This window comes from Rousettus aegyptiacus, unplaced genomic scaffold, assembly GCF_014176215.1.
Source record: "Rousettus aegyptiacus isolate mRouAeg1 unplaced genomic scaffold, mRouAeg1.p scaffold_m13_p_5, whole genome shotgun sequence".
Lineage (NCBI taxonomy): Eukaryota > Metazoa > Chordata > Mammalia > Chiroptera > Pteropodidae > Rousettus > Rousettus aegyptiacus.
This window is the reverse complement of record NW_023416308.1, coordinates 2089054-2368734: the sequence shown is the minus strand read 5'-3', so window position 1 is coordinate 2368734 and position 279681 is coordinate 2089054. Positions and strand designations below refer to the sequence as shown.

Below are 279681 nucleotides of genomic sequence, written 5' to 3'. Positions count from 1 at the left end.
TCGTGCCACCGAGGACTACTGGAGCGGCCTCGCGTCGCGGCCGCCGGCTTCCCACCGAGCGGGCCATCCGGGGCGGAAGCCGCGATGTCTTTCACACGCTGGGCGCGCTCATTTCCCTGGCATCGCGTGGGACTCACAGATGAGCCCTGCTCAGTGTGGGGAGGGGACGGCACGGGGACCGAAACGCCCGGCGGCGGGCATCGCCGGCCGGCTACCCCAGCCAGATACTCTGTTTTCTCAGGAGAAGCCAGCAACCTCGCATTTCCCTTGGAGACTGTGATTTTCCTGGTGGCAGCCAGCTCAGGTGCTTTCTGAACACATGGAAACCGACCCAAATGTGCCGTGTCCCCGGCCGGTCATCTTGCCCCTGGGTCGCAGCCTCCAAGTGCAGGCGGGAGCGTGTGTGAGCGAAAGTCCAAAACACAGTCCGCAGCTCCCCTGAGCCGTGTGCGCTGGACTCCTCCACCGTGCATCCGCTCAGGGCCTTGTGATGTTAAGATTGCGTCGTGGTCACTTGTCCCCGGACAGGCGGCCTGGTGGTGACTTACTTCGTGATGGGCTTTTGAGGCCTTCAGCAGAGGCCTAGATTTAAGCCTCTGGCTCCTCCCTGCAGCGTTTAGGGAAAGTTTTTGGTGCCTGACTCCGTAGTTGGTGAGGACCAAGGCGATTAAACAAAAGGCTGGGACGCCAGGTGGGGGCCTTGTGTCACGTGAGGTGTCTTTCCCCTGGGGGCTCCCTCCCCGGTGACGCCCTGGCCAGCGCTGACCTCTGTCTTGGCTGAGAACGTGGCCCGCTGCTAATGACGGTCACTTTCCCATACTTTACGTCCCTGTCTCGATGTCTTAACTTATCGTGTACGATCGCGTAGCCTCTCACGCATCACACTCCTGCTCAATGACCGGGCGCAATGATGGCCGACACCTTCCGGCACCTTCTCTCTGCCAGACGCGGTCCTTGCTGCTTCGCATGTGTTGCCTCACTCAGTTCTCACAGTGACCCTGTGCTGAGTACCATTGTCTTCCTTCCATGGAGGAAGTGCCTGGGGCCCAGAGACGGTCCACGACTTGTGCGAGATCACCTGTTTGGAGGGGCGGGTGTGAGCGCGGGCATTCCGCGCCGAGCCTGGCCCCACCGTCCTCGGCACAGCCCGCGAAGGGCTCGCGGTTCCCCCACCTCGCAGACCGGCATGCCGAGGCTCAGGGAGGTGAAGCACTCGCCGAAGGTCATGGCTCAGTGAGCGGCAGAGCTGAGATGTTGACGCAGGCCCCCCAGCCTGGCCCTGGAGCACAGGGTGACTCTGCTTGGCTGTGGGAAGGCCTTCCCCAGGGGTCAGTCCACAACACACGAGGGCTGCTGGATCCCAGAGGGGCAGGGTAGCCTGCCCGAGCCCCCTGAGCATGGCTCCTAGAGTCGGGGCTGGCCCCAGCTTTCCAGATGCACTGGCCCTGCTGGGTTTTCCCGTGTGCCTGCTTGACCTGACCTGGTCTGTGGCCCCTGGGCTGAGCAGATGGGGCGGAACTGGGCAGAGTTCTCTCGTGGGGCTGGGAGGAAGTGCAGCCAACTTCACTACGAGCCCGAGTCTCTGTCTTTCTCGAGCTTGGAACCCCTAGGACCCTGCGCCTCCATCTCAGCTGCGTGACCTCTGAGCCAGGTGTCCCCACCTCTCCATCCGTGTGGCAGACTTGCTCACCCCAGCTCTCTGCCCGGGCTCTTGGCTTCCTCCCAGGGTCCAGTCCCTGCCCTCGCTGCCAGGGCCAGCCCGCCCCTGCTGCCCCGGCTGTCAGAGGTCACTCTTCTCCTTGGCTCCTGAGTCCAGCATTACTGGAGGCCACTGAGGGGTGACGGTGGCAAAGGGCAGAGACCGTTGTGTCCCTTCCTCTGTGTACCCGCCCCCCAACCCCCCACGGTGGGGAAAGTGCAGAGGCCTAAACCTGCATGAAGTTGGCTGATGCTGGTGAGGGAATCCAGCTGAGTCCTTGTATTGTGCTTTTTTTTTTTTTTTTTTTTATTCCTGACACCTGGTGGTCATCGTCCCACTGTCACCAAGTGCCCGGAGCACCAGCACATGAGTGTGTGTCCTACTGGAACATGTCGACATCAAAAAGGCCCGAAAGGGGTTCCTCCGGCGTGAAGGGCACGCTTCTGTTTGTGACGAGGAAAGGGAGGGGTGGCTTTACTCGTGCACAAAACCTCTGCCTGGCCCCCTCCGGGCAAGAAGAGGTGGACGGCTGTGGCGCGAGAGGGAGGGGCACTTTTTTTGGTTTTTGTTTTTTGTCATATAACCTTTTCTCCTTTTCTAATTTTGAATCCCGTGGATGTATTGCTTCCTGAAAGGTCAAAACGAACACATAGTCCCCCAAACCTCCCCCGCACGTCGCACTGGCACGAGAAGTCGTCGGTACGCGTCCCGTTCGGAACGTCTGGGTTTTCGAGCCTCGTGACCGTAGCTCCCTGAGAGCGTGGGGCTGGGCGACAGGAGAGTCCTGGTGCAGCTCCGATCGTGTCTCAGGCCCCCGCCTGAGCGTTTCACACACGTGCTCGTGGGAACCCTCGCGGTGGCCCCGTGAAGGAGGGGTGCTCGTCGCCACCTCCATTTTACAGAAGGGGGAACATTATTTGATCTAGAGAACGCTTTGTGGAATCAGCACGCCCCTCACCTCACAGAACCTATTTTTTTTTTGGCGGGGGGGGGAGGCGGTGAGCATGCTCAGGATCTCTCAGTGACTTTCCGGTACGGAACACCGTATGCGTAACCGCGGCGGGCGGTTTTATGCATGCAGAGGTAACTTGCCTGGGGTCGCACGGCTAATAAACGGCCACGCCAGGGTTTGGACCCTGCGGCTCCAGAGTCCTTGTTCCTAGACATGCTGGTTCAGGTACGAAACCACTGCCCCATCACTTGGTTCCTTTTAGGACTGGTGGTGGTGGGTTCGCGTCGGGAACGGTCAAGACACCCCTCCACCCCCGAGGCCGTTCCTCATCAGATGCCTTCGCACCATGCAACCCGGCGTTGCCTAGGCCGTCCATCTACGTGTCCCGCAGCCGGGACTCTGCTCCGATTTAGCTGAGCTATGTGCCATTTTATTTCATTTTCAGAAAATTACAATGACTTGTATCAGTGGTCAGTTGAGTCATATTCGGACTTCTGGGCAGAGTTCTGGAAATTCAGCGGGATTGTCTACTCACGCATGTATGATGAGGTAAGTAGAGAGTTTGCTTACCGACTATCTCTTCATGGTTATATTCTAAGATGAAGGATTAATTTTTGGGACTTCAAACCATATCTTCTTTGAAAACCTCACATCGGTGGGGAAAGTCATTTCTCTAGAGATTTGGCGGGAAGTTGTACTGGGGTCACAGACCCCACGAAGCCTGTGCCACCTCTGGGCCTGTGGATGCGTGTGGACTCAGGCCCTGTCCTGAGACCCTGACGACCCTAAGTGGTAGGCCATCGTTTATTTTCATTTTATCAAAAAGTTTTAAAATTGTGGAAAAGTACACATAACATAAAATTTACCATCTTGACCGCTTTAAAGTGTATATAGTTCAGTGATTTTTTTACATTCAGGTTGTTTTTTAAACTCTCAGTAGTTTCATTAGTTTTTTTAACCTGGATTTTAGAGATCTTTGTCCTTACACTATAAATCAATAACTAATCTGGGGAACATCTTGTTATTTAAAGTATAACCACCATGTTTTTGGTTTGGTTATGGGGTGAACCATTCGGGAAGGTTCACCTGCAGGAACTTGGAGAAGATCAAGTTTCTGGCCCTGGAGAAAGGAGGCCGGGGCCAGACTTCCGGAAGTCGTGTTGTGGGCAGGTGGGCCATGGGGTCCGACCTCCTGGTTTTCATGAGTCTGGTCTGACATTGGGACATTGGGCAGGTGCCACATCTGTCTCGTTTACTTTCTGTCTTCAGCATCTCTCACAACTGAGGTGCTTAAAAAATATGTGTTCACAAAGTAAATTAGGGGGGATGCTGTTTTCCCTTGGCATTAATTTTTTTTAGCTTTTTTTGAGGAATAATTGATAAATAGAATTATGTATGCATTTCAGGTGTACAACGTTGATGATTTGATCTAGATAACGCTTTGTGGAATCAGCACGTCCCTCACCTCACAGAACCTATTTTTTTTGGGGGGGGGCGGTGAGCATGCTCAGGATCTCTCAGTGACTTTCTGGTACGGAACACCGTATGCATAACCGCGGAGGGTGGTTTTATGTTTCCAGTTTCGGGCCTTCGGGCCAGTTCCATGTCCAGTCCACACAACGCGACTACGACGCCTCGGGCCTCCTGGGGGGTCAGAGCCCCGGGGGTTCATTCGCGGTGTGGATCTCGCCTTGCTTTGCTGTCGTTCTCTGCAGGTTGTGGACACGTCGAAAGGCGTCGCGGACATCCCCGAGTGGTTCAGGGGCAGCCGGCTGAACTACGCGGAGAACCTGCTGCGGCACGGGGACAGCGGCCGGACGGCCCTCTACGCCGCACGTGAGTGCCGGGCGCCGGGCGCGCGCGCTCGCTCACCCGTTTCGGAGAGGCCTCGGCGCGTGGGCGCACCGCAGCGTGTGGCTTTCGAGCGGTGTCTCTGCGCCTGTCTTCTTTAAAGAAACTACGATCGGAAACATAACGTTAAGTTTGCCGTCTTCACCGCGTTTAAGTGTGCGGTTCAGGCGCGTTAGGTGTGTTCGCGTTGCTGGGGGACAGACCCGCAGACTTTCCCATCTGGTGATGCTGAAGCTCTGTGCCCGCTCAGCACGCGATCCCGCCGCCTCCGCCAGCCCTTGGCAACCGCCTTGCTCCTCTCCGTTTCTGCGATTTTGACTCCTTTCAATCCTTCCTGTGAGCAGAGTCGTAATGGTATTTGTCCTTCTGTGACTGGGCTGTTTCCCTCAGCATGAAGTCCTCAAGGTTCATCCATGTGTCAGAGTTTCCTTCTTTTTCAAGGCTGCATAATATTCCTTTATATGTCTATACTGCATTTTCTTGATCCATCCAGGTGTTGATACACCTGGGTTACTTCCGCCTCCTGGCTATTGAGAGCAATGCCGATGTGAACATGGGTGTGTAGAGGTCTCTCTGAGGTCCTCCTTCGAATTCTTCTGGATGTACACAGAGGTGAGGGTGCTGATAGGTATGTGTACGTTGCAATCGCTGTATATGTTGCATACACACGTGAACACACATCTTACAGCTGTCCTTGGCACAGAGGAAATATGCAGTTCTCAAGTGAGGTTTTCATCAGAAATCCCTGTGCAGCTTGTAAAGACATGGCCACCCCATTTCCACTGTGACTTACAGAGCAAGTTCTGGGGGTGGGACCCAGGCTTGCATTTGCTTTTAACGCCCACAGTTGCTTCCGATGCATGTTCCTGGTTAAGGACTGCAGAATCCTGTCTGTATGTAATGTGATGGCTGTTCAGTGTTACTTAGCTCCCTTCCTTGGTTCTTAGCTCTGATGTGGTTGAGGCTGAGTGGAGAAGTCACCTTGGAATGTTGTATCTGTCCCACATCTCTCTCTTACTCTTTAAGGAGCCATTTGCTTATCCATCCATCCATCCATCACCTGCCCACCCACCCACAAACTCATGCATCCATCCATCCATCCACCCATCTATCCATCCATCCACCCATCCATCCACCCACCCACCTGTCCAAACTACCCATCCATCCATTCATTTGTCCATCCTTTCTTCTGTCAATCTCTGTCCATCCATCTGTCCATCCATCCTTCCACCTACCCATCCGTCCACCCACCCACCCCCTTGTTTCTCAGCTTTGTATCAAGCGCCTCCTCTGGGCAAGATGCTGGGAAGACAGCATTGAACAGGGCAGGTGAGGTCCCTGCTCTCATGGGGCTGGCGTTCTACCGGGGAAACAGTAAACATGAAACCATGTGCAGTGAACGCCCAGCGGGCGCGGAGCACGCGGAAGGATAAACACAGTGCTGTCCGGGAGAGAGATGGCGGTGGGGAGCAGAGCTCTTTCTGGCAGGGCCGCCGGGGCTGCCCGCGTGGAGACAGTGAGACCTGAGCAGGACTTGGATAACGCGAGGGGGTCACGCAGAGGTGGGGGGAACATTCCAGGCACAGGGAGCAGTGAGAGGGGAGGCCCGGGCCCGGGAAAGCCCCGAGGGGTGGGGAGCAGCGCGAGAGGCGCTGTGGCCCCGGTGACAGGATGTGTGTCAGCAAGGGCGGCGGGGTGCCTCGAGGGCCTCGGCCAGGAGTTTGGGGCCGCGCGAGGGCTGTGGGCAAGGGAGCTGTGGTCTGACGGTGACCCTGGCTGCCGGGGGAGGATGGGCAGAGGTCACACTCTGCGCGAGGAGAAAGTCTAACTTAGAAGCTTGCCGGGCGCTATCTCTGGGTCCCCACGGTGGCTCCTCTGACCTGGGGCAGGGAGGGCTCTTTTGTAAAATTGTGGGGACAGTGTATGAGACTTGCAGGAAGCGCCTGGTGGGCTCAGTGTCTAGAAGGACCCATGAGGCTTTTTCTTGGGCTATAGGTCACATGACAAAATGCACCCCTCCAGAGCGTGTGGTCCGGCGGGGTGCGGCGTATTTAAGAGGCCGGCCGTGTCTGTTTCTCACTTCTCCGCCACGGCCTCTTTCCTCCCCTCCCCGCCGCCTCCTCCTTTTTAAATATCCGAACCCCTTCCTTTAACGAGCTCCCCCCTCCTCATGTTTGCATGGGACTAAGTGCCCTCGAGCCAGGGATCAAATTCAGTTTGCCAATGGCTGTCTTTCTCCAGCAGGGCCCTGAATGGGCCGATTATTGAGATTATTGACTCGGGGACTTGAAGACCGTGTTTCCTCGTCTGCATCTTTTTGCGACTTGCCCCGACTGTCCTAGCCGCGTGCGGGTGCTCACGCACCTCCGCTCAGCGCAGCTCACCCCTCCCGCGTGCGGCTCCCGCGAGGCCAGTGCCCGCGGGAGGGCAGGTGCGTGTGCTCTGTCTGTCACGTTCCCGCCCCAGCGTGCGGAGCCGACGCAGCGAGCCGGAGCCCGTCAGTGCCCGTGACATTGGACAGCTGCCTGCTCAGCACTTCTTGTCTTTGAACAGTGGATTTCAGGTGACTGAGTATTTTTGTAGGATAGAAAATTAACTGGTGTGGGACGCTGGGCGAGGTAATTACCCAGTGAGGGGAGAAGAGAATGGGCAGGGATGCATGCCTTTAAGCAGGTAGGAAAAGCCACATTTATAACAAAAAAGAGAAGAGAAACTTCACATTGCAGAATCGAAAAGCAGTGAGCCAACGGGAATTTGCATCAAAGATAATGGGCAAAAGATTGACGTGTTTCCTGTAGAAAGTACATTTAAATAGTTTTCCTACGCCTTTGCAACATTGAAGCTTCACCATCTTCATTTTCTGCCATGTAACAAACTACTCCCAAACATGGCCTGAAACAGTAAGCGCTCAAGGTCTCACAGTCTCTGGGGGTTGCGCAGTCGGCAGTGGCTTAGCGCGTGGAGCTGCAGCGAGGGCGTTGGCGGGGGCTGCGGTCAGCCGAAGGCTGGACTGGGGTCAGTACACGCGCATCCAGGATGGCACGTTCCTGTGGCCGTGTGAGGCCTCGGTTCCTCGCCGCACGGCCGTCTCCACGAGCTGCTTGAGTGTCCTCGCGACATGGCAGCTGGTTCCGGAGTGGCACGTGGAAGCTGCGGCGCCTTTTACAGCCAAGGCCCAGAAGTCACCGTCATTTACGTGATGTCCTGAGGGCTATCCGGGTCGGGCCCCTTCCATGTCAGGGGGACCACGAGAGCGTGAACACCAGAGGCAGGGATCGTGGGGGGCTACCACGCCATTCTTACCAACCTGGGAGGCGACAAGCCATGCCTCGCTGTTTTAATGGACATTTCTTCGATAGCGAGTGAGGCCGATTGATGATTCTATTTTCTTACTCATATACATTGTTCGCAATGTCAGAGTTTTCTACAATAAGCTCACATTTCCTTTACAAATCCCCCCCCCAAAAAAAACGGAACAAACAATCAAACAAACCAAAGTTAGAATAGTACTCAGCAATCAAAAGGAATGAATTGTTGACGCGTGCAACGACTCGGATGAATCATAAGGGCATTGCATTGAGTGGAAAAAAGCCATTCTGCAAGGCCGTCTACTGTGATTGCATTCACAGAACATTCTCGACGTGGGATTTTAGAGACGGAGAATAGGTTAGTGGTGCCAGGGTCAGGGTTGATGGTGATGGCGGTGGTGGCGGGGTGACCATAAAAGGGTGGCAGTAGATGGATCTTTGTGGTGATGGGTATGTTTTGGGTCTTGGTTGTGGTGGTGTTCTAGGAAACACTATCCCAGGACAAAGAACACATTGTACCAATGTCAGTTTCCTGGCTTTGATGTCCTACTAGAGTTATGTAAGATGTAACCGGCCTGGGGAAAACTCGGTAAAGGGTAGCTCTGCTCCCTTTGCAACTTTCTGGGAATCTGTCATCATTTCAAAATGAAAAGTTCAAAAAGAAACAAAAACAAACAGATTAAAAAAAAAAACCATGACCAAAATCAAAGGATTCTTCACTTAAGCACTCCCAATAATAACAAATCTGTTTAATGACAAATTCTGTGAGTGTGTTTCTTTGGCTAATTTTCACACCGCCCTTCTTTTCTATAAAGTCGAGCCGACCCGCATCTTTGCTCGCATCCCCCGCGTTTCTGTGACCTCTCCCCGGGGCGCGGACTCCCAGCCTGCGCTTAAACAGGTGTGCGTCTTCACGCGTGCCCGGGACTCAGACCCTTCCCTTTGGCAATGGTCTTCACGTGATCTGCCCTTTTGTTCTCCTTCCAGGAGAAGGCAAAGAGGAAATTGCGAAGGTGACTTTCAAGGAGCTGCGACAACGAGTGGCTTTGTTTGCAGCAGCAATGAGGAAAATGGGCGTGAGGAAAGCAGACCGGGTCGTCGGTGAGTGTTTTTGGCGCTTGCTGCGGTCCCGGGGGAGAGGAGAATGGCTTGGAAGGTTGGCGCAGCTTTTGAGGCGTGTCGCAAAACATGTAACCTTAGGACTTCGACTGCACATGCGCGGCAAAAAATAAACAAGGAAGGAAGGTCACCGAAAGTGCGGCCCTGACGGCCTCGGCGTGGCCTGTTTAGCAGCTGCTGAGGGCCCTGGGCTCCCTGGAGCTACGACACCTGTCATAGGCGAAGGTTTGGGTGTGGAGGTTTGGACCTCGAGTTTCTTCATCTCTAAGCGGGGCAGCAGAGAGGCAGAACTGGCTGGCTGTTGAGCGTCTTTTCCGGGCAGAGAGGTTACGCGTACCTTCTTGGCCCCGGCCCGCTGTCACCAGAGTGAGGCCAGTGGCGATGACGAGGACGCCACCCGGTGTCGGTTTCCGGTCCGAGTCGGACTGAGGCTCTGAGCGCGCTTTGCTGTGCTGTCGAGTTTGGAGTGAACCAGGTGTGTTCGTTCCCAGGATCGGACACAGGTTTCGCTCTTAAACCAAAGAGAAGGGCTTTTCTGTCCTCTGGCGACACGACGGCACTCGCGACCCTGGCCCCACGGTGGTGCCCATCCCCCGCCCGAGACCTCGCCGCCCCCGCGGCCCTCGGGGTGGCGAGGCGGGCCTGGGGCCGGGTGCGCGGCCCCGCGCGGGCCTTCCCGCTCACCTCCCCTGCGTCCTCCACACGCCCCGTGGCCCGTCCACGTGAGAACGTCCACACCTGGAGAGAATTTTTACGGAAACTTATTTGAGCCAAAGAGAGGATCCACCTGGAAGCAGGCTCGCAACAGACTGAGAGGAATGCTTCAGAGAATAACAGTGTGCTGTTTCTTCCACGCGTCTGAGACTAAGGAGGGGACGTTACGAAACGTGCTTGGGGGTGGGAGCGAGCAAGGCGCGGCGGGGGCACGGGGCGGGCAAGGCCGTGTGCGCCCTCGCGCGCTTTATTAGAAGGACGGGTCTCGAAAGAGGGGCTTGTGCTAGAAAGGAGGTTCCGAAAAGAAGCATTTCCAAGGTGTGTTCACCTGGACGCACAGAAACAGCGGCCAGGGCTGGCCTGAGGCAAAGATGAGCCTTTACAGCCCGAGGGATAGATCTAGGGTGGGACCACCTGCCGTGACCGGCCAGTGAGGAATTTACGATGGGGTCGCCTGTGAGGTGACTTGCCTCCGAACCTTTTGTTTTGTTCACAGCCCTCCCTGTCCTACCCCTTTCATCCTGAGTGGCCCTAAAACAGGTCCCCGAGTGTCAGGGGTGTGCGGTGAGTACTGGGTGACTGGGTTAGCGAGGGGTCTTTAGGAGGTAGCCTTGCACTGGTGTTGGGGAGGGGACGGGAGAGCAGTCCCGGCTGCAGAGAGAAACAGCCTGTGCAAAGGCCCGGAGGCTGGTGAGCAGTGCGGAACGCAGGGGCGGGTGTCCCGAAAGGTCCCCGTCTCAGCCAGTGTCCCCGAGCTCACCCTCCCTTTGCTCCCTCAGGCGTCCTGGTAAGTCACGACATCCTACCAAGGGCAGCTCGGATGTTTTCCTAATCATTATCTTTTCCCTTTGGAGAAGTTTAAAGACCTGTGCGTGCACCTGTTCTCTGTCCCAGGGAACCTGGGCTGGTTTGGGTATGGGAGCCGGTAAAGATGCGCCGGCTCACTCCCGTGCTGCCCAGGGGCCAGGCCGCCCTCCTCCTGGCCCCCTTGGTGACGGGCCGGGGCCGCAGCAGCCAGCGTGGCAGCAGGCGAAGTGCCTGGGCAGGGCTTTGGCCTTGGGACCTCGGTGTTTGGCGTGGGCGCGCCTCTCCCAGAGGAGTTCAGAGTGTGTCTGCCAAGAGGGCAGGGAGCCGAGTGGCCTTGTCATCTATAAACCAGGCACGGGGGCTGGTCCCTGGGCTTGGGGACACTGCTCACTGTGTGTTAGCTGACTAGAAAGGAATCGGTGCCAAGGGACACACCAAGCCGCCTGCATATGTGCGGGTCGCCCTGGTTCATTGAGGTCTCAGCTCACACATTTCCGCCCCAGAGGCCAACCCGGGCAGAATCTCGTGGAAAAACCCATCGCCGCTCTCCCCTTGCACCCTGCCTTATTTTTCTTAATTTTCCTGTCGCACACCTGAATTCACAAGATTCTGTGTGTGTGGGTCTGTCTGTCCTTCAGCACCAGAGGACAGGGACCTTGTCTTCCGCTCACTGCCTTCCGGTGTCTCGGCCTGGCGCGCAGTAGGTGGACAGTGAACGTTTATTTGACAGATGAACGGGAGCTTTGCCGGTGACCAGACAGGTTTGCGGTTGGAACCCCAGTCTCTTGGGTTCCTCTTGGTCCAGTTTAAACTGTTCCCTTGTCAGGCCTGGAAAAGGAATTTAAAGTTTCTTCTCCCATTTTTTTCTTCCCTCCGATTTTCGTTTTTATAAATCCCCCTTTGCAGCCTGCATTTCCGAGAGATGGGGAGACAGAGAGCCAGGTGTGCTGGGGAGGGCGGCCGGGCCCCTTCTTGGCTGTGCTGTCTCTCAGGGGCACCTGGCTTCGGCGCCCTGGACTTCCCCGAATCAGGCTGGCAGCTGGTGACCTGTCCTTCTGGGTGTCTCCCCTCGGACAGTGATTTGCCTGACGACAGTCAGCAGGGCTGGGGGCGCTTCCTGGGAGAGAGCATGGGTAGCGATCCCGGGCGGGAGCTGGCGGAGCGGAGCTCGGGGGCCTCAGAGACGGCGCTGTTCCTGGCTCGGCCTCTCCTGTCTGTGACGTGGTCACATCCTGGCCGTTGGTCAGTCTCCACCAAGTCGGCCCTGCCCCCGGGCAATGCCACCATCCAGAAGCTTTGGTTTATACTCAGCTCCGCAGCAAACATCGGGCTCCCCCTGTGCCGGGGGCAGTGCGGAGCCCTGGGGGCCATGACCTCTGCCCCTTGTGGTACCGTGGCCGGGCAGGGAAGATGAAGTGAACCCCCAGAGTGGAAGCATCAACTGCGGTGGTCAGTGGGAGGAGGGACAAGGGGGTGCCCAGGGGCTCCTGGGTGCTGAGGCCTGCTGGGCGTGGTCACGGCTGCTGGGCGTGGTCACGGCTGCTGGGGAGCCCTGCTCGGGGGAGGCGCGATTGCCCTGGGCCCCGCTGCTCCCTGGTGCTGGTCACAGATCTTCCCCCTGGAACGTTTAGGGTGATCTGCTTAAGTGATCGTAGCCTCTCTGGCCATAGCCTAGCCTCCGACTAGACTAGATGGAGGGCCTGACCCCTTCCTCTGTCTCGTATGGGAGTCTGTGTGTCTCTGACTGTCCTGCTCACATTCCCCATTCCCCTTTCCTTCCTCTCTATCCATCCATCCACCCACTCACCCACCCACCCATCCATCCACCTACCCCCCCACCCCACCCACCCATCCATCCATCCATCCATCCATCTGTCCGTCCATCCATCCACCTACCCCCCCACCCCACCCACCCACCCATCCATCCATCCACCCACCTACCCCCTCACCCCACCTACCTCACCCATCCATCCATCCATCCATCCATCTGTCCGTCCATCCATCCACCCCAGCCCACCCACCTGTCTGTCCATTGTCCGTCTGTCTGTCCATCCATCCATCCATCCTTCCATTTATTTATCTAACCCTACCCACCCATTTATCCATCCATCTGTCCATCAATCCATCTGTCCCTCCATCCGTCCAACTCTCCATCCTTCAGTCTGTCTACTCGTCCATCTGTCCATCCAACCATCCATCCATCAATCCACGCCCCTGCCGGCCGCCAGTCCAGCCTCTGAGGGCCTTGATGCGTGGGGCGCAGTAAAGAGCCGGACGGACGAAGCCCCTGCGCTCGCCTGAGAACCAGGTGTTCCTTAGCCAGTGATGATCACTGTGCACTGGGGATTGTTTTGGGAAGGAAGAAATTGTTTGGTGAGGGAGAAATGCGGGCGCTTTGTGGGTGACTGCCGGGGAGACTTGGGCTCAGGGGAAGGCTTCTCTGAGAAAGTTTTGTTTGGGTTCCGAGCTGAATGAAGGGTGAGCGTGCCCTGAGTAGGGAAGCCTGGTGTGCGTGGAAGAGTGTCGGGCAGGGCCGGCAGCTCGTGCGAAGGCCCTGAGGCAGGAGGAACTTGGACCAGCTACAGAGGTGAAAGAGGGCCGCCGTGGCCCAGCCTGCGAGGGAGGCGCAGCGGAGCAGCGGAGGGAGCAGGGCCGCGCGGGGCCGCGGGGGTCCCCGAGTGCAGCACAGAGAATGCGCCCGAGGCGGCAACAGCAGGACGTGGTGGGGGGGGTCACCTGAAGAGGGACATCGAGGCGGCGGGGGGGGGGGCGGGGCTGGCAGGGCTCCTTGGCGTTCAGAGCCAGCCCCCTCCCCACGGCTGCCTGCTCCCGGGGTGCCCGCGTCCAGTGCACCCCGAACCCACCGCTTCCTGTCTGTGTCCCCTCTGCAGGTTACTTACCCAACAGTGTGCATGCCGTGGAGGCCATGCTGGCGGCCGCGAGCATTGGTGCCATCTGGAGCTCCATGTCCCCGGACTTCGGGGTGAACGTGAGTCCGGGTCCCCACCAGAGGGGGTGCTTCTGGGCCCCGTGAGCTTCCTGGGCGTGTGGCCCCGCAGGGGGACCTTCTGCGTGGTTTCCGCAGGGAAGCGCCGTGCCCACCTGAGGCCCTGGGTAGGGCGTGTGGGGCGGGGTTCCCAGTGGACCTCTGTGGCCAGCAAGGCTGGAAGGAAGTGACGTCACGATGGCCTCCTGCCTCTCTGGCCAGGGACATGAGAATAACTGGTGGAAGGAGCCAGAAGGACTGTACTTTGCCGTTAAACCTAAACACGCGATTCTGCCCTCCGTTCTCGGGCCCCTGCTGCCCCGCGGTGTGTGTGCCGCATTGGCGTGTGCCACTGGCCACAGCCCTGAGGCGAAGCTCTAGCTGGAGCTGACCGGTCACCTCCCCTGTGACCTCGTGACCACGTGGGGTCTTCTGAACGTTTGTCCTGTGTGGCCTCCCCGTTTGCTCACGGAGGTTCCCGCGTCCATCGCTCCGTGTCTGATCTTGGACCTGGGGTCTGGGCTTCACGCTTCTCGTGGGGGGGCGAGGGCCTCGTCATCTCCACGAGTCGGAGGGGACCAAGGAACCGGGCGGGTTTGCCTAGCTGCCCGGTCTGAGCCAGGCGGGGGCGGGAAGTGTGTGCTGACCCCACCACGGCTGCCCAGCGCTGCGACCCTCTGTGGGGCGAACAGGCAGCCGAGTGGGACGGAGCCCGGCTGACCCCCGGCCGCCAAGCGGCACCGACCAGTGCCCAGCGCAGGGGCCACGCCAGGAGCAGAGGCGGCCTGGTGCCAGGAAGTGCAGCCAGGGGCGCGGGGGCCCTCCAGGCCCTCCAACAGGGGTCTGTCCTCGTGGCCCCTGGCCGTCCCCCGTGCCCAAGGCCCCTGGTGGCCGGGGCGGGGACCAGCAGGGTGAGGACAGAGCCCTGCCGAGTTTAGGGAGGGGGACGCCCCAGAGACCACCACTTGGTGGCTGATGGCTGGACTGTGCTCCTGCCTCTTGGAACTTTCCAGGGCCTCTCCTCGACGGCCTCCGCCCAGGACAAGGTCAGCTGGGACTGACCTGAGACCAGAAGTCCATGCGTGCCTTCTCCCGTTTCCGGGCCCTCTCTGTGGCCGTGTGCGCTGCTCGGGGCCAGAGGTGGCCTTGTGGGAGGGTCCAGCAAGCGGGGACGGGGATCCCGCAGTGGGTCGTGAGCACGTCGCGGGAGGCGGAGGGCAGGGCCCCCGGGTTGAGGAGGCAGGGTGGCGTGCAGGCAGGTCCCGCCTGGGTTTGAGTCCCTCTGCCACTTCCCGGCCCCGTGTCCTGAGTACGAACGTGGGGAGCTCGTGGGGACCGCAGAGGCGAGGCTCGTGCAGGGCTGGGGACGGCGCCGACCTACCCTGGCGCAGTGCCGTTAGCTCTCAGCGAGCTGGGACGTGAGTGTTCTCAGAGTTGGATTGGAGCTTTAACTTTTTGTAAGCTGGGCGTGAGGACGTGGGAGAGCTGTGTGTGGCACGGGGCGTGAGCGTGGCCTTGGGGGGGCCCCACCCGAAAGCTGGTCGCGGAGCAGGGCCAGCGCCTCCGCGTGGGCCTGGGGCCCGCGAGCGCCCAGCGCCTGGCGGGTCCCGCGGCTGTGCCTGGCAACCTCTCAGCCCTTCCGGCTGCTCCCACCTGGCTTTCGGCTCCCTGGGCGAGCCTCCCCGGCCCGGGGAGCTCTGGTCGTGGGGCTCGCTCACATGGACGCCAGCACCTGTGTGCCGCGAAGGCCCCCGGGACCAGTGGATGAGCCTGGAGCCTCACGGGTCAGCCGTCGAATTCTCTGCCCGTGGTTTACCCGCTGGGCAGCGCTCGTGGCGGCCGCGATGAGGCGGGGCCTGAATGCGGGGGACGCTGTGGGCTCGGACAGTTCTCTTCAGTGGTTCGCAAATCTCCACTTAAAACAAAGAGTCTCCTTTTCTTAATTTCGGACGTCACCGTTTTGCACGTCGGGCGGCCTGCCTCTTTAGGACAGAGCCCTTCGCTGAGACCTGCGATGAAGCACCGATGTCTTTGCTGCTCCGAATCGCGTTTCCTGTTTCAGATCACCGAGCGCCCCTGTCGCAAAGGGGGAAATTGCCTCCCGCCCGCAAATCCCGGTTTTGAGGACTTGGCTTCTTTCCCGCGGGGCGTGTTGCTGGCCGCGGGCGGGCGTCCTGGTGCCGTGACACACACGTGTGGATCGTTCCTGGGCACTTCACGAATACAGGGGAGGGGTCTCCGTGCGGGCGGTTCGCCCGTCCGCAGGTGTCGTGGTGACCTTCCCTGCCCTCGCCCAGCTGGCTGGTGCCGAAGGGCCGCCTCGGTTGCCATGCACGTCTGCGGGGGCCGCCACGGGGAGCGGGGGCCGCCACGGGGAGCGGGGGCCGCCACGGGGAGCGGGGGCGCCTCTCTTCCCTGGACGGTGCTGCGGACGCACTCCCCTCCCCCCATCGCCGCATCTGCGCCGCTCCCGCCACTCTGCTCGCCGGCGCCCCCTGCGGCTCCCCCGTGTTCCCACCCCCGCGCGGCCTCCGCGTGGCCTGGGCGTGGCCACCCAGCGCTCCGGGCGGACGGGGCGTCACCAGGTGGGCGGAGGGCTTTGCTTTGCTCGTTGGGTCTCCAGCCCTCCGGCCTCGCCGGGACCTCCAGGCGTCAGGCTTTCGGCCTTTTGCTTTTCTCTTCGCTTTGCTGTCCCCCTTCGAGTTGGTGGCTTTCTCCAATGCTGGGGGGGGCCCAGCCTCTGATGGCCACACATCCGAGCCGGGCCCACAGCCCGTAGCCCTCCCTCGCCCTCCCAAGTGTCTTCAGATCGCTGCGTGTGTGTAAACAGGATCGCTCTAGGGGGCTGTCCACGTGATCCAGCCCCGGCTGCTTGGTGGGTTGCTAGGCACCGCATTCAGGTCAGATGCGTGATCACAGGTGTGTCCGTGGCTCCGCAGCAGGAAGGCAGTTCTCGACTGAGCGGCTCCGCCCTGGACTGGGCCTAGCTTCAGGTCCAGCCGGTTTCAGGCGCCCACAGGTCGCAACCTGCGCTCGGCCAGCCAGGGCCACTTCCTGCGCCTCACGGAACTCCGAGTCTTCCCAGGTGCCACTGCCCAGGCCTCTGATTCTTTTTGCTGTCACTGTGACCAAGGGTCACCGCTGGGACATCCGAGTCCCAGGTCACTGGCAGACTGGGTTCCCTCCCCCCCGAGTTTGCTGCCACCTTGCGAACAGGACAGCCGGCTGGGAGGGGGCACGACGGATTTCGCGGGGACGTCTCTGCCGTCTGTCGGGGCCCCTGGCCTGGCCGTGGGTGCCCTGCGTGCTTGACCTCAGGGTTTCGCGCAGGCTGTCCCCTCCCCTGGGCCAGCCGCACCTGCCCTGGGCTCTGCCCGGGGCGCCCCCTCTGCTTTGCCGGCGTCCCCTGCCCACCTGGCCGCGGAGCCTGCTCCTCTCGCCACCCGCAGGGGGCGCTGCTCGCCAGGAGCTGACCGGGTTCCGGGTTCTTCCTCCTGACTGGGTGGGCCCCGTCCGGGCCCATGGCCCCCGCCGGCCGTTCTGCCTCGCCTGGTGCCTCTGTTAGGAGCGGACTTTTGACCACGTTTTCTGCCATGGTTCTGTCTCTTCGAGTATTCTACCACTTCTTGAGTCCATTTTGATAATTCATATTTTCTAGATAATTCATATTATCTACCCCATCTGGATTTTGAAATTTATTAATGGCATTAAACGTAACAGTTTCTCAGTCATTAATCTTTATATTTCTGTAGTAAAATGTGACTTCTGATTTTGTGCGTTTGTACGCCTCAGTTTATCTGTAATATGGGTCTAATGATGGCATCGCACTCTGTTATCAAATCCTAGGCTGTCATATTTACCTACGTCACAGGTTGCTGTGAACACTGAGTAAATATTAATAAAAGATACATAATTATAATTAAGTACTATGTAAGCATTAGCCAGAAGTATTACCTTTTTTTCTTGACCAGATTTGTCAAGAGGTTTATTTTATTGGTCTTTTCGGAAAAAAAGAGATTTCGCATTTATTGATGGACGCCATCATAATTTTTTCCTTATGGCTTTAATTCCTTCTCCCTGTTCTTTTCCTCAGTCGTGAGTGTATTTCACTGAAAATAACCAGAAACGGACAGCAATAACGCTATCCTTGCTCTCCTGTCGTTTTCTGGTAGCTCGCGCGCTCCTGGGGGCAGGGAGCCTGCCCGTGTGCTTCCCTGGCACAGGAGATGGAACAGACAAGCTCTTCTCCGGTCCTGATGATTGGGCGGCGTTGAAAGTAGACTCTCAGTCCTCGAACCCTGAGCCCGGAGAATCTCAAATTTTATCGTGCGTCGGGGTCTCCGGGGCTTGTGGAAGCACAGGTTTCCTGGCTCCCCCAGAGTTCTCCATTCAGGGGGTCTGGGCCCCAGGTGACGCTGTCACCTGCTGGGACCCCTCCGAGGGGCCCTGATGGCCTCGTTGTCCTAGACACGTGCACTGCCCTCTCCTCTGATGCCTGGCCCGCCGCAGAGCAGTCGGTTACCCTGATGAGCTCAATCCACAGTCCCGCCGCAGGAGGCCGTACTGCGCAGCTGTGTGTGCCGGGCAGACCCCGCCCGACTACGGGCTCCGCAGAGGTGCTGGCCTCACTTTCTTTGCCCTGGGGTCACCCAGGCTTTGATCTGGAACCACTCACCCTGAACTGCTGGGCAGGGGACAGGAGAGCCATCTGGGCGATGTCGTCCGCGCCGCCGTGTCCTGGAGGGACAGACTCCGCCGTCGTCTGAGCTTTGGGGCGGCTGGGAGGGAAGGCAAGGAAGGCCCGTCCGAGACGCTCTAACCCGTCACCCGTGTGGCGACCCTCAGGGTGTGTCGGGTGTGTCGTGAGGCTACGCCTGTCCGTTCACGTCAGTTGGAGAAACAATTTCAATACCTGCTTGGGAGGGACACCTGCCTTCGGGGAAAGAGGTGTGCTCGGCGGGGTCCGTGGGCGGTGAGCCCGCTTTTTAAAACGGGGCTCGTTTCCTATACACACATTCGTGGGTCATGCATTTGATTGGCAGAAAGTACAATTTGGAGAATTCAGGTTCCTTTCTGATCGAAGGCTGGAAGAGAAGTAAAACATGGAACCGCTTTGCAGAGCTGTAGCCGCCTGTTTGGAAGGCGGGTCCTCACTCCACGTGCCGGGGAGCTGCGTTGCGAGGCTCGAGGCTCCATCCGTACAAGCGGGGGTCCCCTGGGCAGTGCGAGTGCCCGCGGCCTTCCGGTCCGGCGACGTCGGAGTCCGGCAGCCCTCCGGCGTTTCGTTACTCGCGCGCGCCGTGTTGCACCTGGCCGTCTTCACCGGCTGCTGGATGACGGGGCGCAGGCGCGGGGCCGGCGCGCCCACAGCGCCGCGTTTTCTTTCCTGTGAAGAGCAGCAGTGTCGCTGGCTGCTGAAGGCGTTCGCCTCTGGGACGAGCAGCGACGATTCCTCCCTTCCTCTCCTCAGGGAGTTCTGGACCGGTTCTCCCAGATCCAGCCGAAGCTCATCTTCTCTGTGGAGGCCGTTGTGTACAATGGCAAGGAGCATGGCCACCTGGACAAGCTGCAGCAGGTCGTGGAAGGTGCGCGGCCCTCCCGTCGGGGCCGGTGCGGCGGGGCGCGGGGACAGAGAGGAGAGCCCGGCCCTCCCCGGGAGTCACGGAGGCCTCTCGAAGCGGCACACTGCAAAAATAACCGTGCAGTGCCGTCTCTAGGCTGCGTTACACTTTGTGAAAACAAATATGGGCAACTCAGTATCTCGTGTCCTGTGACTGTTTCCCTTTCTCCATCAGGACTGTCAGACTTGAAGAAAGTGGTCGTGATCCCCTACATCACCTCTAGAGACAAGATAGACATTTCGAAGATCCCGAACGCGTAAGTCGGCCAGGTGCCCGCCGCTGGTCCCGCGTGGCGCCCGCTCCGCGCCCGGCCGGCCGTGGATTCTGTGGCTCCTCTGGCTCCTGCGATGCCACGTGTGCGTTGAAATCGCTGCTTTGTAGATGGGCACTGAGGCCCCAGGGTGACTCCCCCAAGGCCACATAGAGAATTAGTGGCAGGGCAGAGGGGCTCCCGGGCTGCCCTCTCTCCCTGTCTGGCCAGGCCCGGACCAGCCACAGCAGTTCTAAGTGGCAACCAAGGTGTGAGTGCACGTGTGCCCTTGCGTATGAGCACTTGTGCACACACGTCCACATAATAGGTGTGTACCTAGGTGCGGTGCCTACACACGTGCACATGCGCGCACATACATGCACGCACGCACGCATGTACACACATGCACACATGTGTCTCCTGTCTAGAACCTGTTCTTGTCCCCATCGCTAATGGTGCCTTCCTTTGCCGTTCTGACCTTCGTAAGCTGATACACCACCTGCCTTGGGTACCAAATAGGATTGTGTCCATCTTATGGTTTGCTCAAAGTTGAATTCGTCCCTGAATTCTTGGAGTTATACTGCTTTCCTTTTTCTGAAGGCAGTTTTGGGAGAGAGTTTTAAGGTCAGGCGTGTTTACCTTTGCAGGTAAACCTTTCCCTTCAGCCTCCTGCCTGGGCCACGGCAGGGGCCTCGTGAGTGGCCCCGTGAGGCCACATGGGAAGTGTCTGCACAGGCACAGAAGTCCTGTGCCCGCCGTGGGAGGCTCTCCTACCCAGGCTGTCTGCTGGCCGAGTGGTCTTGTGCAGGGCGCCCTGGGGCCACTGGGAGGACCCAGCCTCTGTGCTGTCCTTAAGCGCCTGCGGTCAAGTGGGAGGGAGGGGACTCTTGCAGGGAGAGTGAGCCATGGCACTGGGCCCAGGGGACACAGCTGTGCTCACGGGAGCTGAGAGGTGGGCGACGTTGCTTATCTTTGGGGTCTGGGAAGGTGGCACCTGAGGTGACCTTGAAAGAGCAGAATTTGTAGAGAGCCGTGCGAGCCGGGGTTCCAGAGGCGGGAGGTGGCTGTGAGCAAAGCGGCTGTTGCTCGAGGGCTGGGGTCACGGGCCAGATCGTGGCGTTGCAGGTGGTTCAGCTCTCCGTGCCTTGGTTTCCCTGTCTGCAAAATGGGGATGAAGTCCCTCCCTCGCAGGCTGGCTGTGGGGAGCTAGTACGTGGAGGCTGGGCGGAGAGTGTTAGCCCTTGGTGACACTGTCACGAGCAGCAGACAGCTGTGAGCGGGAGTGGGCTCTGAGCCCTGGCGTGTGGGCGTCAGGATGTGCAGGTCCTCACCGGCAGGCCCAGGGCCCTGAACTTGGCCCCGGGGCTGTGGGAGCTCTGCCAGCCTCAGTCAATTACAGCCAGTCGACGGAGGCTGCGTTTCCCTTCACGAAGCCGAGAACAGCTCCCTGCTTTTATGGCCGGCACCAGCCACACCGAGGCCAGAGGGAAAAGCAGGGGGGCCCGAGGCCCCGGCGGCTGGCTGCGGCTCCTCTCAGTGTGCCCGTCAGTGGCTGATACAGACTGCGAGCATCCAGGAGAAGCACGGTGGCCCCTGCATTTAGCTTCATACGGTGCGAACGAGACCCCCTCGCTGCTCACCATGGCTGGGGGGGGGGGAACTCCCCGCCCGGGACTGAAAGCAAAGCTGTGCCTCTGGGCACGTTCCGATTGGCTTGGGCACTGCGTGAGAACGGGCTCCGCGGAGCGGGCGGGCGGTCCCAAAGCGAGCGTGTGCCTGGTGCCCTGCCGCAGGAGGCCTTGCTCACTGCTCAGAGACGGAGACGGGTTATGTTGATGCCCTTTTTAAAGCGCCGCGCCTCCCCCGGACGCCCCTGTCTCCAGGGGCCTTCATCTCAGTTTCGGAGTAATTATTCTTTGCAGATTACTGGGGGCGGAGTTTAACTGATTTCACCCCCTTCCCTGAAAGAGAGAAAGTTCCATTTGTCCAAATGGCCGTTCCCGCCCCCTTTTAATCCTACGGAGGAGCCAGGCCAGTGTTTCGGGATCCATCTTTCTGCTGACCTCAAAGTAGGGGACCCGCCTCTCCCAGGACAGCTGTGCGGCTTCCGCTGCCCACGTCCTGCTCAGAAAACAAGGCCCCTGCGCATGGCCCCCATGCTCCTGGCCACAGGCGCCGTGCCCAGGCCGGCCTCGGGGACAACGCGGGGCAGTCGGCGGCTGGGCTTCATTTCCCTTGCTCCCGGACACACGTTCGTGTCTGGCTGTACGCCTCCTCAGGGCGGGTGACACTGATGTTTGCTCGGCAGCTTTTCTGTCATAGAAAACGTTTTCGGATCTCAGCCCACTCCCCCTTCTTGCTGAGCTCGTCACACACGGGAAAAGCTCTCGAATCTCCCATCTGCTTCGTCCCCTCTCCCGGCGGGGGGAGCGTCCCGATTCAGGCCGCCCTGACCCGGGCCTCCCTTTGGGCGACAGAGACCAGGGCCTGCCAGGAGCCGGTTCGCAGCGGACGGGAGGAGCGCGTGGGCGCCGGTCACCAGCAGCGCCCCCAGACCCCCTGGGCGGCGCTCCCTCACCACCGGCAACGGCAGCGGGACTTGGAGCACCTTCGGGCGCCCAGCGGCCGGCCCCGGCCCGGCCCACGGAGCTCGCGCAGCAGCGTGGCCTTTGCGCCCGTTGACGCGGTTCCCCCCGACTTGCCGTGAATTTGGGCGTCGGCTTCTCCGCTGTCCCGTGGGAGGGCTCTGCTCCGGGCTCGTGTCCCCCGCAGCCCGGGGCTGTCGTCCCGGCGGGCTCGCGGACCCGGCCAGCGTCCGGGGCGTTCACGGTTGGCCCCCCCGCGTGTCCCCACAGTGTGTTTCTGGACGACTTCCTCGCGACTGGCAGAGGGGACCCAGCGCCCCAGCTGGAGTTCGAGCAGCTGCCGTTCAGCCACCCCCTCTTCATCATGTACTCCTCGGGCACGACCGGGGCGCCCAAGTGCATGGTGCACTCTGCCGGGGTAGGTCTGTGTCCCCGGGCGCCCGCCCGCCCGTGTGGCGCGCTCTGGGTCCTCACGCTGCACCCTCGCGGCTCACGCGGGCGGCCGGGGCGCGCGCACGTGTAGGGTGGGGGGGGGGGTCGCTGTCCCTGGTGCTGCCGCGGAGCCGTCTCCTGAGCCGGGAGGGTGCCGCTCACAACCTGGCGCTGCTGCTTCCGCTGCATGGGCCCCCCCCCCCACCCAGCCTCCCCGCTGCGCCTGCAGTCGGCCTGGCATGTGGGGAGGAGAAAACGCAGGATCTTGCTCAGACCTGGTCGCAGCTGCCTTCTCCCCTCGCTCAGGAGAGGAGACCCACCCAAGTGGAGAAGCCTCCTGCTCTCAAACGGCTCCGCAGATGTTGCTTGATCAGATGGTGGCGTTTGAAAAATGAAACACAGAGCTCCTTTTACTCTAGCTCGTTGAGCTTAGCAGGGTCCTCTGTTCCGGAAGCCCTGGGAACCCCTTCCGTAGAAGGGGCGGGACCACCCCCACCTGCATCGCGGAGAGCCTCGCGTGGCCGTCGCGGGCAACCCCGTTGCAGTGGGTGGGGGGAATGTGCCGTCGTTGCCCGGACCGGGACCCACCAGGGGCCCAAGCGCAGGTCATGAGATGAGACTGCCAGACACACCAGAGCTCGTGCACAGCAGCCGCTTCCCGGGGACCCCAGGTGGCACTGGGGACCTCCAGGGCCAAAAGGCTTTGTTTCCGGGAGCAGCACTGGCCAAACTGCCGTGCCGTCCCCTGGGTCGTGTGCAGGGCGTGGGACGTCCGTGGCCGGTTGATGGAGTCCCGTTTTCCCAGGAGCCCTGTCTGCCTGTGGGCCAGCCGTGGAGATGCTCGACTTCAGAAAACCCAGAGACGAGGAGGGGCTTAGGAGAAACCAAAACGTCCAACCGTATTTTGATCTTTAGTGCTTTATGCGTAGTGAATGTCACTTTTTTTTAGGAGAGTAACATAAAAACATATCACATACAACGTGGTTTGCTCCTAAAAATTATCATGCTTGGTATATTTAAAGTAGGGAAAAACGAGGAAAACTTAGGTTTATCCCGTCTTCACGGGCTCACACCTCCAGGAAGGTGACTCGGCGTCTGGCCTGTTTTAAAGACTCATCCGTCTCCTTAGGAAACTTGAAAGCAGCAAGGTGAGAGGTCCTAGCGATGGAGTGGCTGGCAGGGCCCCCAGGTCTGGGGGCGCGGGTGGTTCCTGGTTCGCTGGCTCCTTTTCCAAGACCTTTAAGGGTCTCTGAAGGCAGCTTCTCTCTTCTTACAAGTCAGGTGGCTCCTCCTGCTCACGACCCATTACCTCCCCCTCAGAGTCAGCCGTGCTGCTTAGAAACAGGCCGTCGCCTCGCTGGTGTGCACTGCGGCTCGCGCAGAGAGGCCCCGGGGAGGGAAGCGAAGCCCGGCCTGCTCGTGCCCCCGAGGGGGCGGGAGTAACAAACACGCAGGGGTGTGGGGTGTGGGCCCCACAGGCGAAGGGCGGGTCCCAGTTAAATGCTACCAGCAAGGGAGGTTTTAAGGGAGCGGGGAAACGGGAGGGGACGTCCTGGGAGCCCCTGTGGCCCAGCGGCCTCGCTCCCTGCGGCGCGTTCACGGTGTGACCCGTTAGCGTCTCCGGAAGCCTTCTTGGCCCCCAGCGAGGGCCCACCCCTCCGAGCGACACTGTCCCTTGGGGAGTTTTCCACAGACCAGGCCTGCGGGGCGGCGGGGGTGGGAGGCACAGCGATCCCACCCTACTCTCTGGGGGAACCCACCAGGCGGCCCGGCTCCGAGGGGCTGCAGGCGGCCCCGGGGCCTCGGCGGAGGGGCTCGGCCCTCCCCGCGGTCTGCCACCTTCCGCGGGGGCGGGGGCGCGTGTGGCCGGCCCGCCCGTCACGCGGGGGCCGCTGGGGACAGTGCTCAGCCTCCGCTGGTGGGGCGAGCCGTGCGGCTTCGGGCGGCCCGCCTCCCCCCGCCGCTCCTCCCCACTTCCGGGCACGGCGAGGGGCGCGAAGGCCGCGGTTCCTGCGCTGGCCCCGGGCGTCCCCGCCACGCCGGGGCGCCGCGGCCGTCAGCGGGCGCTGCCGTCTGCCGACCAGGCTGAAGGGCGGGGTCCGGCCCCTCTCGGGGGGCTCGGAAGACTGTCCCCAGTCTGGCCAGGATCAGGTGTGAGAGCCGGCGTACGGCCGGGGAAAACCGAGGCCGCTGGCTCTGCTGCCGGAGTGCGCCCGGCGACGGGGAGCTCCTGCCCCCGCCGTCCGCGCAGCCGTTAGGGGCCAGCGGGGTCTGGGCAGCTGTGGGCAGCGCGTGGGAGCTCCGCGCCCTGACAAAGGTGCGTTCCGTGGCACGGGCGACGCGTCCCCGTAACAGGCCAGCGTGACTCGGTCCGTGCTGGCGCGCGAGGGGCGAACCGGAAATAAACCCCGGAGGCGGCGCCCCGGCTGCCTCGGGGGTCCGGGTGCAGCCCGAGGGGGGCTGCTCGTGCATGTGCTTCAGAGTGGGAGGCCACGTGGATGTGCTGCGCCTCGAACGTTAAAGTGAAAACAGCAGGCCGTGCGCGGGAGGGGGGTCCCGCGGGACGCTGGCGCGAGCCGAAAGCGGGCTCTCGTGCGCCCGCTCGGCCGCGGTGTCCCCGCGCTCCGGCCCGAGGCCTGCAGGGCTGCACACGCGGCAGCGGCTCTGAGTGCGGGGGACGGTCTCGTCCTGCCGCTGCTCTGGCCTCCCCGCCGCACGGGGCTGAGGCTCCCAGTGGCTGTTCCGGAGGTGACCGACGGTGCGGGGCCCCAGCCTGCCCTCACTGTTCATTCTCACTGGCCGCTCGATGACCTCCACGCCCCGCTGCTGGTGCCCTGGCGCCCGCCTGCACCCCGCAGGCCGGCGAGCGCCTGTTGGAGGTCCCACGCGTCCTCGGCGACGCTCGGGTCCGGCGGCAGGTGCCCGGGGGCAGGTGCTGCGGAGTTCCGCGTGTGGGGGCGGGGCGCACGCGGAGCCTCCTCTGGAGACGGGCACAGGGTCCGCCCTGCCCCCCGGGCGGCGGACGCGCAGCCTGCTGACGCCCGCCTCCCCCTCCCAGGGAACGCTCATCCAGCACCTGAAGGAGTTCAGCCTCCACGGCGACATGACCAGCAGCGATGTCATCCTGTATTACACCACGGTGCGTGTCCCCGCCGCGTCGCTCCTTCCGGGGCCGGGCCGTCCTTCGGCCGCTCCCCGGCACGCTGGCCCTCCCCGGTCCCCGCGGCCCTGCCGGCCCCCCCAGGCCTGCCGCCCGCTGGCCTCTCTGCGCTGCCTCCTCTCTCCCTGCTTCGGCCCCTCCTCTCGGAGCGCTGAGTGCCTGGGGAATTCCAGAGAAACCGAGCACGCTGACCACCTGTTGAATCCCTTCGGCCTCTAGAGGTGCAGGATGAGAGTCCCGTGGCTGAAACCTGCCGCCGACCACGGGACAGGAATTTACTGAAGTGGTCATGAGGATTGTCACTTCTTAGTTGTGTGCGATGGAAAGTGACTCGTTCGAGTGGAAAGGAAGTCATCCGAAGGCAGTGGGTGGCTCAGGGGGGCAAAGATGTCCATGTCCTCAGCTCCAGAACCAACGAACGAGTGACCTTACAGGACAAAGAGGACTTTGCAGATGTGATTAAGTTAAGGATCTTGAGCTGGGGAGGTGGTCCTGGACTATCCGGGTGGCCCAGGGTGATCACAAGGGTCCTTACAAGAGAGGGGACGGGAGAGTTGGAGTCCGAGAAACAGACGTGGTCACAGAAGCAGTGGTCGCAGTGCTGGGGGTCCCGAGGCCAGGAGTGTCGCCTCTGGAAGCTGGAAAAGGCAAGCAAGAGCCTCCCCATGAGGCTCCGGAGAGAACCCAGCCCTGCTGACACCCTGATTTTGTACTTCCAGCCTCCAGAACTCTCAGACGACAAGTTTGTGTTGTTTCAGGCCACCGAGGTTTCAGCACCAGTAGGAAGTGCGTACAGGTGGCTTTTCCAGTTGCCGTGACAGCTGGGGATCCGGGTGCGGCGACCAGGGGGGGCCTGAGGGGGGCTGTGCTCCCGCGGTCCTTGTCCTGGGAGCACGGAAGTGTGGCCCCCGCTGCCACGCCGCCTCGCCGTGCCCTGCCCGATGCCGCCCCATGAAGGCTGCTGTTCCCTGCCCTGCGTCCTTGCCCGTGCGGCCCCTGGCTGAGCCCGGGCCACCTGCCCCTGCCGCCGGAGCAGCTGGCCCCGTGCCCGCCTGGCCTCAGTGCTCCTCGCCGAGGCGTTTGCGGCACAGCCCTCAAAGGCCGCAGCATCCCCCTGACGATGGTGGCCACAGAAACGCGGACAGGACACAGCGGAAACCACGTCCTCCGTGCCCGGCGTCCTTGGCACTGTGTGGGGGACACAGGGTGGGCGGAGTCCGGCCCCCGGTGCTCTTCCGCCCCTCAGGGTGGGGCGCGCAGGCCGGAGCTCGGCGCAGGGGGTGGAGAGCTCCCTGTCCTCGTGGGATGCTGACGAGGAAAGCTCAGGACCGCTAAAGGGAGCCGCGTTTAGCCCAAAGGGGGAATGTGCAGCATCGGGCCTTTCCGAGACCGCAAGAACCACGAAGTTCTGGGGTGACCGAGCTCTGTTTCCTGGGTGATGACTTTGTGCTGAGTTTTTAAGGAAATAGCGCCGGAGGTGCACCCTAACCTGTCACGTTAATGCCCCTGGGGACAGACCCGGGCCCCAGGCAGACACAGGACGGGGAGCCTGGATCGCTCTCGATGTGTGACCAGGGGCAGGTGGCCTCACTTCTCTGTGTGCGCACCTGGGGCTTGGGGCAAGTGACCTAGGCTCGTTTCACCTGTAGGATGTAGCCAAGGCCCCTGCTCACACCCTCCCCACACATGGGACAGTGGCAGATGCAGAAACCTGGGGCGTCTGCCTTTTCTGGAAGCCTCTGTGTGGACGTGTTGGACAGCCAGCGGTTTCTGGGGAGGAAGCCGGCGCTGACAGGAGCCTCCGGGGCGGTCGCTGTGGGGCACCGCCTGGCCGAGCCAGCTCGGGGAGCGGCCAGTCCTTGCCAGCTTTGGGCCGTCTCGGGCGGTGTTCTAGGCACGTGACAGGCTGAGTGACGGGGAGAGGGAGCTGGCCCGCGCTTGCCTGACTCTGTGCCCCTTGTCTGTTCCAGGTCGGCTGGATGATGTGGAACTGGGTGGTGTCCACTCTGGCCATTGGCGCGGCCGTGGTCCTGTACGACGGCTCCCCGCTGAAGCCCACGCCGACCGTGCTGTGGGACCTGGTCGACAGGCTCGGGTGGGTACCAGCACTGGCACGTCTCGCCCGCCTGTCTGCTGAGCCCAGTGGTAAGGGGCAGAGCCCTGCCTGTCACCAGCTGCCCCGCGGTGCTGGCCAGCTGTCCCCTAGAACAGGAGTCCCCGACCGCCAGGCCGTGGACCAGGATAGGTGCGTGGCCTGTTAGGAACCGGGCCGCCCAGCAGGAGGCGAGCAGCGGGCGAGCGAGCAAAGCTCCATCTGCATCTGCGGCCGCTCCTCAGCCCCACCTCAGATCACCAGGCACGAGAGTCTCACAGGAGCACCAGGCCCGGGTGCCGCAAAGGTTGGGGACCGCTGCCCTAGAGTACCCTCGAACCCCGCAAGTGCGACCCAGGGCTACGAAAGGCGGCCCTGCCTCTCCGTGGCCCTCTGAATGGCTCTGTCCTCGGTCGGGTGGCAGGCAGGAGCGCCAAGGAGCCAAGGCAGGCGCCAGGCACGAGTGGGTGTCGGGGCTGCTCCCGGTGCCTGAGAATTATGAAAATGGGAAGGCGGAAGTGCCCCCCCCGGCCCCTCCTCGGAGCCCGTCGGAAGCCAGCAGCCGGCGCCGTCCTCGCCAGAGGGTCGGCCGTGACTGGTGGGCGCGCTATCGGCGCGTGGCTCTCGGTCACCGCTGACTAAAGGTCGCGTTGCAGGTCCTGTCGCGAGCGCCCGCCAGCCCCCGGCCCGGAGGTCAGCGGCACTCCGAGCCCACCGCGTTGCTTTGAGTTTGAGTGCGCGCTCCGTGGGCAGCTGCTAATGCTTTGAAAGTCCTCGGCCATTAATATTGTACATGTGTCTTTGCCTGGCCTGGGAAATATTTAAATCCTGACATTTGGCTCGCAACGTCAGTCAGGAAGGCTCTTTGCTAATGAGACTGTTTCCAGCGAGAGGTTAATCAGGTCCCGGGGGACTCGGATGGCACTGAGACCTCCCTCCGTGACACCTGCAGGCTGGCGCCCGGCGGGCCCTTCTGGGGAGCGTGCGTTTGTGCTGCGGGAAGGGCGGGGGGACAGCTCGCACCCACACACTGGGCTTTGGTGCTGGTGAAGGGCCCTGGGAAACGCGGCTTCATGTGTGCACGCGCGTGCGTGCATGCAAGTGTGTGTGGATATGCATGCACACGGGTGTGCAAGAGAGCATGTGCGGCCAGGGCAGTTTTGTGGTTAGGGTCAGGGTTGGAGCTGCGGGGTGTCTCGTCCAGGTTTTGCTGGTCACCTGATTGCTGGTCACCTGAGCCACCTGGTGCCACCTGTCCCGGGTGGGCACACGGTAGCAGGACAGTCCCTGGTGACGGGTGAGCAAGCTCATCCCTCGAGGAGCGCCAGGCTCACGCCTGCACCCGCACGTCGTTGGGTGTCTGCTCTGCGCCACGCGGCGACTTGGGGGAGCAGGTCGCTGTCCTCATGGGCTGGCACTCGGATGGGGGGGCAGAAGGGAAGGAAATGCCACTGTAGACCTGGCTCAGGGAGGCCCCTTGGAGGGGACGGCCCCGGGGCAGGCCTGAGCGTCAGGGACTGGGGGTGCGTGCTCCAGGCGGAGGGGTGCGGGGCCACAGCCGGAGGAAGACCAGGTAGCTCTGTGGGGCAGAGGAGGGAGCCCCTGTGGCCCGCTGTGAAGAGCCATGTGGGTGGGGGCGGGGGCGGGCCGGACCCCACAGGGCCCCCGGGGCCGTGCCGGCAGGGCGGCTTTCGTCCTGCGGGGCACAGGACACCATCAGCACGTTGGGGTCCAGGGAGCGACGGGGCCTGGCTCACAGGTTTGAGAGCTCAGTCTCCCTCCTGTGTGGAGAATGGGGCGCAGAAGGCCATCGGGGGGCAGGGCGGGGAGGCACGAGTCCCATTGCTTTTCGAGCTGAGGAGCCGCCTCGTTCTTTGTGGGGTGATTCCTAGTGATAGTCACTAAAAATGCGTGGGGCCGAGCGCCCACGCGAGCGCGCCCGCCCGTGGAGAACGCGCTGTTTCCACACCGCCCTGCGCAAGCCGGCGGGCGGGCGGGGGGGGGGGGCACCGCGCCAGGTCTGCCCAGGAGCGAGGAGCAGGCCTGTGGCCCGGGCCCGGGGGCTCCGCCCAGTCCAGACACGCGCCCCTGACGGGAACACTCCCAAGAGCCGCCGAGAGCTATCAGTGTCGGGGGGCGTGGGGGGCAAGAGAATGAGATACGGGTGTTGTCCGGGTGTGGCCGGTGAGCGGAGATCCCCGTTCTGGTGCCCGAGGACAGTCACTGCTGTCCAGGGCTGGTGCTGGGGTCCCTGGTCGCCTGTGAAAATGGGGACATCCCCGAGGGGCGACACTGGCGTCCTTGGAGGCGATCTCGCGTTAGTTCGCCAGACTGAGTTTGTGAAGTGAACGTGGGGGACAGTGCGAGGAGCGCGTCTGTTTCCTGCTCCCCACAACCCTCCCCGACCCAAAACAGCCGTCCCTGGGGCCCAGGGGCCCCGGAGGTGCCCGAGGTCTTAGTGGTGGGTTTATTGGGGGTCCTGGCGGAGAGAGGGAGAGAACACGAGGTGCAGAAGACAGCAGCTTTGGGGGGTCCCCCGGCTGTCGATTTGGCCTCTCCTGGCCCAGCCAGCCCTGAGTCACCCAGGATTCTGTGCTTCGTTGCCTCTTGGCGTCAGACCGCGTCACCTGTAACCGTGGTGAGGAGATAAGGTTGTACGGCCCAGAGGGGCGAGGAGGGCCTGGTGTTACGGCCTGCTTTGAGCAGAAAGCATTCTCTCGCTCGGAAGACGAGCTGACAGGGCCACCTCCCTGAACAGCCGAGGAGGGACGTAGAGTATTAAACCACACGCAGCCCTCGAACACACAGCGGGTCACACCCAACGCGACGTGTCGGGTTTTGAGGGTGAACGCGGGGGATGAAGGACTGTAGACTCCGAACCTCAAAAAGAAAGGAGCTGCGACTTTCTAAGTTTCACAGAAACGTGAGCCTGTTTGAGGCGCGGGCAGCGGCCGAGGACGCGACGTGCAGCCCCGGCTCGCCCCAAGACCCTGGCCCCCCACTTCTGTGACATTGGCGTGTGAGGGCCCCGCCCTCCGAGGCGCCCCTCGGGACCCCAGAAGAAAACGGTGTGCAGCCGGGGAGACGGCGGGTCCGTGCGGGGGAGCTGGGGCGAGGGCCTGTCACCGCCGTGTCCCAAGTCGGCGCAGGTGTTGGGGCCTGCTTCCCCAGAGCAGGAAGTGTCATCTCGGCCCCCCACAATGACGTGTCTCGGAGCGGGCACACAGGCCACTCGTTCCAGACAGACCCTCGACGCGCTTCCGGTGTTTTCTCTCCCTCCTGCACCCTCAGCGTCACCATCCTGGGGACAAGCGCCAAATGGCTGTCGGAGCTCGAGAAGAAAAACCTGAAGCCAGGTGAGGGAGCCGCGCGGTGGCCGGCGGCCGGCGCGCCCGCAGCCTCCTGCCCGCCGGCCTGGCTTGCGCCTTAACCTGCGGCCCCGCTTGTCCCCAGCGGAAACGCACGACCTCCGGTCCCTGCACACGATCCTGTCCACCAGCTCTCCGCTGCAGGCCCAGAGCTACGAGTATGTGTACAGCTGCATCAAGCGCGATGTCCTCCTGGGCTCCATCTCAGGTGCGGCCCCCGAGTGCTGTCGCCGGGCTGGCCCCGGGAGCCCGCTCACCCTCTGACCCGGCAGCGCCCGTGGGGCGGGCCCGGTGGGGCAAAGCGGCCGCTCGCCGTGGGCCCGAGCGGGCCCCGAGAGGTCATCTCTCCCGTGTCCGCTTCAGCGGGAGATTCGGCCAGGAGGAAGTCACCCAGCACGGGGGGCGGCTCCTAACACACCTCCCCCACTGCTCCCCGGATAGGAGGCCCCTGTTGGGGGGGGGGGGTGCTCCCCCGGGTCTACCTTCTGTGCTGCTCACTGCTGGGAAGCACAGCGACGGGTCCCAGTCCTCTGAGATGTGCATCTCCCCGGCCTTTGTCACAGGCGGCACCGACATCATCTCCTGCTTCATGGGCCAGAACCCCACGCTCCCCGTGTACAAGGGCGAGATCCAGGCCCGGAACCTGGGCATGGCCGTGGAGGTGTGGAATGAGCAAGGTACAGCGTCGCTGGCCGCTGCCACTCCTGGCCCTCGGCGTGGGAGCGCGTGGGCCTGGGCGTTTGCTGGGCGTCGGCTCTCTGGGGTCACTCTGTCTGAGCGGGGAGCAGACTGCTGTCCCTCGAGCCAGCTTTGATAGCGCCCAAGCTCCCCGTCCCCAGCCCCCCTCAGCCTGCCCGCCCGAGGTGTGGGAGTTTGGAGAGCTGGGTGCTCAGGGAAGGCAGGTGGTTGGTCGTCACCCCAGCTTTTGGGCCTCAGGGCTGCCGCTGAGGCGGCCTCACCGCCTGGCCAGCCCGACGCCCTGACCTTGACCATGGACGCGTTGGGGGCTGGCTTCTCTGCTGGTCTCAGGACAGACTTTTGCTCTGTAGCCTGCAGAGGCTATCGGCTGTCAATCAGCAGAGCCCGCCTCCCGCCGCCAGCAGGGCCGGGCGTCCGGCGCGTGGCCGTGCAGGTTCGTGGACTCACGCCGTTCGCCTGTGGCTGCTGCTGTTTCACCCTGACAGGGCGAGTGGGGGCGGCGCCAACCCCTGTTTGCGCGAGGCAGAGAGAGAGAGAGACACGAGGGCAGCGGGGGCCACACCAAGGTGGGCGCTGGGAGCCTCAGGGCGCAGGAAGTGTCTCCGCCCTCCGGGTCGCGGGAGGTGCTGCCCCAGGCCTTGCCGAACACTAGTCCTCGTTTCGTGAGAGGGCTCCTGCCCTCGCTGCCCCGGGGGGCTGGCTCCGTGCCTCCGGCCTGCTCCGTCCGTCCTGGCCGGGCCCCTGCCGCGTCCTGGGGCCGGGCCACCAGGGAGGCGCCGCCGCGACCCCGCTGCCCCACGCGCGCGAGGTCGTCGGTCCGCCTTCTCTGTCGAGGATGCTGAGGGACGCGGGGCCAGCCGAGGGGAAAGAAATCTGAACACGTGGGCGCGTCCGCACCTACGCAGCGACGACGGTTTCTCTGGTGGCTCACGTCCTCCACGCTCGGCCCGCGGAGGGTGCGGGATTACCGGGCCCCAGAGCCCCGCCACTCCCGGGCCGAGTCAGTGGAAGGGCCGCTCCGCGCCGGCCTCTGCGGCCTGTGAGCGCCGGGGCTAGAGACCGACTCAGGACAGGTGTCTCGGGAACCGCAGTGGCGGAGGCGCCGGCGCGCGGCGCTCTGGGAATTCCGCGGCTGGAAGAAGCCCGCGCGCGTGCGCACAAGGCGGCGGCACGCGCGGGGCACCCCCCCCTCCCCCCCCCCCCCCCCCCCCCCCCCGCTCATCGCAGCGGGGCGCCTAACGGAGAGCGAAGCCAGGAGCAGCGGGACTTCGGGAGGGACGAGCGGCTGCGAGGCCCAGGGAAGACGGGCGGGCTGGCCTGCGTGCTGGGCCGCGGGGCCGGGGCGTGGGCTCAGGCAGGTCTTTAATTCCTCCCAAACCAGGAGTGGCCGTCTGGGGGGAGAGCGGCGAGCTGGTGTGCACCAAGCCCTTCCCCAGCCAGCCCACGCACTTCTGGAACGACGAGACCGGCACCAAGTACCGGAAGTCGTACTTCTGCAAGTTCCCAGGTGGGCGGAGGTGCCGGGGCGGAGCCTCGCAGGCCTGATTCCGGACGCCCCCTCCCCGCCCCCAGTCCCACGACCCCTCCCGCCCCCACGCCCCCCGCCCCACGCCCCCCCACGCTCCATGCCCCCTCCCCGCCTCGTCCCCGCCCCCTCCCGCCGCCAAGCCCGCCGCCTGAAGCCGCTCGCAGCCCCTTCCGCTGGTGGGGTGATAATGAACTTTGGGTCAGTGTCTGCCACCTTCCCCTCGAAAGCCGGCACGGGAAACCGTGATCTGGGTTCCGTTTAACTTGCACCGCCCTCCGGGCCAGAGCCCCCTTGGTCCCGCGGGAGCCAGCAGAGCGGCCTTCTGCCCGCAGGAGGCCGTGGGGCCCGCTGGCTTGTGTCTGCCCGGCAGAGAGAAGTGGCGCCTGCGAGAGGTGTCAGCCTGGGGCTTTGCCGTCTGTGTCGCACGCGGTCACCGGGTCCCCTCGGGGGTGGCGGCACAGCGGGCCCTGCTGCCCTCAAGCCACTGACGCCTCCCGCATCGGCGCCGACCCCCGCAGTGCAAGCGCCTTTAATTTAAGGCTCCAGGCCCCGCCCCCTCTCACCCTGCTTCCTGAGTAGCCCCGAGGTATTGGCGCGGAAGACCCTGGAATTTAGCGAGCCATCGCTCCACGGTGGTTTATGCTGAGTGCTCGCTCTCCGCAGTGTCTGGCGAGGTCGTTTGCGCCTGCGCAAAGCACACGCGGGGAACCCGGGACCGGCGGCGACCGCCGTGGTGGGCCTTGCCCCGGATCCCCTACCCCGGGCCTTGCATTTCCCGTGGGAAAGCCATCGTGTCCAGTGTGGCGCCCCCGTAAGGGAGCTGCAGGAGCGCCTCCCCCAGATGTGGCTCGGCCCCCTCTGGATACCTGATGCCTTTGAGCCCCGCCCCGGAGCCTGCCAGGGCATAGCTGTCCAGGCAGAGAAGGGCGGGACGGAGACGGGACAGAGAGAGGAACGTCCCTCGGATGACCCCGGGAGAGGGCAGGGGCCCCTGTCTTAGGAGAGGCCGAAAGGATTCAAGTCTCAGCCTGAGGGCCTGTCTCTTCACCTGCAATGCTGTTCTTTGAAACCATCACCTTTTGTTACGTATACAGGGGTTCGTGTGATAAATTCTGTCGGGGTTAATGTCAGAATAAGTCTTCGCTTTTGAGGTGCTGATGTTCCTTGTTGGAGGAAACAAATACTTTGTGACCCGTTGTATTTCCGTTTTTGCCTTGGCTGCCAGGAAACTCGGAGTTGAAATCACTGCTTTGTTAAAGCGTGCCACTTACCCCCAGTACAGGGTTTCTTATTCTCTTTAAATCATCCCATTACGTAGTTGGTTTTCTAGGTCATTTTCGTAAACACTTTCTGGGAGTAGGCGGGAGGTACGAGCAGATGTGGCGAGGGAGAAGCAGATGAGGTCATGGGACCGGAAGCTCTTGGTCGTGGACGAGGCGAACGCAGGCTGCACAGGCGGTGACTTCCGGGCGGCATGCTCGCGATGACCCCCGCCCTGTGGCCCCGTTCGGGCGGCCGATCCAGCCGCCCGTGCAGCAGGAGGAGGCCGCGGCGGCTCCAGCGTGCCTGGTGGTTCCCGCGTGAGGCGCAACTTCTCTCTACCATTGGGTGAGGGGCGGAGGATGCGTCCGAAGCTGGGGTTTGATCCCCTGGGGGTGCCCGCTGTGCCCCCAGACGTGAGCCTCCCTCTGAACATGGCCGGCCCCGGACCCAGCGGCGCTGCGGCCGCGCGGGGCGGGCTCAGGGGGCTTCGTGTCAGCGTTGGCTCTGATTCGTCCCTCTTCCCCCGCGCTCCGCGTGCCCGGGTTTACCTGCTCGTCCGCTCTCTGTGCACCCGGCTGGGGCCTGGCTTACAGCCTGCACCGGGACCGTTGGTGGCCACCAACCCGGTCATGCTGCTGCTGTTCATTCTGCCCCAGGAGCCGCCCCAGCCCCTCCCCCGGCATCCCTGTCTCCCCGAGGCGTGGTGTGCCCTTCCCCACCCTCCCCCAGAGCTCCCCCCGCCTTCCCTCTGTGCACCCCGCGCCTGGGGCTGGCCTCACCCTCCGTGAAGCCCTGGAGGCCTGCTGGTATCTGTGGGAGCGGAGTGGCGTTTCTCAGATGCCGGCGTGTGTCGGAGCTGGGTGCACACCAGCCCCCACTAGACGGGGTCCTCTGGAGGCAGGGACTGTCCAGGTTGCTTCTGTTCCCAGTGCGCGGGCCCCCACCCCGTGCCACACCTGTTTCTGGCCTTGGCTGTGTCTGCCGATGAGAGTCAGATTGCCGAATGCGCGAGTGCCCCATGGCTGTCAGGCCTGCCTCGGGGGGCCGCGGCTCCTCGGGGAGACTGAGCATCTCTGCCCCCTGCAGGTGTCTGGGCACATGGCGACTACTGCAGGATCAACCCCAAGACCGGGGGCATCGTCATGCTGGGCCGCAGGTGAGGGCATGCGGTCGCCGCTCTTCCCGGAGCCCGGAGGCGTCGGGGAGGGGAGGGGTGCCTCCTGTGACCCGAGCCCCCGCTTTGGGCCCCCCTGTGTCCCTCCTGGGCCAGTTTCCTGAGGGCCCGGTCCACCTCCCGTGCCCTGCGGTGGTGGCTCAGGAGGCATTGGGCGGGAGGCAGCTGGCAAAGGCGCGCCAGTGACCGTTCAGAGTGGCAGCAGCCCTGGGACAGGGGTGTGTGGGTCTTGGGTCCTGGGAGGGAGGGACCCACGTACAGGTAGGAGGGGCGGTAAGGTGACAGGTGTTTCCTCATGCGGGGGACCCCCCTGAGTCTAGCTCTCACCGTGCAGATAGAGGGGGTTGTCGGGTGGGATCGGGGGTGGGGGCTGGGAGCCTTCGGTGACAGCCTAGCGTCGCCGTGGGGGAGGGGGCGGCGGCCACCCCGGGGCCCCTGCGAAGCGCCTCGCTCAGGAGCCCGTCTCTCCCCCCAGTGATGGCACGCTCAACCCCAACGGCGTGCGCTTCGGCAGCTCGGAGATCTACCACATCGGTGCGTGTCCCCGAGCCACGTGCTCTGTCCGGGAGGGCCGAGGGGCGGGGCCTGCCTGCCGCGGAGCTCACCTGTCCGCGGAGCTCACCTGTCCGCGGAGCTCACCTGTCCGCGGAGCTCACCAGTGAAAGAATGATGCCAGGACACCCTTTCCAGCACGCCCACTGTCCACGTCGCTTGCAGCTCGCAAACCCTCAGAGGGGAACTCGTGGTGCCGCGTGGCTCGTCCCCGTCCCTGTCCTCATTCACCCTCGCGTTGAGCTCCTTCGGGTCTGACCCTCGTGTCTGCTTTTGGTGGGCGAGGGCTCAGCAGCCCAGGGCGTTGCGTGGTTGCTCGTGGTCACAGGAACATGCGAGACGCCGAGTAAAGGCCGTGCGGGCCCGTGGGCCTTCATGACGCCAGCCCGGGCCACGCAGTCGGCCTCGGTCTCGCCGGGGTTGGTCGTGTAGGGGGCGGGCAAGTCCCAGCCCATCTGACTCCAGCCTTCGTCCCTCCCACCGTGAGTTCCCACTACGGGGCTCACTTCATTTTTATTTTTAAATAACAATTTGTAAAATAAGTTAGGGCCGCACAGCCTGCTTCCCAAGTCAGCCCTTCTAGCTCATGGTGAAGCTCCTACGTCCCCGCGGGGGGTGGTCTCCTGCCTGTGTCCCCCTCCCAAGGGCTCTTCCCGGGAGGGCTGGGAGCAGAGACTGGCCACCCCTGCGAAGCCCGGGTGGCCTGGCCTTCCCGTCCGTCCTGCGGGTGGGGCTGGCCGAGGCCGGACAGCGCGAGCGGGACCCTCCCCTGTCTCTGCAGTGGAAGCCTTTGAGGAGGTGACGGACAGCCTCTGCATCTCCCAGTACAGCAAGGACGGGGAAGAGAGGGTGGTCCTCTTCCTGAAGATGGCTTCCGGGCACTCCTTCCAGCCAGGCCTGGTGAGGCGCGTGCAAGACGCCATCCGCGCCGGCCTGTCCGCCCGGCACGTGCCCAGCCTCGTCCTGGAGACCAAGGGCATCCCGGTATGGCCGCCCGCCGGCTCTGTCTCCTGCCGCCTGGAAGCGGCAACCAGAGCACCGTCGCCGCCCGCGAGCCCACGCGTGCGGGGCCTCTCCCCCAGCAGCTTGCTCGGGCTTTATATAGAGTGTGTCCTCGTTGCCTAGCAACGCCGTCCCTTTTTTTATTTCCTACCATCTTTTTTTTTAACCCTTCCTCGATCGCATGATACAGCAAAATCCTGCCGAACGGGGGTCAGAGGGGAGGCAGGCCCAGCTCTGTGCGTCTGCCCGGCCGTCTCCTCGGGTGGTTTTGTGGGCTCCCAAAATGATCGGCGAGAAAATGAATGCCGACTTCTTAAAGAGCCGCTGGGTGCCGTCGCGCCCGCCTTTCCGTTCGGAGGAAGTCCTGCCTGCGGTGGGAGGGGTTGGGTCTGTTCAGAGGCGTGCCCCACTTTGCGCACTTCCTTTGGGCTCTGCGTGGGGGAGGAGGATCCCTCCCCCACCACCTCCGATCTCAGCTTTAACTCAGGCCGCTCACAAAACCAGCACCGTCTGCCGAGCCTGAGAGCGCTAGCGGCCCCGCGAGCACAGTCTCAGCGACGAGGGCAGGCGGGGCACCCCCAGTGGGCCTGCTGTGTGCAGGCACTCACGGGGCCCTGCCCCCCATGCCAGCACCGTCCCTGTGGGTTCGTTTACAGGGAACCTGTGTCCTTTGCCGCCAGAATAGTTGTTCCCAAAGTGTATCTGTTCACGAGAACAGTGCTCAGGATTTGTCGAGTACGTTCCGACCGACCCCCGCGGCTGACCTAATGGAGCCCTCAGGAGTGTTCGCCCTGTGTGTCGCAGAGCTGGGGAGGGTGTGGCCCCGCCATGGGGGCCTGGGCTCGGTCACAGCCAAGGAGCATGGGCTCGGGGCATTTGAGGCAGCACCAGCCCGGCGGGGCCCCGGGCAGCCACAGCTGTCCTGGGCCAGCACATCCTTGTCCTGGGCCACCATTCGGACGCCTCGCCCGTCCTGATCCCGGGTCTGGGGGCGCCCGCCTCGCCCCAGCGCTTCCCACTGGAGGGGACAGTCGCGGCTTCCCCGTAAAACCCGCCGCGTCTGGTCGGCTGGTGGACGCTTCAGGTTGCCAGCTCCCGGGAGCCGTGCTCAGAGCTTCCGTGTGAGGCTCAGACGCACAGAAGGCACGTGAGATGCTGGCGGGTCACGGAACGGGGCGCGATCACACCGCGGGGACAGGCGGCCCCTCGAAAGCCAGTGCCACCTCCTTAATTAGTTCACACGTCTTCTGAGTCTTTCAAATGAATGAATTTTAATTACACTGCAGGTTAAAAAAAAAAGAAAGGGAGCGCCAGGGAGCGGAGGGATCGGGGCGCCGGCAGCTTTATGAACGGGCCGCGTCGTTCCAGAAGCTCCTGCGCCCCTACACGTGCCGGCGTCGCCGCCAAAAGCCCACTGGGTTCGCAGGTGACGCGCACGCGCTCCGCGAAGGAGTCGTGTGACCCGCGCCGCCCAGGCCGCCGGTTCTGAGAAGGGTTTCTGCAGAGGCGCCTGGACGGGCCACGCCCCTGCGGCCACGCGGCGGCACCGTGGGCTCCTGCAGCGACAGTCACAGCCAGTCTTTAGAACGTCATAAAGTATGAGTGTAAATACTAAACTAAAACGTAGTCGTGAGGCGCTCCTGGGAGCCGTGTTCATGCGCCTAAGCCTGCGGCCTTGGGGGAAGGTGCTGTCACCCCCGTTTTGCGTTCGAGGAGGCAGCCTGGCCCGCAGGTGCCCGGGCGGGGGGCAGAGGCGCGGTGGCCGCTCAGCTCACTTGGCGGGTCCCCCCCGTGCCCCCTGTGCCCCCCGTGCCCCCCGCCGCGTGCCCTGCGCTCTGCCCTCGGGCGGGGCCGGGCTCCCCGGTTGTGACGCGCTGGGCCCCGGGGCCCAGGCTTAACCGTGGCTGTCGTGTTTTGTCCCCCCTCCCCCGGCAGTACACCCTCAACGGCAAGAAGGTGGAAGTGGCCGTGAAGCGCGTCATCGCTGGGGAGCCCGCCGAGAACTACGCAGCCCTCTCGAACCCCGAGACCCTGGACTGGTACCGGCACGTCCCCGAGCTGCAGGGCTTCTGAGCGGCCGCGTGCAGCCGCCCGCCCCACGCGTCAGCGCCGCGACGTCCACGTGTTTGCACACCCGCAGCTCCCTGCCGGCGTGCCCCGGGGTCCGTGGCTTGGGGGTCAGTCGTCTGTCTCGTCTGCTGGGGGGAGCCTGAGCCCACCACACACAGCGACAGGATCCTGGCCCGGCGGCCGACCGGGTGTTCGGGGCGTGTGTGGTGGTCTCCGTGCGCTGGCGTGACCGTCACGGCCAACGCCTGGTCACACGTGCGGCACTGGCTGGCGTCGGTGACCTCACAGCCCCGAGGAGCCGGCCGGCCCCCAGCCTCCCCCCTCCACTCCGTTAGGGTGCAGATCGGTTCTCTTTCCTCTGGTCTCCAGCTCTGGCTGTCCCTCAGGCCACACCCACTGCCACCAGGCGCCCCGCTGTGACTTCGCGCCCGGCCTCTTCGGGTCAGGACCGGTGGCCGACCGCCGTGGGCCGTCTGCCGGGGGAGCCCTGCAGCCCCTGGCGGAGCCACGTGTCGCCACGTCGAAGGCGCTGCCCAGCGGAGGGATGGTCCCTCTGGCGAACGAGCGGGCTCCGTGCTTTAACGGGCCCTCTTTGCTTTGCGGACTTAAACATCTTCAACGCGCATCGTCTGCGTGTGTGGGTGTTCGAAGGACGGGGCGTCCAGCTTGTGGGTGGCTCCCAGGCGGCGGGGCCTCGGGGGCAGCTGCCTGGCGTCCGGGGACATGGCCCGCTGCGGTCCTCCGCCCGAGGGCCCCTCACATCAGGACGGCGTCCCCAGCGTCTGTCCATCACGTCGCGGGTTTGATGGGTGGTTTGGACGTTCTCTGCAGTTCGGCATGTTAACAAATTCCTGTCATCCTAACGGGTCGCTTTTGCAGTTTTCAAAAGTGAGCACAATGAAATCCTTTCCGGAATCCTTTTTTTCTGGAATATGAAAACCTCGGGGTAAAGCGCCATGGAGACTTCAGTGCAATAAACGTGCGTGTGCATGTGTGTGCGTGTGCATGTGTGCGCGTGCACACACCGTACACAGGCTGCGGCTCTCGTGTCTTCTCCGAGGGAGGTGACGGCTCCGCGGGCGGGGAGGTGGGAAGCTGGCTGTGGTGACCGGGGCCAAACGGTCAGGGTATTTGCTGGGCCCCTGGTGACCAAACGGCCCCACAGTGCTGCTCAGCAGGAAGCCGCGCCCCAGAGGGGGTGGCTGTCCTCACCCCGGCGCTCTCGTGGCTCAGGGCCGGCTTCCGGATAAGCGGCTCTGATCTCGTCATTCCAGTCCCTTGGATCCTGTCTGGCTGCAGGTCACAGCGTCCAGGCTCAGCCCAGCAGGGCTTGTTTCTCTCGTGTCCTGGGAAGTCGGAGGCGGCCCAGTCTCCCGGGGCCGGTGTTGTGACCGCACGAGGTAGCAGTGCCCGGCTTTTCCTGTCGTCCGTGCTCTGCGGTCCTCGGCGTGTGGCTGCCCCGCCCCCGTCTCCCCCTGTGTTCCCAGCGGGAAGGAGGAGACGTGACAGGCGGGCTGGGTGGGAGGCGAGAAGCCCGCCCCCTCCGTCCGTCCCTCGGCGGCAGAGCAATGGCCTTCCTGGAGCCCCCGCCCAGCGCCCATCTGTTACGCGTCCATGGCCAGGAGCCGGCCACCCCTGGCTGCAAGGGAGTCGGGGATCTGAGGCATTTTAAACAGGACCTGTTCCTTTTTCTGTATTAGGCTCCTGCTGTTGCTATAGCAAAGTTCACGAACGCAGTGCCCTAAAACAGCACGAAGCTTTAAGGTTCCGGAGGTCAGAATCGGCGTTGGCGGGGCTCCTGCCTTCCGGGGCCCCCGGGCAGAGTCCGTTGCTCGCCTTTGTTTGCCAGGCTCTCCGGGCCGCTCGCACCCTGGCCGGGGGCTCCGGCCTCCATCCCGCGGTGTCCGACACCACCGCCCCCTCCCCGCCACGCGTAAGGACCCCGCGATGGCACCGACCCCGCTCACATGATTCGGGATCATCTGCAGACCAGCGAGTCTGATTCCATCCGTGGCCTTAGGTCCGCCTGGCCGTGCAACCGAACGTTTCCGCGGGTTCCGGGGGTTGGGGTGTGGGCATCTTTGGGGGCCAGAGTGGCTGCGGGGAAGATGTGAGCCCCGGGCTGGAAGGGCTGAGCGTTCGGGACCCCTGGCTGTTGTCCGCCCCCCGGGCCGGGCTCATGCTTCCCCTGTGACCGCCCCTGCCAGGGCTTGGGCCAGGCCTGGGGCCGCACGGGCGCCCAGAGGCCCACTTCCTGCTGGCTGTGCCCGGGGAGCTGTTCGGGCCTGATTGCTGTGCCCTTCAGTTCCGACAAGCTGCCCCAGGCTGGCTAAGCCCACTCATCCTTACTAATAAGCCACGCTGGACGGCTTCATCGACGCGAGGCAGATGGCGGGGAACGGCAGGGACTCGGGCGCCCGCGGCGGTGGCTCCCCACGACGCGCCCGGGCCGCGGCGTCACTCAGCGCAGCGGCCACGGGCCGCACCACGCCCGTGCCCTGCCTTCTGGTTCCCTGCCGCCCGCGGCCCCCGGCAGCCTCGGGTGGCCCGGGCTCGCTCCTGCTGTGCCCCGCGGCCTGCAGGGCCCCGAGCAGCCCTTCCTCCCCTGGCCTGGGTTCCCACGCCCAGGAACCTTCTAGAGGCTGGAGCCCTCCTTCCCACTCACACCGTGCCCACCCCGCCCCCTTGCCTGTGCAGACCCTGCTAAGGGACCCTGGGGCTCCATGCCGGGTGAGTCCATCCTGGTCCCCACTCGCCTCGGATCCACCCTCTCTCACTGGAGGCATGCCCGCCGGTCCCCCTCCCCGCATTCTGTGCCCTCGGGGACCCAGCTTCGCTCGCTCACTTGGATCCCGGGTCCCCAGCCGAGGGACTGAACCCACCATGCGTTGGGGAAGGCGTCTCCCTGAACTTCGGACCTCCGGTCACTGAGGATGTAGGGGACAAGGGAGACCCTTCGATGGGGTCTTCAGGCACCAGGGCGAGGAGGGTCTCGTGGGGAACAAAAGTCCCTCTCAGGGCCCAGCCACACCCCCTGACTCGACCTCAGCCTGCAGAAGGAAGGGGCGCATTGGTTCGTGGGGGTAAGTTGCAGTAATTTGGGTACAGGCCAAGCTGCTGTGATGAGCACCCCCGAATCTGGCTCGGTTGAGAACGAGCTCTTCTATAACTGCCCCAGGGCGGATGGGGGGGCTTTGCTTTGCAAGGCCGCCCAAGGACCCAGGTCTCTCTCATCTGGTTGCCGTGCGGTGCCCGGGGCCGTCCTGTCCACGTGGCCGAAGCCAGCACCATGAGCGCACATCTCAGCCCCTTGGGAAAGGGGCCCGGAAGGAAGTGGCCTCGTCCGTCCTGCTCAGGTCCCATCGGCCACAGCCTCGTCCATGACAGCGCTCAGTGCAAGCGAGGCTGCCGGGCGGTATGCCCTTCGGCCGAGTCCCAGCTGGCGGGTGCCGCTCACCTGCAGCCGGGGTTCGGCCTGGGCCAGGGTGCGTGCGTGCGCGTCTCTGCGTCTTGGAGGCAAACTAAGATTTTTGAGACCAGCTACCTCAGCCTGGAGCAGCATCCATTTGGGAGACAACTTCCTGTGTCCACAGCAGGTGGCTTTTCCTGGTTTTTATGTCCAGGCTTCTCTGAGCTTGCCAGTATCACCGTTACTTCTGACCTAAATGGCATGAGTGGGAAGGGGGGGGTCCCTCCCAGGAGAATAGGGGTGCCGATGGTAGAGGAGCAGCGAGGATAGGATGGCTTCCTGACGGCCCCCAGCCCCCCACTCGGCACAGGTACGGGAGGGCTATGGAAATGGCAGAATGTCGGCCGTTGCTGGATTCGAAGCCGAGGGCCCTGCCTTGACCTTACGCCCCTGGCAATGACGCCCCAAAAGAAGATGACAGGGCTCGACTCTGTAAGAGAAGCCCGTGTCAGGAGGGACAGAGGACTAAAGACTCGCCCGGGCCTTGCCTGGCAGACAGAGTCCCCACGAGGAATTCGGAAGGAGCGAAGTCATTTCTGGTTCTGACTCTTCACGTGCAGCGGGCGCACGCGAGACCGACATGCGCGGGCGGGAACGCGAGGAGCGGGTTTCGAGGGCCAGGCAGGTTCCGAGCCGGGCGGGCACCTTTCGCGGGTGAACGACTCCTCCCGGCGCAAGTCCGCCTTGCGAAGCTCCAGTCGTCGTTGCGTGGGCCTCTCCTGAGCGCGGCGGCCGAGCGCCGGGAGATGCCGCTCCCTCTGCAGCAAGCCCGGGCTGGCTGGACCCTCACGGCCGCCCCGCCAGGAAGACGCCCCGCGATCCTCGTTTTCACGCAGCGGACGCCGAGGCAGGGAGGTCGACGTGCCCGAGGTCGCACAGCTGGCAGCAGGCGACGGAACTATCGGGGTTCGCGCCCAGGCAGCCTGGCCGCAGCACCCTGAGCCGTGCGCTGGGCCCCTTCCCAGCAGATTTCTGGGGAGAGCAGGGATGGTGCCCTCTGGGGCCCGGGTAGCGGTCCCCATCCAGGAAGGCAGGCCAGAGCAGGGGTCCCCAGCCTGCAGACAAGCCGTGCTTGGGGGCCGCTGGTGGGTACCGGAAACTGAGCTTTCGTGGTGGGGGGAGCATCTGGGCGCCCCTCCCCCACGCAGGCCGGGCCGGAAGGAGCTCACGAGCACCACGCCGCGTCCAGCCGACTGTGGTCCCTGAAGTTTTGGTGACAACTGCCCAAACCAGGCACCAGGCGCTGCAGGCGACGAGCTTGTTTTCCATCAGCCTGGGCTGTCCTGGTGGCCGAGGGCCATGGCACCCACTGCGAGGCCTGTCGGGCCACCTTTCTGTAACGAGGGGGCTTCCCACCCCGGCTTCGGGGCCTGGAGCCACTCGCCCGGGGCTCGGGCTGGCTGGTGCTGACAGCTAACGTTGCCGTGGCTCTCACGACAAACCGGGCGCTGAGGCAGGTATCACCATTTTTCCCTTTTTGCACCTGGGGAGTCAGGCACTGAGTGTAAGAACTTGTCCAAGGTCACACAGGGCTGGGTGCCTGCCGAGGCAGGCTGGCTCCGCCCGCCGGCCTTAACCTTCTTCCTGAGCCTTTTGGGGAGAGCTCCCGAAGGAAAGGAGAGAACTCTCCCTTCGCTAAACCTCGTTTCGTGGTCCTTCTTTCAGGGTAATTCTTGAATATCTACATTGATTTAAAAAAAAAAAAAAAGTTCATACCCCAGTGAAAAAGATCAATTACCGGGCACGGTTTCCAAGCGACTCCGATGCTGTCGCCAACCCTTTTGCGTGCTTCAGCCGCTAATTAGATTTGGAGGAGAATCAATTCATGTGTCATGAAAATTCGAAAGACGACATTCCACGGGTGGAATGTCCCATTGTTCCTGCTTGATTGAAATTGTGGGTTTCAAGCGGGATGCTATTTACGCCCTTAAGACAATAGCGCTTTCAAAGGGACTGTGATTCTCAGGGCTTCGCCTGTGATTTCTAGGGAAGCAGGGATCTTCCTGTTTTTCAGAATGAGCGTGTGTGTGTGTGTGTGTGTGTGCGCGCACGCGTGCGCGCGGTTTTTGGCTTTCCTTCTTTTCTTTCTGTTTTGAAACGGCCTGACTTGGCAGCGGGCCCTCCCCGCCACGGGAATGTCAAGTCCCTGACAAAGCAGGTGTCGTGAAATTGCTCTCGCGTCCAGACCGGGCACGGGCGTGTCGCGGACGGCTGTGATGCCGAGTGACGATTCCATCAGGCTCGGGCTCTTGCATGGCCGACCTTGCAAATTGAATCCGGGGAGGTCGGCCCTCCTGCTACATTTCATGTCCGCGGCTCGGGGAGGGGCCCGGGCAGGGGGGTGTGGGCCGCGATTCCCAGGCCCAGTGCGGGGACGGCGGGCGGCCTCTCCGACTTGTCCCGTCCGCGCTCCCCCTTCCATCCTGGACACCCCCCCCCTCGGCAACCCAAACGGAAGGCCGCAGCCTGCCGTGGCGCTGTTAACTGCTCTGCCAAGGTGACGGTGTCATTTTCAATATTCCGTCTTCAGAGCTGAGGTTTATTTTTAGGTCGGGCGTCAGCCAGCCTTCCCAGAGGGAGAGTGACAGGGAGTTTGGGGCACGGCTCTCGACCCTGGCGGCCGCGGAGCTTCTCCATACCACCCGGGCCCACGGGCCCGCCCTCGGAGGCGCGGGAAATGGGCTATGTCTTGATCAACGCCGTGGCCCCTTGAACTTATGCGCGTGTGTGACAAATGGAGCTTCGGCGAGGACGTGGAGAAACGACAGCCTCCGCACGTCCCTGGTGAGGACGTGAGACGCTGCGGGGTCTGTGTGGCGGTGTTTCAAAAGCTGAAACAGTTACCGTGTGATGCACCACCCCGCTCCGAGGCGATGCAGCCACCCCGCTCCGAGGTGCACACCCAAAAGAAGTGAGAGCGAGAACACAGACAGGTGTCCGCACACCCGTGTTCGCAGCGGCGTGATTCACGGCCAGACAACAGGCGGAGGCAGCCCAAGTGTCCATCGACAGGGCGAGGGTCAACAAAGCGTGGTCGGTCCACACAGTGGAATATTATTCAGCCATGAAAAGGGATAAGGGTCCGACACACACCACCACGTGGACGCACGCCGGAGACGTCACGCTCGGTGAAGAAGCCGGGCACGGGAGGACACGCCGTACCATTCCCCCCGCACGCGGCACCTGGAGGGGCAGAGCGCGGAACCGGGGCCGTGCAGGGGCTGGGGGAGGGGACGCGGGGGTCGTCATTTAACGGGGACACTTTCTGCTTGGGAAGATGAAAACGTTCTGGGCGTGGGCGGCGGCGACGGCCCCCAAACTGCGCTCTCGAAAAGGGTTGAAGCGCAGGAAGGGGAGTTCAGGGGCGGAAGACTGTCAGGCGGAGAGCTCAAGTTTGTCAAATCAAGGGATCGTTTTTCTTCTTTCACTGTGTTTTCTCGACCCTTCCCTTTACCGGAAGCTGGGGTCTCCTGTGTGCATGACGGCAGGGGAGAGAGAGAGAGAGAGAGGGAGGGAGGGAGGGAGGGAGGGAGGGAGGGACGTGGGGGCGGATTATTTCACAGCTTTTACTTTTTAAGAGTCTGAAACAAAAAGGACACGCAGCACGAAGAACGAACGGGAACCATGAAGCGCAGGGCTTCCCCGCTCCCCACCACCCCCCCCCCCCCCCCCCGTGGGCAAGGAGAACCCCTGGGCTGGAGGAGAGGCCGTGACAGAGAAGACACTGGCGGGGACGGGTGGGGGTCCCGGCCCCCCTGGGCCGAGCCTCCAGCAGCGCAGTCTGCAATTTCCCGTTGGAGCTCAGCGCGGAGGCCCACGGTTCCCCAGGCGAGGCGTGGGGAGGCGGCAGCTCGGAGAGCCGGGAGAGCTTCGGCGGCGCACAGCGGAGCACCCCGGCGGCAGGGGCCCGATGGGTGCAGGCGCGTAGCGGGCCCCACGTCAGTGGGGACGGCATCGGGCCCCGGGCAGCCCCTCTGCAAGTTTCCTGGCCGCCTCCTCGTGGTCCTAACGTGGCGGCTCGGGCTTCGGCCCCGCGTCCTCACGGACCTGTGCCAGTGGCGGGATGTGGGTTGTGGGGCGGCCAGCGCAGTGAGAACTCTCTTCATGGTCCACCAGCTCATTCAAATGAGCCTGTCAGCTCTAGGGGGCCGGCGGTGGGAAGGGGGACGCAGCCATTCATTTTGAACCCGAGAAACCATTCACAGCTTTCTCTGACTTCTGGATCTGCCTCGCCTCACTTGAGTAGTTTCTTAAAAGCATCTGAAATATTTTCCATATCAAGTGTTTCAAGGACCTAATTATGAGCTTCATTATAATTGTTCATTAGTTATATTTTGTTCAATTACTTTAACAAGTTGCCAAATGGAACACAAAGCCAGCAATTAGCATTATGTAATTGTAATGAGACACTCAAATTGGGTTACAGAGCATCTTCTTGGCTTGCATATTTTTCCCTCATAGGAAGACAGACTCAAGTGGTGGCCGGCCCTCTGTCCCGTGGCTGGCTCTACCTGAGCTGGAGGGGACGGGGGGCAGCCTCTTCTTTTGCACGAAGGTCACGTTCAGTGAAATGGAAACAATTAAGGACGGTGTTAAGAACGTTTTGGATGATAGTGATTATATGTAACGGTCATGACGTGGCAGCCACTGCTCCAGACGCATTTTCATGCAATTACTCACTTAGTCTTCCTGTCTGGTCCCTGAGGCGAGGACTGTCCTTTCCCCCATTTCACAGACGAAGAAATCCAAGCGCGAGATCTGGGCGACCTTCCCAAGGTCATGTAGCCAGGAAGCGCATGAACTGAGCTCAAACCCAGGCGGGCTGGCCCCAGGGGCCATACTCTTAACCAGTACTTTCTATCGATTATTGAGTCTCAGAAAAAAAAAAATGTGCATTTTGAAAGATGCTATTACCCACTTTATCTGAGGGCAGACCGTTCGCGGGAGACAAAATGATATTGCATTTTGGCCACTTAATCGTTACTATCGGAATTTACTTTAGAGGTAGGAATAAGAAGGCAACTTTCTAAAATCTGTTGTAGAACTAGATCGTGACACTCTCACGGGGCTGTCCTCGACCCAGGCGCAGTGGCAGAGGGGACAGACAGGTGGACCCGACACGCCACGGCCCCCTGCTCAGACAGTCTGATCTGTGACGTTTCGACAGGATCCCATCACCTAAAATGCTCGCGCGTCGAACTCGAGAACACTGGCTTGATTAAACGTGAGATATCTTGGAGCGCGAGTGACAGACAACTCACACGTCTGGTTAAGGGACTGGAAAACCTCCGCCGACTGGGGCATCACTGGGGGGTCCGGGAATGGCCCTCGAGCATGGCCAGACCCAGGACCTCAGATAAGGTCCTCGGCGCCCCTTCCTACGGTCCCCGGAGGAAAACCCGGGTCCTCCGCGTAGCAGAGAAGGGGACCCGCACCTGCTGCGGAGGCAGAGGGCACGGCCCGGCCAGCTTGTCACGTCACCTCTTCTGGGACTCATCTCTGCAGTGGGCGTACGGCAGGCGGGTCCTACCGTCTGCTCTTTCTCCCTCTGGGCCTGCCCCTCCCTGCGTTACTCTGTCTCTCTCTCTCTCTCTCTCTCTCTCTCTGTCTCTCGCTCCGTCTGTCTGTCCCTCTCCACCGATCTGCGCTCATGCCTGTCCTGACGGCATCTGCCTGGGCTCTGTGCCGTCAGCAGGGGCCTCTTCCAGATGGCGGGATGGATTTGAGTTGACAGCTCGGGGCGCACCAGACACAGAGCTAATTTCTAATAATGATTATGAAAGGTGTTAGACACCTCGTCTGCATTGGATCCAGATTCCCGGTCAGAACCACGCTCTCCACTGCGGTCCTGGCCACGGCCACCGTGTGGTGGCCGTGGCCGGGGCGCGTCTGCCGCCTCAGCCCCCTCCTGGTACCCGTCCAGAGTTTGGAAAGCCGACGTCACCCGAGTCCCGATTCAAAGTGCGACTGGCCGAACCCTGTCGCACACGCAGGCCCTCCTCGGAAGGGAGGTACAGGGACTCCGGAGCCAGAGCGGGTGGGTTCGAATCCGGGCTCCGCCACTGCCGCGCGCGACCCGGGAAACACATGTGCCTCGGGTGGCGCCCCTGCACCTGTTCCCGGAGTGTCGTGTGTGAACACGCCCAAGAAGGGGCTGAGCGGGGCGCCACCCCTCAGCCGTTGCTCTTAGTCCTTTAAGACGGTCAGTGGGCAGGGATGCGGGAGGCTGAGTGCGTGAGGTTCCGGCGAAGCCGCAGGTGCTGTTTCTCACGAAGGCGCAGGAAGGGCGGGTCACACGGCAGGTGTGCGCCGTGGTAAGCCCCTCCCCTCCTCCCACCCCTCAGATGGACCCTCCTTCGAGCCCTCCTGAAACCTCGCTTGGTCTGGGGACACACCTGCCTGTCCCCCAGGATTGGTCCCGACACACGGACTCGGGGTGCCTTGAAGAGGCGCGCGCCGTCCAGGGTACCGCAGTCTGCACCGCCCCCCCTCCCCCCCAACCCCCCCGCCCCCGCCCCCGCCACCCTGCGCCTGTCCTGGTCCCGCGTGCATCCCGCTCAGCTTGGGGCCCGCGGACTCCCGAGTTTGTGATCTCAGAACCAAAAGGACGAAGCGTCACGGCTTCCGTACCTGCTTTTGTGGGGGTCCCATCCTGCCCCGACACGTCACGTGCGGGTCTGTCAGTCATCCGCTAGGTGCGGCGTGGGGGCGGGGGCGGGAAGCGCGTGCGTAACGCGGTCCAGCGGCGGGGCGCAGCGGCCCCTCCCGGGGGGTAGACGCGGGGCGCAGACGCGGGGCGCACAGCCGGCCTCGTGGGACCTGCTTTCTCCGCCACCCTCGCTCGGGCTACTGGCTTCTCGCCTCCGCCCCACTCGGCGCCTTCGATTTTTTCCTCTCTTTGCAGCCGATCCCCTGGGCACGAGCCCATCACCGCGCTTTCTTGGTCGCGAAATGAGCACCCGAGCTGGCTTCCCATCGATTTCACTCCCGGGGACACCGGGGCAATTTGTCTCTGCCAAAGGCCCTTGCGGACCGGGGCGCGCGGGCCCCGCTGCGCTTCCTGGCTGACGAGCTCGCGCCGTGAGCGTCGTCACCGGCCTGCGCTGAAATCGGGGACCCCCCGCCCCAGGAACGGAAGTGGGACAGAGCTGAGGGTGTGCGGGGCGCGTCACAACCCCTCACGTCCACCGCGTCAGTCCTGGCGTCGTCCCTCATTAAATGTGGGTCACGCGGAGCCCCAGCTCCAGTCACCCCGCCCCGCAGAGCCGGCTCCGGTTACACAAGCCCACGCGGTACGTTCCGCATCTCTGAGTTTGGGCCTCGAATCGGGGACCTCCGCCCGGGCCGGGGTTGTGTCCCGCCGGCCTTGGTCTGGCACCTTCTCGGGCTCCTAAGGTTTCTGCCAAGAACGTTGGCAACATCTTGCAACTCTTTCGGCGCGTCAGTATCTCATCCTGAGCCATAGCGCGTGCCGGACGGCGGCCCATCCCGTGATTCTGCGAGTGGGTCTGAGTGCCAGCAGGGCGCGTGGCAGGTGCAGTCTCCTTGCCAGGCGCGTGGCAGGCGAGTTTGCCACGCGGTGAGTTTTCAGCGGCAGGACGGCTCGGGTCCTTAGGGGAGAGGCCAGTTCCTTCGGGCAGGGAGATTCCGAGTGTCGTGGGAACGGGAGGTCCTCAGGTCCATCTGAGTCTCTCCAGATGACCCTGTTCCCGGTCGCGACGTCCCATTCGCTGTCCCGTCTGCCACACGGGAAACGTGGCGAAGCTGTGCATCGAACCGTTGCTGTAATTCTACAATTCGCACAATTAAATTGTTTTGGATCTTCAGCAGCATTAGCCCTGTGGCTACAGTAAGTAAAGACTTTGCTTTAAGGCCATCACATCGGGGAACGGAGAATTCGAACGGGAATGTTCAACACGAAGAATGATTAACTCGTAAGCAAACGTGGTTAACTGATCACAGGGGGAAAAGAGGCCTCCGAGGGCCTGGCAGCAGCTGAGGGGGGAGAGGACAATGGGGGGACAGCCGGCCTTGGAAGAGCTCCCGCCTCGTCCCCTAGGCCGAGGTTCAGACACCTCGGAAGGAGGCTCAAGAAAGTCCGGTCGGCTGGAGCGCAGAACCCGTCAGGAGGAGGCGAGGCCGCAGCTGGTCTTCGTAGGCCACCTGCCACCACCGGAGGGTGGGGGCGGCTGTGGCTGCTCTCAGAACGGCCACTGGCTGCGGAAGCTCAGCACGTCACCGTCCCTTTCTGAGCCTCAGCTTTTTCATCTGACGAATGGGGACACTAAAGCCTGCTCATCCAGACTCTCAGCGGTGCGGTGAAGGTGGTAAGGGACCTCGATATGAAATTGCTTTGACAAACGACAAAACTTTGTTCGCTTATATGGAGCCGTAGAGCTGGCCCGCTGGGAAGAAGTGACTGTTGTTCACAGGTACAGGAAACCTCACCGTCGTGGCTTCGTCAGGATTTGCTCCTCTCACGTATCAAGATTTCGAGAGGTGACGATTCTTCGGGTGATGATCGGGCTGCTCAGTGATGGAAGGGCCGGACGGCTCTGATTCTCCGGGCCTTCTCCTCCCGGTCACAGTACAGCTGCGGGAGCTCCAGCCATCACAGCTACATTCATAGCAGGAAGGAGGGCCTGGTCAGGCACCCCTGTTTCTTATTCCTGGCAGACAGAGACTGTCCCGGACTATCTCCAGGCCTCTTCCGTCTCATCTCACTGGACAGGGAGGCAGCCTCAGAGAGCAGAGACGGGTGCTGGACGAGAGGGCGCGGGGTCGGGAAGGGCCGGCCGGATCTAAACGGAGGCTCCGAGTTCCACCCCCGTGGGTGCCGCTCCTGCCATTGGCGCCTTTCATGGGGCCGCGCCACACTGAATAGCTCACATTTCACTTTGGAGGTGGAATTATATTAAAAATCAGATGCTTGTCATTATGCAAATGACTGTCTCGTTATAGCTTAGGGTTTTCATTTTTCTATGAATTATTCCTTTTTCACTGTTTTTTTTTTTCTCCCCCCAACTTGGAAGACGTAAAAACAACCACTGACTGATCAGAGGAATTTTCCAATCAGTCGGCGAGCGGGTATTTTATTGCGTGTCTTCCAGGTGCGGGGGGCCCTGGGGAGAGCAGGCCTCTCTGCTCTCCTCAGCGTCCGCCCGCGCGGAGGACATAAGCAACGAGGAAATTAATAAATCGGGTAACGTATGAGAACGACGCATGCTGTGAAGAGAATTAAACACGCCGGGGGCGCGCAGGAGGGCTTCTTTGGAAAAGGTCTCCGAAGACGTGCCGATTCGGGAGAGGCTGGGGAGATGGGAAGCGTCCAGCCGTGTGACGGTCTGGGGGAAGGGTGCTCCCGGCAGGGGGAGCAGAACGTGCAAAGGCCCTGAGGTGGGAGCGCGCTTGGGGCGTCGGAGGAAGAGAAGGAAGGCCGGGCGGCTTCCGCCCGCGGAGCGGGGAAGGGGGGAGCAGGGGGCGAGGCTGCAGACGGGCGGGCCGCGTCGCGCAGGGGTGCGGAGAGCCGACTTGGCTATTCTGCCTGTCGGGAGCTGGTTTGCCCACGTGGACCTCACTGGCTGGAGGAAATGGGGGCCTCTGAGACCCAGCCCGGGGTCCCCGGCTTTCAAGGATCAGCATCGCCTCCACCTGACAGGGCCTCATTTGCCCCCTGACCACTGTCTAGCTCTCTGATTTGAATATCGACCCCATCGGCACAGGAACTGTCTCTGTCTTGCCCATGGCCGCGTCTCCAGCACCTAATAGGGACTGGCGCGTAGTAGGTGCCCCGAAATATTTAACGAATGTGTTGTCGTTTTCTGTAGCTGCATAATAAGTCACCCCAAACGGAGCCGCTTTAAACAGTGGCTGCTCACTAGCTCGCAGCTCTGTAGGCGAGGGGCCCCCGGCTTGCGCCCCGCAGGCTGACGTCAACGCCTCAGCGGGCCGTGTTCTCAGCCGGGGCGTGGGCTTCTCCTCCAAGCCGTGCGTCCCCGTAGATGGCCCGGGCTGCTCCGAGCTCCTACAGACCACCCACATCCCTCTCAGGTGGGGCCCTCCCGTGTCAACCCTAGCCTTGCGGAGTCTCGCTAGCTTCAAATTTTTGACTTTGGGAAGACCTTGTCCCTTTTAAGAGGCCACCTAAATAATCGCTCCGTCTTAAAGTCATCTGTGCCGTGCCACATAACCTCATCGCAGGAGTGGACTCCATCCGGCCTCGGTCCTAGGGCCGCACAGGGCATCTTAGGCCACCTGAGAACCCCTGCCAAGGCATGCACGAGGGAATCAGCCCTCACCCGCCCCCCTCCTCCCCGCCTGTCAGAAGCCGTCCCTGCCCCTGCCGGCCCAGCCAAGTCTGCTCGTGGGCAGCTGCAGGCTTTGTTTTCTGGTTGCTGGGAGCTAGCTACTTCTGGCCGTGGAGCCTGCAAAGTCCCCAACTGGTGCTATGAGTCCCCGTCGGTGCCTTTTTAGCGGCGGCACACTCCAGCCTCAGGGCCTTTGCACTTCCTGCCCCCGCTGCCCGGAAGGCTCCGCCCCCCGCCCCGCGCTGGTGCCTTTCATTCCCTCACGTGCCGAGAATTTGCTCAAACGTCAGGTGTTCCGGTGAAGCCTTTCCTTACTCCCTTCCCTTCGATGCTAAAAATACTTTCTTTTTTAACTTGTTTTGCTTCTCTTCGCATTGATTTTCGTCGGACCTACTACACATTCCGCCCATTTATTTGGTTTACAGTCTTCCCGCCGCACCGGAATGCCAGCTTCGCGTGAGCAGGAAACTCGGCCTGACTCTTTGTCCGGTCCCCAGCACCTGTGATGGTGTCTGGAGCACAGCGAGGGCTCGAGAAATACCTGTCCAAAGAAGGAAGGGAGGAACTTCAAGGAGGGCAGTTTTCACTTTGCTTCTCTCTCTCTCTCTCTCTCTCTCTCTCGCTCTCGCTCTCTCTCTGCTGCCTCCCCCTCTTTCTCTCTCCGCCCCCCCAACCCCATTTTGGGAAAACCCGACAGGCAGAAGCCTGCCTTCCTCAGGCAGCTTCCTCATATAACTGAGCTCTTCACGCTGCAAGCTGTCGGCGCTGCGAGGCGCGGCCCCGCTGAGCGCTCACAGCCTCTCCTCTCCGCGGCAGACACAGAGCCCTGGAGGGACAGGGCTCCGGGCACAGGCCACGGTGGCCCTGGGGGCTGATGGGGCGCCGGTGGGTGGCAGCGGCCAGGCAGCCCTGACCTCGGCGTCAGCCCACGGCCAGCGTCATGCTCCGAGCAGGCACGTGTGGGGGTAGGAGGCGAGATCTGGTCTGTAACTCAGAGCCAGGAGGAGCTGCGTGTCCTCGAATGCCCCCAAGTCCCCAGCGTCTCATGGGGATTCATGAAGGCGTCTCCAACTCAGACGCACTCGTGTCTCTGAAACCCGCAGAAGCCGTCTGCAAGAGGCGGCTCGCTGCCCTGTGCGCGGGCTCGGCGAGCTCCCGCTCCCTCCCCCGGGGACCCCAGGGCGAGGACGGGCGGGCGCCCGCTTCGTCCTCAAACCCCAAGGAGTCACGTGTGCCAAGGCTCCTTCCACAGCCAGTGCATTCGAGGTCTGCAAACTCACCCCGGTTTGTTTTCTTTATTCATTTTCACACTCACTCTCTGCTCTGTGCAATTAGCGAAAGATTGCCACTGCGGGTGGGTTCATTATGCACGATGAATTTGTGAATGTCAAGGAGATGGTCGCAGTGCAGGGTGGATGGTGGCGATTCCAGGGGGGCTTAACCCGCTGCGTTTGTTTAATGACCTCCGCGGCACCCCCTGCCCCCTGCCCCCTGCCCCTTGCCCCTGGCGGGACAGGTGCTGGCAGCTGCGCGGAGCTGGGCGCCTGCGCGTCTTTCCCGCGTGGATTGTCATGTCCAGAGCGCGGTTTTGAGCAGGTCCCAGCTTGCCCAGCACACCCGCCTCTGTGCGTGAGCTTCCGGCCGGCCCGCTAACCCGCTAACTCGTCCTGTTGGAGTTGGATGGGTTCGAGTTGGAGGGGAGTCCAGCTGTTCTAGGGGAGCTGACAGCTGTGGGACCACGCCCACCCGGGGCAGGGCGGAGCCGGACCCCCAGGGGTGCGGGCAGCCGGCTCTGCAACTTGACCTCATTGGGAAAGGCTTTCCGAAGGGGCCGAGGAAGAGCATGGGGGGCGGGGTGCTCAGAAAGGGCTCTGGGCACAGCTCGGTCTTGCTTCAAATTCCAGCTCTGCCATTTGAATGACTTGGAGCAAATTGATTAAACTCCGAGCCTCGGTTTCCTTATCTGTATAATGGGGGTAACCTCCAACCCCCCCCCCCGCAATTGCACCGGGAGGGTTAAATGGTTTGTCACATGGGAAGGTCTCCACACACAGAAAGACAAAGGTGACCCCGTTCGGGTGACCGGCGTTGAGGAGTGCCCTTGGCCAGCTGGTCGGCCGATGGCGGTTTCTCCTCAGGGCCTGGCCGTGCCGAAAACTCGCCAGCGACCCCGAGGCCTGCACTTTCCTCTGGGACTGCTGCCCGCGGTGTGATCGAGACCGCCCGCCCTCCTCAGAGGTACCCGCTGTGAGGAATCGGGGTAACCCAGCTCTAGGGCTCAAAATGCCAGACTCGCTCAGTGCAAACATGCTTAAGGAAACGCAGCCACCTTAAACATTTTTTCTTTTGCGTTCTTAAAGGCATAAACATCACCGTCGAGTCTGTCTGGTGCCTGCTGAAGGACACAGGGCGCGCGGGAAGGCAGCGGGGAGGCGGGATCCCCCAAATCGACAGAGCAGCTCCGCGTCCCCACTCTGCTGGGGGCCCAGCCCCCCGCCCCTCAGGCTGGGAGGTTTGGCAGGCCCATCCCCTCCTGGGTCCTGGCTCAGAGGTGAGGGCGGCCTGGCCAATGAGCGTATTCATCCCCTTGAGCTCAAAAATTGGTCCAGGGACCAGCATGTGACCTCACTGTGGCCAGCGATATTCCTTTCCTGCCATTCTGCTGTGGACATAGGCTCTGGAGGACACTGGGCTCCTGGAACCAGCCAAGCCTGAAGCCATGGACACTCGTATTACTTGAGTCCGTAAATCCCTTTTGACTTAGGTTTTTGTCATCATAAACTACAACACTGTTCGGAGCCCTTGGGTTCCGGACGGGAAGGACTCTCATGGCCACGTGTCGGCCAAATGTGATGATCTGACAAGCCGGTTGCTTCCGACTTGCTCCTGCGGGACAGGACCAGGCGCGGCCACATCCGGCCAGCACTGCTGTCGTCTCTCCGATTGGCACGCCCACAATCCCACCCCAGCCTGTCCTGCACCTCTGCGTAGCTCTGTAAACCCCGAGAAGCTCGTTAGCATGACTCCTAGCGCGGCCCGACATGCTCTTATCTTCCCACGGGAAGCTCTCCTAACCAAAGAGTAGGGAATAAATATAATTTGCAAGAGAAGTAAAAAATACTTAACAGTGTAACGCAGGCATACGTGGACAAGACAGAGAACCACGCAGAGGGGACAAGCCCACCCATTTTCCTGGCAATGACACGATCCTGTCCCTCCAGCCGGATCTCACCGAAGGCGGTGGATTAAGCCGTCATGATCCTAAGTGACATTAACACTACGACTAGTGAGAGTTTCACGGAATTTCAAAGTTTCATTGCGACCATCTATCTCCTCGATATTTACAAATCCGTCATGCATAATGAACTAACCCGAAGGGGAAATCTTTTATTAATTGCATAAACCGGAGAGCGTATATTAAAAATGAATAAATAAAACAAACAGGATTGCGTTTGCAGACCTCAAGCCCAGGTTTGAGCAAACGGGGACCACGAGGCACCCACAGGAGTCTAGATCGGTCTCGCAAGGCACTTCTCGTGAGACAGACGGGGCGGCCCGCGCTTTCGCCTGTCAATCCGTTTCTAGGAACTTACGCCGAGGAAGGAATCGTGCCCACGTGGAATGGTGCAGGAACATGGCTGTGGCTTTGTAACAGTGGAAAATGGTGAACGCCCTCAAACGTTTGGCAACGTGAAAACTGATTAAACGCATTATGGCATTTCCAACAGTGGGGTCGCTCACGTTATCATTGTCCTATAGAAAAACACTTACATCGCACAGAAAGGTGTTCATAATATATAATTAAGTGCACAGAGCAAATTAGAATAATATGTAGGATGTGAGGCCATTTTCAATAAATTATATATAGAATATGTATAGAGGAGAGACTGGAAAATGCACGAGAGTATTAGCAGTGGTTATCTCTGACGGGTAAGGGTAATGTTTTTCAATATTTGTACCTTCGAGTTTCTACCAGAAACACATAATTTGAAAAGTAATTTAACCCTCCCAAGGTCAGTATACAGGAAATACACTCTTCTGTATTTTTCCCCTACCACTTGACTTAAGTTATTTTGGCGAGCGGTAAATACGCATCGTAGTTCGTTTGGGCTTCTCCTCAATGAGGCTGCTCTGGATTGCAAGTAATAGATGTCTAGATGGCAGCACTTAAACAATCCGGTTTATCCTCTGAAAGAACGGGAAGTCTGGAGGCGGCACTTGTGGGTCTGACACCGTGGCTCAAGGATCTCGTCGGGAGCTCTCCCTCTGCTTTGCCGTCTGTAGTCGATGCTGGGCACTGTGGTGCCTCATGGTCAAAAGAGGCTGCCAGAGCCCTTCTGTCACACCTCTGCTCTACGAGATGCCAGGAAAGGGGGAGCATGGGAAAAAGGGCCCTTGGCATCGCTCGGCTGATCAAGGAGAGCAGTCTTCCCTTTACACCTCATTGGTCAGAACCGGGTCACATGCCTGTGATTGGCCGACATCTGTCAGGATTCACCCCCTACCCCCAGGGCTGGGAACATTGTCACCTGAACCGATTGAGGGCCTGGTGGGAAGGAAGATAAGGCTGCATAGAGCTTCTGGGGGGTCCTGGGTCGTGCCCGAGGCAATGGTGGGTGAAGGAGGAGGAGCCCTGGAGTCAGACGGCCTGGGGTCAAGTCTGATTCTGCTGCTTGCTGGCTAGCAGCACGACCTGGGAGGGTCACTTAACACTTGTGTCTGTTTCCTGCATCCTAAAACAAATGGGTGGTTGTGAGCAGTCAGTGAATTAAACCGTGCAAGCCCAAAAGGACCGAAAGCAGGTGTTTCGACAAAAACTCACACTTGTGTTTATAGCAGCACTGTTCGTAACAGCCGAAAGAGGGAACAAGCCAAGTCTCCAGTAGGAGGCGAATGGGCGAACCAACGCGCCCCATCCGCACAGCGGCCTGAGTCCACGAAGAAGAGCGAAGTACAGGTTCACATGACAACAAGGACGAACCTCGAAAACGCTAAATGCGAGGAGCCAGACACGGAAGACTGCGTAGTCCGTGACATGCCCAGAATAGGTAAATCCGTGGAGAAAGAAAGGAGGTCAGTGGTTGCCAGGGGCGGGGGTGGGGGATGGGCGGGGAGCAGCTGGGGACAGGGTTTCTGTTTGGGGTGAGGAAAATCTGGAGCCAGATAGTGGTGATGGCTGCCCAGTTTCGTGCCCGAACTAAATGCCACTGAGTCGTATACTTGAAAATGGTTAAAGCGGCAAATTTTATCACAATAAAAATTCGGGAAGGGCTTAGAGCAGAGCCCGTCTGGCCCGTGCTGCGTGCTGGTCTTTGTTCTGCTCCGGCAGGGTTTAAACGTGCCCCCAAATCCCACCCTCTGCCGTCCTCACCCCAGGCCGCTTTCCCACACCGCCCTCCACCCCCGGGGTATCCGACGGCTGCTGGGAGGCTATAGGGCCGCTGTCTGGGGCGCTTTCGGCTTACACACGCGGGGAAGCCATTCTCCGCGGGAGTCTTCCCACCTGGGGGGGACTCTCCCTGAAGGGGTCTCCAGCCCCTCCTGTTCTCAGTTTCCCCAGGGCTCAGCCCTTACTCTCTCTTCCAAGCCCGAGCTCCTCTCCTTCATTCAGCCACTCTTCATGGGACACGCCCCCGTGCCCAGCGCTGCCCTTCCGTCAACTCCCGCGAGCGAGACGTGCCGAGGCACCGCTGGAGACCGGCAGCGGTGAAGTTCACCTGCCTGCACACACGATGGCGAGCGGCGGCAGCAGCTCTGCTGAGCGGTTGAGGAGGGGACGGCGAGGCGGGGGGACAGGGGATGCCCGAGGCCTGGGGCTCACTTCTTTCTCCCTTCCGTCCGCCACCGGTCCAGGTGTCCAGGTGTGCCCCGAAATGGACCATTCTTGGTTTTCTAGGTACATGAGCTCCACTGCTGTCTCGAGGATCCCCACCCCCGCCCCCGCCCCCGCCGCCACTGTTCACGGGGCGGGGGGACCGCCATCCGAGCTGGTCTGTTCTGCTCCCTGGCGAGTAAGCCAGTGGCGGCTTCAGCTAAACAAGTCTATTTGCAGCGGAGAACAAAGTCGGTCTTTGCAAAGAACGTCTCGACTGGTGGGTCACGACGGGGGTCGCCGCCTGAGTGTCGAAACCATTGGGGGTGCAAGAGATAAAGCGGTCTTTTAAAGCCTCTGCGAGTTGGGGGAGGCGGGGAAATCTCTCTGCCTGGTCGCCCACTTGCGTCACCCCCCACCCCCATCCCCGCCCCTGCCCGGGCGGCGGTCTCCCTTCTGCGGCTCAGGCCGGGCTCGCAGTGCCAGCGACGGCCACGAGATGGCAGTGGCGCTCTACCTTGCAGCTCGGCGGGCGCGGGGCCGAGCGGCCGCAGAGGGTGCGGTGCGGTGCGGCGCGGCGGGCGGGCATCGCGGCCGTCGCGGCCGGGTGGGTGGGGTGTGGCCGCGCCTCGGCGAGGCCAGCGCTGAGCAGAGGGCCTCGGGCGGGGACGAGGCTGGCTCCTGGTTGAATCTGCCCCGCCACACTGACAGATCCTGGGGCACGACCGTTCCTGGCCTCAGTTTCCCCATCTGCACGCAGGGAGAGAGATTCTGGGTTTGCCGGGTGGGGAGATAGGGTGGGAGTGAGGAGACGGGTCTGCCCAGCCCCGGGGTCTCCTAGGTCGCTGCTGTCCTGAGCCGTATGACCAGGGAAGACGTCTTTCCCCGCTCAGAAGGACCCCAGAAATACCCCCATTAGTATAGACTCGGGGGCCTGGTTAATATGCAAAATATTCGTCCAGCCACAGGACAGGCTGACATGCTCACCTCTAGCCACACAGGAGTGCAGACAGCGTTCGGTGCTTGTCCGGACTCACACAGCAGGCCACGGACGAGCCACTCAGAGCCAGGGCCGTCTCCCTGGCCTCTGGTTCAGCCATCGCCAGCATCCTTGGTCCCGAGGGTGGGGAGCCTGTCTACCTCAGCCCCGCCACAGCGAGTTTTAGAAGGATAGGTGAACGGGGCCAGAGGGTTGGGGGTCTCTTAAGATGGCCTGGTCCTGGGAGGCCTCTCTGAGGGTTTGAGCTGAGATCTGAAGGGGGGGGGGTGTAGGAAGACCCCGGAAAGGTGTGCCAGGAAGAGGAAGCTTCCAGTGCAGAGGCACGGAAGTGGGGACATGAAGGCTGGCGTGGCTGCAGCGCCGGGAGCTGGGGGGTCGCGCAGGTGGGCAGGTGAGTGTGCCCACGCCCCAGCCCTGGGCCCACCCTGGGGAAGTGGGGTGCCTACGTGGCATGCGATGGGGTGGCCCCGAGTGGGCAGGAGGAAGGCAATCTGTCTGCCATCCCACCTGAGACTGTGTGACCCTTGGCTTGGGGACTCACTGGACTGGCTCACCCTTCCCCATGCACCCCTGCCAGAAAATGACTTCTCGTCTGTGGTCACAGACTCCCGGCCTCCCGGACCCGCTGCCTGGTCAGACACGTGGGGCACCTTGGCGTAAGCGGCCTCGGCCACTCCGGCTACCCAGGCCGCCCACTCCCCTGCCGCGGCCTCCCCCGGTGGTCGGCTGTGTGCGCGCTTCCTCCCTCTGCCACGGAGAAGTCCCGCGGGAGCACGCGCACCCACTCCGTTCAGCTTCTCTCTCACCCTCACCCCACCCGGGCCTGGCACACAGTAGGGGCTCATCTCCGCAAATATTCGTGAATGAGGGGGTGGGAAAGAAGAGGCGGCTGTGGTAGCCCCCGCAGATGGTCCCAGGAAAGGCCCGGCAGCGTCCGGGGGCTCATCCTCCCCGCTGGAAAGGTGGCCACAGAGAGGGAACAGAGGGCCCTTCCCAGGCCACGCCAGACCCAAGGACACCACCACCATCCAGACTGTTCTGTCGGCTCTTCCTGCACCCTAGACCTTGCCAGGGCGCCCAAAAGGGACTCGGCCCCAGCTGAGTTCCTTGAGGAGGAGCCTGTTAGCTGCGACAGGAAAGTCTCTTTGTGTTTCGCAATTAACCTGGGCTGCAGACTCTCCACCTGCCCCTAGCTCTTTCTTTCTTCTTTCATCTAAGAAGAGAGCGCCGCTTCTGCTAATGAGCTTGTCTGTACTAATGAGGCAGGTGCTCCCCCCCCACCATTCCCCTCACCAGCTGGGAGGGGCGGAGGACTGTTCTGATCTGAGCTCTGGGCCTGCAGAGGAAAACCAGATACATAATAATAATGGCCATAATGATGAGAATAATAATGTCGACCGCGGATCCCTCGAGACGAGCTCTCCCACTTCGTAGGTCAGGGGTTTTCCACGCGTGATCTGGGACACCAGTGGGTGCCCCGATGGCGCCCGCTTCTCGGATGGCTTGAGAGCTTGAATGACCCGTCCCCAGATTGCAGGACAAAAGAAAGAGTGGCAGAGCCAAGAGTCTGGGCCAAGACTCCAGATCGCAGAAGTCGTCCCCCGTCTGTGCCTCACTGACCGCTTCCCAAGAGTGTGACCCACTTTTTCATGGCGAACACAACCACTGGAGCCATTGGCTGTCATGATGGGGCCGGGCCAGGACCCCAGCCCAGCGTGCCCCCACGGCAGGCCCCCTGCTCTCCCAGCTGGGTGGGGCGACTTCCAAGGTATCTGAGGGCCGCGGGCGCGCCCCACGTGCACCCAGCACGAGCCATCCATTTTGCAGAGCCTGGGTCGCCTTGCCCTGGTTGGAGGTGGGCGGGTGGCGCGCCCAGGGAGATCCGGGACTTTTGATCCACCTCGGCTGAGACCCTGCCCTAGGCTGGGAGACTGACCGCCCAGGCCGCATCTCCGCCTCCGCCCCACCTGGCGCCGTCCCACCCGCTCAGGCCCGCGCCCCCTGCGCCCTGCGGCAAGTGGCGAGGCGCGTCCGGTCGCTCCAGCGCCAGTGCCCCCGGGCTCCCTGCTTCTCACCTGGGCAGCCATCTTCAGGACGCCGTGGGTCTGTGTTAGGGCCCCGGCCCGCGCCCGGCCCGCGCCCCCGCGGGAGCCGCCCCGTCCTAGTGCCGAGTGGAAACTCCTCAGGTACCCCGCCTCGGGGAGCCCAGCCCGGCCCCCCCTCCGTCAAGGCACCCCCAAATCCGTCTCCGGACCTCTTGTCTGCGCTCAGCCTCGCAGTCCCTGTCCCCCGCAGACACCTTCCCTCAAGACGTCGCGGCCCCATCCCCAGGCCCCTCCCCTGTCTGCTCAGCCCCCGACCTTGGGGGCGCCCAGCGCGACGCCCCGAGCGCGCCCGGGTCTATCTGCACTTTACCCTGCAGGTCGCCCCTCCGGCGGCCCCGGTCCCGCGCGCCCCCTCCCTGACCGCCCCGCGGTCTCCTCTGCGGCCAGGAGCCCCTCCCCGGGGACGCCGGGGAGTGGCACGTCCCGCTGCCCCGTCCCCGGCGGCGGCCCCGCCCCCGGGCTCCCCGCCCCTCGCTCCCCGCCCTCCCCTCCCCTCCCCCCGGCGCTCGCTCGCTCGCTCGCTCACTCTCTCGCTGGCTCGGGGGGCGGCCGGCAGCTGGCGCGGGCAGAGGCGGCGGCGGCGGCGGCTCGACCAGGATGGGACGGGCGCTGGGGCGCAGGAGCCGCGGCGGCGGCGGCGGCGGCGGCGGCAGCGGCGGCGGCCGCGCAACTCGGGCCAAGTGCGGGGCCGCCGGCGAGGGCGCGGGGCGCTGAGCTCGCGCCCCTCTCCCCTCCGCGCCCGGCCGAGCCCCAGAGAGCGCGCAGCGGCGCAGCCGAGAAGCGCCGCGCGCGCCGGCCGCCCGCGCCCGGGGAAGAGCGGCGCCCGCGGAGCGAGCCATGCCCGGCGCCCGGGCGTAGCCGCCGGGGCTGCTCCAGGGAGCCGCGGGCCGGGCCGGGCGCGCGACAGGAGCAGCCGCGCGCCGCGCCCACCGCGCGCCGAGCACCATGCCGCCCCCGGCCCGGGCGCCGCCGCTCGGGCTCCTGCTGGCGCTGACTGCGCTCCGGTGCCCAGGTAACGCGTCCCCGGGACCCCGTCTCCGACCGCTGCGCGCAAAGTTGGCTCCCGCACGCGGCGGCCACCTCCTGCTCAAGTCCCTGGCAGCTCGCCTCTCCCGCACTCAGACGGATCCGGGGAGACCCCGGGAGCTCAGGGGTCCCCAGCACGGACCCCTTCGCCCGGCGCGAGCCCGCGCGACTGCTCCCCCGGCTCCCCTGCGGATCCGTTCAGGGCGCGCGGGGGCAGCAGACCGGAGGCGCGGAGCCTCTCGGGGCGGGTGGGGGCGCGCCTCCAGGAATCGAGCCCCCTCTCCGCCCCGCCTTGGGGCGCCATCCCCCAGGCCCTGGCTCTCGCGCGGCTTTGCTGTGGCGGGGCGTCGGTGGGAACCCCCTCTCTCTCGGTTTCCCGATGCGCGCGGACGCGGGGCCGTGAGTTCCCAGGACACCTGCGGGGCCCCAGCCTTCAGGTCGTCTGTGTCGGCGCAGCCTGGCACGTCCCCAGCCCTTCCCCGCGGCCCGCGGCGCTCTCTTGCTTTTTCCACCCCCCCCCCCCGCACTTCCCCCCACCAGTGGCCTCCCTCCCGCGGGGGCGCTGCCCGCCGCTCGCCTCCCGGGAACCTGGCTGCCCCAGCTCGCTGACCCCAAGGCGGCCAGGCGGCCCTGGGCGCTCAGGGCCTCCTGAACGCGGTGGCGCCCAGAGCCCGGGTACCGGGGAGCCGGGCTTCTCGCTGGCCCCGGCGCAGCTGTCGCCAAAACGCAGCGAACGGTAAAGGGAAAATAGGAATTTTCCGTCCCCGGTGGAGTTTGGGAAGCTTCCTGCCGCCTCGGTGTGGCTGCGCGTTGGTTCTGGAGGGAGCTTATCCTAAAATGCCGATTCTTCCCCTCCCCCCACTCCAAGCGGAGGAGAAAATCCTGAGGGCCGGGATGAAGCGCCAGCAGTCCCCGGCGACTTCCTGTGCGTTTGGGGAGCTCGGTTCTCCAGACCTTTTCGAACGGAGACCTGTGATTTGGGAGCAGGGAGCTTGTGGCTCTAGAAATTCTCTTCTCATTTTCTTAACAAACAAACCGCGCAGACGCTCAGAATGCAGTAGAAAAACAGGACTTTAACTTTTCAGCTTTAGCTGTCTCGGAAGGTTGCCGTTAGTAGCAAACCCCGTATGCTAACTTCACGTGTGATGCATTTGCATGGAACAAGTAATTATTGTGTTCCTCCGAGATGACCTCGAGTGACCCACAATATTTAATAAGACCTTGGGCGGGGAGGAAGCCTGCGGGAGATACCCATCGGCGCTCGGCTTTGGCTCAGCCCCGGGGAAGAATGGTGTCCCGCTCGCTCTGTGGCTGATCTCCCAGCCGCTTGGCTAGCGAGCGGCCGTGATGGCCGTTTGGCTCTCAGCGTTTGGCTCTGGCGGCCGTGAGAGGGGCCAGCGCCGGGGTCCAGGCTGTCTCCTTTTCGCCACGGCCCTGGGACCTGTTCCCCCCAAAATGCACAGCCCCTCGGACTTGAAAACATCGCAGTTTTGTCTCTATTTTGTTTCTCCGTGGGGGTCGCGTTTGCCTGGATGTGCCCGGAAGCAGTGTTGGGTATGTATCTCTCAGAGAGGCTGCCAGCCTAATGCTTTGCAAGAGAACACGGCGAACCACCTCGCCGCCTCCCCCGGCAGTGGGAAGAGCGTGTGCCTGGCTCCGGGAGGCCGGGGTCCTGCGCGGGAAGGTGGAGCAACCCTGAAGCCCGCGGCCGCCCAGCCGCTGGCCGTGCCGCCTTGCTGGGCAGCTCGTGAGCGAGCCCTCATGTCATCGCCAGGCCCTTGGACGCACATGTCTGTCTTTCCCCAGTCTCCACTGGGGACATAGAGAGAGACAGTTTGATAACTCTATATTTAGCACCAGTTAGGAGAGCTGGGGGGAAAAAAAACAAGGCTGAAATTCCTGAAAGATACTTAGCTGCCTACCGTTGGTTGAAAGGTTCGTGGGAATTAACCGGGGCTTCCTGCAGAGCCGGCTGGATTTGGGGGCTCATTTCTGCCATGAGTGGCTGACCACGCTCGACCGAGTCTCTGGCAGGGGCGCTGCACGGGTTCGGAGGTGAGGAAGGACATGCACTCTGCCGCCCGGCACAGGGCCTGTCTGCGCGCACCCCCTCCCCGCTCCTGCGTGGGCAGCTGCCATGGTAAAGACTGTGGTGGGTGTACTTCTTCCAGCCTTGCAAGCGCTTAAACATATGGAACAGTACTCGGTAAGAGTCAGCACAAATCCCCCAGCTTAGCGACTAGGGGGCCCCATTATTCAAGCCACTTTTGTGCGTGCCACGGCTTTGCAAATGAGCGGTGCCGCTACAGTCCCCGCTGGGGAAAGTGGACGCGCCTTGTATCACTGACCCATTATGTTCGGGTCCTACAAAGTCGGGGTGGGCAGAAAGCCCCCGACAGAGGCGCCTTCTGAGTAGCAGAGCCTGCTAGTCGGGGGGCGGGGGGGGACTCAAGCAGAGAGGCTCTTAGCCCTGCCTGGCACCTTGGCATGGGGCATGGTTGTCTCTCATTGCAATAGTGATGGGGGGGGAGGGGCTGCCTGTGTGTGGCGTTGCCCTTCAGAGAGGGGGCACTGGGAGGCGGCGGGGGATGGGAGGCGGCGGGGATGGGAGGCGGCGGGGAACAGTATGCAAATGCCGCCGCCTCCCCGAGTGATTTAATGGCGTACGGTGGGAGTTCCCAGAGTAAATCATTTCATTTCCGCCCCGGATGCTGAGAACTTGGGGGGCGTGGGGCTTCTGCATGAGCTGCCGTGCTCGGAGCCAACAATTAGCATGGCGGTACCCTTGATCCAAGGGAGCCAAAGAAACCCCCTGCCCGTTGGCGTGAAGTCTGGGCGGGTGGTCTCGGGGCCGGCAGAGCCTTTTCAGGGACCTCGTTCCCGGATGAGTCGTGCCCCCCCCCCCAGTTGTGTGCGGCTGGGTAGCTCCTTTCTTCTCTGCTGGGGCCGGAGAAGTCCATCTCCCTTTGACGCTGTGGGATTCAGCGAATGCCTCGCCTCCCACCCCCGCGGGGAGGGGCGAGCATCGTCGTCGTACCACACGTAGCATCGGGGGCGACAGTGGCGCCGCCAGCTCCTCCCCAGCGCGAGTGAGCGAGCGAGTGGACTTCTGGAGCAGAGAGGGGTCTCGGAGCGTCTCCTCACCAGCCCACTTTGCAGGCGGGGCAAAGGAGACTCGGGCGTGGCGAGTGGCTGGCCCAGGGGCATGCGGTGTGTTGGCGTCAGATCGTGGCTCGTGGCTCACACACTGTCTCGCTCTTTAAAAAAAAAAACACTCGCCCAGGACGTTTACACCCTGCGCAGGGGAGGGAATCCCACTGTGTGCTGCTTTTGGGGACTGTGACTCCAGGGTCACGAACATGGCGGTGCTTTGTGTGGCCAAAATACCAGTCGTTGACCCAGAAAGGCAGCCAGCAGACTGTCACAGTGAGGATGAGGACGGGGTGGCAATGGAAGCAAGTCCGAAGCTGCCCCCCATCCCATGAGCAGGACGGACCCCTCGCCGCTCCGGCAGGCGGATGCTCCCGCTGATCACAGTTGACCGGTGAGGAGGTCAAGGCCCAGAGATGCTGAGTGACTCGCGTGAGGCCACACGGTGTCGGGATTCCGGCCCAGGCGCAATGGCGTGCACTTCTGGACAAGCTGGTGGCCATTCTGGTGGTGGTGGTGGAGGGGGCTGGTCATTGAGTCCCTTCAATGTGCCGGCCTTTGAGGGGCTTTTAGTTCCTTTCTGCTTATCTGTGCGAATGCGCGCTCTCTCTCTCTCTCTCTCTCTCTCTCTCTCTCTCTCTCTCTCTCTCTCTCTCTACTTCCCTCTCTGCAATTCTGCAATTAATACATCTATTAATATGAACTAAGGGTTAGAGCCATTGCAATGAACAGACTGGAGTTGACCCTGCGGGCAGCCAGGGACCTTCCAGTCCTGTGCTCTCGAGGGAGCAGACGGTTCCGTCAGAGGGTGAGAGTCAGGCAGACAGCCGTCCCCCTCCGCTGCTTTTGGTCTCTCGTCTGGCCCTCCCACTCCGGGGCACCTCAGACGCAGAGAGGACACCAGGACCGGCCCGGATGTGGGATCTAGAGCTGGGTGTGTGGTCTACACCCTGCGCATGCAGGTTTCACTCCCCTGGGTCCTCGGCAGCCCCAGCGGGGTGAGGACTTGTATCTGGCCCATTTTGCAGATGAGGAAACCGAGGCTCAGAGAGGTGCCGTGACTTGGGCAAGGTCACACGGCACGAAGGGACGGGGCACGGAGGGCACTCGCGGTGTGTCATCTCAGAGTCGGCGCTCCTGGCCGCGACCTTCTGCGTGTCCCTGAGCGCTGAGTTTCGTGGCTCGTTTATTGGATTTGAGACCAGTTTGGGCCCGGGAAATTCAGGGACATGTCTCGAGGTGGGAGCAGAGTCGGGTTGTTTTTGAGAAACGCGTTCTGGGGAATTCTGGGGCCTCTAGTGTCGGACCCCTTGGTCTGGAGCCCGGGGGGCATGGGCAGGGAAGGGCTTGGCATTTTGGGAAACGGAGCCGGTGAGGAAGGCCAAGGTGGGCCAGGCCTGGTCCCCGGACATCCGGAATGTTGCCAGCATTTAGACGGCGGGAGAGGTCAGTGTCGCGACCCGGGGGTCCGGCTCTGAAGAAGCCAGGAGCACTGGCCTGGCCCTTCTGTCTGTGAGACTTAGTCTGCCCACCTGTGAGCTGGGTCCTGTCTTCATCTCCTCGGGCTGCTGTCGCAGAACCCACAGACGGGGTGGCTGGCCGGCAACGGGCGTTTCTTTCTCAAAGTTCTAGAGACTAGAAGCCCAAGACCAAGGTGCCGGAATGTCACTTTCTGGCGAGAACCCAGGTCTCTCTGTGTCCTCGCACAGCGGGAGGGGCGGGAGCTCCCTGGGGTCCCTTTTATAGGGGCACTAATGTCATTCATGAGGGCTCCTCACTCACGGCCTCGTCGTCTCCCAAAGGTCCCGCCTCCTACCACCATCGACCTTGGGGGGCGGGTTTCAATGTGTGGATTTCGGGGATCACACACATTCAGCCTAGAGCAGGCCCCGCGCTCCCCGTTGCTGATCTCGTCGCAAGGTTGGGGAGCGCCCACGGTGTGAGGCGGGCTGTGGGGCGCGGCCCGTGGTCCCTTTGGGGGTGAGGGGGCAGAGGTGACGAGAGAAGGGCCGGTGGGCTTCTGGCTGTGGCAGCCGCAGCTGGGAAGGGTGGTGGACCCTCGGCCACCTGGGGTTTCGGTGGAGTCTTGGGCAGCCGCCCAGGGAGAGGTTAGGGACTCGGATGTGTCCTCGCATGGAGACACCAAGGCTCGGGGGAAAGCAGGGACCTGTCGAAGACAGCACAGGCCTGAGCGGCAGGGCGGGGTCGCCTCCCCCGAGCACCCGACTCTGGTCTCGCCTGCCCTAGGGGCTTCCTCGTGCTGGAGTTTTGCCTCCGCTTCCCCACACTCAGGCCGAGGCACTGCGACCTCGGGGGCTTGTGGCAGTGCGACGAGAAGCCAGGACGCACACCGGCAGGAAAGTCCGGGGAGACATGGATCCTCTTCGCGTCCAACGCAAGGCGCTGGGGCGGAGCGCGCCCGGGCGGTCCAGGAAGGCTTCTCGGAGGAGGTGGCAGCGGTCTCACTTGAGACCTAAATGGCCAGAAAGTGCGGACTCGGAGAAGGGCGTGCCAGGCGGGAGGCGTGCAGACCCCTGCGAGGTGCTTCGCACGGGGCCTGGCACACAGCACGCGCTCACGAGCCGCCGGCTGGGTCACGCACGCATGCACTCACGCACTCATTCAGCAGACATATTAGGCAGTGCCAAGCACCAGGGACACAGGGGGAACACACGAGACAGGCCCCCCAGGCTGAGGTCGGGTGAGACAATAAAACAATGGATAAACAAATGCGTCAGTGCCGGGCAGGCCGCGACAGGCCCACAGGGAGGGCGAAGCGGTCATTGTTCGGCGCTTTTATTCTCCGCCTGGGCGCGCGGTGTGTGTCTTCCCGCCCACTCAGCGCCGACGGACCCACCCCCGACGCCCCCTCTGCCAGCCCAGCGTAGGAGAGAGAGAAGCCGCGGTCCCTCGGACACGAATCGGGGCGTCACCTCTCACCCGCACCGCCGGGGGTCCGTGGCCGGGGGGCTCCAGACTCCCTTCCCTGACACCTGACTCCTTAACTGGTCGATACCCTTGCCTCGTGCTTTGGCCCCAAAATAGTTACATAAAAATCAATCGAGTCCAATTTGATTTGCTGTATTTTGTTACCGAGGGCGATGGAGTGGCTGGAATCGCCCCGTGCTCCTGCGCCGGGCCGTTTCACGGGTGTTAACCTAGATTAACCCGTCGGGGGACCTAACTCATCACAGCTGCGCTCCCGGCCCGGAGTCGGTGACTCAGTGGATAACGCCGCCTCTGAGATCTGCCTTGTGCCTCGAGTGCTCCCCACCGGGGCTTTTCATGCGTCGGAGCAAATGGACACGTAAAAACGCCGCTGCGGCTGCGGCCGGGGCTCCGGCAGCCTCCGCGGGCCTGAGGGCGCCCGGCCGGCGCAGCGGGGTCTCGGGGCGCCCGGCCTCCGAGGCTCCCTTTGTCTGCCCGGTCCGCTCCGCGCCGCGCGCTGCCGATGTATTTATATCTCTGCCTTGGTATTTTTCCCTTCTCTGTGGCTGTGCCATCTGCCGCCGCAGGCTGCTGGCTCTCCCGGGCGAGCCGAGGGGCCAGGGTAGCGGCGGCGGGGACGCCTGGGCTGGGGGCCGGGCCAAGGGGCCGTGGGACGCGAGGCCCCGGGCGGGAGGCCGGGTGGGAGGGACCCTGTGCTTCCCCCATCTGCTCCAAGCCACTGGAGTGGGAGGGGGTGGCGTGGTGTTGGATTGTAAATGTCGTTGTGCCAAAAAAGTTGCTTCCGGGGTGGCAGGGAATGGGGACATTTGGGGCCCGGTGGAGAGCCTCCGGCTGACCCTCGGGCCACGTCTGGCCTGCAGATGTCTCTTGTCAATTGCCGGCGTTTAAAAAGTGGGAGATGTCAGTAAACGGGCTTCTGGCTTCTCTCGAAAAACTGGGAGATCTGGGGGCACTGGTCTGGCCCTGTGACCGCTGTGAGACTCAGTTTCCCCATGTGCGAAACAGGCCCCGAACTCGCCCCCTGTGGATCTTCTTCCTTGAAACCTCCCCCCAGGCCGCCCCGCACCTTCACGCCCCCCTTGGTCACTCTGCCCTGTGTATCGTGTGCCCATTACGGCAGGCACTGTCCCTGGAGCTGGGGACACAGCAGGGCCACGGCGGACACAGGCCCCCGTCCTCGTGGGGTTGGCTGGCTTCGAGGCGGGGAGAGGCGGACCCCGAACAGCATGCGTAAGGGAGACGGTTCTCGAGCGGCAGGTGCTGCGGGGACCCGGGACGCAGGGGCAGCAGAGAGGGAGCACCTTGCCGTCAAGAAGCAAGGTCGCCAAGGTGACGTTTGAGCGAAGACCTCGGAGGGGAGGGTGTGAGCCAGGCGGCTCTCTTGGGGAAGTGCGTTCCAAGCAGAGGGAACGGCCAGCACAAAGGCCCCGAGGTGGGCCCGTGCTCGGCAGGTTCAAGGACAGAAAGGAGGCCAGTGAGGCCTGCGTCGAGTGAGTGAGGGGGGACCAGCAGGTGAGGTGGCAGGGATCGGAGCCGGTGGCTTCACTCATCGGAGACCTCAGAGGGGCTCCTGCCGGAGTCCAGGCACGTGATGACTGTGGAGGGGCTGAGAAGCGCTGACGTTCAGGGCGTAGTTCGAAAGGATTTGCCGATTAAATGTCTACCGAGTGCCAACTGTACGCCTGTCCCTGTACTTGGCGTGGGGACCAAATCACTACTTGTTAATGATGAAATCAGCCGACAGAACTTACATCTGTGACTTGGGCTTTGCCTTTTCTGTGATCTTCCCAACAGCCCTGGGGCGAAGCTTGAGGTGGCTGAGTCCGTCGCTGCACCCGTGAAATGGACGTAAGGACATGTCATTAACGAGAATACAATTAAGAGGATCCAATGAGACTAGAGACTGCGGCTCTTACACAGTGCCCAGCACACGCTCAGTGCTCACCAAGCGGTGGCCATTCCTCATCATGCCGCTAGGACAGTTGAGGGAACTGGGGCTCAGGTACGATATTTGCACCTGGAAACAGCAGGTAGAGGTTGGATCTGAACTGGGTTGCATTGTTCTTGCTGGAACCACGAATATTCAAAGAAAGAATTCTTTCTGTGTTCATGATGTCATTATTTTGGCACAGAGTATTGTTACTTTGCCAGTACAGGTGTTCTTGCTTTATTTAGTAGATGTGTAGGTAAAAAGTTATGTCAGTCAGATTCAATTTCCTTCATCTCCTTCCACGACATTTTAGAGATGTGTGGATTCCGTCTGATCTCGTGCTGGCCTGGGATCCTGACGCGGTGCTTATCATCTTCTGCGCCTCTTAAACCGGGTGTCACCAAACTGTGGCCCGTGGAGTAAATCTGGCCCTCTACTTGTTTGTGTAAATAAAGTTTTATTACAACACAGCTACATCTATTTGTTTACACATTGTTTATGGCTGCTTTCTCAAAACCATGGCAGAGTTGAGTAGATCTTCGGACCTCCAAAGCCTAAATAAATGACCTACTCTCTGGCCCTTTCAAAGACAAAATTTTCCATATATGGTCAAGCAGGGAATGCTCTGTAAACGTGTGTTTACAGTTGTGATCAAGAACAAGAACCCCTCTTAAATGTCAAAAAAATTATCCAGTTTGTCTGAATGAGAAGAACTGTGGTTTTGGTATCCCTCGCTTGAGAAAGAAAAACATATTGATCGAAAGTTGCCATCAATTCAGAAATGCTTTTGAACGAGTGGGTTTTGGTAATTACAGTAGCATTTATGTAACATTTTAAAAATAGTAGCGTGTGTATGCAAGATATTTTTTGCTCTGCAGGCAAAGCTCCATGATGGCTCACAGCTCAGAAGACCACTTGTAGGGATGCTGGTGGAGGAAACTGGTATTAAAGGAGCCACCGGTTCATTATTTTATACTCGGGATAGCTCTGATCCCTGGCTCTGTCTTAGGACTTTGTGTTTTTCCTTACTGGGTTGTTTTCAAGTTGAGCACAGCTCCCTCCTTTCGTGTGTGACGCCGAGGTCTGTGACGTCTTCACTGTTCAATCCTAAGATTTTGGGTGCGCTCGTGGAGATGAAATACCGCTTGCAAGGGCCTGTCGCTGTGGCGGTCTGGATTCTCGTAGTTGCAAGGGACAAAATCAGAAATTTAGTGTTCCTTGGAGCTGTGATGTTCTAAGAGGACACAGCTTCAGGCATAGCTGGCTCCAGGGGCTTACCCGTCTCCGAATGAGAGTTTCTGTTCTCTCGCTTTCTCTCTTGGTTCTCCTTCCCCCCGTGGTCACCCGAGTCTCAGATGGGCTCCCACCACCGGTGGCACAATTGGCCACAGTCAGCTTTAGACTTTCTTTGAATGTCCCTTTCCTAGTTGTTCCGGCAAGAATCCCGGGACTGACTTTTACGGGACTGGCTTGGGCACCTGCCGACCCCTCGCCCAGGGCCTGTGGCTGTGGGGATGGCATCCTGAACCCCCTCGGCCACACATAAGTCAGAGGCTTGTCTCCGGAGCTGGAATCGGAGACACGTTGCCAGCGAGAGAGGCAGGACCGGCTTCCCAAGGGAACATCCGCCGCTTCCTGGACCAAGAGAGCCCAGTGGGCGAGGCGGGGAGAGCCCGGGCTGGGGGGCCCTCGCGTGTGGGTCCCGCCGGCCCTTCGCGGGTGCTCTCCGGGCTGCAGCCGGAACTCCCGGGGCTGCCTTACTGTCCAGGGGTTTCGCCTATGTTTTGGTTGCTCTGGCTGAAAGTGTGGAGTATCTGGAACGTCCCTGAAAGAGAACTTAGTCTCCGACCCAGCGGACCCACTTCTGGGAAACCCACATTTTCAGCCAATAAAAGCACCGGTAGCTAAGGCTGCGTGTTCGAGATCATTTGTAGCGGCATCGTTCGAGGTGGTGAAAAGACAGACGGCCTGGCTGTCCCTCGGCAAAGTGGCCCTTGGCCGAGTGGCGCCATTTCTGTGGTGGGCAGGTGGGCAAATGCAGTCGTTTTAGGTTGCTGAAATCCAAGTTTTGTTTTTTCATTCATTTTTTTTTTTTAATGTGGAAGAAAGGGAAAATGGATATGGCTTGGGGGTAATTACTAGTCAGTCATGAATGCCTTAGCTGGGACAGCACAGCGTTTGAAGGGAAGGTGTGAACCTTTGGGGCCTCTTAGAATCACACTCGTCTTTGCGTGTGCGTGCGTGTGTGCGCACGTGTGCGCGCGTGCATGATTCCGTGCTGCCTCCTCAGGCAGAGGCCTGGGAAACAGAGTTTTTCTGTGTACCAGGAGGAAAACGAAAGCAGTTTTGTGAATGCATAACACTATTTCTGTCAGACCTAAAACGAGTTCAAAAAATATTACAGAGAAGCCTGAAGTCCCATCTGAACAATTTCATATTCTTCTGAAAGGTGATCGTCCGTATCGGTTTGCTCTGTATTTTTTCCCTGTGGGAAATGTGTGTGTATATATATATATGCACACACACATATATATACACATATATATATACATATGTGTATATATATACACATATATATATGTGTGTATATATATTACTCAGTTTTAAGTTCGTTTTTAACATATACACATCTTGTCTCTTCCCCAATATTCATGTCCACATAGAACTGTCCCGTTTTTTGAATTGCCGTACCGCATTTCATGGCGTGGAAATATCAGAGTGTATTCAGCGATGTCCTGCTGCCTCATGAGATGGGGATCCCTCAGACACGGAGAGAGGGTTCGGGAAGATGTGCAGCGGTCCACCCCACCCACCAGGAACACTGGGCAGAGACCAGCACCGAGCCCGGAGCTCTAGCCCCTTGAGGAAAGCCAGGGCGTGGTTGGTTGAGTGACCGCACAGGAAGGAACTGACAGCCGAGGAAGTGGAGCTAACGGGGAGGCGGCATGACGGGGGGCTCTCCTGAGAACCCAGGCCCCTTGCCGAGAGGGGCTGGTCCTCGGGGCTTCCCGGGGTCCGTTCCCCGGAGTCCCGGCTGTCGATGGTCTCCAGAGGACCTGGAAGGCCCACCGATCTCCTCCTGGCCTTCGTCCAGGTTCTGGGGGCCTCAGTCACAGAAAAGCGACACCCCCCAGTTCCCCGATCTGCGTCTCTGCAGCTCTCAGCATAAGCACATTTGCTTCTAATGGAAGAGGCTCTCTGGAAAGCACCATGAATTTATGATGAAATTTTTATTTCCTGAGGATGTATTTTTTAATCCCTCCGCCCACCACCACCCCCCCACGCCCGCCCCAGTTTAAGGGTTTTTCTCCTAAATTTATGGGCCGAGCTGTTCGGAGGGTCTGCGTATTTCAGGAGGAAAAGTGCTGGGGGGAGGAGGCGCCGGCCTTGCTGTTGGCGGCAGCTCCCCTCACACGCGCCCCAAAGTGGCCTCGTCTTCCTACTTGATCAATTTGCCTGTCATCTCAGATCATTTTACCAGGGCGACTGAACTCGGCTTCTCTCTCGCTGGAGCATAGAGGACGACACGAGGGAGGAAGGTGCCGGGATTTTCTCAGTCTTTCCCATCCTTTAAGGTTTCCTCGCGCCTTTTATTCCGTCTTTGTGAACTTTTAAGTAAGTGTTCTGAGCGAGGAACGAACTTCTGGAGCTCGCCCTGTCAGCGTTCGCGCCCTCCCCGCTTGATTACGTGCTTTTTGCTCCGCCTCCAGCTTCTTGCCCGTCGCTGTTTCAAGCGCATCGCGTCGTTGAAACTGAGGGCGTGAACGCAGGCGGCGGGCTGCGCGGGTTCGAACCCCAGCTCTGGCGCTCGCTAGCTCTTTGCCCTTGGGTGAGCTATGTCACCCCTCTAGCCATAGCATTCTTACCTGTGCGATGGGAGCTGTGTGAGACCTCAGCGCAGTGCTTGATTGAATTCACACGGGTCTTTAATAATACATGTTCGCGGTGCTTTAATACTCTTCTCCGTTCACCGAGTGTTTGAATACCTACTGTGTGCCCTAACGTTCATTTTTGTGGCTCTGCTCATCACATAACGTCACATCCAAATACTGTCACGTGAGCATGGTTGTCTTATATTTGCCTTCCTCTGATTTTTGTTTTATTCCTTTGGAGGGGGGGAGAACCCCCTCCCCAGCTTGCAGACCACGTGGTCTTTCTCCTCCTTCTCCGTGGGCGGGCTCGTGACTTGTGCCCGACCAATCAGAGCATCTCGTCTCCTGGGCCTCACGGATTGGATCAGGCTTGGGCACCTGTCGCAAGCTGGCCAGTGAGGGCTGGCCCTGAGCGGGGGACGAGGCCTGCCTGGCTAAGCCGCCCGATGTGAGCCCGGATTTATCGTTTTTTATTCCTGTGTAACAAGTTACCACGCACTCATGGCCTCGCACAGCGCACGTTTATCATCTCTCAGTTTCTGCGGGTCCGGGATCAGGCATGGGTTGGCTTTTGCTTCTGGATCTCTGGCAAGGCTGCGATCGAGCTGTCACCAGGCTGGGGTCTCACCTGAAAGCCTGGCTGGGGAAGGACCTGCGCCTGTGCTCACGTTTTTGCTGGCGGGTTTCAGTGCTTACGGGCTGTTCGCTGACCAAGGGCCTTTGTTCCTTGCCACGTGGTCCCCCCCATAGGGCAGGCTGCTTCATTAAGGCCACTAAGTGACAATCTATTGTGACATGATAACGGAAGCGACCTCCTTCTCACGCGGAGGTATTATATCAGTCCAAAGGGATTTACTCAAGGGGCTCAGACCGCACAAAGCTGCGAATGCCATCTGCTGGAGAACATCGGGGGCATCTGGGGAGCCATCCAGCACCCGGAACTTTGTGCGAATTAAGCAACATTGGGCCAAACGAAGCTAAGAGATGGACTAGGGGAGAGTTTCCTGGTGACATCGTCGGAGAACCCAAAAGTAACTGTTTCTGGTAGAAAATTTGATCTTGAACTTCTCCAGCACGGGACCCAACACACTTTATCTTATTTTATTTTTTTCCCTCAAGCTATTTTGAGTTGGGTTTCTGTCGCTTGCAACCAGAGTCTTGACGAAGTCCGTGAATGCTTCTCAGACTCCCTTGCCTGGCAGGGCCCGCTCCTCGGATAGCCTCTGGCATTCTTGGCTGAAATCTAGAAAATGCACACATGCCTTATCTCCCCCTGTAGACCAAGTTCACTGAGGGCAGAGTTGTGGGAATATTTTTTTTCTCTCCCCTTCCCTGCTTTACTTGCAGTGCCTAGAGTGCTGTCAGACTCGGTGGATGCCATCTGCCAGTAATTACTGGTATGAGAGGTTCCTCCTTGTCCCCCACCCTCACCCTGCCAATCAAAACTGTTTCAGAAATGATCTCAGTCTCCTGCACCTGGCGTGGGGCTGCAATGCTGAATGTCGGAAGACGAAAACATCGTTCATGCCGCCCCCTAGAGGCAGCGCAGGGCTGCACACGCAAATCCCAGGCAAAGTGTGAACGTCCCAGCTTTCCGCGGGGTCATCTTAACAGAAACGACAGGTCGCAAGCAGCAGAACTGATAAAAGGTAGCGCTTGGCTCATTCCCTTAACGTTTCAGATTTTAAACGATTATTTCTATGACAACCCTGTCGAAATACAAACATTTACTGATACCGACATACTTCTTTTTAGTGATAACGATTTTATAAGTTTTTTTAAGGCTTAGTAGACTTTTATTGCCTGGAACTTAGGATCGCTTGTTGGATACTCATATTAAAAAAATATATTTGTCTACGATTTCTCCACAGAGCTACCTAAAATGCTTTTCGTTCATAATGCATTCGGTCCATTGCAATGACCTGGCCTCGAAGTCCCTCAGGGTCCCTTGCACCGCATTATTTGGCCCGTAACCAGGGGAAGGGGAATCCAATGCTCCCTGTCCGTCACACGCATGTTGAAGGATTTGCAGACTTATTTTAAAGCCATCACAAGTGCTTTGGGGCAAGACTGGCCCAGGCAGGGGCCTCAGCAAGGGCTCATCAGTGCATCACCAAAAGGCCTCCGAGCATGACGAGATTGGGCAAGGAAGGGGTGATGGTGTGGGGGGCAAGGGGCTTCTGGGCTCCTGGATGCGTCGGGAAGGCTGTGAGTGGTAGGGTGGAGGGTGGGACTGCCCGGCCCCCGCGCTGGGAGGAGGGGTCCCTGTAGACCCGGGTCACCTGCCTCTGTTTCTTCGGCTTTGACAATGTCCCACTGCTCTTCCTCGGGGCCACACGACGGCCCCGGGCCCTTTTCCGGTGACACGTCTCGGGTCCCCACAGTTCTGACCTGACTGCTGGACAGCAGCGGGCTTGGTGTGGGGTCCTCCACCCCAGCCACCAGCCGTGGCTCGAAGGCCTCGCATCTTCTCCCGGCCGCCATTATTCACGTGCTCCTGCACCTCGCTCCTTTCCCAGGGGCTCCTCCAGAGCGCTGAGCATTCCAGGACGGTGGCTGCCGGCCATCTCCGTCAGCGTGAGAAATTGGAATTAGAATATTAATGTCACCTGGGGCTTGGGCACATTGTTTCTGTGCTGAGCACATCTTTAAAAGGGGGGGGGGGAATGTAACTGGCTGCTTGCTCCAGCCCCGAGGCTCCCCGCTCCCGGGGAGTGACTGGAGGGCCGAGACTCCAAACCTGCTTGTTTCTCCGCGTGGGGTTCTGGGAGCCCCTGACCTTTGCCACCTCCTCCTACAGTGGCTGTGAACCAGCATGTTGTGGCCACATACAGCCCAGGGGCAGAGCTGTTTGGCCAGCTTGGCGCTTTAATAATTTTTGAGCCAAATTTCAAGAGCTGGAAGATTTAGGATTGAAATCTGGATTTTGGGTCCTGTTCACAGAGCAGCGGCACCCACCCCAGAGGGGGTCTCTTGGCTGCGGTGAGTGGGGGCCGCCCCCCCCAGACACATCTCCCAATTCATTCAAAAGGTATTTAGTTGAGTACCTACTGTGTGCCAGGCACCCTTGAAGGTGCCGTGGGTGGAGGCCCAGCCGTCATGGGCTTACGGTCCATCCAGAAGGTGTCACTCATCCCGTTGCCTGCTCGACGTCTCCAGACCGGCGCCGTCCCACAGAAATGTCTACGATGACCGGAGCGTTCCCTGTCCGGTATGGTTGCCACTGGCCACGTGTCTCTGTTGAGCCCTTGAAATGTGGCCAGTGTGACTGAGGGACTGCACTGGTGATTCCGGCTCATTCTGATTCATAGATATGTAGATTTACATTTAAACGGCCGTACTTGGCTGTTGGCTAAACTGCTGGAGAGTGTGGCTCTGGACATTCGCGTTGGCATCTTCCGCTCCATCCAGTTCTTTCACTTAACAGTTGGGGAAACTGAGGCACGTGGGTCGCGCAGAGCCAGGTCTGGAACTCGGGTCTCCTTGGTGGCCCGCTGGGATGTCCAGTGCAAGCAGCGTCAGGCGGGGAGTCGGGTGAGATGATGTTCGATGTGGCCGGGGAGGCGGACGGGACTCGGGTGAGGCGGGGCCTTGCGGAACGAGAGGAGAGCGTGGATTAAGGAGGGCTCGCGGAAAGAATGCGACAAAACAAAAGGAGGAAAACGGTCGGGGTGGCGTTCGCGTACCAAGCAGCCATGTCGGCGGCGCGATTCAGCGGCGCCGAGCACGTCTCTCGTTCAAACGTCATCGCCCCCCGAGGAGGCCCGAGCCCATCATGCCGCCGCCCCCCGCCCCCCGCCCCTTCCCTCGCCTCGGCACCCACCGGCTTCACTTCTGTCGCTGTAGATTCGTCCGTTTGGGACATTTCGCATCAACGGAATCATATAGTGTGCGGCCTTTTGTGCCCGGCTTTCCTCACTCAGCGTCATGTCTGCGAGGCTCACCCGCGGGGTGGCGGGCGTCTGCGGGGTTCGCCCCTGGGATGGTGGGTGTCAGCGCTCCGTCCCTTCTCACGGCCGAGTCACAGCCGCTGCGTGCGGAAGGGATCCGCGTTTTGTCTCGGAGCCGTCGGAGCCGATGCAGGGCCTTGGGCAGCGAGCCGTGTCTTTCTGAGTGTGGCCAGAGGTCTCGCTTCTCTGGCCCAGCGGTCACCGGCGTTTCTTCTCCTGGTTCCACGAAGCTGGTCTTCAGCTTTGTGCCTGGGGTCCGGGGTGCAGGGCTGTCCCAGCTGCCACACCGGGTCCTTCTGTGCCCCTGCATGCCGTCACCTCGAGCACCCTCCTTGGACCCCGCTCTGGGTAAATTCGGGGTGTACCAGACGAATTCTGCTTGGAAAATCGACTTGATTTGGGAAGGGACAGTCCACTGAGGAGAAAGGTCTCCGCCCCAAGGGGCCCTCGCCTGGGAAGTGGGGCCAGTGGTTGGGGTTAAAGACAGGAAAGGGGAGCTGGGACCCCCCTCTGGTGCAGCCGGACGAGTGTGAGGGCAGCTCTGGAGGTGACCGCTGCGCCTGTGAGTGCGGCTGCTTGGCACCTGGCACAGGCCCCCGACCGACTGTCCCTGGGGAGTGGCCCAGTGGCCAGCTGGCCTCCTTTGTCCCCACCACCGAGAGCAGGTGCTGGCGAAGCCAGAGAGTGCCCTGGTCACTGGGACAGCCCTCTCTTGGGGGGAGAGAGCGGGCTCATTTCCGCCCCTCCCCCATTGCTGTGGGGCGCCGTGGGGACAAGGCGTTTGTTTGCTGGGTTCTCTCTGTTGCGGGGTCTGACCACAGGGCCAGGAGCAAGGACCACCCCTCTCCCCTTGGCGCCCCTCCCGGCTTGCTCGCTCCGGCCGCCCTGGCGCGGGCCACGGCTGGCAGCACGGGGACACTCGGTCCCTGTCTCCCAGCCCCCGCTGGTCGTTGGCCTGAGCGCCAGGCCCGGCTGGCCGAGCTCGGCCCGTGACGCAGACAGGCTTCTGCTCTGTGCGGCGGTCCCTCCTCCTCCCCTGAATTTTCCTTTTATCCAGTGGGATCCGAGTGCTACTGATTTTGTTTAAAAAATATAACACGGCAAGTTGTGCATATATACTCTCTCTTTGTAGAAAAAGAAAACGTTCCCCAATCCCGAGCTCCCTTCTCCTCCCCTGGCGGCCCATTAGAATCACGTATCAGGCAGACCCAGAATCGGAAACAGGTGTTCAAACGAACACTTGGAATTGCCTGAGTGGGTTTCCGGACTTTCTCCTCTGCATCTAATCTGTATCCACTCACTTGTTTGGCCATTCATTCATTCATTCATTCATTCAACAAACACCGATTTACCGCGTATTTACTCTGTGTCAGGCACTGGTCTAGACTCTGGGGATGTATGAATGAATGAACAAGGCAGATGGCGACCCCGGCTCTCTCGCGAGGTGGCGGTTCTGGTGGGCGCAGTGAGTGCTGTGGAGAGCGACAAAGCCGGGGTGGGGCTGGGAGCCCTGAGCCAGGTGTCACCTCTGTCCCTGGTCTGGCTGGCAGAGGCCCGGGAGCATGAAAGAGTGGATCCCGTGGCCGTCTGGGGTGGGGGTGCTCCAGGCTGCGGGAGCAGCAAGTGCAAAGGGCCTGAGGTGCCTGGTGAGTTCACGGAACGGCAAGGTGACCGGCGCGGCCAGAGGGTTCGTAGGACGGAGCAGAGCGGAGCAGACCGGCGGTGCGGGTGCATCACCAAGGGCCATGTTTTCGGCTTCGACCCCGAGTGGAATGGGGACCCACTGGAGAGCTTGAGCGGCAGAGTGACCTGGAGCATCCCCCATTGGAACAGCTTCAGTCCGCTGCGGTGTGGGAGACAGACCGATGGGTGGGGCGGGGCGGGGCGGAGGGGGAGCAGCGAGGGGGGCCGGTTGGTGAGGCTGGGTCCCGGCCTGAGTTCTTGGGAGAGCTGATTCGCAGCCGCTCTGCGGGGCAGTGTGAGGCTGCCCCAGGTCCAGGGGCGTGTTAGCATGGGCTGCCGAGTGTCAAGTGCAGAACTGCATTTGCGGCCTGGTGTTGAGACCTGAACTCCCTCCTGCCCCAGACATGGGCCTCCCGGCGGGCTCGCCACCGCACCGCCTTCCCCTCCCTGGCCAGTGCCCCCCTCTGCAGCTCTGCAGACGTCCCGGGGCCCAACGTCCCCGACGCCCCAGGAGTGAGGCCGCGCCCTGCAGATCGGCAGTCTCTTGCTTCTGAGCGCACTGGTCCAGTGCCCCAGAGGCTGAGTGTTGGTGGGAGAACTCCCTGAGGAACAGGATGTGAAACCCTGGATTCCAAAAAATAAATAGAAGAATGGAAGGAGGGCGGCACGCACACCCCGGCAGCCCCCGCCCCGCGGCTCGCCCTGCCTTCCGACCGCCCCTTCCGAGCGCTCAGCCCAGCCCCCTCTGTCACCAGATAGGACAAATGTCTTGTTCTCCTTACTTCCTGCTAGTGGGGAGCAGTGAGGCTCGCCCTTTGCTGTGTAGGGCCCCTCGCCCCCCCCATCTCTCCATCTCCTCTGGGAGTCTGAGTTCCGGCGAAGGGCATGCACCTTCGTGAACTGTGGCTGCCGCATTCGTTAACGGGCACTGGCGGCCTGCGAGGAAGATGCAGTCCACCCTGCAGGTCACTCGCTTGTTTCGACGGGAAGCAGAATTCGTGGATCCGATGGCCATTCTTCTCTCCCCGCCGTTCGGGTCACTTGGCTTTTACACACTGGTGCCCTGAGCCTTTGCGCGCGTGGACTGGGTACCTTTTCCGTTCTGTCTTTCATATATTTAGAATTCTGTTTCACACTTTTCTGTTTTATGCGTGAGCTAAAGTATAAATAAATGCAGGAAGAAAGGACCGTCCATGAGCGGGCTCTACGGTTTTTCCTAAAATTGAGGTGAAATTGACATATTGTAAAATTCACAGCTTTGCCACGTGCGGCTCGTTGGAGTTTAGCCCATTCACAATGTTGTGCGATTGCCACACCTGTCTGGTTTGAAAACAGGTTTCATCGTCTCAAACCGAAACCGCGTCCCCATGAGCAGTCACTCTCCGTCCCTCCACCAGCTCCGGGCAGCCACCTGTCTGCTTCCCGTCTGGGTGGATCTGCCTGTTGTGGACATATCACGTAAATGGGATCATACGACATACGGCCTTCCGCGTCTGGCTTCTTTGACTTGGAATAATGTTTTTGAGGTTCGTGCAGGTGGTGGAGTTTGTCGCGACTTCATTCCTTTGTCATGGTGAGCACTATTCCACCGTGTGGACGGACCATGGCTTACTTATTTATCCACCTGTCGATGGACGTTTGCGTTGTTCCCACCTTTTGGGCATGGCGGATAATGCTACTGTGAACATTCGTGTGCAAGTGTTTGTTTGAACACCTGTTTCCGATTCTCGGTCTATCTGGCTCCTTTAAAGCTCCATGTGTGGTTCTAATGGGCCACCAGCCTGAGAGCCGTCCTCGCCACCTGAGGTCGCTGCCCCGGAGGGTGGCTGAGAGCGAGCGAGTTCAGGGTGGCAGGAGCTGGGATTCTGCGCTGGCCGCAAAGCGGCTTCTCACTGGTCGCGCTGCGGCTTCTCTGGCCCAGGCGCGCCGTGTGAACAGCCGCTCTGTGCGACCTGTCTGCTTAGCGCTATTGCCGTCTGAAGGACTCTCTCGTGTCACCGACGTGGGTGGTTTGCTCGCGTGCGATGTGGATCCCTTCGCTCTGGGCCAGAAGGCGGTCTCCGTGAGAAGAGGCCAGACCCGCCAGACCCACCGTGTTTGGTTTGGCCCTGAGTTCTTAGCACCGGCAGGCGCCTCCCCCCAGCTCCCTTCTCCGCCCTCAGCCCCGAGGCCCTTCTTTGTGTCTGTGGAGGAAACAGGAGCCAGGGCTTCCTCCTGGTCTCCCAGCAGCCTCGGATTTCTCCATCACGGTGGCCTGATCCTGCTCTGCCTGTGGGGGCAAATCGATGTGGACAGGTACTCCAGAAGAGGTCAGTGATAACAGGCCTTTGATTAGTTCCTGGGGAAAGGTGTCAGCGGATCCTTTTCTGGGTCGGAATGGGGGTGCAGCCTGACGCTGAGCAGATGCCTGGACTGGGGGGGTCGGGAGAGTGGGGGTTCGGGTGGGCCCAGGCCGGGAGCTTTCGGAAGGCGTGACCAGCCTCCTCCATCATCCTCGCAGGCCACGCCGCCGCATGCCGCCGCCCAGGCTCCCGAGCCGCCAACCCGCGCAGCCACCGCCCCTACACCTTCTGGTCTGTGATTAAAACGCGACTTGCCTCGCTGATGGCCCCGAGCAGTGGAGTTCATCTGGAAGAGTTTTCCATCTGCATTGTGTAATTAGTCACATACGATGCTTGTATTAGCTCAATTAACAGTTATGGTGATTAATATGGTATCAGAGCAGAGCCATAAATCAACGGATTTGGGCAGAGCATCAGCTCCCACCGGCCCGGGGCACGTGACCTCCATGTAGCTCGGCTGGGTGCTGGGTGGTGCGTAGAGCCAGACCAGGGGTCGGGCACCCGGCGGGGTCACCTGGTGGCATCTCTGAACCTCAGCGCCGACCTGCGTGGGAACACAGGGGAGCACGGTGCATGCTTGTGGGCGCGTGCAAGGCTCCTTAAGGGTTCCCCCAAAACTGTCCGCGTTGGTCACATCCTGTCAGGGAAGAGGCTGGCCTGGGGACCCAGGGAGGCCACCCAATTCTCACCGGGCACTCACCGGGACCTTTTCAGTTGTATGCCACGTGCATTTATTATTTATTGAAATAATATAAGAATATTTCAAATGACGAATGAAGGAGGCAACCGCCCAGCCCACCTTCTCCCCAGAAGTGAGGAAAAGGGGCTGGCGTCGGCTGGTGCTTTGCACAAATTCTCTCATTTAGTCCTTGTGATTTTTTTTTTTTTTTTTCCCGGAGCGATTTTTTCTTTGCTGTGGAATTGTAACATTTTGTATCTGGCTTCTAAATTTTTAGCACAGAAATGAAATCTGAAAAATCTCAAACGCCCACGCGGTGGCATTCGAGGGTGGTGGAGAAGAAACCCTTTACTCCCATCCGCCCCTCGGGCTGAGCTGGGGAGGACCCCACAGGAAGCTTGGTGGGCACCCGCTCCGCCCCCCTCCCCCCCTCCACCCCCCCATGCTCCCTGTCCATTGAGACAGAACGCTGAGGTTGGGGAGGAAAGAAAGGAAGCATATAATTCTTATGGAAGCTTTTTTTAAAAAAATGAGAATATTCAGCAATTCTATACCTAGATTTATACTCCAAAGAGCTGAAAACAGAGACTCAGAAATAACCTGAATGTTCACGAATGTTCACAGCAGTGCTTGCTGTTCACAGGGGCTGGGGGCTCCTTTTGGGGTGACGAAAATGACTTGGAGCTAGACGGAGGTGGTGATTACACAGCACAGCACATGTACTAAATGCCTCTGAATTGTTCACTTCTGTTGCGAATTTCGTGTTATATGAATTTTTATCTCAATTAAAAAAAGATCAGAGCCACCGGTAGTGAGAGGTCCTGATCTAGATTATTTGTTCGTTGCTCAAGAGATCGATATCTGGAACGTCGGGATAAACCAGGCTTTAAAAATACGCAGCTCCAGTGCTGAGGCTCCCGGCGGCGTCGCGGGGACGCGGGGACGTGCGCGTCCACGTGGGGACAGATCCGCGTGACGCCGACGGCTCGTCGCGGTTTCTGCTCCCCGCACGCCTTAGCAGCTACTAGGACGTATGTTTTTATTTTCTCTACTTTTTCAGTAGGAAAAGTCGCAGAGTTTATGAATTGCTTTGGGGCGCGCCGAGCACTACATCTTGGTGGACGGAGGTGCGTTTCTTTCCGGGTTGGGACGGGGCCTCCTTCCTTCTCCAAACCACCTCTCGTCTGAACCGGGGCCGGGACCCACATCCGTGTGACCGCCAGGGGTGGCCCCGCCTCACTGCCTGGAGGTCTGTAAAGAAGTCTACGGGATTTTGGCTGCAAACCTTTACCGAGCCTATGAGATGACGCTATTTCGTGGAGGCTGAGCCACCGCTTAAACAAGCGGAGATTGAACTCCGGTGTATTCAGTATTGATTTGAGCTGGGCATCCTGCCAGTCCTGAGGAAGCCAAGATGGTGATGCAGGCCCTTCTCTCCGGGTGTCTCCGAGGGCTATGGGGTGGCGAAGCTGACCAGGCTCAAGTTTTCTGACCTTGGGGGAGCACCGCTGTGTTGCCGGCTCTGGCATTTCCCTGGCCAGGCAGGTGATAACAGGTCTCGGACGCTGCGGGTCTCCCTGACCATGCCCTTGTCCTCCCGTGTCTGTTTCTTAGATCAGAGGCGGAGCGAGCCTTTTAAGATATTCAATCAGTTTGTGTCCCTCCTCTGCTCCAAGCTCTTCCATGGCTCTCTGCTCACTCAGCGTGAAAATCCGAGGTCCTGAGCATGGCCTACTCATTCTCCATTCTCTTGCTTGTGCTTCGCCAGACACTGGTCTCCTTGCTGGCTCCGAAAGGCCAAGCACATACCTACCCCAAGGCCTTTGCACGTGCATCTGTCTGGAATGCTCTTTCCTGATGTGCGCAGGGCTCGCTTCCTCAGTTCAACGTGGTTCTAGTCATATGTCACCATTTCAGAGGGGCATTTTTTTGACCTTGGCACCCAATATTCTCTTCCTCTTTTATCCTGCTTTGTTTTTCCTCACAGCATTTACAACCACCTGACGCAGCATAGAGTCTTTGGTTCATCTGTGTTTTGAACTAGAACGTCAGCTTTATGAGAGCAGAGACCTCCTTTGTCTACTTTGTGGGTATAACCCCAGGACCTGGTCCAGTGCCTGGAACGTAGTAGGTACTCATTAAATGCCTGGAACGTAGTAGGTACTCATTAAATGCTAGTTGAATGACTGTTTAATCAGCACTTACTGTTCTTCTGCACTTGGCCGGTGAGGGTTCAGAGAGGATGAGACATGCTCCTTCTTTGGTGACAACCAGAAACGTCTCCGGACAGTGACAAATGTCCCGTGGGGGCCAAAACTGTCCCTATTTGAGAAGCACTGCTTAAGATAATGTTTACTCCCTTCCATCCCTTTATATCAATATCTTCGAAGGATCGGGCAGGAACGGTAGATTTGATAAATGACAATGAACTGTAAATTCAGTGCGGATCATAAAGTGAGACTGCAAGTTTTGCAAGAAATGCAGGATTTCAGGAAGTCAATGAAAGTGATGTTGGTGAATTGCCGGAACCATAGCAAAACCACTGACCAATGAGGATCCCCAGAGTTAAAACAGGAAATCGACCAAACTGCGAATTTAATGGGTGCTTCAAAATAGAATGATTTGAATATCAAAGGATTAAGAGGTGACCTTGGGGAAATCGATGATGCCCTGACTTATTCTCGCAGAAATGCACGTCTTTATGGTCACGTAACAGGAGTCGAACGAGGAGGGGAGGATGTTGGCGCACCCCACCCTTAACGGTGTTGTCCGGTGAGTTAGATGATCACCCTCAACATTTTGCTGACGTTTTAGTCCAAGGACAGGGTGATAGTTGCAGTTATGATTTATAGTTTTTAAAACAGAGGAAAGGGGTCTTATTTGCAAAATTTTAATTTCACTTTTCATGCTAAAGTCCTACTCACGTCTTTTGTTTTTTTCCCTTGGTGGTAAAATTCACATAACGGAAAATTCACCAGTTGAACCACGTTAGTGTGCAAGTGGCATTTAGTGTGCTTACAGTGCTGTGCGACCATCACCGCTATGTAGTTCCATTGAATTTTCATCACCTCAAAGTAAAATCACCCATTAATAGTTACTTCCAGCCCCTGGATGACGCAAAACTACTTCCTGTCTCTGTAGATTTGTCTATTCTGGACATTTCATACAGACAGGATCATCTTTTATTATTATTATTTGTGCCTACAGCACCTGGTCTTCCTAGGTGGTCTCCCATCCAAGTACTAACCAGGCCTGACCCTGGTTAGCTTCCAAGATCAGATATTGGGCTTGTTCAGGGTGGCTTGGCTGTAGACCATGGGCCATGGCTGCACTGGGGCACGAACCCATGACCTTCTGCGTGTGAAGCGGACACGCTCACCGCTACACTATGGAACCACGTCCTAGACAGGCTCATCTAATAGTGGCCTTTCAGGTCTGGCTTCTTTCGCTTAGCATAAAGTCTTTGAGTTTCTTTCGTATTGTAGCACATGTTGGTACTTCATCCCTTTCCATGGCTGAATAATATTCCCTTACATGGCTAGGCCACATTTTACTTGTCCTTGCATCTGAGGAAGGTACCGTTGTCTATTCCATTTTGCAGCTGAAACTGATGTACAGGAAAGGTCAGCAAATTGAGCGCATCGGTCAATGTGCTCCCTACCCGGCCAGGCGATCGGGAGGGTCCCATGAGACGCTGCATGGGTACAGTGGAACGAGGCTAGCCTTAGTTAGGTCTGCCCTTTGCTGAGTCTCTGTCGAATGGGAGTAAGATCTACCTATTAGGCTTTAGCGGACTGGTCATTCCTCCATGTATTCATTCAGCCAGCACTACGCATCAGTGGAGGGTGATGAATCATCCTGACAAGGGCCCTGTTCTCACGGAACCCATGGCCTCGATTTTCCCCAAGATCAGAGCGGTCAGCACAGGGCAGACTCCTTCCAGGCCAGTGCGGGTGGCATTGGAAGTACCATAGGGACTCATGGGGTGATTTCCTCTTGATCTTAGGGCTGCTCGTCTTGCAGGGTCATGCGGCTCAGAGACCAAGGCAGATGTTGCAGGTGTGGAGGATGCTCTCATCCCTGCCCTCACCCCCTGCCATTCCTGGGATGGTCCAGCGTCCCCCTGCTGACACCTGTGGGTTTCCTCTGGCTGTCACGGCTGCGGTGTTTGTGAGCAGGGCTGAACAAAAGTGCCAGGAATGAATGACTTCTAGGAGTCCTGCTCCTTGGGGTGGGATAACTCTGAGTTTTTCCTGCACTGTCTCCCAGGGCTGCCCGGCAGGACGGAGCCCAGGTGCCCACCGTACACTGCTGTATCAGTGTTCTGGCGTGATATCACACCTTAATCTGTCTCACGTCTCTGCTCCCCTCCCGATGTTACCTGGGTCACCTCCCGAATCAACCACCTGCACTCCGATTCTGGCCTCAGATGTGCTTCTAGGGTTCCCAGATCAAGACAGCAAGATCTGGAATCTGCCACCCCACCTGAAGCCGGTGTCCGAGGAAGCCCCTGTCCCCTGTCCTTGGTTTCTGAGCCTCGTGAAGTGGACCGTGAAGCTCCATGGAGGCCGGACTGGCCAGAACTCGCAGGGCCTCTCCTTCCCCAGCCTGCTGCCTTCATTAGCACCTGGGGGGCTCCCGGGGCCAGAACACGTGTGTGAGAACAACTGCAGATGGTGGGCGTGTGAGGAGGGATTTGTCTCCTGGATCTTGATTAATGGAGAGCTGTCGAGGTGGGCGCCTCTGGGGTGGGAAGGCAGCAGCAACCCTCTCGGCTGCTGGCCCTGAAAAGATCCGGGAGGGAAAGGGGAGCGGTTTGGGCCTCCCCCCATTTCTGGTCTGCTGTGTGCACAGGGATGGGCCAGAGCTCAGGGAGAAGGGAGCCCAGGTGCTTTTGCAACAGGGCGAGCGGTCGGGGCTGAACCTTTTCAAGCCTGGAAGGCTCACTTCTGTGGTCGGAAACCGGCGGTGGGCATGTGGTGCTCGGAGGGACGGAGAGAACCGTCTTCAGGGCCGGCTGTCCTGCTCGCCGGCCCCGCGGCCTCTCCCTTTTTGCTGGAATAACAGGTGTGCTGGAGATGGTGGGCCCAGCTCCAGAGGTGAATCCTGATTGGCCTCAGCCGGTCCGTCAATCAGCTTCCTCTTGGCCAGTGATTGGGTAAGATCCGGTCACGTGGCCAGAGCCCAGCCAATGAGCTGGAAGAGCAGGTGTGCCGGGGGCTTCTTTGAAAAACCTCCCTGAGGAGGGCAACCCGGAGAGAGTCCTTCGTCTGCCGCCCCTGCTTTCCTGCCCGGGACGCAGTCGCGTGAGGACTCGACGCCTGGCGGCGGCGAGGGGACAGCTTGCCAGCTCGCCGAGGAAGGCAGAGCAGAGCGCTGGAGCGACGCCCGGGCCCCCGGTGACGCCATCGAGCCTCGGAAGCCGTCCTGCCGCCGCCCACCTCTGGGTGTCTCGTTAAGTAGCGAACACACTTCCTTATGGCTTGAGCCGCTTTTAGTTGGGTTTTTCTGTCATTTCAGCCAAATGCTTCCTGATGGATAAGGTCACCACTTTGGAAAAGTCTTTCTGGGGAATTCTTTAATATTTTAACACTTGTTCCAGGACTTGCCTTTGAACTCTCTGCACTTCACTAAATTAGAATCGACTTACATTTTGCTCCTGTGACATGTGAGTGCACTGAATCCTGGCCAAAAAGGGTCCTTGGTGTGACTCGGTCATTCTGTATCAGTCAGGACTTTTGTGGTTGCCGTGGAGAGAAACCCAACTCAAAGGGGCAGGATAAGTAATGTCTGTCTGTCTGTCTGTCTAGCTAATCTTTCTATCTATTGAAAGCATTTGTTGGCTCTGCAGTGGCAAAATCAAGGCACAGGTTGTCTCCCGCGGCAGCTTCAGGTGTAGCTGCATCCAGGACCTCAGACGCTGTCAGGGGGAGCTTCCGCTCCGGCTCCTGGCTTTGCGTCCTCTGCCGGCTGTGTCCCTGGGCTGGTTTTCCTCCTGAGGTGTCAGAATAGCTGCGGATGCTCCCAGAGTCATAGGCTCCTGTCCGCCCAGTGGAAAGAGGACTGTTCCGGCTCAGCAGCTTCACCGTTTCCCCCAGAACCTCATCTACGGGGCCCGGCTGGAGACCATCCGGGCACCAATCACCCCGTGCAGGGGATAGAAAACGCCAGTTGGCCTGGGTAGCACGGCTCTCCCTGAACCAACCCCTCCACCCCTATCCAGGCTGGGAGTGGGGGAAGGGTAGCTCCCAAAGGAAAGCTGGGAAGATGAACAGAAGGAGGGCTGGAGCCTGAGCAGGCAAAAACAACAGCTGCCTCCTGCAGCCTGAGGTATTCTGCGGGGAGAGGAGACGCTGCTGACTTCCCGTAGTTTCTTTTTATAATCGTTGGTTGTAGAACCTTTTGTTAGAGAAAACAAGCTTACACGTGAGGCCATCACCTAAAGGAGAAGGAAGTGTTGGGAGGTAGGCTCCTGGAAACCTGTTAGAAATGCAGATTCTGGTCCTCCCGCCCCCCCCCCCCCCCAAGGCAGCCAGGAGCTCAGCGGGTGGGGCCCAGGAGTCTGTTCGGAGGAGCCCATCAGGTGAACCTGATTTGGCCGCGGTTTGGGTTCAGAATTGTTGGGATAGTGAACGGAAAGCTGGTGGTTTGTTTGTGGGTTCAGGGCCTGTCTACACTGCCGCTTTCCCTCTCTCCCCCCTTTGTGGGTGTGTTCGTTTCCTAGAGCTGCCACAATAAATGACTACAAACCCAGTGCTTTTAAAACGACGGTTCCTAAAGCCAGAAGTCTGACATCAAGGTGTCACTAGGGCCATACTTCCTCCGGAAGCTGTAGGGAAGGGTCCTTCCTGCCTCTCCCAGCTTCGGGGGGTGGCTGACAGTCTTTGGTCTTCCTTGGCTTATGGCTCCGTCACTCCGATCTCTGCCTGTGTTGTCACATGACCTACTCCTTGTGTGTGTCCCTGCATCTCTTCTTGCAAGGACAGCAGTCATTGGATTCAGGGCCCACCCTAATCCAGTATGACCTCAACTTAACTAGTTACATCTACAAGGAACCCATTTCCAAACAAGGCCACATTTTGAGATTCCAGGTGGACATGGATTTGGGGGGGGGACACCGTTCAAATTGCTGCTCTCAAACTCAGTGATTCCGGACATGTGGACTTAAGACTACATCACCTTAAGTCCGTGCAGGAAAACTTGAGCACGTTTTTTGCAATAAAAACCGTGTAGATAACCTTGCACATTTACATTGCCCTTGTCCCCGTGGTTTTGTGTTTTTTAGTGGAATGCTTTTATTCCTGCAGGAAATACTATGCAGGAACACCGGCCCTGGACCCTGACGCAGCTCCTCCACCTGCAGCCAGGTTGGACGCCCCGCCTACTTTTTGCCCAGACACATTTTTTAAATTCCAGGATTCCAGAGAACAGTTGAAAGCGATTGCTTATGTATTTTTTTTCTCAAAAAAAGTTAAAAGATAAAAGGCTTAGAACTCATGTACCAACCACCATTAATATTTTTTAAAAAGATACATGTACTTGGGAAAAATGCTTCAAATAGTACATAAAGTTACAAAATGTGTTACCAAAACTCAGGCTTTCGTACCACTTACCTATCATTCCTGAAGAATCTTAAATGCACATACCAGTCTGTGTGTGTGAGTGTTTATGTGAAGGAAGGCATAGTACACACACTTTTACACTTCGATTTAAAAAAAAATTAGTTTGTATTCTAGAGCTCTCCCCACAAATGCCTCTATAGATCTGCCCTATCCTTTGTAATAGCTACATAGTATTCCACTGTCTGTACGTATTTATTTAATAAATCTCCCAGTTGATGAGTATTTACATTGTTTCCAGTTTTGTTTTGTTTTTTCCCCCATTGTAAACAGTGCTGGTGGGAACATCTTTCCCTGTCTCATGCGGTATCGGTGTCCCTCAGCCCCTTTGCAGGCTTCTGTCTCGGATCTTTCTGGAGTGTCTCCGTGAGAGCATGTCTCGTGTGAAGGAGGTGGAAGTTTGAAGTGAGGTGGTGGCCCCACGTTACGGGCACTTGATTTTTTAAATTTCCTTTTCCAAGAACTTCTCAGAAAACTCAACTTCTTGCTTTTCTAACTTTCAACCTACTTAAACAAATGCCTGCAATAGACCGTCCCCGATCATGGAATTTTCCTGATGAATGCCCAGCCAATAAACATCTCCTGATTTGTTGAATTATAAATTGGCTTTAGAAGAAAGTTTTAGGCATAAATATAGAATTGACACCTGCTTGCCAAGACAGACAGTAATGTGCTGTAAATATTGGGACAGGGTTAAATGTGCAAAGTCACATTATGCATTTTTTCCCTCTCATAAATATATAAATAGATCCCATGTTTTTCCTAAGGAACCAAGCTTGACTCCTTTAGACAATTAATTAATTGAGATGTTCAGTGAAATTGTTTTGTTGGTTTCTGTTTTTAGATCTGGCAAAAGTACTATTATGGACTCCTCTAGTTAATCAGCAGATTTTTTTTTCTGTCAATTCAATTTAATTTTATTATCGATACATTTATTTTTATTTAATTTTTTTAAAATTGTAGTTGATATATGATATTATATTAGTTCCAGGTATGCAACATGGTGATTAGACATTTATATAAATTACCAAGATCATCTGATAAACCTAGTACCCATCTGACACCACATACGGTTATTACAATATTATTGACTATAGTCCCTACGCTGGACTTTACGTCCCCGTTTCTTTCATGTAACACTGCATTTTTGAGGTTCGTGTTGTAGTATGCATGTCATTTCTTTTTATGGCTGAGTAATAGTCCATTGTATGGACAGACCACATTTCCCACCTAGTTTTATTGAGGTAGAATTGACATATAACACTGTATAAGTTTAAGGTTCACAACAAAATGATTTGATGTATAGCTTGTGAAATGATCACAATACATTTAGTTAACATCCATCACCTCACAGTTATTTTTACCCCTCGTAATGAGAACTTTTAAGATTTACTCTCTTAGCAACTTTGAAGTATACAAAACAGTATTGTCAACTATAGTCACCATGCTGTCTATTATATCCCCAGAACTTAGTTGTCTTATAATTGGAAGTTTGTCTCTTTCGGTCACCTTTACCCGACTCATCTGCCCCCTGCCCCTAGAAACCGCCAATCTGATCTCTTTTCTGTGAATCTGTTTTTTTCCAGCTCCCACACATGGGTGAGATCACATAATACTTGTGTTTCTCTGACTTATTTCATCAGCATAATGCCCCCGAGGTCTGCTCCATGCTGCTGCAGACGGCAGGAGAGGAAATAAAACAGGTTCATTTTTTGACTGAGCAGTGTCTGTGCGTACAGTTGTCCTCACCCATCCGTCCGTCCGTCCATGGGCGCGTAGGTTGCTTCCACTTCTGGGCCACGCCGTGGCTCATGCTGCATGAGCAGGTGGTGCAGGTGGCTGGGCCAGTTCGTTTGTCCGTTCGTGCACCGATGCACAGCAGAATCTACTGATACGCAGCGGAATGTTTAAAAGAGGATCGTGTCTCTCGCCTGCTTCTGACACTACTGTAGCGTTTGTCCTTCAGCGTCCTGGTCCCTCCGGCCGCCTGCAGGAGTCCTGGCCAGCTTGGCCCTAGCCGACCCATCTAAACTAACACCTGTCTAACACCACCTCACGCTTCCCGCTTCCCTGTCCGCTGCTCCTGGCCTTTCTGTCCTCGGCAAAACTGAGCTCTCTGTCCTGGGGGCCTTCAGCTAGGCTGTCCCCTTACCCATAATCTTTTCATGGCTGTCTGAGTTTGGGTCTCCTCAGAGACCCCGAGACAGACTTGGGTGCAGGTAGTTCCTTGGGGCGGGGGGAGGACAGGTGCTCACTGGCAGTGGCAGAAGGAGGCAGGGAGGGAGGAAAGCTAGTTACGGGTGTGTTAGTGAGCAGGTGCCCGGGGCCCACGGGGGCACCTGGGCTCACCACCCCTGAGCCACTGGGTGGAACACACCTCTAAGTTGCCCTGCCTAGACTGTCCACCAACTCTCGACCCTTCTGCAGTGGCACTGACTCACCAGCACTGCCCGCATCAGGCCGAGCATGCCGAGTGGTCCAGCGGCCAGAGAGGGCCTCGGGTAGAGCGGTGGGGTGTTCCAGGTAGGACGTTGTCAGACTCTGGGAGCTGCCGGCCAGTGCTGCTGGCGACCTCCGGGGGGTGCCCAGCAGGCTGTGGCTTTCCTTTGATGTCCCCACTTCAGGCAGGCTTTCTGGGGCCACCCAAATGTCCTCTCTCCTGGGACGCCGTTTATCTCCTTCCCAGATGTCATTTCCGCGTGTCAGCGTAAGCTGGCATCCTCGCTTAAAGTCGAGTTTGCCTCTTGGCTGGTGAACTTCACGGCGGCAGCATCCGGCACTTGCTGGCTGGAGTGTCCCTTGCTCTCAGCGACCGTCCTGCGCAGAGTGGATGCTCAGCGTGTCTTGTCCGGCAAATGGATCGGTGCTTCAGCTGACCGCAGGTCGCCTCCCTGAGGCCTTCAGAAGGGCTGTGGCTCCAGGAGCAGGTTCTCACGTCCCAAGGACTGAATCTTTCGCACATTTCGCTTGAGCATGCCACGAAAGCTGGAGCTGTGGGGAGTGTAGACTCACGGCTCGCGTTTATTTTTCAAAACCAGACTCGACTGTGTTCGGATTTTGTGCCGCCGCTTTTTGGTTCCGCCTAAAGCGACGGGGCTTCTGCGAGGAGAGACGGCGAGGAGTTTCGGGGAGGCCGTCGCACGGTTCCTTTCGCGCGGCCACCTCCGTGTGTGGAACCAGCCTCGGGGTCAGCTTCGCGTCCTCTGCTTCGGCGGTCGGGCTCCCTCGCGCCCCGCCTCCGGCCGCCGGGCTGTTCTGCCGCCGTTGCTTCCGCAGAGTGCGGCACGTGGGTTCCGTATTCGTTAAGTTACCGCACTCAGACAGCCGTTTGTATAAGTCTGGTGCTTCCCTTTTCGGGGCTCGACTTTTGAGAAGAATCGTGTTTGGAAAGGTCTGGAAGCCCAGGGAAGCGTGTGGAAGAAACCCATGAGAGGAGGTGGTGGGGGGGTTAAGATAAGCCGAGGGGTGAGCCAGCCACGTGCGCCTTTTTCGCCCGCGCGGGAATTTCACGGTATGACTGACCGATAGGGCTTCGATTCCTCTCAAAACTCCGGCTGTTGAGAATAAGTAGAAGGGATCGGGGAGTCAGTAAGAGAAATGGGAGGTAAAGCGGGTGGTAGACCTGAAGGAGACACTCGTTCCTCCGTTCAGGATAGTGGACCCACGCAGTCCGACCTCCGATTCGGTGCCGGGAGTGGGCGATGAAACATACAGACCCTGGCGCCCAAGACACTTAGCTCTCTGGGGGAGACTGAGTCTGTGTCCAGCGCGGTACTTTGGTCGCAGCACGCCCAGGGAGCTCATAGGAGGGTACACCTGAGATGCCTAGAATAGGGAGATCGGCGGGGGCTTCCCGGAGGAGGTGACAAATGGACGACTCAGTTTTGGAGGAGCGCGCGCTCAAGGAAGATCGGGCGAAGTCTCAGGCTTAGAAGCTGTAAGGCGGGAGGAGGGAGACGGGTAAGTGCCGGTGGTGAGCTGGCTCCGCGATCCGATTCGCCCTGACCTGTGTCCTCAGGGATGGAGCTAAGGCTCCCGGGCCTTGCGGGTTGGACTGTAGCTGCTGTGACGATTCCCGTGGTCGTGAGAACCGGGAACTCGAGCCAAGCTGCTTTAAAAAAGCCTCGCTCCCTTTGGGTGTGTGTGACGGACGAAGTCCAGGCGCAGGCCACTTGCAGGCACGGTCGGATCCGGGGGCTCAGGGCGTCCCGTGGGAGCGCAGCCTTTGCTTCTGCCCCTCGGCGCCGTGGCGGGGTGGCTGTCAGCGGTTCGAGGCGGTGCCCTGGCCTCTCTGCAGGTGCAGAGCGGCACGGCGTGTCTCCCCTGAGGAGGGGCCGTGGGCCCCCACGGGGCGTGCACTGGCCGGGCGCAGGGACTCGCGATCGGGAAGGCGCGAGTGCGGCTGAGCTGCCCTGCTGCCGTTTCTCCAGGCGCGCACTGCCGTGCAGGCATCTGGCTTGCCCGCCCGCCCGCCGCCTGCCGTGGCTTTCAGCGGGGGAGGGCGGGCTGTGGCGCGCCAGCTTCTGTGGGGTGGGCTGTAGCGGGCGTGGAGCCCCCGCGGCGGCCCAAAGGTCGGGCCTGGCCAGCCTGAGCTGTGCAGGTCCTGGTGAGGTTTAGCCCCCTGGCTCCCTGCTCACCCAGGCCACGGGGGGTGGGGGGGGATGTGGTGCTGGGGACAGGCCTCGATGCTGTGCGGGCAGACAACGGCCGACGGACAGTCAGGCCGGGTGCCACCAGAGCCACTTGCCGCACATCATGTCCTTGCAGATGCCACACACCCATCTCACGGCTCTGCTCCCCGGCCATACCTCAAGGTCTAGGCTCTGAAGTGGGGTCACCAGCTCCCAGGCCAGTCCTGCCTTGAGGTGGCCGCGCTGACTCGCCCAGACACGTCTGCGTCTGATGCAGGCCGGGGCAGCCGCGCCAATGGCGCTCAAGGTGATGTAGCACAGGATGCTTTTCGCGGCAGGCAGGCAGGTGCAGTGGCGGGCCGGGGCCCCTGGCAGGGACCGGTGGTTCCCTCCCGCGATGCTGTCGGCGTTCTGCTCGGTGTCAAGCGATGGCTCAGTATCGCCTGGAAATCGCTCTGGCCTGCGTGGAACGTCAGCCCGTTAGATGCTCGAACCATGTGGCTGTCAGCGTGAGCTGTGCACTCGGCCGGCGCCTCCCGCCACAGGGAACGGGGGCGGGTTTGGGGCTAGGGAGCAAGCCCATCTGAGTACGCAATGCAGAGGGTGACGGATATGGACAGGGCCTCCGTCGCATCCTCCGGGAGGTCCGCCTCCAGGCTGCAGCTCGCACCCCGGTTATTCCCGTGCCTTCCCAGCTCGGAAGCCGGTTTCGAGACCGCGAGCCAGTGTTATGGCTGTGATCACCGTCGCTGTTTGCGCAGTGGCATTCGGAAGCCCTTATTCAGTGATTCCCACTTGCTTCGGCATGAGCGCACAACATGCGAGGCTTCGGGACAAATTCGGTGTCTCCAGCACGTGCGCTGCCTTTTAAGGAGGAAGCCCCAGATTCTAGAGTCGGCCTCAGTGTACACACAAATCCCCGTTTTTCCGTGTCTGGCCCTTTGGTGAACATCGAAGTGCCTTGATTCCTCAACCGGAGGCGGCCCTCAGGCCGGTTGCGTCTCGCCCTCTGCTCGCGTGGGCAGCAGGGCTGGGCTTTGCACTCTGGAGGGACCGTCGCGTTAAGTCCGTCTGCTCGTCGGGCATCTCAGGGCCTGTGACGTGACGCCGGAGCTTCCGCGTGTCATCGCGTCTCCCACCGGGAGAGCCCAGGTGGACGGTGGAGAAAGGCGACGGGGTTTCCCCCTCGGTAACTCTCCGAGGTGTGGGAGGGATGTTTCTAGGAGGCAGTGAACCAGGTGAAAAGAATCCGAGGGGCGCCCTCCCCTTATGCAGGGATATACTACGTGCTGCTTGATTACTCCCAGTGACGAGGCGCTCACGACCTGAAAAGGTAACCCATGACGTCAAAGCTCGGATCTGATTGCTACAGTTTGTTACTTCTTCTTTCTTTGTGTCCATAACCACCTACCGCTTTGAGCATCTGCCGTTGTTCAGAATGAGTCCAGCCCTGCCTACCTATTTGGCAGACACATATCCATTCTCCAATCCTTCTGCTTTTGGTTTGCTGATAACTTGCCTGGGAAATTTTCACACAAAAGGCTCTAACTTGTCTAGAACCTCCCATGAAATAGGTTTTGGGGGATCCTTGGCAGGGTCCCCCAAGATGCTGCCTGTTCACAGAAGATGGGATGTGAGCTAGTCTTCTGTGCCTCGGCCAGCCCCCTCCCGTCTGGACTTCGCTGGGAGACATATCTTGAAAATTTTGCCACGTGCTTGGTTCCCAGCTTGATAGCCATCCTTCCCCAATTATCATTTTGGTTCAGGGTCAGCTGACATACCTTTAGCCCAGGGGGCATGTGACCATTCAGAGAAAACATCTTGGCCAATCAGAGGATAGCCTCCCTCTGGCCAATCAGAGCATAGCCTCCCTCTGGCCAATCGGAGGGGCATAGCATCTCTCCCACCTCTGGTTCTGGGATGGGCCTGACCTGTTGGCTCTAATCTCAGAATTTTTGCTGGGACAATGTGGGAATGTGGTCTTCTACCTCCAGAGGACATGAAGTAGGACCTCCCCATTCTCTTTTCCGTTAGACAGTAAGCTCCCTTTTTTGCCTAAGCCAGGTTGAGTTGGTTTTCTGTGATTTGCAGCTAAGAAATGTCCTGAGACGCTTAGCGCTTCAGGGCACGTCCTTCAGCGTTACTTTGGATTTGCACATAGATTTTGTGCAGCAAGGTTGCATGGCAGACTTTAAATAAAATCCCAGCCAGCATGATTTTTATTCCCAGAAGCAAATCTTGGAGACGGTGGCCAGGAAAGACAGTCTGAAAAGAGAGGGTGTTACTGCTATCCACAGGCCTGTCGATAACCACGGCTGGCAGTCTAAGCAACGGCTGTGCACCTCTGGGGGCCCTGATCTTGTCTTCCTTGAGAGGGAAAATCAGGAGCTGGTGGGAGACACATCCAAGAAAACAACCTCGGAAACACCTGAAGAAGCATCTTTATGAATATAAACCAAATTAATGCAGTCTAGACTTATTTAAATATCTTAAAGCTCAGAGGAGAAAAAGAGAATGAACTTGCCGTATGCAGACTCGGGTTATTGATATTTTAGGAAGGGTACCAGGGGGCACCAATTATTCCATTGCTCTTGGTCTTCTACTACTCCAGCTTTATTACCTTGATCTGGATTTATATAGCATTTGATAGTTTATATCTCTAGATGCATAAAAAAATATTGGAATGTGCTGATAGCTTTGTATCCGAGCGCGCCCCATGGAGAGCTAATAAATTATGAAGCTATCTATTTCACTTAAAGGTATAAACCCGGTTGATGCAGGCCGCTCTATTTATGCATTGGCTTGTGCTTCCTTCCGGGTGCCGTTTCTGTGGGAAGGAGCTTCGTGATGGGGGGAGGACTTTGGGGGGACGGGCTGTCTCCACAGAGGGCGCGTTGTGGTTGACCTCGTCCTGGCCCGCACCCGATGTGGCTCCTCTCTCGGCTCACGCCTGCTTCCCTTTCTCCCACCGACGCTGTCCCAGGAGCCCACGCAAATTTACGACCTCCCTCTCAGTCTCCTTCCTGGGGAGCCCGGCCCGTGTCCTTTTATTAACCACCTGTTGGGCCTCCAGACTGGGAATCAGTGGTTTAAAGCAAAGCTGAGGTCTCGGTGGCACAGAGTCCCTTATGAGCTGTGCGACACGGGGGTGGGGGGGCCAGGGGAGGAGTTCTCTAACCTCTGGCTCGTTTATCTAGTGCCGTGGGGATCGATAACACCTGCCCAGCCCTTCCCCATCCTCGGCCCCTAGGATGTGAATCTTAGAGGCGAGCGACAGCTCGAGGCGGAAGTGGGCCGGAGGTTCCCCCACGTGAGGGAGCAGCAGGGCCGCCGGAGCGCTTGTTGGCACATCCTCTGGGCCCTGTTCCAGAGCAGGTCTGGGGCCTGAGGATTTTAGTTTTCAGCAAGTTTCCCAGGTGTTGCTGCTGCTGCCGGTCTGAGGACCACACTCGGGGAACCATCGAGTTAAACAGAAGCAGGGACAGGAGCTGCCAGACCTTCCCTCGGACCGTATTGCCGAAGAAATATCTGGAAAGTTTGTCTCTCGAACCCCATTAGGCTGGGGCAGGGCACAGAACCCTCTCCCACAACGTCATTACCCAGATGCCGTGGTAGATTAGTTTTACTGTGAGATGATGATGAAGACAAAGCTGATGTAATAATTACCGCATCGTTTACACTTGCTTTTGCAAATACAACACTCCCTGTCGTTTTGGGCAGTTTGGCAGCTGTCATCAGGCATTGGGTGAGTGATTGGATCGGGGGTCTGTTGATCCCCATGTCACAGATAGAAAAGCCAGCCCAGGGAGGCTGCACGTGGGCCCCACAGCTGACACGGGACTCAGCGGCCTCACCTTGACCCCAGACCAGTGGTTGCCAGTCTGGGGGCCAGGCAGGTGGATAAGAAAAGGGTCACATCTTGGTCAGCTGGGGCCACTGTGATCGCACCACTGACCGGGCAGCTTAAGCGACGGACGGTCATTTCTCCCAGATCCGGAGGCTGGATGTCCGAGACCAGGGCGCCCGCAGGGCCAGGTTCTGGGGGAAGGCGCTCTTCCCGGCTCGTTCATGGGGGACCACCTGCCTGTATGCTCGTGATTGGGGGCAGAGGGAGGAAGCACGCGCTCTCCCCTCCTCTCGTAAGGGCACCAATCCACCCTGAAGGCCCAGTCCACCCTCCTGACCTAATCACCCCTCAAAGGCCCCACTCCTGAGACTGCATTGGGGGTTGGGAGAGCCCAGCACGTGAATTTTGGGGGGATGCAAACATTCAGTTCATAACAGGAGGGGTTACAAGTCAGGTTCCCAGGAAGAAAACTCCGAGGCAGAGCTTAGGGTGCAGGATGCCTTAATTAGGAGTGTCCCCCACGGGGCCGAGAGGGCTGGGCCTTCGCACCCCCAACCTCCATTCATCATTGGCCGTGGTCTACCCTGGGAATGGGCGTGACCCTGGGCTGCGTGGCCCGAGGTCGTGTGCAGCCCACACTCACAGCGGCGGAGGCAGCAAGGCCCCACAGCGGGGGGTCTGTGCCGTGTCCCAGTGCCTGTGACAAGAGGAGGGATGTGAGGACTATAGACGAGGTCCCCGATGAGTTAGCCTTGATGTTTCAGGAGGCTGCAGGGACTGGCTCATTTACCTTAAGTCCCCGCTGCATAAAGACGTCAAGCCACTTTGCTTTTGGTGGAAAGTTATCTCGAGTTTTATCTCGCGCTTATGGGGCCTTCTGCTGCTTCTCCAGTGCCCTGGTGGGGGCCCCGCCGACCTCGCGCCCTCCCCGCCTGGCCGGTCTGGGGAGCCTGCGCGGTCTGCGGGAGGGAGGCTTCGCCTCTTCCACAGAAGCCTTTGTCTGAACACAGGAGGCGGCTTGGGAGAGCCACAGGCATCACCCTTTCTTTACTCTCTGTGGGCCCCTCCTTCCCTGAAGCAGTGAGCACAGAAGGCCCGGGGGACTGGACGGAGGGTCTGGGCGTGAGGGGGGTGCCCCGCGCCCAGCCAGCACAGCGATTTATGTTTCAAAAACGGCACCCCATCTTATCCGAAGGGAGGAGGTGCTGGGTGTGGTGCGGGAAGTCGGTGGGGCCACAGGGAGTGACGAGGGCAAGGCTGGGAAGAAGTCAGTCACATAGACCCCGGAGAGGGGTCACCACGTGCCACAGAGGGCCATGGGGAGGCACCCGGGTGGCCAGAGCCTTTATTGGGGTTTCCACGGCGAAGGTGAGGCGGGGCTGAGGACGGGCTAGTCTAGTCAGAAGACGCCCGGTGGGCTCTGGGCGAGGGGGGTGGCCTCTCCGGGGCTGGCACCTGGTCCTGGGACGATTTGGGGTGGGGCAGTGTTGGCGGGTTTTAGAGGACGGGGTGGTTGGGGGTGTGGCCTTCAGACCCGCCGGTTTGTGTGTGAAAGGCGCTCACGGCAGGTGGGTGCTCTGCAGGAATCGGCCAGCCCTTGAGGGACAGCCTCTCCCTGGGCCCACGAGGCTGGGCATCAGAAATACAGAAAATAAGAAAATGTCCTTAATATACCTGGCCCTGTAATGAATGGGTGCCAAGCAGACAAATACAGAAGCTAAAGAAACAGCCGCACGCCACACGCAGCCTCCCACGGGGCCCCGTGTGCCGCCCGCCTCCTCGCCCCAACCCCCTGGACACCCGGGTCTGCGTCTCGCCCCTCGAGAAGCCCAGCATGACATGCCGGCCGCTCTCAAGGTGACCTTTCAGCATTTCCTGCTTTTGCCGCCACCTCCTGACTTGATTTTGTAGTAAATTTAATGAGGTTTCTCCGTCTACAAAGAGATCCTTTCCTGCTTTCGCCGATTTAGAGCTCAGTGCACTGGCACTGCTCCGAGGTGTGTGGGGCCCCCTTCGATTGCTTTATTTGCAACCCGCAGGTCTCAGTGGATTTCTTTAGGGCGCAGGTGTCTTTCTGGGGCTGGCCTCGGAGTCCGAGGATTGAATGGCACAGAGGACGGACTTGGGGCTTCCCACGTGGTGCATTTGGCTCCGAAAGGGAGACCGCTGTGAAAACACCAAAAAGCATCTTTAATTTGGGCTGAATCAGGCTAGTCTTTAAATTCGATATTAAATACTATGAACAAGCCTTTTAGAGAAACAGAACTGGTTGGAAATGCACTTTGTAGTTTGAGACATTTTCATCGAGGGTGGGCCTCGAGATGCAGTCGTAGCCAGGGCCCCTGGCTGGCTGCGCCTTTCGACCAGGGACTGCGGACTCCAGCACCCGCGGGCCTCCGCCGGCAGGTGACACACGGAGGGGGCCCGGCTGGGCGCCAGGCCGGGTGTCGGAGATCCGCTGCTCTCTGCCCATCTTTCGATTCCTCTTTTGATAGGGACTTGGGTTCAGGGAAACGTTTCTCTACCACAGCAAAAACGACCACGGAAGCTCGCGGGAGCAACTGACGCCCGGACTCTGGGTTGGCGGGACAAGAGGGGACGGAGGGGACTGCGGCAAACTGGGGAGCAGTGAAGGCCGGGGCGGCCCCGCTCCAGCTGCACAGTCCCATTTAGGGATGAATGTGGGCCCGGTGTTGCCAGGGCTGATGTTTGCAGACAGGTCATGCTTTCGGATTTTCGCGTGAAGCCTCCCAGTAGTTTATAATATTAGCAATCAGTTACAAAACAAAACAAAAAAATGCACGCACACAGCAGCGGGTGGCCCAGAGCAATCCTAGACAGCAGCGGGTGCGCGCGCGTGGCCTGAGGCCGGCGCCGTGACTTCCCGGCTGCAGACCCGGAGCGGGGCGGATTTCCAGAGCAGCTCCGCCACCTCGCGCCCAGGGGAGTCACACGCGCGTGCGGGCTCCTCGCGCAGAGGCCACTCGCTCGGGGACACTCCGGCCGCCGGTGCGCTCACCGCCTCACGAGATGCGAGTGCCGCTCTTGCCGCTCTTGCCAGACTCCTAAGAAATCCCCTTGGGAGGTAGGAAGAGGGACTGAGCAAGCGAGAGTGGGGCTCGCGAAGCCTGGGCAGAATGAGCGTGGCCGGGGGACGGGGCGCGAGGCGGGGAGCGGCAAGTGGGGAGCCGCCAGCTGCCCGGCCCTGGCCGCCCCCTCTCCGCCCCCACGCGGGTGCCACTGCGCCTTCTGCAGACACCCACCCCGCAGCCTGCAGCCCCCGGGCTCGGGAGACGGAATCTGACTGGCTTGCCGGCGGCCAAGTCCAGCCCCGGTCGAAGCAGCAATGCCCGGGGCCCCGGGCAAACCTGGCCGGCCCCGCGGGTGGTCGCGCTTGTGGCTCCCAGAGTGGCCAGGGCAGTTCACAGGCTCAGGGCGCTGCCTTTCGGAATGGCCAGGAGCCCCACAAGGTGTCCACGCGATTGGGGGAGCTGGCCTTTGCTTCGTCTCCCGTGAACGGTTACCTGCTGGCTTGATTGTCGCTGTCACCACAGCGACAGGTCCCACAGACCTCCATCACCCTGGGCGCGCCCTCAGGAAAAGTTTTAATTGATCGAAATTTTCTTGATCCCATCCCAGCCCTCGGGAACAGTCGTAAAAATAGGGACATTCCTAAGAACTCACAGAGGTTAACCGTAAGGTGGGGGCAGTGAAAACTCCCTGGAGCTGAGTGCGGGGAGCCCCGTGGAGCCCCCCCACACACACACACCCCGCCGCCGCCAGATGCTGAGCTTGGGCTGTGAGCTGTGCGACTGCGGAAAATCCATGCGCCGTCGCGAAGGAGCCGGGCAGAGGCGGCGACCTCCGCGCGAGGCCCTCTGACCCTCCCCGGCAGGACCGACGCTCGCCCCTGTGTCCTCAGCTCTGCGCCGGCTCAGGCTGCGTCCCCAGTGGAGCGTCGCCGCCGGCGACCGTGGCCAGAGGTTGTGCTCGGGGCGCCAGGTGCCGTGCGAAGTCCCGGTCAGGGAGCGGCCGCTCACCTGCCTGTCCGGAGCGAACTTGTCCATATTAACACCAACAGGGGGCTGTCGTTGAGCACGCCGCGCACGTTCGGACATCACTTCATTCCCCGTCCTCATGATGACCTGCCGAGGTTCTGCTGTTACTGCTTCCCAGCCCCAGAAAGATAAAATAACATGCTCCAGGTCGTCCCTCCGGGAGCGGGCGGGCCGCCGTGTGAACCCGGACCCACTCGGGGCGTTTGCACCGGGCGAGGCTTTCTCATAGCGCTTTGTGTGGGTCTCGGCTCACTGGAGGAGCTTGAAAGACATGGGCGAAGGAGAGAAGGAGCAAGGACACACAAGTAAGCTGGGGGGGCGGGGGGAGGACAAAGCCACAGACTTGCGGCGATCCCTGGGGGCGTCGTGCTGGGGGCAGTTTCCGAGATGAGCTGGGACCACGGTCCCTTCCCTCTGCCCCGCCAGCACAGCCCAGAGGCTCACGGAACCAGCGGCGGACAAGTTTCCTTGCGGTTTTTGCTTGTGAGCGTGTTAGTTTTGCTGGCCAGCCGAGCCACCCGACAGCTCTGCCAGGGGGCCTCCTTTCCCGTCACCCCCAGAGGTCGTCCCCTAGTCCCCTTGGCGGCCCGGGGATCTGAGACGGAGTTGCGTTTCGCTTTAAGCGTGTGTATCCTGGTCTCCTGGGGCTTGGGAATGTGCCTGCAAGCCTCTTCCTGCCTCTCCGTGACAGGGACCGTGACAGGGGCCTGACAGGGAGTCCTCGGCCTCTGTGGCTGGATGGAATGAGCGGGAACACAGGGAGCGGGCGAGCACAGTTGCTTTGCGTTTCCATGGGGGGCGGGGGAGGTTTGCAGAACTCCGAGTGACGCATCCCGTCTCCGCCACCCCTTCCACCCAGCTCAGAGCCAAGGTGAGGGCTGCAGGAGACGGGTTGCAGCTTGCAGAGGAGATGTGCGTGTGTGTGTGTGTGGGTTGTCAAGCCATAGTTGCCCACGGGGGTGGCATGGCTGTGCTGTAGGCTTTAGGCAATTATCAGTTCTCTCTCTAATTCTGTTCAAGGTGACTGTCAAAAATCCACATAAGACTCTCCTAATGAAATGGAAAAGTGTGCAAATTTATCCTCCTGCATACAGATGCCTTTGCTTTTTATCTCCTAATAATTGCTCCCTTAGGTTCAGTTTTATGATATTAAAGGGTCTTTTCTTGTCCAACAATGAGTCAGAACAGTCCACCTCGTGTGCCTTCTGGAGTCTGGACTGTGGAGGCCGATGGGCAGGGATCGGTGGCCTTGGAGTGAGGGCTCTGCCCTTTTTCTTCCTTTCTCTACTTACCTTATTTATTTTCACTTTACGGGGTGGTTTGAATGCAGGCGAAATGAGATGTTCTTGAGAGGGGATATGTGTGAGGGAAAAATAACATCTTTCAACAAGTCTAGATGAAAAGATGGCTCTGGAAGGACTTGTTCTGGTTGAAGTTGTCACAGCAACAGATTGTGGCCTTGATGAAACAAGCATCTAATGCTGGGGAACAATTAGCAGAGTCACCTGAGTCCTGTTTCAGGCTTCTGTTGTCGATTCTAATCGCTTGAGTTTGAAGTTCTAGGTTTGGTTTTTTTTTTTTTAACTGCATTTGCATTTCTCATCTCTCGGATTTCACAGAAGCAGTGATTCTGGGTCAGCTGGTTCATTCATGTCCCGGCACCTGTCATCAAACGCCAGAGACCTCGCCGAAGCTGAAAAGTGATTAGCAGGGGGACAGAGGCCAGCTTCAGGAGTCTGCTGTTCTCTTTCCCGTGACAGCCGTGCTAGGAGGCAGGGACAGAGTTGTGAAATCACAGCAGCGTCTCTAAAAGAGGAGCGTGTCAGTCCGCGGGATTCATATATCTTTAATGCCGCTGCACGGAAGGAATGTAAAAGCATATGAGATGCGTTAGGGCAGGGCAGGCGTGGGGGGCATTGCTGAAAAACCCCTACGCGCTTTTGGATTTCATCACCAGTCAGGCTGGACGGTAAAAACCTTGACTTAGAGCTGCGGTTGGCAACCTCGACCTGGGAGCCGATCTGGCCCCCAGCCTGGTTTTATAAATAAAGTTTTATTAGAACACAACCACGTCCATCCACTTGCATAGTATCCGCAGCTACTTTTGGAGCTGCCAGGACAGGATCGAATAGATGTGACCTGCAAAACTTCAAATACTTCCTCCTCGGCCTCTTACAGGAAACGATTGCCCGTCCCTGTGTTGGGGGGTGATGCCCTCACTGTTTCCTTTCCAAAAGTGTGAACAAACAGCGAGGCCGGGTCGTCGGTTCACGGCCGCCGAGGACTGTTTGTTTACTGTTGTTAACCTTCTTCCGGGGGACCCTCCTATTCGCCTACGGGGACCGAGTGCGAAGACTCTTTCTGGGGAGAGTTCCGCTTTGACGGGAGTTCCGACACGAGGCTTCGGGGGCACGGGCTAGAGCGCTCGGCCTCCGTCGGGCCGGGGCCTGACTGCGGGCTGCAGTTTTTGTAGCTTAGCAGTCTCATAGCGGCCCAGCCTCGTGTTCTCGCACTGTTTCCCTGCGGTGTTTAGTCTCTGCTCCCCTCCCGAAACATCAGGGGGGTCTGCGTTTCAGGGCTTGGCAGCTGCTAGCGGAACCCAGTGGATAGAAGCCGTGGACGGAGGGAATGAGGGTGACCGCGATGAGGGGCCGTTTTAGTGTGCGCGGTCAGCGAAGGCCTCTGAAAGGTGGCATTTAGTTTGAAATCTGAAGCCTCGGCAAGATGCGCGGGGAGGGGAAGTTACTTGTACCCTTAACAAACACATAGCGTGACGTTGGCCGGTGAGGAAGAACACCGGGGCCGGTCGGGATGCCTGCCACCTGCGCATCATGACCTTGGCTGCGACGATGCCCCAGGAAGAGGGAAGGGCAAGGGACGAGGAGGAGGTTTGCTTCCCTGGCCTCTCCCCCGGGCGCCCCCTCATCCTGCCTCATTGTCTTCTTTGCGTTTACTCACTTTCTGGAATGATCTCATTTGTCCATTTGTTCACGACCGGTCGCTCCCACTGGATCGAAGCTCCCTGGCAGTGGGGGCCTCGTCGTTCTTGGAAGCCGCGTTCTCGTGAGCGCCCGCGTGCCCGGCATACCGTAGGTGTCTGGTCGGGCTGTGCCGAGTGAATGATGCGCTTCAGAGGGGGCTGGCCCCTGGCCACGGGGCAAGCCGGCATAGGGTTCCTCCTTGACTGTGATGTGTGTAGCTGCAGTAATTTTCACAAGATTAAGTAATTAGAGAAAAGCCGAAGAATGTCGTCAGCCTTCTGGACACCGGGAATTTGTCGCAGGGTTGATTTGGAACCTGGTGATAAAGCTACTCACGTGGGCCATTGGTCTTTTAAATGAAATTCTCTCTCCTTGAATTGAAAAATGCTCTGAGCATTGGGAGGGAACCGAGCCTAAGGAGCCCCTCGCAAATGGCTCCTGCAATTAATCTCCTGGGGCTGGTCGGCGGTGGCATCGTGTCCATTACTCACGCACAGAAATAAAGATGGATGTGGCGGACGGCAGCCCTGGGAAGGCGCAGCTCTTGCTCGGTCCAGGGGGACGGCAGCACACACGCGCCCGTCACGGCGACTCGGGTCGGTCTCGGTCTGCGACCGTGCGCCCGGGTCAGGAGCTGCGCCCGAGAGTCGGGGGGTCGCGGGGGCCGACGGGTGTGCCTGGCTGTCCCTGCGGCGTCTGCGAGTTTGGGGCCAGCAGCCGCCGTCCTTGGGAAGGGCCGCTCACAGCCACAGAAACGACGCCTGCTCCTGAGTGGGCCGTGGGCGCAGGCGAGCTTGGCGACGGCCGCTGGTGCCCCGGAGGACAGCGTGCCGGCCGGCCGGAGCTGTGACCGATCGCCGCGGACGCCGGCGCCCCGGAGCACGTGGCGTTCGGTCGTCTCACCATCGCGCGTTCGGTCGCCGCGTGCCGGGTTCCCGCCGTGTGCCGGCCGCAGGAGCGCGACGGTCCCGCGCCTCCCCGAGCCTTGGCGTCCGGAGCGAGCGCGTCCTCGCCTGGGTTGGTTCCCAGGCGGCCGTCACCTCCAGCCACCTCGTCACCGTGTCCCAGCGCCGCCGGGCCTTCTCCGTCTTTGCCTTCGGATGGACCCGCTTGTTTTTAAACGTAGCGCCTGTCGTAAATCTCGCCGGTTTGTTCATCCCGGTTCGTCGTGCCGGTGGCATTTCCTTCTGAGTCACGTTACAGTAAACAGATGTGTGAGAAACCCGCTTCCTTTGTAGACCACCTGAAACAAGGTAGCGCCTCGCGCAGCCGCCGCGGCTTCACTTCGAGAAACGAGGCGTTTGCCTCGGCTGAACGTCCGAACTTATTTTGGCAACTCTGCGAAACGCCGCAGCTTCTTCTACCCACTGTCTCCTGTGGTGGTTAACTTTGTGTGCCCACTCGACTGCGCCAAGGGGCGCCCAGGAAACTGGTAGAACAGCAGGTCTGGGTGTGTCCGTGCGGGTGTTTCTGGAAGAGACGGACTTTGGAATCAGAGAGCAGAGTCCTGAAGACGGCGCTGGCCGGTGTGGGTGGGCATCGCGCCGTCTGCCAGCGGCCTGACCCGGGCGAGAGGCGGAGGGCGGGCCTGTCTGCTCTCTGCTGGAGCCGGCTCGCCCATCTCCTGTCCTCGGGCGCTGGCGCTCCCGGGCCTCGGGGCTGTGGACAGGGATCGGACGGCGCCGGCGCCTTTCCTGGGCCGCCGGCTTGCTGGTCACGGGGCTTCTCGGTCTCCACACTTGCGGGAGCTGCTCCCTCATGATGAATCTCTGTGTGTTCATGCACCTCCTCTTGGTTCTGTTTTCCTGGAGAACCCTGACCTCCCCAAACGAGAGGCTTCTGGCCCGGGCATTTTAGGGTGTCGATGGATCCTGTCTTTAATTCTGGGACTGTTTTCATTGCCATGTTTTCTTTTTTTTTTTTTTCCCTTGAAAAAAATGATGTCGGGGCATAGCTGAGGGCGACTTTGCCAGAACACTGTTGACTGGCTTCCGGAAAATTCAGAGCGAGTCTCCCAGAGCGACCAGCCAGTTTTCGTGGACCCGACACGCACGGCTACGGCCCTCTTGCTTCTGTCCCAGGGCCTGGAACGGGACGTGCGCCAGGTGGCCTCTGTCGCCACAGTATCGCCGTCCGATTTAACGGTCCTGTGGGGTGGACTTCAGTGGTCAGCTGAAGGCCAGGGAAACGCTGCTCACTGGTGGCGTTTGGCGGAGAGGCAAGCTCGTGTACACCATGGCCATGTTCCTAGACCCCAAGTCAGGACGCGTTATCTGGATTCACTAACACGCAGTGCCCTACGAGTGTGGGAAAGTCACGTCGTCATTAGCTGTGCGGGTGACCGATGGATTTTACTGAAAGAATGACATTACAGAAATGTGGTTGCAGAATGTCTGTAACTTACAGGGGTCAAGGGGGGGGTCGCCTAGACTGGAGGGAGGCCAGGGAGGGGGTGCACGCGCCACTGGACCCCAGGCTTTGCCTCCGCCACCCGCAGCCCTCCCTTCCCCTTAGCAAGAGATGCAGAGCGATGCCCCCTCTGCTGAATCTGGCCAATGGGATGTATTTTGTTTTCCTTAAGGAGTGTCTGAAAAAGATAGGGGTCAACAACCACAACAACAACAACAACAAACCTGAACGATAGCTCACAAATATCTGGAGTTCGGGTTTGTCTTGAAACAGAGGAGGCTCTGGTGACGTTGGCCCTGCGTGCCCACTTGGAGATCGACTCCTGGAATGGGGTGACTAGCGCATGCCCCCTTTAGCTGGGGCCTCCACCTTGCCACAGTCGCCACCACCCCGTCTTGTCCGCCTCGCACAGGGCTTGCGGGTTACTGTCTATAATCCCCCGTGCATTAGAATCTTATGGTCGGTGAGCGTTTCTCTGTTCTCAGACCCTGTCAGAAACGGGAGGTAATTCCAGAGGGCTGTGTGTTCCAGGAACAATGGGAGAGAACATCTTCGTCAGAGAGAAGATTGTTCCTCGTGCTTAATATGCAAGCAAAACACGTCGGCCTCTCCATTCCTTTAATGCTGCGCCCGGGCCCTGCAGGCATGTGACTTTCTGACCCCTGGATCCAGCTAAGAGGTCATGGAGGGGCCCTGCGAGGCTGGCCGTCTATGGGAAGCCCCTTGCAGAGTCTGCTGCCCCCAGATGCAATAAACAGGCCGCCTGGGCCCCTTGGAGATGGAGCGGATTGGAGTCTGTTTCATCCTTAATGAATGAATTGAATAGTTCACAGCAGGGGAAGCTTTTACCCAGCGGTTTTCCACTTAGAACTACTTTCTCCTTCTCTCCTTAACTGAACAGCTGAGTTTGCTGTCGTGCAGTACTCTGGAAGTGGGGGTGGCGCTTTACACCTGTGGGGATACTGATCCCCCCCAGCGCGAGGCCAGACTTCGCTTCCGCCTGTCTTCGCGCCGGCCACTTCACCTCCCAGGGCGGGAGGGATGCTCGATGCGAATCCGTCCTTCCCGCGCACCGCACAGGGGGGCAGGCTGCTCGTGACCTTGTGCGCGGGGCCCGACCCCGTGGGCCTCTGCTTCTCCTCGGCCCACAGCAGGCGGATCGGGCGGGCGGAAGGCTTACCGCAGCGAGGGGGCCGTGGGCGTGGCCTTGCGCGTTTGCGCGCTCGCCGGTGCCCCAGGCCCAGCATGACGTCAGCACCTAGGACAGTTCCCGGGCCACGGTGGCGGTGGCGTAAACAGTCCTTGCCGGAGATAAGGAGTGCACGGTGTCGGGTGGGTGGGTTCATGAGCCGTGAGCATCTGAGCCGTGAGTGCGGAGACGCGCTCTCCAAACCAGAAGTCAGCCAGGGGGTGCGCCCGAGGGCTTTGGTGCCCCTCCTGGGACGTGCGATCCGGACATGAAGCGCTGGCGTTTGTGGGTGTGCTAATGGTTTGTGGGGGGACGGGACCAGGCGCGGAAACTCACAGCCGCCTCAGGGCCCTGTGCAGCAGATGCGCTCCAGATGCTGGCCCTGCCGGCTGTTAGGGCAGCTCCGGGCTTGGGGATTAGTCTTCTGTTGTCGCCGTAGACGCAGTCACAAGCACAGTGGCTTCACGCAGCACAGATTTGTCACCTCACAGCCTGGGGGCCAGACGTGTGAGGCGGCCTTAAGGGCTACAGTCAAGGTGTTGGCCGGGCTGCCTTTTTCCCTGGAGGCTCGAGGGGGAAGCCTGTTTCCTGGCCTTCCCGGCTCCTAGAGGCGCCTGCGTTTCTCTCGGCTCGTGGCTCCTTCGTCCAGCGCCGGAGCGCGTCCCTCCGACCTCTGCCCCCATCGTCACGGCTCTGACTCCGGCCCTCCGCCCCCTCCCACGAGGACCCTTGTGATGGCGTGGGGCCCACCCAGACGGCTCAGGCTAATCTCGTTCGCTCTCAGCACCCCCTTTTGCCTCTCCAGCAGTCTTCCCGTGCCGCTGGAGTTTGCCTTTCGAGACGGTTCCGAAGAACCTCTGCCTCATTCCCTAGCGAGCTGGAATATATTTTGCCAGCTGATAGAATTAACGCGGTTCCTTGCCGGAGCTGCCATTCCCCTCTGCCTCAGTAATAGCGGCCCGAGGCGAGGCCGTCCTCTCGGGCTGTACGATACACCTCTGATTATGCCGACTGTTGCTTTGCGCTTCACCGCGCACACCTGGGCCACTTGCCCTGCGCTGGCTTCCTCACCTGAACGCTGGTAACCCTGGCAGCTGATTCGGGGCGGGGTGGGCGGTGCCGCCGGAGTTCCAGTACCTTGGAGGGGCTCCCTGCTGCCTCACCGCTCCGCAGTGGCTCCAGGAGAAATAATGACTTCTTGGCGGCAGAGACTGGGGTGACAAATGTGGAGTCTTTGTGGAGCGAGGCAGGCAGCCCTTCTGCTTCCTGGCAGAGATGCTGTTTAGATGACATTTTTCTTGAAGATGAGAGACACGTTGGGAGCTGCGCTGGGACTGGAGCCTGGTAATTAGCTCTTTGCCCGTGTCCTGAGGATTCCCGGCACAGCCTCTTGTCAAGGGAGCTTGGGAGAGGAGCCACTTTGTTCTGACCCGAGATGAATGAGAACTTTCTCCTTGTCGAAACAAAACGAGAAGCCCAGGTGTCCGGGGATGCTGCCATCACCTTGAATTTCCCTGGTGCGGCAGGACCCAGCCTGGGGCGTGATTGACCGCGTATTTCATACGTGTTAGGGACGCTGCAGATACCTGAGGCCTTAGATGACAATGGTTGGAGCAAGAAAGAAGTGTATTTCTTTCTCACATGAAAGAGCATCAGGAAGCACCCAGGGCTGGTGCAGCAGCCCGCTCCTCAGAGCCCTTGGGGTTCAAGTCCCTTTCAGCTCCCCGCCCTTCCTGAGGGGCGGGCTGTCTTCAGGACATAAGATCGAGCCCCCGCCATCCCTCCCACACTCCAGGAAATGGGAAAGATCAAGGGCGAGAAAGGACATGTCCTTGCTCCTCAAGATCATTTTTTAAAGAGAAGTTGCCAGCAGAACCTCCCCGATGTCCCATTTCCAGAGCTCAGCGACGTTAGCTTGGCTTCACCCCCAAAGCAGAACCCGAGGTTAGGGCTCACGTGCAGGTGGCTTATCCTGGGAATGGTTTCGGGAACAGGAATGGGGTCGCCGGGGAGGATGGACGACCGGCCCGAGGCTGCGGAGTGAGCCGGTGACCGCTGCGGAGGCCGCCTCCAGGAGCTTTGCCTGAGACGCCGTGGGTGGGCGTGTCGCCCACAGGCCATCGCGCCCCACTGCTCCCAGCACGTTAGTTCCGTGGACTCGAAGTTTTGCACGCGTGCAAGATGGCCAGGAAGAATCTCTGCGGGGACTGTCGGCGGAGAGCGGAGGAGGCGCGGGGCCACAGAGGTGCTGTCAGCCTGCCTGTGAGCAGACCTGCGGCTGCAGCGACAGCCAGAGCAGGACACAAGGGCCCAGAGGATGCGAGAGGAGGGGCCTTCGGTGTAGGACCTCCCTTAGCCGCAAAGGCCCCTGGGAGATGAGCCCAGCCAGAAACAGGGTTTGGGTATTGTCCAGAGGGTGTTGGGGAACAAATGGAAGAATCCGACATCATTGTCCAAAAGTTAGGGATCTTCGATCTCAGCGACCTGGAACTCAGCTGCGAATGTATAAAACGCTCTCTGAGTGGCCCAGGTAGCTGTCAAAGTCCGCGCGCTGAAGCCCACACTCGTAGGGTGGCCTTGGAGACCCCGTTTGAGGCCCGCTCGCTCGTGCTTCGGACACAGTTCTAGCAAGCACATCGTCCATCTCCCAAGAGCCAACACGAGGAAGTGGGTGGAGGGGGATTATTACGTCTGTGTCCGCAGACAGAACCCTGACGTTTCTCCCAACTCCAGCCTGTCCTTTACAGACGTTCAGAGCGACATAAAAATGCAGGCGTCACCTCCTCCTTTAAAACTTCCCGCTGCCCTGGATCGGGCCCTCACCTTCTTCACCCTCTTGCCTGTCCCCCTCGGAGCCACGCTCCATGGTGAACTGCAGCCCTTCCATGCCCTCTGCCCACCACGGGTCCTCTTTCTGGGGCCTTCTCCCCAGCCTGGCCACTCCTGGTCCCCCTTCAGTTTCCTGGTCATTCTTCAGTTTTCTGCTGAACGTCAGATCGGCTGGGCCTCCCACCACAGGCTCTGCTGGCACATGCTTTGCCAATATTTCCTGTTCAGTGGTTTTTGCGCCCGCCTGGACTGTATGCTGTGTGAAGGCGGGCTGGGAGCCGCGTCTGTCCTGTTCGTTGCTGTATTTCCTTGGCTCCTGGGTGGAAAGGGTACACAGTCCACTGCTGGGGGTCCCTTCCCAGCTCATGCTTCATTGCTGGGGGTGGGGGAGGTCCTACTTAAAACCATTCTTAATTGCTGCCGCCACCCAGAGCTCAACACAGACATGCAGGAAAAGGGAGTTCAGTGAACGAATCGGTCATCTGACCGGTTAGCCCCTCAAGGCGGGACACTGCCTCCTGCTGGACGTGGGGTGAATTGGAGACCAAGGCACCTTGGCGTTGGCAAAGCTGGTTATCTTTTCGATTCTTACTGCTGTCTCTCGACTGTCAATGAAAAACATTCACCTTCAGCTATTTTCCTCCAAATATAAAACAAACTCAATGAATATTAAAATGCTGAACTATTAGCCCTCCTGAAAATTCTTAGAAAGGATTCTTCTCCCACCCTGATTTTAAAACCAATATTGAAGTAAAGGACAAAAATAAAAATCATCCAAGAAATGTTAGTATTAATTTACTTTCTCCCAGTTTCTGTACAGGGGATATTAACATGCATGGAAACACACACACACACACACACACACACACACACACACACACGATGATTATCCTAAATGTAAAGGTTTGGATCTTGAATTTTTTTCACTTGCATGAGATTTTGAACAAATTCCTATATCATTAAGTTTTCCTCAGGAACAAATTTTAAAGACTGCATAGTGCTTCCACGAAAGGGCATACCTTTTTAAATTTAACCAATCTCTACATTTTTGAGCGATTAGGTGGTTGTGATTTTTCGCTGCCATGTGTTTATTGCAGTGAATTTTCTTATGTCTCCGATTATTTCTTATAGATTCTTAGAAATACAGATTCCTGGGTTAAGGATATGATTATTTTTCTGCTTTTCAATTCACATTGCCAAATCTGTTGACCTCTCCACCAACAATATGTGAGTCGTTTTTTTTTTAACTGTACCTTCAGCAGTCGTGATGACGGTAATTTAAAAAAGTGAATCTGATAGTCTTCGAATTACCTTTCAAACCGCGGGGATTGGCTGGGTCCTTACGTAATTCTGATTGCTGTGCAAATAAGGCAGCCTTCTCTCCTTATGAAAGTGTTTACATGCCGCCTGTGTTCCAAAGCGAGCTGTGCGGCAGCACACAGCAAGAAAATACAAAATCCCAGCACAATCAGTAAAAGCAGCAGTTGTCGCTTCCCATTTTATTAAGCCCCTTTCGTGTGTTGGGAACGCCCGCGTCTTGCTGTTGTGGGTGATTGGCGGGGGGCGGGGGGGGGCGGGGGAGCCTCCATGGTGAGCAGCGCCTGCCGAGGGCGTGGCATGCGGGCAAGCCACGCCTACCGTGGGCGTGGCACGCGGGTTAGCCACGCCTGCCGTGGGCGTGGCCGCGGAGACCCGGTTAGAGGCTGCTCTCCCGCTCCGGGTGGTTTGCCGCCGCTGCCATTCAGCTTCCAGTGAAGAAAGTTTAAAAAATCAGCCGGAGTGGTGAGGCGCCCCTCTGGAAATGGTTCAGTTTCTCTGGACCCATGCGTCCCTTTTCTGCCATCTCTGGTTCACCTTCATTTACATTTTTAGCAGACTTGAACTGCAAACCTACTGTGTGCACAGCTAGCACCTGGGTGGGTCCACGGAAGCAGAGGGGACGGCGGGGAGGCCGCGTTTCCCCAACTTCGGTCTTTGATGTATTTATTACCTTCGTGATTATTATTATTTTTTGCCCCATCTGGGGGTATTCCTGTGCTATTTTAAATTTAATACATAATTTTAAAATTGACTCATTGATTTTGCTTAAATACGTTTACTTTAAAAGCATCTTTATCACTATTACAAATGGAAAGCCAGTATCAATTGGGGTAAATAGACAGAAACCTTCAAAATAAAGACGCAGAGAACAAAGCAACTGGCCTGGCGACCAGCGGGGGCTGCGGCCTGCCAGCGCCCTCAGGCAGGCCTGCTGTCTCTCGGTTAATGGCAGCCATTAGCCACATGTTTGAGACGCGTTAGCACGAAACGGAGGCCTCCTCTCCTTAGTCGAAGGGTTGCGGCGTTGCAGGAGAAGTAAGAAGCAAGTGACTTTCTAATCGACATTCCCGAGGACCTTCGATAACCGCCCTCCACGCTGGCGGAGGCCAGAAAGGATGGGCGCGTTGGCGGGGAGGCTTCCGGGCACATCGGGGGTTCTTGGGGGCTCAGGAGGAGTTCGTTTGAATAGCAGGATACATCGACGCGTAGGGCCTCCCTGGTTCTCAGCGGGTTAGTCCCGTTTAGGCGAACAGACAGCTTTCCCTTTGGTCCAGGGTTGGCAGCTCGACGGGCCCACACCTGCCTTTCGATGGGCACCCTGCATCCGTGCCTCTGGAGGCGTCCCGCGAGTGCCGGGCACGAGAAGAAGGAAACCGAGTTGGCACCGAGTCCCAGCGGCATGTGGTGCAGACGTGTGCGGCCGGATTATTTTTATTTGTGATAGCTGATTCACAACCGTCTCCATGGCGACGGGGGAGCTGAAGGCGGAGGGAGGAAGTGAGTCGTCCCACTAGTAAATGACCCGAGGAGAGGACAAGGCCCTCCAACACATTAAGGGTTAATTGAACGTCGCGGCCTTGCCTGGCGGGTCATCCCCCTCCCGCTGCAGATGTTGGCATTTTCACCCCCAGAGCGTGGCTCCCCGTGTGCGTGTGAATGTCATGCTTTGCTCGAGTGCAGCCAGATGCTGAGGGGCAGGAGGGCCACCGGCGACTTCATCCAGAGGTGCTCTCTGCCATCCAGCGTTCAGGAAGATGCCGCTCTCAGCGTCAGTGTGTGTGTGTGCGTGTGCGTGTGCGTGTGTGTGTGTGGGCGCGTGCGCGCATTTGTGTGTTTTTAAATGGAACTGGATACAGACAAAACCATCTGTATGCGTTATACATTATGAAACACAAACACAATGAACCCCCATTTACCTACCACCTGGGGTAAAAGGGCGACACACTCAGGCCACTATGTCTCAGTTTCCCCGGATGCTCTAGCTTTTCTTGTCTTAGCAGAGTCTTTACCAACATCCCTCTTTACTCTCAAAAGCGTGTTCAGGTTTGGATGATAGATTGCGTGCCCACTCTGCTTTTGAAGCCCCTCTGTGTCTCTCTCCTCGAAAAGGACCTCTCCCCCCCACCCCCAAATTTTAGTTTCTCGTTCTTTTGCTGTTCTGTTTGCGTCCCTTCAACGACACGTTATTTTGGTTTCTCTCTTTACGATTTGCGCGCAGGCAAAATCGCATTCCGGGCATTCTTTTCTCCCACTCCCCTGTCCCCAAGCGCGAGTCGGGGAGACACGCCCTGGGTGCTCCTCCGTGCCGCGGGGGCTCATCCCTTTCCACCCCTGCGCACTACCCCGCAGGAGGGGCGCGTTGCCGTCGCCCGGTTCGCGGGCTGGCAGGCCCTGGGATCCTCTCTGCTCTTCACTCTGATGAACAAGGCTGCCGCGAGCCCACTCGTGTGAGTTATCCAGGCTCTGTGTCTGGGCCGTGCATTCCCTACACCTTCAGCTTTAGCCGACGAGCCCAAACCGGTTTCCGGGGCGGCGTGACAGGCTCGTGCTCCCGCCAGCAACGGGGGCGCGTTTTGGTTGCCCTGTGCCCTGGCAGGCGCTTGTTTGGCTGTCCGATGGGTGCAAGTGGCAGCTCCTTGCACACTGAGATTCCTGTGCAGCCCAAGGCCACCCCCGGCCCACCCAGCTCTGGGCTTCTGTGGGAGCGAGTTTGCCTTCCTATAAACGGGAGACCGGGCTCCGTTCTCCAGCGTCAGCTTTGCAGGAATGGAGTTGGTACTTGGAGCAACACCAGCCTCACTTCTTTGTCTGTTTTAATTGGTTGAGAACTTGGGAGGGGAAGGGGGGGGGCACTTAAGGGCTTTGGAAAGGAGTAGCTCCCGAGTTCCGTCCTTACTCTCATGCTCTTCTGACCCTAGGTGTGTGGGCTTTGCCTTACCCAGCAGCCCTGCGGCACCAGCCGAGGGTCGTCCAGTCCAACTCAAGCCTGACACCATCTACCTGGAGATGGGGTCAGATCCTGCAGGTCAAGGGCTCAGTCCCACAGGACCGACGCCATTGCATGTCCAGGTTGTCACCTTCTGACCAACTGTCTGTAAACAGATTCCCATGACCCCCTCCTCGGGTTCAGTTAATTTGCTAGGGCAGCTCACAGAACTCAGGAAAAGTTGCTGTGCTGGGTTGCCGGTTTATAATGAGAGGATACAACTCGGGACCAGTTTGGGGAGGGGCACAGGACAGGGGAGGTGGGAAGTGAGCCAGCCTCCCTGCACGCACCATGTCCCCAGCACCTCCACGGGTCACCATGCCAAGCTCTCTGAATCTCGTTCTTTTTTTCTTTTCTTTCTTTTTTTTTTTTTTGGAGCCTTCGTGACAAAGCCATGATTGATTAAATCGTTGGCCATTGGCAGTGCGGTCAATTCGACCTCTAGCTCCTCTCTCCTCTCTGGGCCTTGGGGGGTGGGGCTGGAAGTTCTAAACCTCCGCTCACACGGTGGCTTCCCCAGTCAGCGACCCCTCATCCTGTGGTTATATAGGTGACTTTGCGAAAGTCGCCTCATTAACAAATTCACCCCAGCACGCAGGGCTTGCTCCGGCCCCCGAGTTCGTTGTCAATGCAGCCTTTTTCTCGTTTAGCCCGGAGCCATTAGCCCGTCGTGGGCTGTAAGTCTTGCTTCCTTACTTGGCGGTCTTACGTTTTCCTCGTCTTCATGCTTCTGCCGGGGACAGTGCCTGTCCAGGCCGATTCTTCCAGGAGGCCTTTGGCAGAGCCCGTCGTGGGCTCAGCCTAATGAGAAGGGCTGCTGGCGATGCGTCATGTCTGCGAAGATGAGGGAACCGAGTCCCTCCCTTTGCCAGGGCGGCACCTGCCAGGAGAAACGAAAGAAAGAAATCAGAGCGACGGGCCGCGACCTTGGGCGGGAGGAGCGTCCGGATCACCGAGGAGATTGTCTTTGCCTGGGGACGTTGGGTAAAGTTTCTCAGACGAGAGACAAGTCCGAGGTGGGTTTTGAAGGGCGAGGGGAGTCAGGCAGCTGGCCAGGGCGTGGTGGGAAGTGCGCACCGTGAGCTGACCGCATCCTGCCTTCCCAGCTCTGGGAGCATTGTGATGGTCTTATTTTGCATCCTCGGAAACCTCTGGCTGGAAGATTCTTTTAAAGGCAAACACTGATGAATATTGAAAAACATCCTTTCCACACCCATGGGGTCCTGCCTCTGAGCACGAATGGTTCCGAAACGAGGTGGGAGATCGGCGGGGTGGTGACTTTTATTCCTCTCTTCCTTTATTTGAACGCATAATCTGCATCCATTGGCTGTTTGCATAAAAGATCAAGGAACATAGAGCAAACCGTAGTATTCAGTATTCGCGGAACTGTGACTGCCCTGGCTTCGTGCTGACCTCACTGGGGTCAGGCGGCTCCAGATGGTGGCAGCAGCTGTCACCACCGAGGCATGCTCTCCGGGCATTCTTCAGCCGCTGAGATCCGGCTGCGGGTCCGAGCGCAGTGGCCAGCGCTGCAGAGGCGTGCTGGGCGTCTGAGCATTTGGCTCATTAGAACAAAGCCATCCGGCGGAGTGAGCGCCCTATCCCGGACTCCGTTCTAATGATGATTAGCTGGGAGCTCTGATGAGCTGGCCCTGGGCCGTGCTTGATTTTAGGCACCTCAGTGCAATCTGGGGGTGTTAGTCAAGGCTGAATGGCTGGGTGGGAGTCGGGAATGAGATGTTTTTTCCCAGCAGGGATGCCTTGAGAGAGCGTTAGTGTGGGCGTGAGTCCCCCGTGCCCTGGAGGCTGCCTGTCTGTTAAGCAGTGCGTGCTTCACCTTCGGTGACCTGACCCTTGGTGGTGCTGTCAGTCACATCGGCTGAGGCGCTGGCTGCTCCCCTGACAGCTGGCGAGGTGGCTGGTGTCAGCGTGCTGGGGAGTCGGTGTGACTCCCAGCGGGCAAGTGTGATGTTTTAATCTGGAAGAAGCCCGGACTGAGGGGCGGGGCCAGCGAGCGCTGGGCGGGGCGCAGCTCCTCCCAGCGACTCCCGTGTGGGCGGAGCTTTGGGTCCTTACCGCACTGGCTTGCTTCATCAGGCCTTAATGCGGAGGACTGAGCTGGATTTGTGGGTACCGTGGGTCGAATTGGGTCTCCCCTAAAAGATAGGTACAAGTTCTAAACCCCAGTCCCTGAGACTGTGACCCCTTGCTGATCTGGTCATGTCATAAGCCTTAGCCATAAGCACAACCGAGTCTTCAAATGAATTGATAAATGTATGAGTGGTCTTAGGAACCCCCCAAACAGGATCATTCATTGTAAGCACTAACATTAAAAAAAAAATCAGTTCTAGCATTAAAAGAATTCAGAGTGCATGCTTCGATGATAGTGGTAATAATAAGTATCAGTGGTTCTATTACTAGTACGTAGTGCCCATGAAATGCCGGACACCCGTCTGACCCCCTGCACAGATGGCCTGATCTAACGTCCTCGCAAACTGCCCTCGGAGGTGGGTGTTACTTCCGTTCCCACTTTACAGATGGAGAGACCGAGGCGCACGGAGGTTAAGTGACCGCCCTTCATCGCCCGGCTCCTGAGTGGCGGAGCTGAGAATGAAGCCCCCAGACCGTGAGTGTCAGACACTTGGGCTCCTTGTAGAACGCAGGACTCTCCTTCGCCTTGTGACCCGGGCCAGCGCCTTTTGGGAAAGTAGCTTTGGTCACGAGTGGCTAAATGCGGTTTTCATCTTTTCTGACGGAGAGTGTGTCACTGAGGATAAACTGCGATAACGAGTCGTCTCAAAATTTCAGTGGCTTGAAATTACGTTTATTCCTTGCTCCATATCTAGGTCCATGCCTGGCCGGCTGGGGGCTGTGCCCAGGTTGTCCTCATTCAGGGACCCCCTGCTCTCCAACTGCTGGGGGCTCTGTGAGGGGGACGGAGGAGGCTGCTCTGTCCCCCTGGATGGGGACCACTCTTTCCCACCGGCCAGAAGAGCCCATGACCCCGTCCACACCCCGGGGAGCTGGGAAGTGGGTCCTGCATGGACCCAGAAGCCGCAGAGGACAGCTTAAATAGCACAGGGAATATCACAGCGAGGGCTAGGGGGAAAAAACTTACGTTCCGTGACTCCAGGCTTGGGTGAAGACCGCTCTTCGAAGGAAGAGCGGGGAGCTGAGAGTAGAGGGGTCAGAGGGAGCTTGTCGCTGTCAAAGGCAGAAGTGGGGAGAGGGCGGGGGCGGGGGAGCGGACAGTTAAGTCCTTTCAGAGCACACTGAAGCGATTTCCATGACAACAGCTCCATTAGAGAGGGCCGAGATGTCCTCCTCCATCAGGGAACACTGAGAAATTATGCCACTGTGAACCCAGGCGACTGGCCTTGTGGGTGGAGGGCAGAGAAAGGGGCCCAGTAGGGCCCCCTGCGGTTTCCCCTCAGGGCTCATCATTTCACCCAGCAGGCCAGGAGCACAGAGGGACAGAGAGGGGCGCGTGCCCAAGCCAGCGAACAGGGGCGGGGGCGCGAGGGAGGGGCCTGGGAGGAAGGTGGGGAGGGCAGGGACTGGGGTGGCCGAGGAGGCGCCTGTGTTCGGCTTTGGGGGCAGGCGGGGTTGCCGAATGGGTGTTGGAATGTTTCCCCACAGAATTAAAATTCAGATTTGGGCTCCCGGCGTGGGGTGGGGAGAATCCGGGCTCCGAGATCACACACTCACGGTGCGGAACCAATTCCCCCCTTCGCTTTCTGCGTGTGGACTTTAATTTTGCTGACTAACATGCCTATCGGCAAGACGACTGTGGCTGGCAAGGTAGCCTGGCGTCTGGCCTGCAGGTGGCCCCGCGTGCCTGTGCTCCCCTCCCTGGGGTTAGGGGTGCTGGTGGGGAGAGTCCGTCTGGGGGCGGATGCTGACCCTCGGTACCGGCTCCCGGAGCCAGCGTTCGGAAGGCTCCTGAAACCCTGTGGGAGCGGCGGGCGCGGTGCACGTCTGTTTGCCGCTCGTGGTTGAGCCTCCTGCATCCGCGCCTCGTTTCTTCCCGCCCCCTCCCGGGCCTCCTCGGGTCCACTCAGACTGGCCAGTGGGCGGCTCCTGCCCCCTGAGCGGGCCGTGTGCTGCCTGCCCCCTCTGGCCTCTCCCTCCGCCCCAGCGCAGGCAGGCTGCATCCTGTCCTTGAGGGTCCGTTGACTCCCCTCCTCAGCGAAGCTCCTCCAGCCCACCCCCTGCCCCGGCCATCCCAGGGCCAAACGATGTCCCCTTCTTCTGAGTTCCCACAACACGCGCCACCTCTGCCGCGGCCTCCGCGTGCTTCCCCTACCGGCTTCCCGCGCTGGCATCAGGCCTCGGTCCCCCGTGCACGCCGCTGGCCTCCCCCGGCCCTAAGCTCCCCCAGGGCAGCCACGCCGTCCGCTCCCCTTCGGTTGGCCCCCTGCCCACCGCCCCAGCCTTCACACCCCTTCCTCCGTGCAGAGGTGGGATCCGGGCGGTTTGGTTAGCAGACCATGGAAGTGTGCTGCGTAGGGACCTGGATATGGCGATCAGAGATGCTCGCGAGGAGTCCCAGCACTGCTCCTTCCGGGCTGTGCGACCTCCATAAGTCCCTTGACGGCTCTGAGCCTCGGAGCCCTCCTCTAAGAGAGTCGCTGGGCGCGTGCAGTGGGCGAGCGCCTGTCGGGCGCTCTCTCAGTTCTGGGCGGCAGCGAGCCCTTCCGGGGGGCAGTGGCTCCCTGTTCTCGCTCCTCTTTGCCCTTCTCTGTCCTTCCGTGCCTTGCTCTTGGACACTCATTTCGGTGCGACTCTGTCTTTCACTGGGCTGGTCCTACAGATATTGATCAGGTGTCACGCTACAGCCGCATGCCCTGGAGGATGTGGTGCGGGAGGAAGAGGCAGTTTGTCCACTCGTGGGAAGCCCCCCGCCCGGGGGTGCCCCTGGCACTGTCGCTCCCCACTTTAGGCAGCAGCCGTGTTCTCAAACGACCGTGTGCAATTTCACTTTAATTTGTTTTACCATGAGCCCCCTTTTAGAAATCCCAGGGGACCCGCCAATTAAGGCCCTGTCTGACAAATCCTTTTGTAAAATGCAGCCACCGAATTGTTCTGCTTTGTGATTTTTGGCTTCGTATATATTAGGTTTTCTTAACGTAGGTACAATGTTAGTGGCGAAACCTCCTTATCATATTCCAGCCAAGTTTTTGAGCTTCGGCAGTCAAAATTGCTACTTATTTCATTCCGTTGAATATGTATTATATTCCAGAAAGACGTTTCCAACTCGTGAAAATTAAGCGAGGAGACCGGAGTTAGCAGGTTAGCCGCCCGCCCCCGCCGCGCCCCGGCTCTCGCTGCGCGGTTGCGGGCAGATGCTGCCCCTGCTGAAGGAGCGGGAGTGATGGAAACCGAGAGGCGCGGAGGAACGGTCTGGCCTGGGAAACACGTAATTACCGCGCGTGTCAGTCTCCGCAACGAAGGATCGAGGGGCCAGATCCAGAGCATAGACTACCAGGGGAAGGGGCGCGGCGCTAGTCAGGTAGAATAATTTAGCCTCTGAGTGGCCCGGGGCGGCCGCCCTGAGATGCGCGGATGCGCCAGTGTGGAGAGCCGGGCACTGCCCCTCCCGGGCCGGGCCGGGGCCAGGCTGGACACAGAATGACTCAAGAGAGGACGCTGAGCCTGCTGCTCGGTCCGCCACGCCCTCCGGGGGGGATGCTAGATTCTTAGGAACAGCCTCGAGATCGCGGCCTGGCCCTCCCATTTTCCAGACAAGGGAACTGAGGCTCAGGGACGGGAAGTGGGGTTCCCAAAGCCTCCCAGCGAGTCAGGAGCCATGTTGGCCCTGGAACCCCCAGGTCTTACCCATGGTTTGCATCCGCCACCCGCAGACTGCAGAACAGACTAGCAACCCGGTTTCCTAGGGGATGTTGCTTTCTAGGGATAGGTGGCATTTTGTCTTGTTTTTTATTTAGTTGATTTTTTTCTGAACAGATGTGCATGTACATGTTCAAAATTCAAAAAGTGTTTGTTGAAAGTCTGGGCTCTGTCTGCCCCACCATGCCTCAGCCTCCCCGGCCTCCCTCCCAGAAGCCTCTGGTACCTCTAGGGGTTTTCTGTGTCCTTCCCGAGACACTTCTGTACACGTGCAAGTAAGTGCATTTCCCTTGGTTCGTTCACTCACACACGATTCTTTATTGAGCAGCTTTGCTGTTGTAGGTGTTGAGCTACAGAACAGCAAAACCAAGATCTCGTTGCCGGGGAGCTGACGTCACCGCCCCCTCCCTTGTAGGAGCACATAGTTTTGTGCGTTTATGAAACCCTAACCTTATGTCTTTTAGAGTCTTTCATGCCAGTCCATGTAGAGTTGCCTCTCTTTTTAACTGTGGTGTTGCGGTTCACTGTGGGATTCACCATAATTTATTTAGCTGGTACCTGGTGGATAAGACATTTAGATGGTTTCTTTTTCTCTTTCCTTTCCTTTCGCTGTTATAAGCAATATTACAAGTTCCTTGTACACACGTTCCTTTTTGCACATGTGGGAGTAGATCTGGTGGTTTATTGGTCAACGCGGCCAAATGTCTGGAGAGGTCGGTATTCAGGCTTAGCTCTATCCAGGCACACAGACCGTACAAGCTGGAACTGATCTCTGTGTCCTGCTTTGCTTATGTTGGTTTCATTCTCAAAAATTAGAAGCCTTATTCAATCCTTATTCAAAGTATTAAATTCAAATCCTTTATTAAAAGTATTAATCGCACACTTCGGTGTCCTAGGAGCTGGGGATAGAGTGAGGAAGAAAACACGCCAGAGCCTGGTCCTCATGGCGCCGGCATTATCAAGACACTCCACCCCCATCAGTCAAAGGTTTATCTTCTCCCGGGTTGGAGGAAACAGAAACCTCCTTCCTCCCAACAGTAAGCCGTCTCAGGATCGAATGTCATTGGCCCAGCATGTGTCATGTGACAATCCCTAATCCAATCACCTTGGCTGGGGGTAGGGGTGGAAGAAGCTGATTGGCCAGGTTTCAGCCCTTGGAGCTCAGGGGTAGAGTTGATATCATCAGAAACCATGCGGACTGAGGATAGGGGCGGTTCCCCAAAGCCAGCCGAGCTCCGAGCTCCGGGACAGGAGAAGGGGGCAGGCACCTCGCGGGATGTTCCCTACAATGCAGACAATGGGGGAAAAGTCATGGCTAGGGAACCCCAGGGAAGGATGAGAAGAGGGAGGAAGCGAGAGGGGGCTGGGGCTCAGGCAGAGGCTTCACTGGCTGCTCCACAGGGCCTAGGGAGCTGGCAGAGGCAGGGAAAGGAGATCATGAAGACTCAGAGAAGACAAACATCCTTGAAAGGGTGTCTTGGGGTGCTCACTGCTCCCGGAAACCCTGTGCTTCTAGCAAGAGCGCGCTGCTCCGCACCTACGTCTACCGAATGCCAGGCATGGGGGGAGGAGGGGGGGGGGACGCGCAGCGGTAACCAGAGGTGAATTATAGTGACGATACTTTCACCGAGGCCCTTCCAGTGCCCGCTACTTAACACGTGTGAGTCCATTCCATTCTCACAACGGCCTTAGGAGCCTCCCGTAAGGATGAGAGGAGGGCACAGAGAGGTCAATTAACTGGCCCGAGGCCGCACGGCTTGGGGCAGAGCCGGCCTCTGACGCCCTGCCCTGCTCCTTCTGCTAATTCGGGTGTCAGGGAGAACAGCAGAGCTGGGGAACCGAGCCCTGGTGCCGGCTCCGACCCCGAGGAGCGGCCTGGTCCCTGGGGACTGTCGTGTAATAGCTGCGTGCCTCGGTCTCCACATACCCAGAGGGGCACGCCAGCCTGCCCCGGAGTTCTTTAAGGATCAAATGAAGTCTTTGGCAGGAAAACCTTTTGGAGGGAAAACAATGTACCTGCTCTCGCGCGCGGGTCAGGTTCCTATCGCTGCAGTAACAAATGACCACAAACTTAGTGGCATAAAGCAAACATACGTAATCGTCTCACAGTTCTGATGGTCGGGAGCTGGAAGTCTGTTCCTCTGGGTGAAAATCAAGGCGTCGGTGGCCTGCGCTCCTTCTGGAGGCTTGAGGGAGACTCTTTTTCTTTTTTCTTTTTTTTTTTTTTACCTTTTCCAGCTTCTAGAGGCTACGCCGGTGTTTCCTGGCTCTCGGCCCCTCCCTCCACCATCGAGGCCGGCAGTACAGCATCGTGAAAGCGCGCCCCCCTGCCTCCCCCTTCCCTCCTCTGCTTCCCACACCCCGTCTCCTCTGACTCTGACCCTCCTGCCTGTTTCTTACAAGGACCCTTGGGATTATATTGTGCCCACGGGATAATCCAGGATAATCGCATCTCAAAAATAAAATAAAATAAAATAAAATAAAAAAAATCCTGATTTAACTTAATCACACCTGCAAAGTCCTCTTTGCCTTGTAAGGTCACATATTGCTGAATTCTAAGGATTGGGGACCAGGACACCTTTGGAGAGGCATTTTATTCTGTCTAGGGCCCTGCACTTAAGATCATTTTAATTGTTTCATTATCTGACACCTAAGTAACTGCTTTGAAATGTACCATTTTTCAGGCTTTTACAAACACATGTAGATCGATACTTAGAAGAAAACAAAAAGGGGCCTTAATCTCCCTGCCTAGATAACCCTGAGGGATGATTTTTCCTGTTTTGACATTTAAACAGAAAACGCAAGTAATATTAGTGGAAGGCTTAGGAACGCAAACTACAGAACGAAGCCGGATGAAAAGTTACCATGTCGCCCCCCGCCCCCCACTTACTCTCGCCCCAAAGGTAAAAGCGCTTTGTAGATTTGGAGGGTTCCTTCCGGAAAGACACGAACGCATAAACCAGAACAAATGCATCTTTTTATAACTTCCCTTCTAGAAGATACTAGAGAGCGCGTTAGTCACACCGTCGTGCGCCTTGCTTTTTCCACCCTACTTGCTGCCTTCCGGATCCTTCTTTCCCGGTGGCACACGGAGACCGCTTCCTCTTTCAGAGAACTCCCTGCATGTCACTGATGAAATGTCATTCATTCGTTTTCACAACTGGTCCCTCCTCGTTGGTTGCTTTGCTCGTCCGTAGCTGCTTGTTATCACAGACAGCGAGCGGCCTATGGGTGTTCTGCAATGTCACATCCAGGACAATGTCTGTGACTGCAGTTTTAGCCCCACGGAGTTCTCGGCATCTGGGGCAGGATGATTCTCTACCGCAGGGGCTGTCTTGGGCACGAGGACCCTGGGCTCTACCCACCGGCTGCCAGGAACACCTACCGCTGAACTGTGACAACCAAGAATTGGTCTTGATCTTGCCAAATGTCTCCTGGGGGGAAATCGCCTGCTTTGAGGACCCACTGTTTTAGGGACATTCCTTGCAGTGGGATTTGCTTCAGAAACCTGTTGCGGGTGGCCCATGGCAGGTGACCGGGTGGGCCCTGGCTTAGCGCAAAGGGCAGGTGGGCCATTCAGAGTCCGTGGGAAGTTTGAAAGGGAGACTGTAGCTTCCAGTTGGCAGGCGGGTGATCCGAGTGTCATAAACCTTGTTGCTGGGAGTTTACTGGTACCTTGCCTCTTCCCAGGAGAATGTATCCAAGCTCAGTCTGGCTTGATCTGGAATGTTCTGTGGGTCTTGCACACCTGGCTCCGCAGTCTCATCTTTTCCTGGCTCGGCTGAGGCCCACACTCTCTGCTCTGAGCCTGAACTACGTACATTTATATAATAAACAACCCTAAACAAACACACAACCACCGGGCTCTTTGAGAGGGTTTTCTCCTTTTCCTGAAATGAGGATAGAATAGGTCGCCCAAACGCAGGGGCTCAAGGGGTGGGCTTGGCCCGTGTAGCTCACGTAACCCTCATAATCCCACCTGCCACTATCGTTACCCCGTGTTCCGGGGGAGTAAACTGGGGCTCAGAGGGGGCAGGCGGTTTGCCCCGGGCCACGTAGCCCGTGACCGGCGAGGCTGGGGCTGGAACCCGGGGGGCCTGGCTCCGGCGCCCGGGCCCCCAGTCACTGCGTGAGGACCGTGCTGTTCTCCAGTGAGACTCGGGTCGTCACAAAAGTGGACGCATCGCGTCCGCCACGTGCTGGGCCCCGTCTCAGGCGCCGCACACGTGCGGACACGCTCAGTCTTCGGGGCAGCCCTGCGAAGCGGCTGCTTCTCCCACCCACATTGTGCCGATGGCGTTCGGAGCACAGAGAGGTCAAGGAAGTGGACTGAGGTCACACAGCTCAGAGGTGGCCGTGCGCGGATGGGGACCCGAGCGGCTCCCGGGTGCGCGGGTGCAGCCATCGGGCCACACTGCCTCCGGGCAGACGGATGCGGGCAGGATCTCTAACGCCACAGCACGCCCGGCCCCCGCCGCCTCAGGAACACCCCGGAGGCCTGTGGGGAGTGCGCCCACTAGGCGTGCTGCCGACTTATCTGGGCGCTCTCTGATCGCCCAATTATAACCCACCTTGCTTTATGTCCCCCTTAAATCAAGGATACACTCCATTAGCAAGAGGAAGCCTGGGCAGCTGGCGACTGTTTCTCCGTTAGACTCCACGAAGTTGGTATGTATGCTCTAACGTCCCTAACTGGAGCAAGATGAAAGCCGTCGCCGAATCTTGGCTGGCGTGGGGCTGCGATTCATTCAAGCAGCTCATTACGCATCGGGAGCGCCCGACCGCCGAAGCTTCTGACCAGCGGGCGATTCTGAAGTCTCAGCGTCTACTTTGGAAATCACGAAGTCCCCCGGGCATACGGGAGACGCGGAGAACGTCCTAATGGACACCGCGCACCGACCGCCCAACCAAAGAAGTAAAACGCGACCGTTCTAGGCGATGCTGCCGCTTGCCGCTCCCAGATCTCGTCTATTCTCTTCTTTTTCCCGGAGGAACTCGCTGCCTGAATTTAGCATCGTACGTTTGCTGCCCATCTATGATCATAACGTACATAAAACATCGCGCATGTTTAAAAATGACATAAATGGCGTCTTCTGGCACACGTCCTTCTGCGGCGCGTTTCTCTTGCTGCATTCGTGGCCGTCGTCAGCACTGACACACGTTGCCGTGGTCCGTTGTCACCCCCGCGTGGCGTTGCACCCCGTGAACGCACTGGTGCGTTTATCTGTCCTCCGTCGACGCGCATTTAGGCTGCTTGCCGGTTTCCACGAAAGTGAGCAGTGCCGAAGTGTCTTGCACACCTCTTCGTGTACGAGTGCAAGAATTTCTCTGGGGCCCCTACTTACATTTGGAATGGCTGGGTTTCGGGGCACGTGGGTAGACTTGAAGACGGGCCTGCTCCCCGATGCGCATGCCTTGTCCGATCCTTGGGACTGTGAATGGTGAGGGCATTGCTCCTGAGTTTGGGTTCTGTTTTATGACGTGCTCGGCTTTAAGAAAGGGAAGTTATCTGGGTAGGCACAATCCAATCAACAGACTCTTCAAGGTCTGTAGGTCAGAGAGTGAGAGTTTTAGAGATCTGAAGTTTTAGATGGACTTTCCATGAAGGAGAGTCGTTAGTGCTGGCTTACAAGATGGCATGTGGCAAGGGGCACAGCTGGCCTCAAAGAGCCGAGGGCAGCCCCCGCTGACAGCCAGCAAGGAGCCTGGAACCTCAGTCCTACAACCGCAAGGAGCTGGACTCAGCCAGCAACCTGAGTGAGCTTGCAGGGAACCCTGAGCCCAGACAGGGACCCAGCTAGCTGACACCTTGATTCCATCTTCACAGGTGCCTAGGTGGAGACCCCAGACCCATGCCAGGACTTCTCAACTGAGGAAACCGTAAAATAAATCTGCATTTTTTATTGTGGTAAAATGCACCGTTTTTAGGTGTGTAGTCCGGTGGCGCTAAGCACATTCACGTGGTTGTACAACCGTCACCACCATCTGGCTCCAGGACCTTTTCATCTTCCCAAACTGAAACTCTATCCCCATCAAAATCCGCACTGTTTTAAGTTGCCGCGTTGCGGTGGTTCGTAAACAGCATTGGAAAACAGAATCCAAAGTCCTAATTTTTTTGGAAGTCACTTCCCCAGATCCACGCCGTGGCCCATGCTGAGCATCACCGTTCTGGTGTTTGCAGGGTTTATTTATTACCAGGGCCTCGCAGAAGAGTTAAAATAGCTCCACCTTTGTTCCTTTCCCCCATGGAGGTTTCATGCAGGTAGCGGCTTCGGGAAGAAAGGGAAACAGTTTCCAACCAGATGCAACCTTCCGATTCTCCTCCCCCTCCCCCATGACGTGTATAATTTGTTGCTAAGAAACACTTTGATTTCCTGCTTTACTTTTGAAAGCGCTGAGACAGAGGATGGCAGGGCGTTGTTCGGCGCTCGCTCAAAAGGTTTTACGAACTGGAACAAATGTGAAATGTTTCCATTTCCCTTGCTTCGGAATGCGTGGCCTGCAGCCCAGGGAGGTGTGATTAACTTTTGTTTATTATTTTGGACAGCATTGGTTGATGTTGAGTGTAAGATCAAAGTCAAGGAAATGCCTGTGATGGGGACATTCAGATGAAGTAGCTAGGGGCTCTCATGTTGGCAGGTGACAGACGCTCAACTCAATACTGGCGTAAGGAACGATTGGCTCCCAAAACTAACACCCGGCAGAGACAGCTTCAGGCACGGCTGGATATGGGGGCTCCAGTGAAGTCATCAGGTCTTGGTCCCGCTCCATCTCCTGCCTCTCTGTCGGCCTTGAGCTTCAGCCGCCCCTTCCAGGAGTAGCCTGCGGCAACCCGGGCTGATGTCATTCTCATGGCTGGGTGAAAGGCAGCTTCTCTTTCTCAGTTGCTCGGGCAGAAACGACAAGGTTGGCTCTCACTGGATTCTGGGGTTGTGCCCAACTCCGAACTTTCACAGTGGCCAGAAGTTTGGACAGTGTCGATTGGCTCGGTCTGGGCCATGTGCCCAACCAAACCAAAGGGAAACCGAGCTGTCGCTAATGAGCGTATGGGGGATGGCTGCCGGACGTGCAAGGACAGTGGGGGTTTAGTTCAGCCTGGGTCAGGGGTGTGAGTCCTCGGCGGGCCGGGAGCTCCGTGCTGGGCCAGCCTTCTGCGGCGGTCGGCGGGCTCCGCCACCTCTGGCAGATGCTGCCCGTCCACTCGCGATGCTCCATGTGGGTAAGAGACTGTGTCCCGCTGGCATCGCTGTATTGCGTCCATCCAGAGCACAGCTGGCCCGGCAGGTCGGAAGCCGGCCACAAGTGTTCGACCTTCCCCCCGCTGGGAGGCGCGGGGTCTGCAGTCCCTCCCCTTGGGCGCGGGCTGGCTCGCCACTGCTGTGCCCTGTGCGAACGGCGGAAGTGACGCCGTGTGGCTTCGGAGGGAGGGCTGCACGGGCCGAGCGGCCCCGTCTTCTTGGGCCGTTGCCTCCTGAGACACGGTGCTGTTGGCGGCGGTACGAAATCTGCGACAGCCTCGTTTCCCAGCGGTGGGGATACGACTCCTCGATAGAGATAATTAAAGATGCCAGCTCCGTGGGGGCCGCCCACATGTCACCTTTCAGCCCCGCCAGCTGCCTTCGAGGGAGGGATTCCAACACCAATTTTCCCACCTGTGACTGTGGACATTGAGGCTGAGGAAGCTTGTCACTTGCCCGAGGTCGTAAGCAGCCGGCCTGCCGGCTCCAAAGCCATGGTGTTCAAAGTGCATGCGATCCTGGTGAGAGGCAGGGGAATGATCCAGAAAGCTGGCGGCGCGGTCACTCGGCGGCGCGTCAGGCCTTTGTGGAAGACGTGCGTGAGGGACGTTTAACGACGGGAGAAAGGAAGCGTCGACGCTGAGTGACGTGGGAGGAAGAGTGCGGAACGAAGGCCACACGTACAGCGAGATCCCCGCCGAGTAAAGCCGTGCGCAGGGAAAAAGCCAGGAGAACACAACACGTGGACCGCGGGCGGGGGGCTGGGCACCCACGAGCCGCCCTCCGCTCTCCCGCGTTTCCAGCTTTTCTACCGTGAGCAAATGCTGCAGAGGTAAAAAGGCCGAACAGGAAGCGAACACGAGTCGGCAGCACAATTACACAACGGAACGGCACAGAGCTACCGAAGTTGTTTGCTAATTAAAGAAACCAAGCTTCCAGTGCCTTAGGTCCGTGGCCACATCCCACGTCTCAGTAGCCGCGTGCGGCCAGCGGCGACTGCACGGGGCCGCGTCCCCGCGGGCTTTGTCCCCGGTCTGCCTGGGTTCCAGCGTTTGCCACTCGCCTGCTGTGTGATGGTGGGCGAGTTACTTAACCTCTCTGAGCCTCCGTTTCCGATCTATAAGGCGGGGCTAGTGACAGTAACAGTGCTTCTCAGACTCGTGGGAAATGTCCATAAAGCCCTGGGGGCGGGGCCAGCCACGTGATGCGGTCACGTGTGACGTTGCCTGCCAGTCGTACTGCCCGGGGCCCTGCCAAACGTGAGACATTGCATTCTAGCGTCGACTCGGTTGGAAGTACCCGGATGAGCCAGCGCAGTGGGTCTGCAGACAGCGGCCCCGTCCGGAACGCAGTGCGGCCCCCTCGCTGGGAAGGCAGACCCCAGCTCTGCCGCCGGAGGCTGCGGGAGCCCGGGAAGGCGGCCTCTGGGCCTCGGGCGTCCGCGTGCGTCGGGTGGGGTTCGCTGGTCGGGGCGGTTTGGGTGTGTGCCCGGTGCCCGCGACTCGGCCGGTGTCGCACACACAGCCGCTGTGCCCGTGCTGGCGTCCAGAGCCGTACTCGCAGCCTGCCGATGTTGCCGGCCCAGGCGCAGAAGCCTTCGGAGCCACGCGCCTGGAGCCCCGGAGCGGGAGTCGCGGTGGGCGGGAACCAGCCGGTCCCGCCGGTGGACGTGTTTTACTGTTTGGCCCACAGAGAACTGGGAACAATCGAGTTAGTTGCCAGACTTTAAAAACAGGTTTCAAATAAAAATCCAGATTTCTGCTCCTCTTGAAAGATGATGAGATCGAGCCGCCCCGGCCCAGGCTTCCTGCTTGGGGACCCGGCTGGAGCCGGGGGGCTGCCCGCCTCACGACGGGCTGTGCTGGGCAGGTGGGCACTGTCCCCGCACTGCCTGTGCCGCGGGCTCATGCAGCCCACCCGCCTGGCGGCGTTTCGTGTGGAAATCCCGGGGTCCTCGTTTGGACCGGAAGGCGGACCCCGGTGCCAGCGTCGGCTCTGATGGGAGGGCAGCTTGGCGGGAGTCACTCAGGGCCGCGGGAGTTGAAGCCGTGTGCCTGGGCCCGTGTCGAAGCCCCTGGGACGGGCCGTGACAGCCCACGGTCTTCCCGCAGGCCCTCTCATCCCAGCTGGCGCCAGGCTCGCCCCCCGGAGCGCGGGAGCCATCCCCGCTTCCTCCCGCTGTCTGCGGGGCCGCTTCCCTCCCCCGCCCCACTGGCCCCCTGCCCCTCGCTCGCTCTCTTGTCCGCGGCGGGTCCCCAGCACGGCAGCCAGAGGAATGCTATTTTTTCAATTAACAGACTTAATTTTTTTTTTTAGAACTGTTTTAGGTTTACAGGAGAATGAGGAGGAAGCCCAGCCTTTCCCGGTACTGGCCTCCGCTATCATCAGCAGCTCCGCCTGTCCGCCCCGCCCCCATCCTGCACCGCCGGCCACCGCGGATGCCGCCGTCACGGTCTCTGTCCCTGGCTCTGCACCGGGGTCGTCCCGGGTGCGGCCTTTTCAGACGGGCACCTGTCACTCAGCGATATGATACGAGGCTCCTCCCTGTCTTCCCGTGACTTGACGGCTGGTTTTTGGTGACGAATGGTGTTCCGCGGGGCGGACGCGCTGCCGTTTAGCCTTTGCCTCCCGGAGGGCGGCTCGGTCGCCGTGGCTGGCGCCGTAGCCGGCGCCGTGGCTGGCGCCGCGGCCGCTCTGTTTGCTGTCTCCGATCTTGATTTGGGCCTTTTGCCGCCTCTCCGGTTTTACCGGGCGCCGTTGTGAGATCCCGGTTTTCCTCTTCCCGGTCACGTGCACACGCGTGTCACGTGACTTTGTCGAGCGGTTGCCGTGGCGTCTGCAGCACGGCTTACGCCTGCTCCGTGGCAGCGGGGCCTCTCAGAGCCGAAGAGAAATCACCGCTCCCTGCGCTCGTAACCCAGGGACCCCTCGTCTCGTGGGGCCCTGGGCCCGGAGCCCACCTGCCCTCCCGCTCCCGGCTCGCCGGGCTCCTTGCTTTTCTTCGAGCCCACCGGGCGCCTCCCAGCCCCGGGCCTTTGTCCAGCTGTCCCTCCGCCGGAAGCGCTCGTCCCGGGCGACCGTCTGGCCGACACCCTGGCCTCTTCGCGGGTCCCAGCGCCCCAGCTCGGTCTTCCGTGGCCTCTCTTCACTCTGTCGCACAGCGTCACCCCCCACCGCGCTCTTCCTCCATCCCGCCCTGGTTTCTCGTCACTCACGTCACCTCCTAACAGACCCCAGACTCGCCGTGTTTGTGGTTTGCTGTCTGTCTCCCCCGACGAGAATGTCCACCCCGCCAGGGCAGCGCGTCGGGACCGGGCTGTTCGGAGGCACCACGACCCCCCAGGCTCCTCGTGCTAAGTCAGCACTCAGAGCAGAAGGTGCCAAGGCCAGCCGTCATGCCGCCTCCGAGCCGGGCGTGGGGGCCTGCACGCTCCCAGCTGCTGTGGCAGGTGCGTCCCTCGTTGGCCCTTGTGAGCAGCCTGGCGGGCAGTGGGCTCCCCTGGGAGGCAGGAGCCGGGTGAGAAATGGCCCTGCCCAGTCCTGTGCTCCAGGCCAACAGGAGGGGGTCCGAGAGGGGGTGACGGGGCTGGAGGTCGCTGTGCGGGACACGGGCTGGGGCATGCCAGGTCCCCTCGCAGTCCTGCGTGGGTCAGCGCTAGGCGGTGGTTCTCGCCGGTGAAGCCAGAGTCTGTAGGTCGTCGGGCGGGGCAGGGCGGGGCCTACCTCCCCGTGGACCGGGCTCGTCCCATGTCCTGCGGCGCGTGCACAGCGGGCATCGCTCCGGCCTTCCCGCCGTGGCGTGGCCCTGACACGTGGACTGTCACCAGGGGGCCCTCTGCGTGGACGGCCCCGGGCCGCCCTTCTGCCTCGGTGCCCCCCCAGCACTGCGTCCTCCACGTCTCGGGAGGCAGAGTGGGACCCGCTGCGGCCCCCTCCCACCACGCGCACCGAACACCGCCCTGCGTCAGGCCCCAGGGCTGCCGGGTGCCGGGGCCGCGGTTTCTGCCCCTGCCCTGCAGCCCGGCAGGTGCGGGCGGGAGTGGAGGCGGGGGTCTAGCAGCCCGTTCAGCACCGTGCTGGCTGGACAGCGAGGGCGCTCTGCCCACCAGGGCGCCTGCAGGGGCCCCAGCCCTGGAAGGGCCGGGCCGGGGAAGGGGGCAGGACGGGGCACCCCAGTCCCCGTCGCCCCACGGAAGGAAATCCCCGCTGTGCTCCCTCACATCTGGCCGTCGTCAGACCCCTGCTTCCTGCGTCACGTCCTTCCCTTGGCCCCAGACTCGTCCGTCGCCCCCCTGCTTTCTTCTCGCCTGCTCCCCGCTCCCCGGCCCCGGAACTTGGAGCGAGCGCTTGGCGCGGGCCAGGACACGTCGGCACACGCACTCAGCTCATCCTCATCCGCGGGAGGGTCTGGCATCAGCCACCTCGGCAGACGAGGACGCGGGGACGCAGAGAGGCGATGTAACTGGCCCGCGGCCACGCAGCTGGCGAGGGCCGGCCTGGGATTCGGAGCGCAGCAGGACGCGGCCAGAGCTGAGCCCTTAGCCCAGCGCCGAACGGCTTGGCTCTGGGTGTCGGCGTGTGCCTCCTGGGACCGGCGGGTCGAGGCTGGCGGCACGCGGGGAAGTTGGCGGAGGCCGCCGGTGTCGGCCCGCTGGCCGGGCTGGGCGGCAGGAGCACACCGCCCTTCCCACGCGCGGGCCCGCTGTCCGTGTGGCCTCTTCACCTGCCCATGGCCCTTGGGGCAAGTTCCCGAGTGGCAGCTCTGCCCTGAGCCACCACGCCGACCCGTCCAGCATCCTCATCTCTCAGGGGTCCCTGCCTTCCCCTGGGAGCTCACCGTCCCTCGCTGCGTCCACCTCTGCTCTGGAGGAGGCGGCGCGGGCGAAGTCAGCGCACGGCCGGCTTTGAGGAACCACTTAGTGCATCGCACCTCTACCAGCCTGCGGGGGACAGTGTCCCCTGCCAGAGTCTGGCGGTGGGGGCCTGGCACCTGACTCTGGAAAGGAGGAGATACTAGGGAGCGAGGGGGTGGTGTGCACCCCCAAAGCATCCCGGGGACTGTCCTTTCAAACGCCTCCTCTTTATCCCAACAGTCCCTGCCCCCGGGTCACCTTGGCCCAGCACGTGCCCGTGCGCACGGGGCTGAGAGCAGGCATGGGCGTCTGCCCGGCCATGCCACCACCCTGGAGTGATCTAACACGCCGCCGGGCTTTTTCTTTCTGTTTAAAAGCGAGAGCGGCCCTGACGTCTAGGAATGTTTCAAGGACGCTGCCGACCCCCGAGAGGGCAGTGCTGCTGGCCGTGGCGTCGCGGGCGCGTGGTGTGCGGGCCGGCACTGCTCGGGCCGGGGTCGGGGACGCGCCGTGCACATGGCAGCGTCTGGGTGTCCTCGTCAGAGCTGCGGCCGGGCTCAGCGGCCGGGACGGTGCGCTGGCCGGTCCAAGGGCCGTCTTTTCCGTATATTTCTTTCAATCAACCCAGCTCACTTTTTAAAAATATTAATTAATTCTCCCCCATCCTGTGAAGCCACGACTTTAGTTAGACTGTGCAGGCTGCCTGCCGGCAGAGAGCCTCGCCCCTACGACGCCTGCCTCTGCGGTGGCTCTCGGGAGAAGGGACACGTCCCTCTTACACAGGCGTCTGGGGAAGTCATCCAGGCTTGGCGTGGAGCCAGAGGCCGGTGCTCCATCATCCCGAAGTCGTGCCCTTGACTACACGGTCCCGGATGTGTACCTCCCGTCCACGGCCCAGCACGGGGAGGGCGCGGGGGGCACCCCCCTTCTCGGCATCACACCTGCTCAACTGCCATCGGCCGGAAGTCGGTCACATGTCCTGACCTAGCTGCAAGGGAAGCGGAAACAGGCGTTTCCTCTGGGAGGCTGACCGTCAGGGACTCCGTTGATATCACGGGGGGGCGGGGGGCGAGGGGCGGGACATTCGGTAGTCTCCGCCACGATGTGGTGGTTGCAAAGTTTCCTAACAGACACAGAAACACACATGACTGAAAAATCTCCGAAAGCTCACAGGCCCCCGTCGTCATTTGGTACGTGTGCCCCGCCTGGGAAAACGGTTTAATAAGTCACCGTCCTCCATGACGGTCACCCGTGGGGACGCTCCCCCTGTCTGAAGGACGTATGCTCTGCTGTTCCCAGGTGTGGGACGCGTCCCCGTGATTGACACCTCCAGGGCAGGGCGGAGCTCCGCAGCCGCCCCGCATGTGGGTGGGCATCTGAAGCCGTCCAGCCGTCCGCCGCCAGCTCGGCCCGTCTTCCCGCTCGCTCCCGGAGCGGCCGCCGCGGCGGTCAGACGCGCGCGGGCGTCAGGGACCCGCGCGAACGCGCCCCGCCCGCGCGGTCGACCCGCGCACCTCAGCGTCTTGCACCAAGGCTGGGCTGCGACCCAGCGCGGCTGCGCCCGCTGGCGCCCTTGACCGCGGGTCTGATGGGGAGCAGGAGTCCGGTTCTAATGACTTAGCGCAGCGTGTGGCGGCGGCCGCACGCCCCGAAGCCCGGGGAAGCCTGTCTGTCAAAAGCTAATGATCTAAGAAGTCCCGACATCAAGTAAAGCCTTGAGTGAAGGCCTGGTGTTGTCGACCGTTAATCCTTCGTTAAGGCTTGAGACCGAGATAAAAAGCGTTTTGTCTTTGTTAGGGTTTGCGTTACTCAGACGTTGATGTTCCTTCGGCTCACCGGGGCCAGGTAACGGAAGTCTCCGGGCTGGGCCCTGGCGGGCGGCCCCCTAACGCGTTGCCGACCCGCTCCTTGTGCTTTGCCGGGGCTCTCGAGTTCGAAAGCCGAGGCGAGCGAGCACCGGGGGGGCCGGTGGTGTTGACGTGTCGCCGGCCGGCGTTGCGTTTCCGCCCCTCTCGGTCGCCGTGCGAGTTTGACGACGCCGAGTCCGCTCGAGGCAGGGTTCGTGCTCGCTCGTCTGTCTGGGAGAGCTTCGTAACGAGCTTTTTGGTTAGAGAGGGAGAAAAGGCAGAAGTTCCGGTTTCGCCAACGTTGTGCCACAGCAGTTAGAGCCTGGTGCCAGGCACGTAAACTCAGCCGCCCGCGGGGGCCGGCGAGGCGGGAGGTTGGCCAGCCGGGGGCTGCGATTTGATGCTGGGCCCGGTGGGGCCGGACGCCGCTCGGCTCCACGCAGGACCGGGGGTCCAGACTTGCCAGATCGTCCCGTTTTTCGACTGAGGCTGGAAATCTGGACTCTTCTGAGACACACTGGAAATAAATCTAAATTAAAAAGTACAGTGCAGGCTTCACAGCACACACGTGCGGGCCACGTGTAGCTCTCAGAACCTCGGGTTTTAGCAGATGGCGCGGGAGGCCCATCTGCAGACAGGCCCGTCCCTGAGCTCTGGACATCTGTGCCCGTCCACGTGACATCTCTCTCTGGGTGTGCCCAGTCTTCGCCCCGAGCCCCTTCCTCCCGCAGCCTTCCCTGGTTCTGGCGGAAAAGCCCGGAGCCTTTCCCAGTCCTCCTTCTCTGCCACCCGGGCCTGCGGCACACCTCAGGGCTCCACCTGCCTGGGACATGCGGAACCGGGCCCCTCTCCCCCTCCCCCGCCGCGTTGCTGCCCGGGCGGTCGCAGTGGCCTCCTCTGTGGTCCTCCCGCTTCCCGCGCTCACCCCTCCCCAGATCCTGCTTCCTGTCGCCAGCAGAGCAGCCCTGCCAAGCGCGGGCTGGACCACGTCCATCTTCTACGTCCGTCCTCTGCTCAGGACCCGCCAGTGGCTCCGTCTCATTCCAGATTCAAGCCGATGTGCTTGAAGTGAACCAGAGAGTCCGGCGTAAGCGGGCAGTGGACCGGAGCCTCCGGCGTGAGCGGGCGGCGGACCTGAGTGTCCGGCTTGTGCGGGCGGCAGGCCCGAGCGTCCGGCGTGCGCAGGCCCCCCTGACCTCTGTGAGCACCTGTCTGTGTCCTCGCCCGCTCCTGTCACCCCGGCCTGCTGTCCCCACCATGCTTCTACCTCAGGACGTTTGCGCCTGCTGCCCCCGCCGCCCGGAACCTCGCCCCTTCGCTCGAACCACAGGCCGTGGCCCTGGCTCAGCGCAGGTTCCCGGCCGTCCCGCCCCGCGCCCCCGCTGCCTCCGACTTTGCCCCGTCCAGCCTCACTGCTCCGCGGCACTCGCTGCCGTCCGACTCACTCCGCGTTCTGTTCATTCTGTGGACGCTCTTTACCTCACACAAACATCAGCTCCGCGAGGCCAGGCAGTTCTTCCTGGCACGTGGAGAGGGCTCGTTTTTAAACGAGTGAATGAATGGGGTGGATTCGGGAAGGTTTTGTGCAGTATCATCACGAACTGACGGACTGACATTTCGTGAAACGTTCCCGTCGATTACAGTTAGGCCTGATTTTGGCTTAGGGAACCTTCTTGACCTCTCTGTGCCGTGGCCCCTTCCCGTGAAGGGGGGCGGATGGCAGAGCCCACACTCATGGGGCCGGGGTTCGGTTAAACGGGTCAATGGACGAAAAGCCCTTTGGACAGCGTCTGGCAAACAGGAAGCACGTACGAGGGTTCGCGTTATCGTGATTGCTACTATGGTGTTCACCCACTCGAAAATGAAAATGTCACACGCAGGGCTAGCGTCTGCTGCGATCGGCAACTCAGACCTCACCTCTCTCTCCACTTTGTGGAGCGACCACCGTTATCACACTATTTTCTTCGTTCCAGACCTTTTCTGTGCAGCTGACTATAAACACGTGACCTACGGAACAACACAGTGCTTAGAATGATACCTGCTGTCCTCCGCGGCATTCTGCTGCAGCTCGCTTCCGTTTCTCTCTCAACGATCCATCGCAGAGACGGTTCCACTCCACTTGGGGACGTCAGCCTCGGCCCCGGCCGCTGTGTGCTGTTCCAAAACATGGCCCTGCTCCAGGATCTGTGGCTGTTCCCACCGCCGGATGCCGAAGCCGCTTCCAAGTCCCCGCGATGACAGACCCCGCTCGGCCAGCGCCCTGGCGTCCGTCCTGGGAGCCCGCGCCCGGCTCAGGGCAGCCGGCCCAGAGCGGGCGAGCTCCGGCCCCGGCCTTGCGCCCTGGCCGCTTTAATACCCACGGCCTGACCACGGCCCCCTCAACCCGTGTCACCACGGGCCGTCCCCCCGGGATGCGAAAAGCCCTTCCTTTCTTTTTTTATCCTGAGGCATAAAAAATACGAACAGCCCGAAGCGACGTGAGCAACATCGGTGGACTCGACGCCTGGACGTGCCGGCTGCTAACACCTCGCCACGCTGGCAACAAGACCTCTATTATTTTCTAAGAAGTGCCCGAACATCACAGAAAGAGTCGACGTCCTCTTTTGCACAAAACCCTCCCCCTCCCCGCGGCAGTCACAGTGACGGATTTAGCGTGCGCCCTTGCAAGCCATTCTCCTGCGCTCCGGACATGGAGGACCGTGAACGACATGAACTTCGTGCACGTGTATAGATTGTTTACCCCAGGATCGCACTGGCCGTAGTGCTGTGCAGCTTGGTTTTCGTCAGCCCACAGTGTATCCTTAGACCTCTCCCTGTTGGCACGCATAGGCCCCCCTCATTCTTCCTGCTGCGGGGTACTCCGTCGTGCCGCTCTTCAGATGGGCCCGCAGGCCGAGGCCCGGCACCCACCGGGGCGGCCAGTCCTGAGACGGGCGCCCTAGTCAGAAAACATTCGGATTCTTCATTCTGTGTTTCTACGTCTTCGATTTCGTATACTACGCAGAATAAAATATTCTTCTCTTTTCGCAAATAGCTTTGAAAAGAAGTGTCATTTTACCCGCCTCTTTCTATCTGCCAGATGATCGTCCTTCAAAGGGTAGAAAGCCTGGAATTTTGCGATTTGCTCCTGTTCGTCTGATCACTGTTATTCGTAATGTGCATGAAGATGGAAGACCCCCACCCTCTAGGCTCTTGATGATTTGAATCCTTTTTGTATGGGAAGTGCTCCTCGTTCGTCCGGTGCTTGCCGAGTGCTCCTGTGTGTCGGGCTCTGTTCTAGGCAGAGAGCTCTCAGACGTGGTCCTTGTCATGGGTTCCAGTCCAGGCGAGGAGGGACGGTGGGCAGGCGTGAGCCGGCACATTGTCTTCCCTTCTAGGGCGCTCCCCAAAGCGCTAATGGATGCTGTCTTTGGCAAAGGCCGTCCTCTGGCCGAGCCCTCAGGGGCACTTGTGGCGAGCAGTTTGAGTAGGGCTTCAGATGGAAATTTCCAAGAGCCGTCTTCTGATTATCTGTGGCTGTGTATTCAATGACCCCGAAATGCAGTGGCTTAAAACGGCGACACTCACCGATCTCCACTCGGGGCAGGGCTCAGCGGGGACAGCTGCTCTGTGACCTTTGCCGTCGTCTGGGGCAGCTGCGAGGAGTCACCCGAAGGCTCGGCTTGCCGTCGCTGGGCCCTCGGAGGGGCTGTGGCGATAGTGCCTCCCTCTGGCTGTCTGACTCCCTCACCACGTGACGGCCGGCAGGTTGTAAGGCTGAGCACCCTCAGGGGACCGGGGAGGGGCCTCTTCTGGTGTCGTCTCAGAGGTCACGCGGAGCCACTTCTGCCGCGGTTGCAGGCCCAGGCGGCCTCCCGGGGAGGGGACGCTGACCCGTCCTGTCCGTGTCCGTTGTAAGAGGAGCACGTGGGCTGGGTAGGCGGGTGCCACCATCTGGGGACAGTACCGCACAGTACGCGCCGTGCAGAGCAGCCCTGAGTCCCGGGCGCGTGTCCAGCCAGACCGTCCAGTGGGCAGCGGCACAGCTTGCGGCGGGGGGGGAGGGGGATCTGGGTGGAGGGGCCTGAGGCCTGTGGCCTGAGGCAGTGATCACTGCAGACTCGTTGCGGGCTCCTCAGTGCTCTGTGACACGCTCCGTCTCCGTAACTCCCCCCTACACCCGTCGGCCCTCCCGTCGGACAGACGAGAAGACCGGGGTCCCCCTGAGTAAGCGCCAGAGCCCCGAGCTGGTGAGCAGGGGTGCCGGGGCTGGCACCCAGGCCCACAGGTTGGAGTCCTCACGGCAGCGCGGGCCCCGCCCCCGGCGAGGCAAGGTGTCTCCGTTTGCTCAGAAATCTCCTGGACACGGGCCTCCGTGGGCCTGCCCTTCAGTGGCCACCTGGTCCGTAGGCCTCTGGTTACCATGGCAACAGTGGCCCACCACGCAGAGGGACACAACGACCTTTCCATCTTCCCCTACTCAGAGATTCCAGCTCTTTCGAGCAGTGAGAGGCACAGGGCATGTCGGGGCTTTAGGGGCCGTGCCCCGTCCGTCCGCCGAAAGGCTTGTTGATTTGACAAGTGGTCTCAGGACGTCTCCTTGACTCGAGGCTGAGCAATTATAATGAAATGTGACGTCGCATCGGGCGAGCTCTGGTGTCTGAGGCTGCTCGGCGACAGACACCTGTGACCAGGGCGCCCAGACTCTTCCGTGAGAGACCCTTTGGGGTGGGCTCTTCCCGCGCACTCTTCCGGGCTCTTTTGGGAGCTGAGAAGGGACGCTGCTCACCTGTGCTTAGACACAATTGAGGGAAACAAGTGTGTGTGCGTGTGTATGCGTGTGTGCATGTGTGTGTGTGTGCGCATGCGCGTGTGTGTGCGTGTAAGGGTTTGCAGAAGGACTGTGTTGCCCGAGGGGAATTCCCACGTAAGGGTGTCCCAGCGCTGAGCGCTCACCCGCCTGGCATCTGTGTTTATGGGTCATACGCAGTTCAAGCCACCGTTATGAAAATGGGAGCATTTTGATCCCGCGTTCTGAGGGGAGGCGGCCATCGCTTAGGAATGGCGGTTCAAAATCGAAGGTAATTGGCATTTAAATTAATTGAAATGGACACAAACACTTTCCATTCTCCAAACACGCACGGCGATTTGTTCCTCTGGTTCGTCCAGGTCGTGTGGGTCACGTCCTGCCCCCCCCCCCCCCCCCCCCTCCTGATACCCAGGTGACAGTGTCTGCTCCCTCCACCGGGACCCGAGCCCTGTCGCATCCTAGAATCCGCCGCGACCCCCGTCACGTCTCCTGCTTCCGTGCTGGTCTCTTCTCAGTCGATTCCCAAGGAGCCAGAATGAGCCTTTGAAGGTGTAGGCGGGGCCATGCTGCCCCCCTGCTCAGAACCCCAAATGGGGAGGTGGGCGGGGAGGGCAGGGGGGCGGTGGTGAGGGCAGAGGGCGGGGTGGGGGCGGGGCGGGGCTCGGGAGCGCAGTGGGGTGGGCAGCCGGGGCAGGGGGCGGGGGGGCGGGCGGCCCAGACGAGGATGCGATGCGCCTGTCCTCGGCTCCCCACGCTCGCGTGCTGTCCCGGGGCTCCTCGAGAAGCAGCCGCGGCACCTGCTCGAGCCGGCGCGGCCAGACCGGACTCCCAGGGGCTGCTGAGCGAGGGAGTGCCAGGTCGGAAGGACGTCTGAGCTTGAAGCGCCGGGCGCAAGGGTGAAGGAGTGAGGCGGCCGTGGCGCGGCCGCAGAAGGACCCCCGGCGCCCTCCCCGGGGTCACGCCGCGGGGCGCAGCGGGCGCTGGCGCAGAGCGGGGCCCGCGTGCTCTGCCCGGCGGCCGGCTGTCGTCCCGTCCCGCGGGCATGCGGGTCTGGGGTGGCCGCGTCGCCAGTGGACTCGCCCGGTTTCGTTCCTGAGAACCCCTGTGGGTGCGTGGATGTCTGCACCCTCGACGTGTTCCGCCTGGCGAGCCGTTCCTGCGGGCGCCCTCCGCGACCCCGGCGCCGGCCTGCAGGCGGCACACGCGGCCCTCGCGGCCCTGTCCCTCTTGAGCGCCCTGCTGCCCCTCCCCGCCCCACCCCGGCGTGAGCGCTTCCAGGTTCTTCTCTGACACATCCTGCCCCGTCCCTCTGAGACGCCCGGCCGTGAGCTCTGTCTGTGACGGCTGGCGCTGAACCCGCGCTCGGACCGTGAGCCCCGCCGCAGCCATGTCTGTCTCCGGATGGCCCTGCGTGGCCTCGGGGCAGACGCGTCTGCAGCATCCCCACGGAGACGGGCCTCCACCCCGGGGCCGGCGGGGCTGATGGCTGCGCAGCTAATGCACCCGGATGTGCGCGCTCTGTGGGGGCTGCTGCCCAACAGGTGCCTGAAACGCCCTTCCCCGGGGAGCGGGTCTTACAGGCCCGTCTGGCAGGCCTCTCTCACGGCTCAGGCGTGGATTCAGCGGGCGTCGTTGGCTCTGCCCGTTGGCTTCCCTGTCTCATTGCCTGGCCCACCTTCGTAGAGTGACTGATGGAGAGATCTCCCTTCCTGAAAGCCCGGCAGCCTCTGGCCACGGGCCGCCGGGTGCTGCCTGCGGCCCTTTGGAAGCCGGGACATGCCGAGGACGTGGACTCACACCTCTCCTGCGAGCTGGGAGCCCGCTGGCCTGGCCGTGAGTCCTGGCTCCAGGCCAGACCCCGAACCTGGGCAAGCTGCGCCTCGGCTTCCCCGTCCTGTGAGCAGAGGCGGCGGATCAGCGAAGTGTCCAGGGACATGGGGATGGGCAGCACACACACGCGGTCAGCCCAGAACTCTGTGGCAGGGGTCCCCAACCCCTGGGCTGCGGACCGGTGTGGGGCCGCGGGCCGCGAGGAACCGGGCTGCACGGCAGGCAGGGAGCGGCCGGCGAGCGAGCGAAGCTTCGTCTGCATCTGCAGCTGCCCCCGCCCCCGCCTCCACGCCAGCCTCGCCGCCTCAGCTCCGCCTCGATCCCCGACCATGAGATTCCCATAGGAGCACCGGCCCCTGGTGCGGCTCTAAGACACGCAAAACTCAGAAGACCAGCGGACATCGAAATCGCAGGGACCATTTTAATGTCTTGGAGGAGACGCGCTTCGAGGTTCAAGGTCGAAGGTGGCGCCCTGAGGCCCCGCGCACCGCTGGCCGCGCCTCCGTTTCGGCCACTCCGTTGCCTTTAGGCCCTCGTCGCGCAGGCTCTGTGCTCAGGTGATGCCAGCCAGGGAGGCGGCGTCCTCAGAAGCTCGGCGGCTGGCACGGCGCGCGATGTTCTCACTCGCGCCGCTTTGGCTTTTTCTAAAAATGGGCGTCTGGCAGCCAAGTTTCCCGCTGTGCCATTGCCGCCAAAGGGAAGAGTTTCGCCTTAGCGGCTGATGCTCTGACAGACGGGGATGAAAGCAACGGTGGGTCCTTCCGTCTCTCGGACGGTCTTAGGGGCGTTGCGCGGTCTCTAACGTTGCGCTGTGTTTGAAAGCACACCTGAGACGGTTGTGCGTGGAGATTAACCTAAGAATGAACGCCGCTCAATCGGCAGGCTGGAATTTTTTAAAAAGTTATTATTATTATTATTCTTTTGTGAGGACCCAGGCATTGCTGAAGGAGTCGACGCTGACTCTGGGCAATCTGGTTTTGTTCCTTTTGCCTGCTGTATAGCAGGTGCTCGAGTATTCAGTAATTTGATAAAAAAAAAAAAAAAAAAAAAACGAGTGGAGACGTAGAAACATCTCCCTCAGAGGGTTGTTAGGAGTAAATGAGCTAATCCATGCAAATCCCTGTGAACCGTGACTGACTTGCCCTGTGCCCTGCCAAAACCCCGCCGGGCTCGGCAGACACTGACGCTTACGATGATGCCAGTCTCTGCGTCCGGGCAGGTGTAGACGGGTCTGGAAGTTAGTCGAATAGCTCAGTGCATTCTCTTCTTCATTTTCCTTTGCTTTTCTTGACCCTCCCCCCTGCCCCCTCCCCGTCTCTGGTTTGAGTGACCTCTCCGCCACGTGCAGCCTGGACGTGTGCAGGCAAGACGGGCCCCACGCTCAGAAGGGCCCCACACTTCATTTCCAGCTTTGTTGTCGCTGACTTGAAAGTCTCGATTTTTGAGCAGCGGCTCCCGCACCCTCGCTCGGTGCCAGGCCCACAAAGCGCGCGGTTGGTGCTGCGTGTCCCCAAGGCCCTGCTCTCCGCGGGCCCGTCTCTTCGTTTCTATCTTCTGGCTCGTGACGGGCTTTTAAGACAGACTGATCAAATGCAGCTCCTATCCCCCGAGTCCAGTCTTCTCTCCTCGTCTCTGCTCTCTGCACCCAGCCCCGGCCTAGCCAGAGTGTGAGCGTGTGTAACTGTGTGCAGGACACTTGGGTTGGGCGTGTGGCGTGGATTTGATTTCACTGTTTCTTGGAAGGTCTCGTTCAGACTTGCGGTCCAGCGGCCATCCCAGCCTCCAGGCCTTCGGGAAGTGGCCTTGGCGTGCCAGGTGGGTGCCCGGACACGTTACCGAGGTCTCGCTTTCTTGGGATATGGATATTTTGACAAGAGTGAGCTGTGACGGCTCCTGGAGTAACTGGAGGTTTTGCCAGAATTTGGTATCCCCTCTCGACAGCGGGGGGCAGACCCTGGCCTTCACTCCGGCTCTGAAGCAGGTTCCAAGTAGACACTCACTGCCTCCTGCCCTGCAGGGGGAGGGGTGGGGGCTGAATGGGAGGGGGGGGTGGAGGGGCAGGGCACTGGCAACACTACAGGCCCCAGAGGCCGGCTGGGCTGCCTGCCCTTCCTGTGGGCCTCTTGCTCTGCGCTGAGTAGGCGCCTCCTGCATACAGGCTTGGGGCGGGGTCAGCCACTCCCTCCTGCAGAGGCCTGGGCTAGCAGTGGGCCTGAAGCGGCAAATCCTCTAAGCTGGGAACAGAGCGAGGTCACGAACCCTTGTGAGGGAGGCACAAAGATCTTTTCTTCCAGCCCAAATTAGTGAAATTGCAAGAAGCTGTGTCATTTCCCAGCTAAGTCCGTGGGGTCAGGAGTTGGGATGAGCTTTTCTCTCTTCAGTGCTAATGACCGCGCTGCCCGGACGTCCTTCACAGACTAGACGCGTCGTGAGCCGAGGACCGTGGCCTCTGAGCAGAGCGGCCTCCTCCGCCTCGCCGCTGCCGGGGAGGTCAGCTCGGGAGGTCGGCTCAGCCCGCCGCCCCGGGAGATGCTGCACCGGGAGATGCTGCCCCTGCTGCCCCGGGAGGTGCAGCCGGGCGGGCCGCGGGTGTCGGACGTGCGGGCGGGGTTGAGCCCTTGTCTGGGGTGGCTTCTCCAGGGTCCTGGACTGGGTTTTGCTGTCCCCCTGAGTCCTTGGGACAGGCTCAAGCAGGCGTCCTCCTGGGGTCGCCCACTCAATCAGGCGGGGACCTGGCAGGCTCACTCAAGGAGGAGTGGGGGGGGAGCCGGCAGGGGCGGGGTCTGGCAGGGCGGGGCCAGCAGGGGTGGGGGGCAGCAGGGGCGGGGCTGGCAGGGGCGGGGTCAGGCAGGGCGGGGCCAGCACCTGCGCATGAGCGTGAGCCCGTGAGCCGGGTGCAGGCTTACCGGGTGCGGCGCAGTGTCCCGCCCCAGGACGCGGCCTGCGCCGAGCCGCTCCCTCTGCTCCATGCCGCCCCTCCCTGGCCCGGCTCCTGCGTGAGTGTCCGCTTCCCGCTTTCCCGCCGGCCAGTCTTCGTGTCTTTTCGGTGGCGAGTCCCAGACGTGGCTTTCGGACCACATCTCACAGAGGCCGACAGGGGCTCAGACGAGCAGCCTGTCGCCCGCCGGGTTCAAAGCCTGGCTCCGGCCGCGCCGGTTGTGTGGCCTGGAGCTAGTGACTTCACCTCTCTGTGTCCGGCTGCAATGGAGCTGACCTTGGTGCCTGTGGCCGTAGGGAGGGCGACACCGGTTGGTACGCTCGGGCCGGCACCCTCGGGCCGGCACCCGGCGCGGAGCGAGCGCCGGGCGGACGTCAGGCGCCGTTCCTCAGTGCGCTCGGAGCTTCCCTGTCCCAGTGTGCCCGCGGGGAAGGGGCTGCCTGCCTTCGCCGCCAGTGCGCAGCTGACGAGCAGAAGCAGCAGGCAGCGTGCGCTCGTGGCGGGCCGGCTGGGCGAACCCCGGAGGCGGGCGACACCTCTCGGCTGCTCGTCCTTGTCTCCTCTCTGGCCGGGAGCAGGCCGTTGGCTTCGGACCTGGCCCTGACGTTTGCACGATGCGTGGCCGTTGGCCAGTCACCTTGCCTGCTGGGCATCCACCTGGAGCCGTCCCCTCGGGGCCACCAAGAGGAGCTGCTGAGCTCCGCTGAGAGGGGCCCCGGATGACTCCCGCTGTGTCGGGGACCTTTGGGTGCGTTTCTTTGCTCGCTTCCCCCATAAGCAAGTTGTTCTTCCCTTGAGCAGCTCAAACGCCAGTCCCGGGTAGCTGGACATGCAAATGTGAACAGGAACACATCCACGGGAATGTTCCCTAAAGCTCTGTGTGTCATGCCCGCGGCTTGGAACCCGCTCGGCCCCCAGCGGAGAGCGCACCCATGGGGCGTTGCTGTGTGATGGGTGCTCCGTGGCAGCGGCACAGTGGGTGACGGCCACGCGTGTCGATGGATGTGGATCTCACAGGTACAACGCTGAGCGGAAAACGTGTCGCAGAGTAGAGTGTGATGCTGTGGGCGTGACGTGTGGAACCGCGGAAACGCCGCCACGTTTCGCAGCGGAAGCAGACCTCACCTACCGTCCGCGAAGTGAGAACGAGTGTGACCCTGACGAGCCCCACGTTCAGCAGGGGACTGTGGTCGGGGGCAGCACAGGAGCCTTCAGCTGCGTCCGTGACGGCTGAGTCTGTGGTCAGGAGCCAGCACGTGTGCGTTCACTGTGTAACACACTCGTTGGTAAAACTTAATATCCCATAATTGTAACATGTATTTTGAAATGTTTTGTTTGAACAGAAGTTTGTGTAGCTAAGAAAAATAAGTCTGAAAGGTCCTGGACTGGATGCCATGGATCTCCTCCCTGGCACTGACCCCAGGGTCCCCTGAGTGTCCCTGAACTTCATCGGCATGACCTGGATTAGCTGGGTGGGCGGCGCGTGGTTAGAGAATCCGACAGCAGAGGCTGGTGTGTCCCGGCGACCTTGGGTAAGAGCCAGGTCCTCTCTGGGTGTCGGTTTCCTCGGCTGTGGTCTGGGGGGAATTTAGTCCCTAGAACTGCAGCTGCCCTGTGAACAATGCAAGGCTTAGAGGCACTGACACCCCGCCCAGTCGAAAATCCACGTATAACGTTTGACTCCCCAAGACTCAGTTGTCTCTTGGCGCCTGTGGGGGATTGGTTCTAAAAGGCCCCCTCCCCACCCCCACATACCAGAACCAATCCCCCCACAGGGGAAACCTAGAACCTGGAGAGAAGGGAGAGGAAGACCAGGCTCCACCTCCCCACGGCCCTGTGTTGGGGCGTGCGGGCTCCCCACGGTCATGCGGAGCGGGGTGTGTTTTGTGTGGACGCCACCGCCCAGGCTCACCTTTGTCATAGAGCTAGATGGAGGAAGTGGCTCGATCAGTGGGGGGGACTCTCCGGCTCTCTGGTGCCAGACCGTGTGGACTTGGAGCCCTGGTTAGTTACCAAAATCGTCTGGGAATGCCGACGGCCCCCCACCCCCACCCCCCTGCGGAGAGCCGAGCCCCAGTCCCTGAGGGAGCTGAGCCTGTCCAGGTGGCCCACGCCCTGTCACACGGCCGTGCCTGTGTGCCACCCCCTGCTCCCTCCCTCACCTGGGACCTGGATCTGGGATATTATGTCCGGCCGGTGACCTCCGGATAGGAACTTTCCCCAGCTCTCTGATGAGCCAGACGCCCCGCATTGTCAGAGAGCCACGTTTAATGACGGGCTCATTTTTTTCTTTTTTTTACATGAAGTGCTGAGAAGTGATTACCTCAGTCGGGTGTTTTGGTTTCGAGAGACAGAAAACAACAGTAAACGAAGACTACTGGACTGTGTCGGCTCCGTCACCGGAAAGCGGAGGGGAAGAGCTTCAGGTGCGGCTCGATCTGGCCGTAGCTACCGGGACCTAGGGTCTCTTTGCGTCTCGGGCTCCCTGATGGGATCGGCTTAATCCCGTGCTGCCCTCTGCGGCAGAGCCAGCCTCTCGGTCAGGCCCAGAACGGACGGTTCTTGCCGAACATGCGTTACACAGCCCTGGGCCTCCTTGCCGCTGGCCCAGGTCCTGGGGTGGCCCAGCCACGGTCCAGTGCCTGTTCCTGGGAGCGAGAGTGGGGTCGCCACTGGCCAAAGGCTGGGGACAGGTGGGGGTGCTCCCCAGGGAGGGCCGGTGGGTTTCCGCAGGGCTGGGCGGGCAGGCACGCACGTCGCCCTCCCTGTCACCACGCCCCATGCCCCATGCCCCGGGGGAGACATGGTCTTGGGGCAGTGTCGCTCACTGGTTCTGACACGCTCCTGCCTCCCTTCATAAAATCTAAGTCCTGAGCTCGGCCTTGGGGCCCCGGCCTGGCTCCTGGCCCAGCGCCTGGAGCCTGTCCCTGGAGCTGTATCGCGAGGCCTCTGTCACACAGGTGCCACCGGAAAGATCGGAGTGGAGGAATGGCTAGCCTGCGTGAAATTTAGATTTATTCTGTTGGAGTTAATTGTAATCTTTATTTGCTCCCAAGTGATTCATTCTTATCGTTCTTATTATAGCTGAGAAAATTAATTTTTATTCCACCATAAAGGTGGCTGTAATAATCCGGGCTCAGGGAGGGGGATTACTTTAATAAGATTTGCCAGGAGGCTTTGAAACAGTCAGCCGTTATTAGTGCGGGGCCGGCCTGGTGCAGGCAGAGGACTCTGGGGCTTCTCCGGGGACTGGCAGGGTGCAGTCGGCCAGGAACAGGGACAGGTGCGTTGGCTCTGTGCAGGGCTCCGGCGTGGTCCCGGCCCTGTGTTTAAGTACCGGGGAGGACTCTGAGGACAGGGAGCTGAGTGCATCTCAGCAGCTTCAGCCGACATGAGTGGTCGCACACGCATGGAGATGAGCCCTGAGCCTGCTTGCCCGCCGAGCGCCTGGCGGGCCGAGGGACCGGCTTCCGAGGTCAGCCCCTCATCCGCGTGGCGCCCGCGGGGATCCGGCAGGCACGCGCCTCCTTCAGCGGGAGCACATGTTTCAGCCCCGTAATCTCCTGTTTGCAATTCCAAACCTGACGGCTCTGAAAACGAAAATGTTTTGGGCGAGCTTCCCACAGACTCATTGGGCGGTGGGGCCGCACCCAGGTTCTTCGTTACTTTATTCCGGTGAGGCTGGACGTCCGTGTCTCCGACTTGGGGGCCAGTGATGCGTGCGATTCAGGGGTGCTGCCCTCGACCCCACTGTTCCTACTGTTCACTATACTCACTGCTCGGACCTGCTCAGTTGGGGAGACGGGAAGCCAGGAGTTCTGGGGAAGAGCCGTGGGGTCCACATGCACTGCACGCCCAGCGTCTCCAGATGTCCTGATTTGGGGAAGAGAAACCAGAGGTCCTTTATTTTGGGGAGACATTTCTCAGTTTATATATGTTAGTGATGGGTTCAAACTTTTACATTTAGTATTTCAAAGACAGAAGAGACCCCCAGACGTTGTTAGCCATCGGGGAAGCGCAAAGTGGAACTGTAATGTCGTAGCACTGGATGAGCCGTGGGACGGCTAAAATATGACAGGTGACCCCAAGTGCTGGCAGGGCCGTGTAGCGGCTGGGTGTAAAGTGGTGCAGCAGCTTCGGGAACGAGTTTGGCCGTTTCCTAAAAAAGCTAGACATGACTCCCTGCTGTGACCCAGCCATCCCACACTCCCGTGTCGGCCTCAGAGAAAGGCTGGTTTGTCGGTGCTCGTAACAGCTTTAGTTGTCATTGGCCCTGACTAGGCACGGTCCGAATGTCCCTCAGCTAGCGAGGGCAGCAGCACGCGTCGGCAGAAAGCCGGGTGAGCTGCCGCCATGCATGACGGCATGGGCGACTCAAATGGACAGTCAGGCTGAGCGACGGCAGCTCGACACAAGCGTCTGCGTGCCGCGCGATGGCGCATGTGTGTGGGTTTCCGGGCGTCTGCGTGCCGACGCGCGTGCGTGGGTGTCCGGGCGTCTGCGTGCCGTGTGACGACGCGCGTGCGTGGGTGTCCGGGCGTCTGCGTGCCGTGTGACGACGCGCGTGCGTGGGTTTCCGGGCGTCTGCGTGCCGACGCACGTGCGTGGGTTTCCGGGCGTCTGCATGCCGCGTGACGACGCACGTGCGTGGGTTTCCGGGCGTCTGCATGCTGCGTGCTGACGCACGTGCGTGAGTTTCCGGGCGTCTGCGTGCCGCGTGCCGACGCACGTGCGTGGGTTTCCGGGCGTCTGCGTGCCGACGCACGTGCGTGGGTTTCCGGGCGTCTGCGTGCCGCGCGATGGCACACGTGCGTGGGTTTCCGGGACGGGCACGTGAGTCGCTGGGGTCCCCTGCAGACGGGCGTGGGGGGCTGTGGGGGCGCAGCAGCAGTGTCCTGAGCCCTGCTCAGCTGCGTAGAGTCCCGCTGAACCATCCCCTTAGCACGGGTACCCTTCACGGCACGTGACGCGTACTAACACAGTCGAAGAAAAAATATCTCCATATTGTTCAAATTCCAGAAAGTCTAAAAATGAGTATAATGAGGAAAGGTGGTTCTCCCGACTGCGATTGCAAAGCCCCACCCCGCGGCGTCCGGTTCCTTCCGCACACGCAGCCCATGTTGTCGACTTTCCCTCGCCGTGTTCAGAGACGCTCCGCACGTGGAAAAGCACATAACCGGGTTTTCCTGTGCATAAAAATATGTATGTTCCACTATATATAGTTTGCTGCTCTCCCTCAAATACTAGTAAACCACAGACACTATTTTGCGCCTTGTTTTTTTCGCTTAACACACAATATGTCTTGGAGACGTTTCTCTAACGAAGCTGCATTTTTCACGTGCCGTCATTTCCCTTCCGTGGTCCAGGTGGCCCATGGCTGATGTCACCGTCCCTCTGTGGGTGGACGCTCGGCTCGATTCCAGGCTTCGGCTGAATTGCTCAACCTCACTGCGCCTCTCAGCCTCATCTTTTGTTTTTTTAAATTAAATTTATTGGGGTGACATTGGTTAATAATTACATAGGTTTCAAGTGTGCAGGCAAGTCTACAATACGTGGTCTATATACTGCGTCGTGTGCTCGCCACCCCAAGTCCATCCTCCTTCCGTCGCCACGTATCTGAACCCCCAAACCCTCTTCGTCCTCTCCCCAACCCCTGCCCCTTCGTGCCCGCCGCACTGTTGTCTGTGAGCTCGTTTGTCGCTTTCTGTGTTACGTCCCTCCGTGGGTGAAACCAAAGCCTCGTCCTTTTTCCTCTGACTTATGTCACTTAGCGTCACACTCTCAAGGTTCAGCCATGTTGTCGCAAAGGCAGCGTGCCACACTGCCCATGTCACTTAGCGGAGCTACGCTGGCCTCCGCCTGCCTCGGGCGGTCGGTGTCAGAATGAAAGGAGCCGGCCGATGCAGGGCGCGGGCCGGCGCCTGGCCCACGGACCTCTGTGGAAGCGCCCGCCAGCACGGCGGTGACTTCTGGGTGACGACGCTCCGATGCCTGTCATTGCGATCGCGTGTGGGCGTGCTGGTCGCGTGAGCTCTGAGAAGTGGCATCAGGCAGAGGGTACGTGCAAGGTAATTCCGGGTGGAGTTTGCCAAATTATCACTTTAACTCCCTTTTAATGATGAATGAGTTTGTGTCCCCGCCAAACTCTGAAAGTCTAGTCTTCCGGATTTTTGTCAACTGAAGAGAGAAAACATGGGGGGGATCTCCCAGTTGTGTGGAAATTCTCTGAATTTAATGGGGTTCAAACAAAACTCCTCGGGGGGCCAGTTCCTCCCTGGGCTCATTGGTACGGACAGGAATCCGCCGGAAACGCAAAGCAGGGAGCAACCCGGGTCCTTTCCCCTGGGTCGGCCAGTAGCCAGGGAAGACGGCGACGCCCACGACGCCAACCCATCGGGCACAGGTTTTGCTCCCTGAGTCATGCAGACGGGTTCCCAGGACGCAGCGGCCGGTGGCTTACGCTTTTCACGTTGTGGGAACTCATGTGCAAGGTTAAACGTGCAAACACGTGAAATCCAGAGGAAAATGCAGCGTCCCGGCCAAGAAGCCGTTGCCTCCTCATCAAAACCTGATCATCTGAGGCACCATCGAGCACGCGGCTGTGTGAGGAGCATTCTCCACCCAGGCGGGGGGCTGGGGGGCTGGGGGGCGGATGATGTTAAGAGCACCCACTCTGTGGAACCCGAAGCGATTTTCCAGTGTAGACCGGCTTGCTTTGCATCCGACGGGTTGGAGGACGTGGCGGCCCTGGAGAAGTGGTCAGGAAGCGCCCGTTTGCCACGTGCTCGTCTTTAGGCTTTCGGAGTTGTCGGGGTGCACGGGGTGTGGTGTTGAGAAGTCGAAAAGGCGTTCACTTTTTGTATTCTTCCCCTTGTCTGGTTTGTGTGTATGTGTGTTGTTTTCTTAAAAATTTTCCTGAGGACCTGTCTGGATTTGGCTTCCCACGTTTCCGTTGGCCCTTCTGTCTTCCGCCGGGGTTGTCTTTACACGCACGTCACGGGACCTGCCAGGGTGCCGTGGGCTCGGCTCTCACGCGCCCACGGAGTGAGTCGTGTGCGTTACAGGAATTGCTCATGTCGGGGGCAGCGGCCTGACCCAGCGGCTCCGACGCCGCGGACTGGTTTCTCGCTGACCTCTGGGTCGCTGTCCGTGGTGCTGGCCCCTGCGGCTGTGTGTGCCCAGCTCCGGGTGGCAGCGTCTGCCTGCGGGTCCCAGACTCTAACCCGCACACGGACCGCGCTGTCCCCGGGCCGAGGGGAGGCCTCTCTGGGGACCTCTGCGCATGTCCAGAGACGCGCTATCTCCCTCAGGGGCCTGTCCGGGGTCACGTGCCCGTTTCCGAGCAGATCACCATGGTTTTCCCCAAAGGGAGAGGAGAGAAATAGATGTTGGGGAGGTGACTCGCAAATGCTTAATGATAAGAAAAAGACTCTGAAGCGCCCGGCGCTTGGCCTGTTCCTGTGCCTCTGAAGGCAAGATGTTCGTGGCTTTTGGGGAGAAGCACCCCTTCCTTTCACGACCGGTCTTGAGCGCAACCATCTGTATTTCAGTATTTCAGGTTCTGTTGGGAAGAACTACCTACCCTCCTCATTGACCTGTTTTCTGTAAAGACTGCTATGAGCTCAGAATGGAGCACGCGCTGACATTCCGTCGTCATAGCAACCCAGGTGGTAAACATCAGCTTAATGCTCTCTGAAGGGGGCGGCAGGAATTAGGAACTGGGGGGGTTTGAGTACAGCTGAAGATTGGGTGCCGTAGCCTCGGCGGAGTCCTGCAGGCGCTGTTCGGTGGAGTGCCTGGGAAGGACGCCTCTTTGTCTCCCCCCGGGTCATGAAGGCGAATGGGGTGGAGGCGCCGGGAGAGGCTTTGGGACCAGGCGGGGGCGGGGGCCCTCTCACTCCTGTTCTCCGGCGGCTTCTCTGCAGCCACAGTTCTCGAGAGGGCGGCCTGTCCTTGACGCCCCCCCCACCCCGTGCTGCTCACCCCTCACCACTGTCACCGTGCTGCTTGTCACCACCTCTCCACCGAAACTGCCGCCGAGGTCATCAGCGCTGCCTCTCAGGGCTCGGCTGCCTCCTCCTCAGAAGTCCCCCCGCCCCCCCCCTCCAGAATTCCACCGGCTTTTCTGACGACACACGCCCCTGCGGCCCCGCTGCCCGCGCCCCCCCCCCCGCCCCGTCCCTGGATGCCAGGCTTCTCTGCAGGAGCCTCGGCGTCTGCCAGAGCCCTGCCCGTCACGGCCTCCCTCCCCACGCTGCGGGCCTCCCTGCGGGCTGCTCACCCCGGGGACGCCTTCGGCACCTCCCCTCGGACGGCGCCCGTCCTCCCTCTCTGGCTCCGCGTTCTCTCCCAGGCGTCGGGATCTAACTCACGCCCGTGTGGCGTTTCTACCTGGGGCCACACGTGTCTCAGACCCGGCATGCCAGGCGGGCTCGTCCCCTCCCCCGTCTCGCCGGCCCTCCCGCCCTCCGCCCCAGGCCAGACCCCGACACCCTCCCCGCCCCCGCCGCAACGTCCACGCCCCCTCAGCACCCCGCGCTTTGCGGCTCCATCCTGGTGGCCCTTCTGCATGGAGACTGTGGCGAGTTTGAAGACGTCAGAGCTGCTGAACCAAAACACGTGCCCGCGAGATGGCAGTGGCCACGAGCTTCATGCGGGGGGGCACCGTGCTGCATGTGGGGGTTCCCTCGGAGTAGGAGACCTTCCAGAAACCAACCCTGCTGGGCGGGAAGAGACGAAGAGAGCTCCCTGGGGAGACCGGAGCTAGGTGGGGGGCTCGCGTGTCCCCGTGGCAAGCTCCCTGGGGAGACCGGAGCTAGGTGGGGGGCTCGCGTGTCCCCGTGGCGAGCTCCCTGGGGAGACCGGAGCTAGGTGGGGGGCTCGCGTGTCCCCGTGGCGTCCCTCGGCAGCATCGTGTTGCAGGTCAGGGCGCGCCGGAGGGCCCCAGCTTGGGGTCTTTCGTAGCCCAGGCTTTTCTCACCCACGGCCGCAGACGTCGGTATGGCTTCACGAGGGAGGCGGAGTAGCCGGCTCTAACTGGCCGCAGCGTGCTTGCTTGTTCGGGCTTGCTTCCTTAAAGCAGTTGGACGTGCAAAAAAATCGAGTTTGGTGCCTGTGGTCTTTGAGCCAACGGTCCTAGCGTACCCTGAAGAGGGAACATCACGGGGCCTTCGGCCCGTTTATATCACGAGGTCACCATCCCGAGTGACCTGGACCACTGCGTCGGTCTCTGTCACGGTCATTCCTGCTTCTCGCCCTTTCTCCGTCATTCCCGGTGACGGTTTGCGAGATTGCCTTGAGCAGTGCTGTGTTCCCTGACACGGCCACTTTAGTGGCTTCCCATGCCCCCTGGGCTGAAGTCCACATGCCATCGAGGGGGCCCCGCCTGGCCCTGCGTGGCCTGGACCTCCCTCTCCAGCCTCACCCGGCTCTCCCTGCCCCCGACATCTGCCCCTGCCACACCGCCCCTCACGGCCCTGAGCAGAGCTGTGTCCCTCGCCACCCAGGCCGTTTTCCTCTGCCCTGAACCCTCCTTCCTGCCCCTTCCCTGGTTCCTTCTGTACGTCCTTGGGGCACCGTATTCAATCCTTGAGGCTGCCGTGATAAATGACCCCAGACTGGGTGGCTTAAAACAGCAGAAACCCATTCTCCTGCAGGTCCCAAGGCCAGAAGCCCAATGTCATGGTGATGGAGGGCTGGTTCCTCCCTCCTGGACGCTCTGAGGGACAGTCCATCCCGCGCCCCGCTCCCAGCCCCCGGTGGCCCCGGGTGCCCCTCAGCTTGTGGCCGCGTCATCTCAATCTCTGCCTCCGTCTTCATGTGACTTTCTCCTCTTTGTCTCAATGTGTGACAATCCTTCCTGTCTTATAAAGGCACCGGTTACTGGGTTTAATCCGAGATGACCCAATTACATCTTCAAAGACCCTCTTTCCAACTAAGGTCAGACTCTGAGGTGTCATGGGCATGAGTGGACACCGTTAGGCCACCGGAGGCCCTGTGCTCTCCGGCTCCCTCGGGCCTGCCTCCGGGCGGCTCCGCTGCACCCCCTGGCACGAGGCTCGCCTGTCCTTGCCGGCCTGGCTTGTGTGTGTTCGCGCCCCAGATGGGTGGAGCTCTGTGAGGGCGTGGCTGCCATGGTCCCTCGGTCACCGTGAGCCCAGTGCCGGGCTGACGGCAGCCAGTGAACGCCTGTGGGCGAATGGCGTGAGGGACTCAGTCTTTGCATCCACCGGAGCCCTGGCTGCCCGCCAGAAGGTGGGGGGCGCCTTTGGGGGGCGACTAGGATCAGATGCGGTTGGGAGGAGGGGGCCCCAGGAGGGGATCAGTGCCTTTATGAGGACAGGAAGGGACCCCAGCACTCCCTCTCCCTGCCGCGTGGGGACACAGGGAGAAGCTGGCCATCGGCAAGCAAGGACGAGGGCTCTCGCTGGACTCCGCATCGGCCTGCGCCTTGACCTTGGACTCCTCAGCCCCCAGATCCGTGAGAGAACAAATGTGTTGTCTGAGCCACCTCGTCTGTGGTGGCTGTGACGGAGGCCCCAGCCAACTACGACCGGCAGGTGTGCCCGCCCCAGCCCTGCGACGCCAGCAGGGCCCACGGACACAGGGCACCTGCAGGCCTCCTTCCTCCCGGTGAGCCTGGGGCCGAGGCGCTCTCCGTGGTGACCGGCTGGCCCGGAGGTCACCGGTCCTCTAGCCCCGGCCATGCGGGGCCCCACGTCTCAGAGTCGCGTGGCTCCGTCCCCAAGTCGCTCTGTCCCCACGGGCTGGATTCCTCCTTGAAGGGGCCAGCTTTTCCGATCTTGCCCCCGTCGGCTGCTCAGCGCCCGGGCGGTCTCGGGGAGGGAAGAAGCAGGACAGTTTTCCAGCTTGAAGTGAGCGGCTTCCTCCGGACGCGAACACCGCTGAGCAGAGGGAAGAGAAGTCGTCCCACACAGCTGCCGGAACGTGCCTGGACGACGTGGCTGGTTCAGGCGGAAACCTCTCCGCTCGGCGGTTTCTCAGCGTGAAACTAGCGGGGGACAGAAAGCCGGGGCGAGCGTCCGGCATCTCAAGGTGGTGCGCAGCGCCGGTCGGCGGTCTGGGGAGACCCAGCCTTTCCCGGGGTGGGGTGCTGGGCAGGGCAGGTGGTGTTTCCTCCCTGTGGGGTGCACGGTCTGTGCTCTTAGGTCTGGGGAGGGGACAGCCTTTCCCACCGAGGCCACTGGGTTGGGGGTTCTGGTACTCACCCCCAATTTAAGTAGCCACCTGGCATCATCGGGCTTGGTCTAACGGCCTGTGCCGCATCAAAGTCCCCAGACAGCCCGGGGCCTGGGCTTCGGCTGCGGGAGGCGGGGACAGACCGCCGGCGTCCGCGTGGCGGGGGCGGCCGTGGCCGCTAGGTGGCAGTGTTGCCGCGCACCGGCCCCCGCTAACGCCGAGGGGACCGGGCCGGGGCCGGGGCCGGTCCTCGGGCCCCGCCCCCCCCCCCCCCCCCCGCCCCCGCGGCAGCTCCCCCCGCGGCGTGCCCAGCCTCTGCCCCTACCAGAATGTGTCCTCCGTGCCCCTCTGTTCCCAGGCCGACTGCCCCTCACAGCATAGGCTCTGAATTAAATCTGCGAAGAAAGGGACTGAGATTCCCCAAAACTGTGGTTGAGAAGTGATTTGACCTATGACTGGGAGTCAAGGCACAGCCCCGGCCGGGCGGTCTGGAAGCCTCTGGTCCCCCGGGCGTCCTTGGCGGGTCTGTCCCCAGGCGTCTGCGCCGGTGATCCGTCCCGAGGCGTGCTGCACCCCCCTGCCCGCCCGTGTGTCCGTTGCTCCCGTGCATGCTTCATTGTCCCGTTAGTTCGCGTGCAACGCACGAGCTCAAAGACAGCAGTGGAAGGCTTCAGAGGTGCAGGTGCGACGGCAGGGCGGGGAACCAAGCGCGGCGGCCGGGTGGCGGCCGGGGTGCCCGGTGGGCGACCCCGCCACGGTCCTCTTTTTGTTTTGTTTCGGCATTAGTAAGGTCCGCGGTAGCTTCGGCAGTAAGAAGTCAGCCCTGCCCTGGCGTGGATCGCTTCGTTTGGGCGGTCGAGTGGGTTTTCGTGGTGCTCCTTACAAAGAGCACCCCTGTTGCCCTCGTCAACGTGGTACCGTGGTGGTGCTTTGGGGACCCCCCTCTTCTTCATGCTTTAGCCACAACTGACCTATTGCCAGGCTCCTGGGGAGGGTCACGCGAGCATGGCTGAGCCCATGGGAACAGGCCATGCCCCTGGCCGAGTGATCGGCTCAGGGCACGTGATCCGTCAGGGACAAGGAGAGGCACTGAGGGTTCGTCCCTGCAGCTTTGGGAAGAGACCCGCACGGGGTCCGTTAGGACTCGAGGGGCAGAACGTGCGAGGCTGGGTGCTGCCAACCTCCCCACGACGCGGCAGACGGGCGGACGAAGCTGCGTCTTTACAGAGCCCTTTAGAATTTACTCTCGGTGACATTCGCTCTATTCGGCGTGTGGCTCTTTGGGGTTTGACAGATGAGCATCACGGAGCCGACACAGCACCCGGGACGCAGAGCGGTTCCCCTGCTCCCACCGTGGCCCTGGGGTCCGATCCTCTGCAGTGAGACCCTCCCGGGCCAGGTGCTGGCCGTCGGCGTCCCTCCTGCAGCCCTCCGGGGCCGGTTCCTCCGGAAGGCCACTCAAAGGAAGGAGCGGAGCGGAGCGGGCCGCTGGTCGAGGCCGCCTTCTGCGCTGAGCGCGGCGAGCACGCGAATTGTCGGATGCCACGTGTCCGTGACCCGTTCTTCCTCGCCTTCCGGGCGCCGCGGTCCGTTTGCCCATCCACCAGGCGAAGGACGTTTGCGAAGGCGCGGAGGCGGCTGTTGAAAGCGGGGTCCAGCCAGCCCGGAGCTCGAGCGGCCACCCCCCGACTCTCCAGGTCGCTGGCCGGCAAATCCCGGTTTCGTTTAGCTGCGCGCAGTCCGGGTGTCCCGTGAGCTGAAAGAATCGCTGCTGGTCTCAGCGATGACGGGATGCGGGAAGGCTCGTCGGAGCCGGTGAGGGGTCCACCGGCGACGTGCCCGCTCCTGGCGTGCCCCTGGTGGGTGAGTGGAGGGGACACCGGGATCTCGGGGCTGAAGCGACTCGTCTCGGTGTGTGAACTGGGCTGAGGGCGACCCCGGGACTCCAGCCCGCTGCCCTGTGCCGCTGCCTCCCAGCCCGACAGGGGCGGAGCTGCCGGGCGGACTTGGTGAGCCTCCCTCTCCCATTCCAACCACCTCCGAGGCGTCCAATTTAGAATAAATGCACATGGAGATGAGAGCAAGGTCACCGTCGTCTCCCACTGCTGAACAGCTGATGGTGCCTCTAGGAGGTCAACATTACTGTCACTAAGATCTATATAATCCATTTCATCACGCGCTCTCTGCATCTGCTGCCCGCGGAAGCCTCTCCCGTTGGCTCCGCTCCTGTCCCCCCCGCCCGAGCATGCGCCCCCTCCCCCCGACATGACGGCTTCCTGTCTCGATCGAGGCCATGGTCTCGCCGGTCCCGCGCTCAGACTCGCAGTGCTCTGCTCCGGGCGGTCCGCCCCTGCTCGGCTGGTTTGCGTCTGGCCAGGCCGAGCGCCCTCGTCCGCGCAGTCACGCACATGTGCGGGGAAATAAAACGGCGCGGCAGGCTTCCGCAGACGGGCCAGGGCCGCCGCCCTGGCTACCTGAAACCAAATTCCGTATCTTTCTTTTTAAGGGAAAAAATGTCAGTATTTCTCTTAGATTGAATAAACAAGACGTGTTTATCCTGGAAAAGTTAAAAACCCATAGAAAAATGTAGCAGAAAGTCGAGAGGCATCTGTCACCCTGATGTGCAGAACTCCATCTTCAGGTGAGGGTCCAGCTGGGTTTTGACGGCCTGTGCAGCTTGACAGAATGATTCTGAAGTTCACCTGAAGACCGGGAAGGCAAGACTAGCGGAAGGAATCCTGACACGGGACAGTGAGCTCTCCGTCTGCGTTTGCTGGGCCGCCGTGACTGAATACCGCAGACCGGGACACTCGGACGGCAGGAATCTGCGTCCTCACAGCTCAGGGCGCTGGAGGTCGAGGTCAGGGGCTGTCAGGGCGGACTTTCCCCGAGGCCTCCTCCCTCGGCCTGGAAGTGTGGTCACCCCTCTGCGCACGTCTGCGTCCCAACCTCCGCGCCTGACGAGGACACCGGTCATGTTGGATTCGGGCCATCGTCATGACCTTGCTTCACCTTTATCACCTCTTCCAAGACGATCCCCAGAGTCAGTCACGTTTTTTTTTTTTTTTTTTTTTTCAATTAAAAAAACCTCCTAAACGATGAAGTCAAACGAAATGCTTCCACATGCTGAGTCAGAGTGCGCTGGTTTTCAGCTTCTGTCGGAGCCTCGCTTTGCATCGTGGGCCTGAAAATCTTCAGATGGATTCGGGGATTAAAGGATTCGGGAATTACATGTAACACTTGAAATTCGCTAAGAGGGTGAACCTTAAGTGGTCTCACTGTGGGAAAAAAAAATCAAGTTAGTTCACACTGAGTTAGCTTGATCGGGGCGATTATTTCACAATGTATATGCGCATCAAATCACCAAATTGCGCACCTTAAATATATACAGTTTTTAATTGTCATCGATACCTCAATAGAAAAGAATTAAATACGAAAACGTAGACACGCGTGTGCACAGACGTACACCCCCCCCACAGAAAGCCAGGTGAACACGTCGGTGAGCGTGTGTCTGATCTTGGGAGGTCGGGGAGGACTTTCTCGGCGTAAAAGCCGCGGTGGACATCGCGCACTAACAGCTCGGGGCTCTTCACTGTGCTTTCAGTCTGGTGCCTCGGCCTTCGTCTCTAGAATCTTCGTGCCGAGAACGTACTCTCTGCCGCTCACTTCTTTCTGAGACCTCGGCCGGTTCCGTAAGGAAGCACGTGCGCCGAGGCTGGTCCTCTAGGGTCGCGGAATCGGGCGTCGTTTTTTACCGACCAGACCGCCGAAGAGGTGCCAGCTGTCCTTTGCCCTTGGCGGGCTCACCCTTGCTTGCTTGTCCTTGAGTGCCGTGTGCCGCCTCGCACAGGGGAGGGCCGTAGGAAGCCCCGATGGAGTCGCAGCGTCTGGCGGGGATGCCGTCACGTCCCGCAGACCGCCCACCGGGGGATTCTTCTCCGAGCCGGGACGGTGCCCCACCGGTGACCTCGTCTGGAGCTTCGAGAGCCGGGCGGCTCGGGCACACCCGCGGCTCCCGTTGGCCGCGCTACGTGCTCGCCGTGTGGATGTGCTGGCGGACCTTTCCCTGGCAGCAGGTCCCGGGGCCGCGCTGGACTGCCGGGCGCGAACCCCGCCCCTGCCAGCTCCCAGCCGTGGGGACTTCCGCCGCCCCCGAGCCTGGCCATGCCTCCGTCTCCTTTTCTGTGAGTGGGACTAGTAATCGCATCGTCATAATCAAGAAGACCGTGAAGACCAAGAGAGTTAGTACCTGCCTGTAAAATGCTGCGCATAGCGCCCGGTGCATCGTCGGGGTTTACGAACGACGACGCTGCTCTTGCCTTTGCCTTCGCCTCCCCCCATTTTATCTTTTCTTACGCTGTAAGTCACAGCCCTGTTTAAGCCTCACTGCACCTGCCGGCCTGTGACCCCGAGGCGATGAACGACTTCGTTTCTGAGTGCGTGCGAAGCTCCTACTGCGTGCTCAGTAGAGCGCTCGAAGGTTTACCGAGCTGGTTCACCCGCCGCCTTTCGGTTCAGTCATCTTGGAAACATTGACAAATCCGGGATCACCGGAGAGCGTTTTGATCCTTTCTGGGGGGCAAGACCAGCCGTAATGCGCGTGTTCTCTGCCATGTGTGTTTACCGTGCCGCCGGGGCTGGGGCCCCAGTCTGAGAGGGTGCGGAAGTGGCTTTTGATGTGGCTACGTGTCTCAAAGGAGCTTGCCATTGTGGGGAGATGAAGTAGGGGTCCCCCTCCCCCTGAATCTCACAGGCATATTTTTGGCTGTCTCCCCACCATCTCCCCTTCACCTCAACTCAAATGTGTCTGATCCGGATTCTTTACCTTTTTGCTTCGAACCAGATGGTATCGCCACAGTGTCCATTTCATTGGTAGTTGTACAAGCCCCTGCGTGTGGGGCTGTCCGGCCGACCTGCGCCATGCCGCGGCCCCTGCTGGAGACTCATGACTCTGGACTCGTGGCTCCTTCTCCAAGAACGCCCGCCCTCTGGGCCCAACCGTGTCCCTGGGGCACCCGCGTCTCCCTCTGGACCAAGTAGGACCTGCGGGCCGGCCCGGAGATGAAGGGATAAGAACTCTCCCTCCTCCAGCTTCGGCGTGAAGCCACACGGGGAGCGGTTTGCCGGGGTCCTGGCCTGGCTCCCACCCTCGCGTGGCTTGACCTCTGTGCCTCGGTGTTCTCTTCCAACACATGGGGTCTGTCGGTCACCAAGTTATGGTCCCTTAGTACCGACTCGCCCTTCTGCCCTACGGCCTGTGATGCTGGTGCCGGCAAACGGCATTTTCCTTGGCCAGTTATTTCCTCCTAGTCGCTACTAACGGGGCGAGGTGGGTTGCGGAGGAGGCTGCGAGCCTGGGCCGGGGAGAGGGACCTGCTCCTCCTTGTCCGCCTCCCTCCCGCTGCTGGCTCCCTGCCCGCCACCTGCTTCTCATCGGCCCCCCGCTCCTGCAAACACCCCGCGCAGGCCCCGCGAGGCCGCCCGCTGGAGATTCCAGAAGAACCTGGGGCAAGGGCAAGTGCCCGTGACCAGCTGGCACGGCGGCCTCTCTGCCCCGTCTGCACGGGCTCCCCTTCCCGCCCGGCCCCTGGGGGGTGTGATCCGGTTGAGAAAGGCAGAATCTCATCTGACTGGGTCCATCTTGCTTTTGTACTGGTGGTTTTAGATTCAGCCGTCGAGCGTTGGCACCTGTTTTGGTTCCAGGGTCAGTGGCTCGTGTTTCAGATGCTGCTGTGGGGAGGGGTCTGGTCCCCGGGGCACGCTCGAGGGTGGCGGTTGGGGTAGGAGTCGTGGTGCCGCGGCTGGTCGCCTGTGCGCACACGGCCACACGCGATGGGCCCCCTCACGCCCGGAGCGTCTGGTCCGGCTCGCTGGCTGTTCCACCTGAGCTGGGTTGAGATGCCCTGGGCCGGCTGTACCTGTTTTCCTGGGCCACCTGGGAATCCGGGCTGTACCTGGGATGGGAGACGTAGTCACCCATGACCGTAGAGCCACGAAAACCTCACAGGCTTGGGGGCATTGCGCCCACGACCCCGGCCTCGGGCGCTGAGCTCGGGCCCCTTCAGCGGACCTCTGCGTGCCCAGCTCCCGGCCTCCTCGTCGGCCCCCGAGGCAGGCGGCACAGGGAAGCGCAGAGGCTTTGGTGCTGGGCCGAGCTCGTTCAAACCCCAGCTTCGCCCACGATCGTGTTGCTCCGTTTCTCTGCGCGTCCGTTTTGCCATTTTCCAAGGGGACTAAGACTGAGGCGCCTCACAGCTGCTGCAGCAAGCGGGTCAGCCGACGCGGCGCGTGCACACCTGCCCAGGTGTGACACCTGCCCAGGTGACGGAAGTGGCTTTCGAGAAACATGACCAGATGCGGCGATCAGTGACCGGACCAGGGAAACAGAAGCCACTCTAGTTATTTCAACAGAGGGAACTTAATAAGGAGAATGAGCCGCTCAGGGGGCGGGAGACGTGGGAAGCCGACCTGGGCACGTGCCATCGGGGCGTGGCGAAGCAACCTAGACATTAGGAGCAGCAGGACGCGGTACCGGTGTCATTAGAACCCAGCGGCGGAACCAGCCAGTGAGGATGAGGGCTGGGGCCCTGCCGGGGGCCACGGAGGCGGCTGGCGTCACGGACAAGTCGCGGTCTCGGCCAGTGAAAACTGCCAGCAGACACGGGAGAAATCCCCTGCCCTCCCCTCTCCTCCCCGCTGACCACCCCGGAAGCCAGGGAGCCTGGGAACTGTCCCCTGTGACGCAGAGGACGAGGCTGGGCAGGCGCCGCCGGCCACGGAGCCCTCCCTGCGCTGGGAGGTGCTGACCGGAGGTGACCGCCCTGCTGACGCGTGGGCGGCGAGCTCCCCCAGCAAGAACACGCCACCGAGGGAGGTCGTGGGGACCGGCGGGAAAGCACTCGGCGGCGGAGAGCGTGGAAGGCCTTCCGGTCCCTCCCCCCGCCCCAGAGCCGATGTCACTGCGCCGTCCCGAGCAGGCATGAAGCTCACCACGGCCGCCTAGCCCCTGGCCACCACGACTATGACATCAGTGGCGGGCCTGGCTGTCATTGGCTGCGTCGTCTTATGTGACTTAGGAAAGCAGACTCAGCCGCAGAAACATCACGGGCTTAACCCTCAGGTGGGCGACCAGGAGCTGCGAGACCGGTAATTATTTTCCAGGCGGGGCCGGCGGAGTTGGTGGAAGGGGTCGTGAGTCTGCGGGTCGCTTCGGGTCCACGCCCCACTGTCCTGGGGCTCGGGGCTGCAGGTCACGCCTGTCCTGACCCAGGCGCGGGCCCAGACTTGCTGGTGCCAGCCCAGCAGCGAAGCGCATCGCGCACTCCCGGTCACGGGGGCCCGGCCAGCACGCCCCGCGCCCTCTGACTGGCTGCAATCGGGGAGGTCGTCAGGGCCCGCCGAAGCTCTCTTCGGGGGCTTCCTTGGAGCCACCTGCTGTGGGCCTTGTGAGTCGGTGCAGCCTTTAGTCACAGAGCGTATCTGGCTCACCGCGTGCTCTCGGTGAGCTTGGACTTGATTCTCTTCCTGGCGCATAAGGGGGGCGGTGAGGAGCAGCCCCGCTCAGCTGGGCCTCACATCGGCCTCCTCACTGCTTGCCCTCAGGACCCGCCTCCTTCGGTGGGGGTGGGGGTGAAGGCCCCAGAGACAGTCCCCAGATGGCAAAGCGCCCCATTCCGCATTCAGAACCCCAGCCAGCCCCCCTGGTCTACCTGCCAGGGGGCAGAGATGGCGCTCCTGTATGAGATTTGGGGATTAAAGGGCGGGCGTTAGCTTTTCAGCTGTGGATGTATTTCCCAGGACACAGTCTCATGGCTTCATAAAATGCTCCTAGAGTCGGATATCATATTTTGTTGCAATCTGCTTCAAAGACGAAACGAGGGCCTGGCAGCTGACATTCATGGCTTCCCATATAAGCTTTCAGACAAAATTCGTATTGCGTTTTGCTTGAGTTACAGTGGGTTCGGTTTGTACACCTGTTATTTCAGATAAAAGAGAGGCTTCGGCCACCGTAAAGAAGAGAGAAGGCACAGCTTTGAATTTCTTGTAAATCAGTTTTTGAGAGGCATAATATATCAACACGAATGATTAAGAAAGAAACCAACCCAAAGTAAAAACAGCACATTACAGTTTGCATGTGTTTTAACTTCCTTTTCCGCATCTGCAAATGAGTTGGAATTTAAACTCTGCCTTGGGCTTCCCCCAAATGCGAAGAGAAGGCAAAATCCGAACCTCTCACTCTCGCTCCTGGCCGCGTGCCCACTTGGCTCGGCTGCAGGGAACTGTCACCTTGCGCAGGGCACATGCTCCCTCGTCGCCGGTGGACTCCTGGGCAGACTCCCCTGGAACTTAAGTTTCTGAATTAAAGAGGGGAAATAAACCAACCGCAAACTAATTTAAATTTCATCAGGGATGGTGCTTCTGCATCGCTTGACATTGTCGGGATACAAAGTGCCCCTTGGTGGTGGCAGCAGCTGGGACCGGTCTTTAGACGAGGCTGATTCCTCAAAGCCGTTTCTCCCTCCTCTGCCTTCGACGCGGACCCTGCCCAAACTGTGGGGTGCGTTTTCTATATTATGAAAGTAAACACAGTTATGCTTATTTATGTCTATTACACATATCATGTGCGTGTTGTACACGGATTAGGGATCATTTAAGGTCGTGCGTAAAGTCTGCTTTTGCGCAAGCATTTTCTCAGGCTGCTATGACACCGCCTGTTTGTCGAAATCATGGTCTCGATGACCGTTTGCTATCTCACGCTGTATCGCTTTAATCCTTTACCGGATCATTTCCGTAACGATGGGCTTTTTTGGCGGCGTCTAGCGTGTTGCCGTGATAAACCGTGCTCGCGCCGAGCGGCATGCCGTGCACTTACCTCCTTCCTGGCCTCTTGAGTGTTTCCTTAGCATGAACTCCGGGGTGGAGAATTCCCGGTGGGCATCTTAAGGCTCAGTTTTGTGGTTGCTTTGTGTGTCCCTGGCCGGGTCGTCGTCCAGAGTTGCCAGGGGCGGGAACCACGGTGTCTTGTCTTCGTGATACTCCACACGCCTCAGGGCTGGAAGCGTGATACGCGAGCAGGAAATACAGCTGAACAGTCCGAGGAATACATAAGCAGTTAACCCTCCACGCGAGTGGCTGCACTGATGGCCCTTGCGGGGAACTTCCAATGTTATTTTTGCGGCTTTGAGATGTCCTTGGGCTGTAAGGAATGTGGATGTTTTCATGTGTACGTATCACGAGATGATCGCCATGGCGAAGGTCATTCAGCTGCATCGCCGCTGCGTAGTCACCATCGTGCGTGCGTGTGTGCGCGTGTGCACGTGTGTGCATGCCGAGAAGGTTTAACTTAACTTCTATCTCCTTGGCAAGTTACGGTCCTCAACACGGGCTTGTGAACCACCTCCCACCGCTGTGCCGTGGGTCTCCCGGGTAACCAGCACCGTACCCCGTATGACCAGCATCGCCCGCTCCCCACTGCCCAGCCCCGGGAGCCGCCGCCCTCCGTGAGCTGGGCCATGTGCGATTCTGCTTATACGCGGGATCCTGCAGTGTTCTCAGGAGACTCTGCCTCCTTGCAGAAAGGATATATCCGCCACTCCGGGGCTGTGTCTTCCTCACAATCTCCTAATTACAATTTCATCGTTCTCTGGGGAAGAACAGTTCACTGAGGACAGCTCTGAAAAGGCCCTCAAATATTTAAGTCCTCAGAAGACTGGATTCTGTAGGATTCGTAACTGCTGCAGAAAACGTGTTCCCAGGAGCGGAGTCGATGGACCGGCATCTGTTTCCCTTGTACCCTCTCGTGATGCGACATTTTAAACACCGCTTCAGGTCCATCTCCTCTCGCCCTGGCTGGGCCCTGGTGCTGGTGGAGGTTTAGTCAGGGCGGAGCAGACCCCTGTCTGTCCTTGGCCTGCCTTGCTGCTGCCCGTGGCTCTGGGCGACTGTCTTCGATTTGCAAAAAGCCTGTGGCTCTTCGCTGATTGTGCTTTCCTATAGGAACGAAACCAATGCTAAGGAACACATACACGTGTCCATATGTGTGTCCATTCACACATATACGTGTTTACGTGTGTGTATTTACTTTAATTTTTAAAGATTAAAAACCTTTTTCAATTACAGCTGACACCTCATATTACGTTAGCTTCGGGCGTGCAGCGCGGTGGTTAGATAGTTACATAATTTGCGGCGCGACCGCCCCAGTAAGCCTGGTACCCGCCCGGCTCCGTCTGTACGCGGTTGTTACGGCGTCGCTGACTGTTCCCTACGCTGTCCTTCGCATCCCCGCCATGTGAGTACCCGTTTGTAGCTCTTCGTCCCCTCCCCTTTCTGCACCCGCCCCCAACACCGCTCCCGTCTGCACACCACTGGTTTGTTCTCCGTATCTGTGAGTTTGCTTCTGTTTCGTTCCTTGCGTCCTTAGATCCCACTTGTAAGCGAGGTCCCACGGAGTCGGTCTTTCCGTCTGACTTACTGCACTCAGCACAGCTCCCTCTAGGGCCACCGCGTTGCTGCAGATGGTGCGATTTCGTTCCCCTCTGTGACCAGCCACACACTCCAGCGTGCGTACGCACCACGCCGCGCTCCAACTGGCCACGGCAGGACACCCGGGCCGCCCCCATGTCCTGGCCACTGCCGATAAAGCTGCCTGCAGTGAACACAGGGGCCCAAACATCTTTTCGAATCAGTGTCTTGGATTTCATCAGCTAAATACCCAACAGTGCGACTGCTGGGCCACACGGCGGCTCTGTTTTTAATTTTCCGAGGAGCCTCCACACTGTTTGCCACAGCGGCTGCCCCGATCTGTGCCCCCCCAGCTCCACGCCCTCGCCGGCACCCATTGCTCGCGGGTTTTGTGACGATAGCCATTCTGACAGGCGCGAGGTGACACCCCGCCGCAGCCTCAATCTGCGTTTCCCTGATGAACGGCAACGCTGAGCACCCCCCTCGCCACCCACCGTCCACCGGCCATCTGCACGCCCTCCTCGGGGAAATGGCTGCTCAGGGCCCCCGCGCATCCTTTAACTGCATTGTTTGTCCTTGGTGTTAAGTCTGCGAGGGCCCCGCGCATTCCGATGCTGACCCCGCATCAGGTGGACCGTCCCGCAAGCGTCATTTCCCGTTGGCAGGTCGACCTTCGTTCTGTTCTTGGTTTCCTTTGCTGTGCGAAAAATTTCCAGTTGATGCAGTCCCAAGGAGGCGTATCTCCCCAAAATATTACTGGGAGCGCCGTCAGAGAGTTTACCACCCGTGTTTTCTTCCAGGGGTTTTACGGTCTGGGTCTTACATTTAAGTCTTCAGTCCATTTTGAGTTTATTCTTAAAAATGGTGTAAGAAACTGGCCTACTTTTACTCTTTTGCACGTATCTGTCCAGTTCCCCCAGCACCCTTTGTCAAAGAGACTCTTTACCCCATCATATATATATTCTTGCTTCCTTTGTCATAGATTAAATGACCGTGCAGGTGTGGGGTCATTTCTGGGCTCTCTGTTCTGTTCCATCCATCCATGTGTCTGTTTTTATGACAGTGCCATGCTGTTCGGATCACTGTGGCCCTGTAACATAGTTTGATATTAGGTGGTGTGATACCTTCAACATTTTCTTCTTTTTCAAGGTGGCTTTTTGGGGTCTCTGTGTTTACATATAAATTTTAGGATGATTCGTTCTAGTTCTGCGAAAAATGCCATTGGTATTTTCATAGAGATTACATTTCATCTGTAAATTGCTTTGGGACATTTTAACAATGTTAATTCTTCCTGTCCATGAGCACAGTATTTGCTTCCATTTATTTATATCTTCTTCAGTTTCTTTCTTCAGTGACTTAATTTTTTGAGTATGCGTCTTGTTTCTCCTTGGTTAAATTTATTCCTAGGTTTTTATTTTATTTTATTCTAATACAATTGTAAATAGGACTGTTTTCTTAATTCGTCTTTCTGATAGTTTGTTGTTGGTGTATAAAAATGCAACCAATTTCTGAATATGAGTTTTGTATCTTGCTACTTCATTTAATTCATTTATAGTTCTGGTAGGTTTTAGGAGGAATCTTCAGGGTTCTCTATAAATAATATCATATCATCTGCAAAAAATGACGGTTTTCTTTCTTTCTTACCAATTTGTTCTGTCTGACTTGTTTCACTTAGCGTAACACCCTCTAGGTCCTTCCATGTCGCAAGTGGTAAGAATCATTCCTTTTTATGGCCGAGCGATGTTCCATTGTATGGACGTTCCGCATTGTCTTTACCATTCGTCTTCCGATTGGCACATTTAATCCATTTACATGTAAAGTAATTACTGACAGGTGCATAGTTGGCGCTGTTTTATCAACTGTTTTCGGGTTGTTTTTGTAGTTCTTATCTGTCCCTTTCTTCTCCTCTCTCCTCTCGAACGTCACGGCTGCCACGTGCTCCACGGGTACCGAGCCGTGTTCATAGCAGTCGGTTTCACGTTGATGGCCACTTAAGTCCGAACACGTTCTAAAATCACCACCATTTTTGCTCACCCGTCCGCGCCGATGTTTTGTCATTTTTTTACTTTTGCGCGTAGCACATCTGCTTTTAAGGTTGTTTGCGATTCAAACCCGCCACAGTGAACATCCTCGTAGGAAAATCCTCCTGCGTTCTCACTGGCGTTGTGGAAGGAGAGATTTCCAGAACTGGGAATCTCGTTTCAGTGAGGACGACGGAGGTATCCAAGTGTCCACGTAGACGTGCCACACGGGGGTGATGGACAGACGCACAAAGGCCGAAGTCACGAGGCGCGACTGTGTTGCACCGCGCGGCCGGGTGCTGGTCGTGCGGCGGGCTCCGCGGGCATGCCGGCCATTGTCACACTGGTCACCGCAGGGATGCCGGGGCCCTCTGAGTCTGGGGCTTCGCAGGAACCAAAGGAGGAGACGTTTTCCTTCCGGGGCGTAACTCCGGCCACAGCACTGGTGGGTCAGTGGTCAGCGGGGCACCGTCCCGGCCGCCCCGGGTATTTTGGAAGGTCCCAGAGAACCCACTCGTGGTCCTTATGGGCTGTCGCTGTGCAGAGACCAAGGAGGAGCGCGAGGCCCGGGGGCCGCGGGGCGGGGGCAGGGGCGGCGGCGCGTTCCCCTCCTTGCGGCCAGGATGCGCTCTGACCCTTCGCTGTCCCCTCTCTGCAGTGACGGCCGGTCGCGGGACCCCGGACAGCCTCCAGCGCTTCTCCTCGCTGCCAGCGTACCTGCCCGCCAGCTTCCACGTGGCCGGCGCCGACGAGTTCTTCTTCCTCAAGGAGGCCGACCAGGACGTGACGAGGAACGCCAGCCTGCAGGCGCGCGCCGAGCCGCTGTTCGTGTACCGCGCGGCGGCCCCGCCGCGCGTCAACGCCAGCTACGGCCCGTTCTGGGCGGCGGCGACGGTGCCCCGGGCGCTGCTGCCGCCGCCCGCGGCCTTCGCGGGCCCCGGCGCCTTCCCGGTCAGCTGGAAGCTGAAGGCGCACATCCTGGACAGCGCCGTGTACTCCAACCGGCCCAAGGTGCAGACGCTGTTCTACGTGGCGGGCATGGCCTGGGGCGCCGCGGCCCCCGCCGACCTGCCCTGCGTGCGCATGTCCGCCTTCCCCGAGGCGCGCGAGGTGGCGGCCAGCTGCCGGCTGCGCGGCGCGCCCGCGCTCTGCGTGGCCGAGCTGGAGCTGCTGCCCGAGTGGTTCAGCTCGGGGCTGGACCTGGAGCCGGCGGACGAGCTGCCGGCGCTGCGCGGGGGCACGGCCATGGAGCTCTTCTCCTCGCTGCACGCGCCCGACGCGGCCGGCCGCTGCCCGCCGGAGGAGGCGGGCCGCTGGGAGAGCCCGGGCCACGCGGGCCCGCGCGCGCCGCCGCGCCAGCGCATCGGCAGCGTGGTGGTGTACCCCACGCAGGACGACCTGCGCTGGGCGCCGCGCGGCCTGGACGCCAGGGTCGTGCTGTCCGTGCCGCTGAACGTCGTGCGCGAGGGCGCCGCCGCCACCTTCCTGGTGTCGCTGGCCGGCGGCGCCGCGGCGGACCACTTCGTGCTCAGGTGAGGGGCGCCGGGGGCGGGGGGCGTGGCCGTCGGCTCGCAGGAAACCCACGACGGGAACTACGCTCGCTGGGGCCCGGGATGCGGGAGGGAAAGGTGCGGCGGGGCAACGAGGCCCGGCGCAGACGCGGTGGGCGCCATGCGGGGTGGCGCGGGCAGCGGGGTGGCCCCAGGCAGCGGGGTTTCTGCCGGCTCCCCTTGCCGTTCCGTGGTGAGGCTCGGATGGAACACACCGGCGAGGGTGGCACCCTGGCTGTGAGGTCCTGGCCGTGAGGGCCCGTGCGCCCCTAAGGAAGGCCCTCGCTGGGTCTCCCGCGACAGTCCGAACCCGTCACTGCCCCCGATGTGATGTTGGAGGCAGAACCCTGCGGTGCTGCGATGTGGCAACTTTGTAACTACACGAAAGAACTTTCTGAAACAATGTCTCAGACGTCTTAGGTTGATGGCATCTTTGTATCAATCCGCACATAATAGGGTCAATAAGAGCATCCATGAGAGTAAATGATAGTATTGATCAGCACTTACGGACATCTGCGGTATGCGGCACTCGCCTGCGTGAAGTAACTAAGTCACTGATAGCAATGAAAATGGACAACACAAGTGAGCGGAAGTATTAGCAAATCTGATTCGGCATAAAAAGGTTGGGCAAAGCGGCCCATCCTCTGGTGGCATAACGAAGACTTGGTTGCAGTCGCAAAAGTGGGGAGCTCATCCTGGACGGGGGAGACAAACCTGTCTTTAGCTCGTTCTGCTCAGAGGTCCTTGGGCGTAGCAGTGGCTCTGCCACATTTTAGCTGTGCGCTTGGGTGCAAGTCACCTGACCTCTTTGGGACTCAGTTTCCTTGTTGGTGAGATGGGGACTATGATGGCCTCTGTCCCCAAGGTCACCGTGAGGATTAAACGAGCCAGCGGAGTTCGTGGAGCAGCCCCTGGTGCCTGGGAGTCGTCACTGACGTTGGCCCCTGGAGGTTCCTCCGTGCTCAGGCGCCAGGGCTGGGGACGTGGTGGGCCTGGTTTAACTGGGTGCAGGCGAGAAGTGGGAATTGGTCGTGAGCCCATCGTGGCCCTTCCGACCGCGACGAGGCTGACGTGCCAGACGGCGCCCGTCTGGACGTGTGCTTGTTCAGAGCCCGCTGGTGGCATCCCGTGGCTTTGGCAGGCCCCGTGTGGGCTCAGGAGGTGGGAAGCGGGTTCCTACTTGGAGCCCTTGAGCGAGTCCTGGTGGAGACTGAGTCCCAGCTAGGTGTGGACCCAGCCCTGCGCTAGCCACTGTAGAGGGGGGGGGGCACTGGTGTGGCCAAAAACCCAGCCCTCGCTCTGCAGAGGTCATTTCAACACAAGGCCGTGCCAACAGCTGGCTGTACACCACCCTCCTGCCACTGGGTGCTCCCCGAGCCGGGGCAGGCGGGGCAGGTCACCTGCAGCATTGAGCCCATGACTCCCGGCGGCCCCTGCCACCCCAGGCGAGGGGGAAGGGTTGGCGCCAAGGCGAAACTTACTTGCCATCTGTGGTGCAGAGATGCCATCGCTGGGTGACAAGTCCGAGAAGGCAGGGCACACAGCCTGGCGCTCAGGGGAGCCTTGCCGCCTGGTCGGGGGAGGCCTCGCAGGCTGGGGGATGGCGCGAGAGGCGCTGGCTAGCTTCCTCAGAGGACCGAGAACCCTCCTCGTCACGTGCGTCAGCTCCCTGAATTCTGGCAGTTAGCAGCCCAGGGGGCCCGCGCTGCTCCCCCGGGGGTGGGGCGGGGGGCGTCGTCTCCCGTCTGGCCCGCTCGCGCGCTCATTAGTTTTCACATGGCCCCTGTGACGTTGAGGTGTGTCCCCCCAAGTCCCACTGTGCTGAGACTTTTTATTACAAATGAATGCCAGGTTTTGTCAAATGTGTTTTCTGCACCTGTTGATCTGATCATGCGACTTTCAGCCTTCGCCGTGCTTGATTTGCAGATACTGAAGCAGCCTTGCCTCCCAGGAGTAAATCCTACTTGATCGTGGCACATGATCTTTTTAATGTGTTGCTGGATTCGATTTGCTGATATCTTCGCTCACTTGTGTTATCTATTTTCAATGCAATTTGTGGCTTAGTTACTTCACGTAGCATGCAAGAGTGTGCCTGGCATACCGCAGATGTTCGTAAGTGCTAATCGATACTCTTATTTACTATAATCGATGCTCTTATTGATGCTATTATGTGTGAATTGGTACCATTAACCCGTGCATTTTAATTTTTTTGTGTGCGTGCGCCAGGCTCCGTGTTGACCCTTTGTTTGCATCTCTCGCTGTATTGTCACGGGCACCATGCATGGTATTGTCCGTGTCCATTTCACGGATGTGGAAACTGACCCGGGAGGTTCGAGCTTGCCCGTCTGAAGTCAGGCGGTGGGGAAGAGGAGGCGTTGGGCTGCGGGTCTGCAGGCGTGAGTCGAGGGGTCTCGTTTGAAACCACTCTCCCGGGCTGTTTACCTGTTCAAGTGGGGTCTGCTCTTTACCCGTAGAACCCACCTGGGCCAGCATCAGCATCTAGGGTGCCTTGTCTTCATGCCTCGATACACATGGCTGTTATTTATCATGCTTCATTTTGTGGTCTGAGACAAATGCTCCGAAATCATGGAATTCAATGCAGCTCACTCACAAACACAGGCTGGTCACTCAGGGCTGGCCGTGGCAAGGGGGTCAGCCGCCACCATCGTCGGTGTTCGGCGGAGACGCAGAGGCAGGCTGAGGAGTGGCAAAGCTTACGGAGGAGAACAGAGGCCGGGGTCTGCCGGGGTCAGAGGTCGTAGTCATGCGGAGGCGGGAGGCTGGAGGCGGGTTAACTGGAAGCGGGCACCTCGTGTGCTTGGCTTTGGGTGCGTCTCTGGCATTGTCTGCTCGGCTCCCAGTTGGGAGCAGAGGCCATGAAAAGAGAAGCGGACGGTCACGGACCAAGTTCAGAGCCTCTGGGCTGCTGGCTGCAGAGGCCGCGGCTTCCGGCCTGGTCGCCGTGCGGTCAGAGTGCTCTTGTGGTCTGGCCGTTGCCAGTTTGTATATTCAGTCTCTCAAAATAAAAGACCGTTTTAGGCTTCGGGAAATGTGTGATTTCCCAATATAACGGATTGTCTGTTTTATGAATGGAACGCGGCATATTTTATTCTGGCTCAGATGTGGCCCCGGACCCAAGTATGCGTGTTTACAGGATGGGCCGAGATCTAATTCCAGAGCTGAAGACAGATGGAAGGGGACAGGTGTGCGTGTGCGTGTGTGTGCGTGTGCGCGTGTGTGCGTGTGTGTGCGTGTGCGTGCGTGTGTGTGCGTGTGCATGTGCGCGGCGTGTGTGTGTGCGCGCGTGTGCGTGCGTGTGTGTGTGTGTGTGAGAGCTTTTCCTGTGTCATGTTGCTGTTTCAGGCTGCGTGTTGTGGCGGGGCCAATTTGAACAAAAGCTAGTTGACTGTTCTCTAATATCGAAGCAGAGTCTGTTTCGACACTAGTCTCTGCGCCAGTCTGACTGTGCGTCGCAAAGCCGTCCAGCCACGGGCCGTGAAGAGCGGTCTGGGGTCCGAGCTGTGGGCGGGACAGTGCTAGGCTGGACAGGGGCGGGTCTTTGTCACACTTCCAAGAAAGTTGGAACTAGGGAATTTTCCCCAGTCTGAGTACAGCGTCTCTGAGGCGGAGAGAACCCTGGGGGGCCTCACCCCCGGTTTATGATAGTGGCCCTTTCTCGGCTCACGCAGAGGACCACGGGCCGACCTCTCGCCCCGTTGGGCACTGGAGCCCGGCGGTGGAGGCTGTGGACGAGGGGGCTGGACCTCCCGGGTTCACATCCCGGCTCTGCCACTTGCCAGCTGTGTGACCTTGGGCGAGCTACTTACCCTCTCTGTGCCGGAATGCCCTCATCTGGAAGCAGGGACGGCGTATGCTCTAAGTGACACGAACTATCAGGCAGGTTTGCTCAGCTGGACGCCCCCATTTCATCCGGCAGCCACCCCGTGCTTTTGGTCGCTCAGGCCAAACACAGATCATCGTGATCGGCTCCCGCCATCCTCTGATTCCCCACATTGAGCTGGCAGCCGACGCTGGGCCCCTCCTTTCAAATACCCAGATGGAACTCCTCCACTGCTGTGAGCTCGGTCCACGCCAGGGTCCCCTCCCGGCTGGATCCCTGTGGAAACCTCCTGATAGGCCTCTCTGCCTCCACCTTCGCCGCCGCCCTGTGCGACTGAGCAAAAGCTGAACCTCGGGCCTCCGCGTCCTGCACAGCCTGGCCCGTCACCCCCTCGAGCTCGTCTCCCGCAGCAGCAGGCCCCGCTGTGTTAAAGGACCCCTCCCCCTCCCTGGTTAACGCTAGACCTCCACCCCCCACCCCTGGCCGGCCCTCATTTTTCTGACACGCCTCATCATTCACGGTCCACCTCTTCCTGGTGGCATGTGGGGTCCCGAGGGCGGGAACTCATGCCTCTTTTGTTCTCTGACAGGTCCCGAGGGTCTAGAACAGCATCCGGCACCCAAGAAGGGGCCCACTAAATAGCTGTTGGATGAATGAATGAGTTTGGAAGTAGGGCAAGGTGTTGTTCCTGGACTAAGCGAATGAATTGTCAAGAGCGTACGAAGTCACGATGTAAATAAATCAGTTTCAGAAATAGGGACGCGCAGGGGACCCAGTTCTGTCTGTAATGTGAGGACTGATTCAGCGTTTCTAATCAAGCTCTGGGCTGTCGGCGAAGCCTAAGCCTCAGTCATTCACACGCCACCTTCTGGTTATTTGTTTTGTGTCATAAGGTTAAGTCAGACCCACGTGTGGAAAGGACAGGGCCTGGACCCCAGCCAGGTCCTCGCGCTTCAGAGCCTGGCGCATCTCAGCGTCCTCCATTTTGAATACTAATGATCTTGATGCTTACTTTCACACTTAAAAAACAAAACAAAACAGCAACCTGTTTGATGAATGTTCCTTTTGAGTGGCGCCAAAAATCCAGGCTTTATTATTTTCCCCCCCAAATAAAACTCAGATTTCCCTTGAGGAAATCCGAGTGTAGACACAGATGCTCTGAAATCTGAAGCCTTGGAGCCCAGATCAGGTGTTCAGCTCAGAGCTGCGGTTTCGGCAGAGCCCGGAGAGGAAAGTGGGCGGGTCTCTCCCGAGCGCGGTGGGCCCCGCGCGGCGCGTGCGGCTCCTTCCAGACGTCGTCTGCTGAGTTCAGCGAGGGCGTTCCCGTTACTCAGTCCATGGCACGGAGCCCTGGCTCTGCCCCGTCTTGGCTCCCGGGTGCACTGGAGTCTGAGAGCTGGACAGAGGCTGGCGGGGGACGAGGGTCTGTTTCAGAGGCTCGAGGATTCGAGCCACAGAAGGGGATTTTGATCTGCATGGAAACCTTTATCTCAGGCCACAGTTTGGGGAAATTGGAACGTACCCAGATGACGGTGGTGGCTGGAAATTTAGTGGACGTTTAGTCTACTTAGATGTATTGTCGCTTTAGCTCTGGAAGTCATGCGAGGCGGTGGGAACAGCTGGCTGTCTTCAGCGCCATCTTTCAAGGCTCACTCCCACACGAGCGGCCCCGCCAGGCCTGCCGGCCTCTGTTCTCCGGAACATTCTCCTGCCCCTGGTCATAGTGCAGAGGGCAGGGTGTCCCAGCAGTAACAGCGGCTACTCCCATGTGCCAGGTGTTTGTCTGTGGGTGGCTGGCGCATGACCTTGGCTGACCTTGGCATCCAGCCTCAGGATCCTCATGTCCTCCCCCGAGCACCCTCACCCTGTGGGAAATTCTTGCGGGGTGTGGCTCCGTCACGTCTGGTGACGTGTCAGCCAGCATTACCAGTCTGGCAGCTAAGACCTTGTATAGCTGCTTTTGTGTATATGTGTGTGTGTGCATGTGCACGCGTGTGTGCGTGTGCACGTGTGTGTGCATGTGCACGTGTGCGTGTGTGCATACGCACGTCTCTGTTATCTGGTTTGGTCTGGCCAATGGCGGGCCTTGGCCAGAGACCAGACTGTGAGAGAGAGAGGGGCCAGGGTAGTGGGCGTCCCTGTACCCTCCTGCTGGGTGTGGCTGTGGGTTATCCGTGCCTGTGACACCTGTTGGTGGCCCCTGTCCTGTAGTTCCAGGTGCAGCTTGTGCCGGTTTTAATAATCACCCCCTCTTTTTGTCCCTTTAGACAGACTTTAACTTTTTAAGTTTAACTTCGTAACACCAGCTTTTTAGCTACACTTTCTTGCATTATGTTTTTAGTGGATGCTTCAAAGGTTACAATATAGCTACGCACTTAATTTTTCCTAGTTGACTTTGAGTTACTGTATCACATCCCACAAAATGTAGATGGGGGGTCCATTTAACCACCCCATGTCATTTACGATAAACTTACTTATATAATTATACAGACATATATTAACACCTCAGAAGACAACATTATTAATTTTTGCTTTAAACAGTTTTATGTATTATAAAGAAAGAGGCAAAAGCAAAATAAAAAACCCACAACAAAATAGCTTTTTGCATTTATTCAGACTTCTGCCATTTCTGAGGCTTTCCCTCTTTTCTGCGGATCTAAATCTTCATTTGGTGCCATTTTCCTTCAGCACATGCGACTTCGCATGGCAGTATTTTTTCTTTTTTTTGTAGTGCACATCTGCTGACAATTAATTCCCTTAGTTTTGCTTTATCCGAAAATGTCTTTATTTCATCCTCATTCTCGAAGAGTATTTTTGCCATCTATAGAATTCGGGGCTGGCGTTTTCTTCAGCCCCGTAAAGGTGTTTCCGTCCTCTCGTGGCCTCCGCGTCGCCGGTGAGAGCGCAGCCTTTAACGGAGTCGCTCGCTCGCAGGTAGCATGCTGTTTTTCTTCGGCTGCTCCACTTGCTGCCTCTGACTCTCAGAAATTCAGCCTTTTCAAGGTGATCTTGCCTTGGGTTTGTTGTGAACTCGAATTTGTACATCTATGTTTTTCACCCACTTCGGGAGTGTTTCCGCCATTATTTATTCAAATAATGTTTTCCGTTTCATCTTCTCGCCCCTCTGCATGTCAGCTATAAGATATCGTTTAAACCATTTCCTGTAATATGACAGTTTTCTAAGCCTCTGCTCATTTTTTCCTTTTTCTGTTTTCAGTCTTGTTCTCTGACATCAGGTAACTTCTTCAAGTTCACCGCTTCTTTCTTTTGTCACCTTTATTTGGCTGCTAAGTTTATCCAGCGAAAACTTATTTTCAGATATTGTAGTTTCAGTTCTATATTTCCCATTTTTTCTTTCATGGTCATTTTTATTTCCCTGCTGTGATTTCCTGCTTTTTCCCTCATTGAGCACATATCTTTACATCATCAAGGAGAGTTATCAAAGCAGCTTTAAATTTTTTTTCCTGGTATTTCTGAATCTAGGTCATCCCAAGGTGGATCTCAGTCCTTTCACTCTTGGCCGGATCTTCTTGTTTAAAATCTTCGCATTTTGAGCAATATTGGGCTGCATCTTGGACATCGTGAATGTTGAGTCGTGGAGACTCTGCATTCTGTTCTCGCAGTCCAGCGAGTGTTATTTCTTTTTGCTTCAGCACACAGCTAACGCTGCCGGACTCGAACTGCGAGCCTCCAGTCTCCGTACGGGTCTCTTGTTTGTATCTGACATAGTTTAAGGCTGATCTGCATATACGCGGTTCAGGGTCAGGTTGAAGTCAGCCAAAATGGGGCCGTCCCTTCTTAGAGCTTCCTCTGAGTGTGGATGTCCCCCTGCGAATTGCTAATTTCTCTTCACTCTCTGGTGCCTCCAGATGGCTGTGTTTGACGCTATTATCTAGAGTTTGCAGTTGTGATCTGCAAGTGAGTTGGTCCAGTAGGATCTCACTCAGCCAATACCAGAAAGAGACGAAGCCTATTTATATTAAATGCAATTATTGATATGATTTGATTGCATTTAGGTCTGCTCTTTTGCTACTTGTTGTTTTTTTTATTGGTCTCTTTTTATTTTTGTCCCTCCGTTCCCTCTTTCTTGAGTTCCCTTGTATCAGTCGAATCCGGTTTAGTATTCTGCATTAATTCATCCGCTGGATTTTTAGCTGCGTCTCCCTGCATTTTTGAGCGGTTGCTGCAGGGACTGTCGGGGGCATCTTCGCCTTCATCGGCGTCTCGCCGGGCCGGCGTTTTGCCACCGGTCGCTCCGCGGCGGCCGCGCTCCCTGCCCCCGCCCTTCCTGCCGCGGTCATGGGGCGTGTTTCTGCGTGTCCCACTCGGGCACTCGCGGGACCCCAGTTCTGCTGTGGGACGCCTCTCAGTCTGGAGCTGCCCCCCGTCTGCTCGCGAGCGGGTTGGGGCCGCGCCGCGCCGGCGGGAGCGCACGGGAGCGGGGCCGCGCTTCGTCCGCTCCTCGCGGTGTTCACTTGGATCACACGATTAAGGCCGCGCCTGCCCGTGTTTCCCACCGCGATGCACTGTCTTTCCGTTTGTAGTTAACACGTACTCTGTGGGGCGTTCCCGTGATTCCTCAGCAGACGTTCGGCTCATTCGCTCGTTAACTTACACGTACATGCACGGAGGTACGATTTGCCCCCCGGGGGCAGCTGCCCCGTGGGAGGCGGCGGGGAAAGGCCGGAAGCGGGGAGGGAGGAGAGGGACTGGGATCCCGGTTTTCTTCTTGTCCTGCTTCCCAACCCGCATCCCCTGCGGATCCCCCTCCTGCAGGACACACGCCCCCTCGAGTCGCCCCTCCAGGCCTCTGGCTCCTGCTGATGGCACCGCCCCGAGGCCTTGGGAGACATCCCCCGCCTTGGTTCTCCTGGGACTTGGGGGTGGAGTCGCCATTTGCCGTTTTCCGGAGTCCGGGTCGCTTCTCTCCCCTCCCCCCCCCCCCCCCCCCCCCCCCCCCCGTTTGGGGCCTCACTTTTCCGGCTCGTAGAACCGGGTCTCTGGAGGGCCGCTCGTCTCCTTGGTGGCACCTCGCCGGTGCCGGCCAGAGCGGTCACTTCAGTTTAGGACGTGCTGAGTCTGAGGTGCCTCTGGGACATGCAGGTGGAGAGGTAGGAATGTCAGTTAGATGCGTGGGTCTGAGGCTCCAAATCGATGTCTTTCCCGGAGGTACAAGTTTTTAGTGTCTTTGGCAGTTTGATCGTAATAAGCGAAGCCTTGAGAGGGATGAGATTTTTTCTCAGTAAAGAAGATCATGAGAAGAAAAGAGGGCTTGCGCCTGCGTCCCGAAGGACCGAGACGTTTAACTGCTGGTGGACGGCAAAGGCGAGCCCTCGGACGAGCAGCCCACGCAGGCGCAGAGAAGCAGCAGCTCGCAAGCGGGAGGCAGCGGCCGAACCCCGGGAGGGGCCGCACCCCGGGAGGGGCCGCACCCCGGGAGCGGCTGGTGCACCCGAGCGCTGCTGGGAAGTCGGGCGCGGAGGGGACAGTTATGCTCTGCACTTCGCATGTGGAGGCCGCTGGGACTTTGATAATGAACTTAATGGATTTTGGGGGACAAAAGCCAGGCGGAAGGGGATTGGGGGTGAGTGATCTGCGAGGCGTGCTCCTCAGGGACGAAGGTCAACTGCATGCAGTACAAATCCCGAAGGCCACTGACCTTGCCTGGGTCGACTTAGGGAACGGCAAGACGTCCGCAGGTGGGACCGCGTCTGCTGGGTCCAGGGCGTCGGGGCCTTGGGGACTGTAGGGCCCCCGTCCTTTCCCTCCTTGTCACATGGCGGCCGCTGCAGGGGTGGTCGTCACGTCTGTGTTTCATGCAGGAGGAAGGAAGGGGGAGGGGCGAGGAGCCCCTGAGTCCGCCCTTCCTGACGGAGCCTTCCCAGAACATCTTTTGACTAATATCCACCAGGTGGGACGATTCTCACGGCCAAGTTCACCTGCAGTGAGAGGGAATCGTAGGTGTTTTGCTGGGTATTGGGCGAGCAGTGAGCAGCGCCCGCCCCCCACAGCGCGGTGGACGCGGAGGGGGCAGCTCCTGTAACCGCCATTCTCAAGGCCCGGCTGGGGAGAAGGGCGGGTCGAGAGTAAATGGGGACCTTGGTGTCAGGAGGGTCCTTTCCCCCAAGGCCGAGGGGAGCCTGTCCCCGTTCAAACGCGGCAGTGACGCTGGAAACCCCGGTGGCCACGCGGCGCTGGTCTCCAGGGCCTCGCAGCCGAGCTCTGTGCACCACGTCGACTCCCGCGACGCGGCCGAGCAGCCGTCCTGGGTTTACCGCTCACTTCAGGGTGGCAGGGAATTTTATGAGAAGAAGAATACGTAATCGTGGGCGCGGTCGATCCGCTCCATGGAATCGACGTGGAACAAGTTCAGTCTGCGCTCTCATTTGTCGTTGCCGCCGGCGACCTGGGCGCCGAGTGGGTCTAGAGAGGTGCGGAGGCTCGGTGCTCGTCAGAGGTGCGGGCTGCTCTCTGTGCCCTTTTCATCCCGATGGCGGCGTGTGGCTTGGCGCCAGTTTCATGACTTCCAATAAAGGCGTCCCATTCATCTCCCTGTCGGTTCCGTCAAAAATAAAAATTCAGCCTCTGCCTCCATTGTGCTAAGATCGACTGTCGCTCACTGTCATTTAGACAGAAACGTTTCCAGGAAGGAAGGTGATAACGCAATTGGGTGATAGTGTAACCTGTAATCTGTAATTTTAAGGCCGGATGGACTGTTTAATTGCGCGTCGTTCTCCCTGGGTGGTCTTAGCCCCCGGCACGTTCTGTGGGAGTCCAGCACGCGCCTCTCTTCCCTGGAGTGTGCGGCTCAAACTCCTGCTCACCACGCTCCCTGGACACACGTCCGTCTCGCGATCGTGAGCTCCCGCAGGTGCGGCTGGCCGGTTTAGCACTGCCTGGGTCCCCAGCTAGGGCCGGCGTCCCGTTAGGGCTCATGAGGCCTTCAACGGGATCCGGGGAGAAAGACCGGGAAGGACCGCGCACCTGAATACCTACAGCCATCTCAGGGGGCACTTGGACTCATCTGTGCCCTGCACTCACAGTCCCCAAAGTGCAAGGCGGCGTCTAAATGGTGGATTTAAAGGCACACACCATTCACGGGAAGCTAGAAGGTGACTGGATCTGTGCGCAGGGCTCACCAGGGCCAGGCTTCCACGTCTCCCGAGCCCCCGTCATGTTACCATGGGAACGTGAGCGGCGGCCAGTCCGACTTTCTAACTGGGCGTTCCCGATGCGACGGCCGCTGGCTGCCCGGCAGCCGCTGCCCGGCCCGGCCCAGAAGCTCCCACTGTCACAGAGCCGACACCCACTCTCCCGAGTCCCCACTCACTCTCTTCATGTCAGTAGAGTTTCTTTGAGACTAAAAAGCAAAGCAAAGCTCCTCTCATTCATCGCCAGCTGGCGCGAACTCCAAAAACATCTGTCCTTGAGCCAGGAAGTGGTCTCTCTGCAGCCGCTCGGGGAGTCTGGCTGGAGCGACGTGAGCCCAGCCGCGGGCTGCGAGGCCTCGGCGGCCGCCGCGACGTGCCCGGCATCCGATGCCGCTGCGTTGTTTTTACGGGGCTTATTTTAAGGTTTCTTCTGTTTGTGGAAAATGATATTGCTTTTTTTTTCTTTTCTTTTTTCATTTAAAGTACTGATATAGTGCCTCCTCTGCAGATAAAATTATGTAAACTCAGCGAGCAGATATAAAAGAAAGCATTAAGGAAGGCGTGCTAGAGATGGTGCCCAGGGTGTGGCCGGCAGTGGCACGGCGTGGTCTGGGGGTGTTTCCTCGGCGGGGAGGGGGGGGTCCACAGCTCGTGCCCTCAGTGAGGCTGTGTCTGGGCCCCGTTCTCCGGGGGCAGCCGGGCTGGTGGGCCCACGGGCCGGTTGGCAGTGCCCACCCCCGGCGGGTCTTCCCGGGGCGCTGCGGGCTGCCTCGGGGGCTACCGAACTCCGCCAGTCCCCTTCTCTCCTCTCTAAATCGGGGTGAGACCACTTCCTGCAGGCTCCGTGGTTAGTCTTCCGGGGGCGGGGGGAGGGGGTCCCCTGCACCGTTATTCCCGAAGTTGGCGGGAAGTCTCGGATGGGGCCCTCCCCCACGGAGATCTTAAATTCTTTTGGGACTGCAGTTCGTATTTGCAAACAGATGCATGACAAAGCGAGACTTGGTGAGATGGGTGTTTGAGGAATGTTTTGAAGAGCAGGTGTATAAGGAACCTGGGAAAGAGGGGGTGTCGCTTGATCTTAGCTGGTCGAGGCCAGATAAATGAGGGTACGAGAATAGGAGGGGAGAAGGGTTCTCCTGGGGCGGAGGTGGCATCGCTGAGTGTGGAGCATTACAGCAGCAACTGGAAACTAATCCAGCAACTCGACCAGTTAACGGAGGAGACGGACGAAGGGCGGCTTTGCCGGCGAGCAGAGCCCACTGCGAAAGGGAGCTGAGCGGGAAGCGAGCGGGTCGCCTCGCGCGTGAGCCCCAGGAGGCTGTGCATCACGGGACATGCACGCTCCTGGCTTCGCGGGGGACTCTGTGTGGCGAGCGACACGGACAGTGCCCGGGGGCTGCCCGTGCAGAGGCGTGTGGCCCCTGGGGTGTGAGAGACGAGGGCTTTCCTGATCATGACCTCACGTGAGAGGCAGAGCTGTTTCGCACCTGTCTCCCTGACGGAGGGCGTGTCGTCGGCTTGGAGGGGAGAGGAAGCCACGGCGCAGGGAGAGTGGAGCGGGGGGTGGGCATGCCGGGGGCTGCAGCAACAGGTGCCTGGGAACGCAATGGGGCACTCGGCAGTGGCTGTAGGACCCATCCTCATCCAGGGCGACCTCTTCTCGAGATCCTGACCCTGATGAGTACTTGATCCGAATCAGGTCGTGTCCGCGGGTCCCGGGTGGGCATGCCTTCGGATGCCACCACGCAACCCGCCGCGGAGGGCCGGGAGCCGAGCCCGCAGGCCCCAGCGTGACGGTGGGGACAGCAAGACAGGGCAGTGAGGGGCGCTGACAGGTGCGCGGATGGGCTCCTGGGGCTTCCTCCCCCTGGGGTCCCCGCTCGGAGCTGTGTAGAAGGCACCTCGGAATCGCCCCACTGGAAGGTGGGCAGGCTGGAGCATTTACCCACCGACTTCCGCCCCGACTGGTGAAAGGCGGCCTTGGGGCGCGTGGCCGGGAGAACAGCGGCGCGGGGCGCTGTCCCCTGCAGCCGGGCTGAGGTCGGGCGGGCCGGGCGTCTGCCGGTGCTCGCGTGCGCGGGGCGTGTGTTCACGTGCACGAGTCGCACAGGGACCGAGGTGGACACGGGTCCCTCTCGCTGTCTGGTCGTCTGCTGCCGAGGGGAGTTCTCTTCGGACGCCCGTGGGAAGCGCAGCCCCCAGGGGGAGCTCGGGGGTGGGCTCCGGTGGTCCCGCCTCGCTGACCTCCGTGGGTTCTTGCCAGTTAGCTGCCCTTGGTCTGGGCCCATTCCTGGGCTCGGGTTTCTGGCCTTCCTGAGATGCCCAGTATCCATCCTGTAAATCCCTTTTTCATAAGCCGTCCAGAGTGGGTTTCGTTGCTTGTGAGCAGAGAACTCTAATTCACATTCTCCCTGAGTGTTTGAGGTTATCGTCGCATGGTTTTATATCAAACACAAATAATTTTAATTGTATACCCGATATTTTTAGATTCTTAAGACACAGACGAAAGTAGGCTACGGTCCATCTTTTCCTCTGAGGCAAGCGTGGTTTCTCGGCTCAGTCAGGTTAGCATCTGTGTTTCTAGATGAGATCACCTGGTTTTATCTTTTTCATCCCAAGAGGCGGTCCCAGGCCGCTGAACGACGACTCTGAGCAGACCGTTTGGCGCGTCCTTCCTGTCTTCAGTGGTCCAGGCGGCACTGAGAGCTGCGGCCGTCTGAGTTCTGGTCCCGACTCTTCAGAACTTCGCTTGGGCCACTTCACTGCCCTGAGGCTCAGTCTCTTGGTCATGGAACCATCAGTTTAATTGAGACGGACCCAACATGCAGAGGCCCCGAAAGAGCTTACGTCCACGAGAGACGTGCGGCCGGACGCCAGGAGATCGCGGCGAGCCCTGCAGTGTGGTCGAGACCGGGGCCGCTCATCCAATCATTCCAGCTCAGGCTAAATTTGTGAGAGTTGTGGGTGTTTGGCTTTTTAAAAAGCCGTTTTTCTTTGCCTTCTCTCTGCTCGAAAAATCAATCCTTTCTATTTGTGGTTTCCACTCCCGGCAACTCCGCGGATGGCCAGCGCTGGGGACGGAGCAGATGTGGGTGGACGCGGGGGGCCGCGTGTGTCACGGCGGTGCTTCGTGTAACTGGGGCGCACCCGTGAGTTCTTTCTCGCCGGCGCGATTCCTCCTCCACAGGTGTTTTTACTCTTTCCTGCAAGGTATTGAGCAAACCCAGGCCGGAGCGGACATCTCAGACGGAGGGGCCGGTTGCTTTGTTGAACCGAGCTGGACAGGGAGCCCGCCTCTTGCAACACAGAATCATCTGTTTGATTTGCAGCCCAGAGACCCTCACCCCAACGCCCCCCGCCGTCCCGGGGTGCAGCTGCTGGGCTGCAGGAGAGCGTGAGGCTGCGTGTGAGGGCTGGCCCGGGTCATCTCTCGAGCTGACATTTCTCAGTGGTCCAGGCTTCCCATACCTACACACTGCCCAAACCCTTTTCTCACCGTTTTCATTTCGGTTCACACACACACACACACACACATATTTTTGCAGTAAAGTTATCTTAAAAGATAATTACATACCGCTCCCTGAAGGTGGAAGGCCAGTCTCTTGATCTCCTGGTTTTACTTGTGTCCAGTGCACATCGCGGTACATGTGCGGGCCGGGCAGTGACGAGTCCACCTCCTAAATCGTGGCGGGCGTCCGGCCGCAGGGCTGAGCCGGAGCCCACGTGCACGCAGCACCGGCACTACCGTCCGTCAATGTTTTCCTTTCAATCTGCTCCTGTTTTTGCTAAATTTGCCTACAGCAGAAACGTTCTGTTCCTCTATAATGGAAAACCAGTACCACTTGCCATAAATAGAAGGCAGCTATAACAATTAAACACGCAAGCCGGTGTTGTGACGTTCAGCCTTGGCGGTTGAAGGCTCTAAAATGCCTTGATTTCTTTCACTTTTTTTTTTTTAATGCCTACAGCACCTGGTCTTCCTGGGTGGTCTCCCATCCAAGTACTCACCATACCTGACCCTGCTTAGCTTCCGAGATCAGACGCGATCAGGCATGTTCAGGGTGGCATGGTCGTAGACTTAAAGAGCCTCTATCTCGAGGCCCATGCATTCTTCCCGTCCCAAGGGGAGGTTTGCACGTTAGGGACGCTGAGGGGCGTTGCCTCCCCACTGCGGCTCCCCCCGATTTAATCGAAGCGTTGATGCAGGCGAGGCGCCCTCCGTTTTTCAACTCGATGTTGCTTCATAAACGCCCTTGTCACGCCCCTTAAAATTGTCTCACGCGCCCATTCTGAAAACACCACCTTCTATTAGTTAAAAAAAATATATTATTTTAACATTAATTTCAGGCATTTAAACAACTGAATGGGTTACCAGCATTTTGAAATTGGGAGAGACGAAAGCCGGGTCTCGTGTTTATTTCTGTTTCTGCCTGACGGCATCTGATGGGACAGATGAGTCTCTGTGGCCTCTTGAGATGCGGTGTCCAGGGTGGGGGGACCTGGCCACCAGTTCTTTGCTCCCCTGTCCGGCCTCTGGAGGGGAGCCTGCTGAGCCCCCTCAGGGCTGTTTGCTTCCTGTCCTTTGAAGGGACATGGCAGCTGGAGGAGGCCTGGTGGACCCTCCTGGTCCATGCACCTCCAGCGGGAGGCTTTTCGGTGATGGGAAACCAGAATGGATATTGGGTCACGTGAGCACAGGGGCTGATGAAGCTGTCGCAGGACAGGGACCTAACGTAACTCTCAGGCCAGTTTCCCAGCGAAAATAACTTTGTTAGTGTGACTTCCTTGTGCTTTATGGTAGGGTTGGCAACTGAAGGAAAGAAATATTGATTTAAATGGATTTAAACAAGTGTCCAAGGGACGCCCGGGTCTTAATCCGGTATTTTAAACTTAGCCCATGGGAGGCAGGTCAGTGTCACATTAAACTTCTTTTGTGGGAGATTCATTAATTTCTTAATTCCACAAACACCTGAGTGTCTTCCACGTGCCCTGGGTCTGCAGAGGGAAGTGCCTCGCGAAGCTGGTGTTCTCGGGGAGGGGCACAGCGGGGCCCTCGGCGGCACGCCAGGGTCTTCGCGGTGCCCACGTCCCCCGCATCGGATGGGTCCCGTGTGCTCGTGGACGCTGAGTGGGGCAGGGTCCCGCCGAGCCCACAGCGGGAGGGAGGGAGGTCGGCTCGGCGGGCTGGCTCTGAGCGAGGACGGCAGGACAGGTGCGCGCTGGGCGTGGGTCGGGGCCGGGGCTGCTGCTGTCACCTGGACTGGGGACGGGTCGTGAAAGAGACTGTGCGGCCGGCCAGCCGGCGAGAGAGGCGCCCCGCGCGGACGGGCCCGCGAGCGCGGGCCTCTTGCTTTGCGCATCGCCGTTCTTTACGCAATGGCTTGCCGCGTTTCTGCTGTCTACCTGACTCGTTGTTTGCAGTGTACATTGCCCGTGGTGGCGAGCCGGGGTGCGTCAGTGGGGGGACGGGCGGGAGAGCCGGGGCGGGGACGGCCAGCGCCGGGCTCTGGGGGGCGTCTCACCTGGCGTCAGGGAAACAGACAGGGCGGTCGGCCGTTTTTCTTGACGCCAGAGCATCCGATTGAGTTTCTGCATCCACAGAGATAAGAGCAGGTCACCAACGGACACAGCTTGTCGAGGCTGTTTCGGTGGCCCGCCAGACGGCGTGACGATCTGCCGGCTACTGCCACATAAGGAGCAGCCGGCCAAGTTTGAGACAAACCTCCAGCTCTGTAAGACCTAGAGATTCGGCGACCTGCGTCCCTCTGGATGTGTGACATCTGTCCCACGTCTCCGAGGGCTGTTACTAAAGTGGTGACGCTATGCGGCCGTCTGAGGAACAGGGGGCCACGGCCAAGGAGAGTCGGAGGAGGCATGGGGTGACCCGGGATGGGGGGCAGTGTGAGGGCAAAGCCTCAGGCATAACAAGCAGCATATGCGGAGGACTCAGCCGGTTGGGGTTTGGGTGAGAAGGAGCTTCAGGGTCAAAGAGAATTTAATGAAGGGTCAGGGAGCCAGCCGGGGCGGCGAAGTCCCCGGGGACGAGTGACAGTGGCTGGCGGTCTCCACCCTGGCTTGGGAGGTGAGCGCAGGGCGGGGAGTCGAGGGAACCCAGTGAGGGTGGACGCCGGGGACAGGCCGCGCCCCGGGAGCCGCGTTCGGAGGGAGAGGCCCTCGTGCAGAGCAGCGAGCAGGACCGTGCCGGGGGCCCAAGTCCCGAGCCCGCTTCCCTCCCCGTCTCGTCTCCGGCGGCGCCGTCCACGGGCTGCCCCAGCAGGAGGCCAGCGGGAGGAAGAGGGAGCCTCTCATGGTGCCGTCCACAGCTGTCGGCCCCGGGCAGCCCCGAGCCAGGAGGGAAGGCTAGTGGGCAGACTGCAGCAGAAGCCGAGGGTGACCAGTGTGGCCAGGTGGAAGAGGGTCTGAGGTGTCTGAGAAACTGAGGGACCGGAAGGAAAGCCCAGAGCCATGAGCCCAGAGAGGCAATGGGAAGAGCACCGCTAAGTGCTACGATACCGTCATCGAGACGCCTGTGGGGTGGTGACTATGATTCCATTTTACAGGTGAGGAAACTGGGGCTCAGAGAGGCCACGTAGCTCACAGAGCAGGCAAATAGGAGAGCCAGGATTTGAACCCCCGAGGGCTGATTCCAGAGTCTGTGCCTTTAGCCACTAAGCTATTAGCTTAGCCGCCAGCTCCAGTGGGCACTTCCATGATCTCTGACCGTGGCCTGTGGGGTCTGGGCCTTCCCTAACGATGGTGGTGACCAGTGGGTTTTAGGCCTGGACATTTGACCGCTCAGGGCTTTGAGCAGACCGCCCGGTCGCTGCGTGGCTGGGAGCTGTGGTCGTGGAGTGCCGATTCCAGTGACCCGCAGCAGGATGGTGGCCGGGGGCTCGAAGATGGGCCCGGCGTGGAGGCGGCTGCAGGGCGGGGGTGCCAAGGCTGGCCCCAGGCTTCCGGCGATCAGCTGGGTGGGTGGTGGTTGCCGGCAGCTGGATGTTTGTGTCCCGCCCCCCCGCCCCACCCCAGTTGAGATGTTGAAGCCCGAATCCCCAAAGTGATGGCATCTGTTGCAGAGGCACCGCGGGCATGAGGGTGGGGCCCTCGTGACGAGATCGGTGCCCTCACGAGCAGAGAGGGAGAGCTCGCTTCCTCCCCTGCCTCTCCGCCATGCTCTTCGCCGGGTGGCCATCTGCAAACCAGGAGGGGGCTCCCGCCGGGAACAGAACGGGCCAGCTCCTTGATCATGTACTTCCTGCCTCCACACCTGTGAGAGAGAAATTTCTGTCATTCGAGACCCCCCCACCCCCGCCAGTCTGCGACACCTCGATATCGCTACCTGAACAGCCTGTGACACAGGGCCTTCCTGGAGGAGAGTGAGAGAACTAGGCAGTTTCGTTTCATTTTTGAGTGAGTTGGTCTTGAGGTCTCTCTCAAACATTTTCCTTTGAGACTTCTAGGAGGAGGTTTCAAGTGTGTGTTTGGCTGTGCACCTGGGACTCAGAAGGTTCTGTGTTGCAAAGGATAACTGTGGGTCATCATATCCTAGGTGGTGGGTTTGTGTGTGTGCGTGTGCGTGTGTGCGCGCGCGTGTGTTTCTTGGTAGCTCCGAGTACCCAGGTTACTGACAAGTCTTCATGGACAGGAAATGTCCGATGTGTCAGGGTGAGCCCGTGATTGTGTCTGGGTGCGTGAGGAAGAGATGAAAAACCTCATTGTGGCTCTCAAAATACTTTATATCACTATGAAAAAAACGACTCTTTACTGGGCGTTTGAAAGTTTATATCACCGAGCAGTCTACAAATGGCAGGTTTGATGGAAACCGAGGTCGATTCCATCAAAGGTCAGGTTATTTTTGAGTCGTGAATTGAATTTTTGTACCTCTGCTTTGTTTATTAATATGCATGACCGAGGTGATGGACGTGAGGAAGGGAGAGGCTCTCTGCTTGTTTCCGTAGTTTCCTCTCTGACATTTGCTCTCTGTGCTCTCAAGGACAGTTGCAGTACTGAATATCCTTCTGCCGTGTGTTCTCTTGTCCTTGGATTACGGGGGTAACTTTAGATGTGTATTTTCCGTGACCTTTGGGAGGATTTTATTTGATCCTCGGCGTGGCAGAAATGGCAGAACCTGTTTTTGTCAGTGCACTTTGAATTGCAAATAAAAGAAACCCAACTCAAAGTGGCTTAAAGGGAATTCACTGGCTCACGTAACTGATAAGTGTAAGAACAGCCTCAGGTCTGGCTGGATCCAGACGCTTGGACGGTGTGGCCAGGAAGCCCCTTCTTCCCACCGGTGGCCTCTGCTTTCTCCTGCTGGCTTGGTTCTCGGGCAGGCGGTGGACTCTTGCTTCACTCACTGCCTAGTGAAGAGGAGCTGGGTGCAGCACTTCCCGGCAAGTTCTGGATCACGTGTCTATTTCTGGGCCAATCAACGGCAGCCAGGGGATGGGATATTCTGATTGGTTTGTTGGGTCACCTGGTTCCTTCTTGGACCAATCACCTTGCCCAGGAGGACACAATGCTTTCTTTGGCCACCCACGTCGCAGTCCCTGCAAGCGGGGGTGGGGGGGTGGGTGGGTTCAGCTCAACCCGAACTACCTGGCTGAGTGTGGGCGGCTCCTAGTGGACACAGATGCTGTGTCAGGTGAGCAGGTGGGTGCGGAGCGGACCCCGTTGGCCCTGCTGGTCTCCTGCGGGTGAGGCGACGGGCTTGGCTGGGAGCTTGTGGGACGACTGTCAGCACAGCTTTTCTGTGCTCGCCGGTCTGTCCCTGAAGCATTTTAGCAGCAGGGCTGGTCCTCTGGAGTGGCAGCGTTGAGGGCTTGGCCCGTGTGTGACAGGGACTCCTGCCACGTCACCAGCACGATGAACACCCGTAGCCATGATCTGCTCTGAGCGCTTTGTGTACGCCGTCTCCATTTAATCCTCGCAGTGGCACCGTGAGGCGGGTCCCGTTATCAGTTCCATTTACGGATGAGGAGACTGAGGCAAAGAGAGGTTAGGTGGCTTTTCCAAGGTCATGTGGCTGGAGTCTGGGTCTTAAGTCAGTAATGCAGCTTCCAAGTCTGTCACTCTTCTGTCTGTCTCCATTTTTCCTGCACATAGTAGGTGGTTAGCAGCTGCCATGAGCTAGATACTCAGCAGAGAGACCTGAAATTAAAATCCCAAAGCCTCGAGACTGTTTCTACATTCCGAATCCCTTTCATTTCGAAAGCATCTCTGGTTCTTAATTACTCTACGTTCGCTAATCCTAGGTTTGCGCAGAACAATATTGCCTTACTAATTGAATCACAAGAAGCCATTTATTGGGCCCTGAGAAAATATCAGCCTCCCTGCTCCTGCCAAGTACTGCTCACCGTGTGTGCGTGCATGCGTGTGCGTGCACGTGCGTGTCTGTGTGTTTAATAGTTTTGCTGTCAGACATGCAGACATTGTCATTAACTTCGCTGTGGGGCGTGACGATCGGAGGGATGGCTGGAAATCAGAGAGGAGGGAGTCTTCTGTGTTGGGGAAGACTTGTCATGTCGGATGTTTAAATGTGGCCTGAAGGTGACTGATTTTTGTGGTGGAAGCCAACACTTGAGACTGTGTGAAGAAGCGACATGGATGAACAGACTGCATTCCTGATGGTGCTAATGGCCTTGACGCTGTGGCAGGTATTTGCTTCACGGATGCGATAGGATATCTAGAATTCGTAGGGAAGATGCTTCCTGTTCTGTTTGCTGGCACTACGTGCTCCCCGCAGCGACGAGGGCAGACCAGCCTGAGGGTGTCCGCAGCTCAGCCTGGAGCCGGTGTGCTGCGGAGTTTGTGTTGGGGGCAGGTGGTGGTGGGGGCATTACCTGGACAGAGGCTGAAATACTTCGATGTCTCAGGGGACTGTTGGCACTGGGGATGGGGCAGGACTGTTCTGCTCACCTCAAGGCACTTAGCATCCCCAGCCCGCATCCTTCCAATGGAAGCGGGGCCCCCTGCGTCCACCGATAAAGCAGGAAACAACACATAAGAATCCTGCCCGCCTGTGCTAGGGCCCAGCCGGGGAGACGGACAACAAATAAGGGAGGCGAAGTGTGTGGGTGTTTATTAGGCCGCGCTCTGGCCCGGTGGCCCAGGAAAGGTTCAAGGAGGAGACGCCTGTCCACATCTGAAGAGGGTTAGGCTGTGGGTCCTGCAGGTGTCTGGTGAAGCCTTCCAGGCAGAGGGAACAGCATGGCCGAAGGCTTAGAGGCAGGAAGTCACGTGCCGTTTTGGAGCCATGAGGAAGCCAGTTCCCCACCAATATAGAATGTGAGCACATTTCACACACATGACATGTGCATTTTCATGAGCATTGCCATTCGAAGCTCCAGGAGCGTTCGGGAGAGTTTTCGTTACTTTCGAGAATGTTTGGCCAATTCAAACGGATCGGCTGAAAACGGGAATGTACAATCTCGTAGGTGACTGCGAGAAACAGCAGACTTGATTGGGACTTGTCTTTCTGCCTCGATAAACAAAATAAAAGATGACGACAAGTTCATTTTATGTTAAACAAAATTTGGGTTCGGTGACTCCCCACTTTGCCACTCGGAGGAGAATGCATCGCCTGTCGACAATTTGTTATTCTCCTCCAATTTGATATAACTGCACAACATCACTTTTTTTTTTTTTTTTCCATTTTACACTTGACTTTGCCAGGGGTGGCGCAAAAAGGACCAATTCAACAGAAATATTTGAGGGCTTCTCCGGTTCCCCACGAATGCCACTGCATCCACTATTCATAGCCCTGTCTCCTGAAGCACTTCTCATCCCTGCGAACTGTCAATTAGGATCTCTTGAGGGGCTGCAAGTGTGTGTGCCCCTGCCCGCTTGCCTTTCTCTGCAGCTTGTCAGTCCTCCAGAATCACAAGGTTTGCAATTTCGTATCACGGTAGATTTGCATCCCATTTGCATTGTTTTTAGAGCCCACCGACAGCAGAGCCCGGTCACCCCAAATGGTGGGGACGCTGGAGTGGAGAGTGGGGGCTGATCTCCTAAGGTCAGGTCGTCAACAAATAGTTTCTTATTTAATCAAGTTATCTGCCAATGTGTCCTTCTCTGTATAAACCCGTAACTTCAAGTATTCAGAGAACCAACGCTTGTGTGCTGAAGACCAGTGGGAATACAGATGCAAGCCTTTTGGGGACTGTCAGAAAGTTGTTACATAAGCGAGCCAAAGATGGTCCCTGTTTATGGGCCCCTGTATTATTTATTTCTTCACAGCAGACTTGGACCTGTTAGCTCAGCCGTCTGCCAGTGCGAAGCTCCCATTTTTACACATGTACTTTTGTAAGTTATGCCCTGAATAAGCAATACTTTTGGGTTCGTAGGGCTTGCCTTCTTTGCAGACCCTGCAGGACTGTGCCCAGTGTCTGTCAGCTACAGTGAGGTCAGCCCTGGGGCGCTCATGCTAAGCCGCAGCTGCACCTTGGAGTTCTGCGACCTGTGCCGCTCAGTGACAGCATCCAGACCCAGAAGCCCCTCCGTGATCCTCAGAGCCCTCCTGCCCCCCTCCCCTTCCGGAGGCGGCCCGCTGCCATTTCATTTGGAGGGTCTCATGCTGCGAGGGACTCGGCCAACTGCAAACCTGTCAAATCATTGCCCAGATAGAGCTTATTGTGTGCTACTGCCACCTTGTGGCCACGTCTCTTTCCTCAAACAGCCCCCCAGACCCCTCGAGCTCATCCTGGCGCTGAGACCATTAACCGTTTTCACATAGTTTTAGATATTGTGGTTTTTAAATAACAAGCGATGAGAATATCAGCACGCCTAAAAATATTTCTCTAAAACACACTTAATGAATATTCAAGACATGGGTTTTTCTGGGCTTAAATTGTTCTAACAAATATAATCTAAAATTGGAAAGGATTTGGACCAAGAATGAGAGTTCAGGAACAGTTTTATTGAGCTTGGTCACGTGGACAAGGCTCCAGTCTCTGCAGAAGTCCAGTTCATTCCATGTGGCCCAAGGCTCCGGGCTAAACAAAGATCGTCTCATCAGGAAGGTCACTCTGGGGCTTAGGGGTCAGCTTTCAGGAGCCGAGGGCAAAGACCAACCCTCTCGTCTAGCGAGGGTGCTGCCCGTCCTTTACTGCACATTTACCTTGTAAACAGCAAAACAAACACAGAAGAGGCGCGTCTTCTGTTCTAAGGTGCCTGGTCTTATAGAAGACACGCAGGTGCGCTCAGCGGGGGGTGTGTCATGCCCAGGGTGGTGGTGGGCGGGTAGGGGGGAGGAGGCCGAGGAGCCACGGGTCTCTGCCCCGGCTCTGTGCGGCGGCGGAGGCTGGCCTGGAGTCCAGCTGTCTTTCTCATTGCTTATCTGCAGCAGCTGGGATGTGCCCTGTCCCCGGTCCAGCCAGGAGGGCGTTCGCCTGGACTTGAAGACCCTTCTTGTCACAGATGAGGCCAAAGTTCCAGGCCCCTCTGTGCCCCCGCCCCGCCCCGAGCAAGCACGTGGCCCTGGGCTCGCGGAGGGGCGGTGGAGGTTTGAGGGAGAGCACCCACGTGCGTCCAGGGTGGCTGTGCAGTTACCCATCTGAGGCCTCCCCCTGAGCTTGGACAGCGGCAAAGTCACACCTAGTGGTGGGGGCGCCCAGGTCTGTGACCGGCTTTGTTTCGAGCTTTATACCGAACTGTAATGTGCATGCAGAACAGTGCGCATGCGTGAGCACTGCCCGATGACGTCTCCCGACCCCCCGCGTGCCCAGAGCCTAGAGGCGGAAACAGACGCTGCTGGTGCCGCGGCCGTCCCCGGGCACCCTGTCCGGGCCCTGCCCTGGAAGGCGCCCGTGCGGACCACTTTGCCCGTTTGGGACTTCTCGTACATGTCGTTTCGGTGCCTCGGAGGCCGGCGGGAGGGGGCGGGGCACTGGGGCTCAGTTGTTGAGCTGAAAGCCTAGGCCAGTGCTGTCACTGGACGCAACTTTCGAGGCATCGTCAGGCGATGAATGATGCCAGTGGGGTCACGGGGGAAACTCCACGTGCCCGGGGCAGAGCTGGGGGGCGGGTTTGTTTCCTTACCCTGGCTGCGCCCCTGACCAGCTCCGCGGCCTCCTGCCCGTCACTCGCTGGGGAGTGGGAGGGTCGCCGTCTTCGTACAGATGCCCGATGGAGGTGCCTGTTTGCGGAAGGACGTGATCAGCTGTTCAAGTGGCAAGTGCCGATAGAAACGAGGTGCCATCGATGGCAGGCGGACTCCGCTTGCCGAGAACACGCGTTCTGGAACGTTCTCTCCGACTGCCCCATTTGGCAGCAAGATGGGATGGCTGAAAGTAGGCACAGAACAAGACGCCTCTATTCATGGTTTGCATACATTAATCCCCGGAACATCACGACGGGTGAGAAAGGAGGCTTTGAGGAGGGAGGAGCAGATTAGTCAAGAGAATCCAGCAGGAGGGTGATGGCATCGGGGTGATGGCGTCGGGGCGGAGAGGGGCGTCTGAGTGGCCGGGGGTGCCCGGGGCCGGCCGCGGCCTGCGGGGCGGGCGTCGCCGGAAGCAGAGGCGTGTCCTGTGTTCAGTTAGACACACAAATGTTTGTTCCCTCGGCCTGGCCCGGGGTTCCATATGGCGGGCAGACAGCAAAATCTGGGGGTGTAGGGGATCCCTCCACTCCAGAGCTCTCCTCCCCGCTGCTTGAAATCCTGCCTGGGGGGGGGGGTCCCTTCTTCAGGTCTTAAAGGTTTTTTGTTTCAATAAATCTTTTTTGTAAAGTCTCAGCCACTCCTGTGAAGGACCAGGCATCTGATTTTTTTCCTTTTTTTTAAAAATTGAGATAAAATTCATATAACATAAAATTGACCATTTTCTAATGAATAATTCAGCAGCATTTAGGACATTCACAGTGTCATCCCAACAATACCTCTACCCACTGCCGAAACACTTTGCCATCCAGGGAGGAGACCTGTGCCATTAGTCGAGCCGCTGCTCCCCATCGTCCCCTCGGCGCTCCTCAGCCCCTGGCAGCCACGACGCTGCCTTCCAGCTCTGAGCAGTTACCTCTTCGGGACACTTTACGTAAATGGAGGCCTGTACTGAATGGCTTTTCTGTCTGGCTTCTCAGAACAGTGTCCGCGAGGCGCGTCCCCATCGGCGCGTGCGTCAGCGGCTGAGTCACGCTCTGTCGTGCGGACGGGCGGCGTTTGTTTCCTACTCTGCTGGGTCTGTGTCCAGGAATCACTGCGTCGCGCGTTCGCGCTGCGCGTCGCCCTCGGGGCCCCCGCCGGGCTGTTCTCCACAGCGTCCCCCCACCCGCAACCGTGCAGGAGGGGCCTCGCGCTCTTCCGGGGGGACCGACTTCCGCAGACGCCCGCCGGGCAGTGCCTGGCCCCCCATCTCGCGCAGATGCTGCATTTCGTTCTCTCCCGAGGACCGCGGGCGCCCTTTGAGCTCCGCCAGTCCCCCCAGCCCCTCGTGTCCCCCCCTCCCCCGAGACCCCTCCCCACCTCCAGGTGAAGCACAGGCGCCGCAGAGCCCCTCCGCCCTGCCCGGACGCGTGCGTGCCGCCCCCGTCCCGCGGGGCCCCTGGAGCAGGAGGCCGTCTGCTCCCCAGCACCGGCGGGGTGCCGGCCCCCACTTCGCGATGCGTGTGGGGACACCAGGACCGTCTGTTTTCAGCGGAAGGCCACTTATAGCCCGTCTTCCCTGCGTCTCCCCGCGGAAAGGGGACATCTGTTCTACTGCCGTACTTTTACTACCTGTTTTGAACCACGATGGTTTTATACGTTTTTTTTCCCCCCATCCCACAGAATTACGGCGGCAGCAGGTGTGAAGATAACGGCCGTGAGAGTCAGCAGCGAAGAGCAGTGGGCCGTCCAGGAGGACATAGACAACGACAGCGCGCAGGCGACGGCCACCCTCACCTGCGTGGGCCACCACCTGGATACGCAGAGCAGGTGAGCGCCGAGGTCCCCCAGGCGCCGCGGCGGCGGGGCGGGCGGCTGGCTGCGGAAGCCGAGCGTGGGCGCGCATGCGCGTGCGAGTGCGTGCATGTGCGTGCGTGCGTGTGAGCGTGTGAGCGTGCGCGCACGTCGTCTCCGCCCCTGGCGTCCCGGGACAGGCGCTTCGGCAGCGCGGCGCCTGTCCCGCTGGCCCGGGGGCCGCGCCGCGCCAGGCGTTCACCCTCGTGCTCTTCGCACGCCGGCGACAACGAGCCTGGCGGGCTGAGCAGCCCGAGCTCTCCTTGGGCTCCGGGCAGCGTTCGGTGCCCGCGTTTTAAGAATGCGCCGTTGTCGTCATTATTGTTTGCGTGAGGCGTTGAAGAACGAGATGGGGAAGACAAGCAACCTAAGCGGCGGGCGGGGGCAGGGTGGGGGGAAGGGGCGCTTTTCCGCGGCGGGCGGCGGCTGCCGGGTGAATGAAACGCCCCTTGGTGCTCACCTGCCGTCACCGCGCCCACCGCGCACCTGGGCGGCCGCCCGGCCGTGGAAGGTCACGTGCGGTGGACTTGGCGTGGCTGGCGCGCGGCTCGTCTTCTGCTGCTCAGACGCCGGCCTGGGGTTTCATGGCCGCGCTGGCCGGGGAGCGGACGGCGGCCGGGACCCCCGCAGGCAGAAGCTGCAGCAGGCTCCCCCCAGTCTCTGCCTCTGCTCGCTCCCCCTCTGCTGGGCACCGCTGGCTACGGGGTCGCTTCAGTGGCCTGGCGAACCAGCGGCGCTGGACAGGTGACCTCCCTGCTTTAGAGCTGCCAGTGGCTCCCACTTCGGCCAGCATGAGACTCTTAAGTCCTCCGAGCCGCTGCTCATCACCCCCTGCTGGTTCTCCCCTTTCTTTAGTGGGGGACTGACAGCTGGGAGCAGAGGGGGAATGAATGAATGACTGAACGAATGAATGAATGGGGCGGTGGGTGGGAGCAGGACCGGAGACAGCGGGCAGGGCTGGCCTTTCCCAGCGGAGCCCTGCGCCGAGTGCTGCCTCACTTGGGTGGCCCCAGCCGCCTCAGCTGGAGCTCTGTGCTGCCCGCCTCTGACACGTTCTGCCCAAGGGAGGGAGGGACTGGGGGGGGTGGGGGGCGGGGGCTGGGGGCTGAGGGCTGGGGCGGGGGCCGGGGGTTTCCGCCAGGAACACCGGTCGAGTGATGTGGGCGCCTTTTGCTCCATGTTGGCATTCTGGTCATGTCTTTTCTGCCCCCTCATGGGACCCACGGTTCCCCTGGGCGTCGACATCTGCCTGCCGAGCACCCCACACCCCAAGCTGTCCACAGATGCAGAGTGGGGGTTTCTGTGTCCGCTCAGGTGCGTTCGGCCATAAGCAGTAGAACAGGGGTCCGTGAGTGGCTGCAGCTGTTGGGTTTTATGCTCTCATGTGGCGAGAGGTGTAGAAGCCGGTGGCTCTGTGCTTGGTTAACCCAGCAGCACAGTTATGTCACCCGGGGGTGTGCTCCCTGTCCACTGCCTGGTACCTGAGTCACTGGCCGTCATCCTCCATGGCTTCCTCATGGCCGCAAGGCGGCTGCCGCAGTTCCGGTCATCACAGACTCACCCGGGTGTGCACTGAGCCCGGAAGGGAAGGGGCCGCCCCTCACTCACCTCCTTTTGCCAGGGAAGGCCCATCCAGCGGGGTCCGCGGAGTCTCCCCCTTGAATCTGGTCAGCAAGTGGCGGGCTCCGAGCCTCTGCCGAGAAGCCGGCCGGCCCGGGAGAGCGGCCGTCTGGTGTTATTTCCTAGCTTTGCAGTGTGTGTGTGTGGGGGGTCCTTGTTCTCGGGGGGAAGGTGGGAGAATGGTGGTCAGAGGTGGTGTCACTTGCCGGTCGTGGCTGGGTCTCCGTTTCGCACAGGGAGCCGTGTGTGCGTCCTCACCGGGAGGCTTCCCCTTGGCTGCCGGGGAGCTCATTGGGGTTTTGTCCCTCCGATGCCGTTGGGTACCGTACCCATGAAGTCCAAGCAGGAAGGAGGACTTAGGCCCCTCAGGCATGTAGGGAAGCTCGGGGCTGGACGGCGACCAGGCATCCGGGCCCTGGTGCTCGAGCAGCACCTTGGCGACCTGGCTCTCGTCCTTCCTCTGGGCCGGCGTTCTCTCCAGTTGGCTCCTCCTTCCTGGTGGCGTGTGGGCCGCCAGCGCCTCCCGGAGGCCATCCTGCAGGTCTAGCATGAGTCTGGAGGTGCCGGTCACTGGCTCTGCTTGGGTCAACTTTGATCACAGATGCACCTCATCCAGTCCCTGTGGCCAGCCCCGGAAGTTGTGTGTGTTTGGGGGGGCACCTAGATGACATGGGCTTAGAGTAGGGGAGAGCGTCCTGGAGGGGGTGGATGCTGGGGGAGGCCGGGCAGCTACCCCAGTTCTGCTGACCCTGCTGTAGTGCTGGAGAAGTCCAGATGGGTTGCTGTGACCTACGCCCTGAGATCACCGTCTGAGCACACGGTGGCGGGACCCCTGGTGTGTGCATAGGAAATTAATTTTGTTGAATTGTCGGACCAATCAAGTGGTAACGTTTCGAGCGGCAGGGAAAACGCGGGCTGTGGCTATCACTTTTGGTTCTGTAAGAATCGATTTTGCATTCCCTGTAGAAGAGACGGAGGACGGTTACGAGGGAAGAAAATTTGTTATGTAACGAGAGTTACATAATTCCAAGACACCTCGCGTTCCCATGTCCTCTGCAGCCTCCTTCACCGCTGCCTTCTGCCCCGCCCCCCCCGGGCCCCGAGGAAGACGGGGAGTGCTCTTCAGCAAGATAATTTATGCTTATCTCGTGTCCCTCTAAGATCCGTTCCATAATCTAAATAAATAATTGCTTCTTTTTATATCTTTTTTTTGTTGTCGAATTGTGATATCAAATGAGGTGTGAAACGCAGGCTCATGGATCGTGTTTGCCGGCTAACAAAGCGAATATGTGAATATATCCCTAACAAAACGTCCCGCAGAAAGCTGTAATCTCTGAATTGTGACAACCTTGGGTGGAATGGAGTTTTTAATAGAATATAATGTACAAACTGCCTGAAAGTCTGTGATAAGAATTAAAAATGTGTTGTATGGGAAGACGTGATGTGCTCGGCTGGAAAAGCCTGCAGAGGTCTTAATTTGAAATATTTTAATGAGCACGCATTGTGAGGCAGTGTGAGGGGCAAAGATGAAAACCCCCAGATAAACGCTGGCGTCGCCCGAGAAAGGAGAGAAGAGATTAGAAAAATAAGCAAATTTGAAAGTGTTCAGAACAGATAACATGGAGGCCAAGGAAATGAAAGCGAGATGCCGGGCGGTCAGTACGGGAACCGCGTGCGGCCGGAGCGCGAGCGACGAGGCCGGGCCTTGAACGGCTTCTGTCCGGCTGGCGGGACCCGAGCCCCGGCGGTCATCAGCTGCACTTTGTATGTTGTGAGGAGCCACAATGCAGGGCTCACTGTCGGCTAAACTCTGGAATGGAGTCAGGGGTGGTGGACCACGGGAGGAGACGTTGGGGCTTCTCGATTGGCCAGAAAGGCAAAGACCCCGCAAAAAAGATTCCTTTGCAGACGCAGACACACCCCACGTGGCTGTCACCCAGCTCAAGGTCAAATCAAGGTCGAAGCCAAATGTTTACCACGTTTGAAAATCTGGAGCCAACCTTCCAGGAATGTGTCTTTGCCTCCTCCGACATCCAGAAAACGTAACCCCTAGGCCACCGAGCAGAGGGATCAGCGTCCTGAGTGACTGGACTCGCTCGTCGCTTTGGGTGAAGTCCGACAGTCGGACACGAAGCCGCGAACACTGTTAGCAGGAGGAAGTGGCCGTGTCATGTGTCACTTTATGGATTCTCGAAACGCGACCCGGCTTACATCTTTCATCGCACATAAGGATTCTCATTCACGTCAAAACAAGAAGAAGAACGACACACACGATGGAATACTAGTCAGCTATGAAAAAGGATGAATCTGGGCCAATTGCGCCAACGTGGATGGACCCCGAGGGTATTACGCCGAGTGAAATAAGACGGAGAGAGGCAAACACCACGTGCTCGCCCTCACATACGGAATCTAAACAAAACGGAAGAATCAGTAAAACCGAAATAGAAACAGATGTGCAGGAACAGGCTGACGCTTGCCAGAGCGGTGGGGGGGGGGGGGAGATGGGAATCAAAAAGGGTGACAGTACGAAAAAAAGTAAACGAAGGTTTCTTGTGATCGAAAATAAGTGGAGAGAGGAGGAGCAAAGGGAGCCAGCGACGGCGACTGGGGACTGGCGGTGTCCCCGCCAGGCTCGTCCGTGCCGGCTCCTTCTGTGCAGGATTCACCGGGAGGCAGAAGAACACATGGAGCGTTTCAGTGTGGCTTCGAGGACAATTTTGTGCGACTCTGCTGTTTATGCCTTATGTTATTTTAAAAGCGAAAACCCTTGTCATGCTTACGACATGCCAGACACTATTGTAAATTTTTTAGGGAAAGGAACTTAAAAAAAAAAAAATCAGAATCATTCGAACCCCGTCAGGCAGAGAACAGACGAGTACACCGAGGCACAGTTTAAATGTCGTCCCAAGGTCTCAGAACCAGAAGTAGCCACCTCGACCCTCCCAGGCCGCGCTCTGCGCCGTGCCCCGGCACTGCTCGCAGGGCACGAGCAGGTGCCCCCTGCGCATCCTCCTTCCCTTCTCCATCCGCCCCCTCTCTTGTCCCCATCAGACTGAAACTCGGTGAAAAGTAGAGCCCCTGGCATGAGGGGTGGTGGGGGGTGCATCTAGCGTGTGGAAATCGAGGCCGCAGTGGGTCGGATGGTGGCCCCTCAAAAGGTGTGTCCATCTCCTGGTCTCCAGAGCTGGATGTGAGCTCGTTTGGAAAAGCGTCTTTGCGGATGTAATTAAGAACCTTGAGTCGAGGTCGCCCTGGCTTATGTGGGTAGGACTTCAGTCCAGTGGCATGTGCCTGTCAGGTGGTGTGTAGAGGAGGCGGCAAGGCAGAGGCAGAAAAGGGCTCAGGCCAGCCGGAGAAACGAAAAACCATGTTTTAAAAACACTCCACCTCTTTTTCTAACCAGTGGGAGACTTTTCGTGAATTTTTACTGCTGGCCTCTTTCAGCATAAGTATAATAAATGTCTTCTTACTTCAAACGTAACAGACATTTAATTGCAGAAAATGTAGAAAACGCAGCTGAGTAAAACGAAGATACAAGTCACCCGTGAACCTTTGTGTGATTCAAAGGTCAACAGCGTTAATACTTTGATGAGTATGTTTGTGTGTATGTGTTCACATGCGTGTACACAGACTTGTTATTTTTGTTAACACGAGCATTATTTTAGCTTTGAAAGCTATTGTTTTCTGTAGCAATGTAGAACAAATATACGGCAACGTCTTGTCATGTCTTTAAATATTAGACTGTAAGAATAATTATCAACCCCTTCAAAAAATTGATGAATTGGTGGACGCTCTTTCTTCCAAAACATGGCCGTGCACACATAAGTAATCTTTCCTAATGACTTTAAGATTCATGGAGCCTTTCAATGAGCCTGTAATTTTAACTGTATGTAACATTTAATAGCGGTATCACGTTCTCTTGATGTTATAGAGGCCTGTTCTATTCGTTCACCACGTTTCATTTTTTTTCCTCTTTTAAACATTGCCACTGGCCATTGTTATGTCTCATCTCGCCCACCCCCTTTAAGCATTCCTGTTAAACATTCTTTTTTCCTTTTTAAACATAGATGATCTGTTGAATGTTCCCAGGGGCATTCTTGAGGAGGGGATGCTGGAAGCGAACGGGTCGGTCAAAGGCATGACAGCGCTTTCAGTTTCTGATGCTTTTGTGACATTTCCCTGCCGGTCTGCCCTGCCAGCTCTGTGCGAGAGTGTCAGGTCTCAAAAAGAAAAAAAAACGCATGATCTTTTCAGCATCTTTATAGTTTTGCCTTTTACAGAATGTCGTCTAGCTGGAATCATACAGCACGTAGCCTCCTCAGATGGCTTCTGTCACTTGGTGACATGCTTTTAAGGTTCTTCTGTGCCTTCCTGCCTCGATGACTCATCCCTCTTAAGCACTGGATAGTATCCACCGTCTGAGCGGACCGCAGTTTCTTTATCACTCACGTACCGAAAGGCGTCTTGATTGCGTCTGAGTTTCGGCAGTTAGGGATACATCCGCCATAAACATCCACGTGCATGTTTTTCGTGGGCATGGGTTTTCAGTTTCTTAGGGTAAATACCAAGGAGCGTGATCGACGGATCCTGTGGTAAGAGCATGTGTAGTTTTGGTTTTGGTCGAAATTGCCAAACTGTCTTCAGAAGTGGCCGTGCCCCTTGGCGCCCCCGCCGGCGGCGAGTGACGTCACTGGTGTTCGGTGGTTAGTGCTCTGGAGTTGAGCTGTTCTAACAGGCGCGCAGGAGTGCCTCGCCGTCGTTTCAGTCTGCACGTCCCCGATGACATAGCGCGTGGCGCGTCTTTGCACGTGCTTGTCTCCCGTCCGTGTATCTCCGTTGGCGGGGAGTCTGTTCAGCTCTCTGGCCCAGTGTTTGAGCTGCTTGTTTGCTTTTCGCTGCGGGTTAAGAGCTCTTCGCCTGTCCCCGATCCCAACCCTTTATCGGTTTTGCGCTTCGCGCATCTCTTCTCCTGTCTGTGGCTCGTCTTTCCACCCTCTTAACCAAGTGCACATTTTAGGTCCCGACACCATGTCTGGAATAAGTTCATGGGGTTTCACAGTGGCGCTAACATTTAGAAGTTTTTCTAATTCTCAAGATGGCTGGTTTGGAGCAGAAAAATCCATCCATGTTAGAGTGTTTTGTTGTTGTCGTTTTAAAAAAAAATTGTATCTTGCCTTATGCCTTTGAGTCTCCTTACTGAGCAGGTGGGTCTCCGTGGCTGACGACTGCATTTCCGGTAACATGCAGACACACACAGCTCATTCCTAGAATGTCCCTGTGGTCTCCCGTCACTAATCCATTCTGCTACCAGCTGCCGCGCCAATCCTAAAACTCCACTTTCCTAAAACTCCATAACCTAGTGGCTCCCCAACGCCTGCGCCGGCAGGTCTGAACAATTGGCTAGACTTCTACAGTCCTTCTAGAAGCAGGGCCTGCCCTGTCTCTAGACGCTCAGAACTGTTGCACGGGACAGATGCTGAGACAGCGAGCTCGGCCAGTAGGTGGCGCTCTGCACAGCCGTCGGACGGGAGACCAGGTGCAGGGAAGAAGGAAGAGGAGGCCCGCAGCGTGGGCTCCGCAGGGAGGAACCCGACAGGGACCTCGGAGGCGAGGACGTTCGACTTGGCCCTTAAAGGATGAGCAGGAGTTCAAAAGTGCTTAATAAAATCAGCATTTCTGGGAAGGTGGCCCGTTAAGCCACTCTGCATGTAGTATTGACACCGCACCGTCTTAGCCTTTCAGAACGCAACATGTGGCCAGTGGCGCATAGTGTGGAGCTTCTGCGGGGGGCGGGCCTGGGCGAGGTGCCACCGGGGGCGGGCTTTACTGGGAGCTGATCCTGCCGAAGGGAACACTGATTGAGCACCTACTGTGTGCCAGGTCCAGTGCTATGTATCATCCTCCTTAATCATCAGAGTCTCTCAGCCCCGATTAAAGATGGGGAGAGCAAGGCTCCCATAGCTATGACGGCTGGATCTAGGATTTGAGCTCGGCCTTCAAGATTCTAGAACAGTCCCTGGCACATGGTAGGCACTCAACAAACAACGTGTCGGATAATTCGAAGCCCAAGGCTCCTTTCTCAGCACCAGGACCTCCAACAGAGAAGGGAACGGTGCTGCGGAGAAGTTCTGCCCGAGGCCGATGGCTCGAGTGATGCTGGTGGCCTCGCCGAGTCCCCAGCCTGAGCTCCGTCACGGCGTTGTGGGCTCCGGGCATGGCGGGGCCTTCGTGAAACAGAAATAGAAAAGGATTTCTCTCCGAAACTCCCCGCGCCGTTCAGATGCTGACACAGCCCCTTCCTTCCCGAGGGTAGGTTTTCTCTCTGCCGTGGGGGTTAAGGCTTGTCGTTCCCTCGCGCGGGCAAAAACGGAGTCGAGGGAGGCGGGAGGCTTTCTTTGCGACGGTTGGCCGGCGCGGGGACTTTACGGCGGCGCCTTGACGGGTGGCGATGGCGCTCGCGGGGCAGCCGTGAAGTCGACGCTGACGGGGACGTTGCTCTCCTTGGCCTTGATGTCGCCGTTTGTGAGAAACCCCAGCCACCCCATTACGCCGTTTCATTTACGTGTCATCACGTGGACGTGCTTCATGTTTCTGACATATTCGTGATTACGACATAATGTCGATGGCCAAAGCGACCACAGAACCCTGAAACCTGCCCCTGATCCAGGGCGAGCCTTTGACGGAAGCGATCCAACGCACCTCTGAGGGGCCGTCTGTCTCCATGTCCGCGGCGTCGTTCCTCGCGGGCCCCCGGAGGGCATTCCTCGAGGTCCGTGAGTGTTCATTTCACGCAAGCCGCCTCGCGAGGCTGCGCATCCCGCACCGAGCCCTCGGGCTCACGTGCCAGGGCCAGGCTGCCCAGCCCTCCTTCTGCGTGGGAAGGAGCCTCTCTGTCTTTGGAAAGGACCTTTTATCTGGATTTATCCAGCTCAGTGGCCAGCGACGTACCTCGCTTTCCATAGGTCCCGGCGGAAAATGGTTCTGTATTCTGCCGACCGTAGCAGTTTGCAGCCCGAGTGGACGTGGCTGTTTGGGCAGCTTGGTGCCATTCATGGCGGGGGCAGAGGCGGGGGGTAGAGGTGGGGGACATTCAGCCTCCCAGCCCCGACGATGTCCCTCTCTCTACCAGAAGGCTCTACGATACTTCCGATTTCTTTCGTTTTTACCTAACGTCCTTTTTCTTCTTTGTCCCGGATCTGTCAAGGACACGACGTTAAATTAGTTGTCACGTCTCCCTCGGCTCCTCCTGGCCGTGGCATTTCTCAGACTTTCCTTATTTTTGGAGAGCTGGACGGAGTTGAGGGGGGCTGGTCAGGGGCTGTGTGGCTGTCCCCCTACTGCAGGTGGCCCGATGCCTCCCTCTCGGTTAAACCGGGTTATGTTTTGGGGGAAAGTGCCATCTTTATCCCGTCGCGTCAAGGGCACGGACTGCCAGCGGGACTCGTCACTGATGTTGACCTCGATCCGCCTGCTTTCAGATGCGGGGGCTGTCGTGACCCACACCCACGCGTCCGGCACGCTGCTTTGTCTCCGGTGGGCGCTTCCCAAACTGGCTCGGAGCTGAAAAACACAAAAGCAAAAAGCAAACTATGTTCTGCCCGCCGCCTTCCCCCTCCTCCCTCCTGAGAGCGAACCCCTGTCCTGAATTAAGTGCTTATCCCTCTGACGAATGTTGGTTTAATTTTACTACGTGGATGCTGCTGTGATCTGAACGTTTGTGTCCCCCAAATTCCTATGCCGAAATCCCGCCCCTCAAGGCGGCATGGTCCTTGGAGGCGGAGTCTGTGGGAGGAAGTGAGTCTCAGCAGACACAGAGTCTGCCGGCTCGGTGACCCTGGCATCCAGCCCCCGGAGCTGCGAGGGATAACAGTCTGGCGTTTGTGAGCCCCCCAGTGTGTGGCGTTCCCGCAGCCCGAGCGAAGACAGGTGCCTCCGCGCGGGCTCTGCCTCGGGGCTCTCGAGCCACAGAGACGGCTTTGTGCTCTCAGACGCGTCCCGCGGCGCGCCGTTTTGGCTCAGCACAGCGTTTCCTAAATCAGACCCTGTCCGTACACGAAGCTCCAGTTCTTTCATTCCCCGTGGTGAATGACGCTCCATGCTGGAGAAACTCCATAACTTACTTACTCATTCTTCTGTTGATAGATGAATGTCATTCACTTTTTTTTTTTTTTTTTGCTCTTACAGGTCTTAGTGTTCGTTTTCGTACATGCCGTCTTAAATGTTTGCTCGAGTTCCGCTGGGATGGGGGTTTTTACGTGGAGGGTCGCGACCCTTCGGCGCGTCATGACACACATCAAAAGAGGGGACTTGAATAGACGCGCTCAGACCAGCAAATACCAGCGTCTCTAGCATATAATAAGGAGGACGATTTCCTGAGACGTCGGCGCCTTTCGTAGGTGGAGTTTTTCTGAGCTGCCATGAAAAATCTGCTTCTTGCGGGGGGCCTGAGCGGTAAGAGGGGGCGCCCGCCTTCGAGGTCGTCACAGCAGCGGGGCTGTCGCCTGGGCGAGCAAGGCTTTACCTGCTGCTGCCGAATCGCACGTGCCAGCTGGCGAGTGTGTGTTGGCGGGCGGAGGCTCCCTGACCTTCCGCGTTCCCCAGCAGCCAGTCCTGCTGTCTCTGACCCTGGGCCGACGTTCTCCTGGCTCGATTTTAGGGATCTGCTGTTGGCGTTTTGCTGGGAGAGGTGCCCGTCTCAAAGACACGCCATTTAATTCCCCTGCTGTCAGGAGGCGGAATTAAGTTCTTCCTCTTTTTAAAAGAATGACTTAAGTGGGAAATAATGAATGCAAAACGCTGTCGCCAGACAGCACCAGATGAGCTGACGGATCGGCTGTCCCTCCGTCACTCGGGTCTCCCCGTAAAGGGAGAGAAAATGGTGTTTCATCGCGTTCGGAAAATACAAACAACCGGGATGGATTCAATGCGTTTTGACGCGGAGCGACTCGCCGGGGCGCGCCGGTGTCCCGGCTAATGAAGGGGCCTCGCGTCGCCCCCTCGATGAACGGCCGCGCTCTTGTCCGTGAGCACGGACGCTTTTGTCTGTCCCCCGAGCCGTCGAAACACAAGCACGGCCACTCCCCAGCGTCGGCCGAGCTGGACCGTCTCGTGTCCAGGTGGCACATTGGCAGTCCGCAACTCGGTTTTGTTTGACTCGAAGAGTGTCTTCTTTTTTTTCCCTTCAATTTGGGCCAACTTTAAGAAAATCAGGACCTTTCACTTAAAAATATACGTTCCGGGCATCTCTGGAGATGTGTCAGACCCCTCAGCACCCCTGCCCCCGACTTCCGATGCCAGTCACCCATGCGGGCTGTCGCCCAGGCTCCTGACCGGCCCGCTGCAGATCGAAGGTTCCCACGACGCTCCTCACTCTCCTCGCGGTCGATGAATTTGCTGGAGCGTCTTGGAGAACTCGGAGGAGCACGTCGCCTACTCAGTCTGCAGCGTGTCACGGGGGCCGTAACCGAGGAAGCGGCGGATGGAGGAGCGCGGGGTCCCCACGCCCTCCCTCGGCACGCTGCTCCTCGAGCATCCACGCATTCGCCAGCCTGGGAGCTCTCCGAACCCTGGCCTCGTGGGGGTTTTCATGGCGGCTTCTTGACAGGCACGATTGATTGAAAATCATTGGCCATTAGCGATTGATTCGAACTCCAGCCCCTTCTCTCCCTTCCCCGGGGACTGAAAGGCCCAGCCCTCGAATCACATGGTTCACGTCCTGGCAGCCAGCCCCCCGTCCTTGGGGCTTTATGGGAGTCCCCTATTGACTAAGACGACACCTTGACTTCCCTAAGAAATCCCGAGGTTGGAGGGATGCGTACCGGAAGTGGGGACGAAGACCACGTGTGTTTTTCTTGCTGTGGAGGGCTCGGCTGGCGGCTGGCGTTTATCGTTCAGCACACGGCGGGGTTTTTCGTGTAGAAGTGTCTCTCGGCGATGCCGCTTACTACCTGTGTGACCTCGAACGAGTCACTTAAACTCGTGCCTCCGTTCCTTCAACCTTGAAATAAGGAAAGTTTTGGGTCTGCCCGATAGGGCTGTCGTGGGATTGCAGTGTTTTATCTGCGTGAAGTGGTTTCAGCAGCGCCCCGCACAGAGGGCGTGGCTGGAAGTGTTTCCTGAACTCACGGTGCTCGGATCCCGCCACGTGAACAGACAGAGAGGGGTGGGTTTCGGGAGGCACGCGAAAGCTCGCGTCTCCGTAGCTGAAGACTCTGCAGGCGACAGATGACCACGCGGGGGACGCGATGCAGAGGACCCGTCAGGAATCCGCCGTCCTGGCTCTGTGACGAGCGCACAGGGACGAGGCGGCGCGGGCAACGCCGCGCACCCCCGCAGGCTTTCTCCCGCCGTGCGGAGGAGCAGGGCTGCTCCTGGGACCCGCGCTCGCGTGAGTCACACGTGCGGGGCGACGCGCTCACTCCCCGAGCACGTCCGCCGGTCCTTCAGGTGTGGGCGGCCCGCACGCCCCACCTGCCCCTGGGCCGAGGCCGGAGCGGCCCGGCGCCGCCTGGAAAGGCTCTCGGGACCCCGGGCAAGGGGCTTTCGGGGGGCCGCAGCCCGGGTGCGAGGGCGGCTGGGCTCCGCGGTGGCCCCTCCCCGTCTCCACCCCGACAGCAGATCGATCACATGACAGACTCTGTGAAGTGGGGGTTCCTTGCAGCCCCCACCCCGGGGATGAAATGAAGCAAAGTATAAAAGCTAGCCCGGCCTTGCTGACCGCCTCGAAGGCGACTCCAAGTGTGGTGGTTTTGAAGATTTTTTTCCCTCTAAAACCATATTTCTTAAACCCAAATAGCCAATTAGGCGAATGAAAATGGATCCTGGAGGAGAATTTCAAGGTCCGTTTTGCCTCTCTCCCCCAGAAACTCTTTCGGATTCCAGTTTTGCCCGTATCAAAGGCGCCCGCAAATCAGGCAGTAGCCGTGCCGGAGGCCTCGGCCGGGATTTATTAAGGAGCAGAGAAGAGAGGCTTAGGGGGCGTTCGGGAGGGAAATTGCGGTGGAATCGCTGTTCGAGCCCTTCACCGCCTTGGGGAGAGCGAGGGGGGCTGTCTGGTAGGGGGAAGCAGCGGCTTCCCGGTCAGTCACGGCGCCTGGGCGGGGGACTCGGATCTGACCGGCGCCCCGGGGGGAGGGTTCTGATCTGTCCGAACCCCGCGCAGGGAGCAAAATGCTGCGGGCCTTGGAAACTGCGGCTTTTGGCGTCAGATCCAGGTTCAAAACCAGGCCCTGTTGTGTGACCTCAGACGGTGGGCTCAGTCCTTCCGTTCCTTGCTTTGTCCTCTGTGACGTGGGGAAGAGGAATTCATCCAAAGTGCCAGGGATGGTCAGCCCGCAGTAAATGGCCTCCCCAACGAGAGAGAAGCGATGTCCTCCGTCGGAGCTAGGACTGAGGGCCCCGTAGGGGGCTGCACCCTGCCGGAGCTGGGACCACGGGAGGGGGCGTCTCTGTGGCACCGTTGGTCATCGTGTGTACAATCGTAATCGGTCCTCCCAGGGGAGTTGAGTTTCGGACACACAGACAAGCCAGTCTTTGTGTGGCATCTCCAGATACTAGTCTAAGTCGAGTGGGCCGAGTGAAGATGACCTGGGGATCGGAGGGGCCCTGTCTCCAGCCATTGACTCACAGACACGAGCCGACCCTGCTGAGGTGTGAGGAGGTAGACGGGGTGTCGGGGCAGCTCTCCAGGTTCTCCTTGTCTAGGGGTACATTCAGATCGTCACCCACCGTCAGCACCTCGTGGGGACCTCTCCTGCTGAGAGGTCGCACTGAGACCCAGGACGCTCCGTGGAGTGTTCCAGGGACCCGCGTCCGCCTGGGGTTGGGGAGTGCCGGTTCCACGGCCTCCCTGGTCACCTGCAGTCCCCGAGGGTCTCCCAAGGGGCAGCCCTGGGACCCCCACCTACATCCTTTCAGAGAGCTGTCAGGAGCTGGATCACTGTCAGGTCGGTGAACGTTTTCCACTCTGTTTTCTCGGTAACAGTTCTTCCTCAAGAGTGAAAGTAAATTTACCTTAAACAGAGATGGAAAATGAAGCATTTTCAACCGAAGCGGAGTTATCGCTATGGCGGCCACATTTTTCATTGTTGACAGATGCCATTGGAGCTAAATAACCCACTGTAACTGTAAGAAAAATGTTTGTTTTTAAAGAACGTCTGTTAACAATGATAGTCTTTATTCTATTTGTTGCCGCCAGTGCTTCAGTGACAATAGAATAGAAGGCAATTGTGCGTCGTGAGATTGAGCCGAGTCGGGGAGGGCGAGGCTGGCGGAAGCATGCTTTCTTCCTGCGGTAATTTATTAAAGTTGCCTGCACCATGGCTGGGAAACGTCGTGTCTACTTGGGAGTGTCTGCTGGGTTGACAGAAGTGTCATTTCTTCACGACCGGTCCTCCCCTTTCTCTTAAAGATGGGTCTAGGCCTTTGTCCTCATCCTCGTACAAAAGACCTGGGGTCTGTAATAGGACAACAAACTCCTGACCGTTGGGACGAGGTCTCAGCTTCCTGGTTTCCATGGAACGGTCTTCTTTAGTTTGTTCTGTATGATTTCAAAAGCGATGCAAAGTCATTGTTGACAAATTGCAGAACGGAGTATAAAGAACCACTGCGAACGCGTCTGCTCCCACTCAGTGTTCTTATTCTCGGAATTTATTATGTTCTCTAGAAAAAATGTTCCCTCCCGCTTTTCAGGGGCTTAATATTTTATCACAGGCATTTACAGAGGTAATTGCAAACTTTTTGTAAGCCTTTCGATAGTTCCTCATTATTTCTTCATATGAATGTTATATACTTTACTTAATTTCCCTAATGGGACCAGTTAGGCAGTTCTCAATATTTTGCTGTATTAAATAATACTCGAATCTTTGTCTTTGACATCATTTTCTTAGGTACATTTTCAGAAGTAATGGTACTGGTTATTGGTATTTTTAAAGGCTTATTACATATTTTGGGAAATTGCTTCTTAAAAACTACCAGCTAATACTTGCGATGATTAGTTTCATGCGTTGACTTGGCTAGGCGATAGTCCCAGGTTATTCAATCAAATGCTGATCTAGGTGTTGCCGTGAGGTATGGCGTAGATGCGATTAATATTCATAATCAGTTGACTTTAAGCAAAGGAGATTATCGTAGCTAAAGTGGTGGGCCTGGTCTAATCAGTTGAAAGGCCTTATGAGTAGAATTGATGTTACCAAGAGCTTCACTAGTGATGGGATCACTTTAATTCTGCTTTGATTAGCACTTTTTTTTTTAGTAGCATTTGCTATAGGTAAATATAATCCTTTGTTTGTGTTGAGCAGTTCCCATGAGTCTAACTCTTTACTTTCCAGGTAATCATTCTTTTTTTCTGTGGCTGCTTTTTTAAAAATAAAAAAATTCTTGAGGTACTACTTCGATACAGTAAAACACACCCACTTTGAATATACGTTTTGATGAGTTTTGACACACAGTTTCATGTGCCCAATCAGCACCACTAGGAAGATGCATACCATTGCCATGGCAACCGCAGGTTTCCTCGAGCGCTATCCCAGCCGACCTCCCCCTCCCTGGCTCCCTGGCAACCACTGACCTGCTTTCCATCTCTGCAGTGGCGATTGGCCTTTTCAGAGTTCAGCAGAGACGAGAGAGGTGTCCGGCGTCTTTTGCTCAGCGTACCGTTCTGGCGTTTACCCTCGATGCTGTGCGTATCGGTCCTTCCTTCCTCCCCCGGGGCCCAGCAGCGTTCTGTTGTACAGATAGACTTGTTACCTGTTGGCGTGTTCACGGATGTCGAGACCGTGTCCTGTTTCGTGCCAGGAGGCCTACAGCTGGCATGAACTCTCACACAAATCATTGTGTGGACGTGCGTTGACATCTCGCGCGGTTAAACACCCGGGAGAGGTATCACTGGGCCGTGTGGCAATTACGTGTTTACTTGGTAAGAAACTTCCAAGTTGTGTCGCAGAACGATCCTGTCGTTTAACACGGCCACAGCAGCTCAGAAGAGTTTCAGTTGCTCCTCAGCCTCGTCAACGTCTGCTGTCGTCAGTGTTTAATTTTAGAGACCCTGGTGACTACACGGGGGTATCTGTCGTGGTTTTACTTGTGCTCCCCTAATAACTAAACGTTTTAAGCATCTTTTCCTGTGCTTATTTGCCATTCATATATCCTCTTAGTCGGAATGTGCATTCGACTCTTTTGTCCATTTAAAGAAATCAGGCTGACTGTTTTCTAATTAAGTTATACGCGTATATATATATATATATATATATATATATATATATATATATATTCCGGATGCTAGTCTCTTATTAGATTCATATTTTGCAAGCATTTTCTTCTAGTCTGGCTTCCCTTTTCATTTTCTTACCAACGCCTTTTGAAGAACAAAAGTTTTAAATTTGCGAAGATGCAGCGTATCAGTTTTTCATTGTATAATTCATGATCTTTGTGTCATTTTTTTTTTTTACCCTACCCAAAGTCACAAAGGTTTTGCACTATTTTTCCTTGCAGTAGGTTTATAGTTTAGATTGTATGCTTAGGCCTACAATTTATCAGGGAGGTTTGAGGGAGAGAGACCACGTATACTTGAGAGCGAGCGAGCCACAGTGCAAACCGTAGAGCAAACAGGGTGAAGTGTTGATAGATGAATCCGGATAAAAAGCAAAAACAGACAGACAGTGAATGAAAGTGAATCTGGCTGTTCTTTATACTGTTCTTATTCTTGCAGCTTTTCTGTATATTTGACATTATTTCCAAATAAAGTGTCTGACTACTAAAAAGGAAACCCAGGACTGCCTGAGAATGCCAGCGCCGCACCCCCCGAGGGTCTGTTTCTGTTGTTTTGAATAGCCACGCTTTGACGGTTCCCATTTTCTCGTCTCCTCATGTGTCTGGTTATTTTTCGTTATGCGCCGGACTCTGTGTTCTCAGAAATGTTGGTGGAATCGAGTCCTGAGATGACGTCCCCTTTCTCCAAGGGGCTTTACATTTGCTTTTGTAGGTGGCCGAGGGCCACCGGCGTTCTAGGATGCCGGTGTAAACGCAGATCACCTTAAGCCACTTCCAGGAACCGACACGATTTGAAAAAAATGGTGCCATAGCCCATTCCTCACCCAGTCTTTTCCCCATGACGTGGCCTTGGGCTTTCCCAGACAATTCTGTGGTGCGCGTGTGCGCGTGCGCGCGTGTTTGTGAGCGCACGTGCATGCGCACGGGTTCTCTCGGCCTCGCCGCTTCGTGCGCTCCGAACCCCAGTGTCCGCCCTCACCCCTGGGAGGCCGCCAGGAGCCCCCGGCCCCTTCACTGCCCCGTCTGATGTGGACGGATGCCCACGGGGATAAAGCAGCGCTCACGTCCAGGCTTCTCGTCCCGGGCCACCTCCTGGATTCTGGCCCTACCCCAAGTCTTCACCTTTTTGTTTTTGTTTTGTTTTGTTTTGTTTTTGTTTTCCGATGTCTTCCATAAATCTTCCCTATGTCTTGACTGGCTTTTCTCGCATCCTTAGCAGGAGAGCTGGCTGGGACCATCCAGGCAGCCGTTGCCCAAAGCAAAGGTCTCTCGCCTCGATACATTTTTTTTTGGTTAAGATGTAATGGACACATAAGTTTCAATTAGTTTCAAGTGTACGGCATAATGGTTCAGTATTTGTCTCCATTATGAAACGGTCATCGCAATCAGCCCGGGTATCATCCTTCACTGTACGTGGTTACAAACGTTTTTTTCTTGTGATGAGAACTTTCGCGATCTGCTCTCTTAGCGGCTTTCAGACATGGGGAACCGTGTTATCAACTGCAGTCACCGAGCTGCACAGTCTGTCCCCTGGGCATCTTTGTTTCACAACCGGATGCGCTTACTTTTGGTCTCCGTCACCCACTGCCCCCACCCCCTACCTTGGTGACCACTGATCTGTTCTCCGTATCTGGGAGGTTGGTCTGTTGTTTGGTTTTTAGATTCCACCTAGAAGCGATTCACACAGTATTTGTCTTTCTCTGTCTGACTGACTTCACTTAGCAAAACGCCCTCGAGGTCCGTCCATGGCGCAAACGGCGCTTTCCGTTCCACGGCTGGTACCGCATTGCGTGCGCTCACCGCTTCCCCCTGTGCACTCAGCCGCTGGTGGATGTCCAGGTCGCTTCCGCGTATCGGCCGCTGCGAATCGCGCTGCGGGGAACAGGGCGCAGGTGTCTCCCACTCGACTGTTCTCAGTGCTGTGAAAGAGCCAGTCGCGGGGCTAGACCGTGGCGTCCGTGACGGCTCCTGCGTCGCGGGTCGTCGAGTTGGTTTATGAATTTTTACTGTTTCTCGTAACGGTGCGTCAATCATATTTGCACATGTCTCCTTGCGGACGTGCGTAAGTACTTTCCTAGAAACGTCTCCAAGAATCGAAAATGCTAAGTCATAGGGTTTGCGTGTTTTAAATGTTTTGAAGCAGCCGGTTGTTTTCAGAAACGGCTGTGCTCAGCGGTGCCGCCCAGCGCCGGGTGAGAGCTCTGCTTCTGGGTGTTTGATACTGTATACGGCGCTCGATGCTGTGCGCAGGCTTTTAAATGTAGCCAGTTCGACAGGTGACAGTAATGTATCCTCATTGTCCTGATTCTCAGCTCTCTGACTGTGAGCAGCATCGAGCATTTTTCCCTATATTTATTGGCCATTTGTATTTCCTTTACTGTCGAATTCTTTTTCTTATCTTTTGGCTTTGAGTTGATTTTTCTTTATTGATCGATAGGTTGTCATTATATAGTTTGGACTGAATTCTTTGTGTCCGTATCACATGTCGTCTTTCGTTCATCACTGTCCCTCACTTTTTATGGAGTCTTTTGTCTCACACGTTTAAAATCGTATGGCAGTCAAGTGATCAATCATGTATTCTATGACTCTGCATTTTATCTCTTACACCGAGATCCTGAACCTTGTCTCCTATAATTTTCCCAATAATACTGTTTGTTTGTTTATTTATTTATTGGCATCTCAGTGACTAGTACAGATACAAAATCCAGCGTTAGGTGTGTGTGTGTGTGTGCGCGCGTGTGCATGTGTGTGCACGCGTGTGTGCGTGTGTGTGCGTGTGTGTGTTTGGTTCGTTCACATTCCCTGAGCTTTTTCAGTTTGCATTTTACTTTCTCATCTTGTGGGATGAATTTTAAATGAGCGTACTCGGTGACCTTTTTGTAGGCTGCAAAAGGAGTTGCTTTTCCTGTCGCATCTCTCGCCCTCCTTTCTAGCTTTTTCTGCCCCCGATGAAGATGGGAAGAGGCCTCAGTGTGAAGCGGCAGGGGGCCCGGGTCCCGCATGGGGGCAGGTGCACGGGAACGTGGCTTGCCGCGTGTCTGTCCGCGCACAGACATTTCCCTCTCTGGGCCCCGACCTCCTCGGCCTCAAAACGAGAGCCATCCTTCTGCAGTCTCTGAATCTTTTTTCCAGCTCGCCTGTTTTTATGATGCCATCATGATGAAATTTAATCTTTTACAAGATCCGTATCAGGGCTCTGACGACCTTTGGCTTGAGAGTAAATTATCCCTTGAAAACCAGGGGTATAAAAAAGAAAATACTGAAAATTCTCTCTAGCGTAGTTATTTCCCAAAGGCCACACGCAGCACGCGATTAGTCTGTTTCGGGACTCGCCGCGGAGCGGCATGAATCACGGGTGAGCGACACTTCATGCCGTGCCCTCTGTTCGTCTCTGTCGCAAGTCCACGCTGGTTTCTTGCACCCTGCCAGCTCGTGGGGGCAGGTGACCGTCCCCGAGCCCCGGAGAGTGCAGGAGTTCTCAGGCTCGTGTGTGCCAGCCCCGCTTGTCTCTGTGCCATGGCCGGCCACACTGCCCTCTTGGGTTGTCCCTGTCTTGTTAATTTCTGTTTGGGCAGCTTGTCCTAATCCCCTTCCCTAGGAACGGGGCCAGGCCCGACAGAAGCCGTCTCTTGTCCTTGCTGAATCCGCTCTTGTTCGGCTTCTGCACGTGGCTCGGGGGAGCTGAATGGCGCTTTCACGGCAGGCTCGTCTGCGCAGAGACCGCGGCCTCGGCTCAGACCCACCTCAGCCAACGGGGCCCCGTCAGGACGCCAAGGTCCCGTTTCCAGAATAGGCGGCAGGGCTGTCATCGTGACAGCCTCGCAGTTAGCAGCGCGGCGGCCCGACTTCGATCTGGTGTCTAAGAGGACACGATAGCTCAGAACGGGCGACTGGCTTGGGACCCGCGGCCTCTCCTCCCCTGTGTGTGCGCGTGTGCGTGTGTGCATGTGCCAGCGTGCGCGACGTTCCTGCTCACCCCGCCGTCCCGCAGGGTGTGAAGGCGACGGGCCGAGCACTCCGTCTGTTTCGAAACCAAGAGCCAGCACTTAGCTTGGCCTCCTTGGCGATGTTCGAGGCCTTTCCCAGAGGCGTTTGCGAAGACAGAGCTGTGATAGCAAACATCTTGCTGAAAGCCTAAAAGAGAAAACATTTCTGTCATCTAGAAATCTGCTTATTTGTCTCGTAGGAAAACATTTATAAACATAGTTTTAAAGAGACAGGGACCGTTGCATTCTGGGTGATCTCGTTAGGCGTCTCGGTCGGTTTGCTTGGCGTCCAGCTCCTTTCCTGTTTCCTTTGCCATTTTTCCTCTTTAAGGAGTGGACGCGGCGTCTCCTTTGATGCTTGTTTTCAATCACGACAGAAACTGTGAAATATCTCTAGGTTAAGGAGTGCGATTTTAAATGCTATGCGCTGATACCTTTTTTTTTTTTCCGCCTCTGTGAAGCAAATAAGAGAACTTTCAATGAGTCTACGTTGAATTGGACTCATTAAAAACTTAAAATACACCTCAGCAGCCAAGACCCTCCAGCGGTCTGAACAGAAGGTGCTCTGTGTATGAAAAGAAGAAATAAGCCCGTTTGAGTTTAACAGAAGGCAACAAACAGCCATTGATGAGTCAAGGGGACCCTGGAGCGATTCCTAATTGGCTGTGGGGGAAGGGGAGGCCACCACACATTTCAGGAGTGGGGACCGTGGGGTAGAGGGAGGTCGAAGGGGACAGAATCGAGACATGATGAGGGGGAGAGGAAAGGGAGGGAGGAGGAGAATGCTGAGACGCGGAAAACACACGCGGTGAAGGCCGCCTCGGGGGCCGGGGGCCGCTCGGAGGGAGCACAGGGCCGACCGGGGGCCTGTCCCCAGGGACGTCACGCGGCAAAGGCCGCCTCGGGGGCCGGGGGCCGCTCGGAGGGAGCACGGGGCCGACCGGGGGCCTGTCCCCAGGGACGTCGGGGGGGACCGCAGCGTGGGCCTGGCCACCAACGCGAATCAGCTTTGAAAGGCTGCCCAGCCCAGGGAGGCATGTGGGCTTTTAAAGGGGTTGAGAGAAATTCGCAAGGAGATGTTGGCGCCTGGAGGTTTGAATAAGAAAAAATACTAATCAGAGAGAGAGAGAGAGAGAGAGGGAGAGAGAGTGTGTGTGTGTGTGTGTGTGTGTGTGTGTGTGTGTGTGATTTTTTTGGTAAGGGCGTCTTTATTCCTTCTTATTTTCTGAGTTTCCTTAAAAGGCCCTTGGACCGATCGTCTCCACACATGGTCCCCTGGGATGGGCTGTTTTCAAGGGTGTGTGGGATTCTTTGGGAAGAAAAGGTGATGTGGAGGCGTGAGGTCCTGTCCTTCGTCCGGCCCCTCGTGGTCGGGCCCGGCCATGCAACGGTTCCGGCCGCCGTGAACAGAAGGCGCATGTGACTTCAGGCCAGAGCATTTCCTTACTGCGGCGGGACCTTCTGGAACTCTGCCTCAGGCGACCGGTCTGGGAGTGTGGCGACGTGCAGTGGACCGGGGATGGACACCCGTTTGCCGTCCGTCGCGGGCCAGACCGCAGGCGTCCTTGGCTTCGCAGGCCACATCCGTTAGCCCTTCCGTCGCAGACCGAATCTGGCCGCGGTTTTGCCGGCCTGTCGGGCAGAGCGCCCAGCCGGACACGGGGCAGGACGAAGAGGCTTGTTCCGTGAACACGAGGCCGCGCGCCCTTCTGGGACGTCCCCGGGGCGAAGCCCCACACCACGTCGGTTAGAGCTGCCTTCCGATCTCCAGCCGCTCGCCGACGCGCGCTTCTCTGCTGGGCCCTGGGGGCAGGCGACACGGGCTGAAAGTGTCTCCTCAGGGAAGGATCCCTGCTGGGGTCCTGAGCGGGCTGTGGGGACGCGTCTTCTGGTCGGGGTCCTCGTCTCCGGTCGGTGTCTGAGGGCCGGAGGGTGTTAACTCTGCCTCCGCCCTGGGCCGTGGGGCCGTCAGCCGCGACGGGCAGGCGGAGGTTGGGAATTCCCTTCAGGGATCTGCCCAGATGTCACACAGAGCTGCAGGTGACAGGTGTGCGGGCCTCAGGGTGAAGCCTGCAGCGGGGGGTGACGGGTGGGACGGGGCGGGGGCTCCGGAGGCGCTGGCCGGACGTGGCGTTCAGTGCCCGGGCCCCGGTCCGCGAGAGCGTGAGACGCACGGGCTCGTTCTCCTGTCCGGATGTCAGCCGAGTGCCCACCGTGTGCCAGAAACGGCCGTCGGCGCGAGGAGCAGAGCGAGGGCCAGGCTTACTCGGGGCTCCTGAGCCGCCGGTTCGCGCTCCGGCGGGAAAGACGACGGCAACCACGTAAGCGCAGCAGTGCGTGGATTGCTTCGAGCGAGCGATCGTTCTGCGACAGAAACGAAAGCGTCGCTGAGACCGCTGGGTGGGGGAGGGGCTGCGGGCGCTCGGCGTTCAGTTACGTGACGAGCTCGCGAAGGAACAAAGTGTCCTCGCAACCGGCCGCCCCCACGCCGACCCCCAAGGTAGAGCCATTCATTCGACAAAACTAAAGGAGCTCCCAGGACAACCAGCCCCCCGCTAGGCGCTGGGCACGCGACAGAATCGACGAGGCCCCCCGAGACGTTCCAGGACGGAGAGGCAAATGGCACGTACGTAAAAACATAACTTCAAAGTGTAATCGCTCAGCGGGCGCCATGACCGGGGCTGGTGGCGAGGGTCACCTCTGGGTTCGTGGTCGGGGGCGGGGCGTCTCCCTTTGAAGGTGACATCTGGGCAGATCCCCGAGTGATCGCAGTGGCACCGAGTCTGGACGGGACTCCAGCGTCGTTTGATTATGTGTTCTTTCGGTCAGTATTGTGATGCCGAGTCTCAGATGGAGGGATGGAAGCCCCTTCTCAGAAACGAAGGGGCGCAAGTATAAAGGGGTGAACGCGAAACTCCACGAAGGAACCGCGCTGCCCAAGACGAGGGGCGGGGCCCGGGCGCCCGCCGTCCGGCCACGTGTTTCCGTACGCGGATCTCCCGAGCCATTTTTAAAGAGCGGACAGACGCTGGCCTGACAGACGAGCGAATCAAAGAGGACTGTAGCCTCGGGGGCGCCAGCAGCTCCGTGGAACACGAGCCATCGGGAAGACGGCTCCGCTGGCACCGGAGCCTGGACCCGGGGCCAGGATCGGGCCATTAAACTTGAAGAGGGCGCCGAGCACACTCGCCAGTCAACATAAACCTTTGTCTGGAACACGGCTTGGCCAGGTGTCCCGATTAGCGGGTCGACCAGACGCCCCTCCAGGAGGCTGGGTTAATTCAATGAACCGCTGAGCGAACCGAGCAACTGGCCTGAGAAAATTACAATAACATACGGAGGCCGCGTTCACCAGACGTGGGGCCAAGGGCCAAGGGCCAGGACCCGTCCAGCCGGGCGGGACTCCCGGGGCCCGCGGGGCTCAGGGCGGAGGGAAGCCAGGCCCAGGGCTGTCTGGCATGGCACGAGCCGGACTGTGAGACTCTTCACTGTGTACTGGCGGCACAGGACCCTGTCGCTGATGAGTCCACGTCCAGATCCCGGGGCACAGGACCCCGTCGCTGACAAGTCCACGTCCAGATCCTGGGGCACACCCGAGGCGCGGCGCGCTCATCACGACAGCGAGCGCCTTCCCTGCCGGGGGCGCGAGTCGCCGCCTGTGCTCCTGCTCCGCTCAGGGTATCATCAGCACCCCTCGGAAGCACCAGCTCGGTTAATGTCGCCAGACCGTGCCCAGAATGACAGGTGGGCTATGATCCTAACTTGCATCCTATCTTCAGACGACGCCCGATCGTTGGGAGGGGAGGAAGCGTGAGTCTACGAGAGGCTCCACAGAGCGCTTTCTCGTTCCTCTGCTTCCAGACAGTGAAGGGCGGTATCGGACCCGGGACGGGAAGTCAACGGAGATGACGGAAGCTGCCCTGGAAGAGCCGTGGGACACAGTTCAGGGCTGGGGGACGCCCCGGGGACCCGCGCACACGCCCGTGCGTTTCCTCTTCGCTTTGCCCGGAGAGCTCTTCCCTCTTCCTCTGAAACCGGGGGCCCGGCTCCTTTCTCGCGTTCGGCTTTCCAGAGTCACCGCTTCCCAGGGTCGTTGTCCCCCAGGGGACTCCCCTCCCTCACGCAGCCCCTCCCCCACCCAGCGGTCTCAGCGACGCTTTCGTTTCTGTCGCGGAACCATCGCTCGCTCGAAGTAATCCACGCACTGCTGCGCTCACGTGGTTGCCGTTGTCTTTCCCGCCGGAGCGCGAACCAGCGGCTCAGGAGCCCCGAGTAAGCCTGGCCCTCGCTCTGCTCCGCGTCCCGGAAGACCCGTCCCCGTTGCCGTTGGAGCCTGGAACTGGAGGCGTATGTTATGGTTATTTTCAAAAGTCAAACCTGGGGCAAGTCTGGCACGTTCTCCAAAGCTAAACATGGAATGACCATATGACCCAGCATATTCTCCTAGGCGAGTACTCCCCGTAAACAGAACGCTGCGCTCCTCACCGGGGGGATCAGGCCTGGACACACACCCCCTTTTTAGGGTGCCTCCCATTTCACTTTCACTGAAAGGTGTCTGAGTGGATTATGAAAAGATTCAAACTCAAAACCCATCTTATCATAATTTAAAAAATTTATCGGGAGAGAACCGAGCCACACAGAGAGCCAGGTAAGGCAGTTATTCTGACTTACGGGGCGTACTCACCCCATCTCGCTCAGGTCACCCCTTTCCTCCTGCGGGAGAGCTCCGAAGAGCCTTTCAGCTGAGATGGTTAACTCGCCCTTCACCTGATTCTTCTTAAGAAAATCCCTTAATTTTTTCCCACTCTGAGGCAAAAGTGTTATGTTTTTGGCACTGGGACTCTTTTATTTTTCTAACTGTGGTTAATATTGACCAACTATTGAGGTCTTAGAGTGGGTAAAGTTCAAGCATTCTTAAGTGGTGGGCATTTTGGATTTTTAATTTGTTTCCTTTTAAAGTGTAGATAAAAGTGTTTTGCTCTCATTAATGGGCTGAGTTGCTTTTGTTTTTGCAAAGAGAGACCGGGTCCTCTTGGTAGCTGAGGTCTGGGTGACATGTCTACCTCAGACCTGCTTTGGGAAGAACAGAAACCCAGCAAAAAAAGGGGGTTTATTGGGAGGAGGCAGGATCAGCTCGTGAGATTCAGAGGGCTGTGGAGGGGCTGGGCCCCAGGTAGGCCCAAAAAACGAAATCCAGCTTTTTACCACTGTTTTCCTTTGTTTCACACACGATGCTGGTTCACACTCGCTCCCCTGCACCAAACTAGCCTCTCTCAATCAAAAAATGGCAGGGCAGGTTTAGGCTCAATGCCTGTAAAGAATTTCAGGAGTGAAATGCCTTTGTCTCTGGTGAATAGGTACAGTTAGCAAAGGAGAAGTCAGGAGTTGGGGGCGTATGATCTTTTCTCGTCGTGGTCGACTCAAGACCGAGTTACTTTAGAGTAATTGGCCAACAAGAAAGATTTTGAGGCCGTCGTGCCGAATACAATGGGCCAGGGAGGAGGTGTGATGGAGTCATTGGGCTTTAATTAGTTGGTGGCGGGAGAATCCCTGCTTTCCGAAGGCGAGCCCCTCGCTCACGGAGATTTACGCAGTCCGGGGCTCCCGGAGCCCGCAAATCACTGCTATCGAGCTTCTGCCAGGCATTGGAAAGCCGCAAGGTGCGCAGAAGGTGACGAGTTCCAGAAGACGTTCAGCATGTCCTTGTGGGCTTGCCCTAGCTCTCCGTAATTCCAAGGTCGGTGAGGTTAGAGATTCTGTTTGGGTTTGTTTTTGAATAACCCAGGTGTCTGTCTGTCTGTGTCTTTAATTTTTGTTTGTTCGTTCGTTTGCTCTTGTGGTATTGGAATAGTGCCCGATGGTTTGGAGACACCCTGAGCTTGGGGGCGGCAGAATCGAGGTGGATTTTTACCACCTTTGAGAAGGCGGAGAATCATCATCGTTTGCGATGCGCCGTCCTGACTTCCTGTCCAGTTCATCGTAACAGTACCCGGCTTCAGGACTTTGGCACCGGGTGCCGGGCGAACACATGCGGATCTGCTGCAGCGTGTGGCGCCTGTAGCTACCGCGATGTCCCGATGCTTAAAACCCGCTCCGAGGGCGGCTCTCATGTTACATGCTCTTAGCACAACTGAGAAAAGATTAGCGTGTGGGTCGCAGATGGTAATGGCGGAGGAGGGGTATCACGCTAATACCGCCACAGGCGACGGGTTCGAGCTCCGGATGGAAAGCGGAAACGGCCCCCTGCGGGCTGTCCGGAGCGAGCCGAGCCACCGCCCCCCGTGGCTGACCGGCGGCCGGGCAGGGGGCGGGACCCGGGGCAGCCCGGTGTTCTCCGTGCCATCGGGGGAGACCAGGGTCCACGTCGGGAGGGAGTGGGCAGAGGCCTGGCGGGCACGGACGGCAGTGTGACCAGCACGTCACACGGAGGAAGCCAGGGCCGTGACACTGCAGCGGGGCCTGAGGCCCCGGACGCGGTCACACAGGGCGTCCCGTGGGCCAGGCACCACGGTGGGCGTCGAAGGTCGAAGGTCGTGCAGGGGACAGGAGGGAACATCCCCGTCACCTTCAGCCAGCCCGTCAAAGAGGCTGGTTCAGGTTGGGGAGCAGACGCTCCACGGGCAGGACAGAGCAAACAGTGTGCGCCGTGTGTGTGATGGGGAGGCCAAGGGTCGCATGTGGCCGCGCACGAGGACGCGGACACTGTCCCTGGAGGGTCGATGAGGAGACGAGCCGCACCGGGTGTCGGCCGAGGGCTCGGGGCGACGGCGTGGAAGGGACACGTTTCGCAGTTTTCTTGTTTTATACATTTTGAGCATCGAGTCCCGGGACTGTGTTATTGACTCAGAAATTGCCGTCATGCTCGTCATGCTCTAAATCAAAACGCAGGGGCCCAGCTGCCCTCGGGGGCGGCCGGGGTGTCGCCCGCAAGCCCCCGGCAGGGCTAGCGCGATCCGACGGTTTCTCACGGCGGCCGCGGGCGTCCGTCTGTCCTCCGAGGACGTCTGAGCGGCCGTGCGTTCCCCGCGTCGTTTTATGTCACGGTTTTCCTCGAGGTCGGCGACAGGAAGAAACAAGGGGAGGACCCCAAAAACTGTGCTGGGGCCGGCGGAGCCAGATGCCGCCCGCGGCATTTCCTGCAACGGCTTCTGGGGCCGTTGCCAGCAGGAGAGAGGCCGAGGGAAGGGAAATTAATCGTGGCAATTGTCTTCGCTGTCTCCGGCTTGTCATGGTGATGCCGATAAAACCAAACGGGCTGGAAGGGAGGCCGGGTCGTTAGCGTGAGGAACGGCCCGGGCCGGGCAGTGGGAAGCACAGGGCCCCGCACGCGCTCGTTAGCAAGATTCATTGTTGTCGGCTCTGGGAAAATGTCGGTAAGCAAAAATCAGGTCACCCGTGCCCGTCTGCGAGGTGCCGTGAAATACTTAAAAATGGAAAAGGAAGAAGACGATACCGTTTTTCCGCGGTTGGGAAGTGGGGCGCCGAGCCGGCTGACGCACCAGGAGTCGCGGGGGGTTTCGCGGAGCGTTGACGGCAGAGAAGTGCGTTTGAGATCTCAACGAAAGGCGAGCAAAGCAGAGGGAGGGCGCGCGCGGCCCTCTGCCTCCAAGGGGAGCGCTTCGCGGTCGGAGGAAAAGGCGACGTGCCCGTTCCCGCACCCCCCGCTCTGGTCACTCTCACGGTTTGGCGCTAACGTCTTCGCATTAAAAGCGGCCGTCGCAGACGCAGTGGGGGCCTCACGCGCCTCCTGCGGCTCCGTCCCTCCCCGCCCCTGCGGGCGAGGGTCGCGGCGCCTCCGCCGTGCACCGTTACGCTGCTTCAGCGCTGGCCGCTTTTGTACGAAGTATTTTATACCATGCGTATCCTTTGTAATTTGATTTTTCCCCTCATTGCCTTTTTCCTTAAAAAGTCCAGTTATACAGTCTGTCCTCTTTGAGTGCGCAGTTCAGTGGGTTTTAGCATATTTATAAAGTGGCGGCATCGTCCCAGCGGGCAGTCGGTCACCACCCCCCAGGCCTCGGCGACCACTGACCTGCTCCCTGCCTTTCTGAGTTTGCCTGCTCTGGGCGTCCACACGAATGGACTCGTGTGTTACGTGGTCTTTCGTGGCTGACTTCTCGTGCCTACACTAATGCCGTCAAGGGTCTTCCCTGTCGTGTCAGTATTTTCATTTTTCATCGCCAAATAATATCTGCTTGTGTAGGAATAACGCAGTTTATTTGTTGGTTCTTCAATTGACGGACAGTTGGGTTGTTTTGACTTTTTGGCTGTGATACAGAAGGTTGCTATAAACATTTGTGCACAACTTTTTACGGAAACACGTTTCCCTTTCTCTTGAGTATGTACCTAGAAGTGACATTTCTGGGTCACATGGTAATACTGTTCAATTTTCAACCAAACCGTTTTCCAAATCAGCTGCACTGTTCTACATTTTCGCCAGCAATGCATGAGGGCTACGATTTCTTCATATTCTTGACTATGTATTTTGGTCTGTCTTTTTTATTATTATTATTTTATTATAACCATCCCAATGTTTTGAAGTGAGATCTCATTATGGTTCAGATTTGCATCTTCTGAATGAGTGATGAATTTGAGCATAATTCTGTACAAATTTGCCATTGGCGTAACTTCTTTGGAGAAACATCTATTCAAATACGTTGCCCGATTATATATTTTATTTTAATCGTTGAGCCGTAAAGTTCTGTACACGTTCTGGACGCTCGTCTTTCAGCGGAGGTCTTCCCCCCTGCCCCGCGGGCTCTTTGCATTTCTTCGATGGTTTCCTTTGAAGCTCCACAGCTTTGGCTTTTGCCGAAGCTCGACGCGCCTTGTGTGTGTGTGTGGTTTTGACGCCGTGTCTGAGAAGGCGTTGCCCGCGCCGGGGCCACGAGGTCGGCGCCTACACTCTCCTCCAGCGCTTACGCTCAGGCCTTTGATCCACTTCACGTCCATGTTTGTGCAGGGCGCGGTGCGGGGTTCCACAGCCGCACACTGCCGTGGGACTCGCTGAGCTCGGCCGCCATCCTTCCGCCTGACCAGGAAGAATGCGGCCATGTGCCGCGTTCGGGACTTTCCATGGAGCCTCAGGTTCTAAGCCTTAACGTGTGTTTGTTTTCCAGAGCGAACGGCTCTCTCTCTGAGATCTTACAAGTGGACTTCGGCGTGGACAACAGCAGCGGCCTGGCCGGGGCCCAGCAGGTCACGTGGCAGGTGGAGTACCCAGCGGAGGCTTCCGCGAGCGAGCCGGTGGCCGCCGAGATCTTCGTCAGCCAGACGAGCTTCGTGGGCATCGTGCCCCTCGCGATGGTGAGGAGCGGGCTCCGGGGAAATGTCGCACCCTGGTTTGCCTTCTCTGCAGGTGGCCCCCGTGGCCGAGGTTTCGGGGGTGTCGTCTGTCTTCCCCCCTGGAAGGCGTGGGCAGCGAGCAGGGCTCTGCTCAGGTCTGTCCACGTTGCCGTCCCCAGCACCCGGGTCTGTGCCTGGGACAGTTAGTTAACGTTTTTTAAGGGATGAACGAATCCGTGTGTTAACCCAAGCTAGCGGGGTCTCCCGGCTCCCGGAGTTCAGACGGATGGAGAGGTGACCTGCGTTCGGGGTGGGGGCGGCCGCGGTGTGGCGGGCGGGGCAGAGACGGACGGGTGCGGATCTGGGCGGCACGCGGCTGCCTGCACCCCCTTTTCCCGGTGCTCCGCAGTCGGCTCTCCGGACCCGCTGAGCTCCGGCTGAGGCCGGCCCTGGACGCGGACCCCGGAGGACCCGGCTGCATGTTGGCTCCGCGCTGGCCCTGGACGCGGACCCCGGAGGACCCGGCCGCGTGTTGGCTCCGCGCTGGCCCTGGACGCGGACCCCGGAGGACCCGGCCGCGTGTTGGCTCCGCGCACTCGACGCGCACCGCAGCCCCCTGGAGCTTCTGCAGCTGGCGTTGCCCAGCAGGGCCCCGGGCCCCCCTCTCACGGGCACGTGGTGCGGACGGCACCGGACGGGGGTCGGGGAGGTGCTGGCAAAGCCCCCACGGGAGCGTGAGCCCGGCCGAGCAGGAGGCGGGCACCGGGGTGGCCGAGGCACTGGCCGGCCCCGACCGCCCCTCCGCGTGGCCGGCCCTGCCCGGGCGGCTCGTCTCGTGTCGCCGATCCTGGGTGGCCGGTGCCCGGACACCGCGCTGCGAGTGGGGTGCGGCCTGCGCGGGCCGTGGGGGGCGTCGTTCTCCGCCGCCCTCGCTCGCCACCCTCCCCCTCCCCCCCGGTGCTGTCCGAGCACCTCGCCTCTCTCGGGGTCCGGCTGTGTGCGTCCCGGTCAGCGCCTGCCCGGACGCTGGCCTTTGCGCGGGGCAGCATCTTGCACCTGGTTGTAGTTCCCATTGGCGGGACAGTGCCCCATGGACGCTGTGACTCTCGGATGCCGTGGCGCGTGGCTCTGAAGGGCCTCCAGGGGCCCTGAGTCGTTCGTTAGCCAAGTTTGCAGCGGGACCAGAGTCGGTGGTTTATTTCATCTGTCCTTTCGGCTGCTTTCGGACCCCGGAACCGCCGAAGGCTGGCCCGGGGGGGGGGCTGTGCCCCCTGCGCGCACAGTGGACGGCCTCTAGGGGACTGGCCCGCCCCTCAGTGGCACCTGACCCCGGACACATCTGCCTGGGCGGGTGGCGCTAGATTTCTTGCACACAGACAAGACGCGGGCTCCACCCCGCTGTCCGGAGACTCGGCCCGGCCTCAGGCTTTGGAACTTCGCTGCCGAGCTGTGTGGCCCTGAGCAGGGCGGGGCGATGCCCACACCTCCCGGGGAGCAAACCAGCCTCTCCTTGCACGGGGCCGTGTGCAGCTCTGGGGGGACGCCTGGTAGAGCCGGGGGGTGGCCCAGGCGTGGGAGCCGATGCAGGAGTCCGGGCGGGGGGCTTGCGAGGGGCTGGGCAGCTGCGACATGCCGTCCATGTCCCTCTGTCCACCAGGCCGGCCGGCCAGCCGGTCAGCCACTTAGCGCACACCGTGCGATGGATTCATCACTTTCCGGTGAGTGCAAAGGGGTGGGGCAGGGTTGACGCCCGTCTGGAGCGGAGGCCGCGAGGCCTCGGAAAGCATTTGTGAGTCACACCTCCACGCCCAGCAGGGCAGAACAGATGGTCAGAGACTCCGGGACCTGCACCTTGGGAACGGGGCGTCTCCCAGGAGGGGCGTCACGCCCGGGGGCTCATCGCCGTGCTCCGCGTCGGCTCCTCACTCTGATCCACACGCGGTCTCTGCTGCCCCTCCCCTCCCCCCTCCCCTCTCTCCCCTCCCCTCCCCTTCCCCCTCCCCCTCCCCTCCCCCCCCGCCCGAGTCCCGCATCCTTGTCCCTCCGCGTGCCCCTTGCCCCGTCCCTTCTCTGCATCGGGCTCTGAGCTTTATTCCGTGGGCGGCTTGGAGCTTAGGCCGCGGCCACCGTTCGGTCCAGCTCTTAACACACAAAAAAGCCCAGGCGATGACAGACACGTCCTCCTTCGCCGAGGCTGGACTCAAACAGTGACCGCCTCGGCGCGTTTCTGGGCCACTGGGCACGCGGGCTCCGCCGAGGGCTCGGCCGAGGGTCAGCCGAGGGGACGGCCAGCGAGACCCGGACCCCTTGGCCGCCGCGGACGGCGGGTCATCGCTTCGTCCTGTTCACTGTCCACATCCGTTTGCCCGGGCGAGGCCGCGGGAGACGCACGCCGCGGCCGCGTGGGGGACGAGGCGCCCTGTGTCGCGAGCAGTGGTCACGGTCCCCGGGTCCCGGAGGCTTCGCCGCCCTCGCGTAGCGCCGCCTCGTTCGCGAAGCAGAGAACACTGCTCTGTGGCGTCCTGCGGCGCGCTGCTCCATGGTGTTTTTGAAACAACTTTATTTTTAAATTTTTACCTACTGTGGAGTATTTGGGTAGTTTCCATTTCTCTCTCCCTCTCTCCCTCCTTCGCTTCCTCTGGCTACCACGCTGGTGCGTCCCGTAAAGCTCCATCAGCTTTGGGGTGGAAAGCGGGTTTCATATCGCGTGGCCCACGGCAGCGAGCAGGAGCCCTGCCGTGTGGACGCGGCGCTGGGGAGGGTGGCCAGGCCGCGGTCTGCTCCGGGTGCCGTTCCAGTCCCCCGGGGTTGCCTCGCCATGTCCCGCCCACCGGACGGCTCACAGCCCTGGAGCCGATCCTCCTGGGCTGCGTCCCTCGGGGGCTCCGGGGCCTCCCTGCCCCTCGCGGCTCCTGGGGGCTCCCCGCTGCCTCCGCTCTGCGCCCCGTCGCCGTGGGGCTGTGTGTGTGTCTGGCTCCACGTCCTTGCCTCACGAGGTCGCCAGTCATCGGACTTGGAACCCGTCCCGTCCACTGTGGCTTCATGTTAGCTAATTACACGGGCCGAGACTGTCTTTACGAGTCAGGTCATGTTCTGCGGGTCCAGGGGCCAAGACGGCGTTTCCCACGGGCTCCGTCCAGCTTCCTTTTCTGACAGAGGGACTCGTGGCGACAGTCCCCGGGGTGCCACTAGATGGCGCTCACAGACCAGCTGTGGCCGCACTGGCCCTGCGCGCCCCTCCCCCAGAGGGCTCCCTGAACACCTGCCCTGGCGCAGCCGCTCCCCAGGTGACTGCTCATCAAGCGCTTTGCTCACCTGGGCTTCCCGTGTCCCCAGGTGTGAGAACTGGGGGCTCCCTCCTGAAGCCCCGCCCTGTGCTCGGCACAGCACCTGGCGCCTGGCACCCGGCACCTGGCACCTGGCACCTGGCGGCCTGGCACCCGGCACCTGGCACCTGGCACCTGGCGGCCTGGAAAGGCGTCGCCTCCCTGAACCAACACCACTGCGACCCCGAGGCCCGAGGCCGGGCGCCTGTGTGTGGCTTCCTTTTCTCGAAAGGCTTTCTTGTTTTTATTTCAAAGCGTCCAGCGCGAGCAGGCCCGACTCGGGGTGCGCGGGTGCTGAGACCGGGGCTTCCCGCGTCCGCCGGCCACGTGCGCTCTGGGCGCCGAATCGGCTTCGGGCGTTTCTCCCTTCGCATTCTCGGCGTTGTGGAGCAGCGCGGGGGGCCGGCCCCTCGGGGCGGCTTCGGCGGCTCAGCCCGGCCGCCTTGCTGCTGCGTGCCGGACAGCGCTTCGGCGGCAAGGCCCCCCGGCCGCGGGGCCGTCGTCTCCCGGGCCGGGCTGGGGCGTGTGTCCCCGGGCGGCGGCTCCTCCGGGACGCGCTCGCGTGGCAGTTGAGTCTGCGTCCAGCGTCGCCCCTTTCCGTCTCTCCGCGGTACTCGCGTCCTCGTCGGCCGTTTCCGTCCTCCGGCCGTCGCCTTCGGCGGGTGGTTTCACGACTGGGCGACGAGGGGCCAGCGCAGTCACAAGCCCGCTGCCCGAGCGCGAGCCGCCTCGCAGGGCTGCGGCTGGTGGTTCTCGCGGCGGTCTGCAGGCCGAGAGCCCGCACCTCCGAAGAGCAGCGAGAGGTGTGTGCTTCGCGCGCTTCCGGGCAGCAGGTCGCCGCGGCGACGGCGGGGCCGTGCTGTGGAGGAGATGGGTGTCATTCGGGCAAACGGTGGTGACCAAAACCCGTGTGCACTGGAAACTTGCCAAGCGAGGGCTGCCCGCATGCCTAGTTGTAAGTTATTTTTCATTTCTGGCAAGTAATACTGACTGACCCTTTTCATTAATGTTACAGAAAACTTCTTTTAAACATATGCGTTTAAGTCTTTAAACAATGAAGAAAGACTTCATAGAGACCCTTATCATTTGGACCGGAGGGTCAGGGGTGCGGCTGTTCAGGGTAAAGGCTCCGGCCACGTCGGCAGCGCAGAGCGCGTCCACCGCGTCACCTCCGAGCATCGTCGTTCTTGGCGCTTTCGGCACCGCGGCTGCGGGCGGAGCGGCCGGTTTCCTGGCCCTCTAACAAGGTCCAGTGCCGTCCGCTTCTCTGCGATGCCGAAGTGTCAAAATAGCGTCCACTGTTTACCATCGTAGGAAGAGTCTCTCTTTTAAAGAAATTTGGCTTTGATTCCTTAAAAAGCCGTCTCGATGTTATTAAACACATGTCAACACATCCTCGGCCGTGTTTAACTTAGTGTTTGTGAGGGAGGGAGGGTACCCGAGGCGTCTAAGCGATCGCGGGGCCGTAAGAAATGGAGGCGACTTTCTCACCCACCACGGTCTTTTGAGGCAGAGCAGCCCCCCCTCTCCCATTAGACTCTCCCCTCTGCGCACTTGGAGGGCCCAAGTCCCAGGGGAGGGCGGGGCGACGGGCTAGTTCACGACAGAAGGGGGCAGCGCTTGAAGCTTCGTCCGGAGCCTGCACCTCTGTTGTCCGACGGGGGTCGCGGGGTCGTCTCCACACTCCGGCCCCCTCTGAGGCTGTCGGCACCCAACAGCAAAGCTTCAAACCACGTGAAGCAAAAATTCGCATGGCCGAAAGGAGAGACGAGCAGAGACACCGGCGCCCAGCGTCTCCGAGAGCGTGGAGGGCGCAGCCTTGCCAGTGGGGTCTTCCAGGGAGCCCCCGGACGAGTCGGATAGAGGCCGGCCCTTAGGAGTGGCGTCTGGGAAGACGACCAGCCCCGCCCCACCCTCCGCGGCGGCCACCGCGAAGGCGAGCTGTTGCTTCTCAAAGCTGCTACGGAACTGGGGAGTCGGGAATGGGAGCCAGTCAGCGTGAAACGCCACGGGATTCTCTGTCTGCACTAAGATTCAGCTTTTTTCTTGCGTAAGCGCTCTCCTGCTTGCACAGGGCTTTGTCGCATTTGCAGAATTGTGAAAAAGTTGATTTTGACCTTCTCTTTTCTCTTTTCTTTTTTTTTGGGGGGGGGTAGTTTTCTCGTTGCTCTCATGGCGAAGGGCGGTTTGGGGCGTCCTCGCCCGGCCACGTCCCTGACACCGGCCGACATGCACGGTGATGGAAACTCGTCTCCGAGAAGGAGCATAAATAGGGGTTCAAGGCGTAAAGCCCAGAGCTGGCATAAACGGGCGGAATTAGACCTGCTCTCTGATCGATGGCGAATTCCGAGCCGCCGCCGGCACCAGGGGATGATTACGATGTGCTGTTTAACATGAGAAATTGCTTTACTGCGCCAGAGGCGGGTAGGAAACGCCCCGAGGATTTTTTTTTTCTTTTTGAGGGACACTGGTTGCACAATCCGAGCCACCCCTGGGAACACGGTGGCAAAGGTGGTTGAAATAAAAGCGCTAGTTCGGATCCATTTTGATTGGTTGTTATGGAAAATGAAGTCGCCTACCTTGAAACTCAGTCTGGAGAAATTATCAAAGTGTCCCCTTCGAAGGCTGTGAGCTTCCACAGGGTAGACGTTGATGTTTACTTTAATCTTTTCTCTTCCCCTAGAGCCTAGAGTGTTGCCTGATCTCATGAGATTAGTTAAGAGTTTGGGTCAACTGACCTCCCCCCCCCAAAAAAAAAACAATTAAAATTTAAGTTACAGTTCCTTTTATAGATCTGAAGTTCCGAAGCCAACGGACGCAGACGTGGCCCGATTCAGGAACCAGAATCCCTCGCCGGCCATCGTCAGCTCGGCTGGTCTCCGGCGTCCTCTGTTCAGGCTTCGCGCGAGTCTGTCTGCAGTGTCTCGGTGGCCACGTTCGGCTCCTTTGCTTAGCCGTGCAGCCCGGTCTGGTGGCCTGGGGTGGCACCACCCAAGCCGCGGTTACCGGTAGCAGAGTGGGGCCGACCCCCAATGGAAACACGAAAGGCAGGAGGGAGGCCGTCTCGCGTCCGGGGATGCTCGGCCGGCGGAGGCGGCGCCTGCCCGTCGCCCAGGAGGCGCAGGCCGTCGCCCTCGGTGGCTCGACGCCGCGAATCCAGCGATTCGGTGTGGCACCGGGACGCGGCCCCCGTGCTCCGCACGCACGCGACCGCTGCCCGCTTCCTGTCCCCCTGCACCTTAAACACGCGCGACGAGAACCCTCGGGAACGTGGCCGGGCGTCCTGTCCTGCGGATCATCTCCCCGAGGTTCCGTTCCCGGGGAAGGACACGCGTCAGAAAATGGCACCTCATCGTTCTTCTTCATCGAAAGCTCCTGATGAAGTCGGCGCCGGAACCCTACCGCCGACCACAGTTATTAGCGTTTGACCCTCCGTCTTATGTCGTCCGGGCGGGGGGTGGGGCCGAGGGGCCCGTGCGGGGCACCGGGTGGGACCGTCTGGGCGCCTGCGCGGGGACGCGGACTCCGGCCGTGACGGGAGCGTGCGAGGTCCTCTCCGCTGCGGGCCGTCCCCGCGGGGCCCCGTGGCCAAGCTGCGTACCCCAGTGGTCCCCGGCTTCCCTGGGCCACTCCTCCTCCCCGGTCACACGTGGAAGTGGCCTGTGCCCCAGAGCCGTTCTGAGCCTGCGTGGTGCCTCGCGAGCACACCCCTTTGGCGGGCGTTTCAAGGCGGCTCCGGGATGGTGGTCGTTGTGGAGCCGTCACTGCCCGGTCCGTCCCCGTAGCGCCCGGGCCGTGTATGTAGATGGTCGTTAACTCTTCAGAAAGTTGCCGTGCTTTCACGAGCCCCCTTACTCCAGGCGGGGACCCCGGCACGGGGGGGGGGCACCCTTGGCCGTCGCTGGGGGTGGAGTGAACAGAGCTGCTCCCCGCCCCTCCCCCGCGGCCAGCGGCCCCGTAGAGCCGCGGGCTGGCCACGCGGCGAGCTCTGGTTTTCCCGGGGACGAGGCGCAGTGGGTGCGCCCCTCCCCCTCCGCCTCCTCCCCGCTCGGACGGTGGGCGTGACGGCTGGCATGAGGGGCGCCGTCTCGGGACCTGAGGGAGTGGCCGAGGGCGCTGCAGAGACGCGGCCCTGCCCTCGCGGGGCCCCCGGACCCGAGGCGGCGGCCACGCGCCTCCAGGACCTCGGTTATGCGGACGCCTGGTCGTCCCACCGGCCTCCGGGCTCCCGTGGGTGCGGGACCACACGGCCCTCACCGAGACAGCGGCCGAGCCGGTCTCAGACCGAGGGGGGCATTGCCCAGGGGGCAGGGGTAGCAGGGTGGACAGATTGGAGGTCATTTGTGAGGACGGGACCTACGGAACGCTGAGGGGTGACCGGGGGAGGCCAGAAACTAACATGGTGTCGGCGTGTAAGGCCCCCGGGCCGGAGGGCGTCTCGGGCTGCTCGGGGCGCGGGGGCCGGCGTGCTGGCTCGCTCCGCTCCGCCGCCGGCCCTCCGCCACCCCTGCTGGCGCCTTTCTAAATTTGAAGCTAAAACGAAGGTGTGGCCGCTGTGCTGATAAGGCCGCCGCTCGCCCCCTGAGCCTCGAGCCCAGAGATTGAAAACAATTCTCGGGCCTGTGCGAGATGCGCCGCGGGTGCAGACAGGGTGGGCGCGGACAGGGTGGGCGCGGGCAGGGTGGGCGCGGGCAGGGTGGGCGCAGGCAGGGTGGGCGCAGGGTGGGTGCGGGCAGGGTGGGCGCGGACAGGGTGGGCACAGGGTGGGCACGGACAGGGTGGGCACAGGGTGGGCGCGGGCAGGGTGGGCGCGGGCAGGGTGGACGCAGACGGTTGAGGTGCGGAGCAGGTGTCGGGGTGCAAGGTGGGGTTGGGGACCCCTCCTGCGGCCGCTGGGGCGCCTGCCTGCTGACACGTGCCCCCTTCTCGTCTGTGTAGGACACGGAGATCCTGAACACAGCCATCGTCACTGGAAAGGCCGTCTCGGTGCCCGTCAGGGTGGTGGGCGTTGAGGAGGACGGCTCGGTGGTCGACGTGCTGGAGTCCGTGGAGTGCCGGTCTGTCGACGAGGACGTCATCAAGGTACGACGGGCGTCGCCCCAGCCCCCCGAGTCCCGCTGGGGCCCCCCTGTCCCGGGAGAGGCTGGTGCTCCGCCTCCTGCCCCCGGTGGGGACCCCGCCCCTCGTCTCGAGCAACAGCATTTTCTTCCCCTGCTTTTTCTCTTGGGACGACAGGGCCCGACGGCAGCCCCCGCGGTCGCTGCTGACGTCCCGTGCCAGGCAGTGCTGCCTACGCCCTACTTCTCCTCAAATGCCGCGCTTTTTCAAACGCTGAAGTCCTAATTGAGCTTCATCATGAGACAGTACAACCCGCGAGCTCGACGTCCTTTTTTCCTATTACTGTAGATTACAATGGATGACTGCGAAGTTAAAAAGATGTCCCTCCCCCTGCCGCCTAACCTGAGAGTCACCGGGGGGTACAGGCCACGGCGCGGGAAACCCGGGCGGGGGACGCTTCTGCGGGGCCCCGAATCCGCCGCGACCCCCGATTCAGCCAGGAGCCAGCCCGCGGGGCCCTCACGTCCTTCACTGGGGTCCGTCTGAATCACCAGATTCAGGGGGTCCGCCTGTTTTATTCACGAGATTCAGGGTGTCCGTCTGTTTTCTCGTAGCCGACTGGCCGGCTCTTTTCGTTGGCTTGCGGCCGTCGCTCTGACCTCTGCCCCTGTCTGCACACGGTCTTGCCCAGGCGTCTCTGTGCGGTGTGGCCTTTCTCTCTTACAAGGGCGCCCGTCACTGGATTTGGGGGCTCTCCTAATTCCAAAATGGCTACTCTCAAGGTCCTCAACGTGTGTACATCTGCAAAGACGCTGTTTCTGAGTAAGGTCACCTTCCCAGGGACCAGGAGCCGGAATGCGGGCGTCTCATTTGGGGGCCACAATCCAGCCCACCTTGCTACGTGGGCTAACATATGCGGAGGTTCTCAGGGTTAGGATGTGGCCACCTTTGGCGGGGGGGCTTTCTGCCACCTACCGCATTGAAAAATGGAACATCTTTTCTTGGCCGAGTGTCTTTAAATGTCTTCGGAGGAAGGAAGAAAAGGCGACTTCCGTGTTGTAATTACGATTCGGTCTCTGAAGGCCTGTCTTTCTGACTAAGGGACGGCCTCGCGTTTTTGTGTGTCGGCAACTAGGTCGCTCGTTCATGACCCGTGGTCTCCCGGAACCACGGAGGCCGGTCCTTCGTCGTCAGCAGGGGAGCACCTCATTCACGCTCGGAGAGAAATGAGTGTAAGCGCATGCTGATCTCAGCCGGGGTGCCCCCCGACCTTTGGCTGCAGTAACTAAGTCTCCAGCCTTCTGGTGCCAGCCGGACGCGCAATAATGAGATGCCGGAGGCCTCGTGGGAGGGCGTCGAGGTTCCGCGGCCTGCTCGGACCCGCGGACGTCTTGTTTCCAGACGCGGCCTGCGACGGGCGAGGGCGGGCAGCGATGTGCTCTCGGCGCAGAGGCTCTGCTGCCGCTGCGTGGGGCCGTCCCCCAGCGGAGCCCGATGTCACCGGGGGGGACACGGAGCAGAGCATCCCCGGGGCATTAGGGTAAAGGCCACGAGACCCAATTTTCCTTGAGTGGTTGGATTTATAGAGACCGCGGGTGGGTGCGGGTGTGCCCTGAACAGGGTCCTTAGAAAGCCACATGTGGGTGGACGTCACCGAGTAGGAGATGCCTGTTGGGCAGGCGTGGTGGGGGGTGCGGCCAGCAGCCTGCGGGGAGGTCCCGGGTCCCTGAGTTTGGCCTTGCTTTTTCTTTTGGTTGCAAGTCATAGAAACCCAAATCCAGCCATCTTACACCAAAAAGGGGCAATGTGTTGGCTTGTGCAGCTACGGGGCCCATGGCGACTTTGGGCGGAGCTGGATTCGGAGGCCGGGCCGGCTCGGTTCCGCTCCTCCTCCGCTCTCCGCCGGCCTCTGCGAGGCCTCGCAGCTCTCCGGCCCCCGCCGTGCTGCCTCCTCGGCCTGGCCCCCTCCCCGCTGTGTGGCCCCCGCCTTCCTGCCCGTCCGTGCCCCGCAGGGGTCCCCACCTCTGTGCAGATACGCGCGTGTGTCCTGTGCGTGGTCATGTGCTTGCCCCCGAGGGCAGGGCCTGTGTCTTTCTCATGTCCCTGTCCCCAGGGTCTGCCGGCAGGAGCAGTCACGGCTGAAGCCCACAGGGCCGCCATGCCAGGCCCCGTCCCCTGGTTTCGGACACGTGACAGCGTTCAGCCCTGCGGGCATCACCCCCGCACACAGCTCAGGGGATGGAGGCGCAGGGCGGCTGGAGCAGCCGTGCGCAGCGGGGTTGGGGCCGACGTCGGCCCGTCCAGACTCACTGCGCCGCGCGGTGGATGCCGGCCCCAGCCTGTGTCTTCTCCCCGTGAGGGCCGGCGTTTCCGGGAATCCAGACTTTTAGGGGAGACTTTTCGCTCTCAGAGGTGGCACGCCAGGCGGCCCTCGTCCCCGCGCCGTGCGCGTAGGGGCAGGTGGGCGACGTGGGGGCTGCTGGCGGGTGGGGCGGGGGCGGGTGGAGGGGGCAGCGGCCTCGGAGGTGCGTCTGCCCTGAGCCCCGTGCCGGGCCGTCTGTTGGGCCTAGCGGGTTCCGGAGAGACACCCCCCCGCCCCCCGGGCCGTCATCCTGCTCAGGAGACGTGGAGAGGCCCGGAGAGGGTTAAGCTCGTCCCCGCTCTGCTAGCAGTGGTTGGCAAACGTCCCGCAGGAAACGCTGCTGTCCTATTTGTGGGCACGAGTTCCCTTCCCGTCGCCTGTCAGCAGGAGCCAGGCGGCTGAGAACAAGCCGTCCGGCACCCTGGCTGTGATTGCCGCATCCTGGCCTTCTTTGTGCTGGTGACGTGGACTTTCACGGTTCCGTCCTCGCGGGAGGCGCGTCCCGGGCCGCTGACAGGGGACGGGCCCTGCGGCCTCCCCGGCCCTTTGCCCCAGTCGCCAGCGCGGAGTCGATCTCTCGGTCATTTCCGCTTCTGCATCTCTAACGAAGCACGGACGTTCTGGGCCCGTTTCCACTGAGCGCGGGGAACCTGGGGCCGAGCCACGCCGCCCGCGTTCCCGCCGTCCGGGCTGCCCGCCCTCCGTCCACTGCTCGTCCCGTCCGGGCCCTGCCCGGGGCCATGGTCGGCGCCCGGAGTCTCGAGTCTGGGACCGCGTCTCGGGGGCCAGCGGGGTCGGCTATGGCACCTGCACCTCGAGTTTCCTGCAGACGGGTTTCCCTGGCGTTAGCGGGAGGGGAGGGGCCCCCGCCGATGTCGTGGTGTGCGGTTCCCAGTTCGCACCCGCCACGCGGCTCCGAAGGGCGGAAAGCGTCAGCTGCATGATCTAATACGCTGGGTTCCCTGGAGAAACTTAAGCCGTTCAAACAGCCCTCGGAAGCTCGCGGGACCACTTAGCCATGAGCACCAGGCGCGGGTACCAGTGGGCTGGGCACCGAGGCACGGTGTCCACGTGCTTCCGTCTTCCTTGCCACGGCTTTGCGGAGGGGCGAGTGACATCTCACTAACGCACCCAAAGCCCGCAGACGGACGTCGCCCATCGCGTGTCCCCAAGATCAGGACAGCGAACGTCTCGTTAACCCCCAGCTTCTTTGTGCCCCCTGGTCGGGCCTCACCTCGGCCCTCGGCCCTCGCCACTCGGCCCCGGCGAACGCTCATCTCGTCACCGAGCATGAGCGTCGTTTTCTGGAGTTCTACATAAACGGAATCGGAGGAGGCGCGTTTTTTTTTGTCTGGCGTCGTCCGGGCCGCGTAGTCGGTGTGAGTCACGTGTGTCGTGTGCATCAGGAGTGCGTAGTTTCCATCGCCGTGGGGGGCTCCGCCGTGCGCGCACCCCACAGTGTGCCCTCGCCGATGGACACTGGGGCCGTCCCTCACCCGGGGGCTGTCACCGCCACTGCTGCGGCGAGCACCGTGCACGTCTTTGCCTGGGCGTCGGCTCTCGTTTCTCCGGCCGTAGAACAGCTGGATCCTGTGGTGAGTGTGTGTTCGATGTTTCAGGACATCGTCACGCTGTTTTCTCGAGTGGTCGGACCAGTCTGTATCCCTGTATCATGTTATATTAAGGGACGTGCGATGGACAGGGTCTGCGAGCACCTCCCTGACCCGGTGATACTCGGTGTTATCAGTCTTATACTTTTAGTCATTATATTAGGTATATACGAGTACGCTTTTTAGTTTTAATTTCGTGCCATTTCACACCACAGATCTTTGGTGAAGTGGCCATTTGGATCTTTTGTCCATTTTTAAAACCTGGTCATTTGCTTTTTATTATTGATTTTTGAGAGTTCTTTTGGTTACAAGTCCTTTATCAGTTATGTGATTTAAAGATATTTTCTTCCAGTCTGTGGTTTGTTTTTTCGCAATGTATAGGCTCTTTTGAAGAGTAGAAGTTTTTAATTTTGATGAGGTCCAATGTATCAATTTTTTTTCTTTGTGGATTATACTTTTGCTATTGTACCTCAGAAACAATTGCCTAACCCGAGTTCACAAAAACTCAGACGGTGTCTCCTAATAGTTTTACAGTTTTAGCTCTTACATTTGGGTCTCAGATACGTTTGGAGTTAATTTTCGTGCGCCCCCCGCGGCCCTCCCTTATCTCAGGGGGACACTGTGCCCTTTGCGTCCTCCTCCGTGGCTCCCGCCCGCACCCCAGCGGCTGACGCTGCCCAGGGCCGCCTTCAGAGTGCACCCTGCGTCTGACCGCTCCGACCGCCTCCCGCGGCCGGGCCTGAGCCCCTTCGCGCTCAGCACACGGTCCCTTGGTCCGCCCTCCCTGCCCGAGGTGTCCTGTCGAGACCGTCCGATCCCGCCACCTCTCGCGCCCGAAGTCCCTGCGCTTCCCGTGCTGCTCACACAGCGGCCCGCAGCCCGACGCCTCGGCCACCCTCGTGCTCGCTGGCCGCGGCTTTGGGCAAGACCCGCACCGCCCGGGGCCTCCGCGCCTCCCGTCCGCTCCGCCCGCAGAGCTCTGCGCGTCCCCAGGACTCCTCACTCCCACTGCGCGCGGGTCTCTGCCCGCATGTCGCCTCTCCAGAGAGGCCGCCCCGCCCCCCCATCGGGAAGCGCGCCCTCTGCCCTCGCGGCCTGGTTCTCGCCCTCCTCCGCGTTTCTCTCAGGCCCGGCTCGCTCCTGGCCTCATACTGTGCACCTGCTTGTCTGTCTCCAGGGAGCCCGCCGGCCCCTCAGAGCAGGGGCGGCGCCGGACATCGCTTCACCCCCAGGACAGCGCCGAGGACCACTCCTGGGTCTTCGTTGACGTTAAATAAACATTCGTTAAATGAATGAGTGATTTATTCTTATTTTCCAGATGGGGAAAGAGAATTTACATCGTGTCAGCATACACTGGGTCTCTGAGCTTCGTCTCAGTCCTGCACGAGGCAGAACAGGCGGGCGTCAGAGCGGGGCTCACAGGGGCAGAGGCTGGGCCCGGAGGGTGGGGAGCGACTTATCCCGGTGTCGGGAGGGGAGGGTGTCACAAGGGCCTCCTCCGGGCCTCAGGACGGGGCGCCGAACTGCTGCTCCCGGCTGCCTCTCCCCGGACCTGCGGACGAGCCACCACACCGGTTCGTAGCTGACCCGTCCCAGCGCCTGACACACAGCACGGCGTGGCCGCCCTTGGCCCTGCGGGGCAGACGACGCTGGACCGTCCGGTTCCGACAGGGCGGGGGAGGGGCTCCGCAGCGAACGCGCCTGACGCACGTCCCCCTCCGGCACCCGCGCGGGGCCTCGTGGCCCAGGCTCGCCCGCGGCCCCGTTTCCTCCTGGGCGGCCTCGGTCGACTCTGCTCACAGACTCCTGGAGACGTGTGACATTGCGAGGCGGGCGTGACGGGGAGCCCGGGCTGTGCCTGGCACGGCGCGCGGAGAGGCCGCGGCCTCGCCTTTTGTGATGGAGGTTTTAAAGACGTGACCTTTTTTTAAAAAAAATTATATTTTCATTGCAGCTGACATACAACAATACCGCATTAGTTTCAGGGGTACCGCACAGAGATTAGACGTGTGCACCCCTTGCAAAGCGATCGCCTCGTGAGTCTGGTCCCCACCCGACGCCACACACGGTCATCGCAACATGACTGTTCTCTGCCACCCTCACGCCCCGGTGACTTTTTATAACTGCCAATTGACACCCCTAAATCCCTTCACTCCCCCCCGCCCCCCGTTCCCCTGCGCCCCCTCCCATTTGGCAACCATCAATTTGTTCTCTGTATCCGTGAGTTTCTTTCCGTTGTTCATTTTGTTCCTTAGAGTCCACGTGTAAATGAAATCATACCGCATTTGTCTTTCTGTGTCCGACGTATTCGGTACGATGCCCTTAGGCCCCCCCGTGTCCTTGCGGAGGGCAGGAGTTCATCCTTTTCTACGGCCGAGCGCTGTTTCCCTGTGTACCCAGGGCGACAGGTACATCGATACCAGCTGCGTCTCTGTCTGATCTGTATGCGGTGTCTTCTTCACCGCTGGTCCATCGGTGGAGCCGTGGGTCGGTTCTTCTCTCTGCAGTGAAGGGGACTCCCCTCTTCCGTCTCTTCCTGGGAGCAAAGTCACATCTGTGCCGTTGTGGGGACTGAGGGTGATTTGTCTCAAACGTGGAAGTTCGCTCTGTGGGGCTGGACGCTGGCACTTCTGACCGGGAGGCCGGTGGACGGGTGCGTCCGGGGCGCGGCGGGGGGGCCTGGGCTGCAGGGGCAAACGCGGAGAGGAGGACGGGGTCCAGAATGCGTCCTCATCTGGCGCTTGCCTGGCGGCGCTCAGGGCCAAGTGCGGGGCCCCTGCCGGCAGCCCGCGGGTCACCCCAAATGCAGTGTGCGACCTCGAGCCAGTTACGTCCCGTCGCCGGCCTCAGGGTCGTCATCTGTAAAGTGAGGTTGTGGACCCCCTGCAGTCTGCGATTCTGTGGTGAACTGACTGTTGACTTTGCATCCTCTGCGCATGAAGTGACCCTTAGCCCCAGCTGCCCCCCGACACACACCCGGATAAATAATCGACACTTCCCCGATGGCACGGAAGAGAACGTCATCGCCATCTTAACTCGTTTATCTGGAACAGGGGCTTCGATGGTCTAATCCGTGACCCGCCGGCATGTGCACGTCTAAAAGGCGCCACACGTGCCGAGCCCACCGTGAATCGCTCCATCCTGGCTTCCGTCCTGCAAAATTATGCGTTAATGATGCAAAACAATTATATCTACACTTTAGTGCGTTTCGTATTTTCCCATCAGGATTTTACTCTAATGCAAGGCTCTCTTGGTTTTTCAGAAAAGATCCTCTTTATGGCTTGAATAAAGTGGGGTTTTTTTTTAAGTAACGTATGGCTACTTTCCATGCTGCTTCAAATATGGTGCCAGAGTGAAATATGTCTCGCCTGGCGTTTGATTAGTGGAGGTTCGAGTGCATAAAAAGGTGAGGCAAAGAGAAACACAAAAAGGCAACGAAGGTTATGCAACTCCGTTAAATTACGTTTACGGTTTTATTTGTCAGTTTTTCGCAACGCGAGATGGTTTTCCTGGAGTCCGTCCGTCAGTAGTTGTCACTAATCAGTGCCCACAAATTACGTTCTGCTCGAGTCGTGCCCCGGCTGTCCTGCCCCCCCCCCCCCGAGTCCCAGCCCCCGGGGTCCGTGAGCTGCCACTGTCACCCGCGTTTCCCCCGCTGCTGCATCTCGGGGCCCCGGCCCCTCCCCGCAGGTGTCCAACCGCTGCGACTCTGTTTTCGTGAATGGGAAGGAGATGAAGAGCAAGGTGGACACGGTCGTGAACTTCACCCACCAGCACTTCACCTCGCAGCTGGAGGTCACCGTGTGGGCCCCCAGGCTCCCCCTGCAGATCGAGATCTCGGACACGGAGCTGAGCCAGATCAAAGGCTGGAGGGTCCCCGTGGCCCCAAACAGAAGGTGAGGAAGCCAGCGGGGCGCGGTGTTTCTCAGACAGGACGGCGGGTCTGCGGCCCCCGGGGTGGGGCCCCCATCTTGGTGGGAGCCCCCGAACAGACACCCCCTGTGATGTACTCAGAAGGACGAAAACGTAAAACGGGCGGGACCTTCCACCGTATCAGCCAGTGCTACGTCCCTCTGCCCCTGACGTCACCTCCCTTACCAGCAAGAATGGCCACCTGTCTCTTTGGGAAATTTAAGTCGCTACGTTACGGTGCTGGCCAACATTTTCCTGTAACTTTCCACGTGGTTCTCAGACCCCTCAGGGAGGGGGAGCGACATTTTGGGTCTCCGAAGTCAAGTGGGGCTCGAGCCGCGTCCGCCCGAGCAGCTGTCCCGGCCACACACTGACCCCCCGAGCCTTGGTGTCTCCAGGTGAGACCAGGGCCATGCTTCATGGCTGTGGTGACGGATGGAGTTAGCCAGGCGCAGGGAGAGGTCACAAACCGGGGGCCAGCGGCCGGGGCTCAGGCCCCGTGTCTCAATGACCAGTCAAGCGACAGTGGCCAAGTCCCCCCTCTTCTGTGTACCCCGACCTCCTTGCTGGTAAGGTCGGGCAATGAAACCCCGTCACCCCTCCGGGTTCTGTGGGGGTTAAATGAGCCGACCGCGTGTGGCGTGTGGCGTGCGGCCGACCTGTCCGTTCTCACGGTGGCCTGGGTGTGTCGAGCAGCTCCCCGCACAAGGTAGGCCTGACTCGATGCCTGCGAGTGGCTTCCCCTTTCTCTCCTGACACAAATTCCCACCCACCGACCGTCACAGGCTGGTCCCAGCCACAAAAGTCCTCATGGAAGGGCGCAGGGCGGGTTTGTCTTGCGGGAAGGTTCTGGAATAGCCCTCAAGTGATTTGCTTGAGCCTCACGCACCCCGGGGGACGGTCAGGGGCGGCCGTCCTGATGTCCGCTTCCGAGCTGCGATGACAGCAGGTGGGGGGGGGGTCGAGCGCCTCGCCCAAGGCCTGTGGGGAGGAGCAGGACCGGCCCCCACGGCCCTTCCGGCCCAGGCCGCCCGCCCCCCGCTCCACACCGGGGTTCTGCCGTCTCCCCAGGGGGTCTGCGGAGGCGGGTTTCCCGGGCACGGGGCCATGAAGAACCCCCACCCGGTCGGGCCACATGCACCCTCCGGTGCCAAGCAGGCAGCATCGCAGGTGCAGGCGGCATCGCGGGTGCGGGGGATGGGACGGGGGCGGGCGCGGACACGAGCAGGTGTCCCCGGGGCGGGGCGGGGGGACCACGCCCGTCGCCCTGCGCCGCACGCGGAGTCTGGGCGGCGGCGGCACCACGGTGACGCGCCCCGTGCGCCATGCGCAGGCCCACGCGGGACAGCGAGGACGAGGACGACGAGGAGCGGCGCGGCCGCGGCTGCGCCCTGCAGTACCAGCACGCCGCCGTGCGCGTGCTCACGCAGTTCGCCGCCGACGCGCCCGCCGCCGGGCCGCCGCGCCACCTGCTGGGCCCCGACTGGCAGTTCGACATCACCGACCTCGTGACGGACTTCCTGAAGGTGGAGGAGCCCAGGATCGCGCAGCTGCTGCACGGCAGGACGCTGGTGGGCCGGGAGCCGGGCATCACCACCGTGCAGGTGCGGCTGCGCTCCCTCCACGGCGCGCCCCGCCCCCCGCCCCGCCCCTCCGCGCCCCGCCTCCAGCCCCGCCCCTCCGCGCCCCGCCCCTCCCCTCCCCCCCACCGGCCTTCGCTGCAGGTGTGCGAGCAAGGGTCACGGGTTCGCCCGGTGCGACTGCGTTCGCACCGGTTCGCACCGCGTTCGCGCCTTGACTCATCTAAACTCAAGCTTTGCTCCTTAGAGAGATTTCAGAAAAAACACTGAATTCCTTGTACCAGTCGCCGCTAAACTAAACACACAGTGCGAGCAGTTTCCCCCCCAGCATGATGGTTTACTTGTTTTATAAACATCACTGATGGACGATGGTACACAGCGCGAAAGCTAGTTTTGTCTTTCTAGCCTTGAGGGTTAACCGTTTAGCTACATTACTCTTTGAACAGTGGACAGCGCTTAAAAAAAATCAAACCTGTATTTACCCTAAACATAACAACAAAAAAAATCCACAGTTCAATGTTCTCTATTTTATTATCATAATAGCAAAGTCATTTTCTAGCCAGGTTTGACAGGATGATTATGCAGAAACGACGCAGCACATTTTTAAATAAAACTGTTAAATGTTACCGCTCTTTGTTAATTAAGTCCCGTTTTAGGTGTTTTCGCAGTTAATTTTCGACGAAGCTGGATTAAACGTCGTATTTTGCATGTCTCATCCGGCTTCCAGCCTAGAGGCTGAATTAGGACAAACGGCTTCTTCGGGCGTTAAGGTCCCCTCTCCCGCTTTGCTCGCCCGGTTTACCCGGTGATGACGCGGTGGCGGCCACCCTTACCGTCCCCCCGGTGAACGTTTCCGTGTCCGCTGGGAGGGTCGCACGCGGGGAAGGTGGCTATGTGTGGCTCACTTCGGGAGCCTCGCCACAATTCCGCCCTTTTCATGCCCAAATGCTAATTGCGGGAAACACGCCATCCCTGGGGGCCTCGTGCCAACGCGGGCAACTTTCAGTCGTTGCCTGTAAAGTAAACCAAGGTCTGCTCAGGACACACGCCGCCGTTACTGCGGCGTGAATCCCAGGAAAGGGAAGGGACCAGGGAGACGTTTGCACGGCTCCTTCGATGGGCAAGGGGCATCGAAGGGTAGCTCAGCCGGGGTAGTTTCGGGCTTAGACGGCCCGAAACTGCTTGGCCGGAAGCATCCACTGAGGACTTTAAAACGGCGTGTGGGGCGGCCAGTGGAGCTCTCTCGCTTTCTCCAAAGGTCCTCTCGCCTCTCTCTGACTCCATCCTGGCCGAGAAGACGGTGGTCGTCCTGGACGACCGCGTCACCGTCGCGGACCTGGGCGTGCAGCTGGTGGCTGGCCTGTCTCTTTCCCTGCAGCCTCACAGGGCGGACGGAAGAGCCATCGTCTCGACAGTGACCGCCCAGGACGTCCTTCGAGCCCCACAGCAGGTGAGGTTCCGGGGTCCTCAGTCACTGGTCAGTGAGACCGCTTCTCCCTCAGAGATGCACTCAGAGCTGGGGCTGCAATTCCGGAAGCTCCTTTCTGCTTCTCATCCAGTCTCTTCTGTCCCTAAGCGCTCAGCAGCTCGCACACATTATCCTTGTATAAGCTTCTACCCAGCGACCACGCACCCACGTGCCACCTGCTTTAGAGCAGCCTTGTGTGTGCGAGATCGGGACCAGAGGGTGCTCCACGTGTGTCAGAGCGGGCGGGTCTTCACACCTGGGAACTGCTCCATCGCTGCTCTCACAGACGCCCGACCGCTGCTGTGTGTCACAGTTGTCGTCACCTCTGCGATGCCCCGCCAGCCGCGGACGTCCGTGGGTCGTCTGCAGCGACGCCGGGCGCTGTGCCTTCCGAGCCGGCCCGTTGCGTGGGACGCCCCCCCCCCACACACACACACTTGCGGCCAGCGTGTGTTTTGCTTCATCCGTGCCGGTTTCCTGATAAAAAACGTGCAGAGAGGTATTATCCGGAGCATTAGGCTGATGACAAGTTGCACCTGAATTTGATTCAGATCAGTGGCCTCATCTTTCAAAACGTTTTCAGAAAGGTCAAAGTCAAAATTCTGCTGTACTGCATGCGATAAATTAAGGTATGCTTTGATGCACTCACGAGAGCGTGTTATTTGTTCTCCACATCAGGGGCAGCCGCCTGTGCAGGGCTCACTGAGAGATGCTCGGAGCGATAACATGTTGGAGCTTCTTTTTCTCGGTTTATGCCCTTAAGTAACATTACGTAGGAAATTGCGTTTCCCTTCGCCGGTCCGAGGGAGCCTGATGATAACGTGACACTCTGCTTTCGTTTCTCTCAGGAGGCGATAGTCAGCTCCTGGATTTTGTTCAGCGACGGCTCGGTGACGCCGTTAGACATTTACGACCCCAAGGATTTCTCCATTTCCGTCTCGTCGCTGGACGAGATGGTGGTGTCCGTGCAGGCCAACCTGCAGGCCGCGTGGCCGGTCGTGGTCGCAGAGGGCGAAGGGCAGGGGCCCTTGATCAAAGTAGAGCTGGTGATCAGTGGGCTTTGCCAGAAGACCAAGAGGAAGAGCGTTCTCGCCGTGGGGAAGGGCCACGTCAAGGTCAGCTTCGCGGCCGGCGCGGATAGACGCCTGGGAGGCACCAACGACATCGAGGGCGTGGGCCGGGAACACGCAGACCACCTCAGCAACGCCATCGAGCGGGAAGGGGGCCGGGACAGAGCGGTGCAGGGACTGTCCCAGCACGGCGCCTCTGCCGGCCGCGAGGACAGTGCCGGCCGCGGCACCACCCCGCGGGCTCCCGCGGAGAGAAAGGACGCGAAGCGAGGCCCGGACGCCGTCACGAGCCTCCCCGCCCCGGGGAGGCTGCCGGAACCCAAGGCCCCCGGGGAGCTGGCCGTGAGCTCGCGGGGGCTCAGCGACCTGGAGATCGGCATGTACGCGCTGCTCTGCGTCTTCTGCCTGGCCATCCTGGTCTTCCTGCTCAACTGCGTGGCCTTCGCGTGGAAGTACAGACACAAGAGGCTGGCTGTCAGCGAGCAGGGCCACCTCCCGCACTCCCACGACTGGGTCTGGCTCGGGAACGAGGTGGAGCTGCTGGAGAACAACGTGGCCATCGGCGTCGCGGCGGACGAGGGCTCGGCCACGGCGGACCGGGGGCTGCCCTTCGAGGAGAGGAACTTCCTTCTGAATGGCAGCTCCCAGAAGGCTTTCCACAGCCAGCTGCTCAGACCCGACTACGTCTACGAGAAAGAAATCAAAAACGATCCCGTGACCCCGTCGGGCCCGAAGAGGAAGAGGGTCAAGTTCACCTCCTACACCACCATCCTCCCGGAGGACGGCGGCCCGTACACCAACTCCATCCTGTTTGACAGCGACGACAACATCAAGTGGGTCTGCCAGGACCTGGGGCTCGGGGGGCCCCCGGACTTCAGGGACTACGTGGAGAGGCTGCAGGAGCAGATGTAGGCTCCTTTCCCGCGTTCCTATTCACCTTTATGCCTTCTGTTTTTGCGGTGGTTGGAGCAGCGCGTTTGGCCAGCGATAGGGGGTGACGTCGCGGTCCGGGGGGACCCCGTCCTCAGCAGGTAGCCGAGTCTGGAGAGCTGCAGCGGCTGGGTGTGAAGCCAGGAACCGTCTCTCAAGCAGCCGCCCGTAGGTGCCCGGAGGAGACCTGCGACGACAGCTTTCCCTGCTGCCCGGGACCAGCTTCGCTCAAACAGGACGAATCCGACCCCGCGGACGCCGTGAGTCACCTCGCGACCGACGGCCGGGTGGGATTACAGGCCTGGTATTGGTTTTTCTACTTCCAGATCTTTTAAAGCACAGCGGACGTTTCTCGCCCGTGGCCGGAGGCGGGATGCACGTGACAGACGCCGAGCATGGCCGCCCTGCTCTGTGGCAAGCGCGGCTCGTTGACCTCACGGACATCACCACCTGCCCGTTCATTTGGCCTCCGAAGTTCTCCTCGAAGCACGAGGAAGAGAAACGTCCCTTTTTTCTCTGTTTGATTCACGTGAGTTTTAGTCACGCCATGTCGTTCCCTGTTCGCCTTCCGCGAGGCTGGCTACGTTGCGTCCTTTCCTGAGGGTCTGCGTGGACGTCCGGCTCCCAGGTGCCCCCTCACCCCCGGCCTGGTCACTTAGGGGCCGCACCTGAGGAGCTGGTGCCCACGCGTCCGTCCTCCTTTTCGTTGTCAAGTTTTCTTGTATCAGACTGGGACACGGGACCTTCCGTCGAATCCTCATCGACTGTGAGAGAGGGCCGTCGCTTCTCAGTTCTCTACGTGAGCTCGCAAACGCCGGAGGAGAGGCGTGGCCCGCAGACGTTTATCTTACCTTCTGTGTGTTGAAGATTCGTGGGGGAACTCTTGAAGTGCATTTCTGGGGCCAAAAAAAAAAAAAAAAAAAAAAGAACCTCAAAATAGCTGTATTTATACAAGTGTTTTGTGGTCAACACGATTTATTATCCAAACCGAAATCTAAATGTAAAGTTGCTGTACATGCAAAGGAAATTGCGTAGGAAATAACTTCAGCTCAAACGTTCCATGTTACAAGAACAAGAAATAATTTTTTTTAAAAAGTAGGGTAATGTTTCAAGTTAGCAATATATAGAAATCCATCCATAAAATGATTCCACCCCCTAAAAAAATTTAAAATATCTTCAGTCATGCCTGGCAGAGCTAAAGCCGCACCGTGTGTGCGCCGACGGAGAAAAACAATGGGTCCCCCTCCAAAATTCACAAAAACAGCCATTTCGGAGCTCAGGAAGCAGTTATGATGAAAAACCAGAGGTATTGGAAAATCAGAGTGGGGGGGGAAGTATGATTCCTGCATAAATTTTAAATTTAAAAAATGCCTTTCGAAGAACAACGTGAAAATTGGCCTCAAGCAAAGCAAGAGTTTCAGATCGGGAATCCCCGACCGCGTTGTTACCGTGACGGGACAGTCGGAACAATGGACTCGGGCCCGGGATGCCTCGTTTCCGGCTCCCCTGAGCCACCTGCATCTCCAAGGAACGGGATCGTAAAGGCCCAGGTAGCAGGGACGGGCAGGAGGTACCGGAGGCGGGTCCTTGGCACGGATGACGGAGCTCCTCAGAAGAGAGGCGGCGGCCGGTCCCCTTGCCGGTGTCTGTGCTCGGGGACGTGACAGCCCAGCCCCTTCCACGGTGACGCGGCAGCCGCGGGCTCTGCCCCTGGCTCTCGCCCTCAGGCCTCCGGTGCAGACGTGACCCCCGACGCCGGCCTGGCCTCCCGAGCCTGCTGTTCTGTGTTCGAAGTGCGGGTTGGGAGCTGAAGCCGATGAAATCCCAAACACCTTTCCGTTTTGCTAGGAGACCCAGGCCTTAGCTCCCAAAGGAGTTTGCAGGGAGGCGGCTGACACCTCGCGGGACGGGCCGCTCAGGGAGCAAAGGGGACTGTCACCGCTCTTCAACGGCCTCAGTGGGAGGTAGATCAGAACCCCCGAGTATGCCAGAGGGCAGTTCACGGCCAAGAGAAACGTTCCTGAAGCGGAGGGACCCCGACCAACGCAGGGGCGAGCCTCCGTCACACGCACAGCCGCCTCCCGCGGGTCGAGGGACACTTCGAGGTAGAATTTCGGAGGGAATGGCGAAGCCACCACTGTCACGTTATCAAGGAGCATCCACATTAGCACTTGACGCAGCCCTAGAAGCAAACGGGGCGCAGTGGGCCGTGCGTGCTGGGAGCTGCCCGCTGTCCTGAAGATGCCTCCTGGGGAGAGGGAGGGGGCACCACGTGGCCGGGCCGTGGATGGCCACTTCCGTTCGTTGACGTTGAAACTCCGTAAAGGTCAAGTGCAAGGCAGTGGAGGAGGGTCCTGTTACCGTAGAGTGCACACGCGTATGTGCACGCGTACACGCGTGTACCCGTGTGTGCACACGCACGTGTGTGTGGAACAGTGCCGAGCCAGCTGGCGGCACGCTGTGGCCTCACAGAATTTCCGTGACGTTCCTCCCGCTCTAAGCCTTTCCTGCTGCCCAGAAGCCGTGGGTCCCGTCGGCCCGTCTTCCAGGAACCGCACCCCAGATGTTTAAACTGAACGGGGGGAATGACGTGATCTATCAAGCCGCGACATGCAGTTTCCTGTGGACCATGCATTTGCCTGGACTTCCCGGGTGTTTATGGCCGAGGGACTCGGGACATCGGTGTCTGTACGGGAAGGACAAAACTCTGGGAGAGCCCGTCCTGCCCCGGAGGACGGACGCTTGGACTCCTATGGGACAGACTGCAGCACGCCCCTCAAGGGGACACCGGGCTGTGAACCCCAAGGGCGGCGGAAGTTCGGATGCGCCACGAGGCCCGGGCGACCGAGAGCGGTGGAGACGAGACACCGCCTGGCCCTGCCGTGCTGCCGTCCGCAGAGGCCAGGGAGCGGCTGCCGCCGGAGGAACCGGCGTCTGAACACACGGAGCAGCGTCTGGGAAAAGCAAGAGGAGGAGACACCGGCGCTTCCCCCGGCACCGTCCCCCGGAAGAACGGCCCTAGCGAGCCCCAGGCCGCTCCGGGGCCCCAGCGACGGGATCCTGGACGTTCAGCTGTTCTGCCGTGCGCAGGGCCGTGGTGCGTCCCCGGGTGCTAATAACCCGGGAAGCCCAGGCCGAGCGTTTGGTCGCGAACATTGGCGCAGGAGAATCCCGGGTTGCGGTTCGGCCCAGCCGGCCGTGGACGGGCGTCTCGCACCCGCTCACGTCTGACCGTCGGGTCTGCCCCACGCGGTTGGCTCAGCAGCCTCGTCCACCTGTTTACAAAGGCGCCTTCCGGACGCCGGGCCGCGCGACGGCCCCGTCTGTCGGCAGAGGATGCTCGGCCCGGCGGCGGCGGCGGCCGCGGAGGGCGGTTCCATGCCATCTCACAGGTCCCGTTGTGGGTTCTGCTCTCATCAGCTCAAGAACGGCCTCCATTCTCCACCCTGATCCCTGTCGGCGACGTGACAGGCTGTTCAGGAGCCCGGCGAGGCGACCAGCCCCTCGGTCAAAAGGCTGTGCGTGTGACGTAGCGCCTGTCACCTGTCATGCAAAGGAACGGGATGGGCGGGAAGGTCGCGCTGCAACGCGGGTGGCGTGGGTGCTCAGACACGAGGCGGGCGGCGCGTGGGGGTGACAGCGTGGCATCTGCCGCCGGGACCCGCGCAGGCCCTCCGCCCAGCGTCTGCGCCGCGGGGGCACCACGTCGGGACCCCACGCCCCGAGGGCGCCGTCTCGGGACCGCGGCCTGGGAAGGCCGAGGCGCCTGCTGGGATCGTCGGGGGAACCTGCCAGAACGTTTCGATCTCACTCTTCATTACGTTTGGATTTTTTTTCCTTCCCTTTTTCTTTTCTTCTGGAAATATTTCAGAAATAAGGTGACTTCATTTTCCAGCATAAAGGTATATATTCTAACCACAGGGTAATGCGTCATTTTTAACATGGAAATAAACGTTTAAACCTTCTTCGATTGTTTCGTTATTTCACCCACGTACTCCCTTTTTAATTTATTTAATTTATATTTAGCATTTTTTTTTTTTAGCCAGAGATTTTAATATCTCTAATACGGCAATAAATGGAAACCCAAAGAAAATGTTTCTCAAAAGTTGCAATCCACCTTTACCTTTGACGAACTCTCACTTAGTCTGGGGACACACCCTGCCGATGGCTCAGAGCGGGGACGCGCCTCCCTCACACCCTCATCCGGTCCAAACCGTCCTGGCCTCATGCTGATGTGGCCCCTGGTCTTTCCTTGTCAGTGGCTCACTCACGTGTGTATATGTGGGACAGGGCTCGAGCAGGGTCCGGGCCCGGGCTGCCCAGAGCCCCCCACAGGCGACACCCCAGGGTCCGGGCCCGGGCTGCCCAGAGGCCCCCACAGGCGACGCCCCGGCGACGTAAGACAATCACAAGCCAGTTGCCCTCTCTGCTCAGAGGAGGATGTGGCGTCCCAGCCGGGGGGCGGGGGCACGTGGCTGCGTGCCCCGGGTTCTCTCGGCCCGTACGCACTTCCTGATGCCGCTGGCGTCTCCTTTGGCATTCTGGGAAATGCCACCTGTTGCCGTCAGGATGAAAAGAGGTGTCCCTTAGGCAGAACTTGACGTGTCATCGTAAGCGTTCCGTGCCAGCCTCGTCTGTCACTGGGCCCTACGCATCCCCGGAGGCACTGGGCGGGAGCGTGGGACCTGGGGACCAGCGGCTTCGAAGGAGCCCAGAGGCGCCCCCGCCCCCATCAGCAGGATGTCACTCTGGGGGCGACGCGTTCCCACGCACGGCCTCCCTCTCTTCCTCCTGAGAATGGGAGACAGCGGAGTCCTGGGCCCCACGGACTCCCCCAGATCTCAGCTTGCTCATAGGCAATTTCCTAAAATCAGTTCCTAAGAGAGAAGCGAGAAAACGATGTTTGAAATGAGGTTCGTGAAAGGATGAAGGCTCTAGACTGAGGTCCGTGTGTGTGTGTGTGTGTGTGTGTGCACACGCACGCGCGCAACAAACACCAAACTCCCTCGATGTTTGGCGTGGAAACCCCCAGCGCCTGCTCACTTCTTCAGGGTTTAGTACAATTTAGGTCGGTCACAGAGGTTCTTTTGGTGGTTTGATTTAAAAAATTTTTAAAAACACTAAGTATGGAAGCGTTCTCACCCGGTCGCAGTGTTGGCAAACCCTCGCGACGGGCAGGACACTGTCGCCTTCCAGCGGGGAAACAGTTCTCTCGAGCCCAGCGGGAAGGGTGCCGTCCCCAGTCCAGGGAACACTCACGCCTTCACCTCGCAAAACGGGCCGTCTCCCCAGCCCGCGGGGTGCCTCGATGGTTTCTTTGGCTTTAATTGTTTCTCTCCACCAGTTGCTCTGACGAAGGCTTTTAGTTCCGTGTCGAGGATTTAGATGTGGCAGCGGAGGGGACAGGTGACCCTTCGCCACGTCCACGCTGCCCGCAGGAACAGAGCTCGTTGTGGAGCGATGGGCGTGGCTTTGGCATCCGGGGTCAACGTGATGCTGACCTGTCTCCTCATTTCTCACTTACGTCACTTGCGACCCCACGTTTCTCTTTATTGCTTTCGGCCAAAGAGCGCCTACAACTTCCTGTTTTCCGCCACGAGGCGTTGGAGCCGGACCAGCCTGCTTCGTTGTCAGCCCGTCGCAGGGATCGGACTCGCCGGATGAGACGACGCAGCTGCCGGTGTCGACGCGGTCCCTCCGCTTGGAGACGTGTCCCTGCAGGGTGCGCCTGGTTCCCCAGTCACGCCCCCTGCGGGGTCTCTGCTTCCCCCGCGTGCAGCCCCCCCGTGGTGCGAGCACGCCGAGTCCCCACAACGTCACGGGCTGACAAGGTCCACGGCGGGGACACGCACCCCCCCCTGCCCCCCCCCAGGCACGTGGCACCGTCCCAGGCTGTTCTGGCTGCTGCGCGTCCCCCGGGCACTGTGGACGGGCACCAGTCGCTCCAGTGCGGCGAAGCTCCAGGCGGAGGGCTGGAGGTGCTCCCAGGGCTCCCTCCCCGGAGCCTCCTCTGCTGGGGGCCTTTTGACGTGGAGCCGGGGGCACCGGTCTCGAGCTCCGGTGGGCGCCGAGGACAAGCCCGCCGCCCGGGCTCTGTGACCGCTGATGTTCTGGTCACACCCGCCCGTCACCGCGGGTCCGAGCAGGTGCCCACACTGTGACGGGCGGGAGCCGGGAGCGGAGGACTCAATAACACGGACGCGGCGACGGCCAGGGCGAGGGAAGGGGCGGCGAGGCCCGCGCGAGGGGCAGACGGCAGGCGCTTTTGGTCGCTTCGATGGCACAGACTCGAAATGTGTCACGGAGGGGAAAATGGCGCCCAGCGATTTTCTGCGCACGTGAAGACACGTCCTAAAGTTTATGACCAGCTCGGCTGGATTACACAGCCCAAGGAGACTTCACGTCGCCTTCGGCCGAGACGATCACTTCAAACAAGTTAGGGGCACTCACCGGAGACAGTGACCAGGTCCCTCTTCTTGAGGATGAAGTGCCCCTCAGAGGGGGGGATCCCAGCCCACCGGCCTTTCACTTTAAGAGCATCCCGATCACGTGATCGAAACCATAAAAGCACCGCTATTTCTCTTAGATGAACCCCAACTTGCGAAATCCCCACTGGGCGGTTTGGGAGAAAAGCTCAACTTCGGCAAAGCAGGCAGTGAGAGGGAAGGACCCCACTGAACAGAAAATGACACTGTGACCGCTCGGTGGATGCAGGGGACCTGCCTGAGGGGGCGGCGTCAGGTCCAGTCGTGGAAACCGCCGTCCAAGACGCTCTGAGACCGGTGGCAACTGAGGGTCGAGCGTGAAGAGCGAGCCGGGAACGGTGACCACCCGCGCCGTCACGCCCACGCTACTGAGTAGAAAACGATTTTTTGCAGCCGAGTTCAGCGCGAGGAGAAAGTTAGGGAACACGCAAGTGAGCGAGAGAAAACCGAGCAGACAAAGCACTCGGCATCCCGATTAAACGCTCCAAGCCGGGCCGGCTTCTCTGCAGTCCAACAGTGAAAACTTAAAGCCGCAGGAGAAAATTCAAGTGCAGCCTGACCGACACCAACTCAGCCTGCAATGACGCTCCGCAGACAATGGCATGGCACCTGTAGGTAAAAAGTCAGGGGGGTGGTTTCAGGTATAGCTCGATCCAGGTGCTCAGTCAGTGTTCTTCGCTCTCTCCTCTGTCTCTGTGATGCGTTGTCGTCCGTGTCGACTTGATCGTGAGATAAGCTTTCCCCATGTGGCAGCGCACAAGGACCCATGTGGATCCACACCTGCATTCTGCCAGCTCACGCCTCACGAACGCACACATACTTGGAAAGAAAGGTACGAGCGAGAAGCACCTGGTATTTGGTGGCTGCCCTCGGTGACCAGGGAGCGGGCGTGAATGGGACAGAGAGGCGGCAGGAAGGCAGAGGAACACCAGGGCCGAGGAGACGCCGCCGAACAGCCGAGCGGAGCCGCGCCGAGGCCCAGCGCACGCCTTCACGTGAGTCGACAGGGCGTTTGAGTCGTTTCCTCCTGTTTGCAGTGGAGACTTACAAACGATGGGCTGAAATGGCACGCATTTGGGCACAGCCAAGAGGCACTCGAAGGGGTAGTCAGAGCACGCTTATTTGTGACGGGGAGGGGAGGGAGACACGGAAATCCACCTTGCGGTTATTTTCGTGAGCGGCCGGATTAATTTCCTGCACAACGGCCCCATTTGTCACTCCCTTGGTGAAAACACCCACAAATGCCTTTTCGTTCTCAAGTCAAATTTAAACCACAAGTGGACACTTGAGCAGCTACCAGCGGACTTGATCCTACAGTGGTTATTGGGGGTGTCGCAAAGATGGATAAAATGCCAGCCATACCTTCGAGGAGAATATAAGTAAAACAGAGTCATGATTGTGGTACACGTTGGACACATACACACACACACACACACACACACACACACACGGCCCTGTGGGTGGGGCTGGCCGCATAATTTGTGGGACACCTACTCAGAAGTCGGGATAAAAAAGCATCAATTATAAAGATGTTTGCCATGGTCTCCTTCTGAATTTGTTATGGTGTTTTTTTATTTGCTATGTAATGTTCTAAGTAAATAAAAATTCAGAATGCATATATTAATCGTAATAAAGCCGCCAGCCATTGACTTAATTTTATCTTTCCTGGCACATTAGATCCTATTTACTTCCCCATTTTGCAGTTGAAAAAATAGAGGCTTAGACACCGAAATAAACTGATAGAGCTGAGATTTGAGCCCAGGCGGCCAAACTACTAAACCCCGAATGCACCTCGTGGTCCTCTAGTTCAGGAAAATCCATACATCACCACGTGTGTCGGAGAGTAGAAGTCACTAGTTTAAGTCTCACCTCCCAATTCTGCTACGACGTCTCTGTGTGGAGATCTGACGGTGCAAAGTAAACGTCTTAAAGGCTGTGGGGAAGAGACACGCGGAGCTGGACTGTCAGGCAGCATCCCCAACGGGAGGGCAGAGAGAAATGGAGATAAAACGGCTCGAAAGTCAAAGTGATACCTGCCAGAAGATGTGGCCCATTTCGGCCCTTCCCCCTACAGATCGCTTTGGAGAACGTCTCAGCTTTGTAGAGTGATGTCCACATCTGCATCTGATGTCCTGGTTTTGTTTATTTAAAAAAACCGATGCTAGTCACCCCTCCCCCTGACTGTTCCCCCCGCCCCCGTCACATCGCTGGGCACCCCCTCTGAACCAGCTACCTGTGGTCGATAACGCGTCCTTGTCGTAAAATGTGAGACTCCAAATAGACCAGAAACAATACATGAAGAAACAAACAGAAAAAACAACCACCAAATAAAAAACCCATTAGGTTTAACAAAGTGACATTTCTGTTCTCCTCTGAAAAAGGGAAGTCCGCAATAAATTACCCAGTAATTTTTGAGATAGAAAACACAGTCATTACCCCAGAATATCAGGGACAAGTGTTTGTAGGAAATTTGCAGTCTCGTTAATTCTGCATACGGCATGTTTGGCCTCAAAACAGAGTGAATTGCAGAGTGAATTTCATTGTCTCGCTACAGTATTAAATGCGACATTTTATCTGTAGTTGATTACGTAATGTTTAATTTTATCTGTAATATGTATTTTATCTGCCTTAGGGCGATTCGCTCTCTGTGTGAGGAAGGTGTATTCTGCCATGTTCCATGCTTGTTTTTAAACTCAGTGAGCTCATCGACACACCTGCACACTCACACACACTCTGTGAGATTTACTCGACTTGCCTGAATGTACAAAATCAAATTGTCACTGGCTTCCTGGTAACGATAATTCCTTATGGCACCTTTGCCTTTCAGCCTGATAGAAGGGACTGTTCCCTACACAGCTTTGTTTCCACCTTAGTGGTTCCTAAGGTGCTTTCTAGCTAGGAATAATGACGTGATGATGATGATGACGTGCAACGACAACGATGAAGAATGAAGGTGATGATGATGGTGATGGTGATGGTGATGGCGACGGTGGTCATGATTATGACACTGATGACAGTGATGATGGTGATGATGGTGATGGTGATGATGGTGATGATGATGACGATGATGGTGATGGTGATGATGGTGATGATGGTGATGGTGATGATGGTGATGGTGATGGTGATGGTGATGATGGTGATGATGGTGATGATGGTGATGGTGATGGTGATGGTGATGATGGTGATGATGGTGATGGTGATGGTGATGGTGATGGTGATGATGGTGATGATGGTGATGGTGATGATGGTGATGGTGATGGTGATGATGGTGATGATGGTGATGATGGTGATGGTGGTGATGGTGATGGTGATGGTGATGGTGATGGTGATGGTGATGGCGACGGTGGTCATGATTATGACACTGATGACAGTGATGATGGTGATGATGGTGATGGTGATGATGGTGATGATGATGACGATGATGGGGATGATGATGGTGATGATGATGATGGTGATGATGGTGATGGTGATGGTGATGGTGATGATGGTGATGGTGATGATGGTGATGGTGATGGTGATGATGGTGATGATGGTGATGATGGTGATGGTGGTGATGGTGATGGTGATGGTGATGATGGTGATGATGGTGATGGTGATGGTGGTGATGATGGTGATGATGGTGATGATGGTGATGATAGTGATGATGATGATGATGATGGGGATGATAATGATGGTGATGATGATGGCGATGGTGATGATGGTGATGATGATAGTGGTGATGATGGTGATGGTGATAGTGATGGTGGTGATGATGGTGGTGATGATGATGATACTGATGATGACGATGATGATGGTGATGGTGATGATGGTGATGATGATGGTGGTGATGATGGTGATGGTGATGATGGTGATGATGGTGATGATGGTGATGATGGTGGTGATGATGATGGTGGTGATGATGGTGATGGTGATAGTGATGGTGGTGATGATGGTGATGATGGTGATGATGGTGGTGATGATGATGGTGGTGATGATGGTGATGGTGATAGTGATGGTGGTGATGATGGTGGTGATGATGATGATACTGATGATGACGATGATGATGGGGATGATAATGATGGTGATGATGATGGTGATGGTGATGATGGTGATGATGATGGTGGTGATGATGGTGATGGTGATGATGGTGATGATGGTGGTGATGATGATGGTGGTGATGATGGTGATGATGATGATGATACTGATGATGACGATGATGATGGGGATGATAATGATGGTGATGATGATGGTGATGGTGATGATGGTGATGATGATGGTGGTGATGATGGTGATGATGATGATGGTGATGATGGTGGTGATGATGGTGATGATGATGGTGATGGTGATGATGGTGATGGTGATGATGGTGATGATGGTGATGATGGTGATGATGGTGATGATGGTGGTGATGATGGTGATGATGATAGTGATGGTGATGATGGTGATGATGATGACGATGATGGGGATGATGATGGTGATGATGGTGATGATGATGGTGATGATGATGGGGATGATGGTGATGGTGATGATGGTGGTGATGATGGTGATGATGGTGATGATGGTGATGATGGTGGTGATGATGGTGATGATGATAGTGATGGTGATGATGGTGATGGTGATGACGATGATGGGGATGATGATGGTGATGATGGTGATGATGATGATGGTGGTGATGATGGTGATGATGATGATGGTGATGATGGTGATGGTGATGGCGATGGTGATGATGGTGGTGATGATGGTGGTGATGATGGTGATGATTATGACAATGATGATGGTGATTATAATGGCCATGATGATGATGATTACGATGACTATGATGATGATTGTGGTAATGATGATGTATATTTATTTAATGGTTGGACAGACGTGAGAGCCAATGTGCCCAGACTCCTGACTCGGTTCTCTTTCTATTCTGAATGGCAGATGGCCAACAATATGCGCCTGGACCTATGCATAGAAAACACCTATTAACGGACTACCACCCATTGTCAGCATGTGCTCAGCGTGTTACAATTGGTGCTGAAAAGCTGAAATAATAACTTATCTATCCAGCATCACTGTCTACCAGTCATTGCGTCAGACATGAGCAATTGGCCATTATTTTTGCAATCCTGATGACCAATTGCACATGGGTTTATGATGCTCATTTATAGACGAGAAAATAATGTTCACAGAAGAGGAGTCTTTGGTGTTAAGGCCACATAGTGATTCAGCCAGCTCAGGGGATGACTACAGCTGTGACATTATAGGCCAGGACCCGTGCACGGAGGGCAAGACCTCACCAGCTGCTCCCTTCATCGTCATCACCATGACACGTCCAGTTTCTCGGGTACATCTCTGCAAGGGGCTCTGCGTGGGCACAGACGAGGGACCTGGGGTTAGGCTCTGTCCGGCCTCCAAAGCAGTTATTCGTGTACTTTAGAATTTATGTACTTTAAGCTCGAAAAATTAGATTTTGCATTAAAAAAAAAATAGAATGTCATGGCTTCTCTTGAAAACATGGGGCTAGAATTCCCAACTCCCTAGAGACAGGATTGGGTAGAGAAAGGGAGGCCAGTCCACTAGCAGGCATGCATGCCAGGGTCGTGAGTGGACATTTATTTGTCTTTCTTCTTCCAACAAATATTTACGGAACGCCTACTATGTGACAGTCATTGTTCTAGGCGTTAGGGAAGTGATGACAAACAGAAGTTATGTTTTCGAAGTAGGATGCAGGCAGTACACAAATCAATAAGTAAATTCGGACGAGGCAGGCGGGGCTCGGGGCCGTGGAGAGCAGCAGGGCAGGGGATGGGCACAGAGAGTGTCCAGCGGTGGGGACAGGACCTGACAACCAGCCAAGCCCCGTTGGAGAGCCGAGTCTGCGCAGGGACCTCAGGGCAGGGAGTGCAGAGGACTCCGAGCGTGGGGGACGAGCACCCCCCAGAGGGAGGAGCGGTGATTGCAAAGGCCCTGAGTCAGGGGCGTGTCTGGCGTGTCCGGGGTACAGCACGGTCACCAGACCCACCCCAGGGAGGGGACAGTGTGGCGAGGGGGCCATGTGAGGTCTGGCGGCCGCGGGGGCTGGGACCGTGCCGGGAGGGGCCAGCGACATGAGCCTCTGTGTCTTCCTTCCTTAGAGCGTGAGTCGCGTCTGCTCCCAGCCCACTGGGCTCACAGGCTCAGTCACATGGTCCCACCCAAACCGAGGGCGTGGGGAGTTACGGTGCTGTCACGGTTCAGGTCAAGGTGCAAGCTGGGATATTTGGTCGGCGGGGCTCATAGCCGTTGGGCGTTGCGACGTTACGATGTGAGCACAAACGCATTTCCCGATAAAAGCGCACAACCCAACGACGCGGAACTGGCGCGCAGGTCCGGCCCGAGGACTGTGCCGTCAGGTTACAGTCCCCGTTCCCGCCGTGGCTGGCGTTGACTCTGGCGACTTCCGAAGTGACTCTCATTCTGTCGACAGAGGGGGTGAAGCCGCACGGCCACCCGGGGCCGGAGAACGCCTCGGAAGCACCTGGCCTGGCCGCCCTCCTGGTCCCTGAGTCCTGCCGTTCTCCAGCAGTGAGCAAGATGTGACGCGAAAACACATTATGTCACCGCATTCCCTGTCACTGCCTGCTCAGGCTCAGAAGTCACTTCTGCCACCCAGAAACAGTCATGATGGATTTTTTTTTTTTTTACACATGCAAATACATTCTGAGCAGCGGTTTAGATTTATAATTATAAGATGCGAGACGATAATGAAATTAATATTTTAAACACCATACCCCGTTTAAATGACAGCTGAGCGTTTGGGTGGGTCAGGAATCACATTGTTTCATTCTGCAGGGTAAATAGGCATCAAGCTGCGATGACACCCTGTAATTACCAAGGGCTTGGGGGATTTAGATTTTTGTTGCCACCTGCAGCTGTAGCTCCGTGTGTCCTCGAGGCCAACTGGAGGGATCCTTCACCACCCCAGGTGTCCCGCTCTGCCAGGTAAGTGGTTGGAGCAGCTGAGAACGACTCTGCTCAGCTCTGATTCTCGACCTGGAAAATTGGATTAAGGGTCAGATCTAACACCAGCAAATACCGGGACAAGGTTCAGCCTGATGAGCCCAGCGAAGCCGTGGTTTGGTGTGAGGGAAAGTACACGTTTCTGTCCACAGCAGAATCTGCCCGCGGAGGTGCTGCGGGCTCTCGCGCGTGTCCACGCATGCGTGCGCGTGCGCCGGGTGTTCTGTGGGCCACCTGCAGGTGCAGAGTCTCGTTATGCCCCAACCCTATGACCTGGGCACATCATGATCTCGATTTTGGGGGTGGAAGCAACTGAGGTTCAGAGAGGGGAATTTCTTACCCAAGGTCGCAGAGTCAAGGGAGGAGCTGAGGTTCCAATTCTGGGGGACCCGCCTGCAGGACGTCCTGAGAGATGATTGTGCAAACATCTCGGGACTAATTGCAGCGCCCTCTCCAGCCTTCCGAGAGCCAGAGGCACCCCCGGGGTCTGTAAGAGGCGGCATCTCTTCCCGGGTTCAGACAGGCAACCTCCCTCCGGTCCGCACACCGACCCCAGCGCCCCAGGGCTGCACCGCCACAGGAGGCAGAGCTCGTAGTCTTGGGATTCGGCTCCCGCCGTCTCTGTCACAGCCACAGCGCCCCGGCTCCGCGCAGACCCTCAGTGGCTGGAGACCGGCGGGGGGGCGTCTAGGTGGCCGATGCGCAGGCGCGTCCTCTAGCGCCGGCGGGCGGGACCGCACCCGGGGCCGCAGCGGCCGGGCCGGACGTGGCGGGTCCTCTAGCGCTGCGCTCCTGTCCGCCGTTGCCCCTCCCTCTCCCCGCTGCGCCCCTCTCTACGCCCTCTCTACTTCTGTTCGTGGTCTGCCCTTCACCGCCGCTTCTAACAATCTCTCTGGATCAGTGGACATGCGCAGAGATAGCCGGAAATGTCCACTGTTAGCGGCCCCCAGGCCCCTTCCGGGGTCACCGCAGGAAGCCCGGCCACCACGCCTCCGCAGGCCGCTCTGGGTTTAACTGAGGACCGCGCCATTTCAGCCTGCCACCCTGATTTCTTGATGAGAAAGAGAGAAGGAAAGAAATAAAGAAGAAATAAAGAAAAAGGAAGGAAGGAAGGAGGGGAGGGAGGAAAGGAGGGAGGGAGAGAGGGAGGGAAGGAAGAAACGAAAGACAAAGTGAGTGGAATGTCCAAGCAGGTGGCACATCTTCAGGGCTCCCGTCTGGACGAGCAAACGCGCGATAGGCGACGAGGTCCCTCTGGCATCTGGGAGCAGCTTCCCCGGCCAGCGCCGGAAATGTGGGCGGAGTTCTCAGCGGGCGACGGGGGTCTGCCCTGCTCAGCCCCGTCGTCGGTGTGGCAGCGTCACTGGGTGTCCGGGTTCCCTTGGCCCTCACAGTAAAAGGCCAGAGCGCCTCGTTGCTAGGAAGTGGGGCCTGAGCCCACCTGTGTGGCCCCGCCCACTAAGGTCACGTGACCAAGGGAAGGCGGTCAGGAGGGGCGACGTGAAGCATCCTGATCCCCGGCCGGGCCAGGGAAGCCCCGTGCACCCCCTGGAGGCCGGGAGGAGGCTGCGTGATGTGACGCATCCTGATCCCAGGGGCCGGGTCAGCCCCGCACACCCCCCGGAGGCCAGGAGGAGGCGACGTGACGCATCCTGATCCCGGGGCCGGGCCCGGGAAGCCCCGTGCACCCCCTGGAGACCGGGAGGAGGCGACCTGGCGCTGTATCCTGATCCTGCGCGTCTTCGCGTTGTTCTGTCAGTGAACCGGGCGCGTGTGGCGTTGGGAGGAGAGAAGATGTCGTGCCACGGACAATGCCACATGACCCAGCGGTCGTCGGCGTGCTCTCCCCGTCCCCGCTGCCCCGGTGGCCCGTCCTGGTGAGGCTGCCGCCCTGCCGAGCCGGGCGGTCCCCCTCCGTGACCTCATGACCCCGGGGCCAGGGCGGTGGCGCGGGCGGAGGCCGGGGACGTTGACTCGCGGTGCGAGGTGCTTTTTACTGTGCACAGCGCGGCACCCACCTCCCGCGCTCTGCCCTTTGCAAGTCCCTAGGGCGGGCGGGACGGGCGTCCTGGCGCCTCTCTCGGGGGTGGGGCGTCCAGCGGGCGGCACTCCTGGGGAGGGGGCCCACTCCGTCACAGGAGGGTGCCCCACTGCCGCCCGGGCACAGGGGTCGGGGCTGGGAGGCTGCAGGGCCCGCGGTGGCGGACAGCTCGGCATCACCCCGCGCCCTCTGCGAGGTGCCCCGGCTGCGGGCCGGGCGGCGCTGTCCTCAAGCGCGCGAGTTAACGCACGCCGCTGCCCCGCGTGCCGGCCTCTGCGAGCTCACGCGAAACCACCAGCTTCGCCGCCGTCGCCGAGCAGGTGGTGCTCTGGGGTCGAGAGGGGACATCGTGGTGCTGGATCTGGCCCCGAAGCCACCGAGTCCAGCTGCAATGCACGTCCGTCCCGTCGGCGTTGCGCATGTGACATTTAGCGTGACGTCAGCAGCGGGAAGAGGAAGCGCCCACGAAGGTCATGGTCACGAGGGCCCTCGGGAGGTTTGGGGACAAGCTCCGAACTAATTAAAGTTTCCTTCAGGTCATGTGTGCACGCGACATTTGGCATTTGGTCATGGAGCCCCGCTCCCCTGGGGCGCCCGTCGTCACATCGTCACTGGGAGGAAGAAGCCAGGAGGCTGACCCCGCAGGAAGCACGCGCGTCCGGAACGTGGAGGGCGCCGGGCGGCGGGGCGGGGACCGGCAACGTCCCCCGGGAAGCGGCCTGGCGTCCGCCGCGCGCTGTTTGACCCGAGTCTTTGCTGAAAAACATCGTAGGTGTCTGGAGTCTGACTCATTTTACCTCCTAAGTGTCACCCTCTCAGTCTGTCACGGAGCCGGTGATGACGGCACCCTCCGCTCCACCCGGGCAGCGGAACCCTGGTGGATGGGGTTGCGATGGGGGCGTTACGCGCCGAGGGCGCACGGGGGCGCTCGGCGTGGGGGTGGGGGGGCTAGCTCAGACGGGGCCTGGGGCTTGACATCAGCAGGGACCCGAGGAAGGGTGGGGGCTCCGGGACTGGAGAGAGATCACGCAGACCACGCCGGCAAGGGGGGCTTGGGGCTTTTGGGGGCGTCTCTCACCAGGCTGACCAGAGGAAGTGTCACTGGGGTGTCTTGTAACCTGGCAGAGTCCAGCCTCTCAGACGGAGTCCAGCCCCGGGGGCTGAGTCCCGCACGCTGTGGTCTGGCCGAGGCTGGCGCAGCGGAGAGTCTGTCCAGTCGATGGCCGTGCCATGAGAACACACAGCAGCGGCCACAGGCTCGGAGGCGGGGCGAGGGGGGTCAGCGTTTGGGAACTGCGCTGTGCAAGGGGACAGTGGCGACCGGGTCAATGTCCTTCTCCAGCGGCAGGAGCAGGGCCCTGCATTCGGTATCGCGGGAGCTCAGGGAGGGGCGCCCCACCCCCGGGGAAATAGTCTCCCACACCCGGCGTGGGGCTCGGCCGCTGGCGAGCAGCTCCTCGGTGTCGTTGGCCTTCTAAGTCTACCTTGCGCCAGAGACAAGGGACAGATAGGGTGTCGGGCTAGAAGGCCTCAAACGGGAGGGGCAGCCGAGAGCCGGCGCGTTCCCCTTAAGATGGGACGTGGGACACCCTCCTGCAGTTTTCTGTCGGGCGGGTGGCTAACCCACCGGCTAGAAGCCCACGGACCCACGGCTCCCGTGCCCTGAACTTGAACGTCAGGATAATCGGAACGAGGCGAGTTGAAAGTTTATTAAGAAAACATTTGGTGAACAAAGAAAAGTGCCCAGGTTAACCTTGTAAGTGTGAGTGACGAGCAGGGTTGTCCCCGACAAGAGAAAGGAGACTGTCGAGCCCACGGTTACGCGTGTCCGACACCCTGCGAACAGCCCGTTGCTATCTATCTGGAGTGGCTGAGGCGTGATGTTTGTCAACGTGATTTAAGGGATCTCCCCTTCGAATTTGACAGTAATGACATTGTATTTCTTTTTCTCGTTTCTAATCCTTTACGCCTCTTAACCAGCGTAGACTCAACGTTCCTGCTAAGTCAGGATTGAAAAGGTTTGGATGTTTTTCTCCTCGCCTCTGAAAAACAGAACATGAATGTTCACCAAACAGAAAATTGGAACTTGCTTTCGCTAGTCGGTTCACCTGTCTTTTGCTTAACAACCCACGTCTCAGATTTAAAAAATGATAATGAGAAGTTTCCAGACTGAGAGGTGAAGACCTGCGCTGAGGCCCGTTCCGGCGACGGAGCAGTGAGCTGCAGGCGCCTCATTTGTGATGCGATTTGCATGCTCGTTGTGCCCTCCCTGACACTGTGCTCCCCGGGAGACCCTCAGTCTAAAGAGAGTCTCCGCCCAGAGCAGTCAGTGGGGTTCCGCGTGGGGGTCACAGATCTCTCCGTGGCCCCGCGGTTCTGCCCGGACAGGGTCCTGGCCTCTGCCGGGACTTCCCTGACACGCCTCGCACTCGGCCCAACCATCTGGGCGCCATCCCCACGATCAGTGCAAAGCTCTCACCGGTTTGGGTGCAAGTCCGCGTTTTCCTTGAACTCGCCTTTAGAAACATCACTTACAGATGCGTCAGGTAGCAGCGACATAAATAGATCAGCTCACGGCTTCCTCTGTCGTTATATTTCTAAATTTTGAGACAAAAATCAATGCATTTTGATTCATGACCTTGCACACTTCAGCTTGTTTTCAGAAACAGCCCGAACTGTGGCAGCCGTCAGTGGGGAACGCGGGGGCGGCGTTGGGTGGCGGCGGAATGACCCAGTAGCTGTCCACAGGCAAACCCGCAGCAGGGGAACTGACCGGCCACCCCGCGGGCCGGGAGGGGCCAGGGAGCGGGCGGTGTTGCAGATCCGAGGGGTCTGTGGTCGCTCGTCGGATGACCCCTGCTCGCCTCGTCCCATTGGTCTGGCGTTCGCTCAGCGGGTCTCAGGTCCCTCGCTGTCGCTCCACGCTGCTTGGTGCCGCAGGGGCCGGTCCCGACCGCCGCCTGTCCTCTCGCTGTGCCCACCGGCTCCGGGGTGGATCCGACCGCGGGAACCAGCACGGGAGGCCGGAGGCTGGGGCGGAGTCTTCTCCGTGGCCCCGGCCGTCCTTGCCGCTCTGGCCCCACGTCCCCGTCCCTGTGGGGTGTCCCCATTTGAGCCGGAGCTCCGGGGGGCTCTGCGTTAAGATTCCGGCTCCGCCCTTTGTCTCTCTGGCCCCACCGGCGGCTTCCTGCAGGTACCCGTCTCCGGGGGCCTCCCAGAGCCGTCGGCCCGTTGTCATGTCCTCAGCGCCGCCCGCTCAGACCCACGGCCCACCCCCGAGCTCCCTGCTACACGCCCCTCCCCGTGAGCAGGGGGAGCCCCGTAGCGGAGGGCCGCTAAGGAAGACGCAGCTGTCATTCTCTTACCCCGGCATCTAACAGGCACTTATGGGAGACGCACGTGCGCCTCCTCGAGGACGATGGGCCCTCACCCCGGCTGGCCTGAGCGTCATGGCCGAGCCGAGGGTCACGGGGCGCCATAACCACTTTCTAAGTGGGTGACGCAAGCAGATCGGTGATGTTAGGGAGGCACCACTACGGCTGTGAGCATGCGCGGTCCGCAAGGACCCGGTGGCCCCGTGCGGCCTGCCAAGTGACCGCGAGCTCGGGCAAACACGAGGCTTTCTTTAAGATATCTTTTTGTCTCTAAATTATATCTCACCTTCTTCTTAAATAAATTTGTTTCAGAATGAAACTTTAAATCACGTCCATAAGTGAAAAAGCAGTATTTATTTGTCACAAATGGCAAGCCACCCAAAATGTCACAAGCACAGAAAAGGCTATTAAATTCCAATTCTCAGACCCCTGATGAACTCGAAGCCCAGTTTCTCTTTGGTAAAAGAAAGATTTTTAGCGAGTGATCAGCATGGAAATGAGGTGCTGTCTTTAGGGTCCTCAGACGACATGGAAGAGAATCAACCAGGTCGGTCCTGATTAACACCTGACCGTCAGGGACACCTGGTGAGCAGAACGGCTCCGTCCAGCCCTCAGGGCACAGTCGATTGCTGCTCCTGGCTTCCTAGAACTGCGGCACCATCTTCCCGGTCCGGGCTCCGCGGAGCGGCTGTGCGGTGGCTTTTGTCCCCATGTCGTGGTGGAGGGAGGCTTTCCGGCGGGTGTGATTAAAAGGCTTTCAATCCATGAAAGCTTAACCAGCTCGAGCGGGTTGCAAGCGCCATCGTTCCTTTATTGAAGGCACGTGAGGCATCTTTACCTAATAACCACCATTCGCTATAATAAAGATTTTGGATCAAAGCTGATGTTGTTTAGTAAGAAAGCATTTATGGGGAGAGCCAGGTGAGCCTAATAGAACATTTTATTTCATGAGCAGTACCATCTGGGGCACAAACAAACAATTTTTGTGAAGATGGTGAGACCACCAAACTATACCCTTCCTGTCTCTCAGGTTGGCTGTTCAGCTAAACTGTCACCCTAACTCCCCTCCCTCCCTTCCTTCAACGTCACTTGGCTTTGTATGCTATTCTAGCGGTCCCCAACACCTGTGGCACCAGGGACCAGCACCCCCATGAGAATCTAAATCTGAGGTGGAGCTGAGGCGGTGATGCCGGCGCTGGGAGCAGCTGCGAATCCAGATGGAGCTTCGCTCACCCACCACTCACCTCCTGCTGCGTGGCCCAGTACCTAACAGGCCGGGGATAGGTACCGGTCCACAGCCCAGGGGGTTGGGGAGCCCTGTGTTATTCTACAAAGCAGGAAGACCAAGGTTAGCAATGCGTGGTCCTGAGCTCATGAACTGTATCTGTCTGGCCTCTTACTTCTGCAAGTAACAGAAACTCCAACTCAAATGGACTTAAGCGGACAAGAAAACAGTCCCGTGGTGTAGGTAAAGTGGGCAGGGGCTGCAGGTCCGGCTGAATCCAGAAGTCCATCCGCGGTTTCTCTTAAGCTATTTCCGGCCTCCTGCCGTGAGTCCCCCGCCAGACGGCACCGTCCCCCACGCAGGCAGCACGGGCTGCTGCGGCTCCAGGCTCGTGCCCCTCCGGGTCGCCGCCCGGCAGGAGCGAGCCTCTCTCCCTCGGCAGGTTTCCAGGGTCTGCAGACCTCCTGCTTCCCGAGACATAGCTCTGCTCCCCCCTGGCTCCCTTCTGTCCCTCTTCTCAGCCGTCCGGGCTGGGGAAACATGGCTTTTATTAACATCCTCCCCGTGATCATGACTCCGGGGGTGTCTCTGGGCAGTTTTGTCCAGGCGAGTGAAACAGTCGGTCTTTCTGAGTCCATCATGCGTGAGCCTGCCCAGTGCCCACAGCTCGTGGGCTAGCGACCCCTGCTCGGTCTGGCATGTACATACGCCGGTCATCAAAGGACTCTAACCTGCAGCCTGCGAACTACACACACATCCTCCCTGCTTGAAACCGCCTCCCCAAGGAGACGAGGCAGGTGCGTACAAAACTCACAATCGCTTATAGAAAGGTTCACAGGAACCTCGTGACCGGAGCTTGTTGACCAAAAGGGAAGAAGTTTCCCCACCCTCTCGGACCCTCGCTCATGTCCGACGTCTGTGGTCATCAGTCACCTCCTGACCTCAACCCCTCCTGTACCCCCTTTCCACGACATAAAAGAAGCCCGAATTCTGTACTTTCTCAAGATGGTTCTGGAGGACGCTAGTCTGCCATCTTCGTGGCTCGCTGGCATTTGAAGTAAGTCACTTTTTTTGCCCCAAATCCTTGTCACTCGACTTATTGGCCATGGTGGTGCAGCAGTGTGAGTGATCACACAATTACACATTCTTTGTCTTCTCTGAGACGAATGTTTCAATTTATGACTTTAAAAGCCGTGAAAAGCTTAAAACGAAACCACTGTACCACTATTTTTATAAAACCTTCTCTACAGAGTTCTACATGGGGCAAAAACATTCTGCTTCGTCCTCCATTTGAATAATTTCTAATAACAATTATCTTTAAACTTCCGATGTTTTAGAACATTGTATCCAAAATAGCTTTCACTATAATTAAGCATCTTGTTTATCTGAATTATAGTATGCATCTTTGAGAACTGCCATTAATTGCTCAGCTTCTGTGCAATTAATTTTACATCTCTACGTGACACGCTGTCTGGACACCTAAAATAAATTTAAATCCTTCATGAAAATGCTTTGATTGCTTGAGTCACACGTTGCCAGTCTGGATGTCTTTACCATTTAAAACAGTCTTGTCATTGAGTTCGTTGGAAGCGTGCAGGTAACAAGGTCACACTTCCTTGCTATCCGCAGAAGTTTTACGGTTCCCCGTTCTCATCGTACAGAGATCGGGTGATGGTCTTTAATTTGCATCAGCCCCGATTAGCCACCTGATAGGGGGATAGATCATAGCCAGAGACGGCTTACTCTGGGGTGTCTCATGCCACGCCCGGCGCAGGGGCCAGCCAGGTGGCTCGCCGCTGAGCTGTCGAAGACACTTCGCATCAGAGTTTATGCGCTGGTCACGTAAGGTACTTCACCTGAGTTTTGCCGTGTGGCCAGACTGTGAGGACAAACCGAACAGACGACCGCGTGCGCCCCTCCCGTAGCTCTTTCTTACCCGTGCTGACTTCCCTCATGCTGAAATTCCTTGCGCGCCGTCCTCTCTTACCGGCCGCTCTTCACGTCCCTTTAAATATCACCGATCAGCAAGGCCCAGCTGCCTGTCCCTGGTAATTAGCTGATGTCGACAGATGTTACTGTTTAAAGAATCAGTGTAAATGTTGGCGTTTCTTTCCTTCTACCCCAAACATGACTTTTTTTTTCTTTCATAGTATAAAGAGGAAGTTGAGAGGCACATTTTATAATTCTATTCGTTTTAGTGGCAAAAAAACACAAAAAAAATCCACCTTTTAGGCTCTTAATATTGTGATGGAAGTGAGCCAGGCCGTTCACAGCCTGTTGTATTTCCATTGCTAAGAGAAAGGTTATTCTAAAACTGTTTTGCCTACTAAAAGTCTAATTATTTCTTCGGTTCAATGTAATTTTGCGACTTGAGAAATCTTTTTAAACTATGACGGTACGGAGGGTACTGGAAACTCTGCCCAAGATTCCCTAGTGCCCACCAAATCCTCGTTCTTTTGAAAATGTTAAGCGTTCGCCTTGGTCAGCACTTTTATCAATTGCTTCTGATTTTAGTTTCCACGAGAAGAGTCTACTTTTTGTCTTTTTCTATCAGAATTTCATTGCTTGCCGCGGGAACGCTCAAACCCTGCGTCAGACCATCAGGGTTTGAAAAACCCGGTCGCCTCCTTATCAATTCCAGTTTTCGAAAGCGGTGTTCATGAAAGGGAAAGGCGTACGGTTTTGCACTGGGCATTTGGGTTGTACATTTACTTATTGTTTGATTTCTTTTTCTCTGAGATTTGAGGCACAAGTGATAAAGGTAGTAACGAATTATTCAAAACATTCCTCCCTGCATCTCATTCGTTTACCGATTTGTAGAATGGGAACAATTATGTAGACGCCACACACAGTAGAGGAAAGAAGAGGCGTGTTGTGAGTAGAATGATCGTGTTTACCAATAACCACGCAGGACCCCCGCGGGAAAATTTAAATGTATAATATACATATGACCAAATCAATATTTGAGATGTATTTATATTAAAACTGTATAATTTATATGAATTTCAAAGATAGTTGGAGGTCCTATATGTCACCTGACAACTGTAGTTATGAGCGGGTTGACATTCAGGGAAGTGTAAGGAAAAGAAAAAAAATAATTTGTTATATTTCACATCTTTCGGGACTCACCAGATAGTTCAGAAACACAAACTAGCTTTACGAGTAGTGAGAGTAAGGGGGTATATTAAAAAATCAGGATAAAGAAAGTAATGGAATTAATGTCACAGGGTGATGATGGTTGCATTTTTATTACTGCCTCTCCTGGGGGTAGTTGTGGAGGCGCTGACACTGTGGGTATAGACGTGTGGTGTGGACCTTGCCTGTGCCACGTGCTGGGGGGCGGGAGGTGTGGCGGAAGCACACGTTTGGACCCAGAGACTCTAGTCCCTTCCAGACGTAGGACGCAGTCAAGTCGGCCCTGTATTGTCCACCTGCCCTAACTTGCTGGACCTCAGTTGTCACACTTAGAAATGGACCGATAACCCTGGTCTTGACCTGTTTTGAGCAAAGTCGTGGGAGTTCAATGACTTGATAAATGTAATCGAAGATGTCAAGGAGGATAGTAGCTCGGATCTTTCAGTCTGCAAGTCCTAGAGGATCAGAGACTAGAACCATCTAGTGATTCACACCCAGCAAGTACACACAGACCACACTAAAAATTTGTTGTGGAATGGACAAATACCAACACATATCGTGAAACTTAACCAGCCGTGTAGAATACCGAAACGCCCATTGTGTGCGTGCGTGTGCGTGTGCATGTGTGTGCGCACGCCCATGCGCACGTGTGACGATTTAACGATGGCTGCCCTAACAGCAGAGGAAAAAGGGACCTTGGAATTAGGCTCTTTACACCCGTCCTAATTTCCCCAGATGTCAAGGCAACACGTATTATTTTGGGCTTTAGCCTAAGGATTTACTCCAAAATCGTTGAATGAATCAAAAGCAATTCTGTTGAAAGAAATAGGGTGATGTTGGGAAAGAGAAACCGGAAAGGCACGTAAAACACTCCGCGGGAAGTGCCCACCTTGGTCAGTGGCGGACTTTTTCATTCTCATCTGTCTTCTCTCAGCAGGGAGCTTCATTTGCATAACAAGCCTGCAATCAATCACGAGTCTTGCACAAACCAAAGGAATTTTGACTCCTTTTTGCTGGTCGATGATTACATTGGCATTATATGTAAACATCTTCCTCCGTCTCCATTTAGTTTAAAGCCTGAAAATTATTGATGCGCAATTAATTACTCTTCATTGCGGGATGAACCAGAAGCCAATGTGATTGAGTTGATTGTTAGTGGAATTTGAATGCTTCTTTCCTATTTAATAAAAATGTGATGTATTTGAGCCTAACAAAAGCCTAACCATCCAAATGAAGCCTTTATTTTTCAGCCTTTCAATATGTTCAGCCTGAATGTTCTCGGCTACAGAGAAGAAACTAGATACAGAGAGGTACAGGATTTTTAAGTATAAATCCACTGAGAGTTTTCTCTGCACAGTTAGCTGAATGTTGGAGCTGGAAAAATAGATATGATTTTGTTCAATATGCTCTGTAATGCAGGCTAAAGTCCAGAAAATGTCCACTTTCTCCTCCATACTGGGATCACTTCACTCTGCATTGACATCCTTACCAGATTAAAAAGCAAAACCAAAAACAAATTAACTAACGGATTCTAACGTACTCACTTTAAAAAAGTATCCACAGGCTTTTCAAAGTAAACCTACCAGGTTAATTTAAAGGTTTTTGTCTGGTTTCTCCCACATCCATTTCATGGGCGGGGGTGGGGGGTGGGGAGGGTGTCTGATCTGTCAGGAGTGTGGCCAGGTCCTGGTATAACCTGTGTTTCTCAGGTTCTTCTATATGAGGGGTGTGTGCGCGCGCACTGTGGGTATCCTCGGATCGTATCCCTGAACAGATATCGTGTTTTAACACGCGAAGGCATGATGGAGTCAGTCGTTCGTGCTGTCACCGCTTCCTTGATCCCATATCGGTCCTCTGAACTCCGCCTGACTCACTGTGCCATCTGTTGCTTTCCTGGGTTGCTATGGCGGCCTCCTCACTGAACTTCTCGCCTTCATTTTTTTTTTCGGCCCCCATTCATCTGACACTCGCTACCAAATTAATTTCCCATCATATGATAGATAGGTCCAGTTCTAAAAAATCGGTATCACTCCATACCGAAACTCCGCACCCCTTAAACAACAAGCCAGAGATGGGGAGTCATTCCCAGAACCCCCGGGAATGGCTCACAATCTACTGTGAGTCTCAGATGTTGAGATAAAATCCCTTTCAGTTGTCCACTCCTTGGACACTGCATGCCGGCTCCCAAACGTCCCCACGTTCGGCTTAAATTACCTGGCCCATGTGAATTCATTCACTTGGGGTCCTTATCATCTATAGTTGGAAACCAGTGATCAGTGGTTCCGAGACTGCCTCTCGATCCCTAATTTCCAATTCCCACCCCAGACCACCTTTCATTAGACTGTGGGAAGGAGAATATGGAATCATTATATTCGAAAACGAAAAAATAATGATTTCCCAATACTGCGGTGAGCTGTAGCTACCACATTAGTTGAGTTTGGGGTGGGAATATACTTATGGTTTTGTACATATTTTAGTTAGATGATTTTAAGATTCTTTTTTCTGGCCAGGTAGTTATTTTTAGAGACATAAGGTGGAGGGTATGCTGTTATATTTTGCCCTCTGATCCTCGATTTTCAATACTCATTAAACCCACTGTCATGAAAAGTGGATCAGTGATTAAAATGAAATCAGCCCTCCGAATTTCACAGCAAAAGTGCAGAGTAAAACTCACTTTTAGTAATAACTATTACTGTGTGAAAAATTTGAATACTACCATTTTATAATAACGAGAGCAATGAGTGAGACGCGTCCTTAAGAGGCAGCCGAGTTGCTCATTATAGAGTCCCGCCAACAATCCCACGGACCGGGAACTGTCATTTCCTCCATTTTATTCCCGAGGAAAGCAAAATTTCCTAAAGATGACTTTTACCTAATAAGGTAAGAGTCAGATATGAAACTCAATCCCCCGACTCCAAGGTCACGCCGGTCACAACTGAGGAATGAGCCATTTCGGTGGGCTCTCCACAGGGTGGTGGTGAATGCGGGCCAGCCGGACTGTTTAGCCTCCGTCCCTCACTCCACGGGAGCCTCAGGTGATGACCTTTAAGCCTGCTGTGAAAATTACTAGCAAGACCCCCGCCCAGACTGGAGTCCTGCGGCTCTGGGCCGGGTTCTCTCCCACCTGCCACTCATCCAGCAGGAGGAGGAAAGGTTTTCTCCTCCCCTGGCAACGGCACAGCCAATGAGAGGCCACCATGACCCAGCCAATGAAAAGCCACTGCACTTCCGGCTCCCAGTTTCCTCCAATGGACTCTCTGCTTACCATAGCTCCTCCCGACGTCCCCTCTTCTCTAGAAAAGACGATCCCTGTGCGTCGTTCGCCGGACTTGCCTGTGGTTTTGCTGCGGCGCGCATGTGCCACGTTGTCATTCTTGGCTGTTCCTGAATGGCCCCGTTTTTTGGTGGCAGAGTAACTAACATTTCTCAGGTCAACGTTGTCTGCAAGGAAGGCCGTGACACCACAGAAGAGCCCCACCGGAGGATGGGAAGATGACAGAGGAAACAACTTCTCCTCGCTTACCTCTCATTACTCCCAGATAAATCTGCACTTGCTGTAAATTAACATTTTTATAAATGCCATAATTATCTTGTGACTAGTACCATTATGTCACAATGTTTTTGCATATGTTGACAGTATTTATTTAGAAAATGTCAACATTTACACTGCTCCAAAATTTCTGCCAACTTGTATTGGCATCTCTCTTTTTTAAAAAAATTGGAAGGAATTAGTTGGGTTTTTTCTTTTTTTCTGGCCTTTGGCTGGGGCCTGATATCGTAAATGAGTTGCTGGTGGTGTGAAAAAATCCGCATGTAAATGAGAAGCCAATGAGAAAGGAAGGTTCCATCAAGTGGCATGGATATGATCACGATCAATGTTTATCCATTCGACTGTATTTTGTCTTCTTTATCAGCAAAAGTGCAGAAACCCAGGAGAAGTAACAAAGAGCTCCCCAACACCCCATACAACCTCATTTTCTCTCGAACATATGTCTCCTATCCTGAGGCATCATTTCCCTCACATGAGGAAAAATGCCTCCTCCCCAGATTAAAGAGAACAATGGGAAGGAATGTGTCACACCTTTCCACACAGGTGAGAGGGGCTACACTCTCAGGGGTATGGAAAGGAAGACACAGCTGCCAGCCCTTGTGACTGGCCCCAAGACACCTGCGGAACACCTGCCCCTGCGTCCAGCTCGCTCTGGCCGTTGGCCATCAGTGGGGACTGGTTAGCCAGCCCCGCGTTTATGCCTTTGAACCTCTCAGTGTCTCTTACTGCTGAAATTAATACCTTTTGTGAGCCCCGGTTTAACAAGTAAGGCCTGTTTTTCAGGGCAACGATCACCATTTCAAAACAAATAAGATATTTTCTAGAACACATGCTAAGGTACAGATTTAGCCCGGATAAAGAGAATTTTGATGAAAAATTGACTTCTAATGGTATTATGACTTTTATACTGTTTGAAAAGATTTTATTTCCTAATTCTTAAGAATGAATTGTCTAGGTTATCCAATAGCTTCCAAAGAGGGAAAGCATTACAAAAATATAGTGTTGTAGATTCAGGTGTTTTTGAAGTGAAATATTTCCTGTTCGGGACTATATAGCTCCCAATCACTTAACAAATGTATCTCCCTGAACAAAATGGCCGAGCAGCCTAGGTTCTTTCTTCTAAAGGAGGACATTGGTTTTGGTGTCAAATGCTTGTTACATTCTGGTTGGCTGGACGGATGGAAATGGCATCTATTTACTTCAAAGTTATAGCCATTGACCTTCAAGGACAAGCAGCGCCCCCTGGAGGCACCACACGTACAACCTTCACCGGCGCTGACTACGTCTGAGTCTCAGCTTGCCCTGCACCTTCAGTAAAGGAAGGGATGGAAACCCTTTATCCTACTTCTTCCAAAATCACGCCCCGAAATATACAGATTCCCAGAGCTTCCGGTGTGCCTGCCTGGAGACTGAAAACAAATAAATTCTTCACGTAAACATTTTGATTGATTGAGTCACACATTGCCACAGTCAAAGAACCTAAACGTATTTTTTTTTTTTTTTCTGGAATAGGGGGCGTCATTTCCCCTGGTGGCTTTCTGTTCTTCCAGCACACATTTTGGTTATTTTTCTAACTCTGCTGTTTCCCTGAGTGTAACATTAAGTCTTCACCGTATTCACACTGTTCTGGCACGTTAAGGCAATCCCCTGAAAGGCACACGGAAATTAGCTTAATCAGCCCTTATCATTAAAGGGAAATCATTTTTTATTCCAACAAACTTGCGATGAAACAGTAGTTAAGTTGATGATAACCATGAATTATGGATCATTTGCAAGGAGCAATGCAAAATTAGCGCCAGGGCCTGGTTCCAAAGTTGGGGTGAATTTACGACAGATCATATTGACCAATAATATTTTAAAAGCTTTAAGCATTTTTTTCAGCACTGCTGGTTACAAAGAATTTATAGGCCCCAAATACTGTAAAATGTAGTGAAATGGATTAGTTCTCCTTTTGAAATATTAGTGGACAATATACTAGGAAACAATATACATAAAACAACTCCTTTCTGTGTAGTCCCACTTCATTTTATGGGTGGTGCTTTTAAAATTTCATGCCGAGAAGCACTTCCACATCCAAAACTAAAAACAACTTCCGAATAGTTCACAAAAAAGACACCCTGATGTTACGTTAAAGTCACCCGGAATTCCTTGAGTCTCTGTTGTTTGAGAATGCTCGCATACGTGACGTTAGAGAGGGAAAGAGCACTTGAACCTTCGCTCACAAGTGCTACCATCAAGCGTTTATTCGAAAGGTGGATTTGCTTCTGTCCGAGTTTTTCTTTTAATGTTAAAAACGGTTTGTTGAGAAATTATTGTTACTTTTTTTTTTAAAGGTGAGCATTAAAGACCAAACACTGTGTTGGGTCCATTTTACCTCCGAATTAGAGATGCTCTGAATAGTCTCTACTTTTTGTTGTTGTTGTTATTTTGAGCGATGTCCTTGCTCTGTGGACATTCCTTGCCGGAAGAGAAATAGTTGCAGACTTAATTTTATGAAGGACGAGGCAACATTGCCAGCAGAGGTCCCGGGCATCGTTCTGTGTTACCGCCTTCGCCTCTTTGTCTAACTCTCTCCCTCTGTCAGTACGAGCAAATAAATCCTAAAAGAAGCCCTTGATTTTTTTTTTTTTTTTTTGGTTATTATCATCTACTTTCCTTCCCAGAAATCCACATTTTAACCACCATCAGAAGAGGTATAAAGATTTATTTAGGTGGGATTTTGTCTATTTGATTACCACACATACCTGGGCACACAGCCTGTGAATGAGAAGAATCTCTCTCATTCATGCTTTAAAGTTTTCTTCAGCTCAACTCCCAGTCGACAAAAAGTGTACGTCATCGAGACGAGAGAGTGATGATGGCATGCTCGAGATGATAGCGATTGCTTTTCTCAGCCTCTTACCTCCGAAAGAGAGAACTTCCATTTATCTTTTGTTAGAACCAAGAAAATATGGCGCATACCCAAGCTGAGTCGGACCCCAGCACCTGCGGGGCACAGACTCTTACGCATAAATAAAGTCTCTCTATGGTCAGAGAAATAAAGCCAACTCTTCGCTTGGAGGCAGAGCCAAAACAAAGAAAGGGTGCTCTCGCCTCCGTCACCCAGACCGTGGACGAGCCGCCGCCGCGTCTCGGGACCTTGACGCCTGCTGTGGCCAGAGGGACGCCGTGACACTGCCGCCTGTGCAGGGGGCGCCGTGGGGGCAGCTGGCAGGCGGGGCTGCTCCAGCCCCAAGGGGTCCACGGGCTCCCGAGCTCCCTGAGCCCACGCGAGCGGGTTAAGGCCCTTCTGTGCACTGTGGAGGGACCGACCTTCGAAGTCAGACGTTTTGCTAGTGACAAGGAGTCCCTGGCGTTCCCAGGAGCTGCACCTTCTCTACTTCCCAAGGCTCCCTCGAGTGCAGACTCCTGGTTGGACAGTCTGTCCCCGGTGCTCGCTGGCATCACCATCGGCTCGCCGTGCCCTTTGAGCTCACGAATTTCCACCCCTGACGGTGTTCGCCTGGGGTCGTCACTCGGTGCTTCGTCCGGTGCGGGAGAGTTCGATTTTCGTTTGAGTCACTGAAACACGACACGTTCATTAAGCAATAAGTGTGTAAGGGCATTAAAAAAATGAGAAGTGCTAATATAGCCCCAGGGCCAGTGTTCTCTAATTTTCTACTTTTTTAACAAAGGAAATCAGTGACCGAGAGAAAGCAGGCGCCTGGATTAAGTGCTCATCTTCTCTGTGTGGAGTCCCAGCCTCCGGGGCCCCAGACTGTGACCGTGCTTAGAAGCAGGGTCATGGTGGACGTGATTAGCTCGGATGGGGCCCTAATCCCAGATGACTGGTGACCTTAAAAGAAGAGAACCTTGGACATAGAGACTGAGACACGTATGGGGAGAGAGCGCCGTGTAAAGATTGGAGTCATGCCCCGTAGCACAAGGAGCCGCCAGCGGCCAGGAGAGAGGCCTGGACCACAGCCAACCCTCGCGCCTTTGGGGGGAGCTCGGCTCCTCTGACAACCTGATCTTGAACGTCTGGCCTCCAGCGCTGTGAGACCACACGTTTCTGTTGTCCCAAGGCACCCAGTTTGCGGTGAGTTGTTACGGCTGCCGCCAGCAACTAACACACGCCTGGTGTCATTTGTGACCGAGGAGTTCTTCGCAAGGCGTTTCTCTGGGGGGCCCAGCTGGAGCTGGCCTGAGAGAAAGCAGCTGGCTGGGATCCGTGCCACGGGGGGTCACAACGAGGTCCAGGCATGGAGTTAGGGACCTGGGTTTGGACTCTGGGTGCTACTTATACTACTGTGTGACTTGGAGAAAAGAAAGTACTGTCTCTAAGCCCCCCTTTCCTCTTCTGTAAGTGGGGGAAAGAGCACCTGCTCACGGGGCGGTTGCGGGTCAGCGAAGTCCCACTCGAAGAAGCACGTTGGCAGACAGCGTGGCACCAGAGAGGGTCCAGAGCAGGCAGTGCTAGTATTACGCCTTGGACTCCTTGAGCTCTGAAGAGTATATGCATTTTTCTCACGATGACTCTATTAGATTAATTAAGACACTTGATTATTTCCTC

The 279681-nt window shown here is 58.7% G+C and overlaps 2 protein-coding genes and 2 pseudogenes across 5 annotated transcripts in view; 2 read left to right on the top strand and 2 right to left on the bottom strand.

The window, feature by feature from the left end:
- The window catches only part of AACS (acetoacetyl-CoA synthetase), a 44045-nt gene extending 3816 nt beyond the window's left edge, over positions 1-40229 (top strand). The window contains exons 2-18 of one of the 4 annotated variants that reach the window (XM_036221198.1): positions 3097-3200; positions 4367-4487; positions 8798-8911; positions 13342-13439; positions 18907-19021; positions 19232-19309; positions 22159-22310; positions 25383-25463; positions 27455-27579; positions 30868-30932; positions 31030-31152; positions 31508-31621; positions 33025-33150; positions 35521-35590; positions 36084-36142; positions 36942-37144; positions 39098-40229. In XM_036221198.1, the coding sequence (XP_036077091.1) occupies positions 3097-3200; positions 4367-4487; positions 8798-8911; positions 13342-13439; positions 18907-19021; positions 19232-19309; positions 22159-22310; positions 25383-25463; positions 27455-27579; positions 30868-30932; positions 31030-31152; positions 31508-31621; positions 33025-33150; positions 35521-35590; positions 36084-36142; positions 36942-37144; positions 39098-39235 (1886 nt within the window). In that variant the 3' untranslated portion in view covers positions 39236-40229. The other 3 variants (XM_016129851.2, XM_036221200.1, XM_036221199.1) reach the window with 3 other exon arrangements.
- A 23345-nt stretch (positions 40230-63574) lies between these two features.
- TMEM132B (transmembrane protein 132B) lies at positions 63575-249442 on the top strand. The gene is made up of 9 exons (XM_036220934.1): positions 63575-64505; positions 171060-171933; positions 197708-197854; positions 226872-227058; positions 235302-235445; positions 243084-243289; positions 244639-244909; positions 246144-246335; positions 247202-249442. The coding sequence occupies exons 1-9, from the start codon at positions 64484-64486 to the stop codon at positions 248333-248335; spliced, it is 3177 nt and encodes a 1058-aa protein (XP_036076827.1). The 5' UTR covers positions 63575-64483; the 3' UTR covers positions 248336-249442.
- LOC118603726 lies at positions 86705-86820 on the bottom strand (annotated as a pseudogene).
- On the bottom strand, positions 186903-187021 carry LOC118603574 (annotated as a pseudogene).
- Positions 249443-279681: the final 30239 nt, after the last annotated feature.

Bases quoted from the DNA above. Each gene is read 5' to 3' on its own strand.
- TMEM132B (XM_036220934.1), top strand. From the start codon at position 64,484: ATGTGCCCGGAAGCAGTGTTGG. The intron at 64,506-171,059 runs GTATGTATCTCT...CCCTCTCTGCAG, and splicing joins GTGCCCGGAAGCAGTGTTGG to TGACGGCCGGTCGCGGGACC. The intron at 235,446-243,083 runs GTACGACGGGCG...CCCTCCCCGCAG, and splicing joins TCGACGAGGACGTCATCAAG to GTGTCCAACCGCTGCGACTC.